The sequence below is a fragment of the Neoarius graeffei genome, chromosome 5 (genome assembly GCF_027579695.1).
Source record: "Neoarius graeffei isolate fNeoGra1 chromosome 5, fNeoGra1.pri, whole genome shotgun sequence".
NCBI classification, from domain to species: Eukaryota; Metazoa; Chordata; class Actinopteri; order Siluriformes; family Ariidae; genus Neoarius; species Neoarius graeffei.
The window spans coordinates 57,146,522-57,383,903 of NC_083573.1; the positions used below are offsets into that span (position 1 = coordinate 57,146,522).

The following is a 237,382-nucleotide window of genomic DNA, read 5'->3' on the forward strand; positions in this document are numbered from 1 at the left end:
GCCAACATTCTGATATCCTCCAGAATTCTTTAATGGTCCGGAATAAATTGAATGCTATACGTTGATGGATTACTTTGTTCTTCTACACCCTTTTTGAGGAATTTATTGTCGGACTTAAACCAACATCTGAAGAGGTGAGATCGCTCCTTTTTTTTCCTATGTTTGATGGCGGGATTGTTTTTGTTTTTGGAAAGCGCACGGGCGGTGCGCGGTTTGGTACTGCTTCCGCAGTGTTTGGACTAAAGACTCTGCCCTAAGGGCTATTCTCTCACTCTCTCTCTCTCTCTCTCTCTCTCACTTTGCACCATTACACAATAAATATTCCAAGTGAAAATATTTTGTAAGCGCGTTTCATGAACCAAGTTATAGGATTTGTTGACAACTCGCATCGATTTCGTTACACTTCTACCCGGCGTGAAGCACTGACAGTCATGTGGTTGTGACATCATCGTAAACAAATCTGTTCTACTCATCCAGACGACTTCGCAACGGCGCCGTTGCCAGATTTTTTCATTCTGGAACCCGTTCTCAAAAGATTTCGTTTTGGGGCACCCAAAACGCCGGTGCCGTGTGGACGCCAGGCCGAAACGATAAACAATTTTATCAGATTCACCTGAATCCGTTGCCGTGTGGACAGGGCCTATGTGTCAGCCCTGTGATGACCTGGCGACTTGTCCAGGGTGTACCCTGCCTTTCACCCATAGTCAGCTGGGATAGGCTCCAGCTTGCCTGCAACCCTGTAGAACAGGATAAAGTGGCTAGAGATAATGAGATGAGATGAATCTCAAACGCATTAAGAAGGCAGGAAATTTCACTAATTACCTTTTGATGAGGGACACCTGTTAACTGAAAAGCATTCCAGGTGAGTACCTCATGAAGCTGGTTAAGATAATGCCAATAGGGCGCAAAACATCATCAAGATAGCTACTTTGAAGAATCTAAAATTCATCCATCCATTATCCATAACAGCTTATCCTGTGCAGGGTCGCAGGCAAGCTGGAGCCTATCCCAGCTGACTATGGGCGAGAGGCAGGGTACACCCTGGACAAGTCGCCAGGTCATCGCAGGGCTGACACATAGAGACAAACAACCATTCACACTCACACCTACGGTCAATTTAAAGCCAACAATTAGCCTAACCTGCATGCCTTTGGACTGTGGGGGAAACACCCAGAGGAAACCCACACAGACACAGAGAGAACATGCAAACTCCACACAGAAAGGCCCCTGTTGGCCGTTGGAATCGAACCCAGGACCTTCTTGGTGTGAGGTGACAGTGCTAACCACTACACCACCGTGCTGCAGGAATCTAAAATATGAAACATATTTTGTTTTTCACACTTTTTCTATTTGCTCCATAATTCCATCTGTGTTCCAGATGTTATTTCATAGTTTTGATGTCTTCAGTATTGTTCTACAGTGTGGAAAATATTCAAAATACAGAAAAACCTATGAATGAGTAGGGGTGTCCAAACATTCATTCATTCATTAAATGTGACTAGTCTGTAATGGTTAAATGCAATTTGACAATGATTATGCTTGGGAGTACAGTGACATTAGTTCAGTATATTACACTATGGCACTAGAAATGTAGCTGATGGTCAAGTGTTTGTTTTTTTTTCTCTCTATTCCTCCATTTTCCATTTCTGGCTATTGTTGTTATCAATATCTAACTACTATGTAAAACTTGAATAACACTTGAATAACACTAAAGAATACCATCTATATAAGGTACCTTTAACAGTATCTGGTCAGCTGATGTCAGCAGACACTGAGTCATCACGACTTGCCACCACAGTAATGGCGGCTCCACAAGACACACGAACCGGTCACCAGGGGCCTCATGTACAAAGCTTGCGTACGCACAAAAAAGCTACGTACGTCACTTTCTGCGCAAACATTCGTATGTACCAAGATTGACTTGGCGTGGAAAAGTGCGGTACTCTACGCAAACCTCATGGCTGGCGTACGCACATTTCTGGTGCATCTTGGTACTTGGCGACACTTAGAGGCAGAGCAACGCAACTACATTTAGGCCTACTCGGTCAAGAGTCATGACATGGCGATAAGAGGCATCCAAAAATGCATCGGAACATCAGGATGCGTGAATTGAAATGTATGTCAGTCATACGACATTGTCGAGACACATAATGCGAGACTGTTGGGTAAGTGCCAACAGATCCATCAACCATCCCTTCCATATTGTAATTACGGGAAATGAGAAACCCCAGCAATATCATTTCGATATTATTCCCATTGACTATTGGTTAATTAATTAAATTAAAGAATGCACATGCAGGACCATGCATTGCAGCTAGCTTAATAGATCTTCCTCGCGCATTTGCCGCGAGGTGTCAGACTGAAATATTATTAGTTGATGTTGCGTGGGGTAGCCTTATCACATAATTACCAAGATCAATATATGAAACGATTTCCAAGTGCATACAAATCAGACACAACCGCGGTGTGTGGCGTGTTACACAATGTGGCGCAGCGGCACGGCGTGCCAATAATGGAGCGAGACCTGCCGGAGGACCCAGACCCTGGGCCTCACAACGAGGTGCCACAGCGACATGGCATACAAACCCGGCAGCGCTTAATAGCCACAATGTGAAAAGGTAAGGACAGACGGGACACGGGACACCATTCATTTTTTAAGAGATTCTTTTAATGTGTTATTCAGTTCCTTCAGTTCCTCGCGGATTCCCTCGAGATTGTCGTTAATCGCCTCTATCCCCTTTAAAATTTCCCCCTGCGACTCAAGGACCGCGCGCGTCAGCACCCGGCCTGTGGACCCGGCGACAGGGGCAGGCGGTGGAGAAGGGGGGCAGGTGACAGTGACGCTGGATCCGCTCGGCTGGGGGTCCTCTTCCTGCTCGGGTGGGATGGACTGGGGGCCGCCTGTTGTTCCCTGGCACCCTGCTAGAATACATTTGTCATTAAAATCCTATTGTGGAAAATATGTACACATGTTTTATTTCTGGTTACATGTGGCTAGGAATATTGGGCCTACTAAGAGAGGAAGACATTTCCTCAAATACAGGGTGTCCCCGAAAAAATGTACACATTAGAGCACTAAAGGTGTTTTTTTGTTTTCAAAACCCATGTAACTCAAATAGACACTCATTGTGGCGCAGGCACTGCGGATGATGCGAATCATACTGTTATCTTGGTATAGGCTACATTCACATTCAGTGGCATACAATCAGTGACTGTTGCACGTCTCATAGCATACACTTTGAACATCACTTTAATTGGAGGTGACAGAGCAATTAAGTGATGTATGTGAATTCTATTACACTGTGCTAAAGGCAGGGATTTCAGTTCACACATACTTTATGGCGATTTAGAGTATAGGCTACATTTTTCGGGACGCCCTGTATGAAAATGATTACAGCACCTGTGAGATCCTGCTGGGCTAAGTCGGAGTCCCCCTCTTTGGGCGGAACCACGCCGACTAATGCATGGTCACTGAGGACCGCGGTCACCCTCTGGTCGAAAGGGGAGAGGGCCTCGAACCCCGGTCCGCCACCCGTCTTCATTGCGCGCCTGTGCTGCGCAGCCATCCTCCTTTTCACATCTACTTTGATGTCCGACCATTTTTTTTTTTTATGTCGGCTGTGGATCGATTGTTGGCCCCGACTTGATTGATGACATTAGTTATTTGCTCCCAATTCAGACGTTTGGTTTTGGTGCTGATTCCGGAGGAGAGGCTTCCGAACAAGATCTTGTGTCTTGCCTCTACCTCTGAAATCAGCGCCTCCACCTCGCAATCTGTGAAATTTCTTTTTCGAGATTTCGCCATGTCTTTTACCTAACGCAGGCCTTACTGCAGGTCTATTTATACTAATTAACATATTCAGTGTGGAATAATTGAGGGAGGAGACGGGGCGGGGAACGGGGCTCGTGCATGTGCGCCGAATTCCACGTTGATTGGGATGTACAACAGGAGAGTGCGTGGAAACCTTCGTACGCACTGATTGATACATCCAGATTTTTTTGGTCGTACGCAAATTTCCCTATTTTGACGTGCGCACATATTTAGTTGGAAATCCACGCAGGTCTTTGTACATGAGGCCCCAGATCCGTAGCTTTCTGGACTGTTTAAAAAACAAACAACAACAAAAAAAAACATTAGATTGTTTTCTACAGATGATATGAGACATTATATTCCTCCTCCCCAAATGCCATGATATTAAGATGATATATTATGACCTTCAAAGTCTGGGTTGTCCATCATGTGTAATATAGCAATTTTGCAGAAGGTGACACTCATTGATACTGACTGCACAGAAGATCTCAATTTCTGCAAAAGACCTCTCTTTATAGATTGTAGAATAAGGAATTAGATTTTTCCAAAGCCTAATTACTATTTATCTTATCTTACAGAATCAATAATTTTTTTTACCAGTTCAGATTGCTGTCAAAAGAATCCTTTCCTTTCCTAGAATTCTTTACACAGACAAAAGCCACATCTCTCACTTAATGTGTTACAATGGGACTGTGGTTTCTGTATGTAAATTCGGATGTGATGTATTTGACAGTCTATGGCTTCTGAATGCTCATCAGAAACAGGAGTATTTGAAGCAGTCTCTTCCACTGGATGTATGGGTTATCTCTAGGGTATGTTTCTTTTGGCATTTCCATATCATATAAACCAGAAGGGTTAGCACATTTTGTGAGTTCTTTGAGATAACACTGCTGTGTCATAGCAGAATTCATATCATACATTAGAAGCATTGGCCCTGCAGAGAGATAATGCTATCTTGAGATGAGGCACAGTGCTATTGTATTGCAATGCATGGAATCTGGAGAACATTTTTAAAAAAATTAAGAAATATATAAAATCCATTTCTCGTGTATACAGAAATACTTATAACAGCTTAGTGGCAGAATGGAGTCAGAAAATCTTTCAATCCTTTAGGTCCATCATTACCAGGCAGTGATCACTCCTTCATATACCGCTCATTGCTAACTTATGAATGAATTGACCTTTGCTTTTTCTCCTCACTTCTCAATCTGAAGACACTCAAATCTTCAACGGGAGTGCACAAATGTTAACACAGGTGGGTGTAGCACTCTCATTTCCTCCAAATGGCTTGGCGTTAATGTGCTGGCTCTCTGCGGCTTTTCTCCTGATTATCGTCTCTCTCTTAGCGAAACCTTTTACCAGCTCTCTGATAGGACTGTGGCAGGCCAGGCTTATTTTAGTGGAGAAACCTAATTTTCCAGTTGACTGCCACCACCCTGGGGAAAATGAATGTAGGGAAAGCAGAGGTTTAGATTGAGTGAGCATGTAAAGGCCAGACCTACTCACAGGGACAGAGCATGACCAATATAGTGGGATGGATGGACTTTGGGTGTGGATTTAATTCACGTTGAGCACACATCAGGCACATTACAGAGGATTATACTAATAGACCTCTTCATGCTCTTTAGAGTATTGGGATTATGATAGAAATTGCATAAATCAGTGGTGTAATAATGTGATGTATGTACATTATATATTTAATATAGTCCTAAAAGTGATAGTGTATAATATTTGTCTGTGCTTGTTGTTGTGGCTGTGTTATACTGAGAATGCCAATGTAGAACTGAATAACTTTCAGTGCCGTGTGTGTGTGTGTGTGTGTGTGTGTGTGTGTGTGTGTGTGTGTGTGAGAGAGAGAGAGAGAGAGAGAGAGAGAGAGAACATTATTACATCAGTTAACTAGGGAATTTAATTTATTTATTTAAATTAATTATTTCTCTATTTTCCTACCCCTAGTCTTAGTAGTGTATATTTCTATTCCTAGTGCATTTCCTCATCTTTGAAGATACTGTAGCTATTATTTTCCACATTTTCATGTAAGGTGGTAAATAATGAAAACATTAGTCATGCTTGACCTCCTGTTATTCAGTGATGATTTGTGCTGCAATATCCTTTGATAAATCTTTGCGATGCACATCCGGTGAAATTTAAGCACCAGTGGTCACTGTGTTATTGCCAGCCTCAACAACGACTTCAATTAAAGATCAGTACTCCTTTTAGCTTCAGATCCAGCAATTTTAGGTCCAGAACGAAACTGAAATCAGTGTGCGCGCGCATGTGTATGTGAAAGCGTGTGTGTGTGTGTGTGTGTGTGTGTGAACATTCTTTGTTCATGGTTTGGACAACTGAGCATTCACAGCCTGTTTTTTCACTCATCAGTGGTTGGAAATCAAAAATCAATTGTCTGGTTTTTTAGGTTTGTCCTCAGACTCAGAGTGCATTTAACTATCCACTTGATGCACTGATAATGGTCAGAGCAGAATCATTTATCTGCATGCAGGGCCGGCTCTAGGTCTTTGGCTGCCCTAGGCGAGATTGAGGCCCTGTCCACACGGCAACGGATTCAGGTGACTCCGATACAATTGCTTATCGTTTAGGCCTGGCGTCCACACGGCACCGGCGTTTTGGGTGTCCAAAACGCAATCTTTTTGAGAACGGGTTCCAGAGTGGAAAGATCTGGCAACGTTGCTGTTGTGAAGTAGTCTGGATGAGTAGAACGGATTTGTTTACGATGACATCACAACCACATGACTGTGAGTGCTTCATGCCGGGTAGAAGTGTAACGAACTCGATGCGAGTTGTCAACAAATCCTATAACTTGGTTCATGAAACGCGCTTACAAAATATTTTCACTGTGAATATTTATTGTGTAATGGTGCAAAGTGAGAGAGAGAGAGAGAGAGAGAGAGAGACTCTGCCCTTAGGGCAGAGTCAATCCCGCCAGCAAAAATAGGGAAAAAAAAGGAGCGATCTCACCTCTTCAGATGTGGGTTTAAGTCCTACAATACATTCCTCAAAAAGGGCGTAGAAGAGCAAATTAATCCATCAACGTGTAGCATTCAATTTATTCCGGACCATTAAAGACGCCGCCTTCCACGTAGAATCATACGTCATCCTCGCCGCCATATTGGATAGGTCAGTCAAAGCGGAGAATAAAGATTCATGTGCTGCGTTTAACTGTACCAACAGGTTTACCGTCCAAACAAGATCATATGGGATTACCTTTCACAGGTGAGAAACAACAAATTAATCCATCAATGTGTAGCATTCAATTTATTCCGGACCATTAAAGACGCCGCCTTCCGCGTAGAATCATACGTCATCCTCACCGCCATATTGGATAGGTCAAAGCGGAGAATAAAGATTAGCTGCGTTTAACTGTACCAACAGGTTTACCGTCCAAACGAGATCACATGGGATTACCTTTCACAGGTGAGACTGGAAAAATACTTTTCATTGTATTTGGTCATTATAATGTAATTTTACGAACAGATTTTCCTGACTTTGTGGCTAATATGAAGTCTCGCGCATAATAGTTTATGCGCATGCGTCCTTACTTCTTCTATTGTTCTGGTGTCTCCGAAGGGACCGTCTTACAGCGCCCCTAGAGGTGTGGCATGTGTATTGCATCGTTTTCAGCAAGCGTTGCGTTGCCATATGGACCTGATATTTTATTGATCGTTGCCCATTTGGACGCGATATATTTTTAAATAACATCTCGTTGCCGTTGTCGTGTGGATGTAGCCTGAGTTTTGGCGCCCCCCCCAAGAAAAAAATCCTCTAATAACATCTAAATAACACTTTAATCTAATCACTCTATTCTATTACTATTAAACAATGTACAGTGCATGGACACTAAACAAGAAGTCATTTTTATCTTTTTCATTATTGTTATTATTGTTATCATTATTCACATAAAGTGTCACAAAGTAAAATGACCACACAAATTCAATACATATCTCCATATAATGGGCAAAAACTCTTCCGCACCCTGTTCAAAGTGTAGTGCATGGACAATAAACAAGAAATTATTTGTAGTTTCTTTTTTGCTATTAAAAGTTAAGTCATCTCTGAAGAATTAACAAATTAAATGAATAAAAAATTCTACAATTCTAAATTGTGCAAACTTAAGCACCCTGTTAGGACATCAATGGGCTGTATTTTCAAATAAAAGTGCTATTATGGATACTTTGTTATGGAAGTAACATTACAATGGGACTCGTCTGGTCTTCCTAATGGCAAATTCCTTGATAATATCATCAAATGATATTTCTCTTGAGATCTCTTGGTTGATGCTCATCAGAGCAAGCCCATTCAGACGTTCTTGACTCATTGTTGACCTTAAGTATGTCTTCAGCAGTTTTAATTTTGAAAAGCTTCTTTCAGCAGAAGCTACTGTCACAGGTAGTGTAACAGCAGAGGTAAGGAGCGCGTATTTCTACATCCCCAGCCGCATCAGAGGTGTTGTAAAAAAGGTTTTCAACCTTTCATGAGCCAGGGTGCACTTTTTTCAATGAAAAAAATCTCAAGGCACATCACCAATAGAAAATGTTGACTGAAACTAAAACGCTGTTGCCAATATTTACAATATACAGTCATTCTATAATTTTCCACGGTACACTTGGTGATCTCTCACGGCACACTAGTGTTCCGCGGTACTAGAGTTTGGCAGCACAGTGGTTGAAAACACTGTACACCACTGATGCACTTGGTAACATCTCCATTCAATAACTCCATCCCTCCTTTTTGGTGGGGTTTTGGTCACCCTTTGTGCCCCTGGGCACACTTTGCACTCTAGGCAATTGCCTAGGTCGCCTATAGCAATCGCCAGCGCTGTCTGCATGACATGTACTCAAATGTAACGTCACCATGTTATCCATGCATGTGATGAGAAGTGGAGTAAATCTCCCTTGGTAGATCTCAAACACACACACACACACACACACACACACACACACACACACACACACACACACACACACACACACACTGCTTTCTCATTATAAACTGACCAGGCACTCAATTACTTTGGTGATATGGTAGATTCCCTCTGACAACATGGTCTCATTAGCATGACTACCAAGGTCTTTCAAAGGTGGAGAGAGATAATCCATGATTCAAATGAACAAGGACAAGGTGTCTTCGTCAACACCCACCTCATTCTATTGAACAAACATAGTAGCGGGGGGTTATCACTGACCACATCATCTATTGACAGGCACGACACAAGCAAGGACATTCACACAGCGGTAGCCTGAAAGAAACAGCATGGTGCTCAATACAGAGGTGGACGGATGGCAGGCTAGTGCTACATGTAGTGCTGAAGCAGCATGCAATCATTGAGGAGAGGAAACTACAGAGTCCATGAGGTCACACAGACAGAAAGTGGTGGTAAACTACAAAAACTGTTCTTGTAAATCCCAAGGGTGGGGAAATGAGACACATGGCCTTTACAATCTGTTGTGTTCTTGTCAGATTTTTCTCTGCAAACTACATTATGAGCCATCCACAGCTGGAGGATTGACCATCAGATGTGGTGTAAGTTGAATAAGACTGTTTCCATTTCAGGATGGTACCAGCCTGATACAAAGCACATCAACCTCACTCCTGCATAGCGTTTTTTTTTCTGAGCACCAGTGTCTTTTTTTCAATTGTCCCCAATGCAGAGAAAGCTTATACCACCACATGCCACATCCACCTTTTTGTGCAGCCACCCCGAGAACTTCAATTAGAAAATCTCTGAACTTTACAAAAAGGTGCTGGTGTCATCACTGCCGCTCATTTTCAGACAACCAATTATACTGAAGCACCTTTCCAGGCAACCAATCATATGGCGGTTAGTGTTGAGCTTTTTCAAAAAATTGTTGTCATAGAAACAAAACTGAGTCACAGCATTGGTGTACTTTTTTGATGACACACCAGGACAAAGCACTCCCCAGCAGCCAGCTAGTACTCTTCTGCCAAAAAAAAAAAAGCTATATGGACACATGCTCTTATTCATATGCACTATATTTGGTTTTAGTGTAGCCTAGTGTAGCCAAACCACCTATGGGCATGTTTTTGGGAAGTGGATGGAAACCAAAGAACCCAGAAGAAACCTACACAGCAACAAGGAGAACACAAGATGAACTCCTGATTAAACTGGGAACCCTGAAGCTCTGAGGCAACAATACTGTGCCACCAGGTTTTTTTTTTTTAATTATTTAAATGAATATTGTTTTTGCTGGTTGATAAATGCCTGGGCGGCATGGTGGTGTAGTGGTTAGCACTGTCGCCTCACAGCAAGAAGGTCCGGGTTCGAGCCCCGTGGCCGGCGAGGGCCTTTCTGTGTGGAGTTTGCATGTTCTCCCCATGTCCGCGTGGGTTTCCTCCGGGTGCTCTAGTTTCCCCCACAGTCCAAAGACATGCAGGTTAGGTTAACTGGTGACTCTAAATTGACCGTAGGTGTGAATGTGAGTGTGAATGGTTGTCTGTGTCTACGTGTCAGCCCTGTGATGACCTGGCGACTTGTCCAGGGTGTACCCCGCCTTTCGCCCGTAGTCAGCTGAGATAGGCTCCAGCTTGCCTGCGACCCTGTAGAACAGGATAAAGCGGCTAGAGATAATGGGGGGGAAGAGATGGGTAAGTGCCTGAATAAACTGTAGAAACAGTCTGTGAAAGTAAAGGATAGGCCTTCATCATGATGCATCAGCATCAATCATATCGATGATTGGACAAAGCCTGCTACTGACTGTGAAACACTTTGTCACTCAATATGCCTGTGCCTCTTTTACACTATATGCAGTGTTTAGTTTATTAACATTTGCCACAAATATAAACATATAAGCGTTTACAAATAAATAAGAATAAATAACAAAAGTGACAGGAGAAGAATACAGGGCAAAGCCCCAATTGAAATTCAACCCCTTACAAAGTTAGAAAAAATATAAATTATATTCAAACAATTAAAAACAAAAAAAACTCAGTATAATGTAAAAATATAATTATCAGCCGACTCTGCTCGACCACATCTCCAAACTGACTTATTCAATTTAAAAAACGTGACCAAACAGAGTCAATTGACAATAAAGCTACGTATAGAATTAATTTCGGATATACCAATATAATTGATTAACTATGGCAGAATTTATAGCTTTCGCTTGTCTTTATATTGAAAATAAAGTGAATTGTTAAATTGATTAACTGTACTGGCATATTTTATAAAACTAGGCAAATTGTTCCAAAGTTTAATAGTTCTAGGGAAAAATGACTTTGTAAAGTACTGTTGACTGTGGGAGAAAACAGGATGAATACTTGCAGGATCATAGTTTCGAGTTGCTTACAGGAAGCAAAAGATTATTAAAATTTGCATTAATAAGTCCAGCTCTCATTTTATATAGGATAATTAGATCGTGTATATCTCTTCTGAATTCCAACGGTAATAAGTCAAGTCTTTTGAGTCTCTTGTTGTAGTTTATATGTCTATCCGGATAATTCAATATAAACTTAGTGGCACGACGTTGAATATTTTCTATTAGCCTTCAATGCATCGCAGTGTAGGGTGACCAAAGACACGAGGCATATTCTAGGACTGGTCTAACTAATGCAGTATACATCAGTTTTCTAGTAGATACGTCAGAAACGTCTCTACCACACACTCGCTTCATGAGGCCTAGGAGTCTATTACCCTTTGCGCACATCTCTTCTATGTGTGTAGCCCATGAAAGTGGAGCAGTAACCATAACACCCAGATCTGTGGTTGAAGGAGCAGAGTCTAAGGTCTGACCATCTAGATGGTAACTTTGTTGTGGTCTGCGACGAGATTTTCTCTTGGTCATGTGTAACACTTTACATTTGGCAACGTTAAATGACATGTCGTGGTTAACACTCCATTTGTGTAGACTGTCCAGGTCAGCTTGCAGTGACGGTGGGTCGTGATATCAGAGGAGCTTAAATCTAATATCAGTCAATAGATTGACAATGAACTTATTAGAGTTGAGCAATGTATTATATTACGAGGTCTCATAATAAGTATAATAAGCATTATGTGGAGCAACTATTTTACTCGGGCGGCACGGTGGTGTAGTGGTTAGCACTGTTGCCTCACAGCAAGAAGGTCCTGGGTTCGAGCCCAGTGGTCAACGAGGGCCTTTATGTGTGGAGTTTGCATGTTCTCTGTGTGGGTTTCCTCCAGGTGCTCCTGTTTCCCCCATAGTCCAAAGACATGCAGGTTTGACTAATTGGTGACTCTAAATTGACTGTAGGTGTGAGTATGAATGGTTGTTTGTTTCTGTATCAGCCCTGTGATGACCTGGTGACTTACCCAGGGTGTACCCCACCTCTCACCCATAGTCAGCTGGGATAGGCTCCAGCTTGCCTGTGACCCTGTAGAACAGCGGCTACAGATAATGGATGGACGGATGAGCTATTTTACTCTCTCTCTCTCACACACACACACACAGACACACACACACACTCATAGGCACCTACATTCCTGGTTTACATTTGTTTTTATTTGTAAGTGATTTTTTGTTATTTTAATTTTTAAATTTGATATTGTGTGTAATGTGTCTGCTGGCATTATGCTGTGTTTCCACCAAATGCCAACCATGGTACACAGAAAAGTTGTAAACCTTTTGTTCAAAAAACACTAAACTTGCAATTCTGTCATCTGTCCTTTTGTGTAATTTATATTTTAATTGGACAACATGTGCTTACTTTTAATTTCTCCTCCAAACAATTTTTTTTGGAGGGAAAATAATGATTTGAATAAATAATTAATGTCATTACAGACTGTATTTCACAATCACTTATGATGACGTTACAAATTGGTCAGTGGCATGGGCTGAACAATATCAACCCAAATGCACATGGAATCTAGTGGGCGTTTCCCTCTATGTAATGGCGTAACTGTCGCTGATCAGCTGCATGAACCTACAGCACCAGTCCAGAGTTTGGACACCTTTACTCATTCACAGGTTTTTCTGTATTTTTACTATTTTTTACTTTGTAGAACACATAGAAAGACTATGAAATAAATTTTGGAACATATATGGAGTTATGTGGTATACAAAAAAAAGTAAAATATTAAAAATGTTTCATGTTTTAGATTCTTCAAAGTAGCCACTGTTTCCCTTGATGATGCTTTCCACACTATTGGCATTATCTTAACCAGCTTCATGAGGTAGTCACCTAGAATGCTTTTCAATTAACAGCTGTGCCTCGTCAAAAGTTAATTAGTGCAATTTCTTGCCTTCTTAATGTATTTGAGATCAAACAGTAAATAGGAAATAATTTTAAAAAACAGTAAATAGCCCTATTCCACAACTGTATTAATCCATATTATGTCAAGAACCGCTCAACTAAGTAAACAGAAACAACATCAATCATTACTTTAAAACATGAAATGCCTTTTAATTAATAAAAATAAAGAGAAACAACTGGATTAGAAGGTGTGTCCAAACTTTTGACTGGTGCTATACTTTTTCAGGGTCTGAGAAATCAAATCTGCATCACTTCTTCATACCATTCTGTCACCACTGGTAGTGCTGTTGCACTTGAGTCCTCAAAATTCCAAAAGAAGTCATTTTAAAATATTTGCTAACAGCAAATAATATGATGTTAATGCTAAAAATGAAACCTTTTACTGATGTCTTTTTATTATTGAAAAGCATTACTGCCCCACTAGCCCAGTATACCAGTCACCCTGACGATGTGCATTGTTTTACTTTTATTTGATCTCATGGGTTTTGAATATGTATGATGATTAACACACACACACACACACACACACACACACACACACACACACACACACACAAAATTAAAAAAAAAAATGACATGACAACTCCCATAGACTGCCAGTGGAGTAGAATGTGGTCTCAAAACTATGATGTTCCTCAAATAACTTTTAATGAATGACGATATTCCACATGCTGGAGAAGTGCATTCATATCAGGGCCACATTTTTAAATAAATTAATATTTTTTTGTGTATGTTTGCTTCTGAAAGCATTTGATAGCCTTATTTATCTCCACTTAACCTAAATGAGCTTGGCTATGCTCTGCTAAATCTGTTAGCAGGGATGTCAATCATCCGTGAAAATTCAAACTACTGAAAGGCACGCAGTGAAATGAGGGCAATTAATCACTTGTTAGAGATATTATCATCCTTTCTTTTCTAGGCTTTGTTCATCTTGTAATTGTTTCATAAAGGGGACCTCCGAGAGTATTCATTTCCCCTGACCTGCACACAAAAGAGAAAAGATCTGGTGGGGTTTGTAAATGAAAGAGGGAATTTGTCACTCAATCTGCCCCTGTTCTTTTTAGACATCCAAACCGTGCAGCTCTGAGCTGTCTGCTGCATTTTGGGTAGGATTAAAAATTCAATAATACATGAGCCTGTTGGGGGTGGCATGGTGGTGTAGTGGTTAGCGCTGTTGCCTCACAGCAAGAAGGTCCGGGTTCGAGCCCCGTGGCCGGCGAGGGCCTTTCTGTGCAGAGTTTGCATGTTCTCCCCGTGTCCGCGTGGGTTTCCTCCGGGTGCTCCAGTTTCCCCCACAGTCCAAAGACATGCAGGTTAGGTTAACTGGTGACTCTAAATTGACCGTAGGTGTGAATGTGAGTGTGAATGGTTGTCTGTGTCTATGTGTCAACCCTGTGATGACCTGGCGACTTGTCCAGGGTGTACCCCGCCTTTCGCCCGTAGTCAGCTGGGATAGGCTCCAGTTTGCCTGCGACCCTATAGAACAGGATAAAGCGGCTAGAGATAATGAGATGAGATGAGCCTGTTGGACGGTATTTAGCTTGTCCAATTGTTTGTTTATTTATTTATTTATTTATTTATTTATTTATTTATTTTTTACTCTTATACCTTCAGATTCTATCATTCCCTCAGGGTGGCATTGTTTAGGAGAAGCAGACCAGGTTTTATCAGTATTCAAAATGTTAGTCTCACATAATCACCTACTAGTTCCAGTGCCTGATACTGGACAGAAAGAGATGTTTGTTTGTTCCCTTTGTTAGCTTTTAGTTATTTAGCTACAAATACATGGAAAAGCCATATTTCAGTAGCAATGTTTTTTTTAATCTTTTTGAACATTTCCACATGTTCGGTATGTAGTTGTTGATTATTTATTTAATGCTTTTAAATTTTGATGCATGCTGTGTTATATAATGGCGTTGCTATTGCTTGCACTGATAGCATAACAGATTTGAATTTCCCTTTGTTATAGCTGTGTTTGAATTATTTTTTAATGAACAGCAAATGTTCAGGTAGAGCATTGATTTCTGAATAGGCAGACCAGTGACTGCTAGATTAAATATGCCATTGCTGTTTATTAATAATGTTCAAAGGTTGTATTTCTTTTGTCCTCACCCCTGCATATCTATGTATGAGCATCAGTCACCCTTTAGAAAGAGCACAGGGCTATACTTGTGGAGATATGGACATATCCGGGCTCCATTCAGCTGAAATTACCTTTGTAGACTGGATTGATAAGACTATTGGACTGATTAGCATCTGGCATTCTCTGACAGATGAGCTCTATTTTTTTTTTTGTGTGTGTGTGTGTGTGTGTGTGTGTGTGTGTGTGTGTGTGTGTGTGCAGTTAGGTATGTGAACAATGTGACTGTGTCCCCAGCAGGCCACAGAGAAAGCATCCAGAACACCACTGATCAAAAGAAATAAGGCCACATGCATCCAGCTCTTGAACCCGTTGTTTTATTGCTTGCATGCGTTTTCATTAATACAAATTCCATACAATTTTAATGAATTATTTGCCCATGTAATAATTGTGTGTTTATTTCCAATCATCTTATTTGTAAGGCTGTCAGGTTTATTTATTATATTCAATAAATGATTATGTGCCTTTCCCCTTAAAAATAGAACTTGGTAATAAGAAATGTCTTATTATCATAGTGAGGTTTGTGCCAGGGATTTCATCAAAATAAAACTTTAGATTTTCAGAATATACTGCAAGTCATTGTGGTGTCAAATGTTCAATGTACTATGAAAAATATTTGGATTTTTTTTTTTACCTTATCACTGGATTCTGTTAAGTTGCTCAGTGTTGAACTTGCATTATTAAGCATAAATTGCACTTTGATGCTCTGAAGCGGTTCAAGGCGTGGAGTGGATGAGGTGGGGGTGGTACCAGTTGCAGGAAAAGACATGTGATGATCCTTTGAGGAGGCTGAAGGAGCAGAGGACTCATCACAGAACAGTTTCCCAATAAGAGACAAGCTGGATTTTTGTCCAATTTCTCATGACCCATTTTTAAAATAATCATATTACTAAGATGTGAGGAAGTTGGAAAGCCAAGACGTGTTTTTGTCCAATTTTATAATAAAATCTCATTAAGACATAAACTGGATAAATTATCAATGTTGATCTGATCTTGGCAAGCTTCACTGGCAAAGAACCCAACGTAAAATGCTTAAATCAGCACTATTTTAGCAATTAATGTTTCAAGCAGGTCAAAAAGAAGAAGCTGTTGGCCATTAAGGCCAATTACTGGATCCTATAATGCATGCTGCAAACCATTATGGCTGAAAACCATTCACATGAGACTTTCACCTGCTCAGCTTCCCTGGACTTCGAATTGTAAAGTCTGGATGCAGAAAGAAGACAAAGGTGATTTCAAAATAACTTGCAAAATAATTTTGATTTATATTAAGAAAATTCCTTATGAAATCCAGTATATACTAATACATTTTAAACACTGCTTTTATATTTCTATCTAGTTGTCATGTCATGGCTAACTTTGGCCACAAACTTAATTTCCCATATTGCATGCTGTAAACCATTATGGCTGAAAACCAATCACATGAGACTTTCACCTGCTCAGCTTCCCTGGACTTCTGATTGCATACATTTGTGGCTCATAATACTCGCTCTATAAATAAAACAGATTTTCACACTCTCATTGTGAAGTACAGTATTGGAACAGCATTCCTCATGTTGTTACCATGCCTTCTGTTCTGCTCTCGATTGTGATTGGTTTATTGACTTTTTATGTTGCCACTATGCTTTTTGGCTTTGCATAGTGTTGTCTTTGTGTTTTTTGACATTGGATTTTAGATTGTGTTTTTGGATTGTTTATTTATGAAACACACTAGCAGACACCAGTATCTATATCGCTTATCCATCAGAGTCACACAGGAAGCTGGAGCCAATCCCAGCTGGTGGGGTACACCCCAGGCAGGTCGCCAAACTATTCCAGTAAACAGCCATTCACACTCATTGGTAAGTTAAAGTAGCCAAGTAGCCTTGTCCCTCTGTCTTCAGACTGTGGGAGAAAACCCGGAGTATGCAGAGGAAACCCATCCAGGCATGAGGAGAACACAGAAAAGCCCCAGTCAGCCACAAGGCTCGAACCCAGAACCTTCTTACTGTGAGGTGACAGTGCTAACCACTGCGCCTGCCTGACATCAGTCTGGTTTTATGATGTTTTAATATTTATTATTATTATTATTATTATTAAGTTGCTTTTTCTGAAATCTGTATAAGCCACAGCTGGACCATCATGTAAATGCCTGAACAAGGACTATTAATGGGGCGTCCTATTAATGCCTTTATACCCTCGGCTCTCCTGTTTAATTAAATTTAAAAACAAAACAAAAACCTTCTAGAACCAACCCTGAATGGCAGCCAGGGTTGCTCCATGGGCTGAGGGTTTCCACTGTCCAGATGTATTTTAGAAGCATATGTTGGAAACATGGCACATGTTGTTGTTAATTGAATTGCTCACAGCTCATGCCCTCAATCTGAATCGCATTTCAATTGATTTCCTTCAGTCACCCCTTTTACCCCTCAGATAAGCCACAAGGACTGCATAGACTGAGAGCATGCACTTACACACACACACACACACACACACACACACACACACACACACACACACACGCACGCACGCATGCACACAATAACACTCATTCTCTCTCAGAGATAACAGGGTTAATGCTAATCTCCTGAATGAGGAGGAGGAAATGACAGAGGAGTTACACGAGTTGCACATGTTTTCCACAGTTAGAAACACAAATAATTGTGTGATATTTTGCAAAAGGTGCTCTCCTGTCCTCTCAAGACTCACCATCATGCTGATCTCTAATGTAGTGGAGATAGATGGAGGGGAACAGAGAGACTGGGGAAGAGGGGTAGAATAGGATGAAGGGAATGATAAAGAAAAAGAAAGTGTCACACACGGACACTGTAGTCAGGAAACCTTGCCAGTAGCTCTACTTCCTGAGGAGGCTGAAGAAGTTCGGCATGAATGCAAACATCATTTCAAACTTCTACAGGTGCACAACTGAGAACTTGCTGACAGGCTGCATTACAGTATGGTATGGGAGCTCCTCTGCCTACAGCCGGAAATCACTACGGAGAGTAGTGGAGGCAGCACAGCACATCATTGGCAAGAGTCTCCCTGCCATTCAGGACATCTACCTCCAACGGTGCCTGTGGAAGGCACACAGCATCGTTAAGAACCACAGTCACCCAGAACGACAGATGTTTTCCCTGTTACTGTCTGGAAGGCGATACAAAAGCATGGCTGCACAGACTACCAGACTCAAGAACAGTTTTTATTATGAAGCCATCAGAGTTCTTAACTGTAACACCTAATTGTTCCATATGGCACTGTATATTCCACACTGCACTGGATCGTCTGCACTTTTTCACTCTTACTGTTTACCATATCACTTCACATGTTTATCAACATATCACAAGACTATATATCACCAACATATCACAAGACTCTGTTTATATATAACCAGCATATCAAAAATCTCTGTTTACATATCACCAACATATCACAAGACTCTGTTTACACATCACCAACATATCACAAGACTCTTTTTATATATCACCAGCATATCAAAAAACCCTGTTTACATATCACCAACATATCATAAGACTGTTTATATATCACCATACCGCGAGTTGGCCTAGTGGTTAGCATGTCCGCCTCTCAATCGCGAGTTCTACTCACGGTCGGGTAATACCAAAGACCATCATAAAAATGGTACCTACTGCCATCTGGCAAGGCATGCTGCAATACAATGTGAGTGGGGAGTCAAACTCTCGTGGTTACCAGAGGACTAGCCCTCTACTGTAACCCTAGCTATGTAATAGGCGAGAGGCTGAGGGCTACGGAGATCAGCGCCGCCCTATGCGCCACATGGTGTGGGAAGGATTTTGATTTGATAAATATCAACAATATATAAAAAAATTCTGTTTACATATCGCTAACATATCACAAGACTCTGTTTACAGATCACCAACATATCAAAAAACTCTGTTTATATTTCACCAACATATCACAAGACTCTGTTTACATGTCAAAAAACTGTTTACATATCACCAGCATATCACAAGACTCTGTTTACATATCACCAACATATCAAAAAACTCTGTTTATATTTCACCAACATATCACAAGACTCTGTTTACATGTCAAAAACCTCTATTTACATATCACCAACATATCACAAGACTGTTTATATATCACCAGCATATCAAAAAGTCTGTTTACAATATCACCAAAATATCAAAAAACTTTGTTTACATATCACCAACATATCACAAAGACTCTGTTTATACAGTGGTGCTTGAAAGTTTGTGAACCCTTTAGAATTTTCTATATTTCTGCATAAATATGACCTAAAACATCATCAGATTTTCACACAAGTCCTAAAAGTAGATAAAGAGAACCCAGTTAAACAAATCAGACAAAAATATTATACTTGGTCATTTATTTATTGAGGAAAATGATCCAATATTACATATCTGTGAGTGGCAAAAGTATGTGAACCTTTGCTTTCAGTATCTGGTGTGACCCCCTTGTGCAGCAATAACTGCAACTAAACATTTCCAGTAACTGTTGATCAGTCCTGCACACCGGCTTGGAGGAGTTTTAGCCCATTCCTCCATACAGAACAACTTCAACTCTGGGATGTTGGTGGGTTTCCTCACATGAACTGCTCGCTTCAGGTCCTTCCACAACATTTCGATTGGATTAAGGTCAGGACTTTGACTTGGCCATTCCAAAACATTAACTTTATTCTTCTTTAACCATTCTTTGGTAGAACAACTTGTGTGCTTAGGGTCGTTGTCTTGCTGCATGACCCACCTTCTCTTGAGATTCAGTTCATGGACAGATGTCCTGACATTTTCCTTTAGAATTTGCTGGTATAATTCAGAATTCACTGTTCAATCAATGATGGCAAGCCGTCCTGGCCCAGATGCAGCAAAACAGGCCCAAACCATGATACTACCATCACCATGTTTCACAGATGGGATAAGGTTCTTATGCTGGAATGCAGTGTTTTCCTTTCTCCAAACATAACACTTCTCATTTAAACCCAAAAGTTCTATTTTGGTCTCATCCATCCAGAAAACATTTTTCCAATAGCCTTCTGGCTTGTCCATGTGATCTTTAGCAAACTGCAGACGAGCAGCAATGTTTTTTTTGGAGAGCAGTGGCTTTCTCCTTGCAACCCTGCTATGCACACCATTGTTGTTCAGTGTTCTCCTGATGGTGGACTCATGAACATTAACATTAGCCAATGTGAGAGAGGCCTTCAGTTGTTTAGAAGTTACCCTGGGGTTCTTTGTGACCTCACCAACTATTACACGCCTTGCTCTTGGAGTGATCTTTGTTGGTCGACCACTCCTGGGGAGGGTAACAATGGTCTTGAATTTCCTCCATTTGTACACAATCTGTCTGACTGTGGATTGGTGGAGTCCAAACTCTTTAGAGATGGTTTTGTAACCTTTTCCAGCCTGATGAGCATCAACAACGCTTTTTCTGAGGTCCTCAGAAATCTCCTTTGTTTGTGCCATGATACACTTCCACAAACATGTGTTGTGAAGATCAGACTTTGATAGATCCCTGTTCTTTAAATAAAACAGGGTGCCCACTCACACCTGATTGTCACCCCATTGATTGAAAACACCTGACTCTAATTTCACCTTCAAATTAACTGCTAATCCTAGAGGTTCACATACTTTTGCCACTCACAGATATGTAATATTGGTTCATTTTCCTCAGTAAATAAATGACCAAGTATAATATTTTTGTCTCATTTGTTTAACTGGGTTCTCTTTATCTACTTTTAGGACTTGTGTGAAAATCTGATGACGTTTTAGGTCATATTTATGCAGAAATATAGAAAATTCTAAAAGGTTCACAAACTTTCAAGCACCACTGTATATCATCAGCATATAAAAAACTCGGTTTACAATATCACCAACATATCACAAGACTCTGTTTACATATCACCAACATATCACCAACATGCCAAAAAACTCTGTTTATATATCACCAACATGCCAAAAAACTCTGTTTATATATCACCAACATGCCAAAAAACTTTGTTTATATATCACCAAAATGTCAAAAAACTCTGTTAACATATCACCAACATATCACAAGACTGTTTATATATCACCAGCATATTAAAAAACTCTGTTTACATATCACCAACATATCACAAGACTCTGTTTATATATCACAAACATGTCAAAAAACTGTTTACATATCACCACCATATCACAAGACTCTGTTTACATATCACCAATGTAGGTGCAATTGCATTATTAAATCAGTCTCATACAATATGTCTCATAAAATATTTGTTCATTCATTTTACTAATCAATATTTCTATTAATTATTAAATTAATGAATGAATTACTCTAGATCAGTGAAGGCAATGTGAATTCTTTGACGGAAGAGGATAGCTTCAAGTAATACTGCAGCAAAACAGGCAAGACAGTTTGTTATAAATATTTAATTTATTAAAATCACAAAATCAAGTGAGGATAATACTGGTCAGGTACATTCAATAATACTAGCATCAGTTTAACAATCAAGGCACAAAATGGTAATATGAGGTAGTAATATTATGTGTGTAAGTGTGGGAGTAGGTGTGTGTGTGTGTGTGTGTGTGTGTGTGTGTGTGTGTGTGTGTTTGCAGAATAATGGTTAACAAAGGGTTGTATGCTAAGTAAGAGAGGGAGATGTTGTCTGTTTGCATGTAAGGCTACATCCACACGACAACGGCAACGAGATGTTATTTAAAAATATATTGCGTCCAAATGGGCAACGATCAGTAAAATATCAGGTCCATATGGCAACGCAACGCTTGCTGAAAACGATGCAATACACATGCCACACCTCTAGGGGCGCTGTAAGACGGTTCCTTCGGAGACACCAGAACAATAGAAGAAGTAAGGACGCATGCGCATAAACTATTCTGCGCGAGACTTCATATTAGCCACAAAGTCAGGAAAATCTGTTCGTAAAATTACATTATAATGACCAAATACAATGAAAAGTATTTTTCCAGTCTCACCTGTGAAAGGTAATCCCATGTGATCTTGTTTGGACGGCAAACCTGTTGGTACAGTTAAACGCAGCTAATCTTTATTCTCCGCTTTGACCTATCCAATATGGCGGCGAGGATGACGTATGATTCTACGCGGAAGGCGGCGTCTTTAATGGTCCGGAATAAATTGAATGCTACACGTTGATGGATTAATTTGTTGTTTCTCACCTGTGAAAGGTAATCCCATGTGATCTCGTTTGGACGGTAAACCTGTTGGTACAGTTAAAAGCAGCACATGAATCTTTATTCTCCGCTTTGACCTATCCAATATGGCGGCGAGGATGACGTATGATTCTACGCGGAAGGTGGCGTCTTTTATGGTCCGGAATAAATTGAATGTTACACGTTGATTGATTAATTTGTTGTTTCTCACCTGTGAAAGGTAATCCCATGTGATCTCGTTTGGACGGTAAACCTGTTGGTACAGTTAAACGCAGCACATGAATCTTTATTCTCCGCTTTGACCTATCCAATATGGTGGCGAGGATGACGTATGATTCTACGCTGAAGGCGGCGTCTTTAATGGTCCGGAATAAATTGAATGCTACACGTTGATGGATTAATTTGCTCTTCTACGCCCTTTTTGAGGAATGTATTGTAGGACTAAAACCAACATCTGAAGAGGTGAGATCGCTCCTTTTTTTCCCTATTTTTGCTGGCAGGATTGACTCTGCCCTAAGGGCAGAGTCTCTCTCTCTCTCTCTCTCTCTCTCTCTCTCTCACTTTGCACCATTACACAATAAATATTCACAGTGAAAATATTTTGTAAACGCGTTTCATGAACCAAGTTATAGGATTTGTTGACAACTCGCATCGAGTTCGTTACACTTCTACCCGGCGTGAAGCACTGACAGTCATGTGGTTGTGACGTCATCGTAAACAAATCCGTTCTACTCATCCAGACGACTTCACAACGGCAACGTTGCCAGATCTTTCCACTCTAGAACCCGTTCTCAAAAAGATTGCGTTTTGGGCACCCAAAACGCCGATGCCGTGTGGACGCCAGGCCTAAACGATAAGCAATTGTATCGGAGTCACCTGAATCCGTTGCCATGTGGACAGGACCTAAGTGAGAGAATGAGCATCTGTGCATGTACAATGGCGCAGCTGCGCACTGGGTGAAAGTAGGAGGAAGGGAGAGAGAGGAGGAGAGGGAGGACACAAGAGAGTTTGAGTGAAGTGTGCGCAAAAGGTGCGCAAAAGGTGCACGTCAGTGAGTGGAATGCTCGCTAAAGGTGGGGGAAGGGACCATAGAATGTTTAGACAAAGGATTTTAACAAAGGACTAGCTTAGTTCTCCAATGACCTAATCACCCCAAAGTTTACTGAAGTCTGAATGCTGAGGTGTGTACAATGGTGCATGGTAAGAGGGTGTTAGAGAGAGAGAGATAAAGAGAGATAGGGCATGCAAAATCTATCTACCAGAGTAAAACTGAGAAATAAAGTAACATATGATCAGACCAAAGCTATGTGATTATTGTGCACACACTTGAAACAACCTTAAGTTTAAGTAGCACTTTTCACATAAACTAATCAAGCTAAGGCTAATGTTGCCCAAATGCCAGCCTTACTTGGGACCGCACTTGCATGGCGGCTGAAGGAGTCCACCAATGATCCTCCGTTTCTGTGTATTCTTCTGAAGAGTGCGGAGCACAGCTTCAATTCAGTTTAATGCAGATCTGCTATGTTGCAGAAGTCCTTCCTGGGCGGGATCTCATTGATCCAGAAGGTCCTTGGTCGAACGTTCATTGGCTGAAGACGTGGAGGGAACCACTCTAATCTTCCTAATTTGCATTATTACAGCGTGGTAATAACGGTAACCGGTTTACAAAACAACAAAAGTGAAACAATGCAACTGAGGTACTTTTAACTGTGGCCAGTGGTCCATACAACAATGCATGCTTGTTCCTTTGTTTCTGCCTGCAGGTAGTAGTATCTCTTTAACACCAACTGTGTATTGGTCAGAGAGAGTGAAATTTGTTCAGACCACCCAATTTATAGGAGCTTGCATCACAATTTACAGTAGTACACTACCCAATCGTGGCACAGTGAAAGATGAGATGAGGTGGATATTGTCCGGGGCAGGAACCGAGGGAGTTATGGGAGACGTAGTTGTGGAGATGTGCTGTACCTACACCAACATATCTCAAGACTCTGTTTACATGTCACCAACATATCAAAAACTCTGTTTACATATCACCAACATATCTCAAGACTCTGTTTATCACCAACATATTTTCATATTTAATGTTAACATATTTACCAACATATCACAAAACTCTGTTTACATGGTCAGTACTTAATTTGTCTTCAACAATGTGCAATTATTGGTACTCGCATGCATCACTTTTCCCTACATGCAATTTTTATATTTAGGACTTTGAATCTTTTTTGTGCCTATACTGTTAAACCGCTGTAGGGCTCCATTGCTGAGAGACATGTTTCTGGTTCTTATCTCATCCAACGCATTTCATTGTAATTTGACCCTGTGTTAACATACATATGACCAATAAAACTGAACCGAATGGAACTGAACTGAAAGTGTATGAAGGAAAGGTAGTGAGCTCCTGTGACACTTTAAAGAGCATTGCTCTATTTGTTCTTGGTTTGTGGTTATATCACGCAAGTTTATATCCGCTAACTGAAAAGGGACGAGCTGAGTCACCTAGAAAAAGAAAGAAAGAAGTGTATGTGTGTGTGCGTGCGTGCATGCATGTGTATGTGTGTGTGTGTGTGTCTGTGCATGCATTCAGACAGGAAGTGGGTGTTCTTTTTTTGATTACATGTGACTTTCAGTGATGGTTTTGCAAAGATTCAGTTCTCTAGTGCAACCATGGACAGAGTTCGGGATTTATGCTGGAGAGTGAAACATAAGTGTACTTCTTCTGACTGATGAAACTGATTTACTAAAAGGGTCGGTGGAGGAATAGATCTTTTCAATGTATATTGATAGTATCAATTAATAGGATTGTGGACCAATAGTTTTAAGTAAAATGGAAAAGACAAACATCCCCTATCAGCCTTAAGTGAAGTTTCACTTTAGGATTTTTTTTTAATATCTATTATAATAAAGCTACACTGTTCTTGAAGATTCATTTTAAGATTTTTTTTCTTTATGTTAAAAAAACCCTTCCTATGTAATACCTTTCCTCACATATGAAGTTAAAGGAAGAGTCAACTTGTATGTTAAAAAGAGTCCCTAATTAATCAAGGTAAAATATTTTCCCCATCCCATGGCATGAACATTTTAAATGCTTCCCTGTCGGAAATTGTCATGTTTTGTCATGGATTTGTCACTAACTACTGAGGTTTTTATGTAAATTACAGCATATTGGTCTTATAAATGGTTTTAAAAACTGTAATGTAGTTTGTGATGAGTAGTTGTAGGGGCAGGATGCAAATGTGGGCGCACATGAGTTCTATTTAGGGAAAACCAAAAATCACTGCGACAGTCCATTTCTGAGGTAAAAACACAAATAGACAAGTTTGAGCTAGCTAAATCCATAAGCATAAATGTTGCAGATAGGTGGTTGGTGAAACAAGCATGAAAAGCTTTTGCAAACTCAAAAAGATACACGGAGGGTTTTAAATATTGAAAGTAATATAGTGGTAAAAAGAAATAGTTAGAAACAGTCACAGAAAATATGAGAAGATGAGGCTGAGACAGACCAAGAACAGAAAACAAAACAGTTTGAAACAAAGCAACAGGGCAGACAGGAACATGGAATGTCCACAGACGACAGGAAGACTTGAGGTGGGAAGGGGTGGTGCGGTGACAAGTGCTGATGGAGGCATGAAAGACGTAATGATGTCTTCTGGCAGTAGGTACAGGTCAGCAAGGCAGGGTAGCAGGTTAACAAGTACAGTGGTAGGTTGGGTCAGCAAAGCTGCCCAGAGGATTTGGAAGCCAATGAGTCAAAAATGGTGGCAGAAGGATCAGGGAACCCAGATGCCATCTGAACAGCAATGCCATCTGGAGGCTCAGGTAATGCTTATGTATACTACTCACCTCCAAAGTAAACAAGACACAAACAATAAATAGAAAATGATGTTACATGCGGGCGGCACGGTGGTGTAGTGGTTAGCGCTGTTAGCCCCGTGGCCAACGAGGGCCGTTCTGTGCAGAGTTTGTATGCTCTCCCTGTGTCCGCGTAGGTTTCCTCCGGGTGCTCCGGTTTCCCCCACAGTCCAAAGACATGCAGGTTAGGTTAACTGGTGACTCTAAATTGACCGTAGGTGTGAATGTGAGTGTGAATGGTTGTCTGTGTCTATGTGTCAGCCCTGTGATGACCTGGCGACTTGTCCAGGGTGTACCCCGCCTTTCGCCCGTAGTCAGCTGGGATAGGCTCCAGCTTGCCTGCGACCCTGTAGAACAGGATAAAGTGGCTAGAGATAATGAGATGAGAGATGAGATGTTACATGCATCAGCATATAAGCAGACTAATTGTCCTGTTCTATTACAAGACTCTAACCTTGCACCTTTCCCTCCTCACCTAATTTAGCAATTAATGGTAGAAGTTATTGCTAAATACCAACATTTTATGCAATATATTAAGAAATGTACAGGTTATCATTCATTTCAGACAAGGACAGTATGGCACAGTGGTCAGTGTTGTACAAGTTCACCCTTAACAAGAAAGTTCAGTTCACGCAGATTAATATGAACCAGTTCACATTCATAGTTCACAGTCCCAAAAATGTACTGGCCTAGTTCATATTCCTTCATTCCAATTTTTTTTAATGAGCTGCTCTGAATCCAAAGTAAATTTTTGTTTGTCAGCAATTAAAATATCAAATTTCACCTAACATTTGAAAACCCTTGGAGTCTACTTTATTGATATAAGCAAGTCAGTAGTGTTATGATCAGTGCATCGGAGAGCATTGCCGTAAGACAACACTGGTGAAGACAAGGAATGTGTGAGAAAATCGAGATGGTCATGTAATCATTTTCCAAGGTGTGGTCCTGAGACATCGTAATGCATTGTATTTCATATCAAAAATATGAAAGTTAAATTTTTGCCTATTATCCCTACTTCTGGGACACATTTTTAGCGACAAACTGATTCTTTCAGTTCACTGTTCACCAAAAATATGAGCACGATCAACGAACAGCACTCATTTAGTGTGTTCATGCACAGCACTGATAGTGACTCTGGTCAATGAGAACGTTGCCTGCAACCCGTGGCATAAACACAGTCAGTCTTCATGATTAACCAATTAATGCTCACTGACCAGTACAGATGACAGAAAAGTTAAGTCAAGTGGCTTTTTGTCATGCCAACCATACAGTACATACTGGTACAGTACACAGTGAAATGAAACAACATTCTTCCAGGACCACAGAACTACATGAGGCTACACAGACCTACACAGCCTTCCATAAAGTGCACATGTGCAAACATTGCAATGCATGAGGCAATTCAGCATGGATGTTTAAATGACAACTTGAAGGAATCTGCCATCAGTTTTCAACATTTTCTCTATCCATTGTATCAGTGGCTTGTGGGTGAAAGCTGAGAATTTTGACTTAAAAAAAATTGCATATAATGATTGTGTAATAGCATCTGTTGAACTCAGTCAATAGCCTGTTGTAGAATGGTTACACACCATCAATGCAAGAGCAACACAAGTGAAAATATCAAGTGAAAAACAATTCTGGTTACTTAGATGTTCCATAAGGGTTTGTGATATTCATGCATCATAAGGAGTAAACAAAGGTTGCGCTGGTATCACATAATCCCAGATTATTCCCTCTGAAAAAAATCCAACTGTAAAAGGAAAAATTATAAAAATATAGATTTTTAATATGGTGGCATGGTGGTATAGTGGTTAGCACTGCCGCCTCACAGAAAGAAGGTCCGGGTTCGAGCCCCGTGGCCGGCGAGGGCCTTTCTGTGCGGAGTTTGCATGTTCTCCCCGTGTCCGCGTGGGTTTCCTCCGGGTGGACTGTGGGGGTGGTTTCCCCCACAGTCCAAAGACATGCAGGTTAGGTTAACTGGTGACTCTAAATTGACCGTAGGTGTGAATGGTTGTTTGTCTCTATGTGTCAACCCTGTGATGACCTGGCGACTTGTCCAGGGTGTACTCCACCTCTTGCCCATAGTCAGTTGGGATAGGCTCCAGCTTGCCTGAGACCCTGTACAGGATAAGTGGCTACAGATAACAGATGGATGGATAAATTTTATTGTAAAAAATACGAACTGAAGAATTCCTGAAAACCTTCTACCAAAATACATTGTGCATAAATGTTTACTGACTGCCCCGACAATTTCCCTTAGGCTTCCATTATCAGTAAATGTCAAGTAAATAGGTTTTATCTTTAAGAGCATGTCAGAAATTCTTGTTCTTGTTCTGTGCACATACACTACAGATCCAGTAGATGGAGATTAAGTTTGACAAAAAAAAAAAAAAGAGCTGGGGTATCCCTTTAGGCATATGATCTCAGTATCTTCCACTTGTTCCGTGGAGTCACTGAGTCAGACAGGTTGCTGTGAGAAGTGTTGTAGTCCAGCGCTGCAGAGGTAAACACTCTTGAACCTGGCGACCTACAACAGTACCATCCTCCTCTTCTACTCATCTCTGCCATGGGAAGAATTCTTTGTAAGCATTCTGGATCAGGTGCTGTAATGTAATGTGTTTTGATTCCCACCATTAAGATAACGATCTGAGGTTTCCTGACTGAAAAAAAAAACAAAAAGAAAACATAACAAAGTGTGCCTTATAAGTGGGGGCTTAACGCTCAACGCTAATGGAGGGTCTCTATTTCTCCTAATAGCCTTTGAGTCACTGTTTCGATATGCCAGGACCTCTATTTGCTGTGATTATGGAACTCTTCTGGACTGCTCTTCTTGTCCCAACCACTTTTTGGAGAGGACTGGCTCACCTATTTACTTTAAATAGTGCGTGTGCCTAGGTTTCACAAACATTTTCTTGTAATTGATTTATGCTTCTTTTTCTCAGTTGTGCTGAAAGGATTATAGCCCAATCATGCTTGTTTGCACTGCTTATTTCAATGAAGCGTTTTATTTCATTTACTTTAGCCAAGGTTTTATCATTTTATCAAGGTGATGAGTCATCTGCTATCCTCAGGTTATTTATCATTATTAACAAGATAATGCAGGATATGATGTTTTGGGAAACAGATTAGTTTTTAAGTCACAGTCTCTCACACACATGACCGCACATGCATGTAAACACATTCACACAATGGCTTCTGCTATTCACACATCTCAGCAGAGTGCCAGAATGCTGTGCTTTTTCTCTTCCTCATTTCAACACTCACTCATTCTCTCACTGGCTGATCACACTCTCATTCTCTTGCTCAGAATTGGATCTCTCTCTCTCTCTCTCTCTCTCTCTCTCTCTCTCTCTTTCTTTGCCAGTCCAAACAGTGTGCTCAGTGCTCATTGATTGTGTTCCTGCTCTGGCAGAAGGCAGGCAGGCTGTGGCACAGGCGTGCACTGGTAACTCTTTGATGCATAGATCGTCAGCATTGCTCTAATCCCCTCCGTCTACACCTCCCCCTTTTTTTCTCTCTCTCTGTCTGTCTTCCTCTCTCTGCATCATATTCATTAGAGCAAGCATGGCCCTTCACAGCTCTTAGCCTCTCTCACTACACACCTGACGACAGAGCTGGTGACAAATGCTCTCAGTGTAGCCTGCTGAGGGGGTAGCCTGAGAGAGAGAGAGAGAGAGAGGGAGAGAGAGAGAGAGAGAGAGAGAGAGAGAGAGAGAGAGAGAGAGAGAATGAGGGACAGGCTCCAGCTGTCACTCTGACAGACTCCGGGCTCCAGCCCGCTCACGCTTCCACTTTGGAGCAACATTTCAGCTGCTGACTCTGATCTGGCCCCCGGATAATCCACGTTCATGTCGTTTTGCCTGGTTGACATTTTTGACATGGAATCACCCACCAAGGAGATTGAGGATTTTGAGAACAACTCTCTGAAGTATCTACAGCCGGAGCAGATAGAGAAGATATGGCTGAGACTGAGAGGACTGTGAGTAAAGCTTTTGCTTTGCACTTTATGTATGTATGTACGCGCGCGTGTGTGTGTGTGTGTGTGTGTGTGTGTGTGTGTTTGCTCTAGTATGTTGGTTTTCACAACCACACTCACCACTTTTGATTTTTCAAATTCATTTGTTTTCATTATGATAGCAAGTGCTTTATTTCATAACATTTTCAAGAGTTCTGGGAATTGATTTTGGCAAACATCCTGTCTCCAAAGTATGTAAACTCTTTTAGAAAGTGATAGTAAATCTGTAAATCTCACATATGGCTTCTATTTAAACATAGACATGGATAACATGAGTATTCAGTATACTGTAGTACTAAATTGAGCTAAACAAAGTTAACTCAAGGCTATCCAAAATTTAACTAACATTTATTCTTTAAATGCATTGGCACAACTGGACTGACCAGAATTTAATTACGGTAATTTGAATGAGATATTACAATACAGGGTATTTTCTGATATCCAGAGAATTACAGTCTAATTTAGTATATGTAGTCGAAACGAGCAAAAAGTAGAGAGGAACATCGCCTGGGTTGGACGCATTAATGACAGCTTCCTGTAAAGTCTATTGATGCCTGTCATCTGTTGATGTCAATAAAGGAACCATAATAGGAATGTATCTAATATCAATGAGGAAATTAGAGGAAATGAATTTGTGAGGGCAGTGATACACCTGGGAACACACTGGAACATTGTTTTGATTCATTTACACAGATAAAACATTTATTTACCGATAAAAGTGTAAATCTCATTTTTTGCGATGAAAATCCAGTCTCTCTGTGATTATCTGTATTTGTGGATGTGTGTATGTGTTCTGATGGAAGAGAGCTGGCTATGTGTGTGCGTGAGCATGCTTCTGTGTCGTGACAGCCTCAAGACTGATCCAAGTGTGTTCCCATGTTCCAATTTAATATTACAGTCTTTGTATCCAGGTGCTTTTATGACTAGTGGTCTATTTGTAAAGTTAAGTTCAATAAATAAATAAATAAGATGTGGATGGTGGTTAGTTAGCTAGTTAGCATACCTATCAAAACAGAATAATTAAATATATATTTTTGCTAATGTTGGGTCTAATACCTGCTTTTCCTCTTTTTGAAGAAATTCAAATGAATAAATAAATAAATAAATCTAGCAACATAGGAACATTTGCTTTGCTTTTTCTGAAGGCTAAAGCTTGCTGCATCATTAACCATTGCCATTAAAGGCATGTATTTATTTTTGCCAGTTTGTGTTTCACAAATTGGAAAACTTTTATTGTTGTGGAAATAAATGACTTTGTTTGTTTATATATATATATATATATATATATATATATATATATATATATATATATAGAGAGAGAGAGAGAGAGAGAGAGAGAGAGAGAGAGAGTCTTGCAAAAGTATTCACCCCACTTGGTGTTTGTCCTGTTTTGTTGCATTACAAGCTGGAATTAAAATGGATTTTTGGAGGGTTAGCACCATTTGATTTACACAACATGCCTACCACTTTAAAGGTGTAGATTGTTGTTTTATTGTGACCCAAACAATAATTAAGATGAAAAACCAGAAATCTGGGCAGCACGGTGGTGTAGTGGTTAGCGCTGTCGCCTCACAGCAAGAAGGTCCTGGGTTCGAGCCCCGTGGCCGGCGAGGGCCTTTCTGTGTGGAGTTTGCATGTTCTCCCCGTGTCCGCGTGGGTTTCCTCCGGGTGCTCCGGTTTCCCCCACAGTCCAAAGACATGCAGGTTAGGTTAACTGGCGACTCTAAATTGACCGTAGGTGTGAATGTGAGTGTGAATGGTTGTCTGTGTCTATGTGTCAGCCCTGTGATGACCTGGCCACTTGTCCAGGGTGTACCCCGCCTTTCGCCCGTAGTCAGCTGGGATAGGCTCCAGCTTGCCTGCGACCCTGTAGAACACGATAAAGTGGCTAGAGATAATGAGATGAGATGAGAAACAGAAATCTGGACTGTGCATAGATATTCATCCCCTTTCGTATGAAACCCCTAAATAAGAGCTGGTCCAACCAATTCACTTCATAAGTCACATAATTAGTTGATTAAGATCCATCTATGTGCAATCAATGTGTCACATGACCTGTCACATGATGTTTGTATAAATCAACCAGTTCTGGAAGGACCCTGACTCTGCTATGCTACTAAGCAAGCAACATGAAAACCAAGGAGCACTCCAAACAGGTCAGAGACAAAGTTGTAGAGAAGTATAGATCAGGGTTGGGTTATAAAGAGTATCCCAAAATTTGAATATCCCACGGAGCACCATTAAATCCATTATAGCAAAATGAAAAGAACATGGCACCACAAGAAACCTGACAAGAGAAGGCCACCCACCAAAACTCACAGACCAGGCAAGGAGGGCATTAATCAGAGATGCAACAAAGACACCAAAGATAACCCTGAAGGAGCTGCAAAGATCCACAGCGGAGATGGGAGTATCTGTCCATAGGACCACTTTAAGCCGTGCACTTCGCAGAGCAGGGCTTTACAGAAGATTGGCCAGGATAATGCCATTGATTAAAGAAAAAACAAGAAAACATATTTGGAGTTTGCCCAACAGCATGTGGCAGACTCCCCAAACACATGGAAGAAGATTCTCTGGTCAAATGAGACTAAAATTGATCGTTTTGGCCATCATTTTAAATGCCATGTGTGGCACAAACCCAACACTTCCCAAAACCCTGAGAACACCATTACTACAGTGAAGCATGGTGGTGGCAGCATCATGCTGTGGGGATATTTTTCATCTGCAGGGACAGGAAAGCTGGTCAGGACTGAAGGAAAGATGGATGGCACTAAATACAGGGCAAATCTAGAGGAAAACCTGTTTGAATTGCCCAGAGGTTTGAGACTGGGATGAAGGTTCACATTCCAGCAGGACAATGGCCCTAAACATACTGCTAAAGCTACACTGTAGTGTTTTAAAGGGAAAGATTTAAATGTCTTGGAATGGTCTAATCAAAGCCCAGACCTCAATCCAATTGAGAATCTGTGGCATAACTTGATGATTGCTGTACACCAACTCAACCCATCTAACTTGAAGGAGTTGGAGCAGTTTTGCCTTGAGGAATGGGCAAAATTCCCAGTGGCTAGATGTGCTAAGCTAATAGAGACATACCCCAAGAGACTTGCAATTATAATTGTAGCAAAAGGTGGCTCTTCAAAGTATTGACTTTTTTAATGGGGGGAATGAATACTTATGCACACTCCAGATTTCTTTTTTTATCTTAATTATTGTTTGTGTCAAAATAAAAAACAATGTGCACCTTTAAAGTGGTAGGCATGTTGTGTGAATCAAATGGTGCTAACCCCCCAAAGATCCATTTTAATTCCAGCTTGTCATGCGACAAAACAGGACAAACACAAAGGAAAATGAATATTTTTTGCAAGACACTGTACACACACACACACACACACACACACACACACACACACACACACACATAGATAGATAGATAGATAGATAGATAGATAGATAGATAGATAGATAGATAGATAGATAGATAGATAGATAGATTCTATTTTAAAATCTGGCCACAGTTTGAGACAGTGTATAATCAAGGGAAGGTTTTAAACAGGGATTGGACTCTAAATAGTTAACTCAATCTAGCAACACTAATTTCTATGTTATTGCCTTATCTTTACTGATTATACATGAAGAAATACTGATTTTCTGCATAGCAAAATTCTGTGAATATTATATTTGGATGGGGTTAAAATATTGCCATTCATGTCACATCAATTTAACATGACTCCAACGTGAAATAAAACAAGAATGGAAATTTTATGACTTAAAAAAAAAGTAGAAAAGGCATCCACTATCATCCACCTTCAAACTGAGCCCTGGTTATCACTAAAACCATCCCCTTGCTATCAGCACACCACTGCTAATTTTGCCTCAGCAATTAATTTTGCAGAACCTCAGTCTGAATATACAGGTTCTCCAGAGAGCTATTGTTTGTCCGCTTACCATCTCGGTCCATCAGCAGTGCTCTAGAGCCAGGCTAATGCTGATGGAGTGGGAAAATGTCAGCCATCATCCACGTTGCACCAAATTACATTTCTCTACTTGCATTTGTTGAGACCAGCCACAGAACAACAGATAAAAGTGCTTAAGGAAGGCTAAGCCATGTTCTGGCTGGCTTTATTTCCTTCGTAAATACTTTTAATGGGCTTGTTTGCATTTTATGGCCCCCCGGTACTGATGGGAGAATTGGGTCTGCTGATGACACATAGGGTCACGGGGAAAGCCAGACTGTCATAAATGTGTCCGTCTGATGATTGTAGCTTAGCATAAGGCCTAATAATAAAAGGTCACTATGAGACATACAGTACATGGTGCAGTTCCACACATACAGTTAGTAATAAAGAAACTAAAAGAAAAAAGAAATTAAGAACATGAAACAAAAAGTGATTTGTTGAACCTGTGCTAATATTTTTGGCTATAGTTAAAGGGCAAATTGTATTAGGAATGTTTGGCTTTTCTTGCTTGTCTCTGCCTTTAAGTCCTTAGTACATTTGTTAAATTATGCAATTAATTTAAAACAATTCTGAGACATGAACAAAGAGGCTAATTTGATGTTTCAATTCAATATTATCCTCCTGACATTGACTGGCAGTTGAACAAAGAGGTTATCTCAGTGGTGACAGTGACACTTAAGGCCAATTTATGCTGACAACCCAGTCCTTGCAGATGGCGTTGCAGATGGCGTCGCAGATGGCGTCTGCGTAGCCCCCCCCCCTTCACAGACGCTCTGCGCGCACCTCCCAAAAATTGTGACCACCGCAGACAGCCTTGCAGACAGCGTCACAGACAAGAGGGGTCTGATTGGTTCACTCTACATCCGCTGTACACGCACTTCCGCTTCCCTACTTTCCCGGTTTGTTTTGTTTTCATGACCACCATTTTTAAAAACACGAGCAAAGATGGAGCAGTACGAAGAGCGGTTGATCGAGGAAGTGAGGAAGTACGTACATCTATACGACTCCAGTTCTAGTCATTATAAGTAACCGGAGGATAAACACTCCACTAACCACACCCACCAACTACTCCTAACGATTTCGCGACTTCGCGCCCCCTTGCGTTGTGGCGGTGAATAGCATCGCGCATGCCTATTACTCCCCGCTCAACGATAAATTACAACTGTCTGTGAAAAGCTATCTGTGAAAGCCTTGTCGCAAGAGCATGCAGAGGCCCTTACTCTGTACTGTCCAAGTCTTTTCTGTAAGTAAAAAAATCTTAATATGTCCGAAAATACATCTGTGTTATTGCAAACCCCATTTCCAGAATGTCACACCCACATGCTTCGAACTGTTGCTCACGTTTGCACACATTTTTGCTTTGGGTGCACTGTATGGTTATCACATGCACCTATCTCAGATTAGAGCGCAATCAGCGCACATATAAGGACACCAATCACTCAAGGACTTTGTGAAGTATACACGCGCAGTACCCTATGTCTGTGAATACTAAGCCTTGTAGCTCTGTGTTTACTCTGGTTTTAACTTTGTTTTGTTTATTGGACTCTGCCTTCTGCCTCTATTGTTCTGTTTGCACCTCAAATGACCCTTGCCTGTTTCCTGACTCTGTCCTCACCTAGTATTTTTGATCTCTATGCCTGCCTGTTGTTTTATAAATAAACATGCTTCTAGCGATGACATTCATCTGCAGCTAACATTAATAACAGAAAAGTTGGGATATTTTCCAAAATGCAATAAAAACAAAAATCTGTAATTTGTTAATTCATGTGAACCTTTATTTAACTGACAAAAGTATGAAGAAAATATTTTCAATAGTTTTACTGACTAACTTCATTGTATTTTGTAAAGATAAAAAAATTTAGAATTTGATGCTGAGGGTGGTAGAGTGGTTAGCACTGTCGCCTCACAGCAGGAAGGTCCTGGGTTCAAGCGGCTGACAAGGGCCTTTCTGTGTGGAGTTTGCATATTCTCCCTTTATCTGATTAAACTGGGAACCCTGAAGGTCTGAGGCAGCAATACTGTGCCACCATGTCCAGGTTTTTTTTTTAAATGAATATTGTTTTTGCTGGTTGGTAAATGCCTGAATAAACTGTAGAAACAGTCTGTGAAAAGTAAAGGATAGGCCTTCATCATTATACATTAGCATCAATCATATCGATGACTGGACAAAGCCTGCTACTGAGTGTGAAACGCTTTGTCACTCAATATGCCTGTGCCTCTTTTACACTATATGCAGTGACGGTGGGTCGTGATATCAGAGGAGCTTAAATCTAATATCAGTCAATAGATTGACAATGAACTTATTAGAGTTGAGCAATGCATTATATTACGAGGTCTCATAATAAGTATAATAAACATTATGTGGAGCAACTATTTTACTCGGGCAACACGGTGGTGTAGTGGTTAGCACTGTTGCCTCACAGCAAGAAAGTTCTGGGTTCGAGCCCAGTGGCCGACAGAGGGCCTTTCTGTGTAGAGTTTGCATGTTCTCCCCGTGTCTGCATGGGTTTCCTCCAGGTGTTCTGGTTTCCCCCACAGTCCAAAGACATGCAGGTTCGATTAATTGGTGGCTCTAAATTGACCATAGGTGTGAATGGTTGTCTGTCTCTATGTTTCAGCCTTGTGATGATCTGGCAACTTGTACAGGGTGTACCCCACCTCTCGCCCATAGTCAGCTGGGATAGGCTCCAGCTTGCCTGCGACCCTGCACAGGATAAGTGGTTATGGATAATGGATGGATGGACTATTTTACTCTCTCACTCACTCACTCACTCACTCACTCACTCACTCACTCACACACACACACACTTAAACACTGATAGGCACCTGCATTCATGGTTTACATTTGTTTTTATTTTTATTTGGATTAAAAAAATCCAACTGTAAAAGGACAAATTATATAAATATAGATTTTAATGTGGTGGCACGGTGGTGTAGTGGTTAGCACTGTCGCCTCACAGCAAGAAGGTCGTGGGTTCAAGCCCAGTGGCCAATGGGGACCTTTCTGTGTGGAGTTTGCATGTTCTTCCCGTGTCTCTGTGGGTTTCCTCCGGGTGCTCCGGTTTCCCCCACAGTCCAAAGACATGCAGGTTAGGCTAATTGGTGGCTCTAAATTGACTGTAGCTGTGAATGTGAGAGTGAATGGTTATTTGTCTCTATGTGTCAGCCCTGCGATGATCTGGCGACTTGTCTAGGGTGTACCCTGCCTCTCACCCATAGTCAGCTGGGATAGGCTCCAGCTTGCCTGCAACCCTACACAGGATAAGCAGCTACAGATAATGGATGGATGGATGGAATTTCATGCCTGCAACACTCTCAAGAAAAGTTGGGACAGAGGCAAAATAAGACTGAAAAGTTTATAGGATATTCAAGTAACACCATTTTGGAAGATTCTGCAATAAGCAGGTTAGTTGGTAACAAGTGAGGGGATTGTAATTGAGTTTAAAAGGAGCATGTGCCAAAGGCTCAGTCTTTGCAAGCAAGGATAGGTCATGGCTCAGTCCTTTGTGGCAAAATTCGTGAGAGGATTGTTAGTCAATTCAAAAAGAACATTTTTTAACACAAGTTTGCAAAGAATTTAGGTCTTTCAAAATCTACAGTACATAATATTGTGAAAAGATTCAGGAAATTTGGAGACATCCCAGTGTGTAAAGGGCAAGGTCGGAAACCACCGTTGAATGTGCATGACCTTCGAGCCCTCAGGTGGCACTGCCTGAGAAACCGTCATGCGAATGTGACAAATATAGCCACATGGACTCAGGACTACTTTTGGAAATCGTTGTCTCTTAACACAGTCCACCGTGGTATCCAAAAATGCAACCTGAAACTGTATTATGCAAGGAGGAAGCCATTCATCAACTCATCAACATGAAGGTGACATCTCTTCCTGGAAAGTCCATACTGATTTCAGCAGGACAATGCCAGGCCTCATTCTGCACTGGCTACAACAGCGTGGCTTCATAGACACAGAGTGCATGTGCTTGACTGGCCTGCTGCCAGTCCAGATCTGTCTTCTATTGAGAATGTATGGTGCATCATGAAGAGGAGAATCAGGCGACTGCAACCTCAGACTGTTGAGCAGCTGGAGTCTTGTATCAAGCAAGAATGGACAAAACTTTCACTTGAAAAACTGCAACAATTAGTATCCTCAGATCCCATACAATTAAAAAATGTTATTAAAATGAAAGGTGATGTAACACAATGGTAATAATACCTCTGTCCCAACTTATTTGAGTGTGTTGCAGGCATCAAATTCTAATTTCGTTGATATTTGCAAAATACAATCAAGTTGGTCAGTAAAACTATTGAAAATCTTTTCCTTGTATTTTTGTCAGTTAAATAAAGCTTCTTGTGAATTAACAGGTCACAAATATTTGTTTTTATTGCAGTTTGGAAAAATCCCAACTTTTCTGGAAATGGGGTTTGTAGGTACATTTTCCAAGCAACATAAATAATATCTTATGAATACATTATATAAAAGTTATCTTTAGTAATAGATAGAATGTATAGAATATAGAATGTACATACCTTTGTGGTCCGGGTTCGAGCCCTGTGACCGGCGAGGGCCTTTCTGTGCGGAGTTTGCATGTTCTCCCCGTGTCCGCGTGGGTTTCCTCCGGGTGCTCCGGTTTCCCCCACAGTCCAAAGACATGCAGGTTAGGTTAACTGGTGACTCTAAATTGACCGTAGGTGTGAATGTGAGTGTGAATGGTTGTCTGTGTCTATGTGTCAGCCCTGTGATGACCTGGCGACTTGTCCAGGGTGTACCCCGCCTTTCGCCCGTAGTCAGCTGGGATAGGCTCCAGCTTGCCTGCGACCCTGTAGAAGGATAAAGCGGTTAGAGATAATGAGATGAGATGAGATGAGATGAGATGAGATGAGACATACCTTTGTGTTGATGTAAATACTATCATTTAAAAAATAGGGCTTTTTCTGTTATACTGAGAATATAATTTCATTAGCTTTAATGTCAGATATTTAAATTCATATTTGACTGTAGTATCATTATGCTTATGCATGTCTAACCCACGCTGGAGTTTCACTATGACTGTTTGATTGTGTACACTTGACAAGTGCTGAGCTGAAAAATGGCAAATCAATCAATCAATCAATCAATCAATCAATCAATCAATCAATCAATCAATCAATCAATCAATCAATCCTAGTTTTATTGCTATAGTAAAGGAATGGACAAAAGGCTCCCTTCTACCGTATGGAAGTTATGCTGTGTACCATATGCAAGCAGATTCAGGATAGAGGGACTCTTCACTTCAGTGGTCCAGGATAGAGGGCTGGAGTCAGGTTTAGTGCTTCTCCTGATTCAATCACCCCAGTTAAGGACCACTTTTTTTGTTTTTGTTTTGTTTTTTTAAATAGGTGTGTTAGAGAATGAAAATCACCAAACTCAGCAGAACTTTGGCCCTTTGGGGCTGGAATTGGACTAGTTATAAATTACTATATTATAAGAGAATAATTGTTTAGTACTTTGTAAAAATCTTTTTGCAAATCATTTTTCAATCTTTTTGAAAAATGAACATACTCTGTCAGCCACAAACATTAACACTGCAAAAAATGATATCTTAGCAAGTGAAAATATCTTGAAATTAGTTGAAACGATCTGGCATTTCCTATTAGAAGAATACAAGACACCAATTCTGAGATTATTAAACCTGGTTCTAGATCACAACCAACTGATTCTAAGATGTCTTATCAAGTAAAAATATCTGTCCATGCAGCAAGATAATTTCACTAGTATTAAGTAATTTTCTCCTCAAATTCAGTTTTCAATTTTTTGCAGTGTAGGAATAAGATAGGCGGCATGGTGGTGTAGTGGTTAGCGCTGTCGCCTCACAGCAAGAAGGTCCGGGTTCGAGCCCCGTGGCCGGCGAGGGCCTTTCTGTGTGGAGTTTGCATGTTCTCCCTGTGTCCGCGTGGGTTTCCTCCGGGTGCTCCGGTTTCCCCCACAGTCCAAAGACATGCAGGTTAGGTTAACTGGTGACTCTAAATTGACCGTAGGTGTGAATGTGAGTGTGAATGGTTGTCTGTGTCTATGTGTCAGCCCTGTGATGACCTGGCGACTTGTCCAGGGTGTACCCCGCCTTTCGCCCGTAGTCAGCTGGGATAGGCTCCAGCTTGCCTGCGACCCTGTAGAACAGGATAAAGCGGCTAGAGATAATGAGATGAGATGAGGAATAAGATATATCAAACTGAATATTGATAAGTATCAAAACTGTTATCTCAGGCTGTTATTGCTAAGTCTGATGATTCAGGGTTTCATGGGAGCCAGCTTAGTGTGGACTTATTAGGTTGTTCAGTAAGGACGACTTGCATGACCAGTAAAATCCTATGACCTCATTCCAGTTTTACACTTCCTACAGTAAAGTGAAATAAGGATTGTTTCATGTTTCCTTTCTTGTATGTTTCAGGAGAAAATACAAGAAGACATCACAGAGGTAAGATCTAAGCCACATAGGATGCACTGATGATGGTATCACTGTGCAATGTGCTTTCTGTAAAAAACAACAACAAAAACAACACTCATACAGTTCTTCCCAAAATATCAATATTTTTATATTTGTATTGTATTCAAATACCATGTACTATAACCTACTGTATGTTATTTAACCACACTGTCTGGAAAAAAGAGACTTTTTGGATGCCGTGTAAATTGTATGTTTGCTAACTGGAAGAATGGGGTTTTTTTTTAGAGCAGACAGAAGGCATGTAATTCATGTTTGAATAAACTGCCTCTGAGCTGAGTATAAATCACGGTGGTTTACCAGGATTCTTATATATACACATACTGTACATAAATACATTAGCTTTTGTATGTACGCTTGTACTCGTGCCTGTATGTTTATGTAGTGTGTGTGTGTGTGTGTGTGTGTGTGTGTGTGTGTGTGTGTGTGTGTGTGTACCTTTGAGCATAAAGTTATGCCATCCAGTTAGAGGAGTGAGGGGCTAACGGGTGCCAGCAGGATTACTAGCCTAGTTGATATCACTGCTATGTCATCTCTGACCTTGGTGTAGGCTTGTCATTCTTTTAACAAATAAGACACACACAAGACATAAACTGAGATAAACAAACAAACAAAAAAAAACAAATCCCCTCTTGGCATTACCCAGAAACAAAACCAAGGAAATGTTCTGGCCACCGCTGAATGCACTCCAGCCAGCGAGTTGACATGCAGACATAAACAGGCAGCAATAGCTCCTGTATCTCCCACCCTTCTTCATGTGTCATGGTTTTATGGGTGTATATGTGTGTCCGTTGATAAGTGCTTGATGAGCTGGCAGGGTTTGTAAGAAGAATGTGCAGGCGTCTGTTTGCGTGTATGAGCGTGGACCAATAGCTGTGTAGATGCTGATAACTGTAGGCATCAGATTTTAAGGGCAAAGCATCGGACAAATCGAACTGTACATGTAACAACTGAAACAGAGCAAAATAAAAATTCTATTAAAAAAATCAACCAAAAACCTCATGGTTTCCTAATAATTTCTTTTTCCCACATGTGCACATGCACAGAACACCACTGTACCAAGAGAATAAGTCAGATGAAACACTCTATCACCTCCAGGGTGTGTTTGTGTGTGACTTTGGTCTCAGAAGGGTTGTTTTATTGCACATAATTATCACTATCAGCCAGGTTTGTTTAACTTTCTGTTGTGTTCACACTCCGATAAAGCCCCCCTGTCCAAATCCCAACCCAACCTCTCGTCTCATCAGATTCACATACTTACAAACCCATTGATCTCCTGCCCCCTGAGCTAATACTGCTGACCAGTATTTACTGTGCAAATCCAGGCTAGGTCACTCTAATGCAGTTACAGTGATCCAAATGAGATGTTCCATGAACTACAACCGTCATCACCTGTATGATGAGTCATACTGCCAGATGAATATTACATTTTGGTCCCAGGTTTATGTGCAATCAGTACAGCTCGAGAAGGTGAAGATGTTCAGAGACGGAGTGATGGATTCATTTAAATACCAGTCATATGGGAGATGGAATCACAATGTCTGTAGTTAAAGTGCAGAGGAGAGCTGTTAGACTCCTATTGCGTCTGAAGTAATCAAGTTCTCAGATAGGCAAATAAATTAACTTACATCTCATTTTCCTTTTTCATCAGTAGACGCTTCATTAGATTTTTGAAGCTTGTTGCAGTCTGTAGACTCATACATGCCCTCAACAAGTAAAGTAAATCTACAGAATGTTAAGTATCTGCACTTTTCTGGTTGCTGCATTTTAATCATATCTTACTGTTAGTTCAGGATTAACACGTTTCTTAATGGCATCCTTAGTGACACACAGCTCTGTGAATCAATGCATTATTCTAGGCACAGATAAGGCCTATTCTGGACATAGATGAAATCTATTTTGGGAAAAAAAAGGAATATTGTAGTAGAAAAATGTTTCCATTTGATTGTCTCCCTGTGGCTTCACACTGATTATTCAGCATTGCTTTAGGAACAGACAGATTCATAATAATTGATTGACTGCATGCAAAGGCAGCTTTTTCCTTGAGGACTTGACTGAAATCCTCAAAGCCAGAACCTTCTCATATCCACCCTGCTAATATGATCTTATGGGTCTTTTCATGTTCCAGTTACATTGCTGACTAGCTGAGAGCTTTTTACCAGAACGGTGACTGCACTTGCATTTTAACTGATTTTTAAATCCATATTCCCTACTAACCAAATAGCAGTGGCGAACCATTACTATTGGAGCTGGGACTTCAGCTCAGCCAAAACTTAGACAGACACACCAAAAAAAGCAACAGGGCCAAGGATTTTGCACGGGATTAGCGGCAGGGTGCCAGGTAGCTCCATTGTGTCTCATTGTGGATGTTGATTTTAAAGGAGAACTGAAGTCATTTTTAAATTGCTTTATTCTTAATTAACATGTTATTCAATTACGTTTTCAGTTTTAGTAACCTTATATTGTGACTCGTATTGGCAACTAATTGCAATTAAATATTATACTTATCGGCCTATTCGGTTTTTAGCCATGTTGAATTTAGCTAGTTTGGTCCACGGCAGGCGTCGCTTATCCGCGCGATCTTCACGAGACTTGTGTGAGACTTCGAAACGTGAAGTGTCAGCCAGGTGTCAGTGCCGCCATTTTGAACACTGTTTTCCAAACGAAATATTGCACAAAAACGAGTTTAAATGACGATTACTGCCTACTTTTTTCAAACTTTCCTGATTGCTATCAAAACAAACAAAACTTCTGGCTTGATTACATCTGCATTTGAAAGAGGGCATGCGTGTCTTTTGACAATGTTGGCAGATGTTGGTCACTTTGATTTCCGCTGTACATTTTACTTCCGTCCTACGATGTCTCGCACAGGTCTCAACTAATTTCGTTTATGGCCATTGCTTTGACATATGGACTGATATATTACATAGCATATTTCAAACTCTCATAACTTGCTGTAGCAGTGACAAAATAGCTATCAAAAATGCATTTCTATATTTAATAAAATGAGATAAATAGAATTTTGATAATTAAAAAATTGCCTTCAGTTCTCCTTTAAAAGTAACTAAGTAAATTACACAGGGAAATGAATATTTAAGTCTGAGTGAAAAATTCTGTGGCGAGTGTGCATGGAAGAAGAGTCTGGATACAGAAATCTTAGTTTCTCAGTCATTAGCCTGTGCTACTTGCTCTCGATAGCACTGGCTTGACCACTTTATTAGCATTCGCTAACACTACTGATGAACGCTACACCGGCTGGAAGGTGACTTCACTGGTGCGCTGATGGCACTAACTCATGGTTAAGCTAATGTTCACTTTTGAGAGGCCTAGGGTGATAAATTTTTGGTCCCTCCCAATATAAATCAAAATATGATTGATGAATTGATCTGTCACTTCCTACATAAACATACACTGCCATGGCCTTCTGTCCCGGCCATGAAGTCCTAACCAATGAGTGAGCCAGCTCTAAACCCTTCTCTGCCTAGAGACAATAAACAAAAAATCTCATTGGATAACTCGATTTTAATGTTTTTATGACAGTCACCGTTTCATTTCTGAAGCAAATTGATAGAAGGTGAAGTCAAATTAGAATTAGAAGAGAATAATTATAACAAATTATGAAAGAATGAAAGGAATTAAATATGACATTTGAAATGCTGATATGTTTGGGCCTTTTCTGAAGGCCTAGAAGGCCCTGATGGTTCCCCTCTGACAAATAGTAACTGAACTAATTTATTATATTAAGTAGCTTAACATCACATACAATGTTTGCAAAAGTATTTATCCCCCTTCGTGTTTGTCTTCTTTTGTCGCATTACAAGCTGGAATTAAAATGGATTTTTGGGAGGTTAGCACCCATTTGATTTACATAACATGCCTACCACTTTAAAGGGGGAAATTGTTGTTTTATTGTGACACAAGCAATAATTGAGATAAAAGAAACAGATTTCTGGAGTGTGCATAAGTTCACCCCCCCAAGTCAATAATTTGTAGAGCCACCTTTTGCTGCAATTACAGCTGTAAGTCTCTTGGGGTATGTCTCTATTAGCTTAGCACATCTAGCCACCATTCATCAAGGCAAAACTGCTCCAGCTCCTTCAAGTTAGATGGGTTGCGTTGGTGTACAGCAATCTTCAAGTAATGCCACAGATTCTCAATTGGATTGAGGTCTGGGCTTTGATTAGGCCATTCCAAGACATTTAAATGTTTTCCTTTAAACCACTCCAGTGTAGCTTTAGCAGTATGTTTAGGGTCATTGTCCTGCTAGAATGTGAACCTTTGTCCCAGTCTCAAACCTCTGGCTGACTCAAACAGGTTTTCCTCCAGAATTGCCCTGTATTTAGTGCCATCCATCTTTCCTTCAGTCCTGACCAGCTTTCCTGTCCCTGCAGATGAAAAACATCCCCACAGCATGATGCTGCCACCACCATGCTTCACTGTAGGAATGGTGTTCTCAGGGTATTGAGTTTGCGCCACACATGGCATTTCCTATGATGGCCAAAAAGATCAATTTTAGTCTCATTTGACCAGAAAATCATCTTCCATGTGTTTTCATAAGCAATGGCTTTTTTCTGGCCACTTTTCCATAAAGCCCCGCTCTGTGGAGTGTATGGCTTAAAGTGGTCCTATGGACAGATACTCCCGTCTCCGCTGTGGATCTTTGCAGCTCCTTCAGTGTTATCTTTGTTGTCTTTGCTGCATTTCTGATTAATGCCTTCCTTACCCGGTCTGTGAGTTTTGGTGGGCAGCCTTCTCTTGTCAGGTTTGTAGTGGTGCCATATTCTTTCCTTTTTGCTATAATGGATTTAATAATGCTCCCTGGGATATTCAAAGTTTGGGATATGTTTTATAACCCAACCCTGAGCTATACTTCTCCACAACTTTGTCTCTGACCTGTTTGGAGAGCTGCTTGGTTTTCATGCTGTTTGCTTCGTAGTGTTGCAGAGTCAGGGTCCTTCCAGAACTGGTTGATTTATACAGACATCATGTGACAGATCATGTGACACTTTGATTGCACACAGGTGGATCTTAATCAACTAATTGTGTGACTTATGAAGTGAATTGGTTGGACCAGCTCTTATTTAGGGGTTTCATACAAACTTATGCACACTCCAGATTTCTGTTTTTTTCATCTTAATTATTGTTTGTGTCACATTAAAAAAAAAATCAATTTGCACCTTTAAAGTGGTAGGCATGTTATGTAAATCAAATGGTGCTAACCCCCCAAAATCCATTTTAATTCCATCTTGTGACAAAACAGGACAAACACCAAGAGGGATGAATATTTTTGCAAGACACTGTAGTCTTGCATGTTCTGTATTACTTCAAATCAGTCTCTCAAGAACTTCTTGACATCTTCCACTGTGTCAAGAACCTCTAGATTTAATTCAGTGTCATTAGTTAGTCCTTGTAAACCTTGCTGTAGGCTTTGCTGACGCTCTGTTGCAGGGGCATAACAGATCCGTACTGCATGAGTAATATTTTGGGTCTCATCTCTCACCTTATCAAGTACTAATTTGAGTCTTTAGATTTGTTGACTCACAATGTCACCATCTCACATTGTTCCTTTACTGCTTTGGCCTGGAATTCTAGGCCAGTTCACATCTACGAATTTATTAACAGCTTCTTTATGTGCAGTATATTTTTCTGGCTACCAGAGATGAAATATTGTACAGTTTTTTTTTTTTAAATTGAACTAGCCAATGTCAGGGTTTCAGCTCTCAGCTCTCTAGACTGGATGTTTTTCACTACTTGTCTCTTGACCCAAACTCATTTTCAAGCTATTGAGAAACAGCACACAGAGTGCACGGTGGATTTAATGGCCATCAGTGTGGCCTTTTCTGATAATCTAATTAGGGCTGGCTGCCCAGTTGGAGGCAGCTCATATTCACACAGCCATAGCAGACCCCCAAACCCTGTCGTCGGCTCAATCTGTTTTTCACACATGCTGTAATAAACGTGATGCTCAAACAGAATGCCCTCCAGATGGGTTTTGTTTACATGCCCCTGTTGGCTTTTAATTATATTTTTTCCTGTCTTTCTTTTTAACTTTTTGGTTCTGCATTTCTGGTTCTCCTAATCCAGAACTAACTGAATAGTGGTATTCCACCAATTTGCAGTGGTGGTTCTCAGTGTAGGGGAGATAAATATTTAGTGAGCACATTCCTTTTGCACATCTGAATGGATTGCAGTGTCTTACCTGAATTATTCACCTTGTAGGGTGTTTTATAAGTGCTATTTTCTGTGCTTTCAGAATACCTAGAGTTGAGACATCTTGCCTTGTCTTGCCTCTCCACTGACTGATTTTCGCTTCTTAATTGATTACTTCACACCCAGTGAGTCACAGACTACACATCTGATAATTAAATGAGATAATTACTGAGGCAAACCTGATGCATTTACACACTGATTTCACCTCACAACTTGACTTTTTCTCCCTAGTGCACCATGATTCTGTTGTTTTGTGTGAGATGAATGGAAAGAAGGGTATTTAAAGCATCAAAATAATTTCCTCTCACTGACTCTGTCATTCATGGATTGTTTCTTGCACTTCCTCATCCACTCTAAAGAGCTGCCTCTCACCCGTTTCACCAATCTTCATAGTTGATCACATGCTCTGCATGCAACCCATATTTGCCAGGGGCTAGTGAGAATTAGAAATTGTGGTGTTTGTGAATACAATCCTTTCTGATCACTTCCTCTCCTCTCCTCTCCTCTCCTCTCCTCTCCTCTCCTCTCCTCTCCTCTCCTCTCCTTCAGTGCCCGCAGAAACAGAGAGAGCATAAATAACTTTTAAGTTTATCTCATAGTGCAGGGAGCACCCTCAGATTAGCCCAGGCCTCCTCACCCTCCCCAGGTGCTTTAAACACATTGAGCACAAGAATTTGCTTTCTATATGTTTAGGTTTCTGTATTGGACAGGTGGCCATGTAAACATAGATTGGACAAAATGTCCATCATGGTATAATGTCAAAGGACACACTCAAGGTGAGCCAAGAGGTGATGTTTGTGTTTCACACAGATAACATACAAAGATAGTGCTTCACAATATGTACTTAAAATACACACATATTGTATATTATTCTATCCACATTCACTGGATATGAGCAGTCACACGCTCTGATTGGCTACTCGACTACTAGGCTATCAGCTCATATACCATGAGTAGAGTGCTGCTGAACCAACCAAGGATGAAATAAAAACTCTACTTGAAAACAAAACTTCCAAAAATACAAAAAAGCAACAAAATATGGAATGAAAGTATTTGATGGTAAGAACATATCTTTTTTAAATGTTCAAGAATTATTATTATTATTATCGCATTTTTCACAAATTGCTACTGTCATTTCGCTGGTTTGTTTACATTCTAAGAGGAAATTATTTTGTCAGACGTTTTGTATAAAGTTTTTATTTATTGAATTTGCAAAAAATAAAAACAAAAATGCTCTGTTTCTCAAAATCCAGTGAATGTGGATAGAATAAAATGTCTTACATGGCTATGTGCCTCATCAGCTATTAGCTCATGTACGACTTGATTTTGTGGAATAACTGTTAAATACATCTGTGCGGCCAAACCATATAACACACTGTGCAAATATTTGAACATTGCTTTAGTATTGCTTTAGAAATATAAAATACATGCTATATGACAGTGTTTCTTATTTGCAGTGTAATAAAAATATCTAGACTTTAAATAGGTGGCATGGTGGTGTAGTGGTTAGCACTGTCGCCTCACAGCAAGAAGGTTCTGGGTTTGAGCCCAGTTGCCAACAGGGGCCTTTCTGTGTGGAGTTTGCATGTTCTCTCCATGTCTGCGTGAGTTTGCTCTGGTTTCCCCCACAGTCCAAAGACATGCAGGTTAGGCTAATTGGTGGCTCTAAATTGACTGTAGGTGTAAATGGTTGTTTGTCTCTATGTCAGCCCTGTGATGATCTGGTGACTTGTCCAGGGTATGTCTCACCCATAGTCAGCTAGGATAGGCTCCAGCTTGCTTGTGACCCTGCACAGGATAAGCTGTTATGGATAATGGATGGATATACTCAGTGCTTAATTTGTGAAGTGGGAGGTCCCGGGCCGGAACGCAGGAGGTGGGTGGGTCCGGCGACTCAAAAAAAAAAAAAAAAAGGCGGGGGGCGGTTTACTATAACTTTACGCACACACGCCTATTGCATGACGTATTGCAACAGCACCAGTTATCAAATCCTGGACAACAATGGACAACGCTCAGAATGTTCTCTAAACAGACACTCAAGTTCACTCTCGCTCTCCACACATACGTTAAGGCAGGGGTCGGGAACCTTTTTGGCTGAGAGAGCCATGAAAGCCACATATTTTCAAATACATTTTCGTGAGAGCCATATATAAAAAGTGACGCTGAATACAACTAAAATGCATTTTTACGTATGACCAACAATTTGAGTGTAATATATTCTTTTTCATAATGAAGAGGCTCTTGACATGCCGTCTTCCTCCTGTCCCCCGCTGAATATTTTGACGCAAACGTAGCTTGGCGTGTTTCGAAGTGCCGCTTTATTTCATTGTTTCATCGATGCAATCTTGTCATTGTATAGGCCTATTGGACACAAAGCAGAACCCTCTCACCCCACAAAGGCAAATTCCTCTGTCCATTCCTGTTGAAATGTATGGTAGCCTACCAGTCACCTTTTTGCCCTTTTCGCCATTTTCTTTGTCAAAACTTTTGACTTTTTCCCGCAGACTGGTACACTTGCAGGTGCTGGTGCAGTGTCACTGTGTCCAACGTCGTCCATTTTAGGTTGTTTAGGATCCGGCTGTCCTGGGACTTTGAAAAATTTTAGTAAGCTTTCTTGTTTTTTTGCCATTTTTTCCACAGCGCAAGCTAACGGCTACAAAAAACCTGGTGTTCTATTGAGCAGAAGTATACACCCCATGTCCCCCCCTTCCCCTTTCGCATAGATTTTGTGGATGTCATAGGAGAGAAATCAACAACAGATATCAAAATCAAAACCGAACACTAAACAAATTTTTATTTACTTATTTATTTAATTTATTGTTTGATTTTTTTTTTTCCCTTTGTGATGGTCACGGAGGTGATCTGATCCATTTAAATAGCTGCCGGAACACCGAATGAAATGAAAATAGCTGCTGGATCCAACGACTGAGGTTCCGGATCTTGTTCCGTCATGTTCCGGCTCAAATTAAGCCCTGGATATACTTTAAATAGCTTATTTATTTCTGCTAGTTTGCACCTTAAGCATATGTGAAAGACTGGACCTTGAAATATCAGCATGTGAGGTCAATGAAGAAGAGAATAGCTTATCACTCTGTCCATCAGTCCTGCAAGAGGCTTCACGTGATGCATGTTATTGTAGATCAGAATTTGGAACTGAAAACTCATTTACTGGTACTGGTTTATTTTGACTTTATATAAATTTAGACATGACTTTCATGAACATACAGTATATGGTTTGCATATATCAGTAGTCTGCTAATTTATTCAAAGATTGAGGCTGTTTATGTAATGCGAATGTTTGTGCAAGATAATTGAAACCTTTAGGCTGCTGGATCTCTAAACATTAGTTTATAGCCTGTCTCTGTGGATCTGTCTCTGTCTCCCCAAACTGTATTGCTTCTAATCATTGTTTGAATGTAATACTGTCTATGACTCTTGTCAACAATGCACATATCTGTAGGAAATACAAATTTAACCTTCTCCTGGTTCCAAATATTGGTGGAGAAACAGCAGCATGTGTTCTGGGGGAGGAAGGGTGTTTTGGCAGTGGAAAGAGGAGCAGTTCAGCAGAACTAACCCAGCTGGGTTGGATCTGGCCACAACTGACTGATCATACACAACACAACACTTCAAGGGCCTAGGTCGTGGGAGCTCAGCAGGGGCAATGTGAAAATATTTTATTTGTGACAGTGCTCAGGCCCCAAATCCAGAAACTAGAGTATTGCTTACAGGAAGCTGCGTCAACTTTTGGTCCCTGTTCTCCACTGAGATTTGCATTCTTAAGCTTGTGAGGCAGTATACAGTGGTGCTTGAAAGTTTGTGAACCCTTTAGAATTTTCTATATTTCTGCATAAATATGACCTAAAACATCATCAGATTTTCACACAAGTCCTAAAAGTAGATAAAGAGAACCCAGTTAAACAAATGAGACAAAAATATTATACTTGCCAGTGGTCGAAATACTTTTTTACAGTGTTCTGCAATATTGCAGAATGTCAAAATTTTGTCCTGCAATTTGGAAATATTTTCTGCAAATACACAAGCCTCCATACTACACCTTTCTCAACCTAATAATGCCTATATTTACATCGTATCTAGCTTTACAACTCATAGCATTACTGTAATTCTTTATTCTCTCACTCTATTTTTAATTTCAGTCTTCACAGATCCTTCTCTGCAGCAAAGTTATCATTCCATAATACCTCCACAGGTCTTTCATCCCCCTCGCCCTGACACCACGGGCTACTACAACTTGAAGTATACCAGCTAATTCATAAATGTACTAGTTATCACACCCACACATTATCCTTCCACACAACATACTAATAAAGGTACCACCACAATAAAAAATAGAACACAACTGTTCTTCAAGAAACAAAACATTCATTTTCATGTTACATGTCATGTTACATTTTGTCAAGATTAAGTTTCTAGCTTGAACAATAGATTGTTACCCAGAATGTACTTCATTCACAGTGTTTGCATCTGCAACCTGTAGTTTTAAATTGAAAGCAAGGTTTAAATTCTACACTCTGTTACATCTTACGATGATGCAAAGAATTGATGCCATTAAGGAATAAAACCCAACTGGCAAATGGAAAGATGTTTGGGTTCATTGTGTTTGCCTGGCTTCTAAAGTGCAAGGTCATGAACTGAACTGAGAACTACTGCAGGGGCTTCACTGCTCTAAACTAACAACAGAGAACTGGGTACAAACTAATCATGGCAGAACTGAGAGCTACAGAACTGAACCTATGAGCTTTGTCTTACAGGGCAACTGTTTTACTTTGTGCTAGTCTGCACCACAGGCAAGACAGCACTAGTAAAAAAAATAGAACATGTACACAAAACATGTATTATGTACGATTCACACGGGATAAGTATTACCTATGGACCTCTGGTAATTCACAATTACCCCCGCACCTCTGTGTTATTGTGTGGCGCATTCGACGGGATAAGCAAAAGTCTGTAATTCACTGAATTTACAGACATTGTGACCAGATGTGTCGTACATTAATGGTGCATTAATAAGGTAGGATGAAAACACAGTAGGCATAAGAATAGCACTGTATCCAAATTAAGAGAGGGGAAACGCATATTATGATAGGGATGCAGTATGTTTGCTCCACGCTCTCAAAATGAGAAGGTGGGGTCACTGCAAATGAAAACAGTCTCAAGATGACAATGTAAGTGAACAGGCAGTTTATGGCGCTGTTTACACATAGCCAGGTATTTTGCTAAACGAACATTTGTCTTCCCTCCGTTAACCAAAATATCTTCGTATTGCTGTGTCATGGGGGTTAGCGTGGCTCCTTACCATATGCTGCCACACAAGCCATCCAGTTGAAGATTCTTCGTGCTTTCTTCTTGGAGTTCTTCTTGGAGCTGTTTCTGCTTATCTGGTTCAAATATGGGATAGGCCTACTACCACTTGCCCCTGAAATGCTGTTTATCAAAATTTCGCCCGTATCCTCCATTATTCACTCCAGAAAAGTACAAGAGACGTGTGTTTAATAATTACAAACACAGACGTGCGCATTCACACGGGACTTGTATTACCACTGGACGTCTGTGTTTTGCCGAAACACAGTAGGTAATTCACGGCGGAATTATTACTTGGCAAATTACGGACATGGCGCATTCGCACGGGACTAAGAATTCAGACATTCTCTGTAATTATTCCGAATTACCAGAGGTCCACAGGTAATACTTATCCCGTGCGAATAGGGCTTTAGTGTAGCTTGGTATGAGAAAACAAAATATTCAAAAGTATCTATGAATAAAGGTAAAATACTGTTGCTGTCTTCAAAAGGGATATAATATCAGTATAATTTTGCATGATTCAACAATACAATATATACAAACCTATACAATTTACCAATATATATGTATGCAACATAAGAACTAGTCAGAGTCTTCGCTTTCTGAACCAGATCCTGTCTTCATTTTTGTCACCCTCACGGATGCACGATCTGTCGCTGTTGTTGTTGGAGTCACGCTGGCTGCCGGCTTTGCCGAGATACGACAAAATCGTCCTTGTTTTCTTGGTGTTTTTGTTGGACTCTTGCCCCGAAGAAACAATCCTCTTCTTGGGAGCCATGTTTGTTGTGCCGCTTTGAATTTTGGGAGATACATGGCGGAAACTGCCGAACACTGCCAAGGTAGTTGTCGGGTCCTCCCGGTGGGTATTAAAAGTGACAAAATCTTATATCGGAAAATGGCAACTGCCCTTATTTGGTTGTCGTCGCCATTACATAATATTGCTCAACTTTGACCTGGAAAACACCATCGGGTTCATGTGGCGCAGGTTTCAGTTTATTTACAGTGCCACTAGTTTGCTAAATTGAGAACCATTGTATCCCGAGCCTGATTTTTTCATTCTGCGAAATTGCAGGTTGTTTAGTTTTTCTTCTGCAATCTTGAAAATCATTCTGCAAAATGCAGACTGCAGACGGGTATTTTGAACACTGCTTGCTCATTTATTTATTGAGGAAAATGATCCAATATTACATATCTGTGAGTGGCAAAAGTGTGTGAACCTCTAGGATTAGCAGTTAATTTGAAGGTGAAATTAGAGTCAGGTGTTTTCAATCAATGGGATGACAATCAGGTGTGAGTGGGCACCCTGGTTTATTTAAAGAACAGGGATCTATCAAAGTCTGATCTTCACAACACATGTTTGTGGAAGTGTACCATGGCACGAACAAAGGAGATTTCTGATGACCTCAGAAAAAGCGTTGCTGATGCTCATCAGGCTGGAAAAGGTTACAAAACCATCTCTAAAGAGTTTGGACTCCACCAATCCACAGTCAGACAGATTGTGTACAAATGGAGGAAATTCAAGACCATTGTTACCCTCCCCAGGAGTGGTCAACCAACAAAGATGATGAGATAAGACCAAAATAGAACTTTTTGGTTTAAATGAAAAGCGTTATGTTTGGAGAAAGGAAAACACTGCATTCCAGCATAAGAACCTTATCCCATCTGTGAAACATGGTGGTGGTAGTATCATGGTTTGGGCCTGTTTTGCTGCATCTGGATCAGGACGGCTTGCCATCATTGATGAAACAATGAATTCTGAATTAAACGAGCGAATTCTAAAGGAAAATGTCAGGACATCTGTCCATGAACTGAGGCCCTGTCCACACGGCAACGGATTCAGGTGAATCCGATAAAATTGTTTATCGTTTCAGCCTGGCGTCCACACGGCACCGGTGTTTTGGGTGCCCCAAAACGAAATCTTTTGAGAACGGGTTCCAGAATGAAAAGATCTGGCAACGGCGCCGTTGCGAAGTCGTCTGGATGAGTAGAACGGATTTGTTTACGATGACGTCACAACCACATGTGCTTCACGCCGGGTAGAAGTGTAACGAACTCGATGCGAGTTGTCAACAAATCCTATAACTTGGTTCATGAAACACGCTTACAAAATATTTTCACTGTTAATATTTATTGTGTAATGGTGCAAAGTGAGAGAGAGAGAAAGAGAGAGAGAGAGAGAGAGAGAGAGAGAGAGAGTTAGGGCAGAGTCAATCCTGCCAGCAAAAATAGGGGAAAAAAAGGAGCGATCTCACCTCTTCAGATGTTGGTTTAAGTCCTACAATACATTCCTCAAAAAGGGCGTAGAAGAACAAATTAATCCATCAAGGTGTAGCATTCAATTTATTCCGGACCATTAAAGACGCCGCCTTCCGCGTAGAATCATATGTCATATTGGATGGGTCAAAGCGGAGAATAAAGATGCCTCATTCATGTACTGCGTTTAACTGTACCAACAGGTTTGCCGTCCAAACGAGATCACATGGGATTACCTTTCACAGGTGAGACTGGAAAAATACTTTTCATTGTATTTGGTCATTATAATGTAATTTTACGAACAGATTTTCCTGACTTTGTGGCTAATATGAAGTCTTGTGCATAATAGTTTATGCGCATGCGTCCTTACTTCTTCTATTGTTCTGGTGTCTCCGAAGGGACCGTCTTACAGAGCCCCTAGAGGTGTGGCATGTGTATTGCATCGTTTTCAGCAAGCATTGCGTTGCCATATGTACCTGATATTTTACTGATCCATTGCCCATGTGGACGCGATATTTTTTTTAATAACATCTCGTTGCCGTTGTCATGTGGATGTAGCCTGAATCTCAAGAGAAGGTGGGTCATGCAAGACAACGACCTTAAGCACACAAGTCGTTCTACCAAAGAATGGTTCAAGAAGAAAAGAGTTAATGTTTTGGAATGGTCAAGTCAAAGTGCTGACCTCAATGCTATCGAAATGTTGTGGAAGGACCTGAAGTGAGCAGTTAATGTGAGGAAACCCACCAACATCCCAGAGTTGAAGCTGTTCTGTACGGAGGAATGGGCTAAAATTCCTCCAAGTCGGTGTGCAGGACTGATCAACAGTTACCGGAAGCGTTTAATTGCAGTTATTGCTGCACAAGGGGGTCACACCAGATACTGAAAGCAAAGGTTCACATTCTTTTGCCACTCACAGATATGTAATATTGGATCATTTTCCTCAATAAATAAAAGACCAAGTATAATATTTTTTATCTCATTTGTTTAACTAGGTTCTCTTTATCTACTTTTAGGACTTGTATGAAAATCTGATGATGTTTTAGGTCATATTTATGCAGAAATATAGAAAATTTTAAAGGGTTCACAAACTTTCAAGCCCCACTGTATAGGGTTGCTGTCTGACTTTACTACATAAACCTAGTGTATTTTAATATTTACTATCTAGTCTTTTACAGTGGAATATTATGGAGTATTGTATTAAATTGTGGAATAAGTGAGCTCTGTCTATTTGCACTGTATGCCCAATTGTCATTATTCAGGAAAATAAAGACACTAATGTGGGAAATCTACTGTAACTGAAAGCTAAATATAATTCATGAGTTTTTAACATATCTGATATTATATTAAATTAAGTATTGAAAGTGTCTAAGCATCAATATTTTCCAAAAGTGGCAGCATCTTCAAGTGTTTCTTTATTTGTTTATGTAGTCAAAACCTTTTCTTCAGAACTGTGAATACAGTCCAGTCAGCCATCTTCTTTGTGCTAATCATGAATGTCTTATTATAGTATTAAAGCTATTAACAATAACACAAAGAGTTTTTCAATCACAAAGTCTATTTTGAAGATGTTTTACTTTTTACTGGTGAAAAACCTTTACTGGAGACTTTATATGGGCACTGAAGCTTGAGCATACTTGAGTAACACTCTTCAACTTTGCTTTGCCAAATTCAGAGAGCTGAAATGCTTTGGATCATATTCATACCATCATTTCAGTGTACACTGGTCAAAACTAGGGCTGCACGATATCAGAAAAATATGCGATATTCGATAACATGACTGAATATCTCGATATCGATATGTATCACGATAATTAAATATATAATGTTTTTCTTACCTCTACTCGCCGTTCTGCCCTGTATCTAGCATTTAAAAAAAACACCCAATGCATTGCTTCCATTCCAACATTATTTTTTATTGGAAAAACATGGCTACACCTGCAATGGTGTCCATCAATCATCTTTAAATCTCTTAATTTTTGTGAGCACAGCAGAAAATGTCTTAAGTTGAAATAAACAAAAAACTGAAAACTACATTACATTAACATAAAGCATTCAAAATGCCAATTTCAGCGGCTCCCGGGAGATGAAAGTGAGCGACACAGATTCACCATAAACTCAAACACAATCTGTTAATAACACATGCGGGTGAGAGAGCGGTAGTGTGTGTGTGTGTGTGTGACAGAGAGCGTGGTTTTATGTTTTTATGCTGCTGTACATCAGTGTTTGTCCCAGTGAGCCGCCCCACCACTGTTTTACATGTCTTGCAAAGTACCTGAGTTTGCAGTACGTCATCCCTCCTGAATCCAAAGTACTTCCAAATAGCAGACGTGCATTTTTTTTTTTTTTGGAAACCAGTTCCTCCTCACACAAGTTTGTCTCACCACACTTGCTACCGCTTCCGCCATCACCACAAGGCTTTTACTTGTTTTGCAATAGGGGGTGGAGTTATCCCGCGGCGCTTGTTGACATTCAAATGTGATTGGACGGCACAGAAAAATGTGCCTTTTATCGAAATTTGAGTAATTTTTGCGGTACGTGTATTGCAAACTATGATATCGCGATATCGATACTTTTTCGATATATTGTGCAGCCCTAGTCAAAACCATGGTAATGCTAGATAACCCAGTGTATTAGTGAGAGCACTGGTAGCTAGCAGCCTGTAGCTGATTTAGGAAAAGATTCACTGAATGAATATCTCTCTCTCTCTCTCTCTCTCTCTCTCTCTCTCTTTCTGTCTGTGTGTGTGTGTGTGTGTGTGTGCATGTGATTTCTGTGACATACTTAATTTGTTGTTTACCCTATTGCTTTATTGCCAAAGCAGCTTCAGTCCACTGCAGTCTTTAGGTGTAGCTGATAGTCAGCTTGCTAAATACAACCATAAAATATGTACATAATTACAAATTTGAAACAAGTAAAAATATGTTATTGACTTTGATGCCTGTCTCTAAATTGACCGTAGGTGTGAATGTGAGTGTGAATGGTTGTTTGTCTCTGTGTCAGCCCTGCAATAACCTGGCGACTTGTCCAGGGTGTACCCCGACTTTTGCCCATAGTCAGCTAGGATAGGCTCCAGCTTGCCTGCGACCCTGTAGGACAGGATAAGCGGCTACAGATAATGGATGGATGGATGGATGGATGGATGGATGGATGGATGGATGGACTTTGATGCCAGGGGCACGGTGGTGTAGTGGTTAGCACTGTCACCTCACAGCAAGAAGATTCTGGGTTTGAGCCCAGAGGCTGACAAGGGCCTTTCTGTGTGGAGTTTGCATGTTCTCCCCGTGTCTGCATGGGTTTCCTCCGGGTGCTCCGGTTTCCCCCACAGTCCAAAGACATGCAGGTTAGGCTAATTGGTGGCTCTAAATTGACCGTAGCTGTGAATGTGAATGGTTGTTTGTCTCTATGTGTCAGCCCTGCGATGACCTGGTGACTTGTCCAGGGTGTACCCCGCCTCTCGACCCTAGTCAGCTGGGATAGGCTCCAGCTTGCCTGCGACCCTGTAGAACAGGATAAGCGGCTACAGAAAATGGATGGATGGATGGACTTTGATGCTGATACATGGCTTCCAAGCTTGCATGCCTTTGTAAATTTTGTATTTAGCTAGTTAGCTTGGTTGCCAGTATAATTTATCAGTCTATAAGCCACTAAAGATGTATAGCAGGGGTGCTAAAATGTTCATTATAGAAAAACTAAATTGTCACAGAGTTAAAGATGCACAGAAAGGTAGGACAAATGAGCAAAAATAAGTTTAAAAAAATCAAGAATTATGTTCATGAAAACACTGAAACTCATGGGGAAAGCAGTCATGAACAAGTTTGTTTTAACTATTATTCTTCTTGTATATACTGTATATGAAATAATGATATTTTAGCTGGTTTAATTTTCTGGTCTGTGGGTAGTCTGGAACAATATTGCGATGTTTGGTGTCATTGTGGTGCATCGTGTTGCCAATATTCACAATGAACATGATTTCATTCATCAAATTTGTTTTGTGGGTTTTTCTTTTAATGGAGAATGAACACATTGTCATTTCATTCAATGAAAACTTTTCTTTTCTCTATACAGAGCAAGGATGGCACAGTAGGTAGCATTCACAGCTCCAGTGACACTTGTTTGAGTTACTGTTTACACCATTACACCATTCAGTCAGTCCTCTCCCTGTCATGTGGGTTTCCTCTGGGTTCTCCTGTTTCCTCCTACATCCCAAACTTCATGTAAATCATGACTGAGTGTGCAAACATGTGTATACATGGTACCCTGCTATGGACTGGTGCCCCGTTAAGATGAGTAATGTACTGCAATTTTATACTGCCTTAAAAAAAAATCTATATAGCAGATATGGAGATTTGGTTAATCATTCAGATTAAATTGCATTTAGGTTCAGATCTGGACCAGAGTCCACACAGGATGACGACAGTGTGTCTGACAAAGCATAGCCAAAATACAACCCCAATTCCAAAAAAGTTGGGACAAAGTACAAATTGTAAATAAAAACGGAATGCAATAATTTACAAATCTCAAAAACTGATATTGTATTCACAATAGAACATAGACAACATATCAAATGTCGAAAGTGAGACATTTTGAAATTCCATGCCAAATATTGGCTCATTTGAAATTTCATGACAGCAACACATCTCAAAAAAGTTGGGACAGGGGCAATAAGAGGCTGGAAAAGTTAAAGGTACAAAAAAGGAACAGCTGGAGGACCAAATTGCAACTCATTAGGTCAATTGGCAATAGGTCATTAACATGACTGGGTATAAAAAGAGCATCTTGGAGTGGCAGCGGCTCTCAGAAGTAAAGATGGGAAGAGGATCACCAATCCCCCTAATTCTGCGCTGACAAATAGTGGACCAATATCAGAAAGGAGTTAAACAGTGTAAAATTGCAAAGAGTTTGAACATATCATCATTTACAGTGCATAATATCATCAAAAGATTCAGAGAATCTGGAAGAATCTCTGCACATAAGGGTCAAGGCCAGAAAACCATACTGGATGCCGGTGATCTTCGGGCCCTTAGACGGCACTGCATCACATACAGGCATGCTTCTGTATTGGAAATCACAAAATGGGCTCAGGAATATTTCCAGAGAACATTATCTGTGAACACAATTCACCGTGCCATCTGCCGTTGCCAGGTAAAACTCTATAGTTCAAAGAAGAAGCCGTATCTAAACATGTTCCAGAAGCGCAGGCGTCTTCTCTGGGCCAAGGCTCATTTAAAATGGACTGTGGCAAAGTGGAAAACTGTTCTGTGGTCAGACAAATCAAAATTTGAAGTTCTTTATGGAAATCAGGGATGCCGTGTCATTCGGACTAAAGAGGAGAAGGACGACCCAAGTTGTTATCAGCGCTCAGTTCAGAAGCCTGCATCTCTGATGGTATGGGGTTGCATTAGTGCGTGTGGCATGGGCAACTTACACATCTGGAAAGACACCATCAATGCTGAAAGGTATATCCAGGTTCTAGAGTAACATATGCTCCCATCCAGATGACTTCTTTTTCAGGGAAGACCTTGCATTTTCCAACATGACAATGCCAAACCACATACTGCATCAATTACAGCATCATGGCTGCGTAGAAGAAGGGTCTGGGTACTGAACTGGCCAGCCTGCAGTCCAGATCATTCACCCATAGAAAACATTTGGCGCATCATAAAACGGAAAATACAACAAAAAAGACTTAAGACAGTTGAGCAACTAGAATCCTACATTAGACAAGAATGGGTTAACATTCCTATCCCTAAACTTGAGCAACTTGTCTTCTCAGTCCCCAGATGTTTACAGACTGTTGTAAAGAGAAAAGGGGATATCTCACCGTGGTAAACATGGCCTTGTCCCAACTTTTTTGAGATGTGTTGTCATGAAATTTAAAATCACCTAATTTTTCTCTTTAAATGATACATTTTCTCAGTTTAAACATTTGATATGTCATCTATGTTATATTCTGAATAAAATATGGAATTTTGAAACTTCCACATCATTGCATTCTGTTTTTATTTACAATTTGTACTTTGTCCCAACTTTTTTTGGAATCGGGGTTGTATATATAATATACAGTACAATATATACCATTGGAATTTTTTCAGAAACAGGACCAGAGACTGACAGGCTAAATTTCAGCAGCTCTATCTAACTGTCAGTGGAAAAAATACATTATATTCAAGTAAATCTTCTTAGAAATATGGCTGAATCATAATAATGATCAGTTTAAGAATTTTCTTACAGCCCACAGGAAGATGTATTACATTTTGGCCGGAGACAATATGCAGGTTTCCTTTGCTGTTTGATATTTCTCTAATTTAAAGGCATCATAGAATGTATTTATTCTGTATTTTAAATTGTTCTCTAATATCTAAATAGTAGGTATGTTATTTTGATCAGGGAGAAAAATGCCTAGATCCAGTTTTACTTGCCAGTTTACAACCATATAATATGGCCCTGGAATGAAACAATCTATTGGTGGGTTGCATCCGATGTCACATCCACCTCATTAGATATGCAAGACATGAAGTAGTGGTCAGCTATGCTCACTGTTCACAAAATGTTACTATCGCAGGGGCGCCTTGCTAGTTGTTAAAATGCCCTACGCTTGTGTTGTTTTGCGCTGTTTGAATCAATCAAACTGTGAAACTGATAAAAGTTCCTTCTGGGTTCCCCGTGAAGTGATAAAAAAAGAGTGAAAGCGCAAAGGATTTTACCAAAAGGCAATGAGAAAGGTGGCTCTTGAACCTTTCGCTGCAATTGAAGGGAGCGGAGTCAAAGAACACTCGAGTTTGCAGTGATCACTTAGTGAAAAGTTTGTAAATTCGTCTGATCTATTTCATTTGGATTCGCAAATGACTTTTCTCACTATTTTCCATTATTTCGTGATGTATTGAAGTTCAGGAGATGCTTAAGTTCTCAGATGTGTTTTTGTTTACTGTTTGATCATAGTCGCCATATTGTACACTAACCTGTATGCTTTCACTTTATTTATCAGGATGTCCTAGCAATCTTTACAAGGACGATGATGTAGCTTGGGCTCCTCCACTGAACTAGATAGATAAGATAATCAAGACAATCCACGGAAACACAAAAGCAGAGCTCACAAGTTAACAGCACGAAACTGCTTCCTCTGCCATGCAGTCACAGTGAGCCGTGATAACTTCTCTATCCTGTTTCACCAATACCAAGGTCTTTAAAGGGGTTTCTGTGGATCTTTTTGAATGGTTTACCTGGAAAAAAAGATCAGAGAGGATTGAGAATCATGTGGTTGTGGTTTATTTACACCCAATGCTAAAACTTGTAGCATCCTAGCAACCACTACAAAAACGTGTAAAAAGCCCAAAAATGCCTACTTACCCAGGCATAAACGATACAGGATTTATCTTGTAGTATACTGATCCCCAGATCTTTAACCCAGCCACATATAAAAAGTTGTACTCCTCCATGCTCTTCCAGGTTTTCATCTGTTTGTTTGTGTAGAACGATGTCTGCAGCACTAGGTAGTTTGAGATGTCTGGGAACTCAACAGATCGATAATTTTCCAACTTATCAGAAAATTTCTTCTTTACTAGCATGTAAGTATCTATTACATCGCAAAGAGCAACTTTCTGAAGGTATCTTGACTGTGCATTGCCCTCTAAACTACAAAAATAGTTCCACTAGCTCTTTGCATAACAGCAGCCAAATTGGTTTGCCTGGCCACCACTTCATTCACTGGAAGTAAACTTGCAAGCAAAAGTCACGTGACTGAATACAACCTATAATCCCTTTTTTGGTGGGCTCATTAATATGTTGATGAGCTCTGCTATAATTGGCTGGTTTGCAGCTGGTATGCATCAGTAGGGCGTGCTCATCTGTGGCGGCTGTGTCCATGGGCTGCGGTGCATTCTGGGAAGTGCAGACTAGAAATGCGACCCATAAGTGCTGCTCGGAAGTGCCATCCAGTGCTGACATGACAATAGATTTATATGACCATGCAACCTCTTAGTTTAAATGGAACACAGGCAAAAAGTAAAATACCAGCTACTTGCTTTTGAGCTTGACAACAACACAAAGTAAATTAAAGTTGTTAGCTAACTATGAAACTTTCAATTTAAGACAGCTTCAACCATCAAAAATTGGATAAAATCACACAGCATAGCTAGATACTTACCTCTGCCTTTGGTTTTGTGACTGGGGATGTGGTCTGCTATGTGTAGTGAAAGTCAGGGAACTCCACCGCAACATTGGAGTAGTTTCATTTAACCACATCTCACTGAAGCAGAAAACAGTTGAAAAGTCCTTTGTCATTCTTACCAGCAGTTTCAATTCAAGCATTTTGTTGCTGAGTGAGCATAAGCTAGTATGGAAAAGTATGCCAGGGAATGCCAGTCAAAAGCCACAGTGTCTCCCATGAGCTCCCCAGGTCAGCATCACTTTGTTCCGGGAGGACAGCTGGTGAAATCCCCGGTGAGTTTCTTTGGGGAATTTCCATGGGTATGCATACAAAGTCCGGAAGATGATTTTGCAGTGTTAAGCCTGATATATAGGAGCTCATTCTGGTAAAAAGCCATGTCTCTGAAGCTCACACAAGTGCTCTGTGGTGTCTTCTGTGAGCTCTCCGGCTCGGTGTCACTCGGTTCTGTGAGCATGGCTGGTGAATCTACCAGTGAGTTTGTTGCTGTTTCGTTCTTCAAAATATCTACAGAACTGTTGAAGTTTCAGCTGTGCAGGTCCATGATTGACTGATTGATTGATCCCCAGTGGAAATTTAGGACAAAGCTATTTGTGCCAGACGCAACAGTTACATAGCCTGGGACAGAATGTGGGCTGGCATATCCAAATTTTGGGGAATGACTATTAATGAAGCCCTGTGATGACCTGGCGACTTGTCCAGGGTGTACCCCGCCTTTCGCCCATAGTCAGCTGGGATAGGCTCCAGCTTGTCTGCGACCCTGTAGAAGGATAAAGCGGCTAGAGATAATGAGATGAGATGAAACTATTAATGAGTCTGGACCATTACAAAACACTCTAGGATATTGTAATTGGCCTGTGTGGCAGCGGGGGCATGGTCAAGCATCAGTCTGTGAATGGAGGGCGGAGTCAGGGAAGGTAAGTGGCAGAATCACTGCACCTGATGAGAATAAACCTGTGTTTGTGTGTCTTCCCCAGTGACCGTGCCCTATAAGAGGAGAGGGAGAGCAGAGGAAGGGAGCTCTCCCCAACCTGGACACTTGTGTACATGTGTGTGTGTGGGCGAGTGAAATATAAGACGCTGAAAAGCAAAATAAAAGAATTACTGAGAACTCAGTTCTGGCCTGCTGTGCTTCTGTGCTCCACCCACCTTAAACTATTTCTACAGTGGTGCTGAAACCCGTGACAGAGTACAGAAGAGAACAGCCTCATGGAGTCCTCCCCCTTCAAGGACCTGGTCCATGCCCTCGCCACAGCCCAACAGAGCCAGCACCAGGTGCTGGTCGCCCTCCGGAAAGAGTAGGAACAACGTTTTGAAGCCCTGGTGCTGGCACAGCAGGAAGATTGTCAGGCGTTCCGGCACCTGCTCGCGTCGGCGGGGTCCACCATCACCACCGCCGCAGACCCTCCCCACCTCACCCTAATGAAGATGGGTCCGCATGATGACCCCGAAGCCTTCCTCACTCTTTTTGAGCATGCAGCAGTGGCGTGGGGTTGGCTGGTGGAACAGCGCGTGGCGCACCTCCTCCACCTGCTAACGGGCGAGGCGCGGCTGGCTGCGCTACAGCTCCCCGCCGACAGCTGGCAGGTCTACGCCGACCTCCGCAGGGCCGTCCTCCAACACGTGGGGCGCACCCCGGAGCAGCAACGGCAGTGCTTCCGCGCGCTGCGCCTGGAGGAGGTAGGTCAGCCGTTCGCATTTGGCCAGCAACTCCGGGATGCCTGCCGGCAGTGGCTGAGGGCCGACAACCGCAACGCCGAGGGAATCATCGATCTGGTGGCGCTGGAACAATTCATTGCCCGACTTCCGGAAGGAACAGCAGAGTGGGTCCAGTGCCATCACCCGGCGTTGCTGGATCAGGCCATCGAGCTGACAGAGGACCATATGGTGACTGTTCCGATGGCAAGACAGCGTGTCTCCTCTTCTCCCCACTCTTCTCTCTCTCTCTCTCTCTCTCTCTCTCTCTCCCCTTATGTTCCTTGTCCTCACCCCATTCCCCCAGCGCAGAGGCGGGGGCCGGCTCCACCCCAGCTGGCCCGCTGCACCCATGGTGCCCTACCATTTCCTACTTCCGTGTCTGTGTCTTCCCCCCCTCAGGTGAGTGAGCTCTGGAACACCAATGTAGAGGGAGAGCCTGGGCTGGTATGCTGGCGCTGCGGGGAGCTGGAGCACCTCCAGCATCAGTGCTCGGCGATGGAGGTGGGCGCGGTGGTCCGGATCCCCGACATGCCAGGGACCGCCCTCGATCAGGCCGGAGCGTATTGCATACCGGTGAGTATCCAAGGGGATACGTATCAAGCTTTGGTGGACTCCGGCTGTAATCAGACCTCAATCCACCAAAGCCTGGTGCAAGATGAGGCACTGGGGAGAGCACAATTGGTGAAGGTGTTGTGTGTGCACAGGGATGTTCACAACTACCCTTTAGTGTTGGTCCACATTCTATTTCAAGGGGAGAAATTTAGAGTAAAGGCGGTGGTTAATCCTCGCCTTACCCACTCGATAATTTTGGGGACTGATTGGCCGGTATTTAGGGAATTAATTGCACATTTAGTGAAGAGTGGGGCCTGCCATAATTTAGTGGGGGGAGGTCCTGGTGTGGCATTGGTGGGAGCAGCTGTCACAGAGCCATCTACGTCATCACTGCGTCAGAGTTAGGAGCAGCAGGCTCCTCCTCCTTCTCTTGGGGAATTCCTCATGGATTTCCCGTTGGTGCAGTCACAAGACGAGACTCTGGGGCATGCGTTTGACCAAGTGAGAGTAATCAATGGTCAAACGCTCCAGCCAAACACCACCCCGTCCTTCCCCTATTTCTCCATTATTAAGGATAGGTTATACCGAGTGATGCAGGACACTCAGACTAAGGAACCGATAACACAGCTTTTAATCCCAAAGAGCCACAGGGAATTTATATTCCAGGCGGCTCACTTTAATCCCATGGCCGGACACTTGGGGCAGGATAAGACACTAGCCTGAATGATGGCCCGGTTCTATTGGCCAGGGATTCGTGGCGATGTCCGTAGGAGGTGTACGGCGTGCTGCGAATGCCAGTTAGTAAATCCTGCGGCCATTCCAAAAGTGCCTTTGTGCCCTCTGCCATTAATCGAGATCCCGTTCGAAAGAATTGGGATGGATCTCGTCGGGCCATTAGACCAGTCAACATGAGGATATCTCTTTATTTTAGGTCTGGTGGACTATGCAACGCAATATCTGGAAGCAGTGCCTCTTCGCAATATCTCAGCACGTAGTATTGCAGAAGCCCTCTTCCGCGTCATCTCCCGAGTTGGAATCCCCAAAGAGATTCTGACTGATCAAGGCACTACGTTTATGTTTAGATTAGATTAGATAAAACTTTATTGATCCCTTTGGGAGGGTTCCCTCAGGGAAATTAAGAGTCACACACACTGCGCGAACTGTATGGGTTACTGGGAATTAAGCCTATCCGCACAAGCGTTTATCACCCACAAATGGATGGCTTAGTCAAATGGTTCAACCTCACCCTCAAAAACATAATTTGGAAATTTGTAAGCGAGGACGCACACAACTGGGATAAATGGCTCGCGCCCCTGTTATTCGCAGTGCGAGAGGTCCCACAAGCCTCCACGGGGTTCTCTCCATTCAAATTATTATACGGGCGTAAGCCGCGTGGCATTCTAGATGTGCTGCGTGAAAATTGGGAGGAGGGACCTTCAACAGGTAAAAATGAAATTCAATACGTTATCGACCTGCGCGCCAAACTCCACACACTCACACACCTAACCCAGGAGAATTTGCTGCAGGCCCAAGAACATCAAGTCCGTCTGTATGACGGGGCATGCGCCTTAGGGAATTCACACCAGGAGATAAAGTACTCATGTTGTTGCCCACATTGAGCTCCAAATTGATCGCCAGGTGGCAAGGACCCTTTGAGGTCGCACGGCGAGTTGGGGATGTCGACTATGAGGTGAGGTTAATGGACAGGGGTGGGGCATTACAGATTTACCACCTCAATCTGTTAAAACTTTGGAACGAGGAGGTCCCTGTGGTCTTGGTGTCGGTGGTTCCAGAGTAGGCGGAGTTGGGGCCAGAGGTTCAAAAAGGAAAATTGACATCGCCAACCACTCCGGTCCCCTGTGGAGACCACCTCTTCCCGACCCAACTCACAGAGATCGCCCAGTTGCAGACAGAATTTTCTGACTTGTTCTCGCCCCTGCCCGGGTGCACCCACCTCATAGAACACCACATTGAGATGCCCCTGGGGGTAGTAGTGCACAACCGCCCTTACAGACTGCCCGAACACAAAAAAAAGGTGGTTCGGGAAGAACTCGAGGCCATGCTCGAAATGGGCATCGTCGAGGAGTCCCACAGTGACTGGAGCAGCCCGGTGGTCTTGGTTCCCAAGGCCGATGGGTTGGTCCCATTCTGTGTGGGCTATAGAAAAGTCAATGCAGTGTCTAAATTCGATGCGTACCCAATGCCTCGTATTGACGAGTTGCTCGATCGACTAGGCACGGCTCGTTTTTATTCGACACTGGATTTGACAAAGGGATATTGGCAAATCCCCTTGACTCTGCTATCCCGAGAAAAAGTGGCCTTTTCCACACCGTTTGGCTTACATCAGTTCATCACACTTCCTTTTGGGCTGTTTGGGGCGCCCGCTACATTCCAGTGGCTTATGGATAGGGTCCTCCACCCCCATGCCACCTACGCGACCGCATACTTGGACGACATCATTATTTATAGTAATGACTGGCCACGGCATTTGGAACACCTAAGGGCCATCCTTAGGTTGCTGAGACGAGTGGGTCTCACAGCCAACCCAAAGAAGTGTGCGATTGGGCGGGTGGAAGTACAGTATCTGGGCTTCCACTTGGGCAGTGGGCAGGTGCGTCCCCAAATCAATAAGACAGCAGCGATTGCGGCCTGCCTGAGGCCCAAGACCAAAAAGTGGGTGAGACAGTTACTGGGTCTGGCTGGCTACTATCGTAGGTTTATACCTAATTATTCGGACATCACCAGCCCGCTGACTGATCTCACTAAAAAGGGGGCACCAGATCCGGTCCAGTGGACGGAGCAATGCCAGCGGGCTTTCTCTGAGGTAAAGGCTGCACTGTGTGGGGGGCCACTGTTACACTCCCCTGACTTTTCTCTCCCATTTGTTTTGCAGATGGACGTGTTGGACAGAGGGCTGGGGGCTGTTCTGTCCCAGGAGGTGGAGGGGGAGGACCGTCCAGTGCTGTACATCAGCCAGAAGCTGTCGGTGCGCGAGGGCAGGTACAACACAATAGAAAAGGAATGCCTCGCCATCAAGTGGGCGGTCCTCACCCTCTGCTACTACCTGCTGGGGCGCCCTTTCACCCTCTGTTCGGACCATGTGCCCCTGCAGTGGCTCCACCGCATGAAGGATGCCAACGCGGGGATCACCCGTTGGTATCTGGCACTCCAGCCGTTTAAGTTCGAGGTGGTCCACAGGCCAGGGGTGCAGATGGTCGTGGCGGATTTCCTTTCCCATCGGGGGGGGGGGGGGGGGGGGGGGGAGTCAGCTGCAGGCTGGACGGCTCCCCGGCCTGAGTCGGGCAGTGGGGGTATATGGCAGCGGGGGCGTGGTCAAGCATCAGTCTGTGCATGGAGGGCAGAGTCAGGGAAGGTAAGTGGCAGAATCACTGCACTTGATGGGAATTAATCTGTGTTTGTGTCTTCCCCAATGACCGGACCCTATAAGAGGAGAGGGAGAGCAGAGGAAGGGAGCTCTCCCCAACCTGGACACTTGTGGGCAAGTGAAATATAAGGCAGCTGGGCCATAGAAGGTTCACGCTGCACGCTGCATGCTGCACGCTACACGCTACACGTTCACGTGAAGAACCGGACCCTGGGCCATTAAACTTCATGCTTGGATGTTCACGTGTTGCGTCTGTTCTACTTTGACCGAGTAACCAACAATATGGACTCTTCGGATGACGACGATTGCCTCATTCTGCTTTTACTGAGACAGAGGAAGAGAAAAAGGAACAGAATTTGGAGCCGAGAACACTTCCTTCTGAGAGAAACCCGTGGTGAATTTCACCGAACATTCTATAATCTGCTTGACAATCCCAATGAAGAACTATTTTTCAATTATACCATTCAATTATATTTTTTCTGAAGTTTTCCCCTGAAAGCATAGAGTTATCTCCCTAGACCCGTTCTGATTGGCTGGCGCGGCGGTGACCGCATGCATTGACTGGAATTTCCATCTTCACGCCTAGAAAAAAGTGTGCATGTTCATTTCTCGCTTCACGCGTGAAGTGTGCAGCGTGCAACGTGAACGCCGTTCTATGGCCCAGAGCAAGTCATGCTACGTTTGTCCACTTTTCTTTACACGCGTGTAGCGTGTAGCGTGCAGCATGCAGCGTGCAGCGTGAACCTTCTATGGCCCAGCTGCCTAAGACACTGAAAAGCGAAATAAAAGAGTTAGTGAGAACTCAGTTCTGGCCTGCCATGCTTCTGTGCTCCACCCACCTTAAGCTATAGCCTGTTTTACCAATCTCTTTTATGCACATGCATGATTTGCTTTCAAAAGTGGAGACAACAGTGCTTGATGTTCACAGTAGGTCTGTTCCATGCACTAAACTCTTCTTTTTCAACTGTGCCAAGGGAAGTACAATTTTCCATCCTATGGCACCTTTAAAGTGCATATTCTGGACCAAATTCTTTTTATTTATATGAAAGAATGTCCCTTTACACACTCATCCAGAAGGGTAATTTTGCACAAGGCCAACTGTCTACAGCAGAAAAAAATAAAATAACAAAACGCGTCTGGAAAAATCCCAAGGGAATCTGGAGCCAGATTCGTGACGTCACCTGCTGAAGCGCCAGCAGGCTGCGAGAGCTTGCATGGTTTCAGTGCACAGCCTGTGTAGACCAAGTTTAGCAGCTAGCGATTTTGCATTGAAATATGGAATTGTCACCTGAGTGCAATGTGGGAAACGATGAGTACTAATCCCATCAAGATTGGTGTTGCTACACCCTCCTATGATACATCTGTTAACCATTTTAATAATTATGTGATAACGTTGAAAAAATTTGCAGAAAACCACCAGGTCGTTTTCTCATAAACAAACCAATGCTGACATAGGATTCAGAGGGAGGCGTCCCGCACGTGATGTCATGAAAATCAATGTTTCCCGGGAAATCCAAATGGCAAGTTTTTTCAGAGGCGGACCAATTCGCCTCAAATGGCTTGATTTCAACTGAATTTTTCTGGTATTGCGCAAGGTAAAAAAATTGCACAAAATGCAAAATGTGACAGATATTTGACCAAAGTTTAATATAAAATAGGAGAATTACATTGATCTTGCCCCTGAATTTACCCGTGATATGCACTTTAAGTGTTGTGTTTGTACAGTGGAATTGTATGGAGTTGTATTGGAGAGTATGTGCAATAAAAGTAATTTCTACCTCTGAATAATACACCAGTGATTTTAGTATGACTGTGATGATTTGGTTCAGACTGCAAGTTGTACCTTTTACAAATGATGCAAAGAAGCAAACATGCTGTAACCATAGGAGTATAATTCTAGTTCACCACTGAACCTGTTACATTTGATGAATTCATTTTGTTTCTCAGTTGAGTCCAGCTGATGCCAGTAGTGAAGCCCATCCCATTCTGTCATGTGCTGGTCCCTGGGGAAATGGTTTTAATGCCCTGGCAATACAATAGGATGTTTTTCTCGATGGAAGACCCTTTGAAACTACTCCTGTGCTCGCAAAATGTCATGTTGCAAAGTATTAGTGAATACTTACTGGAACACACAGTTTAAATACGTTCAGCCAAGTGTTTTGTCCCCCCTCCCACACACACACACACACACACACACACAGAGAGAGAGAGAGAGAGAGAGAGAGAGAGAGAGGTCACTAGCTGACTGATTAGTCTTTGCTTCATAATGGAGTGATGGTTGATCTGTAACCTTCCTGCTTGCCTTGGGTGCCATTAAATTACACAGACTTTAAATTTTAGTTCAGAATATATGATTATGCACTTTGCTTAATAATTTAAAGCTTTATGTGAAGCTGTTGACTGACATGGAAATAACTGTTTTGTATGGACTACACATGTATTCTAAATACTCAGTGAAGATCAGACTGTGAATGCCAAAGTTTTGTTCTGTTTGTTTTCCTGTGATAAAAAACAGAGCAAAACAGATTGCACTGAATAATACATACAAACAGCCTACAAGCTAAGAGCAAAAATGCGATCGAGGAGTGGAAAACTGAGTTCATGTCCAGCCATTGATTCTGTTTTTAGGCTGTAATGATATCTGTCAGTTGAATGGATTAAGCATTTAATATTATTCTCTATTTTCTTTATGAAGGGAAGAGTTGTTATGCTAGAAAAGCCAAATGATGCATTAGAAATGACAGCAGCACAATTTTATGAATTTCACTGAATTGAAATATTAAGTCAACAGTTTCATGATATCAGTTAACGCCTGCATTGGTCTGAAATTGAAGATGACGAGACTCCTGATGGAACTGTTGCCATTGCTTGCAGGCCAAGTTTACATTAGACCGTATCTGTCTCATTTTCTTCGCGGATGCACTGTCCGTTTACATTAAACCGCCTGGAAACGCCGGGAAACGGGAATCCGCCAGGGTCCACGTATTCAATCTAGATCGTGTCTGATCCGGTGCTGTGTAAACATTGAGAATACGCGGATACGCTGTGTTGAGCTCTAGCTGGCGTCGTCATTGGACAACGTCACTGTGACATCCACCTTCCTGATTCGCTGGCGTTGGTCATGTGACACGACTGCTGAAAAACGGAGCGGACTTCCGCCTTGTATCACCTTTCATTAAAGAGTATAAAAGTATGAAAATACTGCAAATACTGATGCAAATACTGCCAATTGTGTAGTTATGATGGTCTTTAGGCTTGCCATCCTTCCACTTGCAAGTGGTAAGTGATATGCGCTGGGATCACACACACAGCGGCTCAGTCCCGAAAACACAGCTTGTGCACTTCACTCGCGCGCTCTGTGAGCTGCGCAGGGCCGGAGTGCGCACCCTCCAGAGGGCACTCGCTGTTCAGGGCGGAGTGATTTGGAGCGCAGGATGCCTGCGGAGCCGAGCGTATCCGTGTATTGGTGTTGCTGTGTGCACGCAAATCGTGTATTGGTGTTGCTGTGTGCACACTAATCGTTTTAAAAACGTTAATCTGATGATCCGCTGATATGGTCTAATGTAAACATGGGCGCAGTGTTTTGCGACTGAGTGAGGAGTTCAGTACCCCTAACGACTGTTCCACAGGTTTCACCACTGCACTAACAAACATTCACCGTACCACCTCATATCCAGCAAACACAAAGGGGACAATGTGCAGATTTGCATGTTTCCAATCACTGCCATTCCCTCGCCATCCTTTTTAGCATTCATTAGCTGATGTGTGGCTGTAATTGGTGTGCCGTTACACTCATTAAACTCTTCAACCACAGTTATGATTACTAGCTGTGCTCCCACGCACTGCAGCTGTTCCCGTGGCTGTGGTTATGGAGGACTCCCCCATTCCCCTTCCACACTGACCTCAGGGGTGTTTTTAGTGTTTATTCCTGTGGCAATAAAGACATTTCTTATTTCTTGTGTTTATTGCAGTTTTGTTGATAGATTGGCCAATTTCTATATTGTACGACATATTCTATGACAGTCTTAATACCTTTAACAAAGCTCATATTTTTCATATAATCAATGTAACTATGTCACACCTGTCAGGTATGATGAAGACTGTGGACATATTGCACACATTCTGAAACTCCTGCTCATAAAATCACACATCATTGATCATTTGCCACATAGTACTGTGAGTGCGTGCGTGTGTGTGTGTGTGTGTGTGTGTGTGTCTACAGTATGGGCATGCTTCATAAGGTAGTGATAATTGGGTGTGATGGAGAGAGAGAAAGAGAGAGAGAGATAGAGAGAATTGTGCTTCTCTGCAGTGTTGTAGTCGAGTCACTAAACCTCGAGTCTGAGTCCAGTTTCCAGTCCCCAGTGGTCAAGTCCAAATCATTAAAAAAAAATTCGAGTCGAGTCCACTATTGATCTGAGTCGAGTCCAAGTCAAATCCACTTTTGATCCGAGTCGAGTCTGAGAACAAGACTCCAACCGCACCATTTGACGGTGGCTGTTTTAGCGCCATTAACATTAGTTTGTTCCTGAACATGACACATGAACAGGTGAATGTGCATTCTCTTTATCAGGGAGTGCAAAGTATTCTGTCAGAGATGGTTGGGAGACGGATGTAAGTGCAGAAGGTGTGTTTATTAATACAAGTGAAGACAGGTAAACAATCCAGAATGGCAGGTAAAATCATAAAATAGTGAAACAGGCAATAGGTCGAGCCAGGCACAAACAGGCTATCATACACTCCGCAGAATCAAAGATGAGAAATAGGAAATCAGGGATCAGGAAACCAAACTAGGAAATAAGGCTTGGTAATGTGTCAGCAACACAACTCAATACTTCGCAAAGTAAGTGCATTTTCACAGTTTTTATATAGGCACGCTGATTGCACCTTACTCCTGTGCAGGTGTGAGTCGATTACGGCAAGCGTGTGAGAGTCCGCTTGGCGTGCGCGCTGTCTGGAACGTGCACAGGAGTCTATCTGATACACGCACCAAGGAGTGCAGGTGTGACACTCTTGCATGAAATTAGTACAAAAATGTAGATATAAATATCGTATGCCAAATTATTATGGCATGTTACAAAAAATAAGAAAAAATCCGAGTCCTGATCTTCAATTTACAAGTCTGAATGCAGTTAATGCACGAGTCTGAGTCCAAGTCTGAGTCATCAGTGCTCAAGTCCAAGTCAAGTCACGAGTCCTTAAAATTAGGGCATGAGTTGGACTTGAATCCAAGTCCTGGACTTGAGTCCTACAAGCCTGCTTCTCTGCTTGCTAGCTAAAGCTGGGCTGTATCACTGTATCGGATGGTGGGTTTTATACACAAAAGCTGTCCAATAACATGACCAACACTACAGTAGTAACCAGTGATAAGTAGGGTTGAAAAAATAAATTCTCTTCTAAACCCCTGTCAAACAGGAAATGATATCTGTTTTCTGTATGAGGGTATTTGCTATGGTAACATTTAGAAATGCAGAGCAGGGTGGCTATACGGCGGTTATGCTCATGCTGTAGTGAGAAGAGGCTGGCATGCTGGTATGGAATCCTGTTTATGCCGTCTCACTCTGAATATGGCTAAAATTAATGCATAGGACACAGAGGTCATAGAATAGCCTGGGTCATGCTTCATGTTTCAGAGATATGCCACTGTCTCTCAGGCTAAATTTAGACAGCTCACTGTATTGCTCAGATCACAGTTTGTTTTTATCATTTTTTTTTCACTAGAAGAGAAACCTCTAGGCCAATGCGACCTCTATCATCTGACCTTTACAGGAGAAAGACAAAGAGAGAGAGAGAGAGAGAGAGAGAGAGAGAAGAAAACTAAAGAAGAATTTGCATAAATTGCATGATGATAAGGACTGACTATATGTGGAGCATGTATTGAACCTGAATCAATTAAGAACGTTCAAATCTAAATTCACGAAGCACCAGTCAGATGTCACAACTCCAGATAGATAGGTGAATATTTAATGCATCCTTCTCTCTCTCTCTCTCTCTCTCTCTCTCTCTCTCTCTCTCACTCTCAGTGTGTTTTCTTTCACAGAAGGGACTTGTTCATACAATGGTGCTTGAAAGTTTGTGAACCCTTTAGAATTTTCTATATTTCTGCGTAAATATGACCTAAAATATCATCAGATTTTCACACAAGTCCTAAAAGTAGATAAAGAGAACCCAGTTAAACAAATGAGACAAAAATATTATACTTGGTCATTTATTTATTGAGGAAAATGATCCAATATTACATATCTGTGAGTGGCAAAGTATGTGAACCTCTAGGATTAGCAGTTAATTTGAAGGTGAAATTAGACTCAGGTGTTTTCAATCAATGGGATGACAATCAGGTGTGAGTGGGCACCCTGTTTTACTTAAAGAACAGGGATCTATCAAAGTCTGATCTTCACAACACATGTTTGTGGAAGTGTATCATGGCATGAATAAAGGAGATTTCTGAGGACCTCAGAAAAAGCATCGTTGATGCTCATCAGGCTGGAAAAGGTTACAAAATCATCTCTAAAGAGTTTGGACTCCACCAATCCACAGTCAGACAGATTGTGTACAAATGGAGGAAATTCAAGACCATTATTACCCTCCCCAGGAGTGGTCGACCAATAAAGATCACTCCAAGAGCAAGGCATGTAATAGTCAGCAAGGTCACAAAGGACCCCAGGGTAACTTCTAAGCAACTGAAGGCCTCTCTCACATTGGCTAATGTTCATGAGTCGAGCATCAGGAGAACACTGAACAACAATGGTGTGCATGGCAGGGTTGCAAGGAGAAAGCCACTGCTCTCCAAAAAGAACATTGCTGCTCATCTGCAGTTTGCTAAAGATCACGTGAACAAGCCAGAAGACTATTGGAAAAAATGTTTTGTGGATGGATGAGACCAAAATAAAACTTTTTGGTTTAAATGAGAAGCGTTATGTTTGGAGAAAGGAAAACACTGCATTCCAGCATAAGAACCTTATCCCATCTGTGAAACATGGTGGTGGTAGTATCATGGTTTGGGCCTGTTTTGCTGCATCTGGGCCAGGACAGCTTGCCATCATTGATGGAACAATGAATTAAATGTGAGGAAACCCACCAACATCCCAGAGTTGAAGTTGTTCTGGATGGAGGAATGGGCTAAAATTCCTCCAAGCCGGTGTGCAGGACTGATTAACAGTTACCGGAAATGTTTAGTTGCAGTTGTTGCTACACAAGGGGGTCACACCAGATTCTGAAAGCAAAGGTTTACATACTTTTGCCACTCACAGATATGTAATATTGGATCATTTTCCTCAATAAATAAATGACCAAGTTTTAATATTTTTGTCTCATTTGTTTAACTGGGTTCTCTTTATCTACTTTTAGGACTTGTGTGAAAATCTGATGATGTTTTAGGTCATATTTATGCAGAAATATAGAAAATTCTAAAGGGTTCACAAACTTTCAAGTACCACTGTACATAACAACAACAACAACAACAAAGTAACCACTAGCTTACGTATGTTAGCATGCTAGATAAAAAAGTATAAACAGACACACATCTACCAAAATTAGACACCAAAAGAACAGACATATTGATTAACTTACTCTTGCCTAATTTAACCAAGTTTGAAATGCAAAAATATGTACATAACTCACCAAACAATCCTATTCACCACTAGCTGAGTATCCTGAAGTCTCTAGCTAAAACGAGTCCACAACAAGGATAAGCCATAATTCACTGGCTTCCTACCAAATCAGAGAACAAATAAATGTCTTACCTGCTAAGCAAGAAAAATTATAAATGTCTAAAAGTCCTGAATCCATTTTTCTTTTTTAGATCTGATTCTTTAACGCTCTCACTGTCTTTCTCCTGACTGGCTGTGACTCCTGTCATTCATTGTATAGTCAGGCTACTTTCATGTCCAAAGTTGGCACATAATGGCATTTGACATCAGAGCTCAATAGAATTTGACATCGGGGCTATTCTGAGCTAACCTCATGTAACATTCATCCTTAGCATTTAGCATTCATCACTAACATTTATCCATTCCAACCTCCATTACCTAGCTGTGGTTCTCAATAAATCATGTCTAATTATGTCTTGGTCCCTTTGCAACTTCCTGTACTGGGCTGAAGTACTGAGGGAATGTAGGATATGACAGGAACTAGGGTGGGAGATGCAGAGGAACAATCTGCCTGGCCAGCAGTCTGATCTTTATGGTCTTACTCTTTTTTCCCCCCCAATAGCAGCTGGTGCTGAGAAAGGCCATCAAAGTGTAGCCTACACTTCAATCCTCCAATGATGAAAGTAGAACCAGTCTACCTGAATTGACAAAGGCTTCATGAAAAGCTTCTTAATACTTCTACATTTTTCAACAGGAGTGCTATTTTTCTATCGCAGTAAATGCTTTTTTTGTTACTAAAATGATTTAACTCAGTGGATCTTTTTTGTGGGGGTAAATAACAATTTGAATAAGAAATAAGAATGCATCTAGATTGCTATTTGATATCTCTCAATTTCACCCTCTACAGTTAAATGCTCACTGGTTTAGTCTAGTCATTCTAGGAAACTAGAAAGGAAACTACACTGGAAAATTTGACAAGTTCATCTTACTTGAAGAAATTCAGAAAACCGATTGCCTTGAAATAGTTAAAGGAATACTCTGGAGTGAAATGCTTTTTAGGTCTATTTTCGCATTATTGGGAGTGCATACGTTCCAGAGCCCATCCCGCTGGAAATGCACAACATACCACAATTGTGCATTTCCAGCGGGATGGGCTCTGCACTCGGCACTCGACTTTTACAGACTGTCCCCTGAAGATGGCGTCTGGAGAAGACCGACTACTCTGTCCGTGCACTTGCAGAGCCAGGGACACTTCGTTTTGTTTGTAGGAACCCTTTACTCACTTCCACAGAACTGTCATGTTGTTTTGAGCTTTGCAATGGTTTTAAAACTAGCGTTTTGTATCGGCAAAAAGACATGCCCCGCGCACTGCCGCTTTCCGGTTGAAATCACAAAAAATGAATTTTCTCAAAACACAACCGATTGATGTGATTGTGGTAGCAACTCAACGTATGCACTCCCAATAATGCGAAAATAGACCTAAAAAGCATTTCACTCTGGAGTATTCCTTTAAAGCATAGTTGTGTTCACTGAATTGAGTTGAGTTTTTTCTACTTTAAGTTAAGTAAATCTAACTATTACTTTCAAGTTAAATTTACTTCATGCTTTTTATTTAAGTTTACTTTAAATAGCATGTACAGATAAATGGTCATTTCTAAATGTTACCAATTTGTATAACTCAAGTTATTGTGACTACACAAGACAGTCCTGCTTACTTAATAGAATTCAGGAAACCGATTGCCTTAGAAAAATAAAGTAAGCACAACAAAGAATTCTTATTCAGAAGTATTTTTTTATTTGAACAAAAACAAATTTCTGTCTAACTGAAGAGTTTTTAGCATTTTAGAAGCAGCACACATCTACTGCAAAAGTGCATTTTTCAAACTCTGGAGTTGTAGCCTCAAGTCACCTACTCCCAGGTTCAACGTGACCCTTGGAATGAAGTCAAACGTGTTCTCTTTTTTTTTGGATAGTTTAAATTAGTCCGAAAGTCAGGCAAACAGCTTGAGCGTGGGTTCCAAGGTCATTCATCCTGGCCTCTATTTTCACATGTAAAATTGCAAAACTTACATGTCCACTGCATTAATGTTATCTGTCTTCAGCTTGTCTTCAAATTGCAAAAAAAAGAGAGAAAGTCTCAGATATGGATTCAAAGCCATGCATTTTTTAAAAACAATGCAAAAAACAACTACATACTTTCGGTGCTCACATGAGGCAGTGGGTAACATTCACTAAATCAACAACTCACCTGAAATAAAGTTTAACCTAAGAACCCCTACAGTGAGTCCACATAAAGTAAGTCTCAATTCATGAAAATCAACTAACGTTATTTCAGCTACCGACCAGCCATGAGAGAAAAATTTCTGGCGCCATACCGAGCAGCCTGAACAACATACACCTACTCAAGTGGGTTGGAAAACATGCACTACCAAAACCCTTTATTTTGTTTTTTTTTTTTTAAATATATGCATAATCAATTACCACTTCAAATTAGCTTAATAAAAATGCACATTAACAAATTTTGGTAGAGGTTAAACCATGGATATGTCTGCTGTTATTCTACAACCCCGATTCCAAAAAAGTTGGGACAAAGTACAAATTGTAAATAAAAACGGAATGCAATGATGTGGAAGTTTCAAAATTCCATATTTTATTCAGAATAGAACATAGATGACATATCAAATGTTTAAACTGAGAAAATGTATCATTTAAAGAGAAAAATTAGGTGATTTTAAATTTCATGACAACAACACATCTCAAAAAAGTTGGGACAAGGCCATGTTTACCACTGTGAACAATCCCCTTTTCTCTTTACAACAGTCTGTAAACGTCTGGGGACTGAGGAGACAAGTTGCTCAAGTTTAGGGATAGAAATGTTAACCCATTCTTGTCTAATGTAGGATTCTAGTTGCTCAACTGTCTTAGGTCTTTTTTGTCGTATCTTCCGTTTTATGATGCGCCAAATGTTTTCTATGGGTGAAAGATCTGGACTGCAGGCTGGCCAGTTCAGTACCCGGACCCTTCTTCTACGCAGCCATGATGCTGTAATTGATGCAATATGTGGTTTGGCATTGTCATGTTGGAAAATGCAAGGTCTTGCCTGAAAGAGACGTTGTCTGGATGGGAGCATATGTTGCTCTAGAACCTGGATATACATTTCAGCATTGATGGTGTCTTTCCAGATGTGTAAGCTGCCCATGCCACATGCACTAATGCAACCCCATACCATCAGAGATGCAGGCTTCTGAACTGAGCACTGATAACAACTTGGGTCGTCCTTCTCGAAGATCACGGGCACCCAGTATGGTTTTCCGGCCTTGACCCTTACGCACAGAGATTCTTCCAGATTCTCTGAATCTTTTGATGATATTATGCACTGTAGATGATGATATGTTCAAACTCTTTGCAATTTTACACTGTCGAACTCCTTTCTGATATTGCTCCACTATTTGTCGGCGCAGAATTAGGGGGATTGATGATCCTCTTCCCATCTTTACTTCTGAGAGCCGCTGCCACTCCAAGATGCTCTTTTTATACCCAGTCATGTTAATGACCTATTGCCAATTGACCTAATGAGTTGCAATTTGGTCCTCCAGCTGTTCCTTTTTTGTACCTTTAACTTTTCCAGCCTCTTATTGCCCCTGTCCCAACTTTTTTGAGATGTGTTGCTATCATGAAATTTCAAATGAGCCAATATTTGCCATGAAATTTCAAAATGTCTCTCTTTTGACATTTGATATGTTGTCTATGTTCTATTGTGAATACAATATCAGTTTTTGAGATTTGTAAATTATTGCATTCCGTTTTTATTTACAATTTGTACTTTGTCCCAACTTTTTGGGAATCGGGGTTGTATGTGGTGTGGTATCAGCTAACGTAGCTAGCATTAGTTAATATTCGCATTAGCCAGACATGTACCATAATTACACATGAAGTTACTGTGTAATTAAGTTAATTACACTGAAATTATTGCTGTTAATAGAAAATATGACCTGCGAAAAAGCAGCCGTGACTAATGAAACCATAGCTAACAAAAGTGAATAAGCATTTGAGTTGGTTAACTTACTGAAAGTTTCAAAATTCAGCTTCAACTCTTTTGTCAGGAAGTGTGCACGCACACACACACACACACACACACACACACACACACACACACACACACACACACACACACACACGTGCATTAAGAATGATTATCATGAAAAGCTAAATTGATTGTAAGTGTTCAAGTCATTAGAGCGTTTGTGGTAACAGAAGCACTACATATGCAAACCAAATTACCATGCACTGCTCCTCTGCACATGCGCAGTGCAGAGGCCTGTCAGTTTAATTGTCTGATTTACTCAGGTGTGTTAATTATTGGATCTATTTTATGTAAAATGAGTACGTTATTAAAATGACATGAGTTAAAACACTAGGTTAGCATGAAATCATTAAAATATGCTTATGTTGTTTAAGAAAGTAGTGATGTTACCTTTTACAGTGTAGGTAAAGGCAAAAAAAAAAATAAGCAGGGAAGACAGTATGTTGGCAGTAAATGTGGGTTTTTGTCCAGAGTGAGCCAAAGTTCGACTTATAGCAAACTTGGATGTAACAATGTCTCATCTCATCTCATTATCTCTAGCCGCTTTATCCTGTTCTACAGGGTCGCAGGCAAGCTGGAGCCTATCCCAGCTGACTACGGGCGAAAGGCGGGGTACACCCTGGGCAAGTCGCCAGGTCATCACAGGGCTGACACATAGACACAGACAACCATTCACACTCACATTCACACCTATGGTCAATTTAGAGTCACCAGTTAACCTAACCTGCATGTCTTTGGACTGTGGGGGAAACCGGAGCACCCGGAGGAAACCCACGCGGACACGGGGAGAACATGCAAACTCCGCACAGAAAGGCCCTCGCCGGCCACGGGGCTCAAACCCGGACCTTCTTGCTGTGAGGTGACAGTGCTAACCACTACACCACCATGTAACAATGTAAAAGAATAAAAATATTAATCAATTGTAATGAGACATCATTCTTTTCAAAAGACTTAAAGTGCATATCACGGGTAAATTCAGGAGCAAGATCAACGTAGTTCTCCTATTTTATATTAAACTTTGGTCAAATATCTGTCACATTTTGCATTTTGTGCAATTTTTTTTTACCTTGAGCAATACCAGAAAAATCCAGTTGAAATCAAGCCATTTGAGGCGAATTGGTCCGCCTCTGAAAAAACTTGGCATTTGGATTTCCCGGCAAACATTGATTTTCGTGACGTCACATGCGGGACGCCTCCCTCTGAATCCTACGTCAGCGCTGGTTTGTTTATGAGAAAACGACCTGGTGGTTTTCTGCAAATTTCTTCAACGTTATAACGTAATTATTAAAATGGTTAACAGATGTTATGTAGGAGGGTGTAGCAACACCAATCTTGATGGGATTAGTACTCATCGTTTCCCAAAAGACCGGACAATGAGAGAGAAATGGGAGCGCTTGGTCTACACAGGCTGTGCACTGAAACCGTGCAAAGCTCACACAGCCTGCTGGCGCTTCTGCAGGTAACGTCACAAATCTGGCTTCAGACTCCCTTGGGATTTTTCCAGATGCGTTTTGTTATTTTATTTTTTTCTGCTATAGACAGATGGCCTTGTGCAAAATTACCCTTCTGGATGAGTGTGTAAAGGGACATACTTTCATATAAAAAAATGAAATTGGTCCAGAATATGCACTTTAAAGCCCCATTATGAGAGAATTAGTATTTTTGCTCCTGGGCTCCCCCTACAGTTGGAGTGTAATTCACTTTTGCACAACTGTTCTAAATATGTCACACTTTGAGCCCCTCTGGAGAGCGGTACACATGCATTTGTTGACAAACTGAAGAATATGGAAGCATTATAACAGTGAATCCTAAGATCTGTGCAGGATTCATATTCTGTCTGCACTGTGGCTACTACTCAGCTTGAATTCACTCACACAGACGAGTTCGTTATGCAAACAACATCAGCTCATAGACTGCAGTAAAGCTAGTTTTGTATTGGACAGTCACTGCACATTTGAGATTCTCTCTTCTTCTCAAGAAATAAACACACAAAATGACAAAATGTATATTTGTTTACTCTGGAGTGGACAGGCAAAAACAACATCAGAAGCCAAAGAACCGTGTTGACTGACAAGGTAGAGAAATATTACAGGATTTTACACAAATACAACTGCATATTTTTATTTATTCTGACATCAGAGATGAACGCTTACATAGCAAAATGAATAACAAAAAATGGATGACAAAGTTTTAGTTTTGCTGAAATACCGTGTTTACATTTTCAGGCCATGTACATTGTTTGCTAAGCGTTTGAATATGGAATACGTGTGTAATCGACATGATATGGTTACTGCAACAATCTTGTCAGATGGAATGTACATGCTAATCACAAAAAAAAACTTGTCAATGTTGTATCTTGAAAACTTATGTCTGGAAGTAAACATGCAGTAGACAAAGTTTGCAAAAGTAGCGCACACAACTCGGAATTGTAGCACACTAAGCTAACGTAATCAGAACCATAACACTGACATATCTAGCTAGTCAACTAAATTAACCTTATAAAACCTGAATGCCCCTGACACAAAGTGAGGCAAATTTGGGTGGCAAGTGCGCCAACAATGCTAGACAGCAACTGATGCAAGAGCACTTATTACCAGTACAGATATATGAGTGTTATCTAGCAAATTTGCTAACATCACCTCAAGGTGTAGTTAGCGGCTAAACCTCTGTTGGACTGACTTGGCTTATGATTAAAAACTAGCAAGTCATCAACAGCCAAATATCAAGCAAGTGCAGCAACACAACACATAGCAAGGCAGCTAATGTAATATTAATCAAATATACCATGCACTGAGAGGCTCCGGTTGAAATTATGGATTCTCTGAGGTGACTGGTATAGTACTTTGTGAGGGGCACAGCCCTGAAGAAAATAGTACTATGCCAGTCATCGAAGAGAATCCATAATTACCCGAGCCTCTCAGCACATGGTATATTTGATTTATATCCCTCATCAAAAAATTCCAAACTAAAAGTGTTCAGATTGAATCTTGACATAAACTCACTGGAGAGCAGCCATGTTTGTTGGTTACGTCAGCGCAACCTTCGACCTGCGCACGTGCAATGTACCAATGCTATTGCCTGCCTTGTTAGGCATGATCATGATGCGTAGATCTACACACATAGAAATGCTCATGGAGCCACAGCTGCGACTTGAGTCAGCTGTAGAGCTTGAAATTGTGACATCAGTTCATGGTATATCCAGGATATCCCATGACTGACTCACACCATATCCATTTTTTTTTTATGTCATGAACCATCCTTGTCCAATCCCTGCACGTGAATTTTTTGATGAGGGATATAATACTTACTAGTCCAATAGAAAACAAGCCCAGCTTGGCATGTGTCTTGCAGCCTTTTAGTGCTCTTAGCTCTTGCCAACAAGTAAAAGCCAGTCCGAGATTAACTCTTGTCCAATCTTTTACTCGGCCATTCTCTCCTTTGCCATGATCTCCATACTGAGAATACTGATCTTGCTTTATTTTATAGTTATTCACTAGCTGAATACTCCATAGTTGTTGGTATGTTGCATGGTGCTGTAAAGCATTATGTGGTTTTCGCGAGGGCTCTCTCCGGGACGCTCACCAGAGTTACATTGTGCTATAACTGGCAAACCAGGTGAGGAGTTGGAATAGAAGACAAACCTTTGTCCCTATTAGAAGTCAGTGTACTATCAAAATGATTTTGGAGCTAATATTTTTAGCATAAAAATCCTACCAGATGCTACTTTACAGGCTGACCTGATAGTGGCTAATATGAGTCCATAGAAGTGATGTTCCAAATGTAGATTTTTGTGGCGCTGATGTTTTCTCTTCATGATTTAGTTCAGCTACGCTAACATTTCCCCTCGTCTAATACATGAACTCAATTTGAATAGATGAGGTTAAAGCTTTAAAGCTTAGAGAATTATGGCTCTTGGTCCATTTCTCCTTATTTCAGAGGACCTTAATTAAATTCATGTAAAAAAAAAAGGGGGTTGTTTGTTTTTTACCGATAGTAGATAACCTACAGTTAAAGTACATGATCCCATAGACATTTCCAGATCCTGGGGATATTCTGTTGTGATTCTGTACCAAGCCTTTTATGAAGCAATAATCAATTACTGCTTTGGGGATTTTTTTTCCTGCTTTGTTATCTTGTAAATCAAATGCAAGGTCACTGGGATTCAGGTCAGAACTTTTCATGTTTTGTGCATGAAAACAAGCATAGTTATCTATATGTCTTGTCACCCATAGCATGGTGAAGCGTTGCCCATGGATTCTTGAGCCATGTCGTTGGATCTGACCAGTTTAGGCACATCTATACCTTTCAGAAATCACATTAATACAGACTAAGTAAACCATGTCCACTGGCAGCAACACATGCCCATGTTACCATCAATTTCACAAATGATGTGCCATGCTTGTTCTTTAGGACTATATGTTTCTATCTGTGAGCTCAACAGATGTTGTTCATGTTGACTTACCAGTAATTTAAAAGTTTTGTAAACCCTGAGGATCTGTTGGCGCATCCTTCTCTTGTTACCTCGCCCACAATGGAGTAAGCGGGGCGAAGTATTGTAATCAGTTTGCTTGTTTGTTTGTTTGTTTTTGTTTGTTTATCTGTCTGTCTGTTAACAATCTAGCGTCTAGACGGTTGTACCAATCAACTTCAAATTTTCAGGGTAGGTAGGCAATGGTCCATAGATTACCTGATTAAATTTTGGGGGTAATCGGGTCAAGGTGAAGGTCAAGGTCACCGGAAAGGTCAACCTTTTGGTCAAAATAACATTTTCCATTATAACTCAAAAATGGTTGCCAATAGACAGATGTTTACTATTATGAGCATATAGAAACTCCCATATGGCCTTTCATTTGGTACCATGTTCTTTGACCTTGAGTGACCCTGAAAGGTCAAACTCAAGGTCACAGATTTTCAGGGGGTGTAACTTTAAAACGGTTGATGGTAGACAGATATTTACCATTATAAACTTACAGAAAGTGCCATATGGGCTTTCATTTGGCACCATGATTTTTGACCTTGAGTGATCTTCAAAGGTCAAACTGAAGGTCATGGGTTTTCAAAGGGCTATAGCTTTAAAATGGTTCATGATAGCCAGATGTTTACCATTATCAACATATAAGAAGTCCCATATGGGCTTTCAGTTGCTGCCATAACCTTTGACCTTGAATGACTTTGAAATGTCAAACTCAAGGTCATGGATTTTCATAGGACTATAACCTGACAGATGATGATTGAGAAATATTACCATTATCAACACTGTATGAATCAGCTGATCTTGACAAAGAGATTGTTGTATGGTTTTTATTTTGATGTGGAGATACAGGACCAACAAACACCAAATGCAACCATCTCTTGTAGGATCATGTTTTGTTATCTCTTCAGTCCATGAGCTAATGATAATGCATAGCTGGTCAGGAAATAACTTTAGAAGCTAAATGTTTAATAATTTTAGCTTTCTACAATTGGAGGTAAATATTTGCATTTCAAACATGTTCCTTTGAACATGATGGGTGTCCATACACCAGACTGAAACAGGCAGTCTTCATTTTATAATCAAGGCTAAAAGAATAAAGTCCTGGTATTTTGAGCCAAAACAAATGCCAATTTGTATTGTCCCTTTACACAATGGAATTAAAGATTACTGAAACAAAGTAAACAAATTTATTGGTGCATATATGTCTACAGTGGTGCTTGAAAGTTTGTGAACCCTTTAGAATTGTCCATATTACTGCATAAATATGACCTAAAACATCATCAGATTTTCACACAAGTCCTAAAAGTAGATAAAGAGAACCCAGTTAAACAAATGAGACAAAAATATTATACTTGGTCATTTATTTATTGAGGAAAATGATCCAGTATTACATATCTGTGAGTGGCAAAAGTATGTGAACCTTTGCTTTCAGTATCTGGTGTGACCCCCTTGTGCAGCAATAACTGCAACTAAACATTTCCGGTAACTGTTGATCAGTCCTGCACACCGGCTTGGAGGAATTTTAGCCTATTCCTCCATACAGAACAGCTTCAACTCTGGGATGTTGGTGGGTTTCCTCACATGAACTGCTTGCTTCAGGTCCTTTCACAACATTTTGATTAGATTAAGGTCAGGACTTTGACTTGGCCATTCCAAAACATTAACATTATTCTTCTTTAACCATTCTTTGGGAGAACGACTTGTGCTCTTAGGGTCGTTGTCTTGCTCCATGACCCACCTTCTCCTGAGATTCAGGCTACATCCACACGACAACGGCAACGAGATGTTATTTAAAAATATATCGCGTCCAAATGGGCAACGATCAGTAAAATATCAGCTCCATATGGCAACGCAACGCTTGCTGAAAACGATGCAATACACATGCCACACCTCTAGGGGCGCTGTAAGACGGTCCCTTCGGAGACACGAGAACAATAGAAGAAGTAAGGGCGCATGCGCATAAACTATTATGCGCGAGACTTCATATTAGCCACAAAGTCAGGAAAATCTGTTCGTAAAATTACATTATAATGACCAAATACAATGAAAAGTATTTTTCCAGTCTCACCTGTGAAAGGTAATCCCATGTGATCTCGTTTGGATGGCAAACCTGTTGGTACAGTTAAACGCAGCTAATCTTTATTCTCCGCTTTGACCTTTCCAATATGGCGGCGAGGATGACCTATGATTCTACGCGGAAGGCGGCGTCTTTAATGGTCTGGAATAAATTGAATACTACACGTTGATGGAATAATTTGTTGTTTCTCACCTGTGAAAGGTAATCCCATGTGATCTCGTTTGGATGGTAAACCTGTTGGTACAGTTAAACGCAGCTAATCTTTATTCTCCGCTTTGACCTATCCAATATGGCGGCGAGGATGCCGTATGATTCTACGCGGAAGGCGGCGTCTTTAATGGTCCGGAATAAATTGAATGCTACGTTGATGGATTAATTTGCTCCTCTACGCCCTTTTTGAGGAATGTATTGTCGGACTTAAACCATCATCTGAAGAGGTGAGATCGCTCCTTTTTTTCGCTATTTTTGCTGGCGGGATTGACTCTGCCCTACGGGCTATTCTCTCTCTCTCTCTCTCTCTCTCTCTCTCACTTTGCACCATTACACAATAAATATTCACAGTGAAAATATTTTGTAAGCGCGTTTCATGAACCAAGTTATAGGATTTGTTGACAACTCGCATCGCAATGAGAATATCATTGGCACTACTGGTGTTAAGAATCAGACCATTTCATAAATGAATATTTTGCTGTAGAGCTGCAGTGTTTGTACAATTGCATGTTTTTGCTTCACTATTACTGTCACTATTCTGCTTCTTGCATTACTACTGTGAACTAACACTGAACATAATAATAATAATAATAATATCTAAGCTCGTGTTTCACTTTCACTAGTGCTCTGTAAGGCTTTTTCCTGGTGATATTCGTTACACTTCTACCCGGCGTGAAGCACTCACAGTCATGTGGTTGTGACGTCATCGTAAACAAATCCGTTCTACTCATCCGGACGACTTCACAACGGCAACGTTGCCAGATCTTTCCACTCTGGAACCCGTTCTCAAAAAGATTGCGTTTTGGGCACCCAAAACGCCAGTGCCGTGTGGACGCCAGGCCTAAACGATAAGCAATTGTATCGGAGTCACCTGAATCCGTTGCCGTGTGGACAGGGCCTCAGTTCATGGACAGATGTCCTGACATTTTCCTTTAGAATTCACTGGTATAATTCATACTTCATTGTTCCATCAATGATGGCAAGCCGTCCTGGCCCAGATGCAGCAAAACAGGCCCAAACCATGATACCACCACCACCATGTTTCACAGATGGGATAAGGTTCTTATGCTGGAAAGCAGTGTTTTCCTTTCTCCAAACATAATGTTCTGTTCTCCAAACAGAACTTTTTAAACCAAAAAGTTCTATTTTTGGTCTCATCTGTCCACAAAACATTTTTCCAATAGCCTTCTGGCTTGTCCACATGATGTTTAACAAACGAGCAGCAATGTTCTTTTTGGAGAGCAGTGGCTTTCTCCTTGCAACCCTGCCATGCACACCATTGTTGTTCAGTGTTCTCCTGATGGTGGACTCATGAACATTAACATTAGCCAATGTGAGAGAGGCCTTCAGTTGCTTAGAAGTTACCCTGGGGTTCTTTGTGACCTCGCCAACTATTACACACCTTGCTCTTGGAGTGATCTTTGTTGGTCGACCACTCCTGGGGCGGGTAATAATGGTCTTGAATTTCCTCCATTTGTACACAATCTGTCTGACTGTGGATTGGTGGAGTCCAAACTCTTTAGAGATGGTTTTGTAACCTTTTCCAGCCTGATGAGCATCAACAATGCTTTTTCTGAGGTCCTCAGAAATCTCCTTTGTTTGTGCCATGATACACTTCCACAAACATGTGTTGTGAAGATCAGACTTTGATAGATCCCTGTTCTTTAAATAAACCAGGGTGCCCACTCACACCTGATTGTCATCCCATTGATTGAAAACACCTGACTCTAATTTCACCTTCAAATTAACTGCTAATCCTAGAGGTTCACATACTTTTGCCACTCACAGATATGTAATATTGGATTGTTTTCCTCAATAAATAAATGACCAAGTATAATATTTTTGTCTCATTTATTTAACTGGGTTCTCTTTATCTACTTTTAGGACTTGTGTGAAAATCTGATGTTGTTTTAGATCATATTTATGCAGAAATATAGAAATTTCTAAAGGGTTCACAAACTTTCATGCACCACTGTACAATACAGAAATACATTTTTAATGTACCAATATTACACAAGTTGCCACATAGTATGTTTGATTTTTTTTTCAATTATGCAAAGCTGAATGATTTTTCTGACCATATGTGCTGTCCATATCCGGTAAGCAGTGTTATTATCAATATTATCATACAGTTGTGATCAGAAGTTTACATATGCTCATCATTGACATGAATGTCATGGTAATATTGAGCTTTCAGTGATTTCTTTGAACTGTTTTTTTTTTCTCTCTCTTCTTCTTCTTCCCTGGGGCAGAATGATGGTACAACATACATCCTTAATAGAAAATAATAATAATAATAATAATAATAATAATAATAATAATAATAATAATAATAATAATAATAATTTGCTGCACAAGTTTTTATTTATTTTGGGTTTTCTGACAGGCTCAGAAATATACATACACTCACATAGATTAATAATTCATTGTTGCTGAAAATTTCAAAATGTCTTTTAATTTGCCAAGGCCTCTTAATTTCCTGTTAGTGATCATGATTGACGACAGCTGGTAGCTTCTACCAGCAATGGGGAAAGTCCAAGGAGCTCAGTGTAGTTTTATATGATTCAGGATTGTCCCTTGGAGCCATTTCTAAACAACTGCATATTTCAAGATCATCAGTTCAAACAAGTGGATGTAAAGTCTAAATACAAATTATTGGAGGAGTTAAGAACACTTTACCAACTGTTAAGCATGGTGTTGGTAGCATCATGTTCTGGTGCTGTTTTGTTTTGCTGCCAGTATGTCAGTAAACCCGCTGAAACTGTCCAAACTACAAACATGGACACCTTGGACTGCACTCCCCAGAACTCACAGCGCTCTCTGTCTCCCGATTATTGAACTCAGCTGTCACTCATCATTCCAATTAGTCCCCCTGCCTATATAAACCTCTCTCACACATCACTCCATTGCGAAGTATCGTTCTGCCTATATCAGTTCATACCAAGCCTTGTTGTTTTCTGACTGACTCTCGTTCTTCTGACTGTTGCTTCTCTATTTTCCATTTTCACTATTTGTCTTTCCCCCTTAACTCTCTTTGCCGATCGCCTGACCCTCGCTAGTTCTACAACTCTGATTCTCATTTCTTGTTTTGGCTCTGTTACTGTTTGCTCCTCGTCACTCTTCTGCGCATACATCTGTAAGTGCATGCACCGTGACACAGTGGAACTGATGTATTGCACAAAGTGGATTGAATAATGAAGAAGGTGGACTACCTCAGAATTCTTCAGCACAAGCTCAAATAATCAGAAACAGACACAATTGGGTGTTCCAGCAGGACGATGACCCTGAACGCACATCAGAGCTGGTTGTGGAATGGATAAAGCAGACTAAAATTAAACTTAAAACAAATCCTGACCTCAACTGACTGAAAATATGTGTAATGTGCTTAAAAATCAGGTCCATGCCAGGACACCAGTAAATGTAATTGAATTCTGTTAAGAGTGATGAAATATCCAAGAATTCTACCAGAAGCTTGTTGTTGGTTATACTGTTGGGAATAGGGGTATAGTAGGAGTCCATTTCTGTACCCCAAGGTACATGTACCCCTTAGGGCAGTGTTTCTCAACCACTGGACTGCGGCCCAAGCGCCATCGAGTGGACCGCAAATTTTTTTCAAGTTGAAGTTAAATTTTTACTTGGAGTAGGGTACAATTGCTGGGTTGCACCTGATGTCACATCCGCCTCATTAAGCTATGGTCACACTACAGCTCGCAATGCCTTGCGATGGGTTCTCTATGAAAATGAGGCATTTTGATGGCGATATACACGTGAGCTAAAAGTTGTGGTCACACAGTAGGTGAACACTTGACTGTCACGCCTTTGCGCGCTTGAATCTGGTGCAGCTCGAGCGGCCATATGCGCTCATGGAGCACGTTGTGCATGCGCTTGGGACCTGATCGTTATGGGAAACACCTGATACTGATTTGAGCGCAATCAGCAGATACGGACGCTGTTTTCACAGAGGCTCTGCAAACCATTATCACTGTCACGTTTGTTTCTAGCCATGTTTATAATGCTGTTTAAATATTTTGCTTTCTGTTTTGCTTTTGTAAATATCACACCTGCTAATAAACACTCTTCCTGCACTTAGAAACGTCTACCACCATCTATCTTGTAGCGTCCTGATCCCCAGATCTTTAACCCAGCCACATATAAAAAGTTGTACGCTGCCGTGCTCTTCCAGGTTTTCATCTGTTTGTCTGTGTAGAATGATGTCTGCAGCACCAGGTAGTTTGAGATGTCGGGGAATTCAACAGATGGATAATTTTCCAACTTGTAGGAATAACTAAGTAGGATTTATGTGTAAGGATCTATCCCATTGAGTGGTTTCTATAGCCTCTTCTTTTGCGTGTACTTCTTGGTTTTAATAACTTGCTTGTTTGCTGAACACAAACATGGCAATACAGTAAGTTCTTGTGTTAATGGACCAGACTCCACTTTTGGATCATTAATCCCTTTTGACTGAGAATGACCCGCATGCATGGTTTTATGTTGGCTTCTGGCACATCCATACAGTTTTAAATACAATACCTACAATTAAAAACAGTTTGTTTTTATTGCATTTATTTAATTACTGGGCTCCCATCTGTAACAGGGAGTGATGTTGCATCCCATTAATACACTTCACAGTAGATTATTAAATTCTAATAGAAGAGATGAACCAAAATAATTGGGAATTTTTTAATGGGCCCCGACTTGTTATAAGTATGAATAGGTGGGCCTCAAAGTGGAAAAGTTTGAGAACCCCTGCCTTAGGGCTTATTACTGAACCTCAAGGTAACTATGTGTACCTTTTTAGGGCCAAAAAGGTATCTATATGCTCCAAAGTGGTACGGTATATAAAGGGTACAAATAAGTACCTTAGAGGGTACTGCCCCAGGGGCAAGCCATTGTACCCCTAAAGGTACAATAATATACTTTATTTTCTGAGAGTGTACCAAAAGCATGTGGTCATGGTGAAACTTGCTAAGGGACATTTAACCAAATATTAGGTGTGCTGTCTGTAAAACTTTGACCCTGTGTTGATTTCAGGAAAGGGTCATTCCTACTGTTCGGTGCCATTTGTGTCTCCATGATGTAATATGATATATTTTGTGTAAAAATTGGCTAATACTTATTTCTAAAAGATTGTCTTATACTGTAAAAATGATTTGTTGTTTTAACTTAAAGTTAGTGTCCGGGCTGCCTTAAAATTTTGAGTTTATTGAAATTCATATAGTAAGTTAACACAATGAGGCGTTAACTTAACACAGTTAACACAGTCATCAAATTCGGTTAACACAGACTCAAGTTAACACAGTCATCAAATTCAGTTAGAAAATGTAAGTAATAAAAATCAAATGTGTGTATGCACCTATTGTGTGTGTGTGTGTGTGTGTGTGTGTGCGTGCGTGCATGCATGCATGTGGGAGTGAAATAATATGTACTAAAACTAAACACTGTAAAAGCTATATTTGATGGTTGGGCAGCCAGGGGGTGTAATGAGTTAACCTTTCTTTAATTACATGTATTATTATTCACTGGTGTGATGTTCACTGTGTTACATCCTGTCTGCCCTGTTTCTCCTCTGTCTACCCTGTTATCTGTGTGTGTGTGTGTGTGTGTGTGTGTGTGTGTGTGTGTGTGTGTGTGTGTGTGTGTGTTCTTTTTAATATTTTTTAAATTAATGAAATCAAATCAAATAAATGTCTAAAATTATACTGTGCCTTAAAACTGAATGTCCTTTTTAGATAATGCTTGTTTGTTAATATTTCTTAAAATACATCTGCAGGGCAAAGTGAGGGACCTTTTAGCGCTTAGAAAATGTAAATATTACAATAACTGTGCATTCAAAACTCTTAATAGAGATGAGAATGTCCTGTAACAGGGGGGACATTTGACTTATTTCACATGCAAAGAATTTGGTCAAAATTATTAGAGTATAATATCCTGAGCTGGATCAGTATGTTCTTCTTACACTGTAGTTTAACAAGTACTTTTTCAGATGAATTAATAAAATCATAGAAAGTTACCATGCTGAAATTACATTACATTACAGGCATTTAGCAGATGCTCTTATCCAGAGTGACGTCCAATTGCAAAGGTCAGATACAAGATGTGCTTAACTTCTAGACAAGGACTTGTGAGCACTGACATTAAATCTACAGTAAATGTGCTACAATTACAGCCAGAGATACATTGCAGTACTCACAAGAGACAGAAAAGAGAAATACACAGATGATAAATGACACCAAATATGACCCCAAACCCAAAAAAGTAAAACTTGTAGACCACATTCTTGTTTTTTTCATCTATTAAAGTTGTATGTTATACGATCAGTCTGCCACAGAAAAAGAACAGTTCAAAGAAAATCACTGAAAGCCCAATATTGCCGTGACATTCATGTGCATGATGTAAATTTCAGATCATAACTATAAATAATGGTTGAATCTAGAGAAAAGTACAACCTATTTGTGAAAATAAGCAGGTTTCAATACAGATGATGGACATTTTTCTTATGTTATACAAATTACTAGTGAAATAACACATGCCTTCTTTTAGACATTTTGTAAAAATAATTTTCCTTGAGTAATATTTTTCCTTGCAATGCCATGCATGCATTTTGCCCAGCTATGATAGGCAGTTTCATTGCACCATGCAAATCTACATGTGAAAGTTGAAGTTACTAGTGTTGTTCATTGGAGCTGAAGGAAATCAGATTAATTTTTGAAAATGGTGGTGAATTGTGCTGTACTGAAAATGTAAAAGGAGAATACACTGGAGGATGGACCAAAAACAAGCTGTGGTGGAAGGCTCTAGGATCAAATATAACATATTGATCACATGAAACCAAAATTATCTTCGGTTAATGAAGGTAGACAGGTTTAATGTGGAACTCCAAATCTTCATCATTATTAGTGATGCATATTGCTGTCATGGTTTCATCTACAGATGAATCAAATCCTTTAATATACAGGGTGTTTCAAAACATTTGATATTATTTGAGATGTAAATATCCAAGAAACTGCATAGTCTAGGCAAATGAAACTGAACAGGCTTAATGTTGAGCAATCTCATCTCATCTCATTATCTGTAGCCGCTTTATCCTGTTCTACAGGGTCGCAGGCAAGCTGGAGCCTATCCCAGCTGACTACGGGCGAAAAGCGGGGTACACCCTGGACAAGTCGCCAGGTCATCACAGGGCTGACACATAGACACAGACAACCATTCACACTCACATTCACACCTACGGTCAATTTAGAGTCACCAGTTAACCTAACCTGCATGTCTTTGGACTGTGGGGGAAACCGGAGCACCCGGAGGAAACCCACGCGGACACGGGGAGAACATGCAAACTCCGCACAGAAAGGCCCTCGCCGGCCACGGGGCTCGAACCCGGACCTTCTTGCTGTGAGGCGACAGCGCTAACCACTACACCACCGTGCCACCCATGTTGAGCAATATAGGATTTATTTCTCAAAATTTGAATGAGAAATTCAAAGGTATGTGGATTCCATGAGCGATTTCACAAATTTTCAATATTTGTGAACCTGCTCGACCGTTTCTTCCAATGTTGGTGGTCATCTAGATCCTTTTGCCCTGCACAGACAGCATTCCTCTTTGAACTTTTTGTACCATGTCCAAATCTGCATTGCAGTTGGTGCATTTTAGGAGAACTGCCTCATAAATGCAGGCTGCACAGTCTTGTTCGACAGTGTTCAAGCGTACTCTAACACACAAAACGTCTTTTCTTTTCCAGTGAATGGCATTTCTATATCTAAAAAGATAGAAACAAAAAACATTAAACATAAAATTTTGATGTCAGTTGAATGAGAATTGGCCTCGAGAATTATTAGTTTGTGAAATATCAATTTTTTTTGAGACACCTTCTGTGTGTATATATATATATATATATATATATATATATATATATATATATATATATATACACACATCACATTATCTCTAGCCGCTTTATCCTTCTACAGGGTCGCAGGCAAGCTGGAGCCTATCCCAGCTGACTACGAGCGAAAGGTGGGGTACACCCTGGACAAGTCGCCAGGTCATCACAGGGCTGACACATAGACACAGACAACCATTCACACTCACATTCACACCTACGCTCAATTTAGAGTCACCAGTTAACCTAACCTGCATGTCTTTGGACTGTGGGGGAAACCGGAGCACCCGGAGGAAACCCACGCGGACACGGGGAGAACATGCAAACTCCACACAGAAAGGCCCTCGCCGGCCCCGGGGCTCGAACCCAGGACCTTCTTGCTGTGAGGCGACAGCGCTAACCACTACACCACCGTGCCGCGCATATATATATATATATATATATATATATATATATATATAATCACAATCTAATAATTAATGAGAATTGGCCTCGAGAATTATTAGATTGTGAAATATCAAGTTTTTTGAAACACCCTGTGTGTGTGTGTGTGTGTGTGTGTGTGTGTGTGTGTGTGTGTGTGTATATCACAATCTAATAATTCTCAAGGCCAATTCTCATTGAATTGACGTCAAAATTTTATGTTTAATGGTTTTTGTTTTTATCTTTTTAGATATAGAAATGCCATTCACTGGAAAAGAAAAGGCATTTTCTGTGTTAGAGTATGCTCGAACACAGTCGAACAAGACTGTGCAGCGTGTATTTATGAGACAATTCTCCTAAAATGCACCAACTGCAATGCAGATTTGGACATGGCACAAAAAGTTCAAAGAGGAAGGCTGTCTGTGCAGGGCAAAAGGGTCGAGAGAGAGAGAGAGAGAGAGAGAGAGAGAGAGGGGAATGGTGGTGTAATGGTTAGCACTGTCGCCTCACAGCAAGGTCCTGGGTTCAAGCCCAGTGGCCAACGGGGGCCTTTCTGTGTGGAGTTTGCATGTTCTCCCCGTGTCTGCATGGGTTTCCTATGGGTGCTCCAGTTTCCCCCACAGTCCAAAGACATGCAGGTTAGGATAATTGGTGGCTCTAAATTGATCGTAGGTATGAAAGTGAGTGTGAATGGTTGTTTATATGTCAGCCTTACAATGACCTGGCAACTTGTCCAGGGTGTACCCCACCTCTTGCCCATAGTCAGCTGGAATAGGCCTACGACCCTGTACAGGATAAGCAGCTACAGATAATGTATGTATGTGTGTATATATATATATATATATGTGTGTGTGTGTGTGTGGTGTGTATCAGGGCTTTACATTAGCACCCGCTCACCCGCCAAATGTGGGTAAAATTCGGCTTTGGCGGGTAATAACTTTAGTCTCACTAGCCACTTTGGCGGGTGGTTTATTCTGTGGTATGACAATATATTTTAATTGTAGTTTTCTCTGAAGGCATCTGATATAATTAATGCATTGCAATGTAATATTACGTGCCTACAACTCCCATGAGCACCTGCATAAACATTCTGACACAATATGTTAGAATTGTTTAGAACATTCGTTAACGGCTCAGATAAAATCAATGATACGGTAACCTGCGGTTAATGAACGAAGCAACAAAGTTGCTGATGACTGACAAGCACACTATGTGGTGGCATATAGCTGGAGTTTCAAACCCTGCTGCTCAGGGAAAAAGGGGCAGAGATGAACAGGGCCGGAGCAGCATTTTAAAATCACTGAGGTCTGTGATGCGCAAAGCGTGCGCCGAAACATTTTCACCATATTTAAATGAGCGGGGTGAATTACACATCACACAAGAGATCTATTCCTGAAATTACTTTTAATGGTGTTTGAACTGAATATCATCAGTTTTGAAAAAAAAAATCATGTATGTGGCAAGAGTAAGAATAATTTAAGCTTGTTTAATGGTTTGACCTGGCCCAAGCAATGAGGACAAAAGATACCCTAACCATGTAGCCTATGGCACTAAGATACATTAACAATCTGGCATTCATTACAACTACACAAAAAAAAATTCTGGGAAAAAAAAATCAGTATACACCACCATGTTTCAGGCAAAGTTATCCAAGGCAAACATAAGTTGAAACTTTCCACTCTATTGCTTTGGCTTATCGAATGATTTATTTTTAAAATCACAAACAAGGTAGGCTACAACTGCGCTGCTTCGAAAATGTAAATTGAACAACTTCATGAAAGTGTGCTGATGGTTACCATGAAAAAAAACATGTCTCCTGCACTGCGTTCCTCCCCAGACTCGTGCACTCATTCGGTTTTGTGTTCTTGGTCTCAGAGCCACGCGCACGAAACAGACACAGAAGACAGATTCAACGTTTAACATAATTAACAATGCACTTTTTACAGAGATGTTTTAATGTTATTCTTTCTTTTTTTATCCAGTTGAATATTTAGCGTACAAATGTATTTTCAGCTCTTAAAAATGACCGAGGTCCGGACCGCGGTGGCCTCATAGCTGGCTACGGCCATGGAGATGAACAAGATGCTAATAGGAAGAAAAGACAGTTGAATGACAAATGGAAGTTAGGGCGAGATTGGCTAGTTCATAGCAAAACCGAAAATACCATGTACTGCGAAGACTGTAGAAAGTCTGGCAAAGACAGGCACCAGTAATTTTAAACTCGAAACTATAAAGGACCATGAAAAGTCAAATGCACACATCGGTACTATAACATCAAAACAGGCGAATACGGCTGGTTCACTAAGGACAGCATTGCTTTCAAGTCCCTGGCTGTCATGAAGTCGGCTGAGCTGGAGAGGATGGAGCTGCTGTTTAGAAACGTTCACGCGATTGGAAAGAAGTTGATCTCGCCCCAGCTATCAACTTATGGCCTGCTGGAAGCCTCAGGTCACAAAGACCATTTTTCATGGACCATTCAGACTCATCTGATGATGAATGTAATGAGGACATTTAATGTCTCTCTCTACACATGTTCACACACACACACACACACACACACACACACACACACACACACACACACTATTAATAGATAATACATAATATACTTGATAATACACATAATACTTGCATATCAAAACATCAAATGTTTTTCAATGATAAATGTTTTGAATTGGACTTTTAATATTAGAATCAGTTCAGTTGTACTGAATGTTCATCTCATCTCATTAAATCTAGATCTTCCAAACTTTAACGTATCATGGTGAAGAATAAACTGCGATTTCCTGACAACAAAATTGTGGCTAGTGAAAAGGCTGAATGGCTAGTGACTCGGGAAAACCACTAGCCACAGTGGCCAAAAGTTAATGTAAAGCCCTGGTGTGTGTGTGTGTGTGTGTGTGTGTGTGTGTGTGTGTGTGTGTGTGTGTATATATATATGCAGTGCCTAAAAGTGGAGCTCCTGATGAGTGTTTGAGCAAAATATTTGCAAGGGCACAAAACAGAATAATAATATAGCATATGAACCATCGAATTGTGTAGTGTTGTGTATTTCATGTCAATAATACCAATAATGAGAGACGCATCACAGTTACGAATACATATTTATCCCTTTCTTTGACACCACATGCCATGCACCAGAAACAACACCACGACATTTATTCTGGTGTGACTCTGCTGGGTCCCTGGTGGACAGCAGTGAACCAGCGCTTTCACTTTACACCATTACTATACAGTTACATTACTATATAGTTACGATCCAATATTATCAGATATAAGAACTAATCAATATAGACCTGCCATAGTTTTAGATTATCTACAACTAAAGAAAGATGCTCATAATTGCTATTGAACCATACAAAATTATGTTTACACAAGTGTGCAGAGTAAAAAAATCGTTCAGGTAAAAAGAATACAATACAAAGATACGTTGCCCACTATGAAAAAAACATTTTTTTCATCAATATTTTCTGTAAAATTTGTTAGTAAATAATCCCATGTTATTATTTAAAAAGCAACTTAAAAATAAGCGCTGGATAAAAACCCATCTATCTTCTGTAAATAAAGATACAGATTTTATTGTCCGGTGGTAAAGTGTTTATGAGATACATTGCCTTGCACTTATGATTGGGTTGCCTGTTGTGGTACACGTTCATCATTTGTATGTATGAACGTTGTACAGTCACAAAAGCCATAAAAAATCAGGTTGATGCATTATCATATTCTCTTAAGTATTGGGCCCCTCTCTACTATTATCAATTTGAGGTGGCATGAGAAGACATTTTCTGCGTTGACACTCCAGTTTCTCTGTCCTGAGCTGTTCTGCTTCTGCACTGACTGCTGAAGTGCCCTGTTCTCTTCTGGCTTTACTCCTTCAATCAAAATTCTTCAGATATGTGTTTTCTTGTTTAAAACATTATTCGAAATGAACAGACAATGTTTTCTATACAGAGAGAAAAACAGATATTAATAGGAGATGTACTATTCTTTTCTTTTTTTAAAGCTTGCCAGAAAGGGTCACAGGGTATCTGGTTGAGACTAGATGGACTGGGCAGAACACAACAAAATAAAGTAGCACAACCTAGAGGTTTTTATTTCATGCAAGCACAAGCGAGTGAGTGGCCACATACAAAGCTTGTGGGTCAATACAAAACTGTGTCCATTAACGTGTTCATTTATTCATGATTAATAACTGGCTTTGACCATGCACTATGTTGACAGTGCTGGCATTTTCTTCTTTTCTACATTCTGATTTAGGCCAAGCCCACCTTGGATTTGAATTTAAATACAGATGCAGATATTTCCTCGCTGGTGGGTGGATATCTTGTATGTCGAAAACTGCTACTTTTCATGAAATTAATTTTTTTTTAAAAATAGCCTCAATGAGGCTGTAGCTCATACCAGCCAAGATACCCATAAAATCGTAAATATGACAGGTGGCACCACCATCTTGACAACTTTTATGCAAACCCACCTGAGGAACATTGTATGTGAGTTTGATTGAAATCCAGTCAATCCTGTAGGAGGAGTAGCGATTTTTGTAAATTGTGGACGGACGATGATGGATGATGGATGACTCATGATCGCATAAGCTCATCCGGCCTGGCCTGCGGCTGGATGAACTAAAAACCCCTGTGTTTTTAAAATACTTGAACACTGTGTCATCAAAGTTGGTGTTGTGTCTTTATATATGTTCAGATACTTGCATGTGTCATTATGTGATTAATATTTCACCAAAACCAAGCTCAAATGAAGTTATGAGGATTTTGACTAGCGATTGCTGAGATACATGTTTTGTCTGTCATTGATTAGAGCAGCTAAGTGCATTGCGTTAAGTTATTATACAAACTTTATTGTAGCTATGTGTGCACTCAGTTTTTCCTGTCATTGAATACATTTGGCCAAAATCCATCCATCCATTATCTGTAACCGCTTATCCTGTGCAGGGTCACGGGCAAGCTGGAGCCTATCCCAGCTGACTATGGGTGAGAGGTGGGATAAACCCAAGACAATTCGTCAAGTCATCACAGGGCTGACACAGAGACAAACAACCATTCACACTCATATTCACACCTACGGTCAATTTAGAGCCACCAATTAGCCTAACCTGCATGTCTTTGGACTGTGGGGGAAACCAGAGCACCCGGAGGAAACCCACGCAGACACGGGGAGAACATGTGAACTCCACACAGAAAGGCCCCTGTCAGCCATTGGGCTCGAACCCAATACCTTCTTGCTGTGAGGCAACAGTGCTAACCATTACACCACATTTTATCCCTTTGGCCAAAACCTTCTTGTTATAAAAGCTTAAGTGCTATGAACAGACTATTGAACATAGTATTGGCTGTGAGTAGATGGCAAATGCTAGACTTAACTATATTCAAAACTACTGTTGTTTGCCTGCACACTTCTCCGCTACCAAATATCTCAGGCCTCAAAAACATAAAAAATTAACTTTTATAGACTTAGTGTTTCTTGAGTAAAGAAAATGCTGTACCTATTTGTAGAAATGGTTTAAGGTGGGTGGAGCACAGAAGCACGGCAGGCCGGAACTGAGTTCTCACAAACTCTTTTATTTTAGGTTTTCAGCTTTTACTTTATACTCTCCCAGTCACATGCGCGCACACACAAGTGTTCTGGTTGGGGAGAGACCTCCCTTCCTCTGCTCTCCCTCTCCTCTTATAGGGCGTGGTCACTGGGGAAGACACACAAACACAGGTTAATTCCCATCAGATGCAGTGATTCTGCCACTTACCTTCCCTGACTCCACCTTCCATTCACAGGCCGACGCTTGACCACACCCCCGCTGCCACATACCCCCACCTCCCGACTCAGGCCAGGGAGCCATCTGGCCTGCAGCTGACTCCCCCCCCCCCCCCCCCCCCCCCTTGACGGGAGAGGAAATTCGCCATGACCATCTGCACCCCCGGCCTGTGGACCACCTCGAACTTAAACGGCTGGAATGCCAGATACCAACGGGTGATCCGCGCATTGGCATCCTTCATGCGGTGGAGCCACTGCAGGAGTGTGTGGTCCGAACAGAGGGTGAAAGGGCGCCCCAGCAGGTAGTAGTGGAGGGCGAGGACCACCCACTTGATAGTGAGGCATGCCTTTTCTATTGTGCTATACCTGCCCTCATGGACCGACAGCTTCCGGCTGATGTACAGCACGGGACGGTCCTCCCCCTCCACTTCCTGGAACAGAACAGCCCCCAGCCCTCTGTCCGACATGTCCGTCTGCAAAACAAAGGGGAGAGAAAAGTCAGGGGAGTGTAACAGTGGCCCCCCACACAGTGCAGCCTTTACCTCAGAGAAAGCCCGCTGGCATTGCTCCGTCCACTGGACCGGATCTGGTGCCCACTTTTTAGTGAGATCAGTCAGCGGGCTGGTGACGTCCGAATAATTAGGTATAAACCTACGATAGTAGCCAGCCAGCCCCAGGAACTGTCTCACCCCCTTTTTGGTCTTGGGCCTCAGGCAGGCCGCAATCGCTGCTGTCTTATTGATTTGGGGACGCACCTGCCCATTGCCCAAGTGGAAGCCCAGATACTGTACTTCCACCCGCCCAATCGCACACTTCTTTGGGTTGGCTGTGAGACCCGCTCCCCTCAGCAACCTAAGGACAGCCCTTAGGTGTTCTTGGTGCCACGGCCAGTCATTACTATAAATAATGATGTCATCCAAGTATGTGGCCGCATAGGTGGCGTGGGGGCGGAGGACCCTATCCATAAGCCGCTGAAACATAGTGGGTGCCCCAAACAGCCCAAAAGGAAGTGTGATGAACTGGTGCAAGCCAAACGGTGTGGAAAAGGTCATTTTCTCTCGGGATAGCGGAGTCAAGGGGATCTGCCAATATCCCTTTGTCAAATCCAGTGTCGAACAAAAACAAGTCATGCCTGGTTGATCAAGCAACTCACCAATATGAGGCACTGGGTATGCATCAAATTTAGACACCGCATTGACTTTTCTATAGTCCACACAGAACCGGACCAACCCGTCGGCCTTGGGAACCAAGACCACTGGGCTGCTCCAGTCACTGTGGGACTCCTTAACGATGCCCATTTCAAGCATGGCCTCGAGTTCTTCCCGAACCACCTTTTTCTTGTGTTCAGGCAGTCTGTAAGGGCGGCTGCGCACTACTACCCCTGGGGGCATCTCAATGTGGTGTTCTATGAGGTGGGTGAGGCCGGGCAGGGGCAAGAACATGTCAGAAAATTCTGTCTGCAACTGGGTGACCTCTGTGAGCTGGGTCGGGAAGAGGTGGCCTCCACAAGGGACTGGAGTGGTGGGCAATGTCAATTTTCCCTTTTGAACCTCCGGCCCCAACTCTGCCTTCTCTGGAACCACTGACACCAACGCCACGGGGACCTCCTCATTCCAAAGTTTTAACAGATTGAGGTGGTAAATCTGTAATGCCCCACCCCTGTCTGTTCGCCTCACCTCATAGTCGACGTCCCCAACTCACCATGTGACCTCAAAGGGTCCTTGCCACCTGGCGATCAATTTGGAGCTCGACATGGGCAACAACATGAGTACTTTATCTCCTGGTGTGAATTCCCTAAGGCGCATGCCCCTGTCATACAGACGGACTTGACATTCTTGGGCCTGCCGCAAATTCTCCTGGGTTAGGTGCGTGAGTGTGTGGAGTTTGGCCCGCAGGTCGATAACGTATTGAATTTCATTTTTGCTTCTTGAAGGTCCCTCCTCCCAATTTTCATGCAGCACATCTAGAATGCCACGTGGCTTACGCCCGTATAATAATTCAAACGGGGAGAACCCAGTGGAGGCTTGTGGGACCTCTCGCACTGCGAATAACAGGGGCTCAAGCCATTTATCCCAGTTGCCTGCATCCTCGCTTACAAATTTCTGAATTATGTTCTTGAGGGTGCGATTGAACCGTTCGACACAGCCATCTGTTTGTGGGTGATAAACGCTGGTGCGGACAGGCTTAATTCCCAGTAACCCATACAGTTCGCGCAGTGTGCATGACATAAATGTAGTGCCTTGATCAGTCAGAATCTCTTTGGGGATTACGACTCGGGAGATGACGCGGAAGAGTGCTTCTGTAATACTACGTGCTGAGATATTGCGAAGAGGCACTGCTTCTGGATATTGCGTTGCATAGTCCACCAGGACAAAAATAAAATGATATCCTCGTGTTGACCGATCTAATGGCCCGACGAGATCCATCCCAATTCTTTTGAATGGGGTCTCAATTAATGGCAGAGGGCGCAAAGGCGCTTTTGGAATGGCCGCTGGATTTACTAACTGGCATTCGCAGCATGCCGTACACCACCTACAGACATCGTCGCGAATCCCTGGCCAATAGAAACAGGCCAGTATTCGGGCTAGTGTCTTATCCTGCCCCAAGTGTCTGGCCATGGGATTAAAGTGAGCCACCTGGAATATAAATTCCCAGTGGCTCTTTGGGATCAAAAGCTGAGTTATTGGTTCCTTAGTCTGAGTGTCCTGCATCACTCGGTATAACCTATCCTTAATAATGGAAAAATAGGGGAAGGACAGGGTGGCGTTTGGCTGGAGCGTTTGACCATCGATTACTCTCACTTGGTCAAACGCATGCCGTAGAGTCCCGTCTCGTGACTGCTCCAATAGGAAATCCGCGAGGGATTCCCCGAGAGAGGGAGGAGGAGCCTGCTGCTCCTCACTCTGATGCGGTGATGACGTAGCCAGCTCTGTGACAACTGATCCTGCCAATGCCACACCGGGACCTCCCCCCGCTAAATTATAGCAGGCCCCACTCTTCACTAAATGTGCAATTAATTCTCTAAATCTCGGCCAATCAGTCCCCAAAATTATTGAGTGGGTAAGGCGAGGATTAACCGCCGCCTTTACTCTAAATTTCTCCCCTTGAAATAGAATGTGAACTGACACTAAAGGGTAGTTGTGAACATCCCCATGCACACACAACACCTTCACCAATTGTGCTCTCCCCAATGCCTCGTCTTGCACCAGGCTTTGGTGGATTGAGGTCTGATTACAGCCGGAGTCCACCAAAGCCTGATACGTATCCCCTTGGATACTCACCGGTATGCGATATGCTCCAGCCCGATCGAGGATGGTCCCTGACGTGTCGGGGATCCGGACCACCGTGCCCACCTCCATCGCCAAGCACTAATGTTGGAGGTGCCCCGGCTCCTTGCAGCGCCAGCATACCAGCCCAGGCTTTCCCTCTGCACCGGTGTTCCGGAGCTCACTCAGCTGAGGGGGGAAGACACAGACATGGAAGTAGGAAACAGTAGGGCACCGTGGGTGTGGCGGGCCAGCAGGGGTGGAGCCGGCCCCCGCCTCCGCGGTGGGGGAATGGGGTGAGGACGAGGAACAGAAGGGGAGAGAGAGAGGAGAGGGGAGAAGAAGAGACACACTGTCCTGCTGTCGGAATAGCCGCCATATGGTCCTCCGCCAGCTCGATGGCCTGATCCAGTGACGCCGGGCGATGGCACTGGACCCACTCCGCTGTTCCTTCCAGAAGTCAGGTGATGAATTGTTCCAGCGCCACCAGGTTGATGATTCCCTCAGCGTCACGGTTGTCGGCCCTCAGCCACCGCCGGCAGGAGTCCCGGAGTTGCTGGCCAAACACGAACAGCCGGCTGACCTCCTCCAGGCACAGCGGGCGGAAGCGCTGACATTGCTGCTCCAGGGTGCGCCCCACACGTTGGAGGACGGCCCTGCGGAAGTCTGCATAGACCAGCCGGCTGTCGGTGGGGAGCTGTAGCGCAGCCAGCTGTGCCTCGCCTGTTAGCAGGGGGAGGAGGTGTGCCACGCACTGTTACACCGACCAACCCCAAGCCTCAAAAAGAGCGAGGAAGGCCTCGGGGTCGTCATGCGGACCTATCTTCATTAGGGTGAGGTGGGGAGGGTCCGCAGCAGTGGTGATAGTGGACCCCGCCAACGTGAGCAGGTGCCGGAACGCCTGGAGATCTTCCTGCTGTGCCAGCACCAGGGCTTCGAACCGTTGTTCCTGCTCCTTGTGGAGAGCGACCAGCGCCTGGTGCTGGCTCTGTTGGGCCGTGCCAAGGGCATGGACCAGGTCCTTGAAGGGGGAGGACTCCATGAGGCTGTTCTCTTCTGTACTCTGATCCCGGGTTTCCGCACCACTGTAGAAATCGTTTATGGTGGGTGGAGCACAGAAGCACAGCAGGCCAGAACTGAGTTCTCACAAACTCTTTTATTTTAAGTTTCAGCTTTTACTTTACACTCTCCCAGTCACACGCGCGCACACACACAAGTGTTCTGGTTGGGGAGAGACCTCCCTTCCTCTGCTCTCCCTCTACTCTTATAGGGCGTGGTCACTGGGGAAGACACACAAACACAGGTTAATTCCCATCAGGTGCAGTGATTCTGCCACTTACCTTGCCTGACTCCGCCCTCCATTCACAGACTGACGCTTGACCACGCCCCCACTGCCACACTATTCAAATAACTAGTTCTTTATTTAGCCTTGCATTGCAATTTTTGCGTTGCAAACAATCCAAACAGCTGCCTTCAACTCTGCTGTGTGCAGCACTTCATTCAAAATGGAGGCAGGATGGAGCTATGAGGATCCAGTAGTTATGAGACTTAGTCACAAGCTCTTTTTAAAAATAATTTTCATTGATTAAATATTTATAAAAACCCACAGAAAAGTATAAAGGGTAGGATTTATGAAATAAAATAAAAATGACAAAATATATACAAGATTTCCACCTGGTAGAGATGTAAACTCTTACAGTTCTCAGTTGCAATATTTCTAAGATTTATTTTTTTTGCTCTGATAGTCCTGTCAGGGGCGGCACGGTGGTGTAGTGGTTAGCGCTATCGCCTCACAGCAAGAAGGTCCGGGTTTGAGCCCCGTGGCCGATGAGGGCCTTTCTGTGCAGAGTTTGCATGTTCTCCCCATGTCCGCGTGGGTTTCCTCCGGGTGCTCCGGTTTCCCCCACAGTCCAAAGACATGCAGGTTAGGTTAACTGGTGACTCTAAATTGACCGTAGGTGTGAATGTGAGTGTGAATGGTTGTCTGTGTCTATGTGTCAGCCCTGTGATGACCTGGCAACTTGTCCAGGGTGTACCCCGCCTTTCGCCCGTAGTCAGCTGGGATAGGCTCCAGCTTGCCTGCGACCCTGTCGAACAGGATAAAGCGGCTAGAGATAATGAGATGAGATGAGATAGTCCTGTCAAATATGGCAATATGCTGACAATATGCTCATTTGACTAGCAAGCTGTAGTTTTCATGCTGAACTAGACTATTTCTGCTTGATGACATTCTGAAAAGCCATGCACAGATCAAGGCCAATTGAACCAGGATCATCCTGTGATGTCATCTCTATTGTCACACGATTGTGAGCGCTGACAGCAGAGTTAGAAATGAACTTTTTTATCCACCTGCCACTGTGCCTGATGGATTCCAAAATCTACCAGCCACTCAAATTGTTTTTACCAGCCACTTTCTTGTTTTAACTAAAAGTGTGTAACTGGATGTGAAAAATAACACACTAAAAGTGACAATATTCAACCATGATTATTTTGGTAAATAGGTAAATAAGCTATTTTATTTTTTTCACGGTCTGGTTTCCATCAAATCCTGTGCTCTGATTGGCTGGTGAGCAGGTCCGTATCCTATGATACGGACCCCGGTTACAGACCCCGGTTATGGACCTCTGGCAACTCGCTCGTTCACAACAGCAACAAACATAGTAGCATTTTTTGTCAACATTTATCTTTTTTATAAGATTTATTTATAAGATTATCAAAAATCTTATAAAATTTTGCCAGCATTTCTCAGGAAAATAGCATTAATTTTACAGCATGGATAGCGATAATGACAGTCTTCACAGCGAAAGCGAGTTTTACTACCCGGAGGAAGAAGAAATAAAAGAAAACATTTCAGGAGAAAGCTAAAAACCTGTAACTAATTGCTAACGCCAAGCAAAAACATGGCTGAATCCTGAATGACTCCATTTTGTATAAATAGGGGACTACATAGGCGGCAAAATGTAGTTTTTTTCTGCCATGGAAGTGCACTTGTATACCGAGGAGGAAGCAATTTGCATTACAGCCGTGAATGAGGATTCAAAATGGTGGCTCGGCTCGGTTTTCCTTTTCGGGCGCTCTTGTTTTCTGTTAGAATTTGGTAAAGAAAAAATAAATCTATTAAGGTCGGTCCGCATGGTGAAATACCGTGACCTCGGCCTTGAATACTGACCTCAGCCCAGAGGGCCTCGCTCAGTACTTTCAAGACCTCGGTCACGGTATTTCACGATATGGACCTCCCAGCTGGTAAATAACATATATTTATTTCATAAGTTAAATATTTAAACTCCAGGAAAATTCTGACATTCTCTCTTTCTCTCTCTCTCATGCACACACCCACACAACTGTGAAGTAATGAAAGTTACATTTGATGAGTTGGGTAGATTTAAAAAAAAAAAAAAAGGCTAACCATTCATGGGACTCCCCGTTGTTGACTTTTCTCCATTTCTCATAAAAAAAAAAAAATGTTTTTCAACCTTTGCTTCTTTGGCCTATATCTCCTGGAAGGTTTTCTCTGCAGACCTCTTAACCCCTACTATGTAGCATTTTTTGTTTATTTTACTGTTTTACCTGAGGTAATTCTCTTTAACCGTCAGATGCTAGTTAGCATTCGATGCTGAAGCTGGCACTAATTAGTGTTCTCTGCTGAAGTTATTGCATTGAATCCGAATCTTTAGTTTCAATCGAATACTTTAATGAGGAAATTGTCTCATTAAAATGTCTGAGTGGAACAAGTAGACATTTAATCTGCATTGTGGAATGTCACAAATAGTTATGTTATAACTGCATTATTTCTTTGTATATGCTACTTTTATTTACCTGCCACTGTGCCTGGTAGGTTGTGCAAATTCACCCGTGACTAAGCAAGATTACCCACTGGCTGACAGTGAGAGTCGATTTCTGATTTTATTGTTGTTTGCACTCATTGCAGATAGAGTACCACCAAGTTTGGACACACCTTCTAATTCAGTGTTTTTTCTTTATTTTTATTAATTAAAAGGCAGTTCCTGTTTTAAAGTAATGATGGACTGTCATTTCTGTTTACTGAGTTGAGTGGTTGACATAATATGGATTACTACAGTTGTGGAATCGGGATATTTACTGTATTTTTATTATTTACTATTTACTGTTTGATCTCAAATGCATTAAGAAGGCAAGAAATTGCACTAATTAACTTTTGACGAAGCACACCTGTTAATTGAAAAGCATTCCAGGTGACAACCTCATGAAGCTGGTTAAGATAATACCAAGTGAACAAAGCGTCATCAAGGTAAACGGTGGCTACTTAAAAATCTAAAATATTAAACATATTTTGTTTTTTTAAGACTTTCTTGTTTACCATATAATTCCATATATGTTCCATAAGTTATTTCATAGGCGGCACGGTGGTGTAGTGGTTAGCGCTGTCACCTCAGAGCAAGAAGGTCCGGGTTCGAGCCCCGTGGCCGGCGAGGGCCTTTCTGTGCGGAGTTTGCATGTTCTCCCCATGTCCGCGTGGGTTTCCTCCGGGTGCTCCGGTTTCCCCCACAGTCCAAAGACATGCAGGTTAGGTTAACTGGTGACTCTAAATTGACCGTAGGTGTGAATGTGAGTGTGAATGGTTGTCTGTGTCTATGTGTCAGCCCTGTGATGACCTGGCGACTTGTCCAGGGTGTACCCCGTCTTTCGCCCGTAGTCAGCTGGGATAGGCTCCAGCTTGCCTGCGACCCTGTAGAAGGATAAAGCAGCTAGAGATAATGAGATGAGATGAGATGAAGTTATTTCATAATTTTGATGTCTTCAGTATTGTTCTACAAAGTAGAAAATAGTCAAAATACAGAAAAACCTGTAAATGAGTAGGAGTGTCCAAACTTGACTGGTACTGTAAATTGACTGGTACTGTAAATATTTTATTATATTTATTATAGGTATTGTCTATGGTCTATTGGTGAAGTAGCATTAATCACTATGAGGTGGGGGATACATTTTGTCCCTACTGGGGTAAAAATAATTCAGCAGAGGCAGGGATATATATACACTAGATTGGAGGGATCTCCCCAGCAAATCACACAGTGCAGGAGCCTATCCACAGAACTCTGATATGAGGTAGGAATCCACCGTGGATAAGATGCTAGTCCATTACAAAGCATCATACATGCACATACATTCACATCACCTCGGGGTAAATGTTCTTAGACAGTCTATCTAATACTATGTTTTTGAAAGGTGGAAGGAAACCAGAGCGCTCAGGGGAAATCCACGCAGACATGGGGAGAACATACAGAGAAACTCCACACAGAAAGTAGCCCAAAGTCAGGATTGAACTGGGGCCCCGTAGCTGTGAGACAGCAATGTTACCTTCTGACTCCAAATTAGTAACCCTTACATATAATAAGTTTCCTTCAGCTCCTTCGTTTCCAACACTGTCATTGTTAAACATTGCTGACTCTTCCTCTATGGTGAATTTTTCATCAAAACAATTGAATTTAATTGACATTTAAATATTAGAATGACGGAAATAAAGGTAATATTCTAAAGAGCCATTTCTTCTACCTTTCCATTACCTTGCACAAACCAGAGGTGGACAAAGTACTCAACTTCATTACTTAAGTCAAAGTACAGATCCCATTGGTCAAATGTTACTCCGATACAAGTGAAAGTTGTCCAGTCAAATTTTTACTTAAGTGAAAGTACTGAAGTACTTGCTTTTAAAAATACTTAAGTATTAAAAGTACACTTTCTGTCAATGCATCATTGTATTATTGCCACAATGCTTACAAAACCTAATGCCTTTACCAAAGACAGAAATGTGAATTCACAAAATGAACGCATGCTATGCCATCATGGTGGTTTAACGTTAAGCTAGCTAGTCAGTGAAGCTCCACCTGACATGCTAGCAAACTCTTTTCAAACTCGAAATCATTTTGGGTAGCTAACGGTACTAGAAAAGAACGATTTCTACATTCTGTTTATTTGGCAAGATTATGCTAAAACATATTTCTGAAAGCACTTCAGATAAGTTAACATTATTCATGTTAGCGTAACTCCATGTTTACATGCTAACTAACAGTGTCCAAGTTAACTAGCTATGTGTAAACATTAGCCTTGGACAAGTTGATGGCAGCTTGGCGGGCAAATCCATAGAAAGTCATTTGACGAACCAGACTACATAGCTATTGCAACATTATCACTAGCTCTAAAAGCACAGACAACTTCGTTGCAAGCTTTCTCTTGGAATAAAACATTTACATACCTCAATATGCTTCCGCAGGTTGGATGGCGAGTTTTTATAGGCTGTGATGTGGTTTGTTTTAGGCAAACAAAGCAAACATTTAAAATGAAATGAATCTTTAATCCTTTCAAAAAACTGAAACATGGGTTCTAGGTATGGCCATGGGTGCGTGCATTCCCCAGAACAACTGCCTCCTTCCATTCTGCCATCAACTGATCATGTTCAAATAACGCTGCTGACAAATCATTGAACTTGATTTTATCCAGTCTATGGACATGATGTGACCCTAGTGATTACTGATAGACTGTCTCAGTGTCACCTGCGAAAAACCAATCAAGTTTTAGAAAAGAAAAGAAAAAAACATCCACTTTCAAAGCTGCTTCATAGTAACGAGTAACGAGGACCTTGATAGAAATGTAGTGGAGTGAAAAGTATGATATTTGCCTTTCAAATGTAGTGAAGTTAAAGTCATAAGTTTCTAAAAAAATATTCAAGTAAAGTACAGATACAGTACTCAAGTAAATGTACTTCGTTACTGTCCACCTCTGGCACAAACCCTCTTGCCCATCCTACTGTACTGTTCATCCAACTCTCCAAAAACAGACAATTCACCAATATTGTGAACAATAACTGACATTCAGCACTGACATTTACAGAGTGACAAGCATAGTTCTGACATTGATGAACCCAGACTTTATTGCACGCTCTGACATATTCAGCTTTGAAATTAACATACTCTGAAATTGTGTAATAATTTATATCCCATATAGTATGTGCTTTTCTATAATATAATACAGATGGTAGAATATCAAGTTTGAAAGTCACAGAGATTTAATTAATGTGGCTAGATCAAATAAATATCTGCAAACCTGTTAATTTATGTAAATGTGTTAATTTTATCTTTAAATTGGTAGTTTATTTCTTTTTGTATATACTTTTTTGTATACTTAGTACTTTTTGCACTACTCCTTCACTGACTTATCTTTTTTCTTTCTATATTTTGCTGCTCTAACAATGTATATTTCCCCTTGTGGGATAATAAAAGGCTATCTTATCTTATCTTATCTTATCTTATCTTATCTTATCTTATCTTATCTTAATAGTGTGTGTGTGTGTGTGTGCGCGCCCGTGTGTGTGTGTACTGTGATTCCTGATTTGAGTGGATTAGTGCACTGTAGTATGTGATTCTAGTATAAGCCTCTACTTAAGGCTGGGCATTAATAAGTTGTCATAAAGCATCATAGTTAATGCTTGGTATCAGACCTCCATTATGTCCTGACATGAATTAAGAGCTTTTGGTTGCTGGACACAAGATGTGGGTTTTATCTCTCTCTCTCTCTCTCTCTCTCTCTCTCTCTCTCTCTATATATATATATATATATATATATATATATATATATATACACACACACACACACACACACACACACACAACCCCGATTCCAAAAAAGTTGGGACAAAGTACAAATTGTAAATAAAAACGGAATGCAATGATGTGGAAGTTTCAAAAGTCCATATTTTATTCAGAATAGAACATAGATGACATATCAAATGTTTAAACTGAGAAAATGTATCATTTAAAGAGAAAAATTAGGTGATTTTAAATTTCATGACAACAACACATCTCAAAAAAGTTGGGACAAGGCCATGTTTACCACTGTGAGACATCCCCTTTTCTCTTTACAACAGTCTATAACCGTCTGGGGACTGAGGAGACAAGTTGCTCAAGTTTAGGGATAGGAATGTTAACCCATTCTTGTCTAATGTAGGATTCTAGTTGCTCAACTGTCTTAGGTCTTTTTTGTCGTATCTTCCGTTTTATGATGCACCAAATGTTTTCTATGGGTGAAAGATCTGGACTGCAGGCTGGCCAGTTCAGTACCCGGACCCTTCTTCTATGCAGCCATGATGCTGTAATTGATGCAGTATGTGGTTTGGCATTGTCATGTTGGAAAATGCAAGGTCTTCCCTGAAAGAGATGCTGTCTGGATGGGAGCATATGTTGCTCTAGAACCTGGATATACCTTTCAGCATTGATGGTGTCTTTCCAGATGTGTAAGCTGCCCATGCCACATGCACTAATGCAACCCCATACCATCAGAGATGCAGGCTTCTGAACTGAGCGCTGATAACAACTTGGATCGTCCTTCTCCTCTTTAGTCCGAATGACACGGCGTCCCTGATTTCCATAAAGAACTTCAAATTTTGATTCGTCTGACCACAGAACAGTTTTCCACTTTGCCACAGTCCATTTTAAATGAGCCTTGGCCCAGAGAAGACGCCTGCGCTTCTGGATCATGTTTAGATACGGCTTCTTCTTTGAACTATAGAGTTTTAGCTGGCAACGGCGGATGGCACGGTGAATTGTGTTCACAGATAATGTTCTCTGGAAATATTCCTGAGCCCATTTTGTGATTTCCAATACAGAAGCATGCCTGTATGTGATGCAGTGCCGTCTAAGGGCCCGAAGATCACGGGCACCCAGTATGGTTTTCTGGCCTTGACCCTTACGCACAGAGATTCTTCCAGATTCTCTGAATCTTTTGATGATATTATGCACTGTAGATGATGATATGTTCAAACTCTTTGCAATTTTACACTGTCGAACTCCTTTCTGATATTGCTCCACTATTTGTCAGCACAGAATTAGGGGGATTGGTGATCCTCTTCCCATCTTTACTTCTGAGAGCCGCTGCCACTCCAAGATGCTCTTTTTATACCCAGTCATGTTAATGACCTATTGCCAATTGACCTAATGAGTTGCAGTTTGGTCCTCCAGCTGTTCCTTTTTTGTACCTTTAACTTTTCCAGCCTCTTATTGCCCCTGTCCCAACTTTTTTGAGATGTGTTGCGGTCATGATATTTCAAATGAGCCAATATTTGGCATGAAATTTCAAAATGTCTCACTTTCGACATTTGATATGTTGTCTCTGTTCTATTGTGAATACAATATCAGTTTTTGAGATTTGTAAATTATTGCATTCCGTTTTTATTTACAATTTGTACTTTGTCCCAACTTTTTTGGAATTGGGGTTGTATTGGAGAGAGAGAGAGAGTGCAAAACACCTTGCTTGGTGGTACTAATATGTGATAAGGGAAAGATCTACAACACTGGGAATGAGTGTTGAAAAGGAAATAACCATTAATTGCAAATACACAGAAGCTCTAGGAGATGCCCCTCCTCCTCTTCTTCTTCTTCTATCTGTGCTTTCATTCCTCAGTCTCACATTGTCTTTAACCAAGCCTTTCCTTTCCTCTGCTCTCCAACCAATCCATCCATCAGCTTGTTATCTCACTAATTGAGAGTTTAAATGAATCAGGCAGCATAGACTATAGATGAGAGTGGAGAAGGATGAAGGTGTCTCCTTTGTGCTCTGCTTGCTTTGTTCACTCAACATCAATATTGTTTAAATAGCAGCTACACTGTTAATGTCTCTGCTTGAAATCTACTTCCAAATTGTTTAATTAGAAAACAATGTCTCATTTCTATTAGTATGTGTCTTCTTAAGTGTGTTGCTGCTGCTTGTAAACATAGTAATTTTGCAGTATTAAACTGCAGTAGTAAAAATAATGACAAGAAATTTTATATTATTATTTTACATGCATATCATTTACACAGAGTTTAACAAGGCACGCAGAGACAATGAAAGAAGGCAACTTTTCCATGTAGTGCTTTATAAGTTACTAGTAAATAAGTGTTTCAGTGGACATTCTATGAGCATTCAGTTGACCAACCTATAACTTGTTGAATAAAATATATCAAAGGTTAGATTTTGGTTGCACTCTGACCTGTGTTATGGTGGTATTTGAAGATTTTGTAAGTCATCTATGTCTGTTACTGTCTTTATTTGCACATGAATATTTCTGGCAAGGTCCTATCAGGCTGGAGTTAAAGGGGATTATTGCAGCACTTGGGCTGGCTCTCAGGAGTCTGATTAAAGGCTTTAGAGAGCTTTTGCATGTAATGTCTGCTACATGAACAAGTTTAGACCCAATGAATTTGTCCAGATCGAACATGTGGCTTTCCAAGCTACATTAATGGCTGTACTTTGATGCTGTGCTCCATAGACTAGCAAGAAGAAAAATGCCTTCTGTATCTTATGCTATATACGGTATCTCAATTTACTGGCAATTGGTTCAAAACCAGTGCTCATAATCCTGTCAGTGTGGGAGGTTTGAAATCAAATAAAACATATAACCATGTTTTATGGAGTAGGTCTGTAATTGTGCTTTATTGTCAATAAAAATGCCATTTTTCAAACACAAAGAATTCAATGTACAATTCGGTTGTAATTTTTCTCCTGTCTGTTATCTCCATTGCAAATTATGAGAAAACATTAATGAGGCTTTTCAATCCTCCTATTTCATCCTGTGCCATCTGATGAAGCTACATATCCCTCAGTGGATTACGTATTAGGGGAAAAAGGGAAGAGCGCTGTTCCAGTCATAAGTGATGATAATTTCTGATCCAGGAAAAAAAAAAGCAAACAAACCAGGAGCCTGAAATTGAGAAACTATTTGATCCATTACAATGGATAAACTACACCTTTTAAAATAGAAAGTGGTCAATTATTTTTGACTCATCATCATTGGCAATTTTTTTAATATTTCTAAAATGTTCACCAGACAGAATAGCAAACTTACCAGGACATCTAGTTTTGCAGTGGTTTTAAAAATGTAAATCCCCCCAAAAAATGTTCTGTTGCTGAGTTCAAGAGTGCAGCAGCAGTCACTTCTAGTTCTTCTTTCTAGTTCAGCAACATCCGGCTAGAGATTTAAGTCCATATGTTCAGAACCTGGCTCCCAACCTGCTCTTGTGTTCCTGACCCCCTTCAGTGAGGCAGGAAGGTGTTTTGCTCCTCTCCCATGGTCCGCACATATGTCCCAGGATACAGGAGTCTTATGCAGCCTACGTCATGTGCCACTGTGGCAACTACAATGGTACTGGAATATAAGAGCAGGAAGTGGTATTTTTCACAAAATCTGAGTCCACTGGCTAAGGCTACTTGAACACAGTTTCACAGACCCCACTACAATTTTGCTGCTGAACCATCATAATACAGAGCACTGCCACTTTATAGCAATGCCCACTGATCTTGGATGGCAGTCAATAAATAAGGGGAATGTCTGATAGCACATGGTGAATGAAAAGAGGAGGTAGGAAGGAATGAGGGATTTAAATTAAATTGCTAAACAGTGGGAGAGTATGATGAGAGATAAGGAGGAAACAGAAACTGGTGTCGTGGACATGATAGGATGGATTAAAAGTCACCTTGCAGTATTATAGAGATGAAAGGGAGAAGTGAATCCTGTGCTCTCCCAGAGATGCTGTGTGCGTCGCATAGACATCAGCCCTATATACCCATAAAGACACTACTAAACAAAAATAAATGATACGGTTGTTGAGGATGACAACTAACTTTTCAGAATTGTATCTTTATTTAATCTCTAATTACATTGTTTATACTTTGTTTCATACCATATAATCATTATTTTTTTTTTAAATTGTGGCATAGTCACTCTCTGCAGTTGACAAAACCCACATGACTGGAGATACATGCCCTTCTGGTGTTTAACAGTTTATTTAAGAATGTAAATGCGTACTTCTGCATATCCAGTCCTTGCCAAAAAGTATTGAAAGAGCAAGGCCTTTTTTTTTTGCTATACACTGAAGAAATTTGGGTTTGAAATCAAAATATGAGATAGTAGATCAGAATTTCACTTTTCATTTCTTGATATTTACATCTAGATGAAACCACCATTTTTAGGTATGTGCAAGTATAGGAACAGATAGTCTTACAGTAAGTAACACTTAATATTTGGTTGCATATCCCTTGCTTGCAATAACTGCATCAAGCTAGTGACCCACTGACATCACCAAACTGTTGGATTCTTGTTTTCTGATGCTGTTCCTGGCTTATACTGTAGCTTCTTTCAGTAATTGTTGTTGGGGGATCTCAATCCAATTTCCCTCCAGTTTCATCTTCAGGAGGTGAACTGCATTCTCATTTGGGTTATGGTGGTTGACCTCAAAAAGTCTGGTGGTTGACCTCGCCAATCTCAAACTTTTTTCCCCTAATGAAGTGCTTTGTTGTGTTAGCAGTGTGTTTTGGGTTGTTGTCGTGCCGCACGATGAAAATCCTCCCAATTAGACTGTTTCTGTAGACTTCAGAATTCATTCTGCTCCTACTATCATGAGTTACATCATCAATAAATATTAGTGAGTTCATTCCAGAAGCAGCTATGCAAACCCAAGCCATGACACATTTCCACATACCTCCACAGTGCTTGACCGATGAGCTTGTATGTTTTGGATCATGAGCAGATCCTTTCTGTCTCCACTTTCTCCATTGTCTTTGGCCTTTCCATCACTTTGGTAGAAGTTAATCTTGGTTCCAGAACTTTTATAGCTCATATCTGTATTTCTTTACCAATTCCTATTTGGCCTTCTGATTCTTCCTGCTGATGAGTGGTTTGCATCTTGTTGTATGGCCTCTATATTTCTGCTCTCAAAGTCTTCTTCGAATAGTGGATTGTGATACCATCACCCCTGTCCTGTGGAGGTTGTTGTCACTGACTGTTGTTTGTGGGTTTTTCTTTACAGCTGTCATAATACTGTTGTTTTCTTTGGCGAACCTGTTCAATGTCCGGTTGTGAGTATATCAGTGGTTTCTTTTTTTTTCATGACATTCCAACTTGTTGTATTGGCTGTCTCCAGTGCTTGTACAATGGCTCTGATCGAGTTTTTCTATTTTCTCAAATTCAAAAAGGATCGCTTTTCTCCTACAAACATGTCTCTGGTCTTCATGTTGGCACACCTGATTCAAATGTGTTCAGTGTACAACCCCAATTCCCAAAAGGTTGGGACACTGTGTAAAACATAAATAAAAAGTGCCAGGTGGAAGACAGAAGAGATGTGCATGAATTACCAGTCACACCTAAAGGAAGCAGTATTAAACAAACAAACAAAAAAACAACAACCTGATACCACTGGACAATCATTCACTCATTCATGCATTCAGAAACCACTCTACTATGTGTCCTTAGAATGCTAAGTATAAAGCAAGTATACAAAATGGATGAGCAACCATCCCATTACCTCCACCATCTCCTTCTCTCTCTCTCTCTCTCTCTCTCTCTCTCTCTCTCTCTCTCTCTCTCACACACACACACACACACACACACAAAGCCAGTCCTCCTACTGACGTTTTATGTGCAATTGATGAGATTTTGATGCAAATCCAAATATATGGCTTTGCAGAGGTATGCACTCTTCTGAGTGCCCTTCTAGGGTTTTGTTGTTGTTGTTGTTGTTGTTGTTGTTGTTGTTGTTGTTGTTGTTATTGCTGTTGTTGTTGGTGTTTGTATTTTCCCAGTGTAACAATGTAACTCAAAGTAGTGAACAGATTTTGGAGAAATTCTGAGGAAAGGTGAGACATGGGACAAGAAACAGTTGATTAGATTTTGATGCAAATCTGGATATGTAACTGGATCCAGGATTCAGATATGTATGCAGATCCAGGACTTTTTTTGTCTTTTCCGAGCATAACTCAAAAAGTAGTGAATGAATTTTGATGAAATTTGGTGTATAGCTTTAGCATTTTCCTAGGTTCAAGAGATTTGAATTTGATGTTGATAATATGTGGCTTGGCGGAGGTATGCACTCTCCCGAATACCCTTCTAGTTTTAGTTATTTTGCTTAAATTCTTTAATTTTGAAAGCGCCTACAAAATATATCTGTACCCTAACATTTGATATGATCGCCTCTCTTTCCAGCTCCCAGTTTCCTGTTGGCTGTGACGGGATTAAAACACTAATCTGAAGAGCATAGTTTGTGATATCCCTCTATAGTCCATCCTCTTTAATGCTGATGGGCAGGAATCGGGTCAAATGATGTGTGCCATACACAGGCACATTCACCTTTCATCACAAGGGTCTCCACGTCAGCAAAGACGTCAGCACTGAGTGGCTGAATACAACTCATAAACAAAACCTCAATCACAAACACAGTGATAGAAAAATAACACTCACTTCAGCTGCCAGTAGACACAAGCCATTTATTCAGCCATAGCTGTGGCAGCTGTGTAATGTTTATTGCTGGACTGAAACAAGTAAGAAGTGATGCAGACATCACTGAAGAAGACACGCTACGATTTAGGCATTCAGCCACTATGTCAATGAGAGCAAGTGGTGTCTCGCAATCAACATTGTAGGCTGTGAGAATGGAGTGGAATTATTTGTTGGATATAATAGTATTTGTTGGCCATGTAGAGCTGGATATAAAATGATTTCATGTGGTACAGACATTTACAGGAGGTGACATAGCCAACAGGACAAGAATTAGTCCTTATGTTCTTAAAGGAAATGAATCATAAAATACAAATTTACTTGTAATTAAGCACTTTGACATGGAATCCAAAGTAGCACTAAGTTGAGGTAGTAATTCTGAAAGGATATTGATTATTTTCCCATTTAAAAGTGGCTAAGTTAGGACATCAGTCAAAATACGTGTACACCGCCATATTAATCTGCACCACTATAAGGATACTGTGAAAAGTCAAAATGAGGCTGCAGGATTGATGACGTAGAAGTTGCTGAAGCTGGATCTAGGCGAGACCCCACCATTTGCTTACCGCATGGTCCACTGTGGTGATTTTGCTTGTGATTTTTCTCGTATTTAGTGCAGTTATTTTCTTTGCAAATGCTTTGTTTAGGTACCATATTGTTGTGTTATCTCTGTGAACTGTGTTCTATGAAAATAATGCCAACTTGCACATCACATTGCTCCTGTGGAGGACGGCCCCATATGGACAGTTGAAAGTCACACTTGGAAGACACTCTGGACACTTACAGTAATGCTTTTGTGGCTGAGGACTACAGTTGGCTTGTTAACTTTGGGACTGCGGTTGTCATGAACAGTTTTGCACTCAAGTTTCCATTAACGAAGAGTTATAACATCAACGAAACTGACTTCATGTTAAAACTGTTAATGCTATAGTCATGTTGTCTATTGTTGTCCAGGTGAGGATGGGTTCCCTTTTGGGTCTGGTTCCTCTCGAGGTTTCTTCCTCGTGTCATCTGGGGGAGTTTTTCCTTGCCACCGTTGCCACGGGCTTGCACATTGGGGATAGATTAGGGATAAAACTGGCTCATGTCTTGGGTCATTCAGATTCTGTAAAGCTGCTTTGGGACAATGGCTATTGTTAAAAGTGCTATACAAACAAACTTGACTTGACTTGACATTTGGTTGTAAAAACAATACTGGTCTGTCAACTTGTCCACCAGGATTGTCATGGCATGGCTCTCCACTAGCTCATGGGAAGCAACTCTGACATCATGGCTGCGCCGGTTGAACGAAAAAGTTCCATATAAATTATATATTTTTTCTATGTTTATTCCACTTTAGACACAAAAACATTACAGAAACACTGTCCTAGAATTGATATGGTGACTAGAATTCGGTTAGTTTTCAGTGATCATTTCCTTTAAGGTGCTACAAAAAACTGCTGTGTCTGAAATGCATTAAAATTCTCTGCCTGTCTAATTAATGTTTTGCTTGAAAACACAATGCCATTTTATGAAACAGGCTTCCTACTGGTTCAATAAATAGCTTTATTTGTTTTCTTCTTTATTAAAGTTGTTGTATTTGTTGTGTTTGAGTGCAGATTACGATGTCTGGTGAAACAGCTGGAACGGGGTGAGGCCTCTGTTGTTGACCTAAAGAAGAACCTGGAGTATGCAGCTTCTGTACTGGAATCAGTGTACATTGAGGAGACACGGTAATAAGAACACCACTAGCACGTGTCCATCCGTTGATAAATATTGCAAATGTAAACTAGACCTGTAATGTGAACTCTCTTTTCACTCAGTTTCCTTGTTGCACTTTCTTCCTATGGTTGCTATTTGTGGAAATGTACTCAGATTTATCTGAGTGCCAGAAGCCTGAGGCCAAATATAAATGTTATTAAGTGCTGTAAATAAGATCAGTGCACAAGTATGCTCCAAGCCTTAATGTCATAAGGTGGAGGAGTGACAAGTGAAGGACTGCATGTGTTCATTGTCCTGAACATAGATCTCTTGTTGATTCCCTTATTGCCTTTGCCACATGTCTGATTTTGAATGCTTGGAGTGATCTTATTCTTAACTGTTGTAGATATGATGAGTGACATAAGTTGTCAAGTCATTACCTGTAGCCACTGATCACTTTCTTGTGTGTGTATTTCTTCTCTTCCAGACGACTGGTGGACACAGAAGATGAGCTCAGTGACATACAATCAGATTCTGTGCCTTCAGAGGTGCGGGATTGGCTAGCGTCCACCTTTACGCGACAGATGGGGTTGATGCTTAGGCGGACAGAGGAGAAGCCACGTTTCCGCAGTATCGTCCATGCTGTACAGGCTGGGATATTTGTAGAGAGGTATGTGGTTGACTGGTTAGTTCAACTTCACATAGACCTTCTGTATCCCAAAGGCAACAGAAGTGAAAGATTTACATAGAAGTTAACAGATGTCTAATACGGATAAAAAAAAAAAACATTAAATCCTCGTAATATTTTGTAGGGAATTTATATTTGCTCTTATATTTGATTAGTTTATGTTATCTCTCTCTGGCAGGATGTACCGGCGGACATCCAACATGGTGGGATTAAGCTATCCGCCCAGTGTGATCACTGTACTAAAGGTATTAGGAGTGCAAGCAAGGGTTGGGCAATATGACAAAAAATTCTCGATGCCTTGATTCTTGAAGGCATTTCTGTGATGCACTATATGTGTCACGTTATATTAGTTATGAACAATTTCCAAGCAATACTGTACTTTTGCATAAAGAAAAACAACAACCCTGAAATGATACTTTATTTAATTTAGCCCATAGCTATGGGCCAACCAGTTAGGCCTCCGAGATCTAGCAAAGTCAGCCTCGTCCATGAACTCAAAATGCCCACTTACATCTACATTAGTATGAACATGCTAAAACATATAACATATGCATAATACACACAGAATCCATGTCGATGATCCATGATTTTATGCCAGCTTTGTAGTGAACATTATGCTCTGTATCAGTCTGTGGAAAATAACTGTTCTCCTGGGAGATGACAGAATCACAGCAATGCAAACACAGCTGTTTAATCAACCAAAGTGCAAAATTGATCTCAGTTATATGGCGAGCCAAACGCCTGAAAGAGTTCACTTGTAAAATAGATAGCTATACACAGATACAACAGATATAATAAGTATACACTGTGTATTCTCCATTGACTTCATTTTCAATTTCCAACTGCTCCATACCCACTGAAAAAGCAGAGTAGAATCCTTTTGCATCTTGCATCAATATATATTAGCATTAGCATTATCTGCATCTGTCAGAGTTATTTACATCATGCAGCTTCCACAGTCTTTGTTGGAAAAAAAAATGTCAGTGGATTTGACAAATATGGCTTTGGTTTAGATATGATGTCTTAGCCACTGATGTTCTGCTTGGCCCAAGGTGTCTGACTGATGGATCTTGCTCTCTGGGCTACAGCAATAGAGGCATGGTGCTGCCATTGCTCTGGACCCCAGGGTCCTCTAAGCCTCTTGCCTCTGACAGAGACTGAGCACTGGAGAAACCTTTCAATTTTGAAATTTAAATCTTTAATGTGCTATATTTTAGATGTTAGCTGTGCAGCCCTGTCAAATCGATATGGAACTTTATTTCAGACTGAAAGAAAACCAGAGAGGAAGGGAAAGAAGTTAGTTCAAGAAACTAGCCACAGGCATTGTGTGGTGCAGTTCGGTTGTTGTGTGTTGTTATTACTAGAATTTATTTTATAAGTTCAGCAAATCCTACAAGGCTTTTATAAAGAATGTTCACTGGTTCACTGAGTATGTTCACTCTCTCTGCCTCATCCCATCATCTTTACTGTAATGATGATTAGCTAATCACCCCAAACAAAATTAGGTTTTTGAAACCTTTTATATGTGAATTTGCACTGAAAATCACATCATGAAATACATGATGTGTAAAATGTTAAAACTGTTAGCTCACATGAATAAATAAAAAGGATACGGCCACTAATTTGAACATTTTATGTCTCTGTCACATGTTTCAGCATCAGGCTTCATATATGACTATTCTCAGATTAGATGCAGAACAGAACATCACCCTGAATGGACCAGTATTTTTATATTCTAATAAGAAGCCTGATTGTGCTGTTTCTTTTAGCATGTGGATACGTGGTCATTTGATGTGTTTGCGTTGAATGATGCAAGTGGAGATCATGCACTGAAATTTATATTTTACGAGCTCCTCACCAGATATGACCTAATCAATCGCTTCAAGGTAAGCTATTTAACTGTCTTTTACATTTTTTTTGTTTTGTATGAATTCATATTTTGTATCTGTGCATTGCAGTATGTCAGGTCAATCACAAACATAATTGCGTGTGTTGTACTATACAGTACCAGTCAAAGGTTTGTACACCCCTACTCATTCATAGGTTTTTCTGTATTTTGACTATTTTCTACATTGTAGAACAATACTGGAGACGTCAAACTATGAAATAACATATGGAACATATATGGAATTATGTGGGAAACAAAAAAAATGTTAAATAAAATATGTTTCATATTTTAGATTCTTCAAAGTAGCCAGCGTTTACCTTGATGACGCTTTGTACACTATACGCATTATCTTAACCAGCTTCATGAGGTAATCACCTGGAATGCTTTTCAGTTAACAGCTGTGCCTCGTCAAAAGTTAATTAGTGCAAATTCTTGCCGCCTTAATGCATTTGAGATCAAACAGTAAACAGTAAATAATAAAAATACAGTAAATAACCCTATTCCAAAACCATAGTAATCCATATTATGTCAAGAACCACTCAACTCAGTAAAGAGAAACAACAGTATGTCACACCTGCGCACATTGACTGACTCTTGCGTGCACTCTGGACACACGTTGCAAACTGATTCACGTACATGCACTGCTAATGACTCACACCTGCACGTGATTAAGGCACAATCAGTGCACCTATATAAGGACTTTGAATGCACTTTCATTTTGCGAAGTATTGCGTTGTTAGACACATTACCGAGACTTGTTTCCTGATTGGTTTCCTGGTATCTGATTCCTGTTTCTCGGGGTTTTTTTTTTTATTATTATTCTGCTTGCTTCTATGATAGTTTTGCTCGACCTATTGCCTGTTTTGCCATTCACAATATATTCCTGCCGATTTGGACTGTTTGCCTGTTTGCACTTTCCTTAACAATAAATATCTTCTGCACATACATCCGTCTCCAACTATGCCTGACACAGGCCATCATTACTTTAAGTCATGAAGTGTCTTTTAATTAATAGAAATGAAGAAAAAAACACTAAATTAGAAGGTGTGTCCAAAATTGGGAGTACAGTATCTAAGTAAAGCACTGCAACAAGTGCAAACAACAATAAAATTAGAAATTGACTATCGCTGTTGGTGCTCGTGTGACAATAGAGATAACACTGCAGGATGATCCTGGTTTCACTGGCCTTGATCAGAACATCATCAAGCAGAAATAGTCTATTTCAGCACGAAAACTACAGCTTGCTAGTCAAATCAGCATATATATGATGAGTCCAAACTTTTGACTGGTACCGTATATAGACATAAATTTGCTGTAAAAAAAAATGTGGCAATAACTGTTCTTTTTTTTTTTTTGCAAACAGAATTTGCTTCATGTGTCTGTACTGCTTTAAAATTCCTCAGATCCCCATCTCTGCACTAGTGTCATTTGTAGAGGCTCTGGAAGTGGGCTACAGTAAGCACAAAAACCCTTACCATAACCTTGTCCATGCAGCAGATGTCACTCAGACTGTGCACTACTTCTTGCTCAAGACAGGCATGGTGGTATGTAAATTTGAAGGCTTAGCGCATACTAACTGTAGAACTGCATTTACTCTTTGTGTGTTTGTGTGGAACCATATATATGAGTGTGAAATGCATTCAAACTGACATTGTAGAATATATGGGGCATGGAAGCAAGCTTCAAGTAGGGTAGATGTGGTCGAATGAACACTTTGCTCAGACCACACTGTTGTGCTTGTGTGCCTATCGATTGGGAGTTAATCTCCCCTGACTTCCTCAAAATAAACCCTGGCACTGTTCGAGTCACGCTCATTAACCCCTCAGTGATGGGTGTTGCCATTCAGAAGAATGATAGTAATACAGCATTGAGTGTGAGTACTCATTGTCCTGGGGATTTATATCAGAAACACATTTACGGTATCATAAAACTTTTGTTTAAAAAAAGAAAGAAAAAGGAAAATACGTTAATACTGGAATAAATTTGGAATCATATTTTTTTTCGTCTTCCAATATGAAAAACACAAGAGGTGTTGTGGATTTGTTTGGGTGGTGTTGTTTTCACCGCCGGGGGTGCGGGGGGGTGCGGCAGCACCCCCTGGTGGTGGAACCTCAAAACTGACATGAACATAAAACAAAACTTACGTGAAAATATATTTGTTTATTTATTTGTTTTCATTTGGCTCTGCTGATTTTATATGTCATGTTTTAGATGTAGGATGATGAGGGCTACATTTTAGTTATTTAAAAAAGGATTTAATTAAAACTTATAACTTAATATGTAGCCTAGTGGACAGTGGCGATTCTAGGGTCCAGTGGGGCCCCAATCAGAAATTCATTGGGGGGCCCCACCACCGCCCGCCCACAACAAAAAAAACAACATAAATAAAGTAGGCGGCACGGTGGTGTAGTGGTTAGCGCTGTCGCCTCACACGGCAAGAAGGTCCTGGGTTCGAGCCCCGGGGCCGGCGAGGGCCTTTCTGTGTGGAGTTTGCATGTTCTCCCCGTGTCCGCGTGGGTTTCCTCTGGGTGCTCCGGTTTCCCCCACAGTCCAAAGACATGCAGGTTAGGTTAACTGGTGACTCTAAATTGACCGTAGGTGTGAGTGTGAATGGTTGTCTGTGTCTATGTGTCAGCCCTGTGATGACCTGGCGACTTGTCCAGGGTGTACCCCGCCTTTCACCCGTAGTCAGCTGGGATAGGCTCCAGCTTGCCTGTGACCCTGTAGAAGGATAAAGCGGCTAGAGATAATGAGATGAGATGAGACCCCCAGACCCCCCTTCAAAAAAATGTCCCAGGTCACGTCACAGCACCCCCTGCCGACAATGTCTTCCCGCGCCGCTGGTTGTTTTTTTTTTTGTATTTCTAGTATTTGAATAACTGAAAATCCACTTATTTATTTATTCATTCATTTTATACCAAGTCGCTTTAGTCTGGTCAAGGTCATGGTGGATCCAGAGCCTATCCCAAGAACACTGGGTGCAAGGGACAAAGTATGCTAAATTTACTTGATGAGGGTTGTACATAATGGTTTTAAACTGATTGTAGCATATTTACTGTCCCTGCAATGTGTTATTTTGTCATCCAAAGCTGGTAGCATATGAGAAAGCCAAGTTAGCTAATTTTGGGATTGGTTCTAGTGGCACTAATCTGACTGCACTAGCACAGATTTATTTATCTAGCTAGAAAATGATCACCCATATTACCAATAGATCTAGGTAGTTTAACTTAAGTTACCTAATTTTATATAGCTGAGCCCATCAACATAATTTCATTAGAATAAATTATTAATAAAATATTAAATATAAACATATAAACATACATATTTAAATATGTATATTAATATATTTAATGTTAAACCTTGGGTACCGCGAGCTGCCCTAGTGGTTAGTGTATCTGCCTTTTGACTGGGAGATCGCAAATTCTACTCAGTCGGGTCATACTAAAGACCATCATAAAAAAATGGTACCTACTGCCATCTGGCAAGGCATGCTGCAGTACAGATGTGAGTAGGGAGTCAAACTCTCCTGGTTACCAGAGGACTAACCGGGACCGGAGACTGCCTGGGAAGACCAGATCCTGGCACGGGAGGGACTTAAACCTTGGGTAGTATGGTGGTGCGGTGATTAGCATTGTTGCCTCACAACAAGAAGGTTGTGGATTTGAACCGCATGGCCAACTGGGGCCTTTCTGTGTGGAGTTTGTATGTTCTCCTCATGCATTTCCTCCAGGTGCTCCAGTTTCCTCATATCGTCCAAACACATGCAGATTAGGTCAATCAGCTACTCTAATTTACCCATAGGTGTAAATGGTTGTTCATCTCTGTGTTAGCCCTGCAATAGATTGGCGACCTGCACAGGGTGTACCCCGTGTCTCACCCAAAGTCAGCTGGGCTTGATTTCAGCTTCCCCCTGACCCTGATGTATAAGTGGTATAGATAATGGATGGATGTTAAAGTGGGGCGGCATGGTGGTGTAGTGGTTAGCACTGTTGCCTCACAGCAAGAAGGTTCTGGGTTCGAGCCCAGTGGCTGACGGGGCCCTTCCAGTGTGGAGTTTGCATGTTCTCCCTGTGTCTGCATGGGTTTCCTCTGAGTGCTCCGGTTTCCCCCACAATCCAAAGGCATGCAGATTAGGTTAATTCTAAATTGACCGTAGGTGTGAATGTGAGTGTAAATGGTTGTTTGTCTCTATGTGTCAGGCCTGCAATGACCTGGCAACTTATCCAGGGTGTACCCCGCTTTTCGCCCATAGTCAGCTGGGATAGGCTCCAGCTTGCCTGCGACCCTGTACAGGATAAGCAGCTACAGATAACGGATGGATGGATGTTAAAGCTTAATGCCCAATATCTGATAACTGTTCTTCACTTAAAAGAAACTTATAATATGAAGGCCAGTTATAGAAATCTGTGTTTTAAAAATTAGAAGTGAAATGGTCTGTCAGTTTAGCGACAGGCAGACTATAGCAATAACAGATTTTCTTGTGTTGGTCACATTATTTACTCAAGTAAGCTGTAAAATACAAAAACACAATATAATAAATCAAAGCTTCATGATCGCATACCGTATGACGTAATGACTATAGGGGTATTTTTGACTATAGAAGCATACTGTCTGTACTTCCTGTGCTTCTTTTCTTTTCTTGCAGCACTGGCTGACAGAATTAGAAATCTTTGCAATGATATTTGCAGCATCAATACATGATTATGAACACACTGGGACTACTAACAATTTCCACATACAAACAAGGTATCAAGTCTTATTTTTACATCTGGAAAGAGTTCATTAGTCCCAAATTGTGAATGGTCAAGACCATATTATGTTTTATATATTTCATTAGATCAGACACTGCAATATTGTACAATGACCGCGCAGTGCAGGAGAACCATCACGTGAGTTCTGCTTATCGACTCTTACACGAGGACGATGAAATGAATATTCTGTATAACTTATCAAAAGATGACTGGAGGTAAGCGTTAATCAACATAAATACCATATACCATACACATAAGTACTTGTGTGTGTGTGTGTGTGTGTGTGTGTGTGTGTGTGTGTGTGTGTGTGTGTGTGTGTTTATGCAAAAGCTACCATTTCACTCTTCTTTTCACTTTCTGCCTTTAGAGAATTTCGAACACTGGTAGTTGAGATGGTTTTGGCCACAGACATGTCCTGTCACTTCCAGCAGATCAAAGCCATGAAGAACTTCCTTCAGCAGCCAGAGGCGTGAGTGTGTTACCCTTCACAGAACCATTTATAATAAAGTAATCCAATCTGAATGTTGAGAGGAGTCATTCTGGCTGTGGTCTGTAGGATTGACAAACCAAAGGCTTTATCACTCTTACTGCACACTGCGGACATCAGTCACCCTGCCAAAAAGTGGGATTTGCATCACCACTGGACCACATCTCTGTTGGAGGAGTTCTTCAGACAGGTTTGTTTCCTCCTTTACACATGCCACACATTCCACTGACCTTCATTAAGGTTTGACAGAACTGTGCACTGTGGTTATTTCTTTTGCCAATAACACTGCTACAGTATGGGCCAAAGTCATTAGTTCAATTAATGACTACAGTGTGGGCGGCACGGTGGTGTAGTAGTTAGCGCTGTCGCCTCATAGCATGAAGGTCTGGGTTCGAGCCCCGTGGCCGGCGAGGGCCTTTCTGTGCAGAGTTTGCATGTTCTCCCCGTGTCCGCGTGGGTTTCCTCCGGGTGCTCCGGTTTCCCCCACAGTCCAAAGACATGCAGGTTAGGTTAACTGGTGACTCTAAATTGGCCGTAGGTGTGAATGTGAGTGTGAATGGTTGTTTGTCTCTGTGTCAGCCCTGCGATAACCTGGCAACTTGTCCAGGGTGTACCCTGCCTCTCGCCCATAGTCAACTGGGATAGGCTCCAGCATGCCTGCGACCCTGTAGAAGGATAAAGCGGCTAGAGATGATGAGATGAGATGAGACTACAGTGTGTGTGAAACTAAATGTTCATCCTTCTTAAGTGGCTTTGTGGGGAGGGGGGAGGCAGTGTAAAACACATGGATACCTATTTTTGTATGTGTGCACACAGACCAATCTTCCAATAGTGTCAAATAGTGTCATGTGACAGTGTTTACAAAAATATGGCTGCCATACAGGTCATCATATTTATTTTTGTTGCCTGTGCATATACTGGACTACACATATACAGTATTTAGATATCTGCAGCACAGATTGTGACCATGATTGGAACTACAGTTATTCTGTTCTGTCCTGCAAATACTGGAATTGGCCAACTCTCATTTTTTTCTACCTTGGTGAGTGCTTTTGTTTTAAATAACGGTGTCAAATGGACATTACTTGTAGAATGCTATAGAGTTCCATAGCACACATTTATCCTTGAGTTGATTTTTCCCTGGTTAGACTTGCTGCCCTGCCTTTAGCTAGTCACTTGCTAGCATTATTATCATTGCATTTTTTTTTAAGTTAGTAATGCTTAAACTTGTTAGTATTACTAGCCTTAGATCTAACTAGTTACTCATCATTCCTTGTATGAAGACTTTCAAATTTATGGGTCCCATATAGGTGAATGTTTTTATCCAAAGTGCCAATAATCTGCCTTCACTGAGGAATTTTGTATTTTCTAGATGGTGAGCATGATGTAAAGCTATTTTTCCCTGCTGTTTTAGTGTCTGCCTCTGCTTTTTCTAAGGCATTTTCTGACAAGTATCTGGCTGATGTTAGTTGCAGAGTACAGTGGTGTTCCCTTGGCACACAAAGTCAGAGTCAGTTCCAGCCTCAACATTTTTTCTACGTTCTCTTCTTAGAAGAAGAAGAAGGCTTTATTTGTCACATGTACACTCAAGCACACAGTGAAATTTTTCCTCTGCATTTAACCCATCTGAAGCAGTGAACACACACATGCATACACAAGTGAGCAGTGAGCGCATGTACATATACCCAGAGCAGTGGGCAGCTATGCTACAGCACCCAGGGAGTAATTAATTGAGGGTTAGATGCATTGCTCAAGGGCACTTCAGCCCAACCTCAGGCCATGGCTGCCCCGTGTTAACCTAACTGCATGTCTTTGAACTGTGGGGGAAAGTGGAGCACCCGGAGGAAACCCATGCAGACACGAGGAGAACATGCAAACTCCACACAGAAAGGCCCCCATTGGCTCAAACCCAGAATCTTCTTGCTGTGAGGCGACGGTGCTAACCACTACACCACCGTGTCACCCAGTAGCAGGTGGAGCTTGTGGCTTTGCATGATTGGTGTGGTACTCCTTCAAAATTCTATTGGAGGGGAATAACCTTCACAAAACATCCACTTTCTCAACATGTGGGTTGTTTACCCTTACAGTGGATAAATATGTTATGAGATTTGCATTCCTGCAGTCAGTGTCACAGTCCTTCCAATCTATAGATGCTAGCTGCCTTGTAAGGGATTTTGACTGATACCTCAGTCCTGGCAGTGGGACCAGAATATGGGGCCATACCGTATTTCTCACCAGGTGTGGTCTGTGCACTGCACCCTTGCACAAAGACAGCACAGCCTTTGAACATTCACAGAACGTCCCATTCTTCAATGCCTAAAAGACCTGCCTGCCCTTTTGGGGAATAGAGCGTCATTGATCTTAGACCCCATAAAACAGCAGTTCTGTCAATTTTATGCCTAACGGTTCCTGAAAAATCTTTGTTTTTCAGATGCTAGTTCAAGCTGTCCAGCCACAGGACTGGTTTAAGTCCATGAACCTGTGTGACACTTAACTTTCTGTTGCATTACATGTGCTAGTAACCCTATTGCCCCAATGTGCGACAGATATTATTACACTTGTCAGTCAGACTTAGCCAGGCTGCCATATATGGTACCACAATTTGGTGAGAATGTTTGGACTGGTGATGGGATCTGCATCAGTTATCCCCTAGGTGTACTAGAAAAATGGACATTCCTGAAGTGGGTTATCACCCTTCAACTGGACCCAAAAACAACACAGGCAGTAATGTGTCCTACATTGCATGCCCAAGCATGACTTGTAGGTTGTTCCTAACAGAAAGTGTCCAGTTGGGAGTGGTGTCCCACAGGATAGTAAGAATTGAGGCACGTTCCTCACGGATTGGGGTGCCACAGGGTCATGCCACAGCAACACTGAGGACATGTCCCCCTGGGCTCAGAACACAATTCATAATACATCAAGCATCTGTTTTTTCAGGGTGGTCTGTCTGGTCCTGAATTTCTTCTTGCCAGTTCTCTGATGACATCATATGCTGGTTCATTTAAACACTGTTGTGACAGTCAAGTAAATAACCATCAGGGTCAAGGGGTTCTCTATGCTCTCTTTTCACCTGGCTCACTCTCAAGTACCAGTTCATCCAGAGCTGCACAATAGTGCTTTCACAATATACAGTATGTCCACAGGAGTGGCATTTGCATCCAGAGATGAATATTTTTTGCAAGCACACATTGCTGGTTGTGAGCAGGACAGCACCCTGGGACAAGATGCCCTGACCAACAGCTGGTCTCAACCCTTGTTATATGACTTTCCTTCTCTACTCCTGACATTTCACAAGATTCAGCAACTAGGCTACACAGTCCTACTTATGGTTCCAAGATGGCAAGCATAATCTTAGTTCTCACTTACGCTTCTGCTTATTGCATACAGATTTGAGATTTAGCCAGTTTGCCTGTGTCTGTGGGCCTGGTCATGCAGACTGATTTTCAAAATATGGACTGCAGTCCAGCTGTCCAGGAAGCACTTGAGCCCTTAGTACACAGATTTAGTATGTCCTTAAATCTAAACTATTCAATTATTGAGTTCATTGGCTAGGATTTTGGCTTTCTCCAAGGACTGTGAAAAAGTCCCCAGCACCATTTGGATGTGGCATTCAGGGGATTATTTCTACTTTTCTAAAGGGAACAAATTACCTCCACCTGCCACAGTCCCCTAGAAATACGGTTTTAATTAAAACCGTAATTGAAAATTCAAACCAAACCTCACATTTTGCACTGGACTTTCTTCTAATTCTGCAGGATTCCCAAATGTCAATGCAAACAAGGCATTAATCTCATTCAGAGAGCACATACAACCTCATTTCCATTCAGCAATCATAATCCCTTTCCACTGTGGTATAATCCTACTCTTATTTAATATTCACCAGCTCCTCACTTCCAGGAAAATTAGCTTCATCTTGTTTGTCCTTGCCCCCCATTAATGAGGTGACTGACCAAAACATTTCCTATGTTGGAACACTTGGACACCTGTGTTGTCTCTAATCCCATTAACTAATGTGCCAAAGTTAATAATTTAATATATTTTAGCAATGTTTTTTTTAAACAGTCTCTTTGTAATATAGTTACATTTGAAATCCTTTCTTTCAGTACTTAAGCACAGCACATGGCTTTTGATTTAACCTGCCTTCAGGATGCTGCAGTGTATAAAAAAGATTGGGCTGTTGTGTAAAATATAAATAAAAACAAATGTGGTGATTTGTGAATCATGGAAACCCTATATTTAATTGAAAATAGGACAAAGACAACATATCAAATGTTGAAACTGAGAATTTTATTGGCGTTTGAAAAATATATAGTCATTTTGAATTTGATGCCAGCAACACGTTTCAAAAAAGTTGGGACAGGGGCATATTGCTTCACCTTTTCTTTTAACAACACTCTGTAAATGTTTGGGAACTGAGGAGAACTACTAGTGTAGTTTTGAAAGTGAAATGTTTTCCCATTCTTTCCTGATAGTGGATTTCAGTTGCTCAGCAGTTCTGGATCTCCTTTGCCATATTTTTTGTTTCATAGTACACCAGATGTTTTCAGTGGGAGACAGGTCTGGACTGCAGGCAGGCCAGTTTAGCACCCGGACTCTTTTACTACGAAGTCATGCCGCTGTAATAGGTGCAGAATGCAGTTTGGCATTGTCTTGCTGAAATAAGCAAGGTCTTCTTTGAAAAAGACATCGTCTGGATGGCAGCATATGTCCACAATTTACAAAAAGAATTTAAAATTTTTGATTTGTCAGACCACAGGACAGTTTTCTACTTTACCTCAGTCCATCATAAATGAGTTCAGGCCCAGAGAAGGTGGCAAGGTTTCTGGATATTGTTTATATGTGGTTTCTTCTTTGCATGGTAGAATTTTAACTTGCGTTTGTGGATGCAGTGATGAATTGTGTTCACGGACGATGGTTCTCAGATGTGTTCTTGAGCCCATGCAGTGATTTACATGACATAATTGTGTCTGTTTTTAATGCAGTGCCATCTGAGGGCCTGCCATTTACAGGCATCCAATATGGGATTTTGGCCTTGTCCCTTGCGTACTGGGATTTCTCCTGATTTTCTGAATATTTTAATATTATTTACTGTCGATGATGTGTTCACGAATTCTTTAGAGTTTTACGTTGAGGAATGTTATTCTTAAATTGTGATGCTATTTGCCCATGCATTCTTTCACAGAGTGGTGAACTCTTCCCTATCTTTACTTCTGAGAGAAAGCTCTCTGCAATGCTCTTTTTTTTTCTACCCAATCATGTTGTTGACATGTTGCCAATTAACCTAATTTGTATTTTTTTGCATTAACAAATTTTCCAGTATTTTGTTGCCCCGTCCCACCTTTTTTGAAAGAGAATTATTAATCAAAAGTTCTTTTGGAACTATTTCAGCATTCCTTTAAAATTTTCATTCTGATAATACAACCATGCTGAAATTGTGTGTGTGTGTGTGTGTGTGTGTGTGTGTGTGTGTGTGTGTGTGTGTGTGTTATATTGGGGCCCCTGTATCCATCAAGGATATATTTCAAGATCTACTGAGGCTAGCTGAAACCACGAATAATAGCAAACACCATATATAATAGAAATGCTGAAAGCAAGAAATCAATATGCTTAACAAGTTGTTTTCAGTACATTTTTTTCCTCTTAAACCTGCCAACCTCACACCATTTGCCTGAAGATAAGTGACAGTATGCCGTGAATAGTTCTTTCACTAAAATCCTTTATGAGGTTAGGACTTGCACCTAAACGTTTGCCTACACATGAATGGCAAAGGATTTTTCCTGGACAAAAATGCACATTCTGAACTAAGAAAGAAAAAAGAGCTAAAATAGGAACAGGAGGCCCTCTATCTCAAACTTGAATAATCGTGTCTGTGATACTATTTACCTGGAATATTTATCCTGGCAGATTCAATCCAATTCACACCACACTAGCCATGTGACATATCAATCTGATATCAGTTTCCGTTTTGTATTTTAGAGTGTATATGTTTTACTTTTTTGGCTAAGTTGCCAGTTTCATTTGCGATTCCTACAAGTAATACCCCCAAGTGTCATTCCAATTTTCTGTAAGGCTGCAATGATGTTAAAATCTAAATAAGAAATGCATTTTTTTTTCCCACAAATACCCTAACCTCAGCAACTTGTCCTTGTATATGCTAGGTCATTCATAAATAAAGTGGTTGTTTCATTTCACCAATTTACAAACCTTTTCCTTCTTTTTGACAACTTGCATTATGCTGGCCTGCTTGTGTTTTCTTGCCTGCTCTCTGAAGCAAGAAAACTAAATTGTTCTCTTTGCTCTTCTTTTTCATTTGTTGCACTTTGGTTTCTGTTGGGCATAATTAATAACTAATGTACCTTCTGTCAAGTGTTTGCTCTCCTAATCTTTGAACCTAATTATGAATCCAAAGACAAGAACAAAGCAGTCCACATTCCTAGATGTAATAAGACAAATCATTTCTGGAGCTATAATCTCTATACTGCACTGGAATACAAAAAAATACCCACCAAGTTTTTTCTTATTTATCCAGAATTCCTCTATTTGTCCAAATGTCCCATTTATTATAATCATGGTCTCTGAGCATAACTTCATAGTGACAAAATGAATGGTGTATATTCCAGGGGGATAAAGAAGCAGAACTGGGCCTTGCTTTCTCTCCTCTTTGTGATCGCAAGTCCACCATGGTGCCCCAGTCTCAGATTGGTGAGTGTGGGTTGTGTGTCCACTCCTCTTTCCTGTGTGATGCAATAACAACTGGAATCTGGATCATGTATTTGTGTTTCTCTAACCTTCAGGCTTTATTGATTTCATTGTGGAGCCCACATTCACTGTGCTGTCAGACATGGCAGAGAAAATAGTGACTCCACTCATCGACGAGGCATCACGCTCAGGGCTGGCCAGCTTCAGACGCTCCAGGTGAGCTAGTTTTGTTGCATATAAAACTAAATAATTTGTCCATTACACCCACTGAACTAATGTGTTGAATGCACTGGAAAAAATGAATATGGACTAATAAACAGTACCCTGATGCATGTTTAAGCTTTATGTGGTCCTGTTTGACAAGTGGTAATAAAGACTTCTCTTCAGTCACTAGTGTAGGGCTAAAATGTAGTAAATGTGTAAGTGCATTCGTACAGAAGGTCAGCACCTGTACTTGTGCATTAGTGGGCTGAGGAGCTGAACTGTCATACATAATTAAGGATGTTACTGTTCTTGTCTGGATTTATCCAGAGGAGTTATTAATCATCACACATACCCCATGCTGAGTGCAAGTTCATTTTTCATTCACTTTCATGTGCACATATACACACATACCATGAAAAGCTGCCAGTGTAAAACACTATTAAGGTATTCAGTACTACAAATATCATAGGCTTCAATGTTCAAAGAACCACTTTTAAATTTTTTATTTTCAGCACATTTTATTAGGATGCATTTACCTACAGCATAAGAATATACTGTATGCTTGGCAGTAAACCATTATGGTTCTATGAAGGAGCAATCAAGGGGTACATGGACTTAGGTAAAGACTTAAAGTGCCATTCCACCATTGGATGTATTTTTTTGGCATAAAATACAATATATTTTATGACAACATGACTAGACAGAGAAATCTTTTAGCTTCAAAATGATATATCAAACATAATTTTTTGACAACGACAAGTATATTAATTTTGCGACCAAAGTCACCTACCCTTTTAATTTCCACGCGGTAGTGAAACGTGATGTCATCAGCAGGTTCCCCTTCTTGTGTACCACGTCACGTGTGACGTGGCACAGATTATCAGCAATGGCGGATAGAACACGATTGTCAGCTTCGGAAAAGAAGCGAAGGAAAATAGCAAGTGATGCCCAAAGGAGACGGTCGATGGTGAATATCGGCACAGCAATCGACAAGTGGAAATCGTGTTCTATCCGCCATTGCTGATAATCTGTGCCACGTCACACGTGATGTGGTACACAAGAAGGGGAACCTGCTGATGACATCACGTTTCACTACCGCGCGGAAATTAAAAGGGTAGGTGACTTTGGTCGCAAAATTAATATACTTGTCGTTGTCAAAAAATTATGTTTGATATATCATTTTGAAGCTAAAAGATTTCTCTGTCTAGTCATGTTGTCATAAAATATATTGTATTTTATGCCAAAGAATACATCCAATGGTGGAATGGCACTTTAAGGAGGATAGACAAGGACAATTTTATTACATTTTATTGCCTGTCCCTGGAGACAAATAAAAACACTCCTGGGGCAATAATATGTTTTTTAAATACAGATAGCATTCGTACATCTATCAATGGTTATGAAAAACAGTATGCATTATAAAAACATAACTGAATTTTGGAAGAAAGACCATGCCTGAATTTAAATTTCCAGAGGTGAAATTGCCATTTCTGGTTTTTTGTTTGTTTGTTTGTTTGTTTGTGTTTTTGTTTTTTTCCTCCCCACTAGCGACACTTCCAGATTCCATTCAGTTTTTCTGGCTTACTTTGGAAACTAATACATCAGTTGAAGATATTTTGGCATTTGCGTCATTCTCTCTTTGAAACCCTAGTGCATCTTTACACACCCAGTCAGGCAGCCATGCTCTCTAAACGTGCTAGCTCTGGTGCATTTTCCTACTTCCTTGCTCCAGTCTTGCTGTCCCTGATTTCCCAGCTCAGCCACCACTGAAAGTTTAAAGGGGCAAGCAAATCTACAAGCAAATGATGTTTTGTTTTGTTTTTTGTTTGTTTTTCACTTTACCTCAATTCTGTGAAAGGTAAACAACACGGAACCTCTATCAGTAAAATGATGCCACCACACCAATATGTCCACCGTGAGACAATTCCACTGCACTGATAAACCTATAATCATGTCAGTGACATCATCATTTTGAACAGGATGACTTGCATGTTCAGTTCTCATGTATGTTCAGTTAAATTTAATTGAAATATCAACTAAGATTTAAGAAGGAAAAAAAAACAGCATGCCTTGCAATATTTGAATGAAAGACCCAACAACATCTTAAACAGTGAACAAGGAATCACTTTTCACAGCATAATTACATCGCCTCCCTGACAAGGCCACAGCATGCTAAGGAGCAGCCCTAATTATCCCACCTGTACTCATCTCTGCTTTTTCTTCCTTCTGTATACATTTCTCACGACATCCAAGCTTCCTCTCCTCTTATTCTCCCTCTACATTCTGACGCTGTCTTCTCCCCTTAATTCTTCCCAGAAATATCTTTCTTCAGCTTCTAATTCTCCCTGCATTCATCTCGCTTCATCAGCTCCATTTTGCTACCCAGACAATCGCTCATCTGGGTAACAGAAGTACCAAAATCAACCCCTTGAGTCAGGCAAGTCTTCAGTCCTTGGGCTTGAACAAATAGGCAAAGGCATCCTAATACGTTGATAATTGATTGACCATTCACATTGTCAAAAAAAAAAAAAAACACTATGTAAAACATAAATAAAAACAGAATGTGAAGATTTGCAAAACATGGAAACCCTATATTTTATTGAAAATAGTACAAAGACAACATATCAAATGTTGAAACTGGGAAATGTTATTGTTTATTGAAAAATATATGCTTATTTTGAATTTGATGTCAGCAACATGTTTCAAAAAAGTTGAGACGGGGCAACAACAGTCTGAAAAATTTGTGTAATGCTAAAAAAAAAAAACCACCATAATTTTGGCTAATTGGCAACAGGTCAGTAACATGATTGGGTATAAAAAAAAAGCATCCCAGAGAGGTGGAGTCTCTCAGAAGTAAAGATGGGGAGGGGTTCACCGTTCTGTGAAAGACACAGAACACAGAATGTGAAGGTCACACAGGGCAACAATTTAAGAATAACGTTCCTCAATGTAAAATTGCAATGAATTTGGGGATCACATCATCTATGTTACATAATATCATTAAAAGATTCAGAGAATCTGGAGAAATCTCTGTATGTATGAGACAAGGCTGAAAACTGACATTGGATGCCTGTGATCTTCAGGCCCTCAGGAGACACTGCATTAAAAGCAGACACGTGTCTGTAGTGAAAATCACTGTCTGGGCTCAAGAACACTTCAGAAAACCATCATCTGTGAAAACAGTTCATTACTGCATCCACAAATGCAAGTTAAAACCATATATAAACAATATCCAGAAACAACACCACCTTCTCTGGGCCCGAGCTCTTTTACAATGGACTGAGGCGAAGTGGAAAATTGTCCTGAGGTTTGACGAATCAAAAGTAGTAATTCTTTTTTAGAAATCATGGACACCACGTCCTCCAGGCTAAAGAGGAGAGGGACCATTCGGCTTATCAGTGCACAGTTCAAAAAGTGATAGTATGAGGGTGCATTAGTGCACCTGACATGGGTAGCTTGTACATCTGGGAAGGCATCATTAATGCTGAATGATATATACACGTTTCAGAGCAATATGCTGCCATTCAGACAAAATCTCTTTTAGGGAAGGCCTTCCTTCTTTCAAAAAGACAATGCCAAACTGCTTTCTGCACATATTAAAACTGCATGGCTCTGTAGTAAGAGAGTCTGGGTGCTAAACTGACCTGCCTGCAGTCCAGACCTGTCTCCCATTTAAAACATCTGGTGCATCATGATGCACAAAATATGACAAAGGAGACCCCGAACTGTTGAGCAACTGAAATTGGATATCAGGCAAGAATGGGACAACATTTCTCTTTCAAAACTACAGCAATTGTTCTCTTCAGTTCTCAAACGTTTACAGAGTTGTTAAAAGTAGAGGTGATGCAACACAGTGGTAAACATGCCCCATCCCAACATTTCTGAAACGTGTTGCTGATATCAAATTCAAAATTAGCATATATTTTTCAAAAAACAATAAAATTTCTCTGATTCAACATTTATGTTGTCTTTGTACTATTTTCAATTAAATATAGGGTTTCCATGATTTGCAAATTATCACATTCTGTCTTTACTTACACTTTACACAGTGAATTGGGGTTGTAAAATAATGGCTTACAGTTTTGTAATTAAATAGCATTTTAATATTGTGTGTGTGTGTGTGTGTGTGTGTGTGTGTGTGTGTGTGTTTCTTAAGGTGTGTTGTATAAAACAATTGCATTATTATAGTATTTGTTTTACACAAGAATTTACAAAAAAATGCATTTAAAAACAAATATCAATCAATTTTCCTAAAAGTATATTTTCAAGCAATACATTTACAATTAATTATACTAATAATACCATTTTATATAATGTACATATGATCAAAGTATACTTGTTAGCATTTAAGATGACATTTTAGCATATGTTAATAAATTTATGTACTTAATATTAAAAAGTACATTGACAAAGTTCATAGTATTTTAAATACTGCTGTATTAAGTGCTTTTTCTTTTTCTTTTTTTTTTTTTTACTAGTGTCTGTTTGCTTCTCTGACTTCCTTGTTGTATGTGACTTGTGTGACTAGTAGTTCAACTGGATAAAGAAGCTTAAATATGACATGGATGTTTGGAGTGCAAGAGGCTTATCATCATCCCTTGCTTTAATTTGACAGTATTCCATGCACACAAACATCTGCAAACTTCTGTTTTGTCTCTCATCCACTGTTCCCATTCAGCTCTGTATCCTCCAAGTAAACTGTATTAAAGAAGCAGTTTGTAATTTAAGAGCATTTCTCTGCCTACAAAGCAATTTGCATTTGCAGTGCAGACAGTGACGAGCTTCCCCTTCAGTCCACATGACCCCACTTCCTCAGTTTCCTTTAACAGAAACAGGGAAGAGTTGAGCAATTCAGTTCTAGATATTTTTGAAATTATATCATTATTAGATGACTAGAAACAATTTTAAACAACCAGTTTACAGCTGTGACATGTGTCATTGTTTATAATACAGCTTTCTACATTAGGGTGGGTGAGAGAGCTCCTGAAGGCATCAAGTAGTTGTGTTATAATCATGTAGAAGATTCTCCCACTGCAATAGGAGGCATGACTATATCCACTGGTTAAAACAAAAATATAAATTTCAGAAAAACAATCATGAAATGTTTCATTTTGTGTGGGACATGATATATAATGTAAAATATATTTGCAGCCTGAATAACATCCCGTCTGATGGTAAGCGGACCAATGTGAAGAGCACTGGCTCAGAAGGCAGCACTGCTCACAACTGCTCCCTGCTTAGCGTTGACTTGAAGAGTTTCAAGGACACCTGGAATGAAGAGGTGCATCAAAACAGAGAGAAGTGGAAAACTCAGGCAGCCAAAGGTGCCTACATTTGCTGGGTTTAACCTTTTGATATATTTGTTTTAATTTAGAGATTGAGATATTATCTGGTATAACATTGTTCTTAAAAAGAAATAATTGGGAATGCTAGGTTTGCATGTTGTTTGTTCTCTTATACACGTAGAGGAGAAGGCCAACGAGAAAGAAGCTGATAAGACTCAGGACACAAGTGAAGAGAAAACGGACACCACACAGGACAAAGACAAGACTGAGAAAGAGTCAAAAGACAAATCACCAAACAAAGTCACGAAAGATTCATTATTCAAAGAACATAAGAAAGTCAGCAAAGAGAGGGAAACAAAACCAGAGCCTGCAGACTCCACCAAGGCCAAAGTGGATAAGAAAGAACCCACGGAACAGCAACCCAAAGAGGTGGAGGGCAATAAGGACCCAGGGGGAGTGAATGGAACAAAACCAGAGGCTTCGAATGAGCCGGTGGATGCAAAAGAGCTGGACACCAGCAGTGATACAGACAATAGCCAGCAAGTTCAAAATGGTATGTGTAGAAAAGTTCATATTGGATCTCATTTCAGTGTCTTCAGTATCAGACTTAATCAGAATATATTTCTCTTGTTCAGACTAAAAAACATATTTAAAAAACCCTTTGGATTGATGCCATGTATTTATACTTGTTGGTGTTCACTTTTCATAACATGAAAGAATAATACAGGACTCAGGTGGCTCTGATGGAACATGGTTGCCATGGTTGGAGGTGTTCTCTGCTTGGGTGTAGAAATAACAGGTGTAATTCACCAAAGGTGGTGTAAGTAGTATATAAACAAGTAACTTGGTTTTTATCTGAATGTCAGGGGATGAGCTGGACTTACCCGACAGTGACGACAGTGACACAAAGAGCTCCGATGGTAAACACTAGCATTTATTTTACCACACCCATAAGCCAGAATCACTCAGACTCTCCATAACATGACGCAACTTCTTCATAACCATTGAGATAGCCACTATTTAGATATTTCAGCTGAGACTCAAAGCATGTCTTATCAGAGCAAATGCTTTTTATGCTGTTGTTGGTGATGTTTAGCTTGGCCATCTCTCTTCCACCTACATGCTTGAAAAAAAAATTATATATATAGCCCCTTGCAAAAGTATTCATCCCCCTTGGTGTTTGTCCTGTTTTGTTGCATTACAAGCTGGAATTAAAATGGATTTTTGGGGGGTTATCACCATTTAATTTACACAACATGCCTACCATTTTAAAGGTGCACATTGTTCTTTTTATTGTCACACAAACAATAATTAAGATGAAAAAACAGAAATCTGGAGTGTGCATAGGTATTCACCCCCTTTTGGATGAAACCCCTAAATAAGAGCTGGTCCAACCAATTCACTTCATGAGTCACATAATTAGTTGATTAAGATCCACTTGTGTGCAATCAAAGTGTCACATGATCTGTCACATGATGTCTGTATAAATCACCCTGTTCTGGAAGGACCCTGACTCTGCTACATTATTAAACAAGCAACATGAAAACCAAGGAGCCTCCAAACAGGTCAGAGACAAAGTTGTGGAGAAGTGTAGATCAGGGTTGGGTCATAAAAAATATCCCAAACTTTGAATATCCCAGGGAGCACCATTAAATCCATTACAGCAAAATGGAAAGAATATGGCACCACTACAAACCTGACAAGAGAAGGCCGCCCACCAAAACTCACAGACTGGGCAAGGAGGACATTAATCAGAGATACAGCAAAGACACCAACGATAACACTGAAGGAGCTCCAAAGATCCACAGTGGAGATGGGAGTATCTGTCCATAGGACCACTTTAAGCCATACACTCCACAGAGTGGGGCTTTATGGAAGAGTGGCCAGAAAAAAAAGTCATTGCCTAAAAAAAATCACATTTGGAGTTTGCCCAACAGCATGTGGCAGACTCCCCAAACACATGGAAGAAGATCTCATCTCATTCATCTCATTATCTCTAGCCGCTTTATCATGGAAGAAGATTCTCTGGTCAAATGAGACAAAAATTGAACTTTTTGGCCATCATGGGAAATGCCATGTGTGGCGCAAACCCAACACCTTGAGAACACCATCCCTACAATGAAGCATGGTGGTGGCAGCATCATACTGTGGGGAGATTTTTCATCTGCAGGGACAGGAAAGCTGGTCAAGGCTGAAGGAAAGATGGATGGCATTAAATACAGGGCAATTCTGGAGGAAAACCTGTTTGAGTCAGCCAGAGGTTTGAGACTGGGATGAAGGTTCACAGTCCAGCAGGACAATGACCCTAAACATACTGCTAAAGCTATACTGTAGTGGTTTAAAGGGAAACATTTAAATGTCTTGGAAGGGCCTAGTCAAAGCCCAGACCTCAATCCAGTTGAGAATCTGTGGCATAACTTGAAGATTGCTGTACACCAACACAACGTGAAGGAGTTGGAGCAGTTTTGCCTTGAGGAATGGGCAAAAATCCCAGATGTGCTAAGCTAATAGAGACATACCCCAAGAGATTTGCAGCTGTAATTGTAGCAAAAGGTGGCTCTATAAAGTATTGACTTTTGGGGGGATTACTTATGCACACTCCAGATTTATGTTTTTTTCATTTTAATTATTGTTTGTGTCACAATAAAAAAAAAACAATGTGCACCTTTAAAGTGGTAGGCATGTTGTGTAAATCAAATGGTGCTAACCCCCAAAAAATCCATTTTAATTTCAGCTTGTAATGCAACAAAATAAGACAAACACCAAGCAGGATGAATACTTCTGCAAGGCACTGTATATAAATTCTGGGGCTGTTCATTGAAATTCCACAGTTTAGTGCATCATCATCATCATCATCATGATTATCATCAGCATCATCTGCAGAACAGCAGGATCCATTTCCTGTGGTGATCAATAGTGTAAGCTCACAGTAATATAAAATGCAATCATTTTGAGTTTGTCAGTCTAGCTGTATGGGTTCCTGCCATCATGTCTCAGATATGTACAGCCTCCTAATAACAATCCTGTCATTCCATCCTATTTCTTCACCCGCCAGCTCAGGAGAAGGCACCCGTGCCATTAAATGTGCCATATATCTCCTCTTTTCTACAGATGCAGACGAGGAGCACAGCACTCATGAAAGTTCAGCCAACTCCCTAGTAGCCAGTGCTGCAGCTGCCTCCACACCTGATGCACACTAACTACTCTTTCATTTCTCAACAAGGACTCCATCTGCTGAGCAACACTCTCACTCCTGCACAATGGCACCATCTCGTGTCTGCTTTGATATTTATAGAACTGAGGATTTTTCTTTTCTTTTCTTTTTTTGCTTGGATTTCTTTTGCGAATAGACTTTCCAGGTTTTTTTTTTTTTACTTTTATAATTTCCTTTTTGTTGCCTAATTCTCTCCTGCTTTTACTGATATGCTTTTATGACTGGCTTGATATTGCTGTGAGACCCCAATAGGGGTGCAGCATGGAGACCTTGGCCTAGAGTTAACCCTATACAGGGTCATATTAGGCCAGTGGGTGCTGCCATAGAAGTACGGAGAGTCTGTTAGCGCTGGAGCCAGAAGGGAGCATATGGCAGTATGGCCACTGTGGTATTCTCCCCAGCTGAGCTCTCCCTAGAGATGATGTACGCACGTGTACACACACACACACACACACACACACACACACACACACACACAGCTGACTGTCGAGCCTATAAAGCTGCACATGTTGCAGAGCTGTCCAGATATTCCCAGAGATGTGGACAGGCATACACACAGCCTAGAACTGACACACAGCCAGCCAAACTGGGCTCCGTTTCCCACTGGAATGCTCTTCCTGCGATAGAACCCAGAGCTAAATAAAACAAGCTGAAGAATGTCTGCTTAAATTTGTTTTGTTGTTATTCTCTGTACGCAGCTATCTGGTTGATATGCATTGTGTCCTGTAAAATATGCTGGTCAGGACTTCACTAGCTCTCAGTTGACAATAGCAGTATTCAGTAAATGTGCATTGTTGTTGTTGTTGTTGTTAACTCCTTTTTTTTTACTGCACATGTTTGCTGATTGATGTGACATCTGTTTGTCTGATGAAACTTTAGATTTTCTCTGTATAATGTCACTTTTGTCATAGGACCTATTTTATGTTCATCTTTTTTTTTTTTTTTGCCCGTAAATCAGTTCGAAGTGCTTAAACTGTAATAAGATCAGTGTGAAAGACTACAAATGTATAAATCTGTTCGATGCCATTTGGTTTGTTTTTTGCCAAAATAATATAGATTTATGTAGTACAATCTATTCTTGTGAACATAAAAATGAAAAAAAAGAAAATATATTTTAATATATAAACAGGGCAGTCTAACCTCATAACCTAATGACCAAATTTGTGGTCATGCATCCATTTCTCCAGTATGGGAAGAAGTTTGTTACTCGAGACGCTGTACAAGCTGCAATGCCATCTTAGATACAACACTGTTCTCTGCCTCACTGTTAAACATTTCAGTTGATCAGAACGTGTAAAATAGTACATGTACTTTCTGATCTGAACAATCAGTTGGATTTTTCAAACACTCTGTATATATTTTACTGTATATAAATCAGAAAATATTATTTATAACCAGTTGTGTACAGATACAGTCAGAAGACTGATCACTGTAATCAGCAGTGAATATTAGACTTATTAAAATGTGGAAGGTCGGCATCATTTTAGGTTAACCATGTTATTTTGATTCAAGTGTATTATAGGAGGGATTTTTCATATGTCTGGAGTTGCTTCTCCAGCTTTTCTCTGACTGTTTTATCTTACAAATGGAAAAAAAAATCATGCCACTTCCTTTAATGCACTTAATTTAACGCTTAAGTATATGAGCCACCACAGCTTCTCTTAGATAGTTATTCCCAAGCCATAATGATTCTGTGAGTTCATGTATTTTGTATTTTAAATTGAATATTCTAACGTTCCCTACTAACCAGGGTTTTTTGTTTGTTTGTTTGTTTGTTTGTTTGTTTTTTACCAGATAACATATGAAGGATATTGTCTATTAGGAACAGTTTTCAAACTGCTTGTGATAAAGGTGAATGTAATCAAAAGCATATACATGCTGTGCTGCACATCAAGATTCAAGTAGAATCCCACTAGAAATAATAAAGAGCATCTTTTAAATTTATTAGGCTTTTTTTTTTTGGACTGTTTGGTGGTGGATGTTAAATAGTCAACAAACTCACTGTGTAAAATGTTATTGCTGCCTTTACCAAAGAGAGAAAAGATTTATTTTGTAGATTAATTCTTTGTCCCTTAACACAACCCATTAGAGAAGAAAATGAGTCACGAGATACTGTGCAAGTTGTTTTTATGAGGTTTATTATGCTTAACAATAATTGTTGCCTTAAATTCATTTTTTTTGTATCACTGATGTGTGATACTTCAAAACCTCACTGTAGAATCAGGGGTTTATTTTCAGTTCCTCGTGGAAAGGTTGTTTTTTTTTTTTTCCACAAGATTGTATGCTAATTGTCAGTCCTTGTATGCCAATCATCATTTGTATCAACTGTGTGTTATGAGACAAATATTTAGTCTATTTTCTGTTTGTGTAGCGTTCAGTGAAAAGCAGGCAATCATGCATCAAAGCAGTGACCAACATCACCTGTGACCATCTGTAAACGTACTGTTTTAAGCAATGTAGTAAGCATACTTGCATCAAATTGTTCTTCATGGTTGTGCTGGTATTAATTGTGAGTGAATTCATTTTTCCTCATATCCTGTCACCAGCAAGCTCAGAAGGCTGATGCAGAGCTGGGCACAGCATTAAAACCTGCTGCCAACAGTACTGTACAAAAGTCTGAGGCACATGGAAAGAAGGTCTGTGATGCTTTCAAAATAACCCCAGTTTTAAAATTGCATATGAAATTAAACACTAAACAGGAAAAAAAAAACCTCAGATATTTGACCAGTTTTTTGCTATTTATAAACAGAATCAATTCACTTAGCTCATGCAATTTTCTAAGGAAAATGGCTTGTTCAAGCATGATGGAGAACTTGCCGTGGCTCTTTTGTAGACTTTGCCTGTTTCATTTTCTTCTGGGACAGGAGAATCTTCTGATGTGATTCCCCCACCCCGAAAAGTGGTCTGTTGGTTAAAAATCCTGCTTTCTTTAATAACACAAACATTTTCCCTCAAACATGCATTTTTGGTCTTTTCTACTTGCACACTGATGCAGAGGACATAAAATCAATAGAAAGTAAAGAATGCCTGCAAGACTTTTTCACAATACTGTAAACACATGCCTAGTGTTGCTGATACAATCCAAATGGCTGTTGTAATTATATTTTCTTTTGACAGTAAAGGTCACTTTGTGAGTACTGTTGCCCTCAGGGCTGAGATAACAGATAAACCTGTTAACTGCAAAGCATGTGAAATATATGTTTGTGTTTGCTTACTAATCACTCACCTCATCAGGAATCCGCTGTGACATGCTGTGTGCAGTGAAAAATTCTCAGTAGAATACAGCAGTAAATATGGTACAGTGAAATATTGCCTTAATAAATTTGTTTTTAGTTTTGCTGCTTTATAATAGCAAACTGCCAGGTGTTTAGATCAGTTGTAACGTAGTGTCTGTCAACCTCTATGTTTCTGTCATGGCATTGTCTGGTCAATTCACTTCTTTGGAATTTGTACTGATAAAGTGAGTAGAGGTGTAATAATAATAATAATAATAATAATAATAATACTTAGTGATACAAATAAAATGTGAACTCAGATTGCCAGGATCAGATTTGGTTAATTAAGAGAAAGTTTTACAGCTCAGTGCTGTCCCCTGCAGGTTGTCTTATGTATTGCATCAGAAACCATGCAAATTTGTTTTCATCATATGTAGGTATTTTTGTTTGTTTGTTTGTTTGTTTGTTTGTTTGTTTTTATGCTCAGTTTTGTGCACCTTTCCCAAAGCATAAGCCATAAAATGACCTAATTATATGTATCCTTTGCAAGTTTGACATATTTAAGCTCAACAGTAATGTCCTGTTCAAATTTTTTCTTTCTTTTTTTATTTCAAATGAGGGAAATAATCACAAACCAAGAGAGACACATGGTGGTGCAATGCTGTTTGTTTCAGATGCTCCATTATTGCACTGTTGTGCCAATAAATCTAAACTCAAAGGGCTCAGACGATGACTCTGTGTTTTTATTTAGCTACATTCCTGCATCTAAGATCTGTATCTTAACACATGGAAAGACAGAAAATCTGATCAATACCATGGCTCTCTTTAAACTAACGGCTGACTCTTTTGTCTTGCAGGCGAGAGGACGAGGTATCTGATCCGCTTCACTAAGAAGCCCAGCTATTGTGCCAGTTCCTACCCACTGCCCCGAGAGAAAGGAGCAGAGAGCAAGCTCACTGATGCCCGGAGCAAAGCCATGCATCTGCAGTGTATATCTCTTCGACGTGGGAGGTGACACACCACTAAGCAGCAGAGTCCACACACTCTTTACATCATTGCAATATTCACAAAGCCATGATAATAATATTTAATGTATGAACCAGACATATATGTAGGCCACCAGATATGTTTTTTGTTACAATATTCAGAATAAAACAAAACTGTTCAACAAAATAAGTTTGCAGAAATTTGTAAACATGTGAAACGTCAAATTAACCACAGAAATGTCTCAGACTTTAACACGCACACAGAGCAAATGGTAGTAACAGCAACACTTTCAAAGTCTATAAATCCAGCTATTTCTTTGTCTCCTTTTCTTCATCTTCCAAGTGAATCAGACGTGTTTCCCCTTTCATTAACCTTACCCCTGGTGAACAAAGAACCATCAAAAACAGAACCTTTATTACAATTCTGTAAGAGATTGACGAAGATTTAAAAAAAAAATTGGAATCATGAGAAGTAGTAAATGGACATCCACCTGGTATGAGAGGAGGGGAGTTGAGTACAGGCGTGTCTTTCCTGCGTGGTTTCTTTTGTCCCAGTTCTTCTTGCTGATTGTCCTCTGAGCTTCTGAGCTTCTGACTGTCCATCTCAGTGTCCTCATCTATAGGGACACATTGAGGGTGCTTTAGGACAGTATACTGAAACTCGACAAACACTCCCTCCACACCCAAAGACAAGGGTTTGTGTGTGAGAACCAGAGCGCCATCTGTCACGTCCTTTGTTGTACCCAACTGATACATCATCCTGTTTTAGCATCGACCCCAGAATGCTCTGTTTTCTCCTAAAATACTGAGTAATAAAGCCAGACAAAGGGAAACACACACATACACAAAGGGAAAGTAAGAGAGTGAGATTGAGGGATACTTACAGGGATGCTCCTGCTTGTTGAGTCTGTGCTCGGCTGTCTCTGAGAGTGACCTCACACAGCCTGTAGACATGCTGGCAGTCTGTTCACATATCAGATAACAGCTTACTCTCTCACTGCACCCACATCCATTATTTAGGCCACAATCAGTATCATAAACTCACACATATAACACTTGAAAGACACTGTGGTTTTTAGGCAAAATTAAAATGAAGTCAGTTTAATGATCTCTTAAAGCAGTTCATTAAGTGAAAACATGTCATCTCTTCACGATGTAGAAAAAAATATATGTTTATATATATATATATATATATATATATATATATATATATATATATATATATAAATAAATAAATGTGTGTATATGTCATAATACAAATTGGTAATTCAACCAAAATAACAGTGATTATTGACTATTGAAGACCGATATTTTCACACATCATAATTGTATTTCTTTTAAATATTCTTAAGAGTGTATATGTGAAATGAAGAGGGAATAATATAACACTTACCCCAGTGGTGCAGAGAGGTAGAGATGGAAAGAGTGGAAGATCACATCAAAGCAAAGACACTTTATGTACCAAAGAGGAGGGGCACACTCCAACCCCAACTCTATTAGGGCCAGTTGTCAGGACGACTGAAGACCTTATGATGTACCATGTATGAACATCAAAGGTTCTCTAATGAACCTATTTCAACAGTTTTAATTATTTTTTTTCAACATGTTAAGCAGAGTGGACCTTTGCCTCACAAAGAAGATGGTGTATGGGGAGGATACCATACATGGGTAAGGGTGGACCTGAAGTGATGTGAGGGGCAAACCAGCTAAAAAAGATTTTTCTTCTTCAAGCTAAAGGTTATTTTGATGCATGCAATCCTACTTAGTCACTTTCTGTCTCTGGAATTTGTGCACAGATCTTTATTATTATTATCATCTCATCTCATTATCTCTAGCCGTTTTATCCTGTTCTACAGGGTCGCAGGCAAGCTGGAACCTATCCCAGCTGACTACGGGCGAAAGACGGGGTACACCCTGGACAAGTCGCCAGGTCATCGCAGGGCTGACACATAGACACAGACAACCATTCACACTCACATTCACACCTACGGTCAATTTAGAGTCACCAGTTAACCTAACCTGCATGTCTTTGGACTGTGGGGGAAACCGGAGCACCTGGAGGAAACCCACGCAGACACGGGGAGAACATGCAAACTCCACACAGAAAGGCCCTCGCCGGCCCCGGGGCTCGAACCCGGACCTTCTTGCTGTGAGGCGACAGCGCTAACCACTACACCACCGTGCTGCCATTATTATTATTATTATCCCTCCAGCATATAATGCGGGGGGATATAGCTATCGCTCTGTCCATCTGTCCGTCTGTCTGTAAACATTTTAGTTTCCGGAGCACATCTCAAAAAGTATTCGGAATTTTTTTTCACAAAACCTGACAGTAATGTTAAGTGACTAGAGGAGTTGTGCCTTTTGAAAGGTTGGAATTTCTGTGATTTAAATTTATTTCCATATTTCCATGGCAGGGGCAGCACGGTGGTGTAGTGGTTAGCGCTGTCGCCTCACAGCAAGAAGGTCCAGGTTCGAGCCCCGTGGCCGGCGAGGGCCTTTCTGTGCGGAGTTTGCATGTTCTCCCCGTGTCCGCGTGGGTTTCCTCCGGGTGCTCCGGTTTCCCCCACAGTCCAAAGACATGCAGGTTAGGTTAACTGGTGACTCTAAATTGACCGTAGGTGTGAATGTGAGTGTGAATGTTTGTCTGTGTTTATGTGTCAGCCCTGTGATGGCCTGGCGACTTGTCCAGGGTGTACCCCGCCTTTCGCCCGTAGTCAGCTGGGATAGGCTCCAGCTTGCCTGCGACCCTGTAGAACAGGATAAAGCGGCTAGAGATAATGAGATGAGATGAGATTTCCATGGCAACCAATTAAACTTAAGAAAATTTAGAGTGGGGTTTCATGTGGGGACTGAGGGGATATGTCATCTACTGATGACTCGTTGTTATTATTATTATTATTCGCAGTAGTAGTAGTAGTGAAGAAATAATCTAATAATAGACCCAGGATAATGTAATATAAAAATAAGATCTTAGCGATGATATACTTAGTGTCTGTGTACTGTATTGTTGGTGAACCACTGAGTGGCATCAGTGCTGTAGAGTATGAAACGGTGTGAGAGCTTTGATGTCACTGCTGCTGAGCTGTGAATCATATTTACTCCACTTCAGCACTTCAGTGAAGTGTTTGTGCATGTTTGAAGGGGCTTTGAATAATCATCTTATAATAAATGAGAAGTTTTCGAATACAACGTGTTATGTTTAAAATTAAAACTGAAAACAATAGATTTGTAAATAATGTTTGAACTGCATTGCACTCAAAACAATACAACAGTACATTATTTGATGTACCTACATTTTGTTGTTTTACTTCTTTTTTTTTTCCTTCAATTTTGATTCTTGTAACACATTTCAAGTTGGGACGGTAAAGCATTTACCACTTTGTAATGTTGCCATTCTTTCTCACAACACTTAAAAGATGTTTAGGGACTGAAGACACCAAGTGATGAAGTGTTTCATGTGTTATTTTGTCCCATTCTTCCTGCAAATGGGTCTTAAGGTGTGCAACGGTACAGGATCGTCATCTTATTTTTCATTTCAAAATTCTCCACACATTCTCTATTGAGGACAGACACCCTCTTCTTCCACAGCTATGCCTTTGTAATGTGTGCAGAATGTGGTTTTGCATTGTCTTGCTGAAATTTCCCTAGAAAAGGTATTGTCTTGAAGGCAGCATATATTGCTCCAAAATCTCAATGTACTTTTCTGCATTAATGCTGCCATCATAGAAGTGTAAGTTATCTTTGCCAAGGGCACTGACACAAACTACATACCATGACAGACCCAGGCTTTTGGACTTGTTGCTGGGACCAGTCTGGATGGTCCTTTTCATCTTTGGTCTGGAGAACAAGGCATCCAATTCTTATTAAAAAAAAAGAAGACCTGGAATACTAATTCATCTGACCACAATACATGCTTCCACTGTGTGATGGTCCATCCCAGATGCCTCCGAGTCCAGAGAAGTCGATGGCGTTTCTGGACACAGTTAACATAAGGCTTCCTTTTTGCACAGTAAAGTTTAACTGCCATTTGTGGATTTTACTCTGGATTGTGGTGCTTGATGAAAGGTTTGCTAAAGTAATCCCAAGCCCATGTGGTTATATCAACTATAGATGAATGATGGTTCTTAATGCAGTGCCGTCTAAGGGATCGGAGATCACGGGTGGTCAGCTTAGGCTTGTGCCCTTACACTTTATGCACCAAAATTCCTCCGGATTCTTTGAATCATTTAATGATATTATGCACTATTGAGAGTGAAATATCCAAATCCCTTGATATCTTTCTTTGAAGAACATTGTTTTTAAACGTGTCAATTTTCTCATGCATTTGTTGATAAACTGGAGATCCTCTGCCCACCTTTGCTCCTCAAAAACTAGGCCTTTCCTGGATACTGATTTTGTAACAAATGTTGACATCACCTGTTTCAAATCACATCATTATTTAATTGTTTTATCTCATTACTAGCCCTGAATTGCCCCATTCACAACTTTTTTGGAATGTGTTACAGGCCTAAAATGCAGGAATGGATCTATATTAACAAATTAAATGAAGTTGATGAGAAAAACATGAAATATCTTGGGTTCAAACTGTCTGCAATGAAATAAAAAAAGTCAGAGTCAGTTTAGAAATCACTGCTTTCTTTTTTATTTACATTTCTGAAGAACTGAAAACACACACACGCATTATTATTATTATTAGTGTGTGCGTTTTCAAACTACACACATGCAATAAATGTCTTCATCCAACCATGTTACTGCAAAAATATATAGTTTGTAATTAAATTCCTTTATAATTTGTGACAGTGGATTTAACTTTTACATTTTTACAGGTCTGCGCTTCCAAATTATTAGGAGCAACACCACAACACTGTAGACGTCTGTAAATTTCTTACATTGACTGATTTTACTGGTCTTGGATTCAAGACATACATGACATTTCAATGAATTTGACTAAAAAAATAACTCCTCTTATAAAATATTTTACACTGAAAATATAATTATAATAACACATCAAAATACTACAAGATTAATTTATCCTCCTCTCTTGATGTTGAAGAACTGAAAAGAAAAATTAAAAAATGCTTTAACAAAGTTTTTATAGCATGTTAACATAAGAATATTTTAATATTGTCCTTAAACTTTAAATTAAGATAAATAAAAAATATTAAAATTTCCTTAAAAGCCAAACAAATCACAAAAGTTTTACTGAACATAAAACAGCAAAAGCATTATTTTATTGACACCTACTTTTTCATTCCAGCGAATCATTGTTCATGGATCCCATCCTTTAACTGGGAAGAAACAGAGGACTGAAACCATATTCATGATGCTCAATACTCACAATATTAGAGACTTGAAAAGAGAATTAAATACATACGTTTTTGATAAATCCTACAAAATCCAGCTTGTCGGCCTTGCTGTCAGGGATCCATTTGGTGTTGTGAATTAACCTCGTGTCATCTGTAAGTTGTGTAGAGAGACATGACTCGGGGCTGTCTGTCAGCAAGGTGCACTGAATGCCCACGCTTTTTTTGGAGATGCGTCCCGGTTGGTGTGTAAACCTCAGCTGAGTGCACAGGTGGGACTGCTCATCCAAAAGGTTGTTCATCTTCTACAAAACATTGTCCAAACAAATACTATAATACAATTTCCATAATATACTGCATTTAAAGTTAGTTGTATAAATTTGGGCAGTGATATATTCACAGTTAAACCTTTGTTCTTATGACTAGGCAACTTTATGTTCAAAATCCCTGGTGTGCCAGACTTGATGAGCCTTGAGCAGGTTAGGATACTAAGCTCAGATACTAAGCTGTTAAAAAATGATCTCATCTCATTATCTCTAGCCGCTTTATCCTTCTACAGGGTCGCAGGCAAGCTGGAGCCTATCCCAGCTGACTACGGGCGAGAGGCGGGGTACACCCTGGACAAGTCGCCAGGTCATCACAGGGCTGACACATAGACACAGACAACCATTCACACTCACGGTCAATTTAGAGTCACCAGTTAACCTAACCTGCATGTCTTTGGACTGTGGGGGAAACCGGAGCACCCGGAGGAAACCCACGCGGACACGGGGAGAACATGCAAACTCCACACAGAAAGGCCCTCGCTGGCCCCGGGGCTCGAACCCAGGACCTTCTTGCTGTGAGGCGACAGCGCTAACCACTACACCACCGCGCCGCCCCCTCATTTTATACTGATTAAATATAATATGCTTTTCCATTTTAAACAATATTGTTAACAGAGCTCAGAATATCAGCTAGTACCCAGTACTAAACCGATATTGACATCTTAGTAAACAAAGCTTCGGTTGCCAAGTGATGTGAGACATCACAGGCACGAGGACAGCATGCATTAAGACAATCTGTGTCCTATAATCGCATGCAAGATGTGTGTCATGTCTTTCAACCATAGCATAAAATACAATGGGAAATGTCAGTTAGATCTGCTATTAATCTATGCTTTCAGTCCTGGTACAGATACTAAGTACTGGATGGTTACATCTGATTTATATCCATCAGTCATGATCTAAAAACAAGAATATTCTGGATTAATGAAAAAGACTGGATACCATTTGTAGGTTGTCGTCATAGGCCTGGACCAGATCATTGAGCTGTTGTTCAAACATTTCAGATTCTTTTTTGACAGCTGTTCTCAGCTTCAGAATATCCTGCACCTCTTCCCTGTGCAAGAGAAAGACACTGTCAACACCTAAAGACAAGCTTAGATTAAGAAGCTAAACGATCCTATTAAACTTGTTTGTAGTATTATTTCATATATTTTTTAACAGGCAGAATTACAGAATGTCAGCAGTGTCCATGAGGATGCCTCCACTGCCAAAAAAGGGCAGCGAATTCCTGAACATGAATGTACAGTATAAGTAACATGCCCTGTGTATGAAAAAGGAAGGAAGCCATTAAAGAAAAACAATTTCACCTGTTTGACCTTGCTGTGACCTTGACTCTATTTGGATAATCCTATGATAATCCCATACAAATCCTACAAACATTTCAACCACTCGTTCTTTCGATATTGATTGAATCAGGATCTTGGATGGACAGACGGAAACATGACAAAACCCAAAAACATAATGTCTCGCTTGTCTAGTGGCAGAGGCATAAAAACATGCATGTGGAGTCTCTGTAGTATAGAGAGGCGGCAGTATAGAGAACCAATAACCATTTAATAAACTATCAGGACTCCAAAAGCATTTCTTTTATTGCAGCATGATTATTTTTCCCTTCTATGCTTGGACTAATTTTTGAATGGAAGACTAGTTATTCTTACAGGACAATTTGACAAATAGAAGCAAGATTTTCCACAATGTCGATGCCTCCAGCAAAAAGGAACTGACTCAATAAGGTGAGGGAAAGACAAAAAAAGTACCTGTGATGCTTCTTAATTTCAACTATTTTGCCATAATTGCAATGGTCTATATTCATAGTTGCAATGGTCTATAATGCAATGGTCTATTACAAGACATCGGAACACATAGAGGACGACATTTTTAATTTTCTAATTAACCACAGGCATCATAATTAATTGATTATCTTGTTATTAAGAATATTGATAATTACTGTCTGGCAGAAAACATGAAGACTAACCTGTGTTCGTCTGAGAAAGAACTATTTACAAGCTCCTGTTCCTCCTCCAGCCTCTCCTCGATCTCTGCCAACATCTTCCGGAACTTCCACATACATCTCATCATGCCTATCAATTCCTCCATTGAATACTGCAGAAACAAAGATAAAGCAGAACAATGTGTCAGCCACTTGAAGCCTCCACTCTTTGTGTGTTAGCAATGAATATGTGTTTGAGAATGTTTACTGGTGAAGCCCGAGTCTCTGGAGTCTATGCAAGTGCTGTAGGGTGGACTGAAGTGGTCAGCAATCTCCACTCCCTTGCATCACGCATGCAAATAAGCTATTCAAATGAAAATCTGCTCCATTTATGAAAGCCAGCCCTTAACCCTTTTAATGAACACGTCTCTTTAGAACAATTGAACACTGTCCATTTTACACTCGCTATATACCATAGTATACAATTTGCCAATTTTAATATCATGGTTAAGGTTTTGGACTTGTAGATAAATAATAGGAGATCTTAAATTTCTCCTGAGAGGGTCCAAAACTGGAAAAATATCTCAAACCAAATTTGCTCTTGGACTAAAATCTATTGTTGAGCTATAAGTAACTCACAGGTAGGCTGGAGGCTGGGTGTAGCTTTTTCTTGCTGTTCTTATTCTGGCAGCAGCATTGCTGTTTGTACCCACAGGAGCTGCAGCTCTGAGCTCCTGACCAAAGTGCTGCCTCCCACCGTGTGTCTTCCTCATAAGACCGGCCCTTGTCGAGTGACATCGACTGTGGTCCCTTGGAACTCTCCAGAGGGTACCATGGGTTTGTTAACGTATGTGCCTTTGTTGTAGGGGTGTTTGTGCTTTGGGCATTGTCCGAGTTATTAGTCACATCAGAGTCTAACTGTTCCATACACACTCTTCTGAGCTGAACATCACTGGTGGGACTGTGCCCTGTCAATGAGCTGTGACTGATGCTGCCTCTTAGAGAACTCTGGGAGGTCAAGTTTGAGCACATCTGCACCGAGACAGAACGTCCGTAGTACCTTTCTGTGGAGGATGGGACTTTTTCTGTACCTGCTTTTGGGTCAGTGGAAGAAGAGTCCGATTTAAACACAGAAACATCCGATTTCCGTTTCTCCATCTGTGAACCACCTCCCACAACCATGTAATGTGATTGATTTAGTGAGTTCTTTTGAAATTTGACACTTTCCCCAAAACCATAGTCATTTAGAACCTGATTTAGTGACTCCTTTTGTAATGTGGTACTTGGTATGGTATTGGTGCCATAGTCACCTAGACCTGGTGAATCCTTTGGTAATGTGATATTTTGTATAGTATTGGTGTTGTAATCGTGTAGGGCTGGTGAGTCTTTTTGTAATGTATTACTTTGTACAGTATTGGCACTGTAGTCACATAGACCGGATGAGTCCTTTTGTAATGTGGTACTTTTTATGCTCTTGGCGCTGTAGTCACATAGACCAGGTGAGTCCTTTTTTAATGTAGTACTTTGTAAGGTATTGGTTCCATAGTCACACAGACCAAGTGAGTCTTTCTGTAATGTCGTACTTTCTCTCACACAGACATCAACAATGTCCTTCTGCACAACTTCCTTATTTACCAAACGATCTGTTCGATTAGTGTCCTGCAAGTCCCTCTTTGTAGTGTCTCCTGTACTTGTTTTCATTCCAGTATGTGCTGGTCCCTTTGCTATATCAATATTTGAGTCTGTTGCAGAGGGGTCAGTCTGTTTAAGCAACTTATTAGAATCCTGGATGTATGAAGAGTGGATTGCTGTCTCCTGCAGGTCCTCACTCTTCTGTGGGTTTTCTGTACTATCCCCTGACATGGCATTCAGCACCTGCATCATACACATCAAGATATGGAACAGATATGTCCATTTAATTAAAAGAACTCTTGTTGAATTTTGCAAAAACGTATCATTCCTGAAACACTTTTTTTTTTTCATAGCTACAAAGGTATTTGCATTAGTCAGTCTTACCTTCATGAGCTCAGGTCCAGGGTTAGGGCAAGCAGGAACGAACGGTTCCTCCAAAAATCCACTACTGTCAGACTGACAGCTATTTGTCCTCACTCGTGTGAGGCATGCCCGCTCATTACCTACACAAACCACGATAACAACTGTCTGAAGTTAATCACTTTTTCCATTACATAATGCAGCATAAACACACATCAATTAACACTGCATAAGTTCAGTAAACCTAAATAAATGCCTGCTATTTGTGCTTCTGCATAGGCACAAAGCAGACTTTACATCACCTATGTTCAAAGGAGCAATAGGATTTTTGAGCAAGCCTAATCTAGTGTCCACATGAAGCTATCGGAATGCATTGTATGTCAGTTTTGCATGTCATCAACACTGTTTACTCGCAATTAAACAACTCCATTAAATTACAGTGACATACTGCATTAACCTTCACTTTTCAAGAAGCTAAAATAGTCCTAAAAAAGTTTTCATATTTATATATGACCCATCACACCCACACACATAAAATTCTGACAACTTGAGAACATCTAAAGCCTCGTTTTATAGTTAATGGACGGACCTAATGAAAACTATTACCAAAAAAAAAAAAAATCAGCACACAAACCTTGATGATCAGGAGTACCAGTGCAGGTTCCTCCTATGCTTCCCTCATCAAAACTCTGGATCTGAGAACAGAAAACAAATAGAACTAATTAGGCCAGTTCAAGTATTCTGTCTGATAGCTATCTCATGACCCTCACATACTTTTCTTAATGATGTGCTATAATCTGCCACTTTACCACAACAATCCTGTTAATGGGCTAATTTCAGTGCTTTTCGTGGTTGAATACAACATTTAATTTTATCAAGGGCTTGTTAATCAGCTCAAAAGCTGAGTCAGGTGCCTTGATAAAATGTAGTTCGGGATTAGGAAACACTACACGAGAGGAAAAAAAATGCCGCATGGCTTAATTATTGATGATTTCATAAACAAGAACTACAATTTCTCATGGGAGCCCAAATAGATGCAAAATTCAAGAAGAACCTCAGACTTCTAGCCTGGGCCCGCCCATCCTAAGCGTGACGCAACACGAGGGCCTGTTCCGAGCTTAGTCTGGCCAGGCAGGCTATCTACAGCATTTCCAAGCTCCCGAAAAATCGGGAACCAATCAACTTTGAGCATCTCCAACGGCCCTGGGTAGAGGCGTGTTCAAGGCAGTGACGTAGTAGAACTGCGACCGGAAGCCATAGATTGTTTACAGAATCTATGCCGGAAGCGCTTCATTCACATCACGAACATGGAGCAGCGGCAAGCCTTTAACACAGCGGTAGATGCTGTATTGAAAGCATTCAACAGGAAGTTCTCATTGAAAACGGAGCAAAGAGCAGCCCTGGAGGTATTTATTGAAAGGAAGGACGTTTTCGCCTTGCTCCCGACCGGCTTTGGTAAGAGTTTAATCTACCAGTTAGCCCCGTCGCGTCGCATACGTCAGAGGAAAGAGTGATGTGATTGGTTTAAGCTTCGTCACAGCTTTTTCTGGCTTCGACCAGTAGCAAACTGAGGCATTTCAGGGAGGCGGGTCAACCACGGGCTCTGGGAAACGGTTTGGCTTAATAGCTTGGCCAGACCAAATGCTCGGAGAGCTTTGAAGTCGCGTTAGCCAGGCTATCAGACTTCATCTGTGCCGTTACTTTGGATATATGTGTATTCATAGACTATAGCTTTTTGTTCATATATTTAACAGTTATTCCACAAAATCAATTTGTACATGAGCTGATAGCCGAGTTGGCTATAGGCCATGTACAACGAGGTTGAGTGGAATAACTGTTTTATTCTATCCACATTCACTGGATTTTGAGAAACAGAGAATTTTTTTTTTACAAATTCAATAAATAAACACTTTATACAAAACGTCCAACAAAATCATTTCCGCTTAGAATGTAAATAAACCAACGAAATGACAGTAGCAATTTGTGAAAAATGCAATAATAATAATAATAATTCTTGAAAAAAAAAGACATGTTCTTACTATCGAATACTTTTATTCCATATTTTGTTGCTTTTTTGTAGAGTTTTTATTCCGTCCTTGGTTGGTTCAGCAACACGCTCCACCATTTTATTTTTCTCTACTCATGGGATATGAGCTGATAGCCTAGTAGTAGTGTAGCCAATCAGAGCGTACAATTGCTCATATCCAGTGAATGTGGATAGAATATATTCACATATTTATATCCCTTTTTTGGGTGTTTGTATATGTTATTTAGTTATATTACAGGCCTCCATTTAAACCAGCCTTAGCTGAATTGGACCACCTGTTTAAATATTGTTGATAAATAAATCAGTAAACAAAATGCAATCATACAATAGTAAGAAATGAAAATACAGACATAGCATTACCTCTTCCAGCTCAAAAGACTCTGCTGGCACTCCTGTACCCCCTCTTGCAGAGTTAATAGCTGATGTAACATTCTTCAGTTCTCTACCTTCCTTTGGACTGCTGTTCTTAACCTGAGGGAGGGTAGTGGTCTCAGTGGATTCAGCTTCTTCTGAGACAAAGGTCTGCTCCTCTACCAGAGGGCTAAGGTTGGCACGTTTCAGTGGGATTCGTTTCTCAAGAACATCTCCAGGCAGCTCTGGACTGGAGGACTGGCCTGCCAATGAAGGGGAGAGCGGATGCTGGGCTCGGGAACTGGCCAGTTGGCTAAGCGACTTCTTGGATGCATTCCGGAAGAGCATGCCAACACGTTTCCTCCTCACCCTGGCTTCTTCTGAAATTTGAGATTCCACAGGTCTTTCTGCACCTGGAACGACACCTCCAACCAAGGAAGTGAAGGCTGTAGTGACCTGCTGTAGCACCTCTATCTGCCTAAATCGATCTGCATATAGGAAGAAGGAGGGTGATTGAAATAAGTAACTTATAGTGATTGAGGTCATTACACTTCATCACACTAGAAAAATTTTAAGTAGCATTCAAACAGGCACCAGTTATCAAGCCTTTACTACACTACAGTCATCCAGAAAATGAACAGGCAATATTTCCCTCTGCTGTAGGACAACAAAGTGTTGTTTTTCAACAAGTTTCTGTCAATGTTTGTAAAATGTCTGTTTTCTAATGAAATTAAGTCCTCACTTCTGACATCTGGATTCTCTACATCTATGCGGTTCTGTTGAGCCTCCAAGAAGACCTGGAGGTTGATGCCACGGGCCTGGGACTGGTGGTTGATAAAACGTGCTGGGATCTTCACTGTGATGTCAGGTTCCTCAGCACCGAAGCCCAGATCCAGCAGCAACTCCTCTGGATCATCCTGCCAGAGGGTCAGGGCATCCATGGCACTGGAAGTCACATTACTGAGAGTCTCAAATCCAATATAAACCACAGTCAAGAAACATAACTATGTGAATGAAAGAAAGGTACCTAAGTGGTCCAGAATGGCTTGAAATTCCAGATGTCAAGCTGTTCCAGGCAGAGGTCAGAAGTGGTCTTTCTGGATGTGTGCTGAATTGTGAACAGACCGTGTCAGTAAATTAGAACATTCAGCCACAGACCTGTCAGTGCTCAGTGTTCACCTGAAATCACCACACATTACAACCCTAAATCCTGTTTCCAATCCCAGCCTGTTTCCCAGGTCTTATAGCTTTCCCAGCAAACCTCATGCAAACCAACGCAGTCAGTACATTTGCATGGGAAATATGAGGCACTATCCCATTTCATCCCAACGTCACAAACATCACATGACCCTCATGCACTTCATTCTTATGTGTCACATCCTGGGACAACAGTACAGCAGTGATTCCTAATTCTGCTTAAAGAGCAACCCTGCAGTACTAATTTTAGTGCTTTCCCTAAATTGCCACACCCATGTAACCCCATTCAGACAAGTGTTACAGCAGGGAAAACACTGCAGTACAGTTTCTAATGTACTCACAGACTGAGAAACATTCAAATCAGACATAAATATTTGTAGCATGCTCAGGCTAAAGCTAAATTTGATGAATGTTGGTTTTATAAACAAGGATTTGCTATAAGAAGCTGAATTTTTTTTTATTTGATACCAATAAACACATTTTCATCTGAGCCTCAAACAAAAGAAACTAGTTGAAAAAAGATTAAAGCTGGCCAGGAGCAAAATACAAAATATTCCCATGCAAAATACAAAAATACAAAAAATTCCCATGCAAAATACAAAATACATTGTGCCATAAATAAATAATACAGTAAACAGAAATGGAATTGTCCTGAGATTTCTGAAATGAACTATTATTTTTATGGATCACACTCCTATTTATATGTTGCTGGGGGGGGGGAAAAATTCTTACCTAAGAAATTCTTGCACAGTGTTCGGAGTTGTTTTATCATATAAAGATGCTGTTTTGGAAAAAGGAAAAAAGAGAGAACGTCATCTTCAACTGCAATAGAACAAACTCAGTCTCTGTTTGGTGTCACTGACACTAAGGCAGAACAGAAGCTATATTAGGAAAGAGCTGCTCTCCTTGATGTTTTCAGTTGGCTGTCCTCTCACATTGCACCATCAAGATCTTTCCTTCAACTTGCTCCCTTTGGCATGATGTCAGGGACAAAGTGAGCCTCAGTTTCTTCTCATAAGAGCATCCCTAATGCAGGCCTATCCTATTATGTCGCCTTCTCTTCTGCCAAAGCATTAGCTGTGTTTGATTCTGTGAAGCACTGGCAATCTGTTCCATTCAGGGGTTTCTTTCCCTTTCTAAGACTTACGGTCTTTTTGGCTGCCATTTTAAAACCACTGCTCCACATCTATTAATAATGTGCTTGACAGCAGACAAAAAAAAAAACAGAAAGATTCACAAAGGTTCATAGTACACATTTCTGTCTGTGGAAAAGCAGCCCTAACAAAACCAAGACAAAGTATCTGAACAGATAAATAAACAGGGAAAGTCAAACGACTATAGGAGGTAGCATTTGAAATGGTTACTGAGAATACAAAAATGCCTGATATTTATTCTGAACAAGAAGCAAGACAGCTCCACAACCCAATATTTTAACCTGTTGAAACTCCCATTACTCAAAATTGTAAATTATTGCAAAACTGCATTCCTCTCCTATTCCTTTTATTGTAGAATAAATCACATGAACTACTGCAGTAAATAGCACTTAAATAACACAAACGACACTTTAAGAGGGTAAGCAGCAAAGCCATCTCAGTGATGCCAATAGCTTTTTGGGTTAGCTGTAACAAATTCTCTGCGGTGTTGGTATTTTTGTGGTTGCGGAGCTGGTAGGAGTTGTAGCTGTTCTGTCCCTGTGAGAGAGACTTGTTGACTTTGTCCACTCTGGAGGGACACAAAGTCAAATTTCCTCAATTTCTTTTGCCTCAGAATTTCACTTTGAGTCCTACTTACCTTCCTTTTGCTATTATTTGAGGAGCACCCAGAGCATGCATGCTGATTCTTTACTTGCATCGACACACAGAGGCAAATTTTTGACTCCGACAGAGGTGACAGAGAGCAGCGTACTGGTGTGTCTCACACCATGATGGTGTTTGGACAAGAGCAGCGTTATCGTTCTTGCCAAACCAAGCAGAGTTCCTCGGCATGGTTAAACATCCAGTCAAGGGAGAGAGGCTTAAAGCTGTATCCCTGAACCTTTCGTCCTGCTAATGTCCTCTCACAGGCAGCTGACGCCACATGAACTTATTCCACATGCCCCAGTGTTGTGCCAATCCATTTCACTCTAATCTAAATAAGCCAGCATTGGAATGAGGTTTGCTCTGTGTATATGTCACAGCTTGAAAGCTAAAAGAATGAAACTGTGAGCACTTTACAGATAAATCGATGATATGTTTAAAACCAAAGATCCTGTTTTAGCCCAGTATTTTCAACTCAACTTGTCCCCAAAGCCTGAAAAATTCAAAACAGCAATGGGTTGACTTTTTAAAATAAGTACTAAGTCATCTTCAGACATGCCAGTCTTCCTCAAATGCTATACTATAAGCAAAATGTCATTGTTTATTTTACAGCACATACAAAATCAACACAATGTAAACTAACAGTCAGGGAATCCCAACGCCATTAATTTAAGTACAACTCAAGCTTAGCTTCACTGCTCAGCTGCAACAGGTTTAAAATAAAATCAATGAACTTACCTCTTTAGCTGCATGTTTTTTTTTAAATCTCTCATGTGACAGTGGGAGCACTATATCATAAAACTACAGAGCTTAAACCTTGTGTTTAATGCCAATAACCTTCAATAGATTGAATTACAGGGTAAACTTTTCAGCCAAGAGTTGTTCCAGCCCAGAACTACTTTGCATGTTGTTTGACTGGATCAGGCACGCACAGCCACTGCCCATTAACTGGAGCCTCAAAATGGCTAGAATCAGTTGCCAAGGGAACTGATTTGAACAATCTGAACACATGTAAGGTATAATGTTCTATTAACCAAATATGACTAAATATTATATTATTTCAATATCACAAAGTTCACTTTCAATTAAAGTGGCAGATGTTAAGAATTCCAGTGATATAGTGTATCTTTATTCCCACTCCAATATGACACTTTAAACACTGCCAAGTGATGCTTGAGAAGTCAGTCGCTTTTGTCACATTTTCAAAAACTGTCTTACCTGCATATTCCCGGACATTCTCTTGATTAGCATGTTCACTAAAAGAGGAAGCCAAAATTATAAAAGATTTGAACATACTGGATGTCTATGGTGTATCTTACAAACTAATGCAGTATAGACTCATGCAGCCCTGATACATTATGAACCATTTAAAAGATTAATGAAAATCATGCTACATTTGAAAACATTCAAACAGCTAGAGTCAATCAAAACAGCTAGGTGAATTAATACTTACTCAGTAACACGACTATGCCACTGATTAATGCTGTCTTGATTATACTTTTCTGTTGAAAACAAATAGCAAAAGAGCTAAATATTAATATTCAGTGCTCACTCGGTTTCTGTGATTACGTTTGGATTTGAATAACTGAGTATGATTTATGGATTGTCTCTGTGACAGATACAGTGGTGCTTGAAAGTTTTTGAACCCTTTAGAATTTTCTATATTTCTGCATAAATATGACCTAAAACATCATCAGATTTTCACACAAGTCCTAAAAGTAGATAAAGAGAACCCAGTTAAACAAATGAAACAAAAATATTATACTTGGTCATTTATTTATTGAGGAAAATGATCCAATATTACATATCTGTGAGTGGCAAAAGTATGTGAACCTTTGCTTTCAGTATCTGGTGTGACCCCCTTGTGCAGCAATAACTGCAACTAAACATTTCCGGTAACTGTTGATCAGTCCTGCACACCGGCTTGGAGGAATTTTAGCCCATTCCTCCATACAGAACAGCTTCAACTCTGGGATGTTGGTGGGTTTCCTCACATGAACTGCTCGCTTCAGGTCCTTCCACGACATTTCGATTGGATTAAGGTCAGGACTTTGACTTGGCCATTCCAAAACATTAACTTTATTCTTCTTTAACCATTCTTTGGTAGAACGACTTATGTGCTTAGGGTCATTGTCTTGCTGCATGAGCCACCTTCTCTTGAGATTGAGTTCACGGACAGATGTCCTGACATTTCCCTTTAGAATTCGCTGGTATAATTCAGAATTCATTGTTCCATCAATGATGGCAAGCCATCCTGGCCCAGATGCAGCAAAACAGGCCCAAACCATGATACTACGGTACCACCACCATGTTTCACAGATGGGATAAGGTTCTTATGCTGGAATGCAGTGTTATGTTTGGAGAAAGGAAAACACTTCTCATTTAAACCAAAAAGTTTTCAGCCTGATGAGCTTGCCTGTGACCCTGTAGAACAGGATAAAGCGGCTAGAGATAATGAGATGAGATGAGATGAGATGAGATGAGCATCAACAATGCTTTTTCTGAGGTCCTCAGAAATCTCCTTTGTTTGTGCCATGATACACTTAAACAAACATGTGTTGTGAAAATCAGACTTTGATAGATCCCTGTTCTTTAAATAAAACAGGGTGCCCACTCACACCTGATTGTCATCCCATTGATTGAAAACACCTGACTCTAATTTCACCTTCAAATTAACTGCTAATCCTAGAGGTTCACATACTTTTGCCACTCACAGATATGTAATATTGGATCATTTTTCTCAATAAATAAATGACCAAGTAGAATATTTTTGTCTCATTTGTTTAACTGGGTTCTCTTTATCTACTTTTAGGACTTGTGTAAAAATCTGATGATGTTTTAGGTCATATTTATGCACAAATATAGAAAATTCTAAAGGGTTCACAAACTTTCAAGCACCACTGTAAATTGTACAGGGTGTTTAAAAAAATTTGATATTTCACAATCTAATAACTTTGCCGGGGCGGCACGGTGGTGTAGTGGTTAGCGCTGTTGCCTCACAGCAAGAAGGTCCGGGTTCGAGCCCCGTGGCCGGCGAAGGCCTTTCTGTGTGGAGTTTGCATGTTCTCCCCGTGTCCGCGTGGGTTTCCTCCGGGTGCTCCGGTTTCCCCCACAGTCCAAAGACATGCAGGTTAGGTTAACTGGTGACTCTAAATTGACCGTAGGTGTGAATGTGAGTGTGAATGGTTGTCTGTGTCTGTGTGTCAGCCCTGTGATGACCTGGCGACTTGTCCAGGGTGTACCCCGCCTTTTGCCCATAGTCAGCTGGGATAGACTCCAGCTTGCCTGCGACCCTGTAGAACAGGATAAAGCGGCTAGAGATAATGAGATGAGATGAGATAATAACTTTGCCAATTCTGGTTCAATTGACCTAAAATTTTAACAGCAAGTGTGGAGGTCAAAATTTCATGTTTGATGTTTTTTGGTTTTATCTTTTTAGGTATAGAAATGCCATTCACTGGAAAAGAAAAGGCGTTTAGTGTGCTTGAACACAGTCGAACAAGACTGTGCAGCGTGCATTTATGAGAGAATTCTCTAAAAATGCACCAACTACAATGCAGATTTGGACATTACACAAAAAATACAAAGGGGAAGGCTGTCTGTGTGTCTGTGTCTCAGGCAGTGTGCATATTGAAAATTTGCGAAATTGTTCATGGAATCCACATACCTTTGAATCTCTAATTCAAATTTTGAGGAATAAATCTTATATTTTTCAACAGTTTAATTTACCTAGACTATGTAGTTTCTGGGACAGTTACATCTCAAATAATATAAATTTATTTGAAACACCCTGTACATGGCCACCACCGTCATTCATCATTCACAAGGGTAATACATCCATAATGCTTCCACATGCTTATGCTAGAGTTTAAGTCTGTCAAGCCAGCATTATTCCTAAGGGTTCATCCTACCTGTTTGGGCACTGATGAATGGCTGAGTAGCAGTTATGCCACCTATCTCACTCCATTTGGTTTTAGAGGTCAGTAGCCTCGCTCTCTTATCACCCACATGATCTGCATCCATTTCTGCAGTCACAAAATCAACCTCATCACAGGTCAAAGATGTCCAAACAACAGCTACAGTTTGAAATCCGACAAACAACAATGCTGAGTGAAAAGAGTGCGACTGGGTCAGATGAGAGTTAATCAGAAACCATACAGGTCACAAACCAGTCTTTCCTTCCTTACTTGGTTGGAGTTGGTTGGAGTTTCTTGCTGCAGTGTTTATCAGGACTGAACAGCTTAGATCCTTTAACAGAAAAAAAAAAACACTGAAACTTACTAAAAAGCAGCTAAATAAAGTCAGTGTGGTTTTGTACAAAAAAGAAAATTATTATTGTTTTTAAAGTATTTTACTTTAAAAATATTATGTAGCTTTATACTGAGAGTTTAATAACAGACAATTTTACATTTTCCTGAAACTGTTGAACTTGGTAAAAGGGCTCTGTTGTGCTGCGTGGGACATTTTGCTGGCACGGTTTGGGTCCCTTAAAGATTCCCAACCGTGGTTCTGGACACGGGCGAGTGCTCTAAGACAATGAGGGAGGCTCAGCCTCCTCTAAAAATGATGAACATCGTGTAGGATGAATTGTGCTAGGCTTATGTTATAGCCGACCTTATAACATTGCTATTTCAGATCCAGAATCATAGAAATATATGTGCTCAACCCAACTACAGTGCGAAATCATTCCGTTATAACTTTCCCCAGTTCACCTAATGTGTGCGTGAGTTTCTCCCCCTCGTGACAGCGCGAGGCAGCCCAGCCTCAGTGGATTGGGAGCTATGTGCTTGTCAATCTCAAAATGCAAGACGATTATTGGACAAATACTGCGAAAATGCCCGCCCACGGAGTCTCACGGACTCCCAGCCTCAATGGACTTCAACGGCATTTGGGAGCTATGCGCTGTTCAATCTCAAAATGCAAGACGGTTATTGGACAAATACTGCAAAAATGCCTGCCTACGGACTCCGAGCCTCACATGGGAGGGACATGGCAGTTTCCGCGAGGAGACTGGTGATTGGTGAAAGCGGCCGGATATTTTCTTTGATTGAAAGCTCGTTTCAACTATAGACAGGCAGCACAGTGTTGCCAGATTGGGTGGTTTTAAGTGCATTTTGGCGGGTTTTGAACATATTTTGGGCTGGATAACGTCAGCAGTATCTGGCAACATCAGTTCAGTCCCATGCGGATTCGCAAGTGCTGCGTGTATTGTAAGAGATCAGCTTACATTTCGATTTCATTCATTACATACGGTTTCTACCAGCTTTTTTAGTTTGTATATATTTTCATTGTAAATAAAGTGTAAATATAGTGTTGTCAAGTTTGCTATCTTAGTTCCAGAAATTTCGTTTATTTGAGTGACTGAACTTGAACTTGAGGGGGCTAGTCAGCTAGCAAGAAAGCTGCGCACGGATGCCAAGCATTGCTGATTTAATTTTGGCGAAGCCATTTGCCAGTCTTCCTTTCGAGGAAAAAATTAAAATTAAAGAGCAGGGTAGACCAACGCCTCAAATTGACTTGGTGAAAAAGGTAGGGAATAATACTCGTTCCTTTCAGCTCTCCTGGTACGAGAAAGTGAATTGGCTAACAGCAAGTGACCCACATCAACAACAGTAAATAGGCTACTTTAGTAATATGTTATGGATGAACCAAAAATATAGAATCTATTTAAAATGTTTATGCTGAGTATATTATATTGGAATATATGTTTTTCTGGATATGAATTAAACACAGCTACAATTTGGAAAACATTTTTAAACAAAAACACAGCCGAGGTCAATTTTTAAACAACATGCCACAATTTTAAAATATAAAATGTTAAAATATACCCCCCCCAACACCACCATCATCATGTATATTGGACAGTAGGCTAATGGGCCAAAAGAACCTGTTATTTCACAGTTTGTGACCCTGCCAACAATCAGCCAGATCAGAGGCAAGAGTATGGGCAAAATTGATGTGTTTTTTTCTTTTAAAATCTGGAAATATCGTAACCGACCAGCCTCCCCTGTTTGAAAGACTACCAGCCGCCACTGGTTCTGGAGTACCCCCATCTTGCACATTTTAATTTTTCCTGCTCCCAACATGCCTATTTCATTCAACTAAGCAGCTAAGTAACAGCCCTTCCTGGTTTGAAGTAGGTGTTTCAGTGCAAGGAAAATACAACCCCGATTCCAAAAAAGTTGGGACGAAGTACAAATTGTAAATAAAAACAGAATGCAATGATGTGGAAGTTTCAAAATTCCATATTTTATTCAGAATAGAACATAGATGACATATCAAATGTCGTCAGTAGAAGGTCCTCACAAGAATAGTGAGACAAATGTGTGTGTGTGTGTGTGTGTGTGTGTGTGTGTGTTTATATACGAAATGTCCCCACAAGGACAGTAAAGTCTAATAATTTTGACCTTGTGGGGACATTTGGATGGTCCCCACAACGTAATTGTTTTTGTTGTTGTTTATCTATTGTTAAAACAACGACAGACAGACAGACAGACAGACAGACAGACAGACAGACAGACAGACAGACAGACAGACAGACAGACAGATAGATAGATAGATAGATAGATAGATAGATAGATAGATAGATAGATAGATAGATAGATAGATAGATAGATAGAGCCAAAAAGTTTCCTTCTCACTACTGAGGTTTTGCAGGCACAACATTAACTGCATAAATAATGATGTCAGTAGAAGGTCCTCACAAGAATAGTGAGACAAACGTGTGTGTGTGTGTGTGTGTGTGTGTGTGTGTGTGTGTGTTTATATACGAAATGTCCCCATTAGGACAGTCAAGTCTGATAATTTTGGATGGTCCCCACAACGGAATTGTTGTTGCTGCTCTTTATCTATTATTAAAACAATAACATGATAGATAGATAGACAGACAGACAGACAGACTGCCTGCCTGCCTGCCTGCCTGCCTGCCAAAAAGTTTCCTTCTCACGACTGAGGTTTTGCAGGCACAACATTAACTGCATAATAATGATGTCAGTAGAAGGTCCTCACAAGAAAAGTAAGACAAACGTGTGTGTGGTTATATACGAAATGTCCCACAAGGACAGTAAAGTCTGATAATTTTGGATGGTCCCCACAACGTAATTGTTGTTGCTGCTCCTCTTTATCTATTGTTAAAACAATGAGAGAGAGAGAGAGAGAGAGACACAAAAAGTTTCCTTCTCACTAGTGAGGTTTTGCAGGCACAACATTCAGGGGCGCCGCCAGAAATTTTGGGCCCCATGAAAGATTAGAATTTTGGGCCCCCCAACTTTAGCAAACTATATATGGCGCTCGCTCATTAAAAACTTCAATCCTAAAGCATTTATGGGTTGTATTGCTGCTTACCTCCTTCTCCAAAGGGGGGTTCAGTGGTTTGGTAGGGCGGAGGTCCCCCTGAGGCTGAATCTGTGCATATTTAGGGCACCCCATTAGTTATGAAACTGGTTATTAGCACTAGTTATTAGCACCAGCATAACGTAATATTTCATCTTGTTTATCACACAAGTCAGTTCAGTTATTAAAATGGAAAAAATGTCACTGTACAAATGTAAAAGTGTTCTCTTGATAGGCTAATCCAACCACGTTCATACTGTTCATTTACCATTCGCTAATATTTTGAACACACATGTGAGCGATAGCTTCTTTGGTTAAAACTGAGTGACCAGTTGCCTGCCTCTCCGGTCCCTTTCAGCTTTCAGCTGCCTTTCTTTACGTTTTTGACAGCCACTCTTCATATTTAGCGATCATAGACTGTATGCACTCCACTGCTGGCTGGCTGGCTGCTGCACCACGACACAGCAGCAAGTAGTGTTGCACTGATCAGCACACAGATTTAACGCATCGCGCTTCTACCGGAACTGGACCGTACCATTTCGCAAAAGGGGGAGGGTTAAATGACAATATGTTGAAGAACTCAAGAAATAGACAACCTTGTTCAATTAGCTCGTTTTACCAGATGGAATATTGCATTGCTGTTATTTCAAAAGTCTTATTAAAATCATTAAAAGCATATTATCATCCCCTTAAAGGGCCCCATGGCAGTGCTGGGCCCCTAGAATTGTTCTAACCTCCCCCCCCCCCGGAGGCCCATGATGACAATCAATAGTTTAAAATGAAAATAGCCTACATGATGGCATAACAACACATGAAAGAAATAAACAGGGTTGGGTTTCACAAAAGCCTCTTAACCCTAAGAGCATCTTAACTAAGAGAGAGAGAGAGAGAGACACAGAGAGAGAGAGTTCATTGTGCTGCTTGCTCTACCATTTAATGATGATCTTTGTGCTATGATGCCTTTGGGAAACTCAGGCCAGGTTAGTAAAGCAATCATAATCTATTTTGCTGTATTACATTAGCACTGTGTCAGTCACATAGCGTAGTGGCTCATAAATGTTCAATAGTTTGATCCACAGTAAGCACAGATTTGTAAAAGCCGGATTCAAGACATGGTTTAAAAGCTTCCACAATTCAGTTCAGGCTTTATCAGACTCCATTTATCAATTTCTAAGAACAAATTTAAGCTTAAGCAAACAGCAAATTTAACAAAAGAGAGGCCTTACACACTGTAAAACATTTCAGTCTTGTTTAGTTATGTCCACTTACTTTTTCTCTTTAACTCAATGAGCTCTGAAAAGTGTTTTAATTTGAACTAATCTGTGCAAGTTTTCAAAGGTTAGACTTGAACTACTTAGTTGTCTTGACTAATTGAGACTTTTTCTGAGTTGAAACAAAGATAATGGTCAAATTGAGTTAACTTGCATTTTCAAGGCAGCAAGTGAACTTGTATTTCCAAGTTAAACCAATTCAAAATATTTTACAGTGCAGTATTGGGTTTGCTGTAAAACATGGAGAAATAATATAATATAATATAATATAATATAATATAATATAATATAATATAATATAATATAATATAAGGTAATATGATGTAATATAAGGTAATATATTATATTATATTATATTATATTATATTATATTATAAGGTAATGTAATATAATATAATATAATATAATATAATATAATATAATATAATATAATATAAAAGTAGCCAATATTCAGCCACAATTATGGATTTGTGAAAGTCAGAGAGGAAACACACTCACTGTGGTGAAGAGTCCGGCGCAGAGTCCAGCTCACCTTCCCTCGGCTCCACGTGTCTCCGTTAAAACCAACACCTGGATTTTACGGTTATTTCACTTCCGTCTTCAGGTGGTCTAACTTGGGCTCGCGCCCACGGCGCACAACTTCAGTCAAATCACGAGCCAAAGACGTCACCACACTTCCCGAGCGCGCGCTCATTCCGGGCAGAAGAGAGAAACTCGCTCGATATTCACAGTGATTCGGCCTGTGGGTTTACCACAATTCACTCAATACCTCATGTGTAAATAATGGGAGATCGTGTCGTTACTTTTTTTCTTGATCCGGCTGTCGCTTGTTAAAAAAAAGAAAAAAGAAAGAAAAAGGGTATTTCAGGAAAAAGGATGCGGCTTGTTGTGCGTGTGTGTAACAGCAGATGGCAGTAGCAGACCAGTGGGAACTCTATGGAGCTTTTATAAAGTCTGATATATAATCTGAGTAGCAAATGGTTAAAATAAGTGAAAAAGTGTCATCACGTAGCCTATTATTTCTGTAAATGTTGTAAATTGTATCTTTTATGTAATATGATATAAATATATAAAATATAGTGCACCTAGTGATTTAACAGTCACCTGAGTTGAGACCACAGTTGTGCTTTTAAGTTTGTTTGTTTGTTTGTTTGTTTGTTTGTTTGTTTGTTTGTTTGTTTGTTTTTGTTTGTTTTTTAAATAAAGGGTTTGACACACAAACTTTTTTTTTGCAAACGCATTGAGACTTGGTGTCATGCCTTTCTAAGAAATTATTATTATTATTATTATTATTATTATTATTATTATTACAACCCCGATTCCAGAAAAGTGGGGACAAAGTACAAATTGTAAATAAAAACGGAATGCAATAATTTACAAATCTCAAAAACTGATATTGTATTCACAATAGAACATAGACAACATATCAAATGTCGAAAGTGAGACATTTTGAAATTTCATGCCAAATATTGGCTCATTTGAAATTTCATGACAGCAACACATCTCAAAAAAGTTGGGACAGGGGCAATAAGAGGCTGGAAAAGTTAAAGGTACAAAAAAAGGAACAGCTGGAGGACCAAATTGCAACTCATTAGGTCAATTGGCAATAGGTCATTAACATGACTGGGTATAAAAAGAGCATCTTGGAGTGGCAGCAGCTCTCAGAAGTAAAGATGGGAAGAGGATCACCAATCCCCCTAATTCTGCGCCAACAAATAGTGGAGCAATATCAGAAAGGAGTTCGACAGTATAAAATTGCAAAGAGTTTGAACATATCATCATCTACAGTGCATAATATCATCAAAAGATTCAGAGAATCTGGAAGAATCTCTGTGCGTAAGGGTCAAGGATGGAAAACCATACTGGGTGCCCGTGATCTTCGGGCCCTTAGACGGCACTGCATCACATACAGGCATGCTTCTGTATTGGAAATCACAAAATGGGCTCAGGAATATTTCCAGAGAACATTATCTGTGAACACAATTCACTGTGCCATCCGCCGTTGCCAGCTAAAACTCTATAGTTCAAAGAAGAAGCCGTATCTAAACATGATCCAGAAGCGCAGACATCTTCTCAGGGCCAAGGCTCATTTAAAATGGACTGTGGCAAAGTGGAAAACTGTTCTGTGGTCAGACGAATCAAAACTTGAAGTTCTTTATGGAAATCAGGGACGCCATGTCATTCGGACTAAAGAGGAGAAGGACGACCCAAGTTGTTATCAGCGCTCAGTTCAGAAGCCTGCATCTCTGATGGTATGGGGTTGCATTAGTGCGTGTGGCATGGGCAGCTTACACATCTGGAAAGACACCATCAATGCTGAAAGGTATATCCAGGTTCTAGAGCAACATATGCTCCCATCCAGATGACATCTCTTTCAGGGAAGACCTTGCATTTTCCAACATGACAATGCCAAACCACATACTGCATCAATTACAGCATCATGGCTGCGTAGAAGAAGGGTCCGGGTACTGAACTGGCCAGCCTGCAGTCCAGATCTTTCACCCATAGAAAACATTTGGCGCATCATAAAACGGAAGATACAACAAAAAAGACCTAAGACAGTTGAGCAACGAGAATCCTACATTAGATAAGAATGGGTTAACATTCCTATCCCTAAACTTGAGCAACTTGTCTCCTCAGTCCCCAGACGTTTACAGACTGTTGTAAAGAGAAAAGGGGATGTCTCACAGTGGTAAACATGGCCTTGTCCCAACTTTTTTGAGATGTGTTGTTGTCATGAAATTTAAAATCACCTAATTTTTCTCTTTAAATGATACATTTTCTCAGTTTAAACATTTGATATGTCATCTATGTTCTATTCTGAATAAAATTTGGAATTTTGAAACTTCCACGTCATTGCATTCCGTTTTTATTTACAATTTGTACTTTGTCCCAACTTTTTTGGAATCGGGGTTGTATTATCTCATCTCATCTCATCATCTCTAGCCGCTTTATCCTTCTACAGGGTCGCAGGCAAGCTGGAGCCTATCCCAGCTGACTACGGGCGAAAGACGGGGTACACCCTGGACAAGTCGCCAGGTCATCACAGGGCTGACACATAGACACAGACAACCATTCACACTCACATTCACACCTACGGTCAATTTAGAGTCACCAGTTAACCTAACCTGCATGTCTTTGGACTGTGGGGGAAACCGGAGCACCCGGAGGAAACCCACGCGGACACGGGGAGAACATGCAAACTCCATACAGAAAGGCCCTCGCCGGCCATGGGGCTCGAACCCAGAACCTTCTTGCTGTGAGGCGACAGCGCTAACCACTACACCACCGTGCCGCCCCGGGTTGTATTATTATTATTATTATTATTATTATTATTATTATTATTATTATTATTATTAAGCAGTGCACTATAGCGCCTTAATAAATAAATAACAATATGCCCAGCAACAACTGGACAGGCTTAAGTTTCCCAAAGGCATCGCAGCACAAAGATCATTGTTAAATGGTCAAGCGTGCAGCACAATGAATGCTCTCTCTCTCTTAGTTAAGATGCTCTTAGCATTAAGAGGCTTTTGGGAAACCCATCAGTTCAGTACCTTTTCTTGTCTGTAGTCTGACTGTGGATTTTGGACCAGGTTACAGCTAGAAATTCTACAGCCCCTGAGAAAAGGATAAACTGGCCACTCCAACCAACACCAGTCCAATTTGCTGTGTTTTAGTACTTTTGGTTCAGGACCCCTGATAAGCACGTACTTTAAGCTTGCCTACAGAATTTGAACACATAACACATTTTGTATGTTGCAGCTTAATGGACCTATATATATATGGACATGAGTGTTTTCCTGGGAAATATGCCACTTATATTTTTCAGACGAGCTACATCCGGGACATGGAAACCCAAAACCGTGACCTAAATCTCTATACGTCCCTCATTAGAAAATTGGTGAATTGTTTTGTTTTGATAAATTTGGGTACTTTTTGTTTGTGAATGTGTCGATGTAATAAAAAGAAAATCACACAATGGCTTGAAGGTATGGAGTTTATCTTCTCATGTTGAAAAACTCACATTTTTCATACAAAATAAATTTCAGATCTGAGTGATGTATTTCCCGATATTTCACTCTGATAATGTCACTCCTGGTGTTTTCCCACTTACTTGATACACATTGTCAAAATGGCGAACCAGTTCAAAGTCAAAATTATTTTGATTAGCTTGTGGGGTTTTGTTTTGTTTTGTTTTATGGATGTGTCCATATAATATAAAGAACATTACAATATGGCACGAAGAAATGAAGGTCATCTTCTCGTGTTGAAAATATTTTCACTCATTGGCTTTGCTCACTCGTGAATATGTTGACCACTCGAAGATAAACTGCATTTTATATATATATATATATATATATATATATATATATATATATATATATATATATATATATATATATATATATACATACACTGTCAATGTAGGCCCTAATGTAATCTAAGGCCAGATGTAAGCTCTGTTCATAAATCAGTTTTCACAAATAAAATATATTACACCATTGTCTAACACAAAGTACCCTCTCCCTCCAAACCATATGTGAAGAAAACAAAAGCACAGAATAATTAAGCGGCATTGGCTGGAATTTGTTTATAATGGTACACATTCTTGACGCGACATGAATATTTGAACAGCCAGCAACTGCTAATTTAATCATTCAACATCTGTTACGGTTACTCCAGCTTCCACACCAAGCTTTGTCTAAAGGCATTAAGCTATTGGAGAGACAGCCTTACTGTGCAGAGCAAAAAAAGGCCCTCAACTGTGGGATTTAAACATGTTTCTCTTTGTCTTTTACATTTTCTGTTCATTCAATTTATTCAGTTGTCTAATTTGTAAAAGATACATAGATAAATTTCTTTTATTTGATGAAATTACGTTTGTTATTTTTTATTTACTTTTTGTTTATTACCAGTACCCTATTTACTTTTGCAGTGTATTTATTCAAGTTGATATGTCTATTTTATACCTTGTGTCCATATCATGTGTGGCTATGTGTGGGATTGAAGCCCATTTATGGCCAATTGTCAAGGATCTGTGCAACAAGAAGGTGGTCCAGTTTTGAGCGCGCTGTTATGTTCTTGCTGGTTTTGGACAGGACCGGCTACAGCCTGTCTGTGGGTGGCACGCACAGAGCCTGGCAAGGCTGTCGGGTGGTCACAGGGTCCAGACCATGACTAATCCAGACCCCAACCAGGCTGACCAGATGGGGCCATCAGATTGGCTGTGAAGAGAAGCAGGCCAACATTTCAGTAGAGGCAATAACAAATACACAGCAACGGCAATGTGACTATTATGCAACTTTTTTTTTGTCCTATATACTGTATGTACTATACACATGTCATGACAGGCATGACCACACACAAGCCATCAGTGTCTTAAATATGAATGTTCACATCACTGAGAATCTCAGTTGCCTTCACCGATCACTGTGCTTATCTACAGGGTATCTGTAGATAACTGTTTATCAAAATGTGTCATAGATGTACATGTGCTGTACCTAAGCATTTTACCAGAGTGTGCTATGGATAGTTTTATTAACCGAGCCATTGGTGGGCAGGCTGGGAGCTACGCTGCCAGAGCCTTGTTTTCCACTGAATTCACAGGACCCACAGAGGGAAAGAGAGTGGAGATGAAATTAGGGCTTAAGTGGGGACAGCTGCCTGCTGAAACCAAGGACATTTAGGCCTGTTCCTGAGGGTCCAGCAGTGGCCATGCGTTCCAATACCTCTCCAGCACAAATCTCCAAGCAGTGGTACCAGCAGAGGTTAAATTAGTTACATCAAGGAAGAGATTACTACAGCCAGATGGTTTGGTACACAAGTGGAACAATGTATGAGCAACACTAAATAGAACAAATGGGAATAAAACTCTATGTGTGTGTGTGTGTGTGTGTGTGTGTGTGTGTGTGTGTGTGTGTGTGTGTGTGTGTGTGTGTGTGCGCGCGCGCGACGCGCTTGCGCTTGATCAACTGTGCACCAAATACAAAATAACATCTAGTCAGAAAAAAATATATAAAACTATATTCGTCTGATCATACATAGCCTCATACACAGATTTGTGTTTGGGTGTGCTGTATCATTTGCATTTGATCCCCTTTCTTTCTCAAAACTACTCCATTTCCACATGGATCATTAGCAAACACAATTAGACAGCAAGACTATTAGCTGCCAAAGGCTTAATATAATACCTCCATCGAAAGAGGACAGCTGTCACTAAGATAAGGATGTAAGAGTCAAGTAAGGAGTAAGGCACTGGGTAGAGAGGTGTCCAGAAACGATGTGTTCATGTATTAAGAGTCATGCCTCAAGCATTTATCTAGTCCTCTCTTTCTCTTTAGAAGTGTATAATAAGTCACAGTGAAAGGGTAAAATAGGATTGCTTCCAAAGTAATATTTGTTGTGTGTCTCTGTGTGCAATGGGGTGCCATTCCAGTTTAGACAATTAGATAAGCTTGGGAAAGCGTCTGATGGCAAATGATGAAATGACATTCAAAGAACCAGCTGGGGCCACACCAAGTCATAATATTCTCACATTACTGAGACAGAGCACAGCATCTAGGACATCAGAGTTGCTACCCTACAAATGTCATAGTGATACAATTTAAGCTTATTTAATAATAATAATAATAATAATAATAATAATAATAATTTCTCTCGCAATTTTAGCTGTCACAACCATCCTCATAATTTTGTTACTTCTACCATTATCTCCTCTGTTTACCAAATGTATTGAAGTATTTACCAGCCCTAAATTTTCATGCATCAGTTATATGCAGAGATAATATGCGCAAGCATTAAGCTGACTTTCCTGTTCAGAGCAACATGTAACCACATGCAGCCTCCTGACAGGAGCTACACTGTGCTCTTCCATATAAACAATCCTACAGGATTACAGGTCAGCCAGTAACCAAAGGCCGGGAACAAAGTGATTCCTGATGGACAGATCTGGCACAGTCCTGATATGAGCAGCACTCAAATCAACATTTCTGGCACCATGAAACACTTCCTTGCTCCTTCACGCCCACACAAACACAATCTCACATATCTCTCCTTATTACTGCCTTATAAAACATTACTATAACATTGGTGGGTTTATACATTTACATGTTTGCCAATGTTTTTCTTACTTACGAACTTGCCATGAGAAATATTTACCTTTAAAAACATGTGAATTGACATTACAGGTTGTGGTTTTAAGTACAAACCCCATACATTTACAATAATAATAATAATAATAATAATAATAATAATAATAATAATAATAATAATCTTACAAATCTCAGAAATTCACGTAATGAACAGACATTTTATATGAATTAATTCAAAGGTAAACCAGCCAAGATTGCCAGAGAAAAGTAGACATTTTTTGTGAGACCAAACAAGTAAAAATATCTTTATGTTCAACCCAAATACCTAGTTTTAATTTTCAGTGGTTATTATATTCTCAGTGTAACTATTTACACTGAATTATACTGTAATTCAGGAGAACATTAAAAAAAAAAACCTTTAGATGCACTGACATCATTAGAGTTCATATCTTCCATTTTGACTCCAGCTCACATTTAATCCTGACAAACTGAATGCTAAATCTAATCTCTCTCAAAGTGTCCAAGTTTCCCTGGGACTCGGAGATGTTTCACTATTCGCCTAATTTCCATCAAATATGTCTTTTTGACATTTGAATTTGAGATTTATATTTAGGGCTCTGATTTTTTGATTGACCAATGTTTATATATAGCACCTTACACCTCAGTTTTTTTTTTTTTGAGGTGTAAGGCGCGATATATAAACATGATCACACAACACACACGCACACACACATGCACACACGCATTTAACGGAGTGGAGGACTTCCTAACAGTTATTAAAATGGCATCTCATCAGCAACCTGTAACCAGACGGACTTATATATATATATATATATATATATATATATATATATATATATATATATATATATATAATTCATAATTCTTCCCACCCCTCACAGAATACAGCTGATTTAAATAGCCTCTAGATTCAGACCAACATTTCAGTACATTATGACAAGTCTCAAGTGGCACATGTGTACATATTAATATTAATATCTGACTTATTCCATAATACATTCTCTGCAACACAGTGGCTAATGAAATCTAAATAATAATTTGTCAAAAGAGTTTCAGGGTGAATGTTGTTGACTTCTAGCTTTCCAGCTCATCTGCATGATTCCTTTATGTTCCCAGGTGTCAAAGAAGCCAACTTATAATTATATAATGTAATTATACCTTATTATCTTATAATTAAGCCTCAAAATATGCTCATAATCAGAATGTTTAAAACAGTTGATCACATTTACGAGAGGAATGATTTATTTCTGATTTCAAAGAATCCCTAGTTGGTTCAGTGAGAGGAAAACCTTTAGAAAAAAAATCCTTTGGAAAACATGATATTTTAAAGCAACAGTTTCCACTGCTAGCATTCCTCCTGCACCTCTGAGATTTCAACATTATGCATTTTTAAATACATACATTATTCATGTGCAACGCTGTCTAACCATTAACACAGTGACAGCCTTACACCTCTGTACCTGTCTGTGTTGACACATTTGATTTTATTTTATCATATTTTATCACTGGAACAACATCATGCTGGAGTTTACACTCAGAAAAATCATTTGGAAATGCATAGTAACACTGTCTACTACATACATTTTCTCAGCAATTCTAGAAATGGAAGAAATATTGGTATTAACCCTGATTAAAAATAAAAATATATTTTCAATATGCAAACAACATAATCCAATACACATCTCACATGCAGATAAAAACCTTCCTCTGCAGTAGGTCCCCTAACTATCCAGTTGGTGTCATGGCTACGGAGACAGCTGAGATTCTCAAAAGGCCATCTTTAGCAGAGCTGATCTCAGTGAGCGTCTGCTTTGCATGTGTGTGTGTGTGTGTGTGTTTGTGTGTGTGCGCACGCATGCCACTTGACGTGTGAACATCACTACCTTCATTTGCATCCTGGGCCTGGCATCCCTCTGTCTTTAAAAGTTGATAATGTGTTAATTAAATCACTGGCAAACAGTGTGTCTGATACATGTGCTCTCCCTCTGAAAGACCCATTTCTCCTCATTTCGTCTGCTGGGTCTGAGGCCCGTGCTGCTGGGGAACAGGCGTCAATTCTATGCGCTGCTTTTAGGGAGCTTTTCTCTATTCTTTTTTTGGCAGCAGGCAGAGTCTATTTCGAAGTGTGCTTGCTAAATTTTTTATGCGAAATGGGCCGGGTCTGCACTCTCTCCTTTCTCCTGCACAATGATTTATTGCCCAAAAAGACCAGAGAACTAATTAACAGAGTAATTAATTAATATGAATTTGCATATTTGCATTTGCAATTAGTGCAGTCAAGTGATTAGTCTGAAATGAGAAGTTTGACTCATCAGATGTTGGTGTGTGTACTGGACCAGAAAGCCCGTCACCAGCTGAGGCATGAGAGGGTGGAGGGCAACAATTTATCTTGTTGTTATTGTTGTTGTAGGTGTGTGTGTGTGTGTGTGTGTGTGAGAGAGAGAGACTACAAAAACCCAAATGTAAAGAGACACACCAGGCAATATTTCAGTTATTCCACAAAATTGAGTCATACATGAGCTGATAGCTGACGAGGCTACCTTTATTCCATATTTTGCTGTTTTTTTTTTTTTTTTGTATTTTTGTGTGTGTGTGTGTGGGGGGGGGGGTTTCGAGTAGAGTTTTTATTTTGTCCTCGGTTGGTTCAGCAACATGCTCTGCCATTTTGTTTTTCTCTACTCACGGTATATGAGCCGATAGCTTAGTAGCAGAGTAGCCAATCAGAGTGCGCAATTGCTCATATCCAGTGAATGTAGATAGAATAATAACTGTTATGATGCTATTGAATGTAATATAACCCCTAACCCCCCTAAAACTCCTTAAAAGTCTCAATCTCATAACTATATCCTTTTTCTCTTATGAAATTTATTGAATAATACATAAAAGTTACTGGACAATAGGCTTTGATATGACTCGCTGAGTAATAAGATCAGAATTTAAGGAGATAAGGATATGAACAGAGTGGCACGGTGGTGTAGTGGTTAGCGCTGTCGCCTCATAGCAAGAAGGTCCGGGTTCGAGCCCCGTGGCCGGCGAGGGCCTTTCTGTGCGGAGTTTGCATGTTCTCCCCGTGTCCGCGTGGGTTTCCTCTGGGTGCTCCGGTTTCCCCCACAGTCCAAAGACATGCAGGTTAGGTTAACTGATGACTCTAAATTGACCATACCGGTAGGTGTGAATGTGAGTGTGAATGGTTGTCTGTGTCTATGTGTCAGCCCTGTGATGACCTGGCGACTTGTCCAGGGTGTACCCCGCCTCTCGCCCATAGTCAGCTGGGATGGGCTCCAGCTTGCCTGCGACCCTGTAGAACAGGATAAAGCGGCTAGAGATAATGAGATGAGATGAAGGATATGAACACAGTAGCCTAAGTTCACTTGGTCGATCTGACTGTTGCGTTAATAGCCAACTCTTGTTCATACCTCACTGCACCAGACAGGCACAATATATCGTACCAAATTTCACCTCAATGACAACAATTGCAACAACAATTACACGATACATTGCACGATATGTCTAATAAATTATTTTTTTTGTAATCTTTGTTGACATAGTATTGTAACATAAGGTTAAACAACAGAATAATCACAAACAATAATTATGTGTGTGTTTTTGTTTGCTACGTATGCATGGTTTGGCATTTCTGACCGCCTTTCAAATCTGTGCAAGGTAACACCTGGGGCATTTTCACAAACTCTGCCTCTGATGTGAATAATACATGAGCAAGGTTTTGTGTGTGTGTGTGTGTGTGTGTGTGTGTGTGTGTGTGTGTGTGTGTGTGTGTGTGGCTGCAGGAGCCTTCACTGATAATGGAATGTATGGGTGTCATGTCTCAGCATGGAAAGAGTCACAGCACAGGCCAATTACTGCTACAAGGAACGGCCAGATGCACAAGTCACCGAGGCCATCAGAGCAAAATCTGTCTCTCTTTCACCATTAGTATATTTGTGTGTGTGTGTGTGGGGGGGGGGGGGGGGGGGGGGTACAGACTACAGATTTTGCTTAGCAGGACTCAGGGGGCCTGGATGAGATTCAGACCTTTTCCACCAAACGCTTGGAACAGCAAGGACAAAACGATTATGCTGCGCATCACGTGCAAGGCAGAACCAATGGATACAGATCCATGTTTCAGTAAATTTCAAATCAAAAGGCCACAAAATCTTACTGATCTCTGTCATGGATAGCCTAGATTTTTTTTCCCCCCACTGATTTTTCTATGTCTAATCAACTTGACATTCAGCTGAACGTCAACGCTGGATGGCCTTGATGGTGCGAATGAGCACAGGCTCAGTCAGTTGGCAAATGCCCTTGATGGGATTGACCCAGCAGACAACAGCTATCAATCATCTAGCACTTGCTGTCATGAGGCTTTTTTTTTAAACAACAACAACAACAGAAAAAAATATATTTCCCCTTTTACTGCCTTCATCAAGACCTCCTGATTTTATAAATATTCATCAAAATCGTTAATATTTTGCTGTTGTATTATGTACACTATGCATTTAGCCCAATATGGCAAATGAATTTTCTGTTATTTCTCTGTTACATTGCAGCAATATTTTAAATGCATTTTTTTTTTTTTTACTAAACACGTCTGATTTTGACGGCGTGTATTTCTCTGTTGTCGTTTTTATTCTGGTTTTACCAGTGCTACCCAGCTACAGGCATGCCAGATGATCAGGGAGAAATAATGTCTCCAGGGACTAAATCACGTGACAGCCACTGCCACGTGACGTCAGCAGCAGATGGCATGGGTACCAGCTCTGGCAGTTGGCATCGGTGTCATTTCTCTAAGAGCGACGGAGAGGTGAGAGAATCGTATTTGGCTGTGCGCGCCTGCAGCAGGCAGGAGAAGTTCTTAACACTGAGAAAAATGGACATCGCCTGTTGACCCACAAGATCCAGGTAGGCTCAACGTGAACGCGCTTTCAGCCTGCTCGTGTGCGCGCGTGTGTTTTGTCAGGTTGCCTTTCAAACTCGCGTATTATGGAGAATAATTGACCAAACACGTTTTGCCAGAAGATGCCAAATAGACAAGACGGATGCTTTGACACTGGTCTGTGTGGACAGCTCATGTCTATAGGCTTTTTGTTTTATATATATATATATATATATATATATATATATATATATATATATATATATATATATATATATATATATATATATATATCCTGTATGGCTGGATTTTCATAATAATAATAATAATAATAATAATAATAATAATAATAACAAAGCAGGCTGTTTACATGCGCAGGAGCTTGATGATGCTTTTAGACAGTTTACGGATTAAATGTGTATTGAAAGCCTTTCATGGCCATTCAGTAGCTGTTGTTTCTCCACCATGTCTAGCAGGACTACAATGCTGACTTTACCGTTTGAAGAGCCGGTGATGATGGACACCCAGTTCGTGGCAAACTTTCCGCGTGACTGCGTGGGTGAGGTGAAGGTCACCAAACACGACGCCTTCAGAAAGGAAGAGCCGCTCTCACACACGGACCTTAAGGCGATGGACGACGACGAGTCGGAGAAGGACGAGGACGAGAGGGACGAGGGCCCAGACGAGCAGGACGCGCCACGGCGGCGAGGGCCGCGCAAAAAGAAGCTGACCAAAGAGCGGATCGACCGCGTGAAGCTGCGGCGCATGGAGGCCAACGCGCGCGAGAGGAACCGCATGCACGGCCTCAACAACGCGCTGGACAGCCTGCGCAAAGTGGTGCCGTGCTACTCAAAAACGCAGAAACTGTCCAAGATCGAGACGCTGCGCCTCGCCAAGAACTACATCTGGGCCCTTTCGGAGATCCTGAGCACGGGTAAGAGGCCTGACCTTTTGAACTTCGTACAGACGTTGTGCAAGGGCCTTTCCCAGCCCACTACCAACCTGGTGGCAGGATGCCTGCAGCTAAACGCCCGCAGCTTCATTGCCGATCACGGTGCCGAGGCGTCCTTCTCAGCCAGATCGCCGTATGACGCAGTGTACCCGGCCTACCACGACGACCTGGCAGCTACCGGGCACGGCGGAAGTGGTGGCAGTGGCGGGGCGGACGGTGTTAAACCCTTCAGGCCGTACGGCTACTGTGGCACCTACGAGTCTTTCTACGAGTCGGCGTCTCCTGAGTGCGCGAGCCCGCAGTTTGACGGACCTCTTAGTCCGCCGCTGAACTTCAACGGGATTTTCTCGCTCAAACACGAGGAGCCGGGTGACTATGGGAAGAGCTGCCATTACGGTATGCGCTACTGCGCTGTACCGGCTCGCTCCTCCATCAGCCAGAGCGCGGTGGCGCGCGCCTCCTCCGACCTGCACTTCCCCTACGACCTCCATCTGCGCGGCCAGTTTTACCCCGCACAGGACGAACTGAACGCCACTTTTCATAATTAGAGAGAGAAACACAAACTTGTCCCCTCTCCCTTCCTTCCCCTCCCCTCCCCTTCCCCTGTAATTACTGAAAACAACGAACTTCAGCTCGCAACATGTATTATTTACATCGCACTCCATTAGGAGCTCTTTGGTTGTTGGCCAGCTGATGTTTTATGTATCCGAGTTAACTGGATGCAGTGATTTGCTTGGAGCGGACATCTTGGCGTGGGATGTCCTTGAAAATCAGATCCATAAATGATGCTCTTGTTTAGTTTCATTTAATATTATTATACAAAAAAATATCACGATGCTGATAACAAATAGGACACGTTGGATATCATATCTATAATGGGTTTTTATGTAGGTCTACTCTATGGTTTGTTTGTTTGTTTGTTTGTTTGTTTGTTTGTTTGTTTGTTTGTTTGTTTGTTTGTTTTTCACTTGAGTATCCTGCAATAATTGTCTACTTTTCATTACGTTCATGAAAAAAAAAATCGCCCCGTGATATCAAAATGTCCAATACAAAGCAAGGCTCTTAATTTTGCAAGTTTGGGATAAATTCAGAAGAAGAAAAAAAAAACCGAGAGCAATAAATGCAAAGGCATCTATGCAATACACGGGCTTTTTCAAGTAAAAACCAGTGACACGCCACCACACCCTGCATTCCTCCAGTAAACTCCAGCCTGATGTCAAAGCATCCAGATCATCGGTACGTTTTATACTAACATCAGCTGCCAAGTGGGATACTACTGCTAACAATTTCGTTTATTTACATTCCAAGAGTTTATTTTTTCTGATCTTTAATGCTACACGGAAAAAAGACGCCATTTTCAGTGTCCGTTGTTTGTTTGTTTGTTTGTTGTTTGAGACGTGAAATGTGTGAACGATTGAATGTTTGCAGTGTTTATTTGGCGTATTTCATATCTTCAGTAAATAACATATAAATTTATATATAGAAATATATATCCCTTAAAAGTGACAAGTTGACAAAACTTATTAACTATGCTTTTAATTAATTTATTATTATTATTATTATTATTATTATTATTATTATTATTATTATTATTATTATTGTGTGTGTGTGTGTGTGTGTGTGTGTGTGTGTTTCTTTGACCATGAAAATTTGGGACTTGGACAATCTAATTTCTCGGAGGTGTTATTCCAGCTCTAACTGATGAACACTTCTTTAGAGTTTGCTACAGGCCTGTCTCAGCAGTGCGCACAAACATTAACAAGCGCTGTGTTAATAAATGAATGACATTAAATTAATGATCACTTGAAAGTTTAAAGCTTGTTAATGTATGCAACAGTTTGTTGGACATTTCTTTGCGTATCTTTTTCAAATGTACAGTGAGTTCATGAGATGATGTTGGAGATGTTGCGCACAGGCTCGAAACAATCACATCTATACACTTATTCCAATTTATTCGCAATTTTTATTTATTTATTTATTTATTTATTTATTGAAGCATGTAAAATATTTTGACTGGAAGGTTTGTGTCATGTATAGTGAACTCATGTCATGGGAATTCCTTGCCTTAATGATTATAGTTGCCCATCAGTTATGCAATGTAATGGATGTTTTCAGTGGTGGAAACTTGTACATCTTTCTCACACTACGACAAGAGGTTTTGTGCAAACGCTAAGGAATGCACTGAAACTGTTCTTGTGCAGATTTGTACGCTGTCACTGAGTTGTTTTGTAAAAATAAAATAAATATAAATTGAATATTGTAAGATCGTTTTCAATTAATGTAGCTTATTATCCGCCACCTTCCACAGGGACATGATAATATAAAGTTGCGCTTAAATTAAGGTAATAATAATAATAATAATAATAATAATAATAATAATAATAATAATAATAATAATAATTTGGTGTTTCTATGTTGCACAATATAATTATAATATATATTATTTATATATTATTTCGATAATATAGACATAGTTGTGTAATTTCTATTCGCTTTTCCTTGCTATAAGCAAGGACAAAAACGCAGTTTTTATTTAATAGACCTACTGATAGGTAAATGATAACCCATTACTAGAAGAAAGAGGTGTAAACAGAGAAAAAAAAATGATAGCGTGTCACACTTACCGTAAGAATAATAAAGCAACTGTGTTTGATGGATATCTGTCTATCAGAGGACAGGATGAAGTGCCTTTTTTTTTTTTACCTCAGTGTTTGGTGCAGCAGCTGGAGCACAGCCACACTGCGGATGAACTCCTTCCGCCAAACACACAGAGTGCTACAGGTTCCGCTAATGCACAGAAATTAGTCCCACTGCATGTTAATGCACCACATCTGGGCAGGTTTCAGTCCAATAGTCCAATGTCTGAGGCTGGAGGCCCGAGTCCGGACGGCCTGTTAGGAGCAAATATTATAGCCTGATGCTTCCAGCTTTTTCAAAGTGTATGCTGTTTAACACTAAAGTATAAACGAAATTGTTTCTACCTGACACACACACACACACACACACACACACACACACACACACACACACACACACACACACACACAGTTTATATAATAGGCGACTCACTGAGTCTAGCCTAATTGGTAGCTTACGTTACACAAAACTTAATTAAAGTTTACCAACTGTTTGGATTTTTTTTAATTGGCTGACAGTTAAAAAAAAAATCACTGTGCCGTTGTCCACACCACAAGTATGGTCCTCCGGAAAAGAGATTAAAAGAAATCTTAGTTTTTCACTAAACTTTTTGATTGATTGATTATAGATTAATCAATACAAATATTGATTTTTTTTATTTATTGATTATAGATCAAGATTTATAAATAAGAATACTTTTGTAATAATAATAATAATAATAATAATAAGAAGAAGAAGAAGAAGAAGAAGAAGAGGAAACACGCAGAAGAACAATAGTGATGCTGTGCTTTGCACTGCATCACTAATAATAATAATAATAATAATAATAATAATAATAATAATAATAATAATAATAATATTTAAAAGGAGGCAATAAGGGAAAAATGATCAGCCTAAATCAAGATTAAATAGAATGCCTTTATTGTCACTATACCCATGTACAATGAGATTAAAAGCAACTCCAATAACAGTGCAAACAGTGTGTAGAGGAGAAGAAGGAAAAAAAGGCAGAGTTATATCATATAGTCTCTATCGCATTTAAGTAAAACAGGATACAAACACTTGGCGTGCATAAGGTACAAGAGTATTATCTCGGCGTTAAAGTCAGATTTGTTTTTGTCGGCTGAAGGGAATAGAACGTTATGAGAAAGTTGCAGAAGGCCCGTGTCTCTGTGTGAGTGACAATAGCGCGCGCGCCTGCGTCCCGTGCGCATGAGCACAGCGGCAGATGGTGCGGGTTCGAGCTGAGATGTGGAGGTAGACTTGCACCGTTCACTGCGAGCTACAGCATGATATCCACTGCGAAGAGTGACATGAGACGCTCACCGACCGTTCACTGCTCTTTCAAATTCACCGAGACGAGCTCTTCTGCAGATGCCCAAACCAACTGCTCTCTTATGTATTTAAATAATATTTAGAGAAAACCTGAAACCTTTCACACTGACTGTTCAGTAAAATACATTATAGAATTACAGCCATGTGACAAATTAAAGGAAAAAACACCAAGCATCTTAGAAAGGTGTTGGGTCTCCACAAGCTGCCATGGTTTCATTTTGCCTTGGAAGAGATACTCATCTCTTCCAAAATATCCTCCCAGTTTGTGTTTTGATGATGGTGGTGGAGAGCGCTGTCTCACTAACGCACTGCTTCAATTAAGTAGAGCTCTGTCAAGACCACAGAATATGATTTACATTATTGTGATACTTATCAAACTTATCAGTGAACCCTTGTCGTCCTGGAAGAGGCCACTGCCATTTCATCATTATAAAGTTAGATGAATAGTTAGAGCTAATTCATAATGGCGTTCAGTGACCAATTTCTGTTCTATGCCTATTTCTTTGTGTTGCACAGTTATTTCTGACCATTTGAAATAAAATACCAGGACACAACTTTCTTGGTATGTCATCAGAATGTCTCGAATAAGTGGCTTGAACAGCATTAATGTATGTGAACAGTGTTAATGGTGTGCGTGAACATATGGTATTGCAGTGTGTGGGTGTGGGTGTGGGGGGGGGGGGGCGTGTGGCTGGTTGTAGGTGAGTTGCTTAGGTATCTGAATCATTTGTGCTATTGCTCAGCACTCATTGCTCATCTTTCTTGTCTACATATCCCGGTCATCTCAGCTTCAGCCCTTCTCCTACTTCACCATTTAAGAAGCTCTCTTATATTGTCATAATACTGTATGTTCTCATTCTATATGCATGATGGAGATATTTGTGTAAATGTATTAAATGCTAACTTTCTTATAATGAAGAGTAGAATTTGGACTTGTGTGGGATTTACAGTCTCGCAAACAGTATGTGCATGAAATAAAAGGCTCTGGTGTGTTCACTGTCACTACCAAAAGCTCCACTCAGTAGCCCTGGGTAACAGACACCTGAGTGCCTGTGAGACAAGGCTCAGAATGAATAGCTTGTTAATAATAATGTCCGGGTAATTAAAAGTGAAAAATGTTGTGCTCGTGTGATGTTGATTTATCTGTGTGGGGCTATGGCCTTCTCTTCACACCTCCACCTCCACTTGGCTGAGAGAGAGAGCTGTCATTCTCTCTCTCTCTCTCACACACACACACACACACACACACACACACACACACACACACACACACACACACACACACACACAGAGAGACAGGCATTCTCCCTCTTTCTCATCCTTTCTGTCATCGTTCCCAAAATTCTCCACAAGTCCCGGGTCGCAGATGGTGTGGGACACAGAATTTTCCCCATTAAATTCCTAATAATCTTTTTTGCAGTGCTGGTGGCAGAGGGGGGTGAGGCAGAGGGATTTCTCATTTTAATTAGAAGGTTTAAGGAGCTAAGCCCCTTTGAAAAGCGTGTCCTCTGAGAGGTGGGTGCAGGTGATCCTCCAAACAGAAGTTGCAACCACATCGTCAGCCAGCAACTCGTTTACATATTAGATTGGTGTCAGATTGGCACTCGTCCTGGTTGAAAGAACGTCCCTATTTCTGAACATGGCACATTCTCCCATTATCTTGGCATGGTGCAAGTGTTTTAGTATCAGGAGTTATGCACTACCCAATGTATATGCTGACAGAGATCAATATGTACTCCATAACATGGAAGCGATAGAATTCTTCATAACACATATTTGTTTATGGATTTATTGAGAGAGGAAAAATAATGGATAAATTCAAAACATGGGCCAGTTTAAACACCACATCAGGCCTCTTGTTAAGTTCAGGTTACTTATAAGAAATCAGGTAAGTTATAAGCATTGTAAAGTTGGCCCACTATGATCCAGTTAATCAGATCATTGATCTCATCAGCCCACAGGCCTCTTAATGTGAATTTAAAAGCCTGATATTAAATATGTAAGACCTATTCCCATTTGGACAAATTGCATGAAGTTTGTCTGCACTAGACAATGGCTAATCAGAAGCACATTTAATGGCCATTTTAAAAGGAAATCGGACAAGAAGGTAATTTGTATTCCACGTTTAAAGCAAATGGGGAAAAATGACTGGAGGCTTCTTATAAATATCTTGTACAGAAAAAGCTCTGCCATGAGTTTTCTCGGTTTCAGTGTGCAGTAGGGTCCAGCCATTACTGAAACACGTGTTTGACCTGAGGTCTTTGGCTCAATACTCTGGAAATGGTCCAGACAATTCAGCGACTGTGAAGTTCAGAGAAGCATTTAACCTTGTCAGATCAACAGTTTATCAAATATCAGCAGCATGCCAAAGAGCTCTATCTGCATCCAAAACATGATGGCGATAATATATGGGACTTATACGGAGTAAGATGCATGTGCAGTGTTGCTTTATTTGTGAGTGTCCAGGACACCTGGTCAAAAATGCAGGCAGATGGATTTATCAAAAGCAAATCTACAGTATTTCAACAGGAACAAATTAAGTATTTAGAACAGGAGAAAAAGCTGGGCAAGGAAACTAGGCATATAGCCAGGCAGCACGGGTATAAACCAGCAAGACTGCAAAATACGACAGGAAACAGGGGTGTATATGTGTGTGTTAATGAGCACTTGACCTGAGAACTAGTGCAGGTAATAAAGAGAGACATGGCAGAGTGTCAGGGCAGAGTTAGTACTGGAGGGAGCCAATCAGGAGCTGAAGAGCCAGTGTGGTGTCTCTGAGTCCCTGTCACTACGGCATTGACTTTTACTGTCACTCTCATCACCTTTGAAAGAAATTGTGAAAATTTCTCATTCACTTGGTGAAGCACTGATTACTTGAGTGTTAATTTGTTACAACGTTAAATGTGTTAAATTGTGGCTAGAAAGAAATGTCTCAAAAAGGTTCAGCCAGACCTTAAACACCTCTACAAAGGCTGGTTAAGTAGAGGTATTAATTAAGTGTGTGTGTGTGTATATATATATATATATATATATATATATATATATATATATATATATATATATATATATATATATATTCACTGGATATGAGCAATCGTGCACTTTGATTGGCTACTTTATTGCTAGGATATCAGCTCATATACCGTGAGTAGAGAAAAACAAAATGGCAGAGCATGTTGCTGAATCAACCGAGGATGAAATAAAAACCTACTCGGAAACAAAATCCCAAGAAATACAAAAAAAGCAGCAAAATATGGAATGAAATTATTTGATGTTAAGAATGTATCTTTTTTATTTTCCAAGAATTATTATTATAGCTTTTTTTCTTTACAAATTGCTACTGTCAGTTTGCCTGTTTAAGTGAAAATTATTTTGTTGAATGTTTTGTATAAAGTTTTTATTTATTGAATTTGCAAAAAATACAAACAAAAATGCTTAATTTCTCTAAATCCAGTGAATGTGGATAGAATAAAGCAGTTATTCCACTCAATCTTGTCCAACACGCCTCGTCAGCTATCAGCTCATGTATGACTTGATTTTGTGGAATAATTGTTTGTTTATATATATATATATATATATATATATATATATATATATATATATATATATATATATATATATATATATATATACACACACACACAAGGGATAAGGGAAGGCTTGGCAGAAAATGAATGGTCAGAGCATTCTGTGAGCTCCAACATATCTGGCTTTGTAAAGAAAATGAACACTGTGGTTGTGCTCAGTGTTATTTCCTTTTCTTGATGCCATGAGAGAACATACAGACAGGAATTATGTAATAAAATAAGGCAGCAACAAAACAAATAAAAAGATTTCCAAGACTTCCAGTTTAGATTTTGTGTGTGTTGGTCAGAAGTAAATTGAGAAGAAAAACAGTTTGCCTATCATTTGAAAGAGAGAATTATTAATTGGGGGGTTAATATATTAATAGATTGCTCTATGATGATGAGTTTCTTAATGATTGCCTCAAAGGTAATATTAATGTGTGAAAAATATAATAAAGTGAAATGCTGAGGTTTTCATACTGACCAAAGAATGAATATGAGAAAAAAAAGAAAGCGCGTGTGTGTGTGTGTGTGTATGTGTGTGTGTGTGTGTGTGTGTGATGAAGGGGGGTGAGACTGAGAGTGAAGAGGCACAGACACAAGGACCAAATGGTCTCTTGGCATCAAACTGAAAGCTGTAAATTTTTGTCACAGTATACAGAGCAGACCATTTCTAAAAGCTAAGCTCATGTACATGGCTGGTGTAACCAAATTTGTCTGCAAAAACTAAAGCATTTTCTCAGTCGAAATGCTCATCAGTTTAACAGTATATCATTAAGGCTGTATGCCATTTCATAAAATGATTTATACAATTCATGTAATGATTATGGTCAGTTGGTGCAAAAATGTTATTTCTACTTTTATCTGCAAGATTGGTCTTGTGTGAACTAAAATAAGCCTACGATTCAATTGCCACAAGTTTATCTCTCTCAATTCCTTTCAAACACAGTGAAAGATTTGTGAGCCATTTTTCACAGCGTCTTTTTGAGATTTGTTTCGTTCTTTCACCCTTGTGCACGACTTCTTTTGGTATCCTATAATACCTTTTGTCTTTTTCTCGATTTGATCAGTTTGCACATCCAAATACTGAGCAACAATCTGGCATATTTGGAGGTGAAACACAAGAAACTACTCCAAAACAAATAACATATATCAAAAAGGACAACATATATTAAATAAATTTACACATTAGAAAATCCATAAAACAGTGCATAGTTAGGTTAGAGAGGGCATTGCAGATAATGATGGAATAGTATCCTTTATTATTATTATTATTATTATTATTATTGATTGGTTGGGTTTCTCTCTCTCTCTCTCTCTCTCTCTAAGAGTGTGTATGTGTGTGTTTCGTGGGGATGAGGGGTGAATAGGAGGGAAGCAACATCACTGAATGATAATGCTCGAATCCCCCTGCATCAACAACAGCAGGGGAAATTTTCAAGCTTTAAAGGAATTCAACCACTTCCACAGTCCAACATGCACATCTGTGAAGGAATACCACAAAAAAGAAATCCAGTGAAACTGTTATTCCAAGTTCCTCCTTCTCTGAATGTCTTCTTAAAATTTCTTCAGTTTTTTTTTAATTCACAAAAGGAAATAATTGTTATCATCTTTCAGCTCTTGGCTGTAAAATAATTTACCTGTATAACCAATGGACCTCATCTTTGCCTCTTGGTAGCTCTTCTGTAACATGCACTCTCTCTCTCTCTCTCTCTCTCTCTACTGGGGATGTTACTGTGATCCAGAATGTTATTGATAGGCATTCCAGAGAATGCTGATGTCTAGGCACTGGACTGGATGGTTTTTCACATGTATTTATGGAGTAGATTGGCTGAACTTTGCAGGTTTTATGTTGAACTGAAAGTGGTTGAAGACAGGAGTGGGAGTGGTTTTTGTTCTTGGGCCCACTCCAAAAAAGTGTCATGGTCGAGCATGTATCACCAGCTGGAGCCACAGCCCAACCCCTCAGTCTCTGTAGTGTCAGACGCCACCTGGAGAGGAGGAGAAGAGAGAGAGTGATGCGAACACGTGCATGCGTGTGTGCATGCACACACGCACGCATGTACGCACACACACACAGACATCACAGGAGTGGCCACAGCTAAGGTTCAAACATGATTTTGGCTCTGGTTGGTTAGTCTTTGCTATTTTACATTGAACTATCCCACAATGCTAATACACAGACCATCATGTAGCTCTGTTCTGGAATACAGGTGAGCTGAACACATTTCATGCTTCCAATGTCAAAGTAATGTCCGTCATGTGTGAACATTTCTCAATTTCAGTTTGTCATACTGGTAAAAATCAAATCATTAACTTGTGCAGAATTGAACTGTACAATGCATTTCAAAGTTCAAGTACATTCATTTGTCTTTTAACAACAATTTTTAGATTCTATCAAAGCCCTAAAAAAGTGTGAGAGGGTTATGAAAATGGTGAGCAATAAACAGGCAGGCAGGTGTTGATGATGCAAATGAAACAGATGACAGATGGTTAGCGGCGCCATCACTCACTGTGCGGATAATGGATAGAGGTAATCAAATTCCTCTGTGAATTTGGGACTTTCTTCAGAACTTTCCCCATACCACCATCAAACGCTCTCTGCATGGTACCAGTAGAACGATGCACAGCATGGTCTGAGTTCTGTAAGGCTATGCCATGTTTCACTTTGAATTACTGGGGATGTGCCACCTTCAAAGGAGCCTTCAAGTTACTCAAACCCTGTGGCATTTTACTTTTCAAATCACAATGGATGAAAAGTTAAAATGTTGGTGCTGATGTTGCTGTTGGGTCTCAACTCCTTTGACAAATTAGAAGGAATGATAATGTGGCCATATTGCTCGAAGCAGAACGTTTTAAATTCAATTCCGTTCATCAAAGAAGACAAAACATGCATAGCCATGCACATGGAGGCAAATGAACACACAACACAAAATTCTATGTTTCATATGAAACCCTGTTGTACTTCTTTATCAATAATGTGTCTATTTCTGATGTAATTTTTAACTAAAATTTACACAAAATGCTAAAACAGCCCATGTAAACTCTGTGTGTGTGTGTGTGTGTGTGTGTGTGTGTGTGTGTGTACACAAAATTAAGACATTTCAGTATTCTATAGAAAATACATAGAGCAAAATAATGTGATTAAAAATTACATTTTTCAAGACACAGATGGAGCAGAAAAAAGACATATGAAGACATATTATATGGAAAAGGAGTGTTTTACTGGGAAATACGCCACTCATATTTTTCATACGATAATACAAGATACATCTGGGGCATGCAGATTCAAAACTGTGACATAATTCTCTATATGTCACTCATGAGGGAATCGATGAATTGTTTTGATAAATTTTGTTACTTTTTGTTTGTGAATGCATCTATATAATAAAAAGAAAATCACCTGTTGGCTTGAAGATATGAAGTTGATCTTCTCGTGTTGAAAAACACATTTTTCATATGAAATACACTGCAGATCTGAGTGACATATTTCCCGATATTTCACTCCAATGATGTCACTCCTAATGTTTTCCCACTGACTAGATGTGCATTATCAAAATGGTGAACCGGTTCAAAATTAAAATTCTTTTGATAAACTTGCATTTTTTTGTGGATGTGTCTATATAATATAAAGACCATTACACAGTGGCGCGAAGATATGAAGTTTATTTTCTCGTGTTGAAAATATTTTCACTCGTTCGCTTCACTCACTCGTGAATATGTCCACCACTCAGTGATAAACTTCATATCTTCGCGCCACCATCTAATATCATCTATATATGAGATTTCAGCAGTTTGTTTTGTTTTTGTATTGGTTTCATCCCAAAAGCCTTCAGCCCTGAGATACCCCATTATTTATACATTTTATCACGTTTACATTACTAAATTTGTTAGAGAAGCTAAAGCAATAGATAGATAGATAGATAGATAGATAGATAGATAGATAGATAGATAGATAGATAGATAGATAGATATCTCAACAACTTTTCAGGTGCTGTACTAACCTCTTCCTCTGTAAATATCATGAATGAATCTACAGCAAGCTGTGATGCTTTGTGAAACATAGCGTTCCAGAATATGTTGAACATATGTTGTGTTCAGCTCAAATTATCACATGTACACACAGTCAGAATGAACTCAGGTTAGGCCTACAGCTGATTTCTCTATTCCAGAACAATTTTAATGAACCTCTCCAATGTGTTTGTAAATTGCCATCACCTCTTAATTGTCTCATATACAAAGAAACACTATCTTGTAAATTTGAGTTGACAAGAAATGATAAACCTAACGTATTTTTTTTCACAATTCAGTAGCTGCCTTTCTGTACATTACTTCAAGCTTAATATTCCTATACCAAAAGAAAAGTGAAAGCAAATAAAAAGAAAAGTCTGAACTATACTACATATTGAGAACAAATAGAACAAATAATAAGCATAGATTTGTGTGCAAACACATGCTGTGCCAAAGAGCACACTTAAATGCCTGCACAGACAAATGTGTGTACTGGTGTGTGTGAAGGGGTGGGGTTGTACGGCTTGATTGTCACTAATGCTGGTATCCTCAGGCGCTGTGTGCCAGGCTGCCAGTCTGTGCCGTTACACCTTGCTGCCTTTTAAGATTGCCCTGCGGAGACAGTGAGAGAGTGGAGAGAGCGGCAATTTCTACACACCACAGTCTGCCGGCCCCAGAGAGCCGTGAGTCAGGGAGCACTGCCAACTCTATACCCAGGAGAGTGTGGAGGGGGTAGGGGCATGAAGCACAGGCACAGCCCGTGAGCAGGCAGCACAGAGCGGGCACACCATGAGGAGGCCAAAGAAGAATCTCTGTAGCTCCTTACATCAATATCTTATTATGATAAATGTATTTTAACTGTGTAGTGCCATATATAGAGATAGACTAAAAGAGAGGCGGAGGTCTATTTCAGATGATACATGAAGATAAGCACATGCATATGTGCGTGCCCTATTTTCTTTATTTTTCATTTTCATCTACAAAAGGCGGTGGATGGCAGAATGTAAATGAGATGGTTATTACACCAACGTTCATCAAGCTGAGCTGGAGAGACTTGAATAGCTTGATGAATATGCATGCAAATTTGTTAATTAAGTTAATTATTCTGCTGAAAATTCATTTGTCTTCCAAGGACTTTCTTGCAATGATTTTAACATGTTTCCATCATTAGTCATACTCCATGCTATTTAAAATCACTGTGGTCCACTTCCTAAAAGTTTGCCTACAAGTAGAATGTCGTTTAAAGTGAGAAAAGAAAGAAAGAAAGAAAGAAAGAAAGAAAGAAAGAAAGAAAGAAGACATTTTCGTTGAGCAGTATATCAGAAAATGTGCAAAAATGGAATGAGAATAATAGGATTCCTGTTATAATGAAAGTAGCCCAGAAATATGGTAGAATTAGCCAAAGGAGTTTGACATTTGTCATATCATTCAAAGGATTAATTAATCTCACTCGTGTAAAAAGGCAGATAAAGGAGAATCTTTTGATATCATGTCAATGACAATTTACTTAATAATAATAACAACAATAATAATAATAATAATAATAATAATAATAACTAGACTGCCTTTCCGCAGAGAAAATGCAGTGTGCTTGCTGAGCTGTAGCAGAACAGCTATCATGCCAGCATGCTAAAAGCTAGCATAATAACATGCTAACAGCTAGCATGCTAACATGTTAACAGTTAGCATGCTAACATGCTAACAGCTAGGATGCTAACATGCTAACAGCTAACATGCTAACAGCTAGCATGCTAATATGTTAACAGCTAACATGCTAGCATGCTAACATACTAACATGCTAACAGCTAACATACTAACATGCTAACAGCTAGCATGCTAACATGCTAACAGCTAGCATGCTACCATGCTAACAGCTAGCATGCTAACAGCTAACATGCTAGCATGCTAACAGCTAGCATGCTAACAGCTAGCATACAAACACTCCATTCATTTGAATGGGGCCAAAAATCAATGGAAGCCTATGGAGAGAAAAAAGGATGTGTGAAAACCAAGAAAAAGACGAGTGCAGGTCTCAGATGAGGGGATGGATATGTGTGGGGACTTGCCCTGAGGCATCATATGAATTCTCTTGACGTTTGGTCACTCAGTTAAAAAATTTGACGGAGAGTGAAAGCTTTTTTCCCGAAATGGCATTCATTTTCAATGGGGCCAAAAATGAATGGAAGTGAATGGATGAAAAAGTGGGGCATGAAAAGAAAGGAAAAAATGAGTACAGGTCAAAACCAAATGCATATATGTGTCTGGGGAGTTGGCCTGAGGTATCACATGAGGGTTGGTGCGTCTGCGATAAAGCGTGTCCAAGCAGGACGATTCGATTCGTGAGCCCTATTCATTCTCTATGGGAAAAAAATGACAGAAAAATGACAAGAATGAGAGAACAGGTGTGTCGATCCAAAAACTGAAAACAAGCACGCCATTCTAGATCAGGCCCTACGTTTCAGCGTTGGAACGGTGTCTCTATCTCGAAAGCCCTAGGAGGAGTAGTGGATCCAAAAAAACGGGTGAAAATGAATAATAATAATAAAAATTAAGAAGAACAATAGTGTGCTTTTGCAAGCACACTAATAATAGGTGCGGCATGGTGGTGTAGTGGTTAGCACTGTTGTCTCACAGTAAGAAGGTTCTGGGTTCAAGCCCAGCGGCCAGCGAGGGCCTTTCTGTGTGGAGTTTGCATGTTCTCCCCGTGTGGGTTTCCTCAGGGTGCTCCAGTTTCCCCTACAGTCCAAAGACATGCACGTTAGGTTAATTGGTGGCTCTAAATTGACCATCAGTGTGAATGGTTGTTTGTCTCTGTGTCAGCCCTGCAATGACCTGGTGACTTGTCCAGGGTGTACCCTGCCTCTCACTCATAGTCAGTTGGGATAAGCTCCAGCTTGCCTGCGACCCTGCACAGGATAAGCGGCTACAGATAATGGATGGATAATAATAATAATACAAACCCGATTCCAAAAAAGTTGGGACAAAGTACAAATTGTAAATAAAAATGGAATGCAATGATGTGGAAGTTTCAAAATTCCATATTTTATTCAGAATAGAACATAGATGACATATCAAATGTTTAAACTGAGAAAATGTATCATTTAAAGAGAAAAATTAGGTGATTTTAAATTTCATGACAACAACACATCTCAAAAAAGTTGGGACAAGGCCATGTTTACCACTGTGAGACATCCCCTTTTCTCTTTACAACAGTCTGTAAACGTCTGGGGACTGAGGAGACAAGTTGCTCACATTTAGGGATAGGAATGTTTACCCATTCTTGTCTAATGTAGGATTCTCGTTGCTCAACTGTCTTAGGTCTTTTTTGTCGTTTTTTCCATTTTATGATGCGCCAAATGTTTTCTATGGGTGAAAGATCTGGACTGCAGGCTAGCCAGTTCAGTACCCGGACCCTTCTTCTACGCAGCCATGATGCTGTAATTGATGCAGTATGTGGTTTGGCATTGTCATGTTGGAAAATGCAAGGTCTTGCCTGAAAGAGACGTTGTCTGGATGGGAGCATATGTTGCTCTAGAACCTGGATATACCTTTCAGCATTGATGGTGTCTTTCCAGATGTGTAAGCTGCCCATGCCACATGCAGTAATGCAACCCCGTACCATCAGAGATGCAGGCTTCTAAACTGAGTGCTGATAACAACTTGGGTCGTCCTTCTCCTCTTTAGTCTGAATGACACGGCGTCCCTGATTTCCATAAAGAACTTCAAATTTTGATTCGTCTGACCACAGAACAGTTTTCCACTTTACCACAGTCCATTTTAAATGAGCCTTGGCCCAGAGAAGACGTCTGCGCTTCTGGATCATGTTTAGATACGGCTTCTTCTTTGAACTATAGAGTTTTAGCTGGCAACGGCGGATGGCATGATGAATTGTGTTCACAGATAATGTTCTCTGGAAATATTCCTGAGCCCATTTTGTGATTTCCAATACAGAAGCATGCCTGTATGTGATGCAGTGCCATCTAAGGGCCTGAAGATCACAGGCACCCAGTATGGTTTTCCGGCCTTGACCCTTACACACAGAGATTCTTCCAGGTTCTCTGAATCTTTTGATGATATTATGCACTGTAGATGATGATATGTTCAAACTCTTTGCAATTTTACACTGTCAAACTCCTTTCTGATATTGCTCCACCATTTGTCAGCGCAGAATTAGGGAGATTGGTGATCCTCTTCTCATCTTTACTTCTGAGAGCCGCTGCCACTCCAAGATGCTCTTTTTATACCCAGTCATGTTAATGGCCAATTTGCCAATTGACCAAATGAGTTGCAATTTGGTCCTCCAGCTGTTCCTTTTTTGTACCTTTAACTTTTCCAGCCTCTTATTGTCCCTGTCCCAACTTTTTTGAGATGTGTTGCTGTCATGAAATTTCAAATGAGCCAATATTAGGCATGAAATTTCAAAATGTCTCACTTTCGACATTTGATATGTTGTCTGTGTTCTATTGTGAATACAATATCAGTTTTTGAGATTTGTAAATTATTGCATTCCAATTTTATTTACAATTTGTACTTTGTCCCAACTTTTTTGGAATTGGGGTTGTAATAATACTAGAGAAAATAGGCCATTTGCTAATCTCAGGATTAGCAATCCTGTTGCATGTTTGTTAATTGTGATCCATCATACCTGTGCAATAACAGGAGTTGCATTCAAAAATGTATTTGAATGCATACACATTTTGGTGTGTAGAAATATGTGCAACCTGTGAATTAAATAATTAAAGAAAAGAAATGGTAAATAGAAATGGTAAAACAAATTTAAAAAAAAGGGGAAACAGTCTCTTTGCATATCTCATCTCATTATCTCTAGCCGCTTTATCCTGTTCTACAGGGTCGCAGGCAAGCTGGAGCCTATCCCAGCTGACTACGGGCGAAAGGCGGGGTACACCCTGGACAAGTCGCCAGGCCATCACAGGGCTGACACATAGATGGGGTTTACATTAGACCGTATCAGCGGATCATCAGATTAACGTTTTTAAAAACGATTAGCGTGCACACAGCAACGCCAATACACAATTCGCGTGCACACAGCAACGCCAATACATGGATACGCTAATCACATGACTAATTCGGCACGTAAGTTGAAATGTGTCAGTGTGGCTCATCGCTTCCTCCTCAGCGGCTGCGCTCCAAATCACTCTGCCCTGAACAGCGAGTGCCCTCTGGAGGGTGCGCACTCCGGCCCTGCGCAGCTCACAGAGCGCGCGAGTGTAATGCACGAGCAGTGATTCGGGACTGAGCCGCTGTGCGCAAGTCACTTACCACTTGCAAGTGGAAGGATGGCAAGCCTAAAGACCATCATAACTACACAATGGGCAGTATTTGCATCAGTATTTGCAGTATTTTCATACTTTTATACTCTTTAATGAAAGGTGATACAAGGCGGAAGTCCGCGCCGTTTTTCAGCAGTCGGGTCACATGACCAACGCCAGCGAATCAGGAAGGTGGATGTCACAGTGATGTTGTCCAATGACGACGCCAGCTCGAGCTCAGCACAGCGTATCCGCGTATTCTCAATGTTTACACAGCACCGGATCAGACACGATCTGGATTGAATACGTGGACCCTGGCGGATTCCTGTTTCCCGGCATTTCCAGGCGTTTTAATGTAAACGGACAGTGCATCCGCGAAGAAAACAAGACAGAAATGGTCTAATGTAAACTTGGCCATAGACACAGACAACCATTCACACTCACATTCACACTTACGGTCAATTTAGAGCCACCAGTTAACCTAACCTGCATGTCTTTGGACTGGGGGGCGAAACCAGAGCACCTGGAGGAAACCCACGCGGACACGGGGAGAGCATGCAAACTCCACACAGAAAGGCCCTCGTCAGCCACGGGGCTTGAACCCAGACTGTGGCAGGATAGCCACAGCAGCGGAGAAGATGGAGGAGACCAAATAGTTTTCAACGAAAAGGCTTTGTTTATTTTTTCTTTCTTTTCTCTTTTCTTAAAAATGTGCAATGACAAACGTGCATGAAAATATATGCAAAAACAAAAGCTGTACAAAATGAAAATAAACAAGCATAAATAGCCAGGCTAAGTCCTCAGACCCTGAATCACTATCAAGAGCAACTTCAATTAACAAGACACGTTCACTTCACCATCAACTCTCACCTACTGAGGCTCTTGGGCCTAATATGGAGCATTGCTAACTGTAGCCCCACCCACTGGATAGCCCCACTGTCAAAAATAATCAATTAACTAAACAACAACATAATTATTACCAAATAATAAATCAAATAAGAAAACACATAACACACAAATACATACAATAACAGACATGCACAAAAATACCTTATTGGACCCCTAAAATGGCTTTTAAGTCATTACCCCTAAAACACCCCCATCACAATGGGCTGTCCCACAAAGAACCCAGGAAACCCCTCTATTCCCCCCCAGGGGAACAGTCCATCTGTTTCCCCAAACGAGACACGGAAGTACGTTTTGAATGCTGGTGAGTGAATTACTTACGGAGTTGTAACTACAAAAGTTTTAACCAATAAATGAAGTTTTTAACAACCAATGTGAATGATTTTACTTTTTGATACTAGACAAAGATTATACAGATGAAGAATGAAAATGACAATATGTTTTAAGCAAATATTTTGAACGAGTCAGATGCACGAACAATAGCCATCTAGAAGTGCCGGTAGGCCCTTCCCTGCACTCTAAACACTAAGTTTGGCCCTGCATAATTAATCTATGGCAAATGGTGATTAATGACAATATGAAAGAGATCTCAAACAGTACATATAGTAGTGGCAATAAGAATAGCGACAGGACAGGACAGCAGGGATTTAAAAATGCCAGCAAATGGCTGCCTGCACGCTGCGCGCTACATCAGCGTCACGGCTCAGCCCGTGACATTCCCCCCCCCCCCCCCCCCCCCAAAGATGCCCCCAGTGGCATCCTAGATAGGAAGTCAGTGGTACAATTCAATTTCCCAGCCCGGTATAACACCTCAAACTCAAAAGGCTGTATTGCCAAAAACCACCTAGTGATCCTGGTATTAGTGTCTCTCATTTGGCCCAACCAAGACAATGCTCTATGATCAGTCTCTAATACAAATTTGCATCCTAACAAATAGTATTTAAAAGAGTCCAATGCCCACTTTATAGCCAGGCATTCCTTCTCCATGACTGAGTAATTGCACTCCCTTGGCAGAAGCTTGCAGCTTATATAAGCCACGGGTCGGAGCTGTCCATGGTCCCCTTGTAACAGCACAGCACCTAAGCCCCTCTCAGAGGCATCAGTTTGTAGAGTGAAAAGTTTGTTAAAATCTGGGCTGAGGAGCACAGGCTCCTGGCACAAAGAGTTCTTCAAGTCCTTGAAAGCTGCTTCACACGCCTCAGTCCATTCCACTCTGTTTGGTTGGCTTTTGCGTGTTAGCTCAGTCACCACAGACGCTTTTTCTGAGAAATTGTGGATAAAGCGCCGGTACCAACCCACCAGCCCTAAAAAGGAGTGTACCTGCTTTTTGGTGGTTGGGCGCTCTGTGGCCATAATGGCCTCCACCTTCCCCACCTGGGGCCGGATAACACCTCAGCCCATTACATAGCCCAGGTAGGCAGTCTCCTCCCTGGCCAAGGCACACTTGTCTGGATGGATGGTCAGGCCTGCCTCCTTTACCAAGGAGAGGACATGCTGCAGGTGTTGCAAATGCTCCTCCCAGTTGGAGCTATAGATGATAATATCATCCAAGTAGGTGGCAGCAAAGCCCTCAGTCCCCCTGGGGACCCTGTCCATTAGCCTCTGGAACGTGGCCAGTGCCCCATGCAACCCAAATGGTAGCACGGTGAACTGAAAGTGTCCAAAGTGGGTCCTAAAAGCAGTCAGCTCCTTGCAGTCCCCCGCTAAAGGCACTTGCCAGTATCCTTTGCAAAGGTCAAGAGTGGTCAGGAACTTGGCCTTGCCCAAGTGCTCAACCAAATCATCAACCCTTGGCATGGGGTAAGGGTCAAACTTGGCATGGGCATTGACCTTCCTGAAGTCCAGGCAAAACCGCAGGCCACTGTCCTTCTTGGGCATGAGGATGATGGGGCTGCTCCACTCACTGAAGGAGGGCTCAATCACACCAAGATGCAACATCATGTCCAACTCCTCCCTCAGGACAGGAAGCAGATGTTCTGGAACCCGGTAAGACGGCTGTCTCACCGGCTGCTCATCCCTCAGAAGAATCCGGTGTTCCACCAGCTCTGTCCATCCAGGTTTCTCCACAAAGAGTCCCTCTGGCAGGATACTGCAAAGTTCCCACTTATGATCCACTGACAGGTAGGTAAGGTCCAGCTTGCTCCCCTCCTCATGGCCAGGCAGGTACTGCTCGCTGTACTCTTCCTTCTCTTCAACCGCTCGGATGAACATGGCAGGCGCTTCTGGCTGTGGTTCCGGCCGCTCACTCCACTCCTTCAACATATTGACATGGAAGACTGGTCCCTCTTATGGTGGTCTGGCATGTGGACCTCATAAATCACCAGTCCCATCTTCCGCGTCACGGTATAGGGCCCCTGCCATTTTGCCAGCAGTTTGTTGGCAGAGCTGGGCAACAACAGCAGGACCCGGTCACCAGATTGGAAGCAGCAAGCCCGGGCTGATTGGTCATACGACATCTTCTGCCAGTCTTCGCCCTCTGCAGGTTTTCTTGTGCCAAGGTGGATGCAGCTGCAAGCTTTTTCCTCATCCTCAGTACATAGGAGATTATGTTAGTCTGGCCTGAGGTCTCACCTTCCCAGGTCTCCTTTAGTACATCCAGTGGGCCCCAAACCTGATGTGCATATAGAAGCTCAAAGGGGGAAAACCCCGTAGAAGCCTAGGGAACCTCCCTGTATGCAAACAGAAGGTAGGGTAGCCACTGGTCCCAGTCCTTCCCACTGTCCACCACAAACTTCCAGAGCATGTTCAAGAGGGTCTGGTTGAACCGCTCAACAAGTCCATCGGTCTGTGGGTGGTAAGGAGTGGTTCTGATACGTTTGATGCCTAACAGATCATACACCTGCCTTAAGGTCTTACTCATAAAGTTGGGTCCCTGATCTGTTAGCACTTCTTGGGGTATGCCTACCCTAGAGAAGGGTTGTAGCATAGCTGTTGCTACCCGTTTGGCTGTAACATCTCTCAGGGTTAATGCTTCAGGATACCTAGTGGCATAATCACAGATAACCAAAATAAACCTGTTCCCTGACTTGCTCCTCTCAAGGGGCCCAACAACATCTACTCCAATCCTCTTAAAAGGAATGTCGACAACTGGCAAGGGAACTAATGGAGCATGTACGAGGCCTCTGCCTCCAAATAGCTGGCACTGGGGACAAGATTTGCAATATCTTCTCACTTCTGCAAAGAGCCCTGGCCAATGGAAATGCTTATTTATTCTTTGTAAGGTCTTCATGTAAGCCAAGTGTCCAGCCCAGGGTATAGTGTGACCCAGTTCCAGCACTTGCTCATGGTACTTCTGAGGAATCACCAGCTGCAACCCTTCCTCACTCTGTCTGTAAAGGAGGTTGTTTTGTATTATATACCCTTCTCTCCCAAGGACAGGAACAAAGCAAGAACCATCCTCAGCTTTCCTAAATAATGGGCCCAAGGTGGGGTCTAAACACTGTTCCTCAGTAAGATCGCTTTTAAACATCAAGTCTTCAGCAGTCAAACTGGGGGGCTCCACTAACTCAGCCTGTATATGTGAATGCTTCACCACCTGGTCCACTGTTTGCCTGTGCCTCTCACATCTTTCTTCCCTGGTGCATGTGGGCTCCATTACCATGTCCTCCCCATAGAAAGGCAATTCTGACATGTCTGCTTGCTGCTGTTCCCTGGCCATAGCTCTAGTGATAACACCACACCATGCAGTCCTATTTACTAGCTCAGGTAGCACTGGGAGGTCCTGATCCAATAGTACTGGATAAGGGAGCTTGGTTGCTAGCCCTACCCTAAGCAAGTATGTCTGGCCACTTACTTTAACATACAAATCTGCTGTGCTGAGCTCACTTTGATCACCATGCACACAAAAGATGGCAAGCTTATCATTACAATTTCTGAACTCCAGGGGGACTAGACCAGTTTGAACTAATGTCTGTGAACACCCTGTGTCTACCAAAGCTGTAACAGGTTTTCCATTAAGCTCTATGCTAACAATGGGGCCCCTGCTCTGCTGGGTCTTAAAGGGTGAGGTGGGATGGGGGACATAACAGAGATAGCCGGGCTTAGGTTTTCTGATGGGGCAAGGAGGACTCTTGTGACCTTCCTTACCACAATTAAAACAGGAAATGCCTTTAAACAGAGCACTGGTTGGGGGTAGGGGTGGTGGGGTTCTTTTATAACTAAGAGCAGCATCAGAACCGACTCCTCAACCAGCACCATCAGACTTACCCCATGGTTGACGATCAAGCACTCTGGCATAATGGCACCTCCTGGGGCCTTGGTATGCTGACACAAAGTTCTCCACCAGCTGGGCGGCCTCTGCTGCTGTTGCCGGGTTATGCTCCTTAACCCAGATCTTCACCTCTGGGTAGAGCATGCGCAGATACTGCTCCAGCACCATCGTCTCCATAAGGGCCGTCTTGCTGCTCTGGTCGTATGTCACCCACTTACAGAAGAGATCTTTGAGTCTAATGTAAAGCTCCTGCGGGGTCTCATCTGGACTGGTCTCCAGGGCTCTGAACTGCAAGCGATATGTCTCTGGGCTGATCTCATACTTTTTCAACACTGCTTCTTTCAGGCAATCATAGTCCAGGGTCTTATCTGGATCCATGGCAACAAAGGCACTGTGGGCCTTGCCAGTCAGCAGTGGAATCAGGTGAACAGCCCAGTCCTCTTTTGGCCACTCAAAGACAGTGGCTAACCTTTCAAAGGTAGTCAAGTAATGCTCGATGTTATCAGAGTCTTCTAGTTTAGCCATCTTTGATTTATAGCCTCTCCCTCCTCTGGTGGCCTCTAGTGGTGGTTCAGGTGACAGGACCCATTGCTCTGAAGGAACTGGTGTGTTTGCCCTTTCTCGAGCCATCTCTGCATCCAGCTGCAGTTGGTTCACCTGATATGAGAGGACCTGGAACTGGTGAGCTTGCTTCGAAGACTCCTTCTCCAGCCGCTCATCTCTGGCCCGTTGCACCTCCATGAAGGACTCGAACATCCTTGCCAGATGACCAAGAGCTGTATCCTCCATATCAGGTTGTGGAGCAGGTACAGTAGACTCGGTGGTGCCACCTGTTGCTCCCTCTTCTTCACCAAGCTTTTTCTTGTCTTTCCTCGAAGTCATTTTCTTGGCTTCTTTGCCTCCTCTCTGCCTATCTCCTGAGATCCCACTTCTGACGCCAAATGTGGCAGGATAGCCACAGCAGTGGAGAAGACGGAGGAGACCAAATAGTTTTCAACGAAAAGGCTTCATTTATTTTTTCTTTCTTTTCTCTTTTCTTAAAAATGTGCAAATATTTACAATGACAAACATGCATGAAAAAATATGCAAAAACAAAAACTGTACAAAACGAAAATAAACAAGCACAAATAGCCAGGCTAAGTCCTCAGACCCTGAACCACTATCAAGAGCAACTTCAATTAACAAGACACATTCACTTCACTATCAACACTCACCTACTGAGGCTCTTGAGCCTAATACAGAGCATTGCTAACTGTAGCCCCACCCACTGGATAGCCCCACTGTCAAAAATAATCAATTAACTAAACAACAACATAATTATTACCAAATAATAAATCAAATAAGAAAACATATAACGCACAAATACATACAATAACTGACATGCACAAAAACACCTTATTGGACCCCTAAAATGGCTTTTAAGTCATTACCTTTAAAACACCCCCATCACGGGAGAGAGAGAAGGCTGTGGGTGGAGACAAGGAGACTAGGAGTTTGAAAGAGAGAGGTGGAAGTGGCTGGGTTTTTTTTTCGTGTTTTAACAGTTTATGACTCGGTATAGATTAAACACTCGAGGTTTGGTCAGATTCTGTGGACAGAGGAAGTTTCAAAAGCATAAAGTTGACAACTGTTCGTAACAGACATTACAGGTTTTTTTTTTTTTCTGGGGGCAGCAATATGCCAAGCTCGGCAGGAGATAGTGAGAGTGAAATGGAGGAGGAATCTGAGGGTCCAGGAGGTGGACATGTAGGGGGAAGAAAGAGAAGGGGAAGTGGTGGTAGTGGTGGTGGTGGTGACGAAAGCCCAGTTAGTAAAGGTAGAAGAATTGAGGAAGGAGAATTAAATGTTTTGGTGAAATTTAATGCGGATATCTCTAAACATAACATTTCCAACCCAATGCGGCTACTGTAACTAAGTTGATTAAAGAAACTCTTGGAGAGGTGGTATCAGCGAGGTATATTAGCAACAACAAGGTCATAGTGTTTTGTAAGTCTAGCGAGCAAAAACAGAAGGCTTTACGATTGCGTAAGCTGGGGAAAGAGGATGTGGAATATATGGAGGTAGGGGTGAGAGATGGAGTAAGAGGAGTCATTACTGGTGTCCCCATGAATATTTCAGAAGAGGTACTGAAAACTTGTATGGAGAGAGGGACACTAGTGAAGGCTACTCGGTTCTACACTAACAAGGGGGGAAAAGGTTCCAAGCATGACCATCTTGCTGCATTTCAGTGAACTGCAGCTTCCTAAACAAGTAATGATTGGATATGTTTGCTACCCAGTCAGGCCATATTAGCCAGCACCTTTGAGGTGCTTTAAGTGCCAGAGGCTGGGGCATGTTGCGGCAGTCTGTAAAGGGGCAAGGAGATGTTGTAGATGTGGAGGAGCTCATGACTATGGGGAGTGTGAGGAGGGAGTGCAGCCCAGATGTTGCAATTGTGGTGGGGCACATAGCGCAGCATATCAAGGTTGTGTAAAACAGCAGGAGGAAAAGGAGGTGCAAAGATATAGAGCAGTTAACCTGGTGTCATATACAGAGGTTGTTAAACAGGTCAAAGCAAGAGGGCCTGCAACCAATCAGAGGGTAAATCAGAACAAGGCATCAATGCAGGGTGATGGACAAGGCAGGGATGACTCCCTAGTGAGAGGGGATAGGTCTACAATGCAGGTGGATAAGATAGATTTTCTAGCTTTTATAATTAAGGTTATTAACTGCTCTGCCCAAGCAACTACGCGTACAGATCGCATTAAGATAATACTGCATGCAGGCCCATTTCAATCTATTTGGGGGCCCTAGGCAAAGGGGATCTGGGGCCCATAATTATCCCCCGCTCGACGAAAGGCCTTATGGCCGCCTACCCACTGAAGACTTAATAAATAAACATCATACATATTGTAATCTCATCTCATCTCATTATCTCTAGCTGCTTTATCCTTCTACAGGGTCGCAGGCAAGCTGGAGCCTATCCCAGCTGACTACGGGCGAAAGGCGGGGTACACCCTGGACAAGTCGCCAGGTCATCACAGGGCTGACACATAGACACAGACAACCATTCACACCTACGGTCAATTTAGAGTCACCAGTTAACCTAACCTGCGTGTCTTTGGACTGTGGGGGAAACCGGAGCACCCGGAGGAAACCCACGCGGACACAGGGAGAACATGCAAACTCTGCACAGAAGGGCCCTCGCCGGCCATGGGGCTCAAACCCAGGACCTTCTTGCTGTGAGGCGACAGCGCTAACCACTACACCACCGTGCCACCCCATATTGTAATCATTCTTACAATTTTTACTTAATAAATGAACTCTTTACATTATTATAAATAATTATCAAACCCAATTAAACACAAGAATAGGCAAAATACACACACACACACACACACACACACACACACACATATATATATATATATATATATATATATATATATATATATATATATATATATATATATATATATATATATATATATATATAAATCAAATATGAAAATAAGACAAAGTAATATAAAATGTGCAAATAACACAATACTAAATATTTACAGTATATACACAAGTAGAAATAACTTCAAATGGTGATTAAATGATTACAAACATGAATAAGAATCTTAATAAGAACCAGCACACACAGAAAAGTGCAAAAGGTATAGAAAAACATAAAAATTTAAGAATACACAACTAGAATCATGGGCAAAATGTCTAAAACTGCTGCTTGCGGGCTTTGGCTTCAGCAAAGGCAGCCACAATACCCTCCATGTCCAAAGACCTGCGGACATCACATTCAATTGACATCAGTGCCAGTCCGGAGAGCCTCTCTTGGCCCATGGCAGACCTCATATAGTTCTTAATAAGCTTCAGAGCTGAAAAGCTCCTCTCACTTGAGGCAACTGACACAGGAAGTGTAAGAAGTAAACGTAGTGCAATGCTTAAATTGCTGTACAAGTCTAGTAGCTTCTCTGACTATGACATTTTGATAAACACAATAAGTTAATCTGGGAGAAGTTGACAGTCTTTCACCTATTTGTGTGGCACATATTAGAATTTTTAGCCAGTCCTTGCAAGTTTGTAAGCCTGTTGTGCATGACAACGTTTACATCACTGTTATAAACACTGTCTACAAGTTAACTACCATTAACTTAAGCTAGCTACCAAATTTGCTTGTCGACCCGCTTGGTATTAATGAGTGTGTACATTCTCATTTACCAGTGTCTTGTTTTTTCTGTCTTCCTCTTTCCTTTTCTTCTTTCTCTTCTGGCTCCCTGAGGGGTAATTTCGCTTCATATTTGATTTTGGGTTTTTTTGCCGCGGAGCTCTGCAACCACTTGACTGGACGGAGATGGGCATTGAGGGGTTGACAACAGACTGTCATTGCACTTTTCAGCCAAAGCATGTAGGGAGGCGCTGTTGTGCATTAGGGGGCCCCCCTTGGAACTAGGGTATTTCAACAAGTGTCATTAGGCGCTGCGCTGCCGCGCTCAAAAAGTTGTCATTGCTATTGAATACATAACCAGTCGTTCGGCAGCGGGGGCCCTTCGAGGGCTGGGGCCCTAGGCAATTGCCAAGTCTGCCTACCTTGTTGCAACGGGTCTGACTGCAAGCTGCAAAGGCACATTTGGACATGGCTAGTGTGCCTGTGGAAAAGGTGATGAAAAAGCTATCAGAAAGACAGGGTGAACCATTACAGTCTGAAGGATGACATGAATCCCATTAACCATATTGCAGTGGAATGCTAGAAGCCTAGTGGCGAATGGGCAGGAATTTAAGAAATTTGTGTATGAGCTCCCAATTTTACCTGACATTTTATGTATACAGGAGACATGGTTAGTTCCTCACTTGCAGTTTGTAGTTCCTGGGTACATTTCAGTACGAAAAGATAGGAGGGAAGGGCAAGGGGGTGGATGTTACACTTTTGTGAAAGATGGTCTATCATATAGGGAATTAATAGTGAGTGAGGATAGTGAGTGTGTGGCTGTGGAAATGTGGTGGACAAGAGGGGATAGCATCATAATAGTTAATTTTTATAATCCCTGTAATGATTTAACAGTGGAGTATTTGGAAAGAGTGGTACGGTACAGAGAGAGGGTAAAAGGGTGGCATGGTGTGGGGATTTCAACGCACATAATTCTCTGTGGGGTAGCGATACCACTAATAGGAATGGGGAAATTGTAAAGGAGTTCATGGATATTGAATCACTTATATGCCTAAATGATGGGCGAGGCACCAGAGTGAATGTTAGAACTGGAGCACTATCAGCACTTGATCTTACATGTGTATCCAGTACATTAGCTGGGTTAAGTGAGTGGGATATATGGGAGCATTCCACTATAGGAAGTGATCATTTCCCTTTAATCTGCAAAATAGCTATAGATGTAAGCAATCATTGGTCTCCGGGGAGGTGGCATTAGAAAGAGGCAAACTGGGAGTTGTTTAATGAAGTTTGTGATACCAGAGTAAACCAGGTACAGATTACAGGAGAGGTCAATGACATGGTAAGGAGCCTGGCTGATATGCTCTTAGCTGCAACTGCAGCTGTAGTCCCCAGATCCCAAGGGAGAGGGAGGAGAAAGATAGTGCCATGGTGGACTAAGGCAGCTGGGCCATAGAAGGTTCACGCTGCACGCTGCATGCTGCACACTACACGCTACACGCGTGTAAAGAAAAGTGGACAAACGTAGCATGACTTGCTCTGGGCCATAGAACGGCGTTCACGTTGCACGCTGCACGCTGCACACTTCACGCGTGAAGCGTGAAATGAACATGCACACTTTTTTCTAGGCGTGAAGATGGAAATTCCAGTCAATGCATGCGGTCACCGCCGCGCCAGCCAATCAGAACGGGTCTAGGGAGATAACTCTATGCTTTCAGGGGAAAACTTCAGAAAAAATATAATTGAATGGTATAATTGAAAAATAGTGCTTCATCGGGATTATCAAGCAGATTATAGAATGTTCGGTGAAATTCACCACGGGTTTCTCTCAGAAGGAAGTGTTCTCGGCTCCAAATTCTGTTCCTTTTTCTCTTCCTCTGTCTCAGTAAAAGCAGAATGAGGCAATCGTCGTCATCCGAAGAGTCCATATTGTTGGTTACTCGGTCAAAGTAGAACAGACGCAACACGTGAACATCCAAGCATGAAGTTTAATGGCCCAGGGTCCGGTTCTTCACGTGAACGTGTAGCGTGCAGCATGCAGCGTGCAGCGTGAACCTTCTATGGCCCAGCAGCCTAAGGAGTGCACTGAGGCAATCCAAGCATGTAATAAGGCATTTAGAGTGCTGCGAATGACACTCACCCTTGAGAAAGTGGTGCAATATCAGAGTGCAAGGGCAAAGGCAAGAAAGGTTATTAAAGATGCGAAAAAGAAATGCTGGAGGGAGTATTGTAGTCAACTTGGAACGTATGTCCAGATAGAACAGGTGTGGGGTATGGTCAAGAAGATGATGGGGGTATTTAGAGGAAGAACTATTCCTGTTTTGGTTGAGGGAAATAGTGAGGCAAGCTCAGCAAAGGATAAAGCATAGCTGTTGAGGACTGCATTTGCCAACGCTCATAGCTCAAGTAACTTGGGTGAACAGTGGGTGGAGCGGAGACAAACAATCCTGAGAGAGTGGGGCAATGTGTGTGACAAACAAACAGACTGCAGCAGTGCTATGGATAGTGATATTACACTATTTGAGCTTAAAAGTGCCCTCATTAATACCTCCAATACTGCACCAGGTCAGGATGAAGTGTGCTACATAATGTTGAAGCATGTATCTGATGTAGTGCTTAATAAGGTAGTGGAAGCATTCAATAGAATATGGTCAGAAGGAAAGGTGCCAGCTGTGTGGAAGCATTCCCTAGTCATTCCAATAGCTAAGCCAGGGAAAGACCCTTCAAAGGTAACTAGCTATAGGCCTATTGCACTTACATCTAATTTGTGTACACTGATGGAGAGAATACTGGTTAACAGGTTAACATATTTTATGGAAAGCAAGGGGCTGTCTGCAGGATACCAGAGTGGGTTTAGGAAGGGAAGGTCTACTCTGGATGCCATGATCAGACTTGAGACTGACATTAAGAAAGCCTTAGCCATGAAAGACGTTCTTGTGGCTGTCTTCTTTGATATAGAGAAGGCTTATGACATGCTGTGGAAGGAGGGCCTCATGATGCAGCTGAAAAAGCTTGGGGTGGGAGGGAAGCTTTTTAACTGGATATTGAGCTTCCTATTTGGGCGTACAATCCAGGTGAGGGTGGGGGTAGACATATCTATTGTGATCGAGGTGGAAAATGGCACACCCCAGGGCAGCGTTATCAGCCCTGTGTTATTTAACATCATGATAAATGATGTATATAGGAGTGTAAGCCCAGACATAGAGGTTTCATTATATGCAGATGATGGGACCTTGTGGAGGAGGGGAAGGAACATTAACTTTGTGGTCAGTAAGATCCAGCAAGCGATTGAGGCAGTTGTAGGATGGGCTGATGACTGGGGATTGAGATTCTCAGTAGCAAAAACCTATTGTGAATTCTTTACAAATAGGACAGTTGCTGATAATGTTAAACTATACCTGTATGAGGAACCACTGGAAAGGGTGGAGGTTCCCAGGTATCTAGGGCTTTGGTTTGACAGAAGGCCAACATAGAAAGCTCATATTGATAAATTGGAGACAAAGTGCAAGAGAGTATTAAATGTGATGAGATGTCTGGCAGGGATGGAATGGGGGGCAAGCCAATCCTCATTAATGACACTATATTATGCTCTCTTGCGTTCAGCAATGGATTATGGTAGCTTTGTCTATGGATCTGCATATGATTCTCAACTCATGAAGCTGGAGAGAATACAGTCACGAGCACTGAGACTTTGTTGTGGAACGCTTAAGTCTTCCCCAATAGGGAGTCTACATGTGGAGTTGGGAGAGATGCCTTTAGCATTAAGGAGGAAGAAGTTGTCCTTAGCTTACTGGTCAAACCTGGAAGGCCATAACCAAGGGAATCCTGCTAAAAAAGTGATAGAGCCATGCTGGGAGTATGAGGCCAAAAAGGGCAAGGGATTTGGGTGGAGGGTGAGGGAATGGGTACAGGAAGCAGGATTGAAAGAGGGAATGGTTAGCCCGACAGTAGCCATATCACCAGTGCCACCTTGGTTATTCCCCCTACCTTTAGTGGACATGAATATATTGGAGTATGCAAAGGAAGAACAAGAGAAGCAGTATGTGGCTGGTTTTGCATTAGACCATATTTTGGGTGCATATGCAAGTCATGTCCAGGTTTATACAGATGGATCAAAGGATCCTGCATCTGGGAAAACTGCAGCTGCTATGGTTGTGAAGGGGATGGGTGTTAGTGCCTCCTGGAGGTTGACAAATGAGGTGTCTGTGTACACCACTGATATCATTGCCATCATTAAAGCACTAGAGTGGGTTGAAGAGACTGGGCAAGTGAAGGTGTTAATATGCTCTGACTCTGCAGCAGTGTTGGGTAGCATACAGTCACATAGATCCTGTAGACTGGATTTATTATATGAAGTGTATTTATGCCTGTATAGGCTGGAGCAAAGAGGTGCCTCTGTATGTTTCTTATGGATCTCAGCTCATGTGGGGATACAGGGCAATGAAAAAGCAGATGGTCTTGCAAAAAAAAAAAAAGCCCTAGAGAGACCAGATCCACAGGTCGATATTAAGCTTGGGAGGGGGGAGGTAAAAGTTTTATTAGGATGGCCCTGACAAGGCAATGTCAGACTCAGTGGAACATAAGTTCCAAAGGCAGGCACCTGTACAATATCCACAGAGAGGTTGGGAGAGAAGCCACAGTAGGAGGGTGCAGGAGGGATGAAGTTGTCATTGGCAGGCTTAGAATTGGTCATACACTTCTGAACAGCACCCAGTGCAGGATTGGTAGGCCAGAGACAAGAAATTGCATGTGGTGCCCAGATCAAGAGGAGATGGTGCAACATGTATTACTTTTATGTCCTAGGTACCAGTGGCACAGGGAGAAGTGGAAAGATAAATTGCAAAGAGCTGGATGCTCAGACTTTAGTCTAACTTCAGTTCTGGGATATGGAATAAGGCCAGGGGAACTGATCAGGTTCCTTAAGAGTGCAGGGCTATACGTGAGAATTTAAATGCACTTAAATGTAGGGAACTGTAGGTGGCAGTATGCACCTGAAGGTGTAACCCGCCATTAACCGAAAGAAGAAGAAGAAGATTCCCCCCTCCCCTCCAGTGGAACAGTCCATCTGTTTCCCCAAACGAGACACGGAAGAATGTTTTGAATGCCTGGTGAGTGAATTGCTACCAGAGGTGTAACTACAAAAGTTTTAACAGCCAGTGTGAATTATTTTACTTTTTGAGACTATACAAAGATTATACAGATGAAGAATGAAAATGACTATGTTTCAAGCGAATATTTTGAATGAGTCAGATGCACAAACAATAGCCATCTAGAAGTGCCGGTAGGCCTTTCCCTGCACTCTAAACACTAAGTTTAGCCCTGCGTAATTAATCTATGGCAAATGGTGATTAATGACAATATGAAAGAGATCTTAAACAGTACATACGGTAGTGGCAATAAGAATAGCGACAGGACAGGACAGCAGGGATTTAAAAATGCTGGCAAATGGCTGCCTGCACGCTGCGTGCTACGTCAGCATCACGGCTCAGCCCGCTCAGCCCGTGACCCGGACCTTCTTGCTGTGAGGCGACAGCGCTAACCACTACACCACCATGCCGCCCCTCTTTGCATATTTCAAACTTATTCAGGTTGTAATCTTAAATAACTAACACTCATCTCAAATATTGTTGGGACAAAAAAGTAGACTGGCAATCAAATTTATGTTAAATTTAAATAAGATTCAAAATCATATAATTTGAACATGACATTGAGACTATTTTAAGTTGGATGAAGATGTTTTATATGGTGATATAACAGTGTGTTCAAAGAACAGCTTTTGCTTTGCCAATTACCATATTGTATATGCAATCTTTCTTGTCTGACAGTGATTTTTATTTTATTTGCTTGGTAAGAAAACCTCATTATACCAAGTTTTATTCACTTGCTAAACTTCTTTTTTGTATATCAACTAAGCTGTTAAACTTTGTTTTTCTATAAAGAGCTCCTACAGTATCTATTTAATCATTCACTTCTTGAAGATGTTACCTCTGAAACTGATGATCGTTTGTGCTACTGCAGTTTTGCACATCTGTTTTTCAGCACATCTGTTTTTCAGAGAACATTTAAAGAGCAATTAATGGGTGAGATAAACATTTTTTTTCTCCGCTTGCTAAATTACAGTGGTCAGCTCATATATAATGAACCACATACTCACAGCACAAACGCAATATAAAAGCATGCAATCAATTCTCATATATAAATGCACTTCAAAATGCACGAATACAAATTCATTTAACGTAAAGGAGACAGTATGAAATAGACTTAAATGTTAATCATGTTAATGCTAATTTAATTACCCTAACATTTATACAGTGAACGCCACAATGTGAACCTAGGTTATGTATTGAATGTGTATGCTATAGAGACAAAGCAGAGATAGAGGCAATAGAGTATAATTCAAAATCACCATCCATAAATTAAACTTCTTCAGTACAGATGTAGTCCTAATTATTGGACCATATTCCTGAACTCCTTAACTGTATGCTCAGATTGCATTGTATTCATCTTCAGTAGCCAATTAATCATGAAGAAGGATTTGGTGGATCTGGAGTTTATCCCTGGAATCATGAACATGAGGTGGGAAATCACCCTGGATAGGGTGTCAGTCCATTGCATAGCACCATGCACACACATTCACACAGTGATCTGTGCCTACAGGCAATTTAAAGTAGCCAGTACACCTACATGGGAGTTAAGAAGAAACTGGAGAACTCAGAGAAAACCCACAGAGAACTTGTGAAAATCCACAGAAACCCACTTGAACCGAAGTTAAGGATCGACCCAGGGGCTATGTGGCATTCAGTGCTACCAGCTGTGCCAGTGTGTTGCTGGATTATAAAACCCCATTTCCCAAAAAGTTGGGATGCTGTGTAAAATGTAAATAAAAACAGAATGTGGTGATTTGCCAATCATGGAAACCCTATATTTAATTGAAAATAGTACAAAGACAACATATCAAATGTTGAAACTGAGAATTTTGTTTGTTTGTTTGTTTGTTTTTTGAAAAGATTTTCTAAGTTTGAATTAATGCCAGCAAGATGTTTCAAAAAAGTTGGGACAGGTGCAACAAAAAATGTTGTGTCATGCTAAAAATAAATACCTGGGGAAGCCATGGCCTAAAGGTCACAGAAGCAGGTTTGGGACCAAAAGGTCACTGGTTGGATTCCCTGAAGTGCCCTTGAGCAAGGCACCTAACCCCCAACTGCTCCCCAGTGCTGCAAGCACAGCTGCCTACTGCTCTGGGTATGTGTGCTCACATCCCCAGATGGGTTAAATGCAGAGAAAGAATTTCACTGTGCTCTAATTTTAATGTATGTCACTCTGGATAAGAGCATCTGCTAAATGCTTATAATGTAATGGTGGAAAATCTAACAACTAATTAGGCTAAGCGGCAACAGGTCAGTAATATGATTGGATAAAAAAGAGCAAAAAAGTATATAAAGGCGGAGTTTCTCAGAAGTAAAGATGGGGAGGGGTTCACTGCTCCGTGAAAAACTGCATGGGCAAACACTGCAACAATTTAAGAAAAACCTTCCTCAATGTAAAATTGCAAAGAATTTGGGGATCACATCATCTATAGGCCCAGTCACACAGCCAAAACTTACGATTTACACATGAATTGCGCATAAATTTCGAGTCGTGCGCGATTCATCAGTGCTGTGCGTAATTCATAAGTTTTTTTGACGTGGAGCATCAGTAGTTGTCAGTGGATGTTCGATGAATCGGGTTTGTGCGCGATTCCAGGTTTTGAGCTGCTCAAAAATATTGATCACGCACAAGTATGCACGATTGTGCGCCGTTTAACGTAATTCGTGCGTCCTTTGCCGTAGTTCTGACGCGGACAATGCACGACATATGTGTGGACCGTTAGTGGTTGATCGCAAGAAATTTACCGCTACCGCGCACGTCGATGACTTTTCACTGACGAATAACGCACATATCACGCATGTCTCGCTGTAGTAACACGTACATTTCACTGATATCCACTGACAATCACTGACAAAAAAGTATTAACACATAAAACACTTATATAACACTTACAAAAACGCATAAAAAACTTATGAAAAACTTATGAATCACTTATGTATCACTAACAACTCACGTATGATTTTTGCCGTATAAAAGCAACCATTTCTTGAACTTTTGCCAGTCTTGTCCTTGCTGCCAAGGGGTACACATCCAGCATGAACCCTCAGAGAAGAGATGTCCTGGTGTTCCTGATGCAGAACCAGAATGATCAGCTGCTGCAACTTCATCAGATGTTGGCCAGGAGAAGAAGAAGGAGGAGAAGACAGATCTGGAACGTCTGGGTGAGAGACTGGATCACTAGAAGACCAGAGCAGGGCTTGTATGATCGCCTGATGGTGGAGCTCCGAAATGAAGACCCAAGATCCTTCCAGAACTTCATGCGTATGCCTCCTGCCATGTTTGACGAGATTGTCCAGAGGCTGACCCCCAGGATTACCAAGAAGACAACCAACTGGAGAGCTCCCCTTGATCCTGGTCTGAAGGTTGCCATTACCATTCGTCACCTGGCATCTGGATCCAAGTACCATGACATGCAGTATGCCTGGAGGGTCCCCCACAACACCATCAGCCTTGTTGTCAGAGAAGTCTGTGAGGCCATCATAGAGGAGTACCTTGAAGAGCAGATGTCACCTCCAACCACTGAAGAAGGCTGGCTGCAACTGGCAAATGACTGGTACGAGAGGTGGAACTTCCCCCACGTCATCGGTGCTATTGATGGCAAACATGTGGCATGCAAGGCTCCCCCTGGTTCTGGATCTGAGTACTACAATTACAAAGGCTTCTTCAGTATCATCCTGTTTGCCATGGTGATGTCTGATTACAAGTTCCTGTGGGTGGACGTGTCTGGTAATGGCTCCGCTTCAGATGCTCAGATCTACAACAACAGTGAGCTGAGAGAACGTCTAGAGAACAACAGCATCATGGGGTGGCCACAGCCAGCGCCTTTGCCTAATGACACTCAAAATGTGCCCTCCTTCCTGGTGGGAGATGATGCCTTCAGCCTGAGGACCTACCTGATGAAGCCCTACGGCGCTAGGAACCTTGACAGGGAGTACAGAATCTACAACTACAGGCTGTCAAGATCCAGAAGAGTGGTGGAGAACACTTTTGGCATCTTGGCCAACAGATTCCAAGTTCTTCTGAGCACAATGAACCATCACCATGAGACTGTCAGACTGATTGTCAAGGCCTGTGTGCTCCTACACATCATCATGCAGACTCGGTACCCTGTGCTCCAGAATCGTCTGGTGGATGTGCAAGGCCCCAATGGAAACATGCAGCCTGGTGCCTGGCGAGAGGGGAGAAACTTGGAGGACACCAGAGTTGTGCAAGTCCCCAACAGAGCATCCAAGGAAGGCAAAAAGCAAAGGAACTTGTTGAGGCACTGGTGAAACTCTCCAGCAGGTGCTGTCCCCTGGCAAGACCGCATGGTGGATGTATGAAATTGTTGTAAAAGTTGAAATAAATGAAATTTGAAGATATATTTTGGAGTTTGTTGTTTTTTGGGAAATAATGTATTAAATTACAGTTATTTCCATACTGTAGATCACTTTAATTTCGCGAGTACAAAATTTCACACTATGGTTATTTTGGCTTAAATCACGAATATTTAAATTCGCATTTGAAATGTTACTGAATACAAACAAATAAGAATGATTAAAATGTGAACCCTTTCACATGATATTTTAATTCGTGAACTAGGTTAATCGCGAAATTATGCGAAAATAAATCTCTTGCGAAATAAAAGTAATTTACAGTATTGAATATCCATAAATTGGCCCAAAAGTGTTATAAACAAGCATTCCAACTTTCATTCAAACTTTCATACCAAGAAATAAGAACTAGTATTTAAAGAACAAAATTTCATTTATTTACAATATGTACATTTTTCAGCAGCTGCTCTTCTAGTCAGAGTCACTGTCATCACGCTGAGGCTTTGGAGCTGGCGGAGTGTTCAAGGACTGTGACTGTGAGCTGCTTCTTCTGTTGGAGCCTGGTCCTCCCAACAGCTGGCTGTCCACACTGAAGGGCGACAAGTTCAGTGACCTATCCAGAACTTCCTGGCTTGTCTGCAGAAGTTGAGTGAAGCTATCAGCCGACCAGTGCTCCCCAGAAGCAGTGGAGGTACTCTGGCTCTGGCTCTGCTGAGGCTGCTGGTACTGCTGGACAGGCTGCTGCTGCTGCTGGTACTGCTGGACAGGCTGCTGCTGCTGCTGCTGGTACTGCTGGACAGGCTGCTGCTGCTGCTGGTACTGCTGGACAGGCTGCTGCTGCTGCTGGTACTGCTGGAAAGGTTGCTGCTGGTACTGCTGGTATATCTGATGTTGGTGGAGGACAGGCGGTGCAGACATCAGCTGGGCAGGTCTTGCAGGCTCAGGGGCTGGAGCAGGGTCCTGGGAGTCAATCACAGCACATATCTTGGTCTTCATCTGCTTGTAGTGTTCTGCAGGTGCTGCACGGAGACTGTCTGCCACGTACTTGATGAAGCCTTCACGTTCCGACTGTGCAGGTTTCTCTTGTATCAGCTGGGACAACAGCTGCTGATTGGCCTTCATCGTTTCTCTGAGCTCCTTCATCCACTCTTCTTCATGGTCAACCTCCCTCTTCCTCCTCTTCTTCAGCTGCCTGGATGAAGTCTGGCTGGAACTCTGGGCTGCCTCGGCTGATGTCCTCTCCACTGCCTCCAGGTCGTCATCAAGGGGAGTGGGTGCTCGGTCCTGGTCGATGTCTGGCTCACTGTCACTGACACGGGATGCCTGGGTGGAAGTCAGGGGCAAGCTCATCATGGGTTCAGACTTGGTTGATGGCAGCTGGATCTTGTAGAACTGCAAGCTGTTGATGATGTACTGCTCCCTGTCAGTGTACTTCTTCGCTGCCTGGCCAGACCTGACCTTACTGAGTCTGACGTACCAGTCTTTCAAAGACTTCCACCACCCCATGATGTGGTCCAATGGCAGACCCAGCTCATTAGCCTTGGCAGCCCAGATCTCCCTGCGCTTCTTGTAGAGACGATGCCCCTGCCTCCAAACTTTGTCGTGCTCCGCCATCCACTCAAGGAGACCTTCTTCTATCTCAGCTTGAAGGGAATAGTCACGCTTGGCAATGGCTTTCCCCTTGGACTTGCCCTTGCCCACAGGACGTGCATCTTCTTCAGACTCATCAACAGCAGCAGCCTGGCCACCAGCAGAAGCAGTGGGAGCAGACTCATCAGCAGCAGAATCAGCAGCAGCATGCACCTCCACTTGGATTTCAAGATCAGGAGGTGGAGGTCTTGGAGACCTCCTGGGAGCCTCTTCATCTCCAGCGGCCTCTCTCTGCGGGAGATCTACAGGAACTTCTTCTTCTGGAGCAGCTGGAGCCTTCTTCTTCTGGACCCTGGTCTTGGAGGGCCAATGACCTTTCCTGGGTGGCATCTTCAAGTAGTATTCAAGTAGTATTCTGATGTGGATCCTTCGGCTGCTGGAACAAGACTGGCAAAACCCTGTAACTGCAGGCTATTTATTGTGCGCGGAGCGGATGCGATAGTGACACCCGCTGTTCGCTAGCCATCAGTGAATCATAAGTGATCCATGCGTGATCCATGCACGCTCTATGCGTCGTTCATCAGTGCTAGTGTGCGGTTCATGCATGCTTATACATGGTTCATACGCAGTTTATGCGTGGAGTGTTCGTCAATAAAAACCAGAAATTCTCCCTCTTTTGACCCTATGCGCTGATGTGCGTGATTTGTAAGTGATTGTAAGTGATTTGTACGTAGTTCATGCGCAATTAATCGGTGATTTTCGACCACGCACACCCCCAAAAAATGGTCAATTTCTCCACTGACAATCACGCACAAGCCAACTTTATACGTGATTTATACGTGATTTATGCGTGATCGGCTGTGTGACTGGGCCTTATGGTGCATACTATCATTAGAAGAAAACCATTGTCATAACATCTGAAAACCACTGTCTGTGAACACAAATCAAATACTGAAATTCTACCATGCAAAAAGAAACAATATATAAACAATATCCAGAAATACCAGCACCTTCTCTGGCCTCAAGCTCATTTACAATGGACCGAGGCAAAGTGAAAAACTGTCCTGTGGTCTGACGAATCAAAATTTTAAATTGTTTTTTGGAAATCATGGACACCCTGTCCTCTGGGCTAAAGTGAGAGGGACCATCCAGCTTGGTTTCAGCACACAGTTCAAAAGCCACCATCTGTGATGGTATGGTATGGAAACCTCCATCATTTGCTGTTTGGAATACACCTCAGATCATCTTAACCAACCAACATGTCAATTCATCTATAAATGATTTCCACATGGTCTTATTTTTCCTGGTGTCCCGTAAAAACCTCTGTAATTCTTCACCAGAACTGCCTACAGAAAGGTATCATTCATGCCCCTGAGATATCTGTACTTGCACTCCCTGTCCACTTTATGAGGAACACCTGTACACCTGCGCATTCATGCAGTTATCTAATCAGTCAAATGTGCATGATTTTATGCATTGTGCTGCTCCCACCTGATTGGCTGATTGGATAACTGCATGAATGTGGGCATACAGGTGTCCCTAATAAAGTGGACTGTGAGTGTATATTAGCTGTGCCTATTAAAAACTCCTTTTTGATACCCTACTTCTGGCTGAAGTGCTCATCGCTTCGCTCCTGTGGAGGATGGTCCCATATGGACAGCCTAAAGATACATTTAACAGATGGCTTTGGACAATTAATATAAACAGTTTTGCTACAATGGCTTAGGAGTGCAATTACCATGATAACTTTAGGATTACAGTTGTCATGAACAGTTTTGTATTCAAGCCTCCATCAGTGAACAGTTGATAACTTCGACAAAATAGACTTCATATCAAAACTATCATGAATATCCTGGTTACACGGTTGCACTTTTTGAGCATGTAGGACACAGTTATGGAAGTGAGTTATTTATAATCACGATATCTGCTATCACCCACATGAGGAGGGGTTCCCTTTTGAGTCTGGTTCCTCTTCAGGTTTCTTCCTTATGTCATCTGAGGGAGTTTTTCCTTGCCACTCTCACCTCAGGCTTGCTCATTCGGGATAAAGTCATATGTTTCATTTTATACAGTATTTTTTGCAAAGCTGTCTATTGTTTTGGCAAAAAAATAAATAAAATTGACTTGAATTGACTTTCTTTGTCTTAAGGATCTATCATCTAACCACTGGCGGCTCGTTAATAGGGGCGATTTGGGCGACGCACTCCCAAACAGGGAGGGAGATTTTTTTTTTTTTTATCTACTCCTGCTACCACGGCAACAGTAATGTCATTGTCCAATCAGACTAAGGTCGCGCCTGGTGTAGCCACGCCCTTTTGGGGCGATTTCTGTCAAGTTCAGATTTGCCCCAAAATCTCCCATTGACACTAATGGTACGTACGTTTTTTTTTTTCGAAAATCCTGCTCCCAATGCATTTTCTATTGGGTTCTATGTGCTCACACAAGCAGCGTGCTTACGTCATACGCCTGTTGCGCCGCGCAAGTGTTGCCAGATTGTGCATTTTGGCGGGTTTTGAACATAATTTTGGGCTGGAAAACGTAACTTGCGGCGGCACGGTGGTGTAGTGGTTAGCACTGTCGCCTCACAGCAAGAAGGTCCTGGGTTCGAGCCCCGGGGCCGGCGAGGGCCTTTCTGTGTGGAGTTTGCATGTTCTCCCCATGTCTGCGTGGGTTTCCTCCGGGTGCTCCGGTTTCCCCCACAGTCCAAAGACATGCAGGTTAGGTTAACTGGTGAGTCTAAATTGACCGTAGGTGTGAATGTGAGTGTGAATGGTTGTCTGTGTCTATGTGTCAGCCCTGTGATGACCTGGCGACTTGTCCAGGGTGTACCCTGCCTTTCGCCCGTAGTCAGCTGGGATAGGCTCCAGCTTGCCTGCGACCCTGTAGAACAGGATAAAGCGGCTAGAGATGATGAGATGAAATGCAACTTGCGCGGGAAATGTGTGAACATTCTATGAAGATGGCGGCGAGTGTTGAGTGCAACAATACGATAGCATCTCTGAAAGAAGTTCCCTTTAGTCGTCGTACCAATGAGGAGAAAACGGCAATCAAACAGCTAGGACCTCCTAGACCAAATTTAAACATCAAGCAAGTGTCTACGAGTGTCTAAGTGTCTTGAGTAGGTCTTGAGAAGACCTACTCAAGAGGTTTTAACAAGAACTGGTACCACCGGAAAACTTGGCTAGCTGGCTGTGATGTAGTCAATGCTCTTTTTTGCTACCCTTGCATTCTCTTCCACCCTGGAAGTAGCACAGCAGACGGTACAGTGATATCTGATATTTGAATTTACTAGGCAAAAGTTGTTTTTGTGTGTGTGTGTGTGTGTGTGTGTGTGTGTGTGTGTGTGTGTGTGTTACCAATGGCAGTTTAACATTGCCATGTTTTTGTTTTACCAATGGCAGTTTAACATTGCCATGCTTGGAATATTTCAGTAGCCTCAAGTTCTCTCTGACTTGGTGTAAATTAAGCATATTTTCAGTTGTTATATATTGTACAGTATGTGTTCATTGGAGCCAGCACCTTACCTTTTTTCCAACTTGTTAAGCCAAGTTGCACTGACTACAAAACCTTGTGTAACCTTGTGTGTGTATATAGCTAAATAACTAAAGCCTTTTGTGTTCATTGACATGCTTGTAATACTTTAAATTTCCTTTTAAGGCATGGCTTTCTGGAGGAATTCTTGGGGAAAAAAAACCCTGCAGAATTTATTTAGAATTATTTGTTGTTAAAATGGTGCAATTCCATATAAAAAACCCACATAATTAAGCTGCACATGTTTTGTTTGATGGTTCTGCTTTTCTTCATCTTTTTCAAAACTTAAACACTTGTTTTGGATTTATATCCTGCCACTTTAATTGCATTCTTTAGAATTGAAGTTAGAATATGTTTATAATTAAGAATTTGTGTCTTCTACTTATAGAATACTGGAATAATATGAGAAAATAAATGAGTAATGTAATATTAATTGATTGTGATGCCAGATGTTTTGCTTTGAAGGCTTCACAATGAATCTTCCTTAGTTTTAGCCTGGCAAGCCAGACTAAATGTGAATATTTGCCACTCGTAGGCAAAAATATTTTTGGCCGCTAGGCGGGTGGGTCTAGTTTACTAGGCTACCTTAGTTTGCCAACTTTAACTTGTTTAGTGTTGCCACCTACTGGAGAGAAGAGATATTGTCTATATTGATATCTGAATTTACCAGGCAAAAACAAGTTCAGCCAATTGATTTGCTACCTAGGTCAATTTACTTCAGTCCTGTGGACATTTACGGTCCATGTAGACATAACGGGGGAAAATTGCCCCCCCCCCCCGAAAAAAAATTCAGGAGCCACCACTGCATCTAACAATGTACCAAAAACCTCTGAGCAGGGGACTGATGGTGTAATGTTCTGTGTTGTGCTATGTTTAAAAAAAAAAGGAGATTTTTGTTGTTGTTGTTATAAAAGTTGTTATAGTAAATGTTATTATTGATGCTACATCATCACTTTTATGTTTAATTACATTCTTTTCAAGAGAACTATACAAAGGCCCTTTAGCTCTAATCAAACTTAGTTTTAACATCCATCCATTATCCATCCATTACCCATAACCGCTTATCCTGTGCAAGGTCATGGGCAAGCTGGAGCCTATCCCAGCTGATTATGGGCGAGAGGCGGGGTACACCCTGGAAAAGTTGCCAGATCATCGCAGGGCGACACAGAGACAAACAACCAATCACACTCACATTCACACCTACAGTCAATTTAGAGCCACCAATTAGTCTAACCTGCATGTCTTTGGACTGTGGGGAAAACCGGAGCACCCGGAGAAAACCCACGCAGACACGGGGAGAACATGCAAACTCCACACAGAAAGGCCCCTGTCGGCCACTGGGCTTGAACCCAAAACCTTCTCACTGTGAGATGACAGTGCTAAACACTATATCACCATGCTGCCCAGTTTTAACATCCATCTAGAGCTAAATATTTACATATAATACATATTTTCCAATGTGTTTAAGAAATGCCACTTTGTTCCGTATTACAGTCATTAACCATGCAGTATAAACATTTGGTTTGAGGTTTCTTTTGTTACTGGTACAATTTTTGGGTTTGTATTTGCAGTGACATTATTGTATTTTACCATGATTTGTATTGAAAGATAAAAAGGTTTTCCTTAATAGTGAAAGGTATTTTGCAAAACATAAGTTTTATCAAAATTATCGCCACACTTACAGTTTGGTAATGTTAGCTGGAGAGAACAACAGCACTGAGCTTCTTCTTGTAAGGTCTAACACAGTTGAAGAAGCACATCATATAGGGATCTCTGATTCTCTCCCACATACAGAAAGTCCCTTTCAAGCCCCTTTATTCTTTATTCCTAGTTTTGTGCACATGGACTTCCTTCCTCGATTCAGATCACAGATATTCAGTAGAGTACAATTTCAAGACTGAAATGGTCCTGGGGCGGCACGGTGGTGTAGTGGTTAGCGCTGTCGCCTCACAGCAAGAAGGTCCGGGTTCGAGCCCCGTGGCCGGCGAGGGCCTTTCTGTGTGGAGTTTGCATGTTCTCCCCGTGTCCGCGTGGGTTTCCTCCGGGTGCTCCGGTTTCCCCCACAGTCCAAAGACATGCAGGTTAGGTTAACTGGTGACTCTAAATTGACCGTAGGTGTGAATGTGAGTGTGAATGGTTGTCTGTGTCTATGTGTCAGCCCCGTGATGACCTGGCAACTTGTCTAGGGTGTACCCCGCCTTTCGCCCGTTGTCAGCTGGGATAGGCTCCAGCTTGCCTGCAACCCTGTAGAACAGGATAAAGCGGCTAGAGATAATGAGATGAGATGAAATGGTCCTGTAATTGTGTGTGCTGCAACCATTTCTGTGTTGATTTGGATGTCTATTTTGAATCATTATCTTGTTCAAAAAGTCATCTACAGCCAAGTCTTATCTTCTTGGGAGAGAAACCCAAGGCTATCAGTATTCACAATAGTCTGTACCACCAGCTGCAGCACAAATACAAAACATCAGTAGCCCACCACATTATTTAAAGTAGTTATACCTTTTACTTATCCATTCATGTTTTGCCAAACTTGCAGATGATGTGCATAGAAAAAAAAGTAACTTTAGTTTCTTTAGTGAAGTTCAGAAGCTATAGAAGGTACTGACTATAAAAGCTCATTTCAAAATATTTCAACCCCAAAATCAACCAATCTCAACTAATCTGTAAATGTTGGGATCGTTTTTCCTCCCTCTCATTTTTACTGATTACTATGGTTGCTTTAATGGTGTTTTTATCTGTTCATATCTTTTTCTATTTATCCAATGGAAAACCTGTTCATTTTCCAACTTTCGATGTATCTACTGCCAAACTTGTGCAGGTCATTTTCCATCTGTCTCTTTTTAATTGAAAAGTCTATTGTGTTCCCCATGGTGATGGATGAAGGGGTTTTACATGTTTGCAACCACATATTTAGTCAATACAGGAAGAGTTTCTAATGGCTGAAACAATAAAAAAAAGGATGAAAATATTTACATTCAATCCTTTTCATTATTTTTTAATTAATTTTGGAGTTGAGTATACTTGTGATATCCTTTGACCTTAAAAAAGGTACACTTGTCCCTAAGTGTCCTGCCGTGCGCCAGTACTCTTCAAATCTTTTTCAGTGCTCTTTAGAAAAACATTGAAAAACGTCACCAAGGAAGCACTGACGACCTGAACATCTTGCTATTCTTAACTGAAGATGCAAATGGCACTGCAACACCTTCCGGTTGTTATCTGTACAGTTCATTTTATATGTGAACAGAAAAACAGTCCCTTGGATTCTTTTTACATTTTCATTTTGAGATAAACTTTGAGTGTCCCTAATCTATCTATTAACTTCTGTGCAACATCTATGTATTATTCTATATTATTTGCATTTGGCTTTCTATTGACTCCAAGGTGAATATGGTATAGTTAAATGATGGAGGTCCAGCTGTGGCTGGACTTAACCAGTCCTATCACTGAGGTTTTGAAACACTTGATTTAAAAACATACTTTTTTTTCCACACCTCCATCAATGTTATGCCAAAAGGGGCTGACCTTTTCTCTTGTGTAAACTTTAGTTAGACCTGAGAAGTCCTAGATTTGCAATTTCTCAAATGGTAGTCAAATTCACAAAGTGCAAAGTGTTGAAAGTGCAAGGTGCAGATGAGCCTGAATCAAGTTCATTTTTATGTTTGGCCAGTAACTTATTGGTGTAAAGTACAATATTTGACTACCTGCACATTTCACACCATATATTTCTTTACTAGCTAGGCTCATTCTCAGCATCAGTACTTATTTTACAACTCCAAATCAGGAAAAGTTAGGACAGTTTGTTGAAATTGAAATTAAAACCGAAAACAATGATTTGTAAATAATCTTTGACCTGCATTGCACCCAAAACAATATAACAGCACATTATTTGGTTATTACCTCACCCGGGACGGAGTCCACCAGGGGGCGAGCTATTGTTTTCGGTGGGGTTTCTTTGTCTCATCTCATCTCATTATCTCTAGCCGCTTTATCCTGTTCTACAGGGTCGCAGGCAAGCTGGAGTCTATCCCAGCTGACTACGGGCGAAAGGCGGGGTACACCCTGGACAAGTCGCCAGGTCATCACAGGGCTGGGTTTCTATGTTTCTTTGTTAACGATATTACAGGAAAACAGCTGGATCAATCTTCATGAAACTTTCAGGATAGATGAGCATTGGTCTCAAATAGGACCTCCAACATTTTGAGGGTCATCCGGTCAAGGTCACCGAAAAGGTCAAAATCATTTTTGTTGTGGCTACTGCCTCATATAGAGGCACAAGCCACTATGTCATCGTGCTGTAAGAATGTAAGAGTGTAACAATCACGTGCTGCGCATGCGCATACATGTGTTCTAATTAAAATGGCCAGTAAGTGTATACAATTCAGTTCACCATTCGAAATAAATGGACTAGACTAAAGAAATCACTTTCAGACATGTTTATGCTTACCACAGAGAGAAAGTGCATTCCACTGAGCTCTAACTCTGGGCCTTTTCTGGGAATTAAGAGTTTCGGTCATGGCGACAGTGTGTGTATGTATGTCAGCCTCGGTTCGAAGGTTTCAATTTCGAAAACTGTAAGAGGTAAGAGTAGAATAATATAGACACTTGGTATATTTTACTTCTGTGATTTTTAAATTGTTCATTTTTGTGGCTATTGCCTCATAGAGTAAATATATATGCTATATTTACTGTATGGACATCCATCCATCCATTATCTGTAGCCGCTTATCCTGTACAGGGTCGCAGGCAAGCTGGAGCCTATCCCAGCTGACTATGGGCGAGAGGCAGGGTACACCCTGGACAAGTCACCAGGTCATCGCAGGGTTGACACATAAGAGACAAGCAACCATTCACACTCACGTTCACACCTACGGTCAATTTAGAGCCACCAATTAGCCTAATCTGCATGTCTTTGGATTGTGGGGGAAACTGGAGCACCCGGAGGAAACCCACACAGACAACATGCAAACTCCACACACAAAAGCCCTGGTCAGCCACTAGGCTCGAACCCAGAACTTTCTTGCTGTGAGGTGACAGTGCTAACCACTACATCATCATGCCACCTCTGTATGGACATGGTATCAGAAAACAATTTTATTTATAAACAGTAGTCACATGTACCCAGAGGGTACCTATTTTTTTTTCACAATATCTTCCTTCATATTCATCGTAAGTGCTACTGGGCGAGGTTTGTTTTGCCTGGCAACACTTGTTTTACCTGTATTTTCTTGTTAAAAAAAACACATTTCAATTTTGATTCTTGCAACACATTTCAAAAAGGGTTGGGAAAGTAAAGCATTTACCACTTTGCAATGTTGCCATTCCTTCTCACAACACTTAAAAGGTGTTCAGGGACTGAAGACACCAAACGATGATTGTGGCAGCGGGGGCGTGGTCAAGCGTCGGTCTGTGACCGGAGGGTGGAGTCAGGGAAGGTAAGTGGCAGAATCACTGCACCTGAGGTTAATTAATGTGTTTGTGTGTGTTCCCCAGTGACCACGCCCTATTTAAGGAGAGAGAGCGAGAGCAGAGGGAGCTCTCTCCCTAACCAGACGACTGGAGTGTGTGCATGCGTGTGTGGCTGAGAGAGTGAAATTGACACTGAAAAGTGAAAATAAAAGAGATTTGTGAACTCAGTTCTGGCCTGCCGTCCCTCTGTGCTCCACCCACCCATACGAACTACTACAGTGGTGCTAAAACCCAGGACTTGGAGCGCAGAAGCAGAACAGCCCCATGGAGTCCTCCCCTTTCGCCGACCTGGTCCACGCCCTCGCCACGGCCCAGCAAAGCCAGCACCAGGCACTAGTCGTCCTCCGGAAGGAGCAGGAACAGCGGTTTGAGGCCCTGGTGTTGGCTCAGCAGGAAGAGTGACAGGCGTTCCGGCACCTCCTCGTGTCGGCGGGGTCCACCAACTCCACCGCTGCGGGCCCATCCCCCCTCACCCTAACAAAGATGGGCCCGCAGGACGACCCCGAGGCCTTCCTCATGCTCTTTGAGCAGGTAGCAGAGACCTCGGGGTGGCTGGTGGAACAGCGCGCGGCGCGCCTCCTCCCCCTTCTAACGGGAGAGGTGCAGCTGGCCATGCTATAGCTCCCCGCCGACCACCAGCTGGCCTACGCGGACCTTCGCCGGGCCGTCCTCCAGCGTGTGGGACGCACCCCTGAGCAACAACGGCAGCGCTTCCGCGCTTTGCGCTTGGAGGAAGTCGGCCAGCTGTTAGCTTTTGGCCAGCAACTCCGGGACACCTGCGGGCGGTGGTTGAGGGCTGACAACCGCGATGCCGAGGGAATCATCGACCAGGTGGTACTGGAGCAGTTCATCACGCGCCTACCAGCCGGAGCTGCAGAGTGGGTCCAGTGCCACCCTCCGGCATTGCTGGATCAGGCAATTGAGCTGGCGGAGGAACATTTGGCGGCTGTCCCGACGGCAGGACAGCAGACAACCTCTTCTCTCCTCTCTCTCTCTCTCTCTCCTCCTGTGTCTCATCCTCGCCCCGTTCCCCCACTGCGGAGGCGGGGGCCGGCGCCACCCCAGCCGGCCCACCGCACCCGCGGTGCCCTCCTGTTTCTCCCTTCTGTATCTGTCTCTCCCCCCCCCTCAGGTGAATGAGCCCCAGAGCACCAGTGCGGAGAGGAAGCCCGGGCCGGTTTGCTGGCACTGCGGGGAGCCGGGCCACCTCCAACAGCAGTGCTCGGTAATGGAGGTGGGCATGGTGGTTCGGATTCCCGACGCGCCAGGAGCCGCCCTCGATCGGGCCAGAGCGTATTGCATACCGGTGAGTGTCCAAGGGGATACATATCAGGCGTTGGTGGATTCTGGTTGTAATCAGACCTCAATCCACCAAAACCTGGTGCAAGATGAGGCATTGGGGGGAGCACAATTGGTGAAGGTGTTGTGTGTGCACGGGGATGTTCACAACTACCCTTTAGTGTCAGTCCACATTTTTTTCGAGGGGAAAAATTTATAGTGAAGGCGGCGGTTAATCCTCGCCTTACCCACTCGATAATTTTGGGGACGGATTGGCCGGGATTTGGGGAATTAATGAATCATCTAGTGAAGAGTGGGTCCTGCCGTAGTTTAATATGGGGAGGTCCCGGTGTCATGTTGGCAGGAGCAGCTGTCACAGAGCCGTCTACGTCATCTCTGCGTCAGGGTGAGGAGCCGCCGGCTCCTCCTCTCTCTATTGGGGAATCCCTCGCGGATTTTCAACTAGAGCAGTCGCGAGACGAGACTCTGCGGCATGCATTTGACCAAGTGAGAGTAATTGATGGTCAAATGCTCCAGCCAAATGCCACCCCATCCTTCCCCTACTTCGCAGTTATGAAGGATAGATTATACTGAGTGACGCAGGACATTCAGACTAAAGAGCAAGTCACGCAGCTTTTGATTCCGAAGAGCCGCCAGGAATTGGTATTCCAGGCAGCTCACTTTAATCCCATGGCTGGACACTTGGGGCAGGATAAAACACTAGCCCGAATAATGGCCCAGTTCTATTGGCCAGGGATTCATGGCGATGTCCATAGGTGGTGTACGGCGTGCCGCGAATGCCAGTTAGTAAATCCAGCGGCCATTCCAAAAGCGTCTTTGCGCCCTCTCCCATTAATCGAGACCCCGTTCAAAAGAATTGGGATGGATCTCGTCGGGCCATTAGATCGGTCAACACGAGGGTACCGCTTTATATTAGTTCTGGTGGACTATGCAATGCGATACCCAGAAGCGGTGCCTCTTCGCAATATCTCAGCACGCAGTATTGCGGAAGCACTCTTCCGCGTTATCTCCCGAGTTGGAATCCCGAAAGAGATTCTGACTGACCAAGGCACCTCGTTTATGTCACGTACACTGAATGAACTGTATGGGTTGTTGGGTATTAAGCCGATCCGCACCAGCGTGTATCACCCACAAACAGACGGTTTAGTTGAACGGTTCAATCGCACCCTCAAGAATATAATTTAAAAATTCGTAAGTGAGGACGCACGAAATTGGGATAAGTGGCTCAAACCCTTATTGTTTTCAGTGCGAGAGGTCCCCCAAGCCTCCACGGGGTTCTCCCCGTTTGAATTGTTATATGGGCGTAAGCCGCGCAGCATCCTAGATGTGCTGCGGGAAAATTGGGAGGAGGGACCTTCACCAAGTAAAAATGAAATCCAATACATTATTAACCTGCGTGCAAAACTCCACACACTCACCCACCTAACCCAGGAGAATTTGCGGCAGGCCCAAGAACGACAAACCCGCCTGTACAACAAGGGTATACGCCTTAGGGAGTTTGGACCAGGAGATAAAGTACTCATACTGTTGCCCACATCGAGCTCCAAATTAGTCGCCAAGTGGCAAGGACCCTTTGAGGTCACACGGTGAGTCAGGGATATTGACTATGAGGTGAGGCGAATGGACAGGGGTGGGGCGCTACAGATTTACCACCTCAATCTGCTCAAACTCTGTAGCGAGGAGGTCCCCGTGGCATTGGTGTCAGTGGTTCTGGAGAAGGCAGAGCTGGGGCCGGAGGTTCAAAAGGGAACATTGGCATCACGTACCTCTCCAGTCCCCTGTGGAGACCACCTCTCCTTGACCCAACTCACGGAGGTTGCCCAGTTGCAGACCGAGTTTTTGGACATGTTCTTGCCCCTGCCCGGCCGCACCGACCTCATAGAGAACCACATTGAGACGCCCCCGGGGGTGGTAGTGCGTAGCCGCCCTTACAGGCTACCTGAACACAAGAAAAAAGTGGTTCGGGAAGAACTCGAGGCTATGATTGAAATGGGCATCGCCAAGGAGTCCCACAGTGACTGGAGCAGCCCGGTGGTCTTGGTACCCAAGGCCGACGGGTCGGTCCGGTTCTGTGTAGACTATAGAAAAGTCAACACAGTGTCTAAATTCGACGCGTATCCAATGCCTCGTATTGATGAGTTGCTCGATCGACTAGGCACAGCTCGCTTTTACTCGACACTGGATTTAACAAAGGGTTATTGGCAGATCCCCTTGAGTCCATTATCCCGAGAAAAAACGGCCTTTTCCACACTGTTCGGCTTACACCAGTTTGTCACACTTCCTTTTGGGCTGTTTGGGGTGCCCGCTACATTTCAGCGGCTGATGGATAGGGTCCTCCGCTCCCACGCCACCTATGTGGCCGCCTACCTCGACGACATCATTATCTATAGTAATGACTGGCCGAGGCACCTCCAACATCTGAGGGCCGTCCTTAGGTCGCTGAGGCGAGCGGGTCTCACAGCCAACCCGAAGAAGTGTGTGATTGGGCAGGTGGAAGTACAGTATCTGGGCTTCCACTTGGGCAACAGGCAGGTGCGTCCCCAAATTAACAAGACAGCAGCAATTGCGGCCTGCCTGAGGCCCAAGACCAAAAAGGGGGTGAGACAGTTCCTGGGGCTGGCTAGCTATTATCGTAGGTTTATACCTAATTATTTGGACGTCACCAGCCCGCTGACTGATCTGACTAAAAAGGGGGCACCAGATCCGGTCCAGTGGACGGAGCAATGCCAGCGGGCTTTTTCTGAGGTAAAGGCTGCACTGTGTGGGGGGCCACTTTTACACTCCCCTGACTTTTCTCTCCCCTTTATGTTACAGACGGATGCGTCAGACAGAGGGCTGGGGGCTGTTTTGTCCCAGGAGGTGGAAGGGGAGGACCGCCCAGTGTTGTATATCAGTAGGAAGCTGCCAGTGCGTGAGGGGCGCTACAGCACCATTGAAAAGGAGTGCCTAGCGATCAAGTGGGCGGTCCTCGCCCTCCATTACTACCTGCTGGGACGCCCTTTCACCCTCTGTTCCGACCACGCGCCCCTCCAGTGGCTCCACCGCATGAAGGATGCCAATGCGCAGATCACCCGTTGGTATCTGGCACTCCAACCCTTCAACTTCAAGGTGATCCACAGGCCGGTGGCGCAGATGGTCGTGGCGGACTTCCTCTCCCGTCGGGGGGGGGGGGGGGGGGGGGGCAGCTGCATGTGGCAGCGGGGCGTGGTCAAGCATCGGTCTGTGACCAGAGGGCAGAGTCAGGGAAGGTAAGTGGCAGAATCACTGCACCTGAGGTTAATTAATGTGTTTGTGTGTCTTCCCCAGTGACTGCACCCTATTTAAGGAGAGAGAGAGAGAGAGAGCAGAGGTAGGTCTCTCCCCAACCAGACGACTGGAGTGTGTGCGTGCGTGTGTGGCTGAGAGAGTGAAATTGACACTGAAAAGTGAAAATGAAAGAGTTTTGTGAACTCAGTTCTGGCCTGCCATCCCTCTGTGCTCCACCCACCCATACGAACTGCTGCAATGATACATTTCAGGTGTTACTTATGTGCAACAGTACGGGATTGTCATTCTCTATTGGGGACAGAGTGGACAGACACCCTCTTCTTCCACAGCCATGCCTTTGTAATGTGTGCAGAATGTGGTTTTGCATTGTCTTGTTGAAATATCCCTAGAAAAGATGTTATCTTGAAGGTAACATATGTTGTTTCAAAATCTCAATGTACTTTTCTGCATTCATGCTGCCACCACAGAAGTGTCAGTTACCTTTGTCAAGGGCACTGACACAAACCCATACCATGACAGACCCTGGCTTTTGGACTTATTACTGGTAACAGGACAGTTCTTTTCATCTTTGGTCTGGAGCACATAGTGTCCATTACTTACAAAAAAGACCCAGAATACTGATTCATTTGACCACTATACAGGTTTCCACTGTGTGATGATCCATCCCAGATGCGTCTGAGCCCAGAGAAGTCGATGGCACTTCTGGACACAGATAAATAAGGCTTTCTTTTTGCACAGTAAAGTTTTAACTGGTATTTGTGGATGTAGCTCCATATTGTAGTGCTTGACAAATGTTTGCCAAAGGAATCCCGAGCCCATGTGGTCATATCAAAGGTAAATGAATGATGGGTGGTATAGTGGTGAGCACTATCACCTCACAGGTTCTGGGGTCGATCCTCATGGCCGACAGGAGCCTTTCTGTGTGGAGTTTGCATGTTCTCCCTGTGTCTTTGTGGGTTTACTCTGGGTGGTCTTGTTTCCCCCACAGTCCAAAGACATGCAGTGAGGCTAACTGTCTACTCTAAATTGTCCATTAAACAAGCTTGGAGATGGATGGACTCTGCCAAGTTTAAAATGCTCTAGACACACCAATGATAACTGTTAAAATGTCAGTGGTGCCCCTATGGCCCTTGCCGGCTATGGGACAAATAAGAAGGGATGAATGATGGTTCTTGATGCAGTGCCGTCTGAGGGATCAGCGTTCACGGGTGTTAAGCTTAGGCTTGCGCCCTTGCCCTTTATGCGCTGAAATTCCTTCAGAAATTCCTTGAATCATTTAATATTATGCACCATAGAGGGTGAAATATTCAAATTCCTTCCTATCTTTCATTGAGGAACATTGTTTTTAAACATTTCAATAATTTTCTCATGCATTTGTTGACAAACTGGTAGATCCTCGGCCCATTTTTGCTCCTCAAAGACTAGACCTTTCCTGGATACATATTTTGTACCAAATCATGATTACAATCACCTGTTGACATCACCCGTTTCAAATCACATCATTATTTAATTGTTTTGCCTCATTACTAGCCCTAAATTGACCCATTGACAATTTTCTTTGGAATGTGCTGCAGGCCCACAATGCAGGAATGGATGTATATTAACAAATGAAATGAAGTTGACGAGAAAAATATATTGGGTTCCTACTGTCGTCAATGAAATACAAGTCAATGTAAATTTAGAAATCATTGCTTTTTTATTTGCATTTTTCATATCGTCCCAAATTTTTCTGATTTGGGCTTTTAATATCTTCTTTTGACTTTAACTTTGGGGACTTTTTTTTCTGAACTGCAGGATCTCGGAGTGTGAATCTAATGCATGTATGTGGCACACCCAACAAGTCTGAGGCCCTGTCCACACGGCAACGGATTCAGGTGACTCTGATACAATTGCTTATCGTTTAGGCCTGGCGTCCACACGGCACCGGCGTTTTGGGTGCCCAAAACGCAATCTTTTTGAGAACGGGTTCCAGAGTGGAAAGATCTGGCAACCTTGCCGTTGTGAAGTCATCTGGATGAGTAGAACGGATTTGTTTACGATGACGTCACAACCACATGACTGTGAGTGCTTCACGCCGGGTAGAAGTGTAACGAACTCGATGCGAGTTGTCAACAAATCCTATAACTTGGTTCATGAAACGCGCTTACAAAATATTTTCACTGTGAATATTTATTGTGTAATGGTGCAAAGTGAGAGAGAGAGAGAGAGAGAGAGAGAGAGAGAGAGAGAGACTCTGCCCTTAGGGCAGAGTCAATCCCGCCAGCAAAAATAGGGAAAAAAAGGAGCGATCTCACCTCTTCAGATGTGGGTTTAAGTCCTGCAATACATTCCTCAAAAAGGGCGTAGAAGAGCAAATTAATCCATCAACGTGTAGCATTCAATTTATTCCGGACCATTAAAGACGCCGCCTTCCGCGTAGAATCATACGTCATCCTCGCCGCCATATTGGATAGGTCAAAGCGGAGAATAAAGATTAGCTGCGTTTAACTGTACCAACAGGTTTGCCGTCCAAACGAGATCACATGGGATTACCTTTCACAGGTGAGACTGGAAAAATACGTTTCATTGTATTTGGTCATTATAATGTAATTTTACGAACAGATTTTCCTGACTTTGTGGCTAATATGAAGTCTCGCGCATAATAGTTTATGCGCATGCGTCCTTACTTCTTCTATTGTTCTGGTGTCTCTGAAGGGACCATCTTACAGCGCCCCTAGAGGTGTGGCATGTGTATTGCATCGTTTTCAGCAAGCGTTGCATTGCCATATAGACCTGATATTTTACTGATCATTGCCCATTTGGATGCGATATATTTTTAAATAACATCTCGTTA

General features: G+C 41.3%; 4 protein-coding genes across 8 annotated transcripts; 2 read left to right on the forward strand and 2 right to left on the reverse strand.

Annotated features, from left to right (window-relative positions):
• The first annotated feature begins 29,588 nt into the window (after nucleotides 1-29,588).
• On the forward strand, nucleotides 29,589-147,571 carry pde1ca (phosphodiesterase 1C, calmodulin-dependent a). Of its 4 annotated transcripts, none has more exons than XM_060922128.1 (17): nucleotides 29,589-30,173; nucleotides 40,591-40,617; nucleotides 119,867-119,980; nucleotides 120,436-120,618; nucleotides 120,815-120,881; nucleotides 122,406-122,522; nucleotides 123,928-124,068; nucleotides 127,170-127,270; nucleotides 127,362-127,490; nucleotides 127,643-127,744; nucleotides 127,832-127,952; nucleotides 134,383-134,464; nucleotides 134,557-134,677; nucleotides 139,817-139,989; nucleotides 140,132-140,503; nucleotides 140,817-140,870; nucleotides 147,237-147,571. In XM_060922128.1, the coding sequence occupies exons 1-17, from the start codon at nucleotides 30,043-30,045 to the stop codon at nucleotides 147,392-147,394; spliced, it is 2,193 nt and encodes a 730-aa protein (XP_060778111.1). In that variant the 5' UTR covers nucleotides 29,589-30,042; the 3' UTR covers nucleotides 147,395-147,571. The 4 variants fall into 4 exon arrangements, with proteins under 4 accessions (XP_060778111.1, XP_060778113.1, XP_060778112.1 ...); XM_060922130.1 differs by lacking the exon at nucleotides 147,237-147,571 and adding an exon at nucleotides 143,062-144,123; XM_060922129.1 differs by lacking the exon at nucleotides 140,817-140,870 and having other exon boundaries at nucleotides 147,237-147,570.
• Nucleotides 147,572-147,662: 91 nt separating this feature from the next.
• ppp1r17 (protein phosphatase 1 regulatory subunit 17) lies at nucleotides 147,663-148,319 on the reverse strand. Its single transcript, XM_060922132.1, has 3 exons — nucleotides 148,250-148,319; nucleotides 147,857-147,982; nucleotides 147,663-147,745 (listed from the first exon to the last, which is right to left on the reverse strand). The coding sequence occupies exons 1-3, from the start codon at nucleotides 148,317-148,319 to the stop codon at nucleotides 147,675-147,677; spliced, it is 267 nt and encodes an 88-aa protein (XP_060778115.1). The 3' UTR covers nucleotides 147,663-147,674.
• Nucleotides 148,320-152,401: 4,082 nt separating this feature from the next.
• On the reverse strand, nucleotides 152,402-166,333 carry itprid1 (ITPR interacting domain containing 1). Its single transcript, XM_060920621.1, has 15 exons — nucleotides 166,222-166,333; nucleotides 163,764-163,812; nucleotides 163,529-163,566; nucleotides 161,247-161,295; nucleotides 160,345-160,425; nucleotides 160,060-160,262; nucleotides 159,327-159,805; nucleotides 157,554-157,614; nucleotides 156,944-157,062; nucleotides 155,567-156,802; nucleotides 154,973-155,100; nucleotides 153,940-154,051; nucleotides 152,743-152,976; nucleotides 152,613-152,656; nucleotides 152,402-152,423 (listed from the first exon to the last, which is right to left on the reverse strand). The coding sequence occupies exons 1-14, from the start codon at nucleotides 166,331-166,333 to the stop codon at nucleotides 152,630-152,632; spliced, it is 2,928 nt and encodes a 975-aa protein (XP_060776604.1). The 3' UTR covers nucleotides 152,402-152,423; nucleotides 152,613-152,629.
• A 17,042-nt stretch (nucleotides 166,334-183,375) lies between these two features.
• On the forward strand, nucleotides 183,376-184,401 carry neurod6a (neuronal differentiation 6a). Of its 2 annotated transcripts, XM_060920622.1 has the most exons (2): nucleotides 183,385-183,471; nucleotides 183,505-184,401. In XM_060920622.1, the coding sequence occupies exons 1-2, from the start codon at nucleotides 183,385-183,387 to the stop codon at nucleotides 184,399-184,401; spliced, it is 984 nt and encodes a 327-aa protein (XP_060776605.1). The 2 variants fall into 2 exon arrangements, with proteins under 2 accessions (XP_060776606.1, XP_060776605.1); XM_060920623.1 differs by having other exon boundaries at nucleotides 183,376-184,401.
• The last annotated feature ends 52,981 nt before the right edge of the window (nucleotides 184,402-237,382 follow it).

Excerpts from the sequence above, each read along its gene's own strand:
- ppp1r17 (XM_060922132.1), bottom strand. The coding sequence starts at position 148,319 with ATGTCTACAGGCTGTGTGAGGTCACTCTCAGAGACAGCCGAGCACAGA. Across the intron at positions 147,983-148,249 it reads CAACAAGCAGGAGCATCCCT|ATGAGGACACTGAGATGGAC; the intron begins GTAAGTATCCCT and ends GTGTCCCTATAG. Across the intron at positions 147,746-147,856 it reads CTCCCCTCCTCTCATACCAG|GGGTAAGGTTAATGAAAGGG; the intron begins GTGGATGTCCAT and ends TTTGTTCACCAG.
- neurod6a (XM_060920623.1), top strand. The coding sequence starts at position 183,385 with ATGCTGACTTTACCGTTTGAAGAGCCGGTGATGATGGACACCCAGTTC.
- itprid1 (XM_060920621.1), bottom strand. The coding sequence starts at position 166,333 with ATGGATGCAGATCATGTGGGTGATAAGAGAGCGAGGCTACTGACCTCT. Across the intron at positions 159,806-160,059 it reads AGAGAATCCAGATGTCAGAA|ATCGATTTAGGCAGATAGAG; the intron begins GTGAGGACTTAA and ends TCCTATATGCAG. Across the intron at positions 155,101-155,566 it reads ACCCAGCCTCCAGCCTACCT|TATTCAATGGAGGAATTGAT; the intron begins GTGAGTTACTTA and ends TTGTTTCTGCAG.
- pde1ca (XM_060922128.1), top strand. The coding sequence starts at position 30,043 with ATGTCGTTTTGCCTGGTTGACATTTTTGACATGGAATCACCCACCAAG. Across the intron at positions 119,981-120,435 it reads GTGTACATTGAGGAGACACG|ACGACTGGTGGACACAGAAG; the intron begins GTAATAAGAACA and ends CTTCTCTTCCAG. Across the intron at positions 124,069-127,169 it reads TGCTCAAGACAGGCATGGTG|CACTGGCTGACAGAATTAGA; the intron begins GTATGTAAATTT and ends CTTTTCTTGCAG.